Source organism: Balaenoptera acutorostrata, chromosome 8 (assembly GCF_949987535.1).
Source record: "Balaenoptera acutorostrata chromosome 8, mBalAcu1.1, whole genome shotgun sequence".
Classification (NCBI taxonomy): domain Eukaryota; kingdom Metazoa; phylum Chordata; class Mammalia; order Artiodactyla; family Balaenopteridae; genus Balaenoptera; species Balaenoptera acutorostrata.
This window is the reverse complement of record NC_080071.1, coordinates 18,063,833-18,352,190: the sequence shown is the minus strand read 5'-3', so window position 1 is coordinate 18,352,190 and position 288,358 is coordinate 18,063,833. Positions and strand designations below refer to the sequence as shown.

The 288,358-nt window shown below is 34.5% G+C and overlaps 1 protein-coding gene and 2 non-coding genes across 3 annotated transcripts; 1 reads left to right on the top strand and 2 right to left on the bottom strand.

Moving 5' to 3' along the window:
- Positions 1-155,658: 155,658 nt before the first annotated feature.
- Positions 155,659-278,720, bottom strand: LOC130708678 (zinc finger protein 665-like). The gene is made up of 3 exons (XM_057550928.1): positions 278,702-278,720; positions 278,486-278,603; positions 155,659-156,304 (listed from the first exon to the last, which is right to left on the bottom strand). The coding sequence occupies exons 1-3, from the start codon at positions 278,718-278,720 to the stop codon at positions 155,659-155,661; spliced, it is 783 nt and encodes a 260-aa protein (XP_057406911.1).
- LOC114238064 (U6 spliceosomal RNA) lies at positions 224,836-224,942 on the bottom strand. The gene has a single exon (XR_003623492.1). It is a non-coding gene; the product is annotated as a U6 spliceosomal RNA (small nuclear RNA).
- On the top strand, positions 246,874-247,045 carry LOC114238057 (U1 spliceosomal RNA). The gene has a single exon (XR_009009144.1). It is a non-coding gene; the product is annotated as a U1 spliceosomal RNA (small nuclear RNA).
- Positions 278,721-288,358: the final 9,638 nt, after the last annotated feature.

Here is a 288,358-nt window from a genome sequence, read left to right as displayed (position 1 = left end):
TGGTGAAAGCAAAAAATACAAAGCAAAAAAGTAAAACAAGGAAACAAACCCAGAATCCACCCATAGCTCCACAAATGTGTTTTTATATTTCATATTTTAATAAATTTTAAAACAATAAAAATTTTTATAATTTTGAAATAAACTCTTTACATTATTTTCTTTCTGTTATTGGTGTATTTTCAACAACATGTTTATTTCATTAGAATCAGGAATTGGATGTGTTGAATAAATTATTTTTTGTAAATTCACTAATTTTTGGCTTTTTTATTTTCCTTTGCATTCCTTGGGCAAATGTTGCCTTTTTTCTACCTTCTAGAGCTGCATTTTAATTTATTTTTTAATTCTATTTTTGGAAATAAAAACATTATATAGCAGCAAATTTACCATTGAACATTATTTTGACTTTATTCCGTTGGCCGAGTTGTGTGGATTTTAATTTTTGTTAGTTTTTAGATCAGTTAACTATAATTTTCATTTCTTCTTTGACACTATAATCTTATTTCCAAGTTTTGGAGAATATTATTATTGTTATTATTTTAAGTTTTATTATTTGTTTCTAGTTTATGGCACTGTGGGTAAGAGAACAGAGTCTGAATTCTCTTTATGTTTTGAGTTGTCAATATACTGAGTTTCTTTTGTGTAGCTTTCTATAAGATTTATTTTTGATCCTTATAAGAAGGTAAACTCTATAGAGAGCAATTTACTTAAAACAAGAATTTACCTTTTTTTTTTATTACTGAGAGAAATTTATTTATTTAATTTATTTATTTTTTTAATTTTTGAATTTTACTTTATTTTTTTATACAGCAGGTTCTTATTAGTCATCAATTTTATACACATCAGTGTATACATGTCAATCCCAGTCGCCCAATTCATCCCACCACCACCCCCACCCCCCCTGCCGCTTTCCCTGCTTGGTGTCCATACGTTTGTTCTCTTCATCTGTGTCTCAATTTCTGCCCTGCAAACTGGTTCATCTATACCACTTTTCTAGGTTCCACATATATGCGTTAATATACGATATTTGCTTTTCTCTTTCTGACTTAACTTCACTCTGTATGACAGTCTCTAGATCTATCCACGTCTCAACAAATGACCCAATTTCATTCCTTTTAATGGCTGAGTACTATTCCATTGTATATATATACCACATCTTCTTTATCCATTCATCTGTCGATAGGCATTTAGGTTGCTTCCATGACCTGGCTATTGTAAATAGTGCTGCAGTGAACATTGGTGTGCATGTGCCTTTTTGAATTATAGTTTTCTCTGGGTATATGCCCAGTAGTGGGATTGCTGGATCATATGGCAATTCTATTTTTAGTTTTTTTAAGGAACCTCCATACTGTTCTCCATAGTGGTTCTATCAATTTACATTCCCATCAGCAGTGCAAGAGGGTTCCCTTTTCTCCACACCCTCTCCAGCACTTGTTGTTTGTAGATTTTCTGATGACGCCCATTCTAACTGGTGTGAGGTGATACCTCATTGTAGTTTTGATTTGCATTTCTCTAATAATTAGTGATGTTGAGCAGCTTTTCATGTGCTTCTTGCCCATCTGTATGTCTTCTTTGGAGAAATGTCTATTTAGGTCTTCTGCCCATTTTTGGATTGAGTTGTTTGTTTTTTTGATATTAAGCTGCATGAGTTGCTTGTATGTTTTGGAGATTAATCTTTTGTCAGTTGCTTCATTTGCAAATATTTCTCCCATTCTGAGGGTTGTCTTTTCATCTTGTTTATGGTTTCCTTTGCTGTACAAAAGCTTTGAAATTTCATTAGGTCCCATTTGTTTATTTTTGTTTTTATTTCCATTACTCTAGGAGGTGGATCAGAAAAGGTCTTGCTGTGATTTATGTCAAAGAGTGTTCCTCCTATGTTTTCCTCTAAGAGTTTTATAGTGTCTGGACTTACATTTAGGTCTCTAAACCATTTTGAGTTTATTTTTGTGTATGGTGTTGGGGAGTGTTCTAATTTCATTCTTTTACATGTAGCTGTCCAGTTTTCCCAGCACCACTTATTGAAGAGACTGTCTTTTCTCCATTGTATATCCTTGCCTCCTTTGTCATAGATTAATTGACCATAGGTGAGTGGGTTTATCTCTGGGCGTTCTATCTTGTTCCATTGATCTATGTTTCTGTTTTTGTGCCAGTACCATATTGTCTTGATTACTGTAGCTTTATAGTATAGTCTGAAGTCAGGGAGTCTGATTCCTCCAGCTCCGTTTTTTTCCCTCAAGACTGCTTTGGCTATTCAGGGTCTTTTGTGTCTCCATACAAATTTTAAGATTTTTTGTTCTTGCTCTGTAAAAAAATGCCATTGGTAATTTGATAGGGACTGCATTGAATCTGTAGATTGCTTTGGGTATTATAGTCATTTTCACAATATTGATTCTTCCAATCCAAGAACATGGTATATCTCTCCATCTGTTGGTATCATCTTTAATTTCTTTCATCAGTGTCTTACAGTTTTCTGCATACAGGTCTTTTGTCTCCCTGGTAGGTTTATTCCTAGGTATTTTATTTGTTTTGGTGCAATGGTAAATGGGAGTGTTTCCTTAATTTCTCTTTCAGATTTATCATCATTAGTGTATAGGAATGCAAGAGATTTCTGTGCATTAATTTTGTATCCTGAAACCTTACCAAATTCATTGATTAGCTCTCGTAGTTTTCTGGTGGCATCTTTAGGATTCTCTATGTATAGTATCATGTCATCTGCAAACAGTGACAGTTTTACTTCTTTTCCAATTTGTATTCCTTTTATTTCTTTTTCTTCTCTGATTGCCGTGGCTAGGACTTCCAAAACTATGTTGAATAATAGTGGCGAGAGTGGACATCCTTGTCTTGTTCCTGATCTTAGAGGAAATGCTTTCAGTTTTTCACCATTGAGAATGATGTTGGCTGTGGGTTTGTCATATATGGCCTTTATTATGTTGAGGTAGGTTCCCTCTATGCCCACTTTATGAGAGTTTTTATCATAAATGGGTGTTGAATTTTGTCAAAAGCTTTTTCTGCATCTATTGAGATGATCATATGGTTTTTATTCTTCAATTTGTTAATATGGTGTATCACATTGATTGATTTGCGTATATTGACGAATCCTTGCATCCCTGGGATAAATCCCACTTGATCATGGTGCATGATCCTTTTAATGTGTTGTTGGATTTTGTTTGCTAGTATTTTGTTGAGGATTTTTGCATCTATGTTCATCAGTGATATTGGTCTGTAATTTTCTTTTTTTGTAGTATCTTTGTCTGGTTTTGGTATCAGGGTGATGGTGGCCTCATAGAATGAGTTTGGGAGTGTTCCTTCCTCCACAATTTTTTGGAAGAGTTTGAGAAGGATGGGTGTTAGCTCTTCTCTAAATGTTTGATAGAATTCGCCTGTGAAGCCATCTGGTCCTGGACTTCTGTTTGTTGGAAGATTTTTAATCACAGTTTCAATTTCACTGCTTGTGATTGGTCTGTTCATATTTTCTATTTCTTCCTGGTTCTGTCTCAGAAGGTTGTGCTTTTCTAAGAATTTGTCCATTTCTTCGAGGTTGTCCATTTTATTGGCATATAGTTACTTGTAGCAATCTCTCATGATCCTTTGTATTTCTGCAGTGCCAGCTGTTATTTCTCCTTTTTCACTTCTAATTTTATTGATTTGAGTCCTCTCCCTCTTTTTCTTGATGAGTCTGGGTAATAGTTTATCAATTTTGTTTATCTTCTCAAAGAACCAGCTTTTAGTTTTATTGATCTTTGCTATTGTTTTCTTTGTTTCTATTTCATTTTTTCTCCTCTGATCTTTATGATTTCTTTCCTTCTGCTAACTTTGGGTTTTGTTTGTTCTTCTTTCTCTAGTTCCTTCAGGTGTAAGGTTAGATTGTTTATTTGAGATTTTTCTTGTTTCTTGAGGTAGGCTTATATAGCTATAAACTTCCCTCTTAGAAATTCTTTTGCTGCTTCCCATAGGTTTTGGATCATCGTGTTTTCATTGTCATTTGTCTCTAGGTATTTTTTGATTTCCTCTTTGATTTCTTCAGTGATCTCTTGGTTATTTAGTAACGTATTGTTTATCCTCCATGTGTTTGTGTTTTTTGCATTTTTTTCCCTGTAATTGATTTCTAATCTCATAGCGTTGTGGTCAGAAAAGATGCTTGATATGATTTCAATTTTCTTAAATTTACTGAGGCTTCATTTGTGACCCAAGATGTGATCTATCTTGGAGAATGTTCCGTGTGCACTTGAGAAGAAAGTGTAATCTGCTGTTTTTGGATGGAATGTCCTATAAATATCAGTTAAATCTCTCTGGTCTGTTGTGTCATTTAAAGCTTCTGTTTCCTTATTTATTTTGATTTTGGATGATCTGTCCATTGGTGTAAGTGAGGTGTTAAAGTCCCCCACTATTATTGTGTTACTGTCAATTTCCTCTTTTATAGCTGTTAGCAGTTGCCTTATGTATTGAGGTGCTCCTATGTTGGGTGCATATATATTTATAATTGTTATATCTTCTTCTTGGATTGATCCCCTGATCATCTTGTAATGTCCTTCTTTGTCTCTTGTAACATTCTTTATTTTAAAGTCTATTTTATCTGTTATGAGTATTGCTACTCCAGCTTTCTTTTGATTTCCATTTGCATGGAATATCTTTTTCTATCCCCTCACTTTCAGTCTGTATGTGTCCCTAGGTCTGAAGTGGGTCTCTTGTAGACAGCATATATATGGGTCTTGTTTTTGTATCCATTCAGCAAGCCTGTGTCTTTTGGTTGGAGCATTTAATCCATTCCTGTTTAAGGTAATTATCCATATGTATGTTCCTATTAACATTGTCTGGTGCATAGCCCTCTGCCTTTTCATCTTGTCTGTCTTTCTGTGAATGTGGTTTTTGTTCCACAGGCTGCAGGATTGTAGTTCTTCTTGCTTCTGCTGTCTGCCCTCTGGTGGATGAGGCTATCTAAGAGGCTTATGCAAGTTTCCTGATGGGAAGGACTGGTGGTGGGTAGAGCTGACTGTTGCTCTGGTGGGCGGGGCTCAGTAAAACTTTAATCCCCTTGACTGCTGATGGGTGGGGCTGTGTTCCCTCCCTGTTGGTTGTTTTGCCTGAGGCAACCCAACACTGGAGCCTACCTGGGCTCTTTGGTGGGGCTAATGGCAGACTCTAGGAGGGCTCAAGCCAAGGAGTACTTCCCAGAACTTCTGCTGCCAGTGTCCTTGTCCCCATGGTGAGCCACAGCCACCCCCCGCCTTTGCAGGAGACCCTCCAACACTGGCAGGTAGGTCTGGTTCAGTCTCCCCTGGGGTCACTGCTCCTTGCCCTGGGTCCCGAGGCACACACTACTTTGTGTGTGCCCTCTAAGAGTGGAGTCTCTGTTTCCCCCAGTTCTGCTGAAGTCCTGCAATCAAATCCCAGTAGCCTTCAAAGTCTGATTCTCTAGGAATTCCTCCTCCCGTTGCCGGACCCCCAGGTTGGGAAGCCTGACGTGGAGCTCAGCACCTTCACTCCAGTGGGTGGACTTCTGTGGTATAAGTGTTCTCCAGTCTGTGAGTCACCCACCCAGCAGTTATGGGATTTGATATTACTGTGATTGCACCCCTCCTACCGTCTCACTGTGGCTTCTCCTTTGTGTTTGGATGTGGGGTATCTTTTTTGGTGAGTTCCAGTGTCTTCCTGTCGATGATTGTCCAGCAGCTGGATGATTGTCCAGTTGTGATTCTGGTGTTCTTGCAAGAGGGTGTGAGAGCACTTCCTTCTACTCTGCCATCTTGGTTCCAAATCAGAATTTACCTTTTTAATTTACATTTTTTAAACACTCTAGGTTTTAATTTAGGTAGTTGACAACGTTGATCAAAGATTACTACTGTAATTTTGTTTCTGCCCATTCCTATTTTTATTTCTAAGACTTCTGCTTTATATATTTTGATAGTAATAGTATAGTAGTATAATTTGATATTCAGACTAGGACACTTCAGAGTTAAAGAAGGTACTATTAATAGGGATGGGACAACAGGCTTATATTGAGACCATCCTATGAAAATTTGTATTTATGGTTGCCCTATGCCTGTTTCCATCTTTGCTGTCTGCCTAACAGAGAGAGAAATTGCCATCCTTGAGAATTACTACAGTTAGTACTTTATGTTATTGTTGTATTTGGGGGGGAAAAAATGTATTAGCCTCTTTTTACCAGTGTTCTAATGCTTGCTAATAGTTCTGGTAAAGACCTGAAGCTGATAAAAAGCCTGAGTTATGCATGGAGGCATGCCCTTTTTTTTTACCCTGAGCTGCATCTTCTTTGTTTCCCCTGGAGACACACCGTCCACTCTCTCCACCCTCTTCTGTGTCCTGGGAGATTGACCTAAGATACAAAACTCCTTGCTTTTTGGCTTCCAGTAGGATTCCACTGATTGAAACCCAGTAGGAGATTGGAGAAAGAGGGAAGAGTGATGGTGGTGAGCTTAATGTTAACTAGTCATAACTGCATCGAGGTTGCCCTACACCAGAGGTCCCCAACTCTCTGGCCAGGAACCGATACTGGGCCGCACAGCAGAAGGTGAATGGCAGGTGAGCGAAGCTTCATCTGACACTCCCCATCACTTGCATTACCACCTGAATGATCCCCAACCCCCCCTCCGTCTGTGGAAAAATTGTCTTTCACGAAAGCGGTCCCTGGTGCCAAAAAGGTTGGGGACCGCTGCCCTACACCCACTCACACCTTGGTAAAGATCCCTTTATTGAACTTTCCTCTGGGATGTGCCATCTGTTTCCTGCCCACTCCATGACTAACACACTATCCATGAGTGTATGACTGTGGTTTTATTCCAGTATAAAGATATGTTTTATAATAATTAACATTTTCATCTGAAGCTTCTAAGCATCTGCAGAGAGAACACGAGATACTTTTTGTTAAAAGGTAAAATCAAAATATTTAGCTTGGCATTCTGTAATTTTTAAGTTGTTTTTAAACAAAACAAAACAAAACATCTGGTAACTGGAAATAAATACCTCTCATCAAGTTTTTAATTTATTCACTTATTTATTCATGAAATATTGAATTCTTATCATGTACACTGAAGGCAGGTATGGTCCCAGCTCTTTAGGATTTTATAGTATATGTGAGAAAGCACATAATTGGAGATGTGATGATGGCTATGAAAAGGATGAGCAATGATTCTGATGAAAGATAACAAGAAGGCCTGATTTAGGGGCATGTGTGCATGTGTGGGGGAGTGTTAAGGAAAGGATGTAACATTTAAGTTAAGACCTGAATGATGAATCAGGTAAATGAAGGGTGAGAACGTGGGGTTAGGATGAATCGGATGGGCGTGTCCTATAGAGGTTCTGAAGGAATTGGTGTTTACGGGCATTTACTTTATGGAAAGCTACTGAAATGATTTAATCAGAAAAGTAACAAGAGATATTCAGTTTTTTAAAAAGATCCCTCTGAGTGATTGGTGAAGTCTGGATAGAAGGAAATGAGAACTAGAGATGATTAGATGGCTATTACAATAGTCTAAAAATATTGGGTGGGGCCCTGGAATGAAGGCAATGAGAATGGAAAGGGGTGGAGTTTTCAGGTAGAGTAAAGATGAAATTATATCCCAGGATATGATTATACTGACTGAACCTTGTAATTGATTAGATGAGTATAAGATTGTGATGAATATGAGTAAATAGTTCATTTTAGGTATATATGAGGAAAAAGCAATGTTGTCAAGTAGGAATTACTTTGTGTCATTAGGTCAGTGGCTTTTAATCCCATTAAAATCAATTGCATATGTTTTTAAAATTATAGTTTTATCTTGTCTACATCCTGGTGGTCCTGATTAAGTAGCTCCCTTGGAAGGGGCTACTAAGTTTGTGGTAATTTGTTATAGAAGCTAAAACACACTTGTGTTAATGCACACAATTAATACTAATACATGCACAAACTCATTCACTCATGTCTGGCACCTGGGTTGGGATGACTCAAAGACTAGAACTGCTGACCAGAACACCTACTTACGTTCTCTCCCTGTAACCTGGCTTCCTCATAGCAGAGTGTCCTCAGAACAGGTGGACAGTTACACAGAGGGTCAGAGCCCTAAGAGCGAGTGTTCTGGTGAAGCTGCATTATCTTTTATGATGCAGCCTTGGAATTTGCACAGCATTACTCTGCCATACTCTATCGATTAAGCTGTCAAAAAGCTGCCCAAATTCTAGGGGAAGGTACATATACCTGATCTCTCACTGGGAGTAATGGGAGAGACTTTTAAACAAAGTATTTAAACCCAGTGTTTTAAAACTACCACAGATGATTTGTCTTTTTCCTGTTGATTTTTACTCTTTGTTTATTATGGCTATGAAGCATTTGTACCATATGATTATTGAAAATTGTTTGACCAGGCTGCCATCTATCCTCATATCCTATTTTTTCAAGTTAAAAATATCATATTTAAATAAAAATGAGTAAAAATGAACCAAATAACTGCATTTTCAGAGATTGTCTAAAGTCAGTTCTAATTTACTCATGGATGACAACTCAACTTGAAGATTAAGCAGGCAAAACATTATGGTAAGATTACAGTGTAACAGATATTAGAAAATTGAGGAAAGAAAGAGTTGAACATTACTTGATATGATCACATTTACGTTGATGTCAACATTTTACTCTGTCTCTGCTAATCCTTTTCTTCAAAAATTTAAAAAAGTTGTTGTGGTATCTCTGAGTTTCAAATGCTTGAACCAAATCTAATTTTGAGATATTTCTTGGTAATGGAAACTACACCTTGATAGCACCAAAGTAGCACAATTAACAAGCATTTTTTCTCTTTTTTGTACGTTTCAAAAAAAAAAATTTTTTTTGTGTGTTATTTAATTCTAGGTAATTTATTTTTATAGCTTGGCAGAGAAAGACTTTATTGTAAAGTACTTATTAAAAGTGGATATATTTAAATAAATATGGATTGAATTATAAATTTCTCTATATTCAAGCTTATATTTTCAAGGGGTGGAGTCTCACTTATACTTTTTGAATAAATCTAGATCTTAATAGATATACCATTTTATATGATAAAATATAAACAATTTTTAATCATCCTGCAGAAAAGCTTTGAAAGAGACATTAATTAATAAATATGGATCAATGTTCAAAACCTAATGTTCTTTTAAGAAAGATCACCTATTTAGCACTCGTGTATTTAACACATATATGCTTCAATATATTTGATTGGGACATTAATAAAACCGTATTGCTTATATTAGCATCCACTTGTATAAAACAATTAACAGGCAAGAAGAATCGGGCACAATACATTAATCACTGATACAAAAGCAGAACAATTTAAAGAGTTCGTTAAAGATAATCACTTTTGATAAAAATAGGAAAATGAAATGTAATATTATTATTTTAATTAGTCTATATACATGAAAGTTTAGGGGGATAATGTTCAAAGACCATATAAAATGATAGGGGGAGGGCTCTGTAACAGCCAAATTCATAAGCCAAAACAATTATGCTTTGTGTGTTAGGAAAAGACTAGGGTTTTCATTATAATGATAAATAGTGTGTTTAAGCAACTGGTCATGTCTAAAAAAGTGTTTATCTTCAAAGAACACATTTATTTACCATTTTAGAATTCTTTTTAGATTGCTCCCAGATAATTTTGGATCACACAAAAGGAAGATAAACACTAATGCTGTTTGGAAGATATCTCAGATACAGAAAATTTAAATTTGGCCTAACAATATACCACTCAAGCTTTTGCTTTCCAGAGAGGTATTTTAGACACTTCCCATTGCAGTTGTGTTTTTATCAAGATATTAAGGGCCTGCTAATGCAGTTCCTAGAGACTATACTTAAAGTGATAGATTTTAATAAAACATTCCCTGAATGTTTATTGTCAACTTCTGGCAACAGGATAACCTCTATGGAAAAATTGTATCAGAAAGGGCAAATCCTCAGTAACCTAATGCACAACTGAAAAGATCCTCACCAAAGCCTATCTCTATAGGCTTGTCTATAGGTTAGTGTTGCAGGATCCAGAAAACAACAACAACAAGGAAACCCAATTAAAGTTGAATTTCAGGTAAATAACAAATAAATGTTAGTATAACTATAGTCTATAAATATTGCCTGGGACATACTTATACTAACTTTTATTATTCATTTACCTGAAATTCAAGTGTAACTGGTAACCTGTATTTTATCTGACAACCCAACTATGGGTGATATGTCAGAGGAGCAAGGGGGCCACAAGCAATGACAGCTAAGTGCTGAATTCATAATTTCCTGGTTTTCGTGGAAAAAGATTCTTCTTTCCATTTTCACTTCATTGACTCTCCACTTTTACTTTCCCTTCCCTTTTCAGTTTACCTACTTGATCCTCTTTATAATAGTGAGGAGGTACAATATATTTAAAAAAACCCATATAGATTAACACTTCAACATGAAGGCCTGCTAATTTGTATTTATTTATAAGATATCTATCACACAATTCAATGTTGTTTTCTTCTTTAGGGAATAGAATTTCAATTTTATTCTCCATTCTTTCAATATAATTATATTTAGAGAACCAGATATTTTACTTTCTATTCGACTGTCAAATTCACCTTAGCAGTTAATAAATAAGTGGAATTATCACACTGATCCAATAATATCTCTCTAGTTACCTTTTGCCACCATGAAAAGTTTTTATTTATGACCATACCCTCATCTGCCCTTTAGCCAACATTCAATCCATTTTATGTACATTTATGTCTGTTCTGTTTTCCTCCTTTTGTAGACCTCAATCTCTCTACCAGGACCTTAATCTCTGATGTGGAACTTTGTTAAAGACTGAAAATGTAAGAGCACACTCTTCACTGCATGAGGACAAAGCCAGTGTCTTCCTTGAAAGTTAGGAGGGTGTGAATGAATAAACATTGGCATTTCATGTTGGGGCTCTTTGTCACATCCAAGCTGCTCCAGATCTGAAATTTTGATTAGAAATTTCAAGAGGTGTTGTATGGAAGGGCATCATTGGTCTGTTGTCTTCTGATTTCACAGATTACAGTAATACTTTTTCAAACCATTTGTCAATGGTTGAGGAAGAAGGCAGAGCAGTCTGGTGCTAAGCATTGCCCAAGAATGGACAATTGGAGTGAAGAAATGTTTTTCCTCCTTTTTTTTCTCAGATAAAACTACCTGTGGTAAAGGTCTTAGGAACAGATCAATTTGACTGCTTTACCCTGGGAGAGGCTTGGTGAACTGTGAATGAATATTCAGTCTTTTTAGAGAAACATTGATTACATTTTAGTGGCTGCTATAGGTTTTATGAGCAAACATATGTTTCCTATTCCAATTTGCTTTGGGATGAATGCACTTCTTTAGAACAAAGTGCTATAAATCTCTCTATCTATCTGGGAATCAGAATTCTCTTTTAAGAGTCAAATAAAGCTGGAAAGCCATAAAATATCAAGATTTTTATTCGCTAAGATTACAATTATAACCGTCTTCATACTCCATTAAAATATTGTTTAATTTTTCCTATTCATTTTAGGAATGGAGTGTACATATAATTATCGGACCTTAGCTGATAATGGAAAGGGAAAACTCTGATGTAATCTCTGTCTGTTCTCCTTTTTCTTCTCCACTGAGTCTGAACACCCAATGCTGGGGATCAGAATTGTGGAGAATATTTGAAATTTATTTTTTTACATTAAAAAACCTAAACATTCAACTTTCTTGCAAAATATTCTGAATTTTATCTGTAACTGTTGACATCCGTGTTTTTAAAAATTGCATACTTCAAGTGACAGAATAAGGAACAAATATATTTAAGTTAACAAACATGTTATGATGATCTTATAATTTATTGAGCACTTATTTGAAAAACAATATTCAAGTAAAATATTAGTACATTTTCTTTCAAAATGCTTCAAGCTCTACAGAAGTTATCAAAACCATAAGTGAAATATTCCCCTTTACCTTTTTCCTCAATTGTATCTATCCTCAGACTTTACTACTGTGTGTTTTGAATATTTTTTCTATGTGTTTGGGTACATATGTATGCATGTAGTTATCGTTGATGGCTGCTTCTTTGAATATTCTAAATATTGGAATCCTCCAATGCTCAGTCCTGTCTCCCTTTTCTGTACATTCTAGGTGTGGAATTTTTTTTAAAAGTCCACAAATTCTTTAACATTCCCTTTCCTCATTGATAGGTAGGGTCCAAGTACCAGCCTCTTGAATTTGGGTGGGTTCATGACTGCTTTGACCAACAGAGTATGGTGGCGGTCACACTGTGTGACTTCTCAGACTAGCTTATAGAGAATAGGCAGCTTCTGTCTCATTTTCTTTGAAGGCTCTCTCTCAGGTGTTATTCTCTTTGCCGTGTCACCTTGACATAAGAAGTACAAGCCATATGCAGAGGTCATACATATGCATTTCAGTCCAGATCCTAAGTAAATTCTTCTAGTTGACCAGACCAGGTGCCAAATATTAAGTGAAGGGCTCTTTTGATGGTTTCCTCCTCACAGTCATTCCCAGACATTCTGGAGGAGAACAAGCCATTTCCGTTGTGCCTTGTCTGAATGATCCAACCACAGAGTGCCTGACTGTATATATTGGTTGCTGTTTTGTGTCAATAGATAACCAGAACACTAAGGAGTCTTATTTAGTTCCATAGCTTTAAAAACTTATCTATATAAAATATATTGTTGATATGAAAATAACTAACTCCCTGATCTCTCTCCTCAGCTTGCTTCTTTAAGGTTTCACTTGGCTATGCAACAGCTATCTATATAATAGGATGTTATGAAGATTAAATGAGTTAATATACAAGAGCTTAAAACACATTAAGTATTACATGAGTGTTAGTTATGTTATTAATATTAATATGATAAAAACTGAATTCTCGACTCCTGTAGGTTTAACACCTGCCCCTGCTCTTGTCATTCAATCTTAATAAGTTGTTCTACCATCTGTCCTGATTGCTCAAGTCCAAAATCTTGGAATCTTGTTTGATTTCTTTCTCACATTCCACGTAAGAGTAGGTTTCTGTTGTTTTGCCTCCTAAGTATATGCTAAGCTCACTGAACTTTATCTCTGCAGCTAATGCACACCACTGTAATCTGTCATTTGGATTACTGTAACATTTCTTAACTGGTCTCTCTGATTTACTCTTGTCCCCTACAATTCACTCTTTACGTGGGAGTGAAAGTCGCATTTCTAAACACAAATCAAGTTATGTTACCTGATGTAAACCCTCCAATAATCATTTCGTTGTACTTTTAATAAATCCAAACTTTATGCTATGGCCCGTGTAGCCCTATGTGAGCTGGCCCTGGTCTATATCTCTGAACTCAGTTCTCACATATCTGCCTGTACTGAACATGTGCCAGTCATACTGGTTGTCTTCCTCTTCCTTCAAGGCCTTTGCCTTCTCTGTGCTGAAATTCCTTTTCCCTTCTCTGGTTTTCTCCTCACCATCCAGATATTTGCTCAAATGGGCCTTTATCAATGCAGCCGTCCCCGACCACTTCATCTTTTATTTGCCACAAACCTCTTACATTTTCTATGTGTTGTCTGTATTATTTTCTCTATAACGCTTTTTAATGTGTGAATTATTACTATTTGAATAACTTCCTTACACAGTTATTTGTTCATGTACTTGTTTACATTTCCTTGAGAGCAGGGACACTGTCTACCTTTATCATGGAACAAAGACCGGTGTATAGTAGATGTTCAACAAGTGTTTCCTGCATGGGTACATTTCTTCCTTCCCCACCTCTCTCCCTTCCTGTCTTCTTTTCTTCCTTCCTCCCTTCCTTCCCATCTCTGTCTCTATTTCTCTCTCTTTCTGTTGTGCACTCTCCTTTATACAAAAGGTATTATAAACCTGTAATATGCATATGCAAGTTGCTTTGTGCTCTTAATATATTTTATTTTATTTTATTTTTTTTGGCCGTGCTGTGCGGCATGTGGGATCTTAGTTTCTCTGACCAGGGATCGAACTCACGCCCCCTGCAGTGGAATTGTGGAGTCTTAACCACTGGACCACCAGGGAGGTCCTGATGTGCTCAATATATTTTAGAAATATTTACAAAACAGTGTATTTAGTTCTAGGTTATACTTTTAAAATAGCTTCAAGGTATTGTATAAATGAGTCATAATTTAATCATTCTAAAGTGAGGGACATTGACATGGCTTGTCAATTTCTTAAAAAATAAGCAGCCAATACTATAATGAATATCCTTACATAGTGTTCTTAATTCATGCATGCTTGTTCTTCTCTAAAGTAGGGCAGAGGTGGAATTTTCCTAGAAGTAGAAATTTAAAAAAATTATCTCCAAAATGGCTTTACTAAAAATATAGGAACTTGCCCATTTTCTCACCTTTACCAAAACTGGTTATTAATATTAAAATTTTTTTCCTCATATTTTGCTAAAACATAAAATCTTATTTTAAAATTGTCTTAGCCTGATTCTTAGTGAGGTTGAAATACATTGTATTTATTGGCTAATTATATTTCTTCCCAGAGTTACTTTTTCTTATTCTCTTCTCATTTTTTCCATTGCATTGTAGTTTTCTTTTTGAAGTAGTCTGATTATAAATATTTTGAATCTTGTATGTGTTGAAAGTTGTTTTCCTGCTTTGTACCTTGCTTTTTATCTTTGACCATAATGTCTTTTTAAATACAAAAATATAAAAATTTTGCCAAATATATCAAATGTTTCTTTTATGGATTTTGGAGTTTGTAATTTAGAAAAGCCTTTTCTATTTTGAGGCTATTAAAATATTTTCAATTTTTTTTCCAATGTGTCATATTTTTAAATTTTTACATCTGTCCCTCTACTTATCTGAAATACAGTTTTGTTTATGTTGTATGTGTTTATGGGTTTGATATTTGTATTTTCCAAATAGGTAGCCAGTTACTATGTGGTCATTCACAGAATAGTCTATTTTCCCTAAATGATTCAAATTCTTAAATGCTATCATAAGCATTTGCCTCTTTTGGGACTCTACTCTCTTTCATTGATCTACATGTATATTTCTGCAGCAAATGCACACCAAGTATTACTATAGCTTTATTTTATGTCATGATAATAAACTGCTGACAGTATAGAGTAGGCTCATATTTGATTATAAATTCTATCTCCTGGAGAGTTGAACTACAAATACCAAATGCCCAATCCAAGTAAATGTTCAAAGATGACAAAAGTCAAAAGAACTGGGTCTGAAATTCAAAACAACAAGTCCTACCCTTATGAGTCCAAACATATGAAAGCTGGGGAGAAAGAATATGTAAAAGCACAATTATTTATTTAGTTATTTATAGTTATCTCATGGAAGAGAACAATATGATATGGATTAATTCTTGGAAATCATTTTTTAAAGTTTAAATATACTGTTTAAAATTTTAATAGGAGAATAGAAATGGATGTATAACTTCCAAAACCCTAGATAAGTAAAGGAAAAATGGATAAAGAAAACTTGAACAAGACAACCAATGGCAGGAAAGGGAAGAAAATACAAGAACAATAAGAAAGCAGGTTAAGTAGAGAACCTAAAAAAATACAGCAGGAATAATCTCAGACAGACCAGTAAGTCATGATAAATATTAATGGATTAAGCAATCCTTTTAAAAATACAAACCCTTATTTGTCTTTTTTTTACTTTTTAAACATGCTATGTGGTGTAAGAATCCCACAGAAAATAAAATTACACAGAAATATAAAAATAAAAGATTGAAAATGTATTTATAGACCATTACTTACACAATATAATTTTTGATTAAAAAGTCAAACCAAAAAGCATTAAATGAGACAGAGGCACTCTTGTGTGCCAGTCTCAGTCTATCAGTAGATTATTTCTATCTTTCTCAGAAACAGACAAAAAGAGTCAACGGTAAAAAGTAAATAAGGGGGAGACCTTCAAGATGGCAGAGGAGTAAGACGTGGAGATCACCTTCCTCCCCACAAATACATCAGAAATACATCTACATGTAGAACAACTCCTACAGAACACCTACTGAACGCTGGCAGAAGACCTCAGACTTCCCAAAAGGCAAGAAACTCCACACGTACCTGAGTAGGGCAAAAGAAAAAAGAAAAAAACAGAGACAAAAGAATAGGGATGGGACCTGCACCTCTGGGAGGGAGCTGTGAAGGAGGAAAAGTTTCCACGCACTAGGAAGCCCCTTCACTGGTAGAGACGAGGGGTGGGCAGGGGAGAAGCTTTGGAGCCACGGAGGAGAGCGCAGCAACAGGGGTACAGGGGGCAAAGCAGAGAGATTGCCGCACAGAGGATCAGTGCTGACCAGCACTCACCAGCCTGAGAGGCTTGTCTGCTCACCTGCTGGGGTGGGTGGGGGCTGGGAGCTGAGGCTCGGGCTTCAGAGGTCAGATCCCAGGGAGAGGACTGGGGTTGGCTGCGTGAACACAGCCTGAAGGGGGCTAGTGCGCCACAGCTAGCCAGAGGGAGTCCGGGTAAAAGTCTGGAGCTGCCGAAGAGGCAAGAGATCATTGTTTCGGGGTGCGTGAGGAGAGGGGATTCAGAGCACCGCCTAAACAAGCTCCAGAGATGGGCATGAGCCACGGCTATCAGCACAGCTGATAGAGAATAAAATATCTAGGAATAAACCTACCTAAGGAGACAAAAGACCTGTATTCAGAAAATTATAAGACACTGATGAAAGAAATTAAAGATGATACAAATAGATGGAGAGATATACCATGTTCTTGGATTGGAAGAATCAACATTGTGAAAATGACTCTACTACCCAAAGCAATCTACAGATTCAATGCAATCCCTATCAAACTACCAATGGCATTTTTCACAGAACTAGAGCAAAAATTTTCACAATTTGTATGGAAACACAAAAGACCCCAAATAGCCAAAGCAATCTTGAGAAAGAAAAACAGAGCTGGAGGAATCAGGCTCCCTGACTTCAGCCTGTACTACAAAGCTACAGTAATCAAGACAGTGTGGTACTGGCACAAAAACAGAAATATAGATCAATGGAACAGAATAGAAAGCCCAGAGATAAACCCATGCACAGATGGTCACCTTATCTGTGATAAAGGAGGCAAGAGTATACAATAGAGAAAAGACAGCCTCTTCTATAAGTGGTGCTGGGAGAAGTGGACAGCTACATGTAAAAGAATGAAATTAGAACACTCCCTAACACCATACACAAAAATAAACTCAAAATGGATTAAAGACCTAAATGTAAGGCCAGACACTATAAAACTCTTAGAGGAAAACATAGGCAGAACACTCTATGACATAAATCACAGCAAGATCCTTTTTGACCCACCTCCTAGAGAAATTGAAATTAAAACAGGAATAAACAAATGGGACCTAACGAAACCTAAAAGTTTTTGCACTTCAAGGGAAACCATAAACAAGATGAAAAGACAACCCTCAGAATGGGAGAAAATATTTGCAAATGAAGCAACTGACAAAGGATTAATCTCCAAAATTTACAAGCAGCTCATGCAGCTCAATATCAAAAAAACAAACAACTCAATCCAAAAATGGGCAGAAGACCTAAATAGACATTTCTCCAAAGAAGATATACAGATTGCCAACAAACACATGAAAGGATGCTCAACATCACTAATCATTAGAGAAATGCAAATGAAAACTACAATGAGGTATCACCTCACACCAGTCAGAATGGCCATCATCAAAAAATCTGCCAACAATAAATGCTGGAGAGGGTGTGGAGAAAAGGGAACCCTCTTGCACTGTTGGTGGGAATGTAAATTGATAAAGCCACTATGGAGAACAGTATGGAGGTTCCTTAAAAAACTAAAAATAGAACTACCATACTACCCAGCAATCCCACCACTGGGCATATACACTGAGAAAACCATGAAACTGAGTTATTTGTAGTGAGGTGGTTGGACCTAGAGTCTGTCATACAGAGTGAAGTAAGTCAGAAAGAGAAAAACAAATACCGTATGCTAACACATATATATGGAATCTAAAAAAAAAAAAAAAGGTTATGAAGAACCTAGGGGAAGGACAGGAATAAAGACTCAGATCTAGAGAATGGACTTGAGGACACGGGGAGGGGGAAGGGTAAGCTGGGACGAAGTGAGAGAGTGGCATGGACATATATACACTACCAAATGTAAAATAGATAGCTAGTGGGAAGCAGCCACATAGCACAGGGAGATCAGCTTGGTGCTTTGTGGCCACCTAGATGGGTGGGATAGGGAGGGTGGGAGGGAGAAGAGAGGGAGGAGATATGGGGATATATGTATATGTATAGCTGATTCCCTTTGTTATAAAGCAGAAACTAACACACCATTGTAAAGCAATTATACTCCAGTAAAGATGTTGAAAAAAGGGTAAAGTAAATAACAGTATAGTGGATTTAAATAATATTTTTTGCATGAAATGAACAGGTTAAGTACATTATATTCAACTTTCAAAGACCCATTCCCAGAGATTGTTGAATAAAAACCATGGACAAATAGATAAGCAACAAGGATATATTATACAGCACAGAGAATTATAGCCATTATCTTGTAACAACTTTTAGTGGAGTATAATCCATAAAAATACTGAATCACTATGCTGTACATCTGGAACTAATATAATATTATAAATCAACTTATACTTCAATTTAAAAAATGGGCAATTTACAAGAAAATCACTAGAAAATTTTAATACACAAAAATAAGAGGAACTATATATTTGATCATCAGATGGTAAAATTAACATAAACCACAAAAAAAGTGTCTCATAGCCTACTTAATGGAACATTTTAAAACATTCTACATACTCTTGGGTATAAAGATGAAAATGCTATTGAGGTGGCAAACAATTTTGAAATTAAGACAAAGTGAATGCTTGTACACTCAATACTTGTAAGTTAAAGCCAAACCAAAACTCAGAAAATACAATTTATCACCACAATTTATTTATTAGAAAATAAGAAAAGTGGAAAATATGTGTTTCATAGAAGAAAAACCAAAAGATAATGTCATAAACATAATATTTCTTGAGGGTTTACTGTGTGCCAACCACACTTCTAAGCCATTTACATATAAATTAATTGATAGGACAAACCAATTCTATGAGGTTGGCAATTATTATTCCTATTTTATAAATAAGAAGTTGAAGCACAAGAAGCTTAAATAAGTTGCCTAAAGTCACCCTGATAGCAAGTTGGAGAAATTGGCATTGATTCTAACCCAGGATTGATAAAGTAGGAAAAATAAACCAGGCTGCATCATTACATTCTAGATTGTCTTCTGAAAAGATCAACTCAATCAACCAAACGCATAGTAAGTCTGATTAAGTAGAAAAAATTTAAAAATACAAAAATACACATTAGGAATAGAAAAGGGTAAAATTACAGATATGGGGTAGAGTTTAAAAGTTTTATGAGAATACTACACCCAACTTTATAGCAATATATTTTATAATCTGTATGACATGGATGATATAAAATATAAATGGATAGATAAAATGAAATTAAAAAAGACTCAAAAAGAGATTTTTTAAGGTCTACATAGACTAATATTTATAGAAGAAATTGAAGGTATTTAAGGATTACCTTTGAAAGTGAATAGCCCACATTTTGGGATGAGTATATTCATTTATTCTATAAATATTGTGTTCAGAGTAAGACAGTCCCTCTGCAGAAGGCCATGCCTCTATCAGCAGAGATAAGCTGGAGAGTCTTCCTTAATGTTTTTGCCATCCAACTGACCTCCAGACCTTATTTTTATGGCTACTCCCTAGAGTTCAGAGTCTTACCTTTTTTGTGGCATGAACTGCATTGTCAGTCTAGTGAGTTCTTTGTACCTTTCTTAGAAAAATGTTTTAAAATGCATAAAATCATGCACACAGATACATATGATCATAATACATAGGTTTACAAAGAAAACTAATTATATTTAAATGTAATTTTCTAGCTACAGGGTCCTTGGAGGTGAATCTCAAAATAAGAATCCTATGAAGGTCTTGTCATCACACTGTTTTCATTTTAATTTTTATGAACTTTAAAATTCAGTGGATCTTTAGTGTTGCCCAAGAATCCCACATTTCCATAATCCATTCACTCCCCCTCCCCTCTAGATGACTGTTATCATCTTCTCTACTCACCTCAAATCTCCAGTGCCTCCTTCTAATCCTCAATCTCTGCAGTGGAAAATTCCTCCCCCGCCCCAATTTTGTTTTTAAGAAAAGTGAAACAATTAGAGGAGAATATTCTTAAGATTTTACTACTGTATCTAATTGTTTACCTTCTTCTGTGTCCATATACTTTACCTGTTATCCTGTTATTAAAGATAACTGTCCATGCTCCTAGCCAAAGCCCTGCCTTCCAACAGTGTATTCCAACCATTCCCTCTTTCCTACTCAAGGACATTTCTCCTGCTATTCTCCACCCTCTCTTTCTCTACAACATTAACATTTTTTCCCTTTCTACTAGAAAATTCAAATCAACAGAAAATGAAGAAAAACAAAACAAAATTTTACCATCAAAAAATCTTCTCTTGACCTCATATCCCCTTCTCGTGTCATCCTATTTTTGCTCTCATTTACACCAAAATTTCTTGAAAAGATTGTACCTACTCTCTCCAATTTAGCATCTCCTGTTCTCTTGGACATACTTCAATCAAGATTCTACCCCCAGCTACAGTGAAACTGCTTTTATCAGGGTCACCAGTAACCTCCATATCACTAAATCCAATTGTCAATTCTGAACTCTCATTGTAATAGCATCCAGTAAGATCCCCGTATCTGGTTGTAGTTGTTCAGGCAACATCAAGGGTAGGGTATGGGAATGATGCCTCTGGGCTTGTAAGATCATACAGTGCGTCCTTGGACCTAATAGCAGCATTTGCATAATTTTGATCCCTCTTCTCTCCTTGAAACACATTTGTTTATTTGGTCTTTAGTACATAACCACTTGTGTGGTTTTCTCCTCCCTCTGAGACCACTCCCTCTCTGTCTCCTTTGCTTAATCTATCTTATCTCCTTGACATGAATTTCTGGAAGGTCCTGGGGCTTGATTTTAGAGCTCTTCCTTTTTCTCTTTATACTCACTCTCTTGGTAATTTCATCCAGTCTCATATGCTGATGATTTCCAAATTTATATCTCCTAGACAAATGTCTCCCTTAGATTCTAGACTCATATATCCAAATTAGTACTCAACATCTTGATTAGGCCTCTCACACTTGACCTGCCACTAACAAGCTCTTTATATCCCTCTTGCTCTAAATCTCCTTCCGTCATAGCCTACCCCTTCTCCATCAATGGAAACTCCATGCTTCTAGTTGCTCAGGACAAAGCTTCCAGTCATCATTGACTCCTCTGTTTCCTTTATACCCATTAGAAGGTCTGGCTACTCTACCCTTAAATTTTATTTTTCTAAAAATAAAATTTAATATAAATATATTGCTACTTATTTTATATATGTATTTTTATTTAGTCTAATTACTCTAATATAGATTCTACCAATATTTTTGTTACCACCTCCACTGTTAAGAAATAACTAGGTCAAAAAATGCTTTGTAGGGAAATTGGCATTTGAGCAAGACCCTGTAGGAAAAGTAAAATTGAGGATGAGGTGATTTCAGGACAAAATAATTTTAAGACATAGTAATTATGAATAGCCTACAGTAATGATTCACAAAGTATAGCTGGAATATCCATAGGCCCCCTGAAGCACCTTCTAAGAAGTCTGCAAAGTCAAATTTTTTTATAATATGCTAGGATGTTTTTGGCTTTTTTACTCTCATTCTCTCGAGTGCCATAGAGTTTTCCAGAGGCCACATGACATGTGATTATATCATTGCTCTGAAGGCTAATAGAATGTATGCTGTGTAGTCTTGTGTTTTAAGAAGTTTACAGTTTGAATTTCTAATATGGTAACTATCAACAGGTAGAACCTAAATAAACAAAAATTCTTTGAGTTCTTTAATAACAATTAAAAATATAAAGCAGTTCTGATACCAAAATGTTGGAGAACCACTGTTGTAGGATGATATTTAGTACTTATGACTAGCCTAGGGTCGTTGAAATCTGGAATGTATTGTATGTTCATGTATGCTATAAGGCATATGTAGCCCAAGAGACTAAATTCTGGTCACTCTCTGAAATAAATCTCAGAATAAAGAATGGAGAACTTATTCTGTACCTCAGTGATTTAGAATATGGTGTGGCATTGACATTGGGCTAAAGAGGAGAGAGCAAGCTGACTATGAGCACTCTCCAGGGAACATTTAAAAAAATTAAAGCTTAGATGTGGAGAAGAGAGCTTCCAGGGAAAAATATATATATACTTTGAAAAAACTCTTCTTGTGTTTTGATTTGACTCATCTCCACCCACCCTCAATGCCTTCTCACCCACCACCAATACACACACACACACATGCACATATGTGTGCATACAAACATTGAGTATTGCTACTTGGGTCATTAGAAATCCATTATCATTTTTTAAAGATCATTGTATTTGTATGGAAAAATGCAGCAAAGTGAGACGTGTTTAGAAGGAGGGAAGAAGCAGAATTTTAAACACATTTTGAGGAAGAATTCAGTCAAACTTTACCAGCAAAATAAGGGAGATGTCAATTGCTAAACTGGTTGCCAGAGTAGATGTTAATATTATCTGCCATGGACTGAATGTTTGTATCTCCCCAGATTTCATATGTTTAAGCCCCAATCCCCAGCCCCCAAAATGACTGTATTTGGAGATAAGGCCTTATGGAGTTAATAAAGTTAAATAAGGTCATAAAGGTGGGCCCTGATCCAACAGTTAGTATCCTTATGAGAAGAGGTATATGCTCTTTCTCCCTCCCTCTCTCTCTGTCATGTGAAGACACAGTGAGGAGGAGGTATTTGCAAGTCCGGAAAAGAGCTCTCACCTGAAACCAAGTCGTGAGGAAAGATGATATTGGATTTCTACCCTCCAGAACTGTGAGAAAATAAATTTCTGCTGTTTAAATCACGCAGTTTGTGATATTTTATTAATATAGCCCAAGCTAAGATATTATCATGTAAGATACAAAAACTAGGGTGGAGAGGGGAACTAGTGCAGACAGATTTAAGAAACAAATAATGAATTGCAACATATTACTTTCTCCCTGAACCAATGAAGTTGCCTGAAATTTCTCAATATATTTGATAATTATTTTGGTTTAAGACTTCTGGTTTTTTGAAATGTTGTCTGAAAGATGGAATACAGTAAAAATTCATCATTTCTCTTTAACCCTTTGGTATTGCATTAGCTTCTCAGATTCACTGTACTTGAATGGGACTGAAAACAGTTGATGTAGCCCATAGTCAGAAAGATTAGTGATGGCACAGGCATTAGGTATAGCGCCTAATGCCATCTATGGGGCAATAACAGGGTCACTCATAGAATCTGAGGAGACCTGGCAAATCAGGAAACCCTCATTTTACTGATGGGAAAGATAAACCCCAGAGCTGCAAAGTTATTTGTCTATGAACCCACAAATAGTAAAATGGATGGCACTGGAACTCAAATATTTTCACTCATAAAACTTTCCACTAGGAGTCCTCAACATGTTTTATGGCAACTAATGACTTCCAAGTCATACTTTAGTTGAAAATTTTTGAAAATACATATTCACAAAATATTAAAATATTGGCTAGATTTTTTTGGCATTTTGGTTTTCTTAATTAGGAATTTATTTTTAAGAGCAGTGTAATGTTCACATCAAGATTGGGGGAAATGTACAGCAATTTCCCATATACCTCCTGTCCCCACACATGCATGGTGTCCCCCATTATCAATATCCCCAACCACAGTGGGATATTTGGTTCAACTGATGAACCTGCATTGATGCATCATAATCTCCCGTAGTCCATAGTTTACAGTAAGGTTCATTCTTGGTGTACGTTCTATGAGTTTGGTCAAATGTATAATGACACGTAGCCAACATTATAGTATCAGTAGTTTCACTTCCTTAGAAATCTGTTTTCCACCTAAATCATCTCTATGTCCACCCTCTGCCCTTCAACCTCTAGCAACTACTAAATTTTAAATTTTCCATAGTTTTGCCTTTTCCAGAGTGTCATATAGTCGGAATCATACAGTACGTAGCCTTTTCAGATTGGCTTCTTTCACTGAGTAATATGCATTTAAGCTTTCTCCATGTCTTTCCATGGCTTGATAGCTCATTTCTTTTTACTACTGAATAATAGTCCATTGTCTAGATGTACCACAGTTGATTGATCCATTCACCTACTGACGGACATCTTGGTTACTTCCAAGTTTTTCCAGTGATAAATAAAGTTGCTATAAACATGTATATGCAGGTTTCTGCATGGACATAAGTTTTCAACTCCTTTGAGGACATATATCAAGGCATGCAATCATATGGTAAGAATATGTTTAGTCTTGTGAGAAACCACCAAACTCTATTCCAGAGTGGCTGCACCATTTTGCATTCCAACTAGCAGTTAATGAGGGTTGCTCCACCTCCTCACCAGCACTTGGTGTTGTCAATGTTCTGCATTTTGGCCACTCTCATATGTGTTTATTGGTATCTCATTGTTTTAATTTGCGATTTCCTAATGACTTCTAATGTAGAGCATCTTTTCATATGTTTATTTGTCATCTATATATCTTCTTTGGTGAGGTATCTGTTCAGGTCTTTAGTCCATTTTTAAAATCAGGTTGTTTGTTTTCTTACTGTTGAGTATTAAGAGTTTTTTGTATACTTTGGATAACAGCCCTTTATCAGATATGTCTTTTGCAAATATTTTCTCCCAGTCTGTGGCTTGTCTTCTTATTTTCTTGACATTGTCTTTTGCAGAGCATGAGTTTTTAATTTTTATGAAGTCCAGCTTATTATTTTCATAGATTGTGCCTTTGGTGTTATATCTAAAAAGTCATCACCATAACCATGGTCATAGGTTTTCTCTTATATTGTCTTCTAGGAGTTTTATAGTTATGTATTTTACCTTTAAATCTGTGATCCATTTTGAGTTAATTTTTTGTGAAGGATATAAGGTCTATATCTAGATTCGTTGTTTTAAAATGCGTTTGTCCAGTTGCTCCAGCACCATTTGTTAAAAAGACTATCTTTTCTACATTGCATTGTCTTTTGTTCTTTTATCAAAGGTCAGCTGATTATATCTATGTGGTTCTATTTTTGAACTCTCTATTCTGTTTCATTGATCAGTTTTGCTTTTCTTTCAGCAATACGACAATGTCGTGATTACTGTAGATTTACAGTAAGTCTTAAAGTTGGGTAGTGTCAGTCCTTCAGCTTTGTTCTTCTTCAATACTGTGTTTGCTATCCTGGGTCTTTTGCCTTTCTATAATAAACTTTAGAATCAGTTTGTCAATATCCAAAAAATAAGTTGCTGAGATTTTGATTGAGATTGCATTGATCTACAGACCAAATTGAGAAGAACTGACATCATGACAGTATTTTCTTTCTATTCATGAACGTGAAATTTCTCTCCATTTATTTAGTTCTTGTTTGATTTCTTGATTTTTGTAGTTTTCCTGATATAGATCTTGTACATATTTTGCTAGATTTATATCTAAGTATTTAATTTGGGGAGAACTAATGTGAATGGCATAGTGTTTTTAATTTCAAATTCCACTTGTTCATTGCTGGTACATAGGTAAGCAATTGACTTTTGGGTATTAATCTTGTACTCTGCAATCTTGCTATATTCACTTATTCGTTACAAGAGTGTTTTTGTCAATACTGTTAAATTTTCTACATAGACAATCATATCATTTATGCACTAAGATGGTTTTATTTTTTCCTTCACAATCTGTATGCATTTTCTTTTCTTGTCCTACTGCATTACATATAACTTAGGCAGCACAGGATGGGTAGAGTGGGCTTGAGTTGGATAGTTAGGCTCTGATAATACCCCAGCAGGTTAGTTAGGCTCTGATAATAGCCCAGCAGGATAGGTTCTGGTTAACTAGTTTCCCCTGAGGGCAGGCTTTGTTAAGAACAGAGTACTCCGGTGTCTTTCAAAATGGTTCCTTTCTCCTCCTCCTGCTGGAAGAAAGAGGAGATTTTTCTCTGATAATGACTCTGAGCACATGGTTGAGCTTCTGGAGGTAAATCTTACAATATTGTGGGAGTCCCCATGTTACTAAATCCCCTTGGTGTTTTTAAATCTCTGATTTGTCCACACTGAGTCTCCAGCAATTCATCAATTACAGTTCAGGTTTCCCTAGCACTGGTTCCCTCCACAGTTAGTAGAGACTCCTTGTTTTCACCTGTCTGTCTCTCCAGTCTGAAAGACAGCAGTTTTTCCTGTGTCCCCCAGTCTCTTAACAGATCCAAGAAGAGTTGTTGACTTTTCAGTCTATTCAGCTTTTTATTTGTTGTTAGGAGGGGATGGCAACTTCCAAGCTCCTGACATGTGGACTGGAAACTGTTTTCCTTGGATAATTTTTTGAAAACTTTTACTTTTTCATTTGAAACATTTATTGGTCTGAATCATACAGATAAAGAAAAAATAATGTAAATAATTCTCACTCAATGTTCTTTGAGTGTCACACTTTGACGGTAGAATCCTGTGTTTAATCTCTGCCCCAAATATTTTACCTCCCCAGGTAAATGCTATCAATATTGAGCATAATAATTAAAAATTACTTTGAATAAAAACATAGTATATTTTACCACATTTAGTAGTCCTTTCTTGCTCTTGAGGTTTTACTTCTTCCAGTTACTATGTAAAAGACATGTCTCTAGGGAGGTATAGTACAAGAATGTTCGTCTTTCGACTTGGGACGTCTTATTGATTCCTTCATTTTCTTCACTGTTGAGCCTGTGCTTGCCAATACAGCCCCCTGTAGAGAGATTTTTTAAAATTCCCAAATGTTTTGAAGAATACTTCAGAATGTAATTTCTGCCAGAATCTAATTAGACAGAAAACCTGGAGTTGGGGAGACATTCTTTATAACTGGCTTATTTTTTCTTCATCCCTATTCTCAAAAGGAATCTTAAAAATATTGTCTTCATAATTATTCCTTCTCCTTATTTTTGGCCTTTTCCATAATGGCTTAAAAATTCTTCTAAACAATAAGAACAAATGTTATAAACAAACTCTTTCACAGGCTTTTTCTTCCTCACATCCTCCTTCTCTTCCTACACTCTGAATAAAACAAAGTCAAAACCTCACAAAGCAGATTTTCATGAAGAAAATGCAGAAATCATAAATCTAACAAAAATAAGGCAAGGTTAATTTTTCACAACTTATCAATACATTTAGTTTTTCAGTGTGACTTTTCTGTCACATCTAAGGGAAGTTGATCACATAAGCAACAAGCTAGCCTGGTGGTGGAAAGGCTGTTGACCATTCTGGCATTGATTCTGCCCACAAAAATATGCATCAAGTTATAAGTGGAATTTACCCTTTGGCCTTTAGCTCCCCCTCTTCTAAAACCAAGAAGTATTGTTTGCACTGTGAGAGCAGCTTTTGCACCAGCTAAAAGTGTTTGTAGCTTATTACTAACTGATCTTAAAACAGCTCCAGAAAATATGGAACTTCATTTTTCATGAGCACAAGGGGGAAAAAAAAAAAAAGAGGTCTAAGGTTACCAGTTACAAAAAGTTAAACTACTAATATTCTCCTAGATTTTTGTTTTTTCTTGACGTTTTGTTTGTTGTCAAAAGCATATTAGAAATTGTGACCAGAATTACATGCACCTAAGAAGACACAGTGATTTTCAATATTCACATTGCCAATTATTCATCACTTTCCTAAAGTTTACTTATCTTTACTTTTAAGTTAAAGAAATGAAGGAAAATAGGTTGTAGGTATTTGCAGAGTTTCCAAAAATAAGGTCGGTATGCTCAAATAAAAGATATCCAGTAATCAGGAGACAGAGCTTTGTCTTCTAAAGGAATAGAGAACATAAATTGGTATGTTACAAAAATAAGATATGCCTAAGAAAATAAAGAAAACTCAGAACATAGAAAAAAAACCTCCTGAATTTTCTTTTATGCATACAAATATGGATAATTGTTGGATAATTTGTGATTATCATATTTAAAAGATTTGTCCTTACAATGTGAACATTAGTTGTTATAGCTACTTTTATCCTTTTATATTCAAGAAAACTAAAGAGGTGGGAGGGATAAACTGGGAGATTGGGACTGACATAACACACGACTAACTATATATAAAATAGATAACTAATAAGGACCTACTGTATAGCACAGGGAACTCTTCTCAATACTCTGTAATTACCGGTATGGGGAAAGAATGTAAAAAAGAATGGATATATGTATATGTATAACTGATACACTTTGCTGTACAGCAGAAGCTAATGCAACATTGTAAATCACCTGTACTCTAATAAAAATTTAAAAACAACAACAAAAAAGAAAGCTAAAGAATAAAATAGAGAATTGTTGAAGTTAGAGTCTGAAGTTGAATGAGAATCAAAATACACCTTTGTGTCTCTCAAACCTGCCTGTTGCTGCTGAATACTTAGCTTTTCACAGTAATATTAACAAAAAATACATGTAAATAAAATTTCATGAGGAAAAAATGGCTGAAATACACAATACAAGTGGGAAAAGAAGTAAAGCTAGAAAGTGTTAAAATGCCAAATGTGATTTTCTTGGCTTAATCATCTCAGATTTCAGATTAAGAACTGAGATTTATTTAAGTCTCTTTTGTTGAGGCATAAGGATGGAGTTCTTGTCAGAAAATTGTTCACTTTTCTTGGCTGTAGTAACATTATAAATGCCGTACAAATACTGTTTTTCTTCATAGCCTGCCAAAAAAAGTGGCAATAAAGAGTTAACTAAATATATCCACATCTCAAAAGCATTTTAATTTTAATTTTAGAATAAGATTGTAGTTAATTCACTTTTAAAGGCTGCAAACTTAACTTTCTTAATTGTAAGAAGTAAAAATGGAATTTATATGAAAAACTGTATGGTTTGCTAGAGAAAGACAGAGAAAGACAGAGACAGAGACAGAGAGAAAGCACACACTCAAAAATGATTGGTAATCACTTTCATGTCTATTCAGAGATGAGGGTGATATTAAGAATGAGGACTGGTGCTAGTTCAGTTTTATGCTCTCTAGTTTACATAATCTCAGGGGGCATACGGTGAAAAGAGACTGACCACATATTCTCTGTTATTTAATTCTTTGGTCTGAATTCCAGTTATGTCTTATATGTTGTAACAGGAAACAAAATGCTCCTTGCAATACTCCTGGAGTTAGAATCAATAAAAAAATATGAAACATTTTCCAAAGTGTTTATATTCTCCAAAATGGTCATAGTTTCAAAGGATCACAGATTAGGTATTCTTTTTCTTGGTTGGAGGTGACAAAGAAAGGTGAAGAGGGATGCAAAAACAAGCAAAATGCAGATACTTTAAAAAAATCAAATTTATTGATGTATAATTTACATGAAATAAAATTCACAAAATTTAATTGAACAAGTCAGTGAGTTTTGAAAATGAATACGGTTGGATAGTCCACACCACAGTCATGACGTTGGACTTTTTTGTCACCTCAATACGTTCCCATGTGCTTCCTTGTTACCAGCCCACCATCAACCTCTGGCAATAATTGATCTGTTTTTTATCTTTGCCTTTTTTAGAATTTCATATAAATAGAATCATAAAGTATTCAGTCTTTTGTTTCTTTTTTTTCATTTAGCATATGAATTTGAAATTCATCTATATTGTCATATGTATAAGTAACTTTTTTTTTCTTTTCATTGTTGAGTTGTATCCTATTATATGGATTTTTTCACCAATTGATAAACACTTGAATTTTTATCTATTATTAATAAAGACTTTATGAATATTTGCATTCATGCCTTTGTAGGAATATATGTTTTCATTTCTCTTGGGGAAATATTTAGGAATGGGATTTCTGGGTCATATAGTAAATGTATATTTAACTTCATAAGAAATTGCCAAGTTGTTTCCTAAAACGGCTATAACCATTTTGCCTTCCTGCAAGCAACGTATTAGAGTTCCAGTTGCTCCACATTCTCAACAACACTTGGTATGGTAAGTGTTTTTGATTTTAACTATTCTAGTGGGTATGTAGGAGTATCTCATTGTGATTTTAATGTACAGTTTCTGATAAATAATGGTGTTGTTTTATGTGCTTATTTGCAATTCATTGAGAGAGTGTTCAAAACTTTTGCTCATTTTTGTTCATTTTTAAAGTGAGGTTGTTTGTCTTTCTATCACTGAATTTTAAGGCTTCACATATTCTAGATTTAAGTTTTCCTTTTTTTTTTAGAGAATAAAAAATTTTCATTTTGGGTAAAGTCCAAGATATCAATTTTCTTTTCTTTTATGGATCCAGGTTTTGGAATAATATCTAAGAAACCTTGACTGTCCTAAGGTCACAAAGATTTTCTCCTCTGTTTTCTTCTGTTAGTTTTACAGGTTTAGCTTTTACATTTAGAACTATGACCCATTTCAGGTTAATTTTTGCAAACGGTGTGTGGTAAGGGTAAAGTTTTACTTATTTATTTTTACATATAAATATCCGACTATTCCAGAGCTATTTTTCAAAAGACTATTTTCCCCGTTGAATTACCTTGGCATGTTTGTCAAAATTGGTTTACTATATATGTGTAACTCTATTTTTCAACCCTCTATTCTATTCCATTGAGTTAAATGTCTATCCTTTGGCCAATGCCACAATGTCTTGATCACTGTAGCTTTACTGTAAGTCTTGAAATAGGGTAGAGTAAGTCTTACTACTATGTTCTTCATTTTCAAAATTATTTTGTTCTTTGCATTTTGTTCTTTGCATGTAGATTTTAGAATCAGATTGTAATTTATACCGAAAGCCTGATTGGATTTTGATTGAGACTGCATTGAAATCTATAAACCAGTTTGTTTAGGTCTTCTTTCTTTTCTTGTAGCAAATTTTTTAAGTTTTCATTGCATAATATTGCACATTTCTTATTAAGTTTATCCCTAAATATTTTATCTAATGACATTAAAAAAAATCCAATTGTGTGTTACTAGTATCTAGGAATACCATTAATATATTGATCTTGTTTGTATCTTATGACTTTGCTAAACTCATTTCTTTACTGAACAAGGAATGAAGAGGTAGGAAGATTTCAAGATTGGTTAATTCATTATTATGTAATGTGATCAAAGATTTAGATTTATAGCTCAGCTCTACCACCCTCATCATGGTGGCTTTTGACTGCAGATTTATTTTGTCATAGTCATAAAATGGCTGCATTATCTCCAGGTATCATTTTCTCACACATAGACACACACAATGCAAAGCCTAGATGAGAAAATGCGTGTTCTGATGTCTCTTTATAAAAGATTTAGCAAATACTCTTCTTTCCCTAAGCTTATCCATGCAATCTTGCATCCATTGCAAACCCATACTTGAACAACCATGGTCAAGGAGACCAGATTCACCATATAACTGTCCTTCACTAATCAAGACTCATCCACTGGGTCTGGTGAAAATCCTAGCTCCTCTAAAGCATATGACTGCCTCATACCCAAGCAAAATCAGGTTCTCGTCACAAGGAAGAATGGGAGAGAATGACTAATGGGTAATCAAAAAGAGTTTTTTCAGGTCTCTGATAATTTTAAGGATGATTTTTCATGCTTTTAATTACTTGGCAACAGAACAATAAAAATAATTATTTTGAACTTGACTCACATCCATGTTATGAAATAGGGACATGAGATATTATCCATATTCAGTTATGATAGTTCTAAATCAAATCTTAATAGACTAGTTAATGGAACAGCAAGTCAAGTATAGGACTATAGTAATTACACACAGATTTTAGAAAGACCTTTACTCCTCTTTGATAAGCTATTCTATGTAAGGTTTTCCATATTTATAAACTTAAGTTTAATCTTATTTGAGTGAAACAATGGCAAAGGAAAAACCCTTATTCATGTTATTTTTGGATGTTATATATAATGGCAAAAATAAGTGAGTATATCTGTAATGTAAAAGAAAGAAAGACATTAAGGTAACCAAAAAGAAACTGGCCAACTAACACACATGAGGAGGATGTAAAATAACAAAGCACAAAAATTGGAAAAATTTTCATTGATCTCTTAAAATAGATATTCATAAGTGAAAGTGCTTGAGATGCCACAAAGGCCTACTTAGTTAAACATAGTTTCAAAACAAGTAGTGAAGTGAGAGTTTTGACAGTTCTTTCACTTATTTTCTTATTAAAAAAGCATGGTATTTTTGGTATATGTGATCCTATTCATTGAATACCCTCCCTCCTAAAATAGCTAATGCCCCAAATATAATATAGCACTCCAGAATTAAATGTTAAAACTTTAAATTTGAAAGTTAAGAGTATAATAACATTATTAACAAATTAGACCATTTCGTGTTCAACTGGCAAATCCTTACATTTCTGTATGATAATAACTATAGAAAATCATATTTTCTGATATTATATATATAATATGACATTTTAATACATATATAAACTCATTGTGTGTGTGTGTGTCTGTGTGTGTGTGTATAACACTGCAGCCTCAACAAGCACCATACAGGACATAAACTCTGACACCTAGAAGAATAATACTGAAATAGTCCTGAATGTTAAAATACTGTATAGCTTCTTAGCTTTGGGGAGGTTAGGAGTCTCTGGAAACTTTCAGCCACAGGTAGCAGGGGCAAAGCAGTGGATGGTAGTCTAGCCAGCTCTGCCCTATGTCTGCCAAGGGGGGAGGCTGGGTGAGCATGAGGACAGCCTGAGTACATCAAAACGTATACACTGGTAGACTCTTGAAACATCTTAGTCTTTTAACCCAGTAAACACTACATGAATCATACCCCAGAGTGAAGAAAAGAGGAGGGTTGAAGCTAGGTTCTCTGGATCCAAAGACATGACAGGGCCACAGGGCCCTTAAAGGGGCTTTTAGTCCTGGGTGGAAATTGTAGGAATCAGAGACTAAAGGAGTTAAAGGTATTGACCATAATATGTGGGAATCCTTTCTCAGATTCCCAGCCATATCTATTTTTTTTATTTTCAGAGTAAAAGATATTCACTATTAAATAAAAATTCCGGAGGGTGAAATTCTCCTTCTGGGAACAAGTTGTGCATTATTATTCTTCAGATCAGAGAGTTTGGGAGGTCAAGCACTTAGTCAGTAAGAGATGCTGTGGAAAACACTAGGGATCAGATGATGAGCAGGACAGATTTTCTCCTCTCTACTCTCCCTACCTTCACCCTGACTCTTTTCCTGCAGCTTGTAAATATATTTGTCCCTTGTTATTCGTTGGGGATTGATTCCAGGAGCCCCTGTGGATATCAAAATCTGTGATGCTCAAGTACCTTATATAAAATGACGTATTGCAGTGAATACAATCCACCCCTTTATCTGCGGTTGTCAACCAACTGCCCTTGGTTGTCATCTGCAGTTGGTTGAATCTGCAGATGTGAAGCGCATGTATACAGAGGGCTGATTGTATACACAATGTTCCCTTCCACTTAAAGTAAGGCAAAATTAGTCAAAACAATACAAATGAAACAATATTAGTCAAAACAAAATTATTCAAAACAATACAAATACAAATTGAACAGCATTTCCCTTGGACTACCAATTTCTGTCCTAGCTAGCATTATAAAAATGTTTTCTCCTTTCACTATCTCAATTTATTTACATCTCCACTAATTGCTCTGGCAAAAATGTAGGATGATTTTTCCAATGCCACATTCAATGTTCTCCTTTCAGTTTTCCTTTAATTTGCCTATCTGAAGTGATGGACATTTTTGACTATCTTACTCCCTTCTTTTTGGAACTCTCAACTCCCTTGGCTTCTGTGTCTCCATTTTTTTCTTTTTTGGCCTTGGATTTCTGATTACTTCTTTCAGACTTTATTTTTCTGTTCCTTACCTGTTTGCTTATGCTCTTGATTCTGTATATCCAGCCCAGACATCTTTTGTTTGCTGTTGTGCCTGCTGAACATCCACAACTGGAAATCTTACTAGCATCTGAAGCTCAAATGCCCTTTAGAATATAACTAAATTTACCAAAATGAACTTATTATATCACTCCTATTCCTCCTTCCTTTTGAGACCAGTATCTGCTAATGACAGAACTCATTTGCCCAAAACTGAATATGAGAATCAAATTTAAATTTTACCTCACCCCATTCATTTATTCAACCATCAAATCTGATAGAAGCAGGCTTTTAGCATAATGGTTTTGTTGTGAGTGTTGGATGTGGACTGCCTTTGTTGAAATCCTGGCTCTATTACTTACTAGGTCTGTATCTTTTGCAAGGTACTTCATCTGTCTGTACTGCTCTCATTTTCTCTAACATGGGGATGATAATACCTGGAAAAAGTCATGTAAAGACGGATACCAATCTGATAATAAAAATTAGCTGAGAGGGTGGAAATGCAGAGAGGGTGATATGTACTTGATATATATATACTTGATGGATACTTTTTCAATATTTGAAAAGAGAACGTATTGTTTTGTAATTTAAGCAATTAATGAAGAAAAATTGAAAACAAAATCATTTGACTAAAAGGCTTTAAATCCAACAGTCATCATGTAAATCTCCAAAACCACTATTTTGAATGGTGATGATCAGAATATTATGTTCTCCTAATTTCCTGATTACTGAAAGCCATTATCAATAATAAGTGCTTCCTAAATCTCTCATTGGTACATATTGCCCATATGTCTTTTATCTTAGTTTTCCTATAGTCAGGAACAGCTTAACAGTGTTAAGCAATATTTGAGGGCTGCCTGAAGCATTCTACTTGCTAAACATAGTGAGAATTAAAATTCCTCTACTAATTTTGGTTTCAGAGAATTCTCTGAAATACCATGATATGCAGAAATCCTTAGAAGAGAAGGTATTTTTTAATGTTTTAATCATTTTGGATTCTGTCTTTATACATATGTATCCTTGATTTTGCACAGCAAATATAACTTTGAATATTGTCAAATGAAAAGATAACACATCCGCAAAGAGAAGTAGAAATATTAATGACGATTATAACAGCTCAACTGAATGAATGAAATAACACGACGTCCCGAAGTGAATTTTTCTCTGCCAGTAATGTTTATCATATTTAAATGGAACTTTCTTATGTTTTGACCCTTTTTATAGCTTTATTACAGAAAATGTTAACCTATATTAACTACTTACTGGATAAATACAGGAAAACTGCTTGTCACTTATCAGTTTATCTATTGTCATCTCGAATAGGGCTGAGTGGTCTGATTTCGAAGTGACAGCTGGTGGTTTCTCTTCCCGATACATGCTAATCCAGCCTTTATTATGGAAAAACTGCCTGTGCTTTCAGACAGTGAAAGGGAGTTACTAAATGTAATCACTAAGGAGGAACCTTGGGATGGCAAACATAAAAGACTAAAATGAACAGTTTTCTCATTACAGAATGGTTTCCTGATTAAATACAGATTAAGGGTAGGGAGAAATCATTTAGGGACCTAAATAGTATTCTCCATTGTGTATATACACACAGAATCTCAGATACACACATTTTCAAGTGGATATGGGTATAGAAGTTACATGCCCGTAAATATACGTATAGCATTGGTGTAACGTGGTATATAATGTTACATACCATCATAGTATTAACTCTCTCTTAATATACTCATTAAACAATTTAAGAATATGTGAATCAGTTCCCATTTTTAGGCTGAATGTTTTGGATTGGAAGCATAAAATAAGCTATTGTCATTTAAACAAAGTGTGACTTTTTAGATAGATCACTGCTATGGTTTTATTGTATTACTCTAGTGTAGATTGACTTGTATCAGAAAAATGGAGGAATGCCCACTTTCTTAACCCCACACAGGAAATGAAAAGCTAAGAGAAAGCTATAAAAAAGACTTTGTTGTTAGTGCATCATAACTGCATGATAGAGTCACCAGAAATGAGAGCACTTAGTGTGTACAGAGGCATACCTTCCTCATATTCTACTCTGGAATCTTGATGCCATTTGTACTCTATAATAAACAGCTCTTTCGAATTTTAACTCCTAGCTGTCAATTGAAAAGGCCACCTAACTATTTCATTATGCTCTAATTAATAACACACTTCAATAAAAACAATTTCCTTACTCCATAATTTATCAGTACGTTGAATATCTTGCCCACTACTTATTGCCAGAATTAAATAAGCATCCTATTTTCAAGAGGACAGGGAGGTGGTTTAATTGACAGAAGAAGATATGCAGAGTCAGATCTAAAAGCAATGATCCCCTTTCTTCAATCTCTATAGTTTTTGTTGCTTCAATTAATTTGAACTTCAAATCACAAATACAAATAAATGGGCTGGAGTTAGGTAGTTATGCCAACAGATCACCAGTAGCCAGTACAATTAGCCATCTGACCTCATTTTGAAATTAGAAGTGCTCACAATTTCTACATCCTTGGTGCAGTTAGTGCCCACACACAATTCTGGGTGCAGAACTTGGCACAAATAGCTCAGGTCAAAGGTCTAGTGTAAACTTCTTTCAAAATCTAGCCGTCAGTACTAACAAACTCTTCTTTAGCCAGTCTGTGAATTCAGGAAGCACAAATAATCATGCCCAGAAACAAAAATTGTTTCTAGAAAGCCAAACTAATGCTACTCCTGCCTGTAAGGGGTGTCTTAGTATGTTTGGGCTGAAATAACAAAATACCAGAGACTGGGTGATTTATAGACAACAGTAATTTGTTTCTTACAGTTCTAGTGACTGAGAAGGCTAAGATCAAGGTACTGGCAGATTCTGTGTCTAGTGAGCGTTCACTTTTTGGTTCATTGATGGCACTTTCTCACTGTGTCTTCATATGGTGGAAGGGATTAGCTAGCTCTCTGGAATCTCTTTTATAAGGGCATTAATTCCAGTCCTTCATGACCTAATCACTTCCCAAAGGCTCCATCTCCCAATGAGGGTTAGGGTTTCAACCTCTGAATTTTAGGCGGGGGGACACAAACATTCAGACCATAGCAGAAGGTGGGAGATTATTACTCAAAGTTCAGAGAAGTCATCACTCAAATGGTAGACACTGGACTCTCTAAATTGGCCATTTATTTTGTATATATGATGCCTTTTCATCACTCAGAACTAAGGAGAGCCTTCAGAGACCCCTACAACAATGCTCTATAATCAAAACCACTAGATGCTTTTTGAATGTCGCCACTTTAACTGATCTGTTAATATAAGGAGAACTGGCAACAAGAGCCCCTGTCCGTTGATGATGCTGAGAGGCCTTGGTTGCTGTTTATAAAATGTACTTTTGTTAGAATAAATATTTCTTTTAGAAATAATGGTGTTTGGCATCCATTTCATGCTTACATTCTGCAGTATTATAAACAGAGATCAGAACTCTTAAATACTAATGTCGGAAATAGAGGAAAGAGAAAACACAATATGCACAAAACTGTGTACCTACTGCTCCACATTGATTCAATTTTGCTACTGTGAAAGACTCACATGAAAGTTAATGATTCTATTTCAAGAATGTTGATACTATGCTTATGGCAATAATTCATAAGATAAAACATAAAAATAGTTGCCTTCCAAATGCCCCACGTAGTAATTTTAATTAATTAATTTTTTTATTGAGGTGTAGTTGATTTACTACATTATATTAGTTTCAGGTGTACAACATACTGATACAAAATTTTTATAGATTATACTCCCTTTATAGTTATTATAAAATATTGGCTGTATTCCCTGTGCTGTACAATGTATCCTTGTAGCATATTTATTTTATACATAGTAGTTTGTACCTCTTAATCCTCTACCCCTATGTTGCCTCCCACCACTGGTAACCACCAATTTGTTCTGTATATCTGTGAGTCTATTTCTTGTTTTGTTATATTTACTAGTCTGGTTTATCTTTTTAGATTCCATATGTAAGTTATAACATGTAGTACTTGTCTTTTTCTGTCTGACTTATTTCACTAAGCATAATATCCTCCAGGTCTATCCATGTTGTTGCAAATGGCAAAATTTCATTCCTTTTTATGAGTGAGTAATATTCCATTTTATATATCTATATATAATATAATATATTATATATCTATATATAGCATATATACTATATATAATATAATATATAATACATTGCATATAGATCTATCTATATCTATATATAATATATTATATTATATCTATATATAATATATATAGATATATCTATCTGTCTATATCTATATCTATATCTATTATATCTATATTATATGTAGATATAGATATAGATAGATATATCTATATATAACATAATATGTTATATATATGTGTGTGTATATATATATATATACTACATCTTTACCTGTTATATATATATCTCTATATATAATATATTATATCTCTATCTCTATCTATAAATATCTCTATCAATCTATCTATTTATCTATCTATCTATACCACATCTTCTTTACCTATTCGTCTGTTTATGGACACTTAGGTTACTTTCATATTTTGGCGATTGTAAATACTGTTGCTATGAGCATTGGGGTGCATGTATCTTTTCAAATCAGTGTTTCCATTTTCTTTGGGTATATACCCAGGCGTGGAATTGCTGGATCATGTGGTAGTTCTATTTTCAGTTTGTTGAGGAACCTCCACACTGCCTTCCACGGCCACTGCCCCAATTTACATTCCTACCAACATTGTACAAAAGTTCCCTTTTCTCTGCATCCTCACCAGCATTTGTAATTTGTGGTCTTTTTGATGACAGCCATTCTGACAGGTGTGAGGTGATATCTCATTGTGGTTTTATTTGAATTTATCTGATGATTAGCAATGTTTAGCATCTTTTCATGTGCTTATTAGCCATCTGTATGTCTTCCTTGGAAAAATGTCTACTCAGGTCTTCTGCTCATTTTTTCATTGCCATATACCCCATAATTTTGTTCTAAAGTTTGTAGAGTATTTTCAAAATAGCCAAATTAGGTAACACAATCAAAAATATGTAAGAATTAAATTTATACTTTGAAACAGGGCTGAGAAAAATCAATGGCAGTATTGCTGAATTAAAAAGCTAATTTAACGGATAAAAATAATGATTTACACAGGTTAAAGTATCCCTGCATCTGTCAATCATATAGGAAGTATGTTATTTTGTTTAGATAGATTGGTCTGACTTCCTATGGACATCACCCACAGATCTGATCAGAGTCAAAAGACCTAAATTCTCTCTCCAGGGCAAACTACTAATGACTTCAAGAATCTCAGTTTCCTCGTTGGTAAAATAGATCTTATAATAACCATTTTTTCTTCCTCACAGTGTGAATGAGGTAATATGCAATAAATCAGTTTGTAACTTGCCATTTATTTCAGTATTTTTACTGTTGATATATTATTGTTTTCTTGGATTTAAGCCTGTAGAAGTTGGACAGTGCCAGTTAATAAAAGGCTTTGAAATCCAAACGACAGCTCATTGACATTCTTGGAGGTTCTATTTAAAAATCCATTCTTAAAACTTTTTAAAAACTTGCTAAACATTTCTACTTCATGTTTTGTCATAACTTAAAACTCAAATGTCCTCTTTTCAATTTCCCTGTATCTGTTAATAACTACTGTTTTGTCAGGCCAGACTTCAGAATCTTAAATCCTTTACTTTTTTTCCTCATTGGCCAATATTCAATCAGTTAAAGATTCCTATTTAGGCTTATTTCAAAACCTCTTTCCTATGTGTCATTTCTTTCCCAATTCTATTAATACACAAGCTCATGATTATAATAGTATTTAAAAATTTTCTATCCTTGATTTTTAATAAATTACATGTTCAATGTGAAACTTAAATATTCAGAAAAAATGAGTAATAAAATCCAGTATTTTATCATCCAGAGTATACTACTGTTAATATAATTGCATAAATTTCTTTTTTATGCATAATTTTTCATCATTGACATCCTGTTGTAAATGCATTGGCATTTTTTAAGAAAAGAATATTAAGCTATATGAATTATTAACTGTCACTAACACCTCATTTAATAGGTACATTTTGAAAGCAAATTTTATTTATTTGAATAAGTAAAACATGCATGTGGTTCAAAATGAGCACAAGGTGTGGTGTGAACATCAACCTCCATCTTATGTCTATCTCCCAGCCAGCTCATGTCCTTCCCCAGAGTAATCATTCCCACCAGTTTCTTGTATATTCTTCTTGAGATAATCCATGCACATATAAGTGCATATAAATTCCACTATATTTACCACCATATATGTCAACATACTTTAAAAAATGTTTATATTTTAAAAATGTATACATAATACACATAATTACTTTAAAAACAGTAGTATATATATTAATCTTTTTCCTTGTTTTAACAAGGAGATTTTACAGTAAATTTAGTAAAGTTAAATTGAATCATAAACGTTTCATTCTCATCCTTGTTTTTAATATTTTACAAACAGAATTAATGAAACTTCTTCATGAAATACTTCCAGTCTATAAGGTTATCTGGGAACCATCCAATGAACTATTAGCTAAGCTAAGGACTACTAATGCGTTCAGAAAACATAAGAACATAGTGATTAGGTAGAAGGTACTATAGTTGAGACTTTATTATTTTTTGACAGATCAAATCCTTGTCAAAAAATATGTGATATTTCCAGAATTTTTGCAACTCTCACCAGTATCCTCTTTAATGATGGTTTATTTATTCTAATATGCAAAAGTTTACAAATATTTTTTCTGCTCTTCCAAGGGGTTCCTGAAAGTGGTAAGTTAAAATCTCCCAGTATGATTGACTATATGTGTTTCAAATTCTTTTAATAGTTTTTTTCTTCCATGTATTTATGTTAGAGGCTATCTTTTTAGGCTCAAGCAGTTTTAGCATTATTATATCTTCCTGATGAATTGCCATTTTTATGACAATTGAATGACCTCCCTCTTCCCCTAAATCATTTTTGCCTTAAAACCTAATTTGTCAGATACCAGTATTGCCATACCTGCTGCTTTGGGTTAGCATTTGCCTGGTTTTAGGCATGTCTCTTATAAAGAGCATGTGGACAGATTTTTTTAAATCCAAACTTAGAAATGTTGTCTTAAAAGGAAATTTTTATCTTTTTACATTTATTAGGATAACTCATATATATGAATTGTGGTTTTATTTATAATATTTTTTCTTTACTTATTTCTCCTCTATTACCTTTTATTGTATTATTGACTGTTTTTGCTCTCCCTACTCCAAGCCTTTTCCTTTCACTGTTTTGGAAATGATTCGTTCATTCTTTTATTTTTTTCTTTAAGTGATGACCCTTGCATTTTAGCCAGCATACTCTACCAAATGAGTCCATGGACATGTCTGTCCTCTAGATACCATATAGTAATCAGCGTACTTTAACTAAAACCTCTTCCTCACATTTTCATTTCCATTATACTACTCTCTTGTATTTTAGTTTCACCTTATTTTTAATTCCACCAAATGTGAGTTATCATTATTATTATTGTTTTATTTTATAGTATAAATGTTTGTTGAATGAATAAATGCAGGTAGAATTTTGACTCTACACTCAAGTTTATTATAAGCTTGTGCTTTTGATTTCTCCTCATAGATGACTTTTTACTTTTCTACCTAGAAATTTTGGGCATAGGTAAAGCCTGTGTCTTCCCTGACCTGGTAGGGTTTTGTTTTTATTTCTGTTTTTTCTCAAAGTTTTATGGATTAAAACTGCCTTCCCTAATTTATAGCTCCTAAATTTTAGAGCACTTTTACCTAGGCTCCTGCAACACTGACCAGTAATAAATAGCACCACTCTGCTTTAAGCTTTATTTTCTCTTTGACACTCAGGAATTTCTCTTTCTACTAATTTTTATAATATTACATACATAATAGCCAGCTTTTCTCTGTACTTGTAGTTGGAGAGAAGAATACATAGGCCCAGTTCAAAATGTTGCTAAAACCTAAATTCATATCTGTGTTTACACAATTTTATACAATGTAGTTACACTTAACATTGTAAGTACTTTCTCACATGACCACAATTTCTTTGTAAATCTTATTTTTCATTGTTTTATAGTATTCTGTCTTTTAGAGTCAGAATGTCTGAGTTTGATTCTTCTTTGCTTCTTTCATAACTTTAAAATTTTAGATAAACTTTAGAAGGTTTTACAAGAAACTGTGCCAGATTCTTTATTCATAAAATGCAGAAAATAATACTGTAGGATTGTTATAAAAAATCAATTAGTTCATAATTGTGGAACACTTAGAGTCATGCAGGTGTCCTCTCATTGCTCAATGAATGTTAACTATTTTTATTATTATTATATCACCTTTGACCATCATCTTCATATACCAACCCCAACATTATCATCATCATCAACAACATCACCATCAATTGCTTTGGGCAGAAATTGCCTCCAATCCAAATTCAGTAATATAAATAGTGCTCTAATTCATGCCTTTACACAATTTTATTTACATTTTCTTTTTTAAAAAATTCTTTTTCAATAAATTTATTTATTTATTTATTTATTTATTTATTTATATATATTTATATATATATATATATATATTTTTTTTTTGGCTGTGTTGGGTCTTCATTGCTGTGCACAGGCTTCTCTAGTTGCAGCAAGCGGGGGCTACTCTTTGTTGCAGTGCATGGACTTCTCATTGCAGTGGCTTCTCTTGTTGCAGAGCACTGGCTCTAGGCATGCGGGCTTCAGTAGTTGTGGCACTCGGGCTCAGTATTAGTGGCTCGCAGGCTCTAGAGCTCAGGTTCAGTAGTTGTGACGCTCGGGCTTAGTTGCTCCACAGCACATGGGATCTTCCCGGACCAGGGCTCGAACCTGTGTCCCCTGCATTGGCAGGAGGATTCTTAGCCACTCTGCCACCAGGGAAGTCCTACATTTTCTTTTCTTAAAATAAATGTTAAAATTAGAGTTTTAAAACACAGAATATGCTCATTTTTAAAGGGACTTTTATACAGCTTTCCAAATGTTTAACATTATCTTAAATGTTTTCTCTTCTCCCAATTTTCCTCCTTTTCAATATGTCTGTTGGTGATGTTTTCCCCACTCATTTGGCTCTTGGCATAACTACCTTATAATGTCCTACTCCATCCTCACGTACTATGTTTAGTCCTACTGGGAGACAGGCTCTGTTTTTAGGCTTCTATAAATGCATATTTATTATAGAAAAATTAGCATATATTGAACAGGGAACCAAAACTAATTTCTTGTCATGCTGTTTAGAAATAGCCAAAGTCAAGATTTGAAATATTTTATTCTTGTCTTACTATATGCTTGTTTTATTTAAATTATATATATAATTTTATGTAATATGTAATATATAAAGTTATATATAATATATATTTAATTATTTGATGGTAAGTATATTTAATGATGCTAACAGTTATTGTGAGGATATGCTATGTGTTAGGTATTTTGGCAAATGTTTTATATATGATATGCTGTACAGCAGTGTGAAGGATACTATTAGTTTATTAGTTTATGTATGAGGAGTCTGAGGGTTAAAGAGTTTATATAATTCTTCTTCTGTTCAAACACTATTAAGTGGTTAAGCTGGGACTCAAACCTAAGTCTGTCTGGTTGAAATTTTTATGCTCCTGACCACTAAAACATACTGCCATTTTCACCTTCACTTTATATCACGGGATTTAGGTGTATAGAAATGGATGAATCATAATCGTCAGTGATGATACCTTGTTAATTTAGCTCTCCTATTTTCTGTGTATGTATGTATGTATATATCTACTATCATCTATTTTTATCTTTCTTCTTCCTCTTCTCCTTCTCCTTCTTCTTCTTCCTCTTCCTCTTCATCATCATCATCATCATCTTCATCATTATCATCATCAATCTATCTGCATTATATAAAAACCCATGAATCTATCACCCTGCTTGGAATTTAACAAAAATCCTTACCTATAAGCTCTCCCTCATCCTATCACCCTGAATCCCATATTTATAATTACTTTTCTGTCCTTTTTGTATATGCTTGTTGCATTTGTGTGATGTGGTATGTTTGTGCTATTTTTAGAATCATACAAAGGGTATCGTACAGAAGCTAATTATTTAAGCCTTCTTTTCTTATTTTATGGGCATTCAGATTCAACTATATTGTAACATGCCACTGTAGTTAAGTCATTTTGACTTCTATATATATTCTAGTATGAGAATATACAAATTTATATATCCATTCTCCTCTGATGAACATTTAGTCTGCTAAGATTTTGCTATTGTGAACAAAGCTTCCATGATCTTATACATGTATTTTCTTCTTGTCTTTATTTACAATAATTTTGAATTTAATTTTTAACCTTTTATCTTGTAACACATGCATTTATCATCTAATTGTCAGTTTTTAATTCTTTTACAACCTGCTACCCGACAGGCTATTGCATATTTCACTTAATAGCTCCCTGTTGTTGTAATTTGTGGATAGTTCCAATTTTCTTCTATTATAAATAATTGTCTGGTGAACATCTTTGTACTTAGAGTTTTCATGTGTAGGAAGATCCAATTATGATCTATATAAATTACTGGAGTCAAGATGGAGACTACAAATTAATTTTATATATATATATATATATATATATATACATGCTAAGGTTATATTCTATGAGTATATGATATGATATAAATTATAGGGTCTCAACTGCACAGTTAGAATATGCTTTTGTCAGATATGCAGTTGCAATTTTTTGCCTTTAATAAACTGTAGATTAATTCAGCTCTGAGGCAAAAAAAGTTTTATTGACACAACATTTGATGGAACTCAGTTTGAAACACTAAGCTTCCTCAAGCAAAATCATATAATTTGTGAGTTGGAAATGTTTCAAAGTTGTCTAGAGTAGAACTAATTTAAATGTTTATTTGACTTAAGGTCTGTGTATGCATGCTGTGAAAAGGAGATATAATTAACTTGATTTAGAATCAAATAAAGTGGGATACATAGGGCCATGAATAAAAGGCTTTTTGCTGAGTTTAAGAGCCCTAGCTCTTCATCTCATGTCATTGACTCACCTTGATCTCAACACCACCTTTCACTATTTACAAGCATATCAGAGAGAACTAGCAAGGTATTCTACTTACTTAACACCGTGAGCCTTATAGCCATTGTTCTTGTCTAAGACGAACTGCTCCATCAGTCTGAGACTATTTTTAATGACATAATACTAACCATAAAATTATAGCTCCCCTTAGAGATAATTAGTTTATCCTTTCTAATTGCCACTATTCAGAACTGGAAGGATGTTTATTTCCTAAAATTTACTAGAGATTGTGTGGACCCAATACCAAAAAGAAGAAAAATGAAGAAGATAGAACAAAAATATGAATCTGCTTTACAAAGTTTACTTAGGGGCAGCTTGGCGTTAGTTTTAGATTGCTCCATAACTATGCTGGGCAAAGACCATATGGTGATTAAAAACTTGTATATCCTTTACTGATATCCTAGTTATAGAATTAGTCTTGTTCCTATTTATAGAATTAAGCTTTATGATATCTGGAAACCATTCCTTAGATAAGTGGCAGCTATTAATTTTATACTGTATAAAAAATTCAGAGATAAACTACAAAGATATAATAAAACTAACATACATTATATTCAAGCCACTTAATATCAGAATTCTTATAAATCTGAAAATTGTCTACTAAAGAGGCAAACTGTTTAAAATCTGTCACCATGTAATAAAGCATATAGTCACATGTGAATAAAAAGCATAGAGCGTTGCAGCAATGTGTACACTTTGCAACCACTTTTACTTCTATTAAAATATCAAATGTAGATTTTTGTGTTAAAAAGGAATATTAAGTTTCCATAAAAATAATTTTAAAATCATATATTTTAAGATTTTACAATGTAGAAAAAATTAGGTAGATAGAAAATAGAAACTCCACAATAATAACATTCAATACTCCATGTAAAATATTTGAATAAAATAGTTACAGTTATTATTCCAAATATTGTATTTGGTTGTCAGCATAACACATCTCTTTGCACAATTACAGTTTTGCTGAGAAGCAAGAAGCAAATTATACCACCTCAGTTTACAAAAATACAAGAATAAAATTATTAACATGAATAAAACTAGCAGCAATACATCATATAGTTAGAGGAATGAAAACTGAAGAATTTTTTCAGTGTCTGAAGCAGTTTTTTTAAATTGATGAGAATTATTAATTTTATGACCAATTTTATATAATCTGAATTTAATCTGAGACTCAAGATTAATTGAAAAGTTATATAACCTATATCATTGTTTTCAATGTAAAAATATTCTCAATATTGTGAAACAAAATTGAAAAATTTTAAAGTCGGTTTAAATATGAAAATAATAGAAAGTAGACATTGAGACAGGGAACAACTTCGTTGTTCATACAACTCCAGATATGCACACATGTCCTTACTATTTTGGTGGGCAATTATGCCATTTCAGCTATTCCTAATAAAATTCTCATTTGGTGGATTTAAGTCAACACCTTAATATTATTTGAGCATAATTTTTGTGGTATATTACAAAATGATTTTAGGTTAGATTTTGGTAGAAAATAGCCAGGGCCCATTTGGCTGCTACTTTTCTTGGAAGAGAAAAAAAATAAAAGCTTTATCTTAATTAAAGTTTAATTAAGGATCACGTTTGGCAGTACTTTTCACACCGATCTACACCAGCAGATTTTCTAGGGCTTAACTTTATCGTGCAGAAAATCCTCTTTTATTACTCCCAACCTGTTGTAAAAGCTGTTGGCACAAAGCAGTGGTTGCTTCATTCAGACGCCTTGTTTGCCACTGGAAATAACCCAAGTCTCTAGAGATAGCACCACAGTGGTTCAATTTAATATCTGTCCCATCACTACAAGACTCCAGCTCATTATTAATGATACTATTCATTAATTTCTTGTTGGGCTGATGTTGTTATTTATTAAAATATTAAAGAATGCCCCTGGGACACATGCATAATGAGGGACACCTCAGTTTCATGAGCGGTACCAGCTGAAGGAATGAATGAACACACTACAGATTTACCCACCCTGCGCTGCACCATTCCTCCCTCATTAGTCCTGCTACATCTCTGAGTGACACTGTAAATTCATTTTGTGCTCTGTCCAATCAGAGCTTAATACAAATGCAGGGCCCTTTTTTTTAATGAGCCATTCCTATGCAAAATGAATTGACTACTGTCTAACTCATCTAATCCGCCTGTATTTTGGGGAAGAACTAAATTGCCTGTATTTATATAGGAGATAAATAAAAGCTGACATATTTTTTTCCTTTTCAGTCTTGCATTAGGAAAATTTCAACATAATAAATTCTCCATCTTAAGAACCTGCCACCTTAGTTAACTAAATCCCAGCATGACATTTAAACATGTGATCGTCGTATTTAAAAAAGCCTAAACAAGCAGTTTGTACACGGCAGTGGTCATTTGATGTGTGTTTGCACATGCATTCAGGTGCAGCCTACAGAAATTCTAAGAATGCTTGATGTGTTTGCTCACCTTTTCAATACATGGGTATTTAAAGACATACTTCAAGTGTGCTCAAATGTATATGGTCATATAAAAGAGAAAATATGTGACATTTATAATCATTTTCAACTATTTGGGGAATAAATAATATTAAAATATTTTTTCTTAGAGAAGAAAAATCTTATTATTTGGTTCTCTTTCTGGTCAATGAATGCGCAGAGTTAAATCTGCATAACAATTGAGGTAGCATCTGAACGTAAAGTTTTAATTTGCTCTATATGGTTGTTATTTTCTCTCCTGTGCAAATAATTACTTTGGTGAAGAAATACCACACTGTTTTGAGGGGATTAACTGGGCATAATTGCAGCCTGTTTTGATCCCTCTTTTAATAATGGATTTTTTTCAATCTATGTCTAGTAGGGCAGCTTTGGAAGAATAGTTTAAAAGCTTTTATAGATGCCTGTGCAATCTTTATACCTTGAATTTATACCTGTTTGTTTATGAGCAAAAAAGGCATTGTATCTGTATGATTACATCGAGGGTTCATATTGCAAACCTTAACCTATCTTTGCCTAAGACAAAGAATTGTGGTTGTTTTAATCCCATCCAGTAGTTTATATTTCAATATACATCCTTTCTAGATTATATTCTGTTCAAAGTGAAATTTATTGCATGTTTTATTTTGAAATACAATTTCATGACATAATTTTTCCTGGCCAGTGTTAAGTGCTCAAAAATCATTTGCAAAAAAAACAGTATGCTAGATAGGCTGCAAAATATATTTTTTGTCTAAATTTTCAAATCTTGAACTATTACTGACCAGATTTTAATATTGTAGCATGTTTGCTTCACATTAGTGACTTAGAAAGATACTGATTTTTAGGCCATATTTTCTTCCAAGTCCTGATTAAGGTAGATGACATATTCATATTTTTATTTATTGGTATCAGTCATATTCAGGAAGGACTAAGGAGTTTATTTTCTCCAAAGCAACAGGAACCATGATGATCAAATGTTGTTAGGTTCTCATAACTCCATAAAAATGATTTAATAAAACTTCGATCCTGAAAAAAGAGCAATGAGACATTTTTCTTAAATATATTAAAGAAAAAATAGAAGTTGGAAAAATGAAGATTGAGAAGAGCAATGACTACATTTTAAGAAAATTGTGAGAGTGCAAGAAGGAAGAGATGATGATGATGATGATGATGATGATGATGATGATGACAATTTTACAAAATCCCTGAAAATTAAAACTAGGGTTCTTTTAGAAGGATGTTTTATGTCAAAACAACTGATAAAATAGAAAAAAAACTTATTATTCTAATTTCTCTTAGGAAGTGAGCTGCATTCTTTTTGGAAATAAATGCTTTAATATAAACACTCAGAGTGGAGAGTAAAACAAAGAGGGCCTCAGATGAAGGGAGAAATGTTTGATGAGAAATCAGAGTTGAGGGGTGGCGACTAGTGGGGAAGGAGAAGATGTGTTTGTTTCTTTGGGGCGGGAGCCAGTGGGAAAATGTGATTGTTAGAAAGAGGGGCTGCAGGATGATTGTGCTGTGTGCCCTTCCTCCCAAAGTCAGTAGAACCTACTAAAATCACCAAATGTTTGGTGAGAGAAGATTTTTGGAGTAGAGATCAATGAAAAGCTTGCCTTCAGACAAAGGTATAATAGTTTATGCAGATATGGAAATGCTGCGATTGAGAGAAACCATGGTACTGGGAGTTAGATCAAAAAGTAACAAAACTATTTTATGGATGAAAACCCTCAGCCAATAGCAGGATAGCACACAAACTTCTACAGGTAGAGTTAGAAGGACCCATTCCCATAGATATTTTTTAGCCCAACAAGCCCTCTTATTTACAGATAATGAAAAATATATTAGGAAGTTAAGTGGCAAAAGTAGTTACATATTAGTGTAATTAATGTAATTTCCACTCACTATGTTTGCTTATGATGGTTATAGGCTTGTAATGTTAAGAAGTGGCACAGAATTAAACTATATGGTGCAGAAGGTCTGAGGTAAAATTATGTATTAAATTATATATTACAACTGGCAACGCAGTTTCAGGCAACACAGTTTCAGAAATATTGAAATAGGCTAACATCACAGGAAGTAGTTAGACACTAAGACAAAAATTTCCTTGGATTATCATCAAAGTATTTTGCATGTGTTGACCAGTGGTATGATATTTTTAGATTCTTATGCCACTTTGATTACTTTATATGAGAAAGTATTTACTTACTGCCCCAAGTATTTAAAATTCTAGGAAGATTAAATAATAAAGGCAAGGTTCTCCATGAGTTAGGAGAAAAAGAAACATAATTTCTCTCTGAGATTACCTTTAAAATTCTAAGTTAAAGTATCTACTTAGTGGAGTATTATCATCATTAAATGAGTATAGTTACATTTTGAGAATCATGTCTTAGAATTTAAAATGTGAAATATCTTGATGTTTCTTTTGCAGTGCAAATTTAACCCTTTGGATTAAGGAGGAAGAGTGGAATATGCTGTTTTTTTTTAAGTCAACAAGTCAATATTCTTGTTAATTTTTATAGAGTAAATTTAAATATAAATATATAAATAAATACAAATATAAAATATAAAAATACAGTGTAAAAAGTGAATATTTCTCATGCCGTTATTTAATATTATTTTTTATACAGTCCATAGAGACCATATTGACAATCAATATAGTCAGATCAAATAGTGAACTTATCTGTGACAAAAAGTGAACTTATTTGACAGATCAAATTGTAAACTTTCTCTTCTCATTTTGTCATATCATATTTGACAACCAGTCATTATTATTTTATTATCTTTCAGATGCTAAGTTAATATTTATAGTCTCCAAAATGCTTCATGGGAAATAATAGGAATTTAAACTAAAATGTATTTTAGAAGAATTTCTTTTCTGTTTTGAGTCATATGTTTGATTTTTAAATTGCCAGATGTTAAGCTTAATAAAAGAATCTCTTTTTCCGGCCAGATCTTCCAGTGCCCATTAGAAATGAGTTATTTTGCATTATATTTTATACAGAGTTCCTATCCAAACAAACTGAGGAGTTTTAAAAACTTTGGTAAAAATGGGTATTTAAAATTTCTGAATGAAAAAGGCAATTTGTATAATTCTCCCCTGAAACAGGGAAGGAATGTTAAACTTCTGTCTTAGCCCTGCCTTTCCTGGAAATTGAATCTAGTTTAATGAAGATTTAAAGGAAAATTTTACTTTTTAAATAAGATTAAAAATATAACTTCTGTCATAGACATACGGGAAAAGATTTTGTTCTTTGGAATAGAGGATGAAGATTGAAAGTCTTGTGCTTAGAAAAGAAATGCCTTAGTTTGATCTGAATGAACATGATCAATTCATCAATAACTTAATTATTTGAGGGAATGAAGTTTTCTTGAAAATATATGTGTATGTAAACACATAGACACAGACATATACACACACACATAGACACAGACACATACACACAAATCTTAGAAAAGAAAGTAAATATAATACTATTTTTCCAGTTTTATAAGAAAATCAAGATTTTACTTACAATAATTCTGAAATTTTGTCTGTCAGTATCCCTAAGTCAGTAGCTGTTCAAGAAGTCCTCTTTACTATAGTAAATTTAGCTATACCCTTTATCCCTTTGTGCCTCTGAGTAAATATTCTTGACTTACTTGGAATAGCCTTGTATAAAAATATTGGTATCCATACTTTGAATTTGAAGGTATAGAGTTGTTTGATTATTCTAAAATTTATAAAAGAGTTCTTTCTTTTTTTCTTTTTTAATAATAGTGAAAATGCTGCCTCTAAGCTGGGCCATATTCTTTGCAAGCATCGACTAGTGGTGAATATGATCAATTCCATTTCCCTGAAAAAGACCTAGAGACATAAAAATGCTACTTGATGCCATAAGATGGAGAAAGAGTATTGCCATGCTGATACCTGACTTTAAAGCTGAGGTCCAGTGCAGTGTCTTGTCTCTGACCATTGCATCAAGCTGCCACGTGTAGGAGAACATGGTTGTCCATGATCACAACTTCAAAAGTTAGGAATGCACAAAACGATACATGTACCACAATGTTCATTGCCATACTCTTTACAATAGCCAGGACATGGAAGCAACCTAAATGTCCATCGACAGATGAATGGATAAAGAACAGTGGCACATATATACAATGGAGTATTACTCAGCCATAAAAAGAAACAAAATTGAACTATTTCTAGTGAGTTGGACGAACCTAGAGTCTGTCATACAGAGTGAAGTAAGTCAGAAAGAGAGAAACAAATACTGTATGCTAACGCATATATATGGAATCTAAAAAAATGGTACTGATGAACCTAGTGACAGGGCAGGAATAAAGATGCAAACGTAGAGTATGGACTTGAGGACACAGGGAGGGGGAAGGGTAAGCTGGGACGAAGTGAGAGAGTAGCACTGACATATATACATTACCAAATGTAAAATAGATAGCTAGTGGGAAGCAGCCGCATAGCACAGGGAGATCAGCTCGGTGCTTTGTGTCCACCTAGAGGGGTGGGATAGGGAGGGTGGGAAGCAGATGCAAGAGGGAGGGGATATGGGGATATATGTATACATATAGCTGATTCACTTTGTTGTACAGCAGAAACTAACACAGCATTGTAATGCAATTATACTCCAATAAAGATGTAAAATAAATAAATAAATAAAAACAATAAGAATGGGAAAAAAAAGTTAGGAATGCAACTGAAACTCCAACATTTCCTATAACCCATTAAGAGTTTACTTATTATTTTTTCTTTATTATTTATGGAGGTAGAAAGGACAGCAGTAATGAGCTTCTTAATGTAAAGAAATGCTTTCTTTACTTAAATTTACAAGTTTTAAGTATTTGTCTGGGACTTGGTGAACAAATTTGTATTCACAAAAGCCCTTCTATTAATTGTGTATTCTTTGTCATATTTTCTAATTAAGGAACATTAATTTTTTTGAGTCTCTAAGATAGATGGGCAGATTGGGAGGGGAATATATACATGCACACACATAGATATACATATATATATACACTTACTCTTCAAATATGCTTATTCACTTTGAATTATTAAAATTATATTTTGATTACAAGAAAACCAGGTCCACTTCTGGTTAGAATGTAGAAAGTTACAGCAAACCTGTACTTTACCAACTAGAGAAAACCAGATAAACTACAATACCACTTATGACAGAAGACATAGAAAAGCTTTGGTTCTAAGAAACCTAAAAAAACATTGAATTCCATAAAGAAAAGAGTTTTTCCTGGTTAAATGATTATCAGTCACTATGGTAATTTGCTGGTTGCATTTTTCATACTGGGCAAAAGTGCCATAAGTGGGAAGAAGATGAGACTCCCCTCAGCTGAGGATACGTAAAAAAAGAAAAAAACTGGCAATGTTTTAATGAGCATTCAGGCCAGTGTGACCTACTGGAACACCAGGAATCCTAAACTCACTAATTATCCCACTCCTCACCATCAGTTTCCCCTTAAGGACTTTGCTGGGCTGAGACCTGAAGGCCTAAGGTAGGAAGGCAGATAAAAACTCTCCCACAGAGTCATGATGCTTGGGAGAAAGTTTTTCCGGTAAAAGGAACCAATGATAAACACAAGAATGTTCTTATCCTCAAGACATTTTAACATGAAGTAAAAAGATGCCAAATAAAGCCACAGAACAGCCTCAATACAGCTCAGTTCCCAATTAAATCTAAGTGATCAGTCCTTCAAACTATCTGCCATGTGAGAAAAGGACATGCCTTCTCTAGGGAAAATACATATCAAATTATCTATCATTTTAAAATACAGAATTTGTGGCATATACTCGAAATTATGAGATATGGAAAATTGCCGAAAAATATAACCCATATAATGGAGAGAAAAACAATTCAATGGAAGCAGAAACACACATCAAACAAATGTAATAAGCAAAAAAGTAATCTGAAATAACTGTCATAAATGTTATAGAAAATAAAGAAAAAGATGGAAAATGGAGAAAGATGGAAAAATTCAACAGAGTATTGAAATTTCAAAAAACCCCAGAAAACCCAAAACTTGTAGACATTATAGAAGAGAAGTCTACAACATCTGACATGAAGAATCAGTTGGATAAGCTTATAACAACTGAATGAGACAGAAAAAATGCTCAGTGAAGTACAATCTGAAGTACAGAGAGAAAACTAAAACCCAACAGAACAGAGTGTGAGAGACATGTGGAACACTATCGAGTCACCTAACATATGTGTAATTAGAGACCCCAAAAGAGAGGAGATTATAGAACAGGTCAGGAGCCATTTTGATGAGATTATTACCAATAATTTCTTTGAAACTTGATAATAAGAATTCAATATACATATTCAAGAAGTTCAGTAAACCCCAAGTAGGGTAAATACAAAGAAAGCCACACTTAGGCACATCAGTCAAATTGCTGAAAATCAGAGATGATGAGAAAATCTTAAAAGCAGCCAGAGAAAAAAAGACACAATATGTTCAAGAAGCAATCATAAGATTTAAAGCTGATTTCTAAATGCAAACTACAGAAGACAAAATTACAATGGAATACTAGCTCTAAAGTTCCACGACAAATAACTGCAAACTTAGAATTCTATATTTATTGAAGACATTACTGAAAAATGAAGCCAAATAAAGACATTTTTAAAAAGATTAAAATGAGAGAATTCACTGCCAAAAGACCAAAATTATAGAGACTAGTAAATGAAAGTTTTCAGGTTGAAAGGAGAACTTTTGGATGAATCCATAGGACTGCAGGGAGAAACAGAGTAAGTATTTGGGTAAATATACAAATATTTTTAAAACCTTTAAAATAAATTAACTATATAAAGCAACACAAATTAATGATGTATTATATGGTGCATAACATTTATAGAGATAAAATACAGCACCCAACAGCGCAAAATGAAAGAGGAGAGAATACAGTAAGTCCCCTACGTACGAACTCGTTCCATTCTGAGAGTGAGTTCCTTAAGTCCAACATGTTCCCAAGTCCAACAAAGTTAGCCTAGGTACCCAACTAACACAATTGGCTATATAGTACTGTACTGTAATAGGTTTATAGTACTTTTCACACAAATAATACCTAAAAAACAAACACAAAAAATAAAACATTTTTAATCTTACAGTACAGTACCTTGAAAAGTACAGTAGTACAGTACAACAGTTGGCATAGAGGGGCTGGCATCTAGTGAACAGGCAAGAAGAGTTACTGACTGGAGGAGGGAAAGGAGGTGGGGGATGGTAGAGCTGAAGGATCATCAGCGATAGGAGACGGAGGGCAAGCTGCAATTTCACTCATGCCTGACGTTGATGGCACAGGTTCTGGTTCCTTGCTAGATTCAATTCTATCACCCTCTTGAAAAAACGATCCAGTGATGTCTGGGTAGTAGGTCTTTTTTTCTCATCATAGGTGACATGGTAGCACTGCATTGCATTCTGAACAGCTGCTGCAACTTTCCTGTACCGTTCTACGTTCATGCCCTGTGCCTCAAAAACTAACAGTGCCTCCTCAAATAAAGAAAATCCCTTTGCCGTTTCCTGCGTTGTGAATCTCTTCGGTTCTTCAGTTACTTCTTCCTATTGTCTCTCTTAATCCTTTCTCTGTGCCTCCAATTCATGGCACTTCTTAGCAGTACCCATTACATCGCTGCTGCTTTTACACTTGCTTCTGGACATCCTGGGCTTGAAACAAAGATACTGTACTACTGTACTCTATACAGTACTTACTAAAGTACACAAAAGCACAACCACTTGTAGAGGATGCACATATGTGACAATGTACACCAATGTACACGTGAACTAACTTACATGATTGGACATGTGAATGCACGTTCGCATCTTTGAAAGTTCGAAACTTGAAGGTTCTATGTAGGGGATTTGCAGTAAATAGAAACATGCTATTGCTAAGTTCTTACATTATTCATGAAGTGATAAAGTACTAAATTGATGTAGATTCTAATTAGTTAAAGATGCATATTGTAATCTGTAGAGTAGCTAATTAAAAATGTAAAAAGTTGTAACTCAAAAGCTGGTAGGAGATGTAAAGTGGAATTCCAAAAAATTCTTGGCTAATTCAAAAGAAAGCAAGGAAAGAAGAAAGAAGCTAAAACTACGTGGGCAGACAGAAAAAAAAAAATAGCAGAATGTATTTAAACTCAACTGTACAAGTTATAACATCAAGTTTTGATAAAAACTCCAGTTAAAAGACTGTCAGTTAGTATAAAATAAGACCCCAATACAATATATATTTACCTACATCAAGGTAAATGGATGGAAAAAACCTGTATTTCACTATATTAATATTGGATAGAGTAGACTTTAAGTCAAAGAGATGTATTGGAGATGATGGGGGACATTTCAAAGTGGCACATGGAAAATTCAGTAGGAAGACATAACAGTACTAAATATATATGCAATTAATCACATACCTACAAAATATATGAGAGCAAAACAGGAAAATATAAACAAAAAAGGAGAAATAGAAAAATCCACAATCATACCTGAAGATATAAAACCTCTTTCAGTAATTTTGAGAACAAGCATACAAATGATCGGTTATAGAAGTTGTAGAAAATGTGAACCAAATTAACCAAATTGAGCTAATTAACATTTATAGAACAATATACCTAACCATGTAGAATACACAAACACATAGAGTTTTCATCAAAATAGGCCACATGCTGGATACCATAAAGTATGTGTCAGATAATTTTCAAATGGAACTAGGCTGTTTCAGATTTGTCACTGTCATATCTTTAGTGCCTCACTCTAGCCAGAAATATGTGCAGACTCTGAAGGAGTCATACTCCATCTCATTTCTGCATGTTTATAACTTAGCCTTGTCCTTACTCTCAAATTTGTTTGGGAAATGTATTCTTATTTTTGAGGGCACAGATTATATTTACCCTTCATTGGGAAGTTATACTTGTCACTTAAGATTGTGATATCCTTCTGTCTTTTCAAAATACCTGTGCTTATGCATAGTTCTTATTACACTATATTTTATTATTAACTTTCTGACATCCAAGTTTAAACAAACCTATAAATTTTGTCTTGTCTTGAGGACAGAAGTATCTTGAGGACTGAAACTATTTATTTATTTGTTTGTTTATTCATTTTATTATTTTTTAATTGAAGTATAGTTGACTTATAGTATTATGTTAGTTTCAGGAGTACAACATAGTGATTTGATATTTTTGTGCATTATGAAATAATCAGCACTATGAGTCTAGTTACTATCTGTCACCATGCAAAGTTATTGCAATATTGTTGACCATAGTCCATGTACTGTACATTACATCCCTGGAATGTTTATTTTATAACTGGCGTTTGGACCTCTTAATCTCCTTCACCTATTTTGTCCATCCCTTCACCCCTCTGGTTAGCCACTGTTTTCTTCTCTGTTTCTATGAGTCTGTTTCTGTTTTGTTATGTTTGTTCATTTGATTTGTTTTTTAGACTCCACATATAAGAAATCTTACAGTATCTGTCTTTCGCTGTTTGACTTATTTCACTTAGCATAATACCCTCTAGGTTCATCCATGTTGTCACAAACGGCAAGATTTCATTCTTTTTTATGGCTAATATTACATTATACATACATATGTACATATATATACATATATATCACGTATTCTTCATCCATTCATCTATTGATGGACACTTCGGTCACTCTCACATCTTGGCTGTTATAAATAATGTTGCAATAAATAATGGGGTACACATATCTTTTCAAATTAGTGTTATCATTTTCTTTTAATAAATACCCAGAAGTGGGGTTGCTGAAACATATGGTAGTTCTATTTTTAATTTTTTTGAGGAATCTCCATACTGTTTTCCACAGTGGCTGTACCAATTTACATTCCTATTAGCAGTGCATGAAGGTTCCCTTTTCTCTACATCCTCACCAAGACTTGTTATTTGATACCATTTTAATAACAGGAGTCAGGTGATATCTCATTGTGGTTTTGATTTGCATTTTTCTGGTTATTAGTGATGTTGAGTATCTTCATGTGCCTGTTGGCCATCTATATGTCTTCTTCAGAAAAATATATATTCGGGTCCTCTACCCATTTTTAAATTGGATTTTTTGTTTTTCCTTTTTATATTGAAATGTTTGAGTTCTTTATATATTTTGGATATTAACCCTTATCAAACATGTTGTTTGCAAAATATTCTCCCATTCAGTAGGTTGCCTTTTTGTTTCGTTAATGGTTTCTTCATTGTGCAAAAGCTTTTTAGTTTGATGTGGTCTCATTTGTTTATTTTTGCTTTTGTTGCCCTTGCCTGAGAAGACATATCCAAAAAATATTGCTAAGATTGATGTCAAAGAGCATACTGCCGATGTTTTCTTGTAGTAGTTTTATGGTTTTATGTTCTACATTTAAGTTTTTAATCCATTTTGAGTTTATATTTGTATATGGTGTAAGAAAATGGTCTACAGTTTACCCTCAAATAACACAGGAGTTAGGAGCATTGACCACCCAAATAGTCGAAAAATTTCTTATAACTTTATAGTCAGCCCTATGTATCTGAGGTTCCACATTCACAGAGTGAACCAATCTCAGATTGTGTACTACTGTTGTACATGTTTATTGAAAACCATCTGTGTATAAGTGGACCCATATAGTTCAAACTCATGTTGTTCAAGAGTCAACTGTAGTTTCATTCCTTTGCATGTAGCTGACTAGTTTTCCCAACAACATTTAGTGAAGAGACTGTCTTTCCTCCATTGTATATTCTTGCCTTCTATGTCTTAGATTAATTGACCATATGTGTGTGAGTTTATTTGTGGGATCCTATTGATCTATATGTTTGTTTTTATACCAGTAACATACCATTTTGGTTACTATGGCTTTGTAGTATAATCTGAAATAAGGGAATGTGATATCTGCAGATTTGTTCTTTCTCAAGATTGCTTTGGCTATTTGGGGTATCTTGTGGACCCATACAAGTTTTAGGATTATTTGTTCTAGTTCTCTGAAAAATGTCATGGATATTTTGATAAGGATTGCATTAAAACTGTAGATTGCTTTGGGTAGTGTTGACATTTTAACACTTTTAATTCTCCAATCCATGAGCATGGTTTATCTTTCCATTTACTTTTGTTGTCTTCAGTTTCCTTCATCAATGTCTTATAGTTTTCAGAGTACAAGTATTTAATCTCCTTGGTTACATTTATTCTAGGTATTCTTTTTGATGCAATTGGAAATGGAATTTTTCTTAATTTCTCTTTCTGATTGTTTTTAGTGTATAGAAATGCAACAGATTTCTGTATATTAATTTTGTATCCTGAAACTTTACTGATTCATTTATTCTAATAGTTTTCTTTTTTTTTTTTTTTTGGTGGAGTCTTTAGGGTTTTCTATATATGGTATTATGCCATCTGCAAATAGTGACATGTTTACTTCTTCGTCTTTAATTTGGATCTTTCATTTCTTTTCCTTTTGTCCAATTGCTGTGGCTAGAATTTCCAATACTATGTGGCAAGAGTTGGCATCCTTGTCTTGTTTTCAGTCTTAGAGGAAAAGCTTTCAGCTTTTCACCATTGAGTATATGTTAGCTGTGGGTTTGCTATATATGATCTTTATTATGTTGAGGTACATTCCCTCTGTACCCACTTTATTGAGAGTTTTTATCATGAATGTATGTTGAATTTTATCAAATTCTTTTTCAGCATCTATTGAGGTGATCATGTGGTTTTTATCCTTTGTTTTGTTAATGTGGTGTTTCATGTTGATTGATTTACAAATATTGAACTATCCCTGCATCCCTGGGATAACTTTCACTTCATCATGGTGTATGATCCTTTTAATGTATTGTTGAGTTCAGTTTGTTACTATTTTGTTGAGGATTTTTGCATCTATATTCAGCAGAGATATTGGCCTGGAATTTTCTTTTTTCTTCATCTGGTTTTGGTATCAGGGTAATGCTGGTCTTTTAGAATGAGCTAGAAAGTATTCCCTCCTTTTCAGTTTGTTGGAATGATTTGAGAAAAATAGGTATTTACTCTTCTTTAAATGTTTGGTAGAATTCGCCCCTAAGGAATTTTGTCCTGGACTTTTGTTTGTTGGGAGGTTTTTGGATTGCTGTTTCAATTTCCCTACCAACTAGTCTTCTCAGACTTTCTATTTATTTCTTATTCATTCTTGGAAGATTTTATGTTTCTAGGAATAATTTATCCATTTCTTCTAGGTTGTCCAATTTGTTGGCATATAATTGCTTTTATGATTGTTTATATTTCTGTGACTTTGGTTGAAACTTCTCCTCTTTAATTTCTAATTTTAATTCTAATTATGGGCTCTTTTTTTCTTAATGAGTCTAGCTAAATATTTACCAATTTTGTTTATCTTTTCAAAGAACCAGATTTTAGTTTCATTGATCTCTTCTACTGTTTTTCTATTTTTTTTTAGTGTCTATTTTATTTCCACTCTGATCTGTATTATTTCCTTCTTTCTATTAACTTTGGGTTCTGTTTGTTCTTCTTTATATAGTTTCTCTAGGTGTAATTTTAGGTTGTTTATTTGAGAAATTTCTTGTTTCTTGAGGTAGGCCTGTATCACTGCAAATTTTCCTCTTAACACTACTTTTACTGCATCCCATAGATTTTGGAAATCTGTCTTTATATTTTAATTCATCTCAAAGTAACTTTTTATTTCCTTTTTGATTTTTTTTCACTGACACAATGGTTGTTCAGTAACATGTGTTTGTGTTTTTTCCAGTTTTCTTTTTTTTTTTAATTTTTTATTTTTAATACAATTTTTAAAGGTTACGTTCCATTTAGAGTTATTACAAAATATTGACTATGTTCCCCATGTTGTACAATACATCCTTGAGCCTATCTTACACCCAATAGTTTGTATCTCCCACTTCTCCACCCCTAAACTGCTCCTCCCTCTCCCACTGGTAACCACTAGTTTGTTCTCTATATCTGTGAGTTTGCTTCTTTTTTGTTATATTCACTAGTTTGTTATATATAGTTTCCACACATAAGTGATATTGTACAGTATTTGTCTTTCTCTGACTTATTTCACTTAGCATAATGCCCTACAAGTCCATCCATGTTGCTGCAAATGGCAAAATTCCATTCTTTTTTATGGCTGAGTAGTATCCTATTTGTGTGTGTGTGTGTGTGTGTGTGTGTGTGTGTGTGTGTGTATCTCACATTCACATCTAATTTTCTAATTTATCCATTTATCTGTTGATAGACACTTAGGTTGCTTCCATATCTTGGCAATTGTAAATAATGCTGCTGTAAACATTGAGGTGCATGGATCTTTTTGAATTAGTATTTTTCTTTTTTTTTTCAGGTGCATATATACCCAGGATTGAAATTGCTGGGTCATATGGTAGTCCAGTTTTCTTCTTGTATTTGATAGTTTCATATCTTTGCCTATATTTGATAGTTTCATACCTTTGTCTTTGAAAAAGATGCCTGATAAGATTCCAATCTTCTTATGCTTATTGAGACTTATTTTGTGACCTAGACTGTGATCTATTTTGGAGAATGTTCCATGTGCACTTGAAAATAATGTTTAGTCTGCAGTTTGGGATGGAATGTTCTATGTATACCTATTAAGAACCTTGGATCTAATATGTCATGTAAGGCCAATATTTCCTTATTGATTTTCTGTCTAAATGATCTATCCATTGATGTGATGTATTAAAGTACTCTATTATTATTGTATTACTGTCAATTTCTTCCTTTATGCTTGTTAATATTTGCTTTATATATTTAGGTGTTCGTATGTTGGGCGGATAATTACTTACATGTGTTAAATCTCCTTGTTTGATAGACACATTTATCATTATGTAATACCCTTCTTTGGCTTTTATTACAGTCTTTGTTTTGAAGTATTTTGTCTCATATGAGTATGCTATTTCATTTTTTTTTCATTTTTATTTGCATGGGATATCTTTTTCCATTCCTTCACTTTCAGTCTATGTGTGTCTTTAGTGCTGAAGAAAATCTTTCATAGGCAGCATATATATGGGTCTTGTTTTTTGATTCCATTCAGCCACCCTAAATCTTTTGATTGAAACATTTAGTCCATTTACATTTAAATTATTAATAAGTATGTAATTATTGCCATTTTGTTAATTGTTTTTGTGTTGTTTTTATAGTTCTTTTTTCTTTTTTTCTCTTCCTTTGGGTCTCCTTTCTTGAGATTTGATGGTTTTCTTTAGTGTTATGTTTGTGTTCCTTTCTCTTTGTGTATCTATTGTAGGTTTTTTGTTGTGGTTCATGTATATCAACCTATACACTTAGCTATTTTTTTAATCTGATAGTTGCTTAAGTTTAAACACATTCTAAAATACCTACATTTTTACTTCCCCCACCACATTTTATGTTTTTGACATCATATTTTACATCTTTTACATAAGTAGTTAAGTTACCTTTAACTACTTATTATGGTTGATTTTACCACTTTTGTCTTTTAACCTTCATACTAGCTTTCTAAGTGGCTGATTTACTGCCTTTATTATATGTTTATCAGGGAGATTTTTTCTCTTACATGTTTTCTTATTTTTCGTTATGATCTTGTCTTTTACCTTAAAGAAGACCATCTAACATTTCTTGTAAGGCCATTTTAATGGTGATGCATTCTTCTAGTTTTTGCTTGTCTGGAATACTCTTTATCTCTCCTTCTATTCTGAATGATAACATTGCTGGGTAGAGTATTCTTGGTTGTAGATTTTCTCCTTTAAGCACTATAAATATATTATGCCACTCTCCTTTGACCTGCAAAGTTTCTTCTGATATCAACAGAATAGCCTTAGTATCAGCTAATAGCCTTAAGGGGGTTTTCTTTTTTGGGACTTGTTTTTCTCTTGCTACCTTTAAAATTCTCTCCTTATCCTTAAATATGCCATTTTAATTATGCTATGTCTTGATGTGCATCTCTTTGGGTTCATTTTGTTTGAGATTCTCTGTGCTTCCTGCACCTTGATGTCTGTTTCCTTGTTCTTGGTTCTTTTTTTTATATTTTCTAACTCCTTGTTGAAGTTCTCACTGTGTTCCTCAACTCTTCTCCCAAGTTCGGTGCACATTTTTATGACTGTTGGTTTGAACTCTATATCAGGTAAATTACTTATCTCTGTTTCATTAGATTTTTTCTTGGGACTTAATTTTGTTCTTTCTTTTCTATTCTCATTTTGTTGGACTTTCTGTGTTTGTTTCTATTAATTAGGTTGAACAGTTACCTCTCCTGGTCTTGAAGGTAAAATGACCTTGTGACCTTGTGTAGGAGCATCCCTGTGTAGACTGCATGTGCCTTGTGGTTTTGATGGCAGTGCTGGGTTTTTATCATAAATGGGTGTTCAATTTTGTCAAAAGCTTGTTCTGAATCTACGGAGATGATCATATGGTTTTTCTCCTTCAGTTTGTTAATATGGTTTATCACATTGATTGATTTGTGTATATTGAAGAATCCTTGCATTCCTGGGATAAATCCCACTTCTTCATGGTGTATGATTCTTTTAATGTGCTGTTGGATTCTGTTTGCTAGCATTTTGTTGAGGATTTTTGCATCTGTGTTCATCAGTGATATTGGCCTGTAGTTTTCTTTCTTTGTGACATCTTTGTCTGGTTTTGGTATCAGGGTGATGGTGGCCTTGTAGGATGAGTTTTGGAGTGTTCCTCCCTCTGCAATATTTTGGAAGAGTTTGAGAAGGATAGGTGTTAGCTCTTCTCTAAATGTTTGATAGAATTCGCCCGTGAAACCATCCAGTACTGGGATTTTGTTTGTTGGAAGATTTTTAATCACAGTCTCAATTTCAGTGCTTGTGATTGGTCTGTTTATATTTTCTATTTCTTCCTGGTTTAGTCTCTGAAGGTTATGCTTTTCTAAGAATTTGTCCATTTCTTCCAGGTTGTCCATTTTATTGGCATATAGTTGCTTGTAGTAATCTCTCATGATCCTTTGTATTTCTGCAGTGTCAGTTGTTACTTCTCCTTTTTCATTTCTAACTCTGTTGATTTGAGTCTTCTCCCTTTTTTTCTTGATGAGTCTGGCTCATGGTTTATCAATTTTGTTTATCTTCTCAAAGAACCAGCTTTTAGTTTTATTGATCTTTGCTATTGTTTCCTTCATTTCTTTTTCCTTTATGTCTGGTCGGATCTTTATGATTTCTTTCCTTCTGCTAACTTTGGGGTTATTTTGTTCTTCTTTCTCTAATTGCTTTATGTGTAAGGTTAGGTTGTTTATTTGAGATGTTTCTTGTTTCTTGAGGTAAGATTGTATTACTATAAACTTCACTCTTACAACTGGTTTTGCTGCATCCCATACGTTTTGGGTTGTTGTGTTTTCATTGTCATTTGTTTCTAGGTATTTTTTGATTTCTTCCTTGATTTCTTCAGTGATCTTGGTTATTAAGTAGTGTATTGTTTAGCCTCCATGTATTTGTATTTTTTACAGATATTTTCCTGTAATTGATATCTAGTCTCATAGCATTGTGGTCGGAAAAGATACTTGATACAATTTCAATTTTCTTAAATTTACTGAGGCTTGATTTGTGACCCAAGATATCTATCCTGGAGAATTTTCCTTGAGCACTTGAGAAGAAATCCTATTCTGTTGTTTTTGTATGGAATGTCCTATAAATATCAATATCAAGTCCATCTTGTTTAAAGTATCACTTAAAGCTTGTGTTTCCTTATTTATTTTCATTTTGGATGATCTGTCCATTGGTGAAAGTGTTAAAGTCCTCTATAATGATTGTGTTACTGTCGATTTCCCCTTTTATGGCTGTTAGCATTTGTCTTATGCATTGAGGTGCCCCTATGTTGGGTGCATAAATATTTACAATTGTTATATCTTCTTCTTGGATTATCCCTTGATCATTATGTAGTGTCCTTCTTTGTCTCTTGTAATAGTCTTTATTTTAAAGTCTATTTTGTCTGATGTGAGAATTGCTACTCCAGCTTTGTTTTGATTTCCATTTGCATGGAATATCTTTTTCCATCCCCTCACTTTCAGTGTGTATGTGTCCCTAGGTCTGAAGTGGGTCTCTTGTAGACAACATATGAATGGGTCTTGTTTTTGTATCCATTTAGCCAGTCTATGTCTTTTTGTTGGAGCATTTAATCCATTTACATTTAAGGTAATTATCGATATGTATGTTCCTATTACCATTTTCTTAATTGTTTTGGGTTTGTTACTGTAGGTCTTTTCCTTCTCTTGTGTTTCCTGCTTAGAGAAGTTCCTTTAGTAATTGTTGTAAAGCTAGTTTGGTGGTTCTGAATTCTCTTAGCTTCTGCTCATATGTAAAGGTTTTAATTTCTCTGTAGAATCTGAATGAGATCCTTGCTGGGTAGAGTACTCTTGGTTGCAGGTTTTTCCCTTTCATCACTTTAAATATGTCCTGCCACTCCCTTCTGGCTTGCAGAGTTTCTGCTGAAAGATCAGCTGTTAACCTTATGGGGATACCTTTGGATGTTATTTGTTGTTTTTCCATTGCTGCTGTTAATATTTTTCCTTTGTATTTAATTTTTGATAGTTTGATTAATATATGTCTTCACGTGTTTCTCCTTGGATTTATCCTGTATGGGAGTCTCTGCACTTCCTGAACTTGATTAACAATTTCCTTTCCCATATTAGGGAAGTTTTCAACTATAATCTCTTCATATATTTTCTCAGTCCCTTTCTTTTTCTCTTCTTCTTCTGGGACCCCTATAATTCGAATGTTGATGTATTTAATGTTGCCCCAGAGATCTCTGAGACTGTCCTCAGTTCTTTTCATTCTTTTTTCTTCATTCTGCTTTGCAGTAGTTATTTCCACTATTTTGTCTTCCAGGTCACTTATCCGTTCTTCTGCCTCAGTTTTTCTGCTATTGATTCCTTCTAGAGAATTTTAAATTTCATTTATTTTGTTGTTCATCATTGTTTGTTTGCTGTTTAGTTCTTCTAGGTCCTTGTTAAACGTTTCTTGTATTTTCTCCATTCTATTTCTAAGATTTCGGATCATCTGTACTATCATTATTCTGAATTGTTTTTCAGGTAGACTGCCTATTTCCTCTTCATTCGTTTGGTCTGTTGGGTTTTTACCTTGCTCCTTCATCTGCTGTGTGTTTCTCTGTCTTCTCATTTTGCTTAACTTACTGTGTTTGTGGTCCTCTGTCACAGGCTGCAGTTTCGTAGTTCCCATTGTTTTTGGTGTCTGCCCCCCGTGGCTAAGGTTGGTTCAGTGGGTTGTGTAGGCTTCTTGGTGGAGGAGACTAGTGCCTGTGTTCTGGAGGATCAGGCTGGACCTTGTCTTTCTGGTGGACAGGACCGCGTCTGGTGGTGTGTTTGAGGTGTCTGTGACCTTACTATGATTATAGGCATCATCTCTGCTAATGGGTGGTGTTGTTTGTGTTCCTGTCTTGCCAGTTGTTTGGCATATGGTGTCCAGCACTGTAGCTTGCTGGTCGTTGAGTGGAGCTGGGTCTTAATGTTGAGATGGAGATCTCTGGGAGAGCTTTCGCCGTTTGATATTACAAGGAGCCGGGAGGTCTCTGGTGGACCAGTGTCCTGAACTCGGCTCAGTCACCTCAGAGGCACAGACCTGATACCCGGCCAGAGCACCGAGACCCTGTCAGCCACACGGCTCAGAAGAAAACGGAGAAAAAAAGAAAGAAAGAAAAAATAAATAAAATAAAGTTATTAAAATAAAAATAAAAAAATAATTATTAAAAGTAAAAAAAATTAAAAAGTAATTAACAAAAAAGAAAGAAAGAAAGAAGAGAGCATGCAAACCATAAAACAAATCCACCAATGATAGTAATCGCTAAAAACTATCAAAAAAAAAAAAAAAAAACAGACAGACAGAACCCTAGGACAAATGGTGAAAGCAAAACTATACAGACAAAATTACATAAAGACGCATACACATACACACTCACAGAAAGAGATAAAGGAAATATATATATATATCGTTGCTCTCAAAGTCCACTGCCTCAATTTTGGTATGATTCATTGTCTATTCAGGTATTCCAGAGATGCAGGGAAAATCAAGTTGATTGTGGAGATTTAATCCACTGCTCCTGGGGCTGCTGGGAGAGATTTCCCTTTCTCTTCTTTGTTCGCACAGCTCCTGGGGTTCAGCTTTGATTTTGGACCTGCCTCTGCTTGTAGGTCGCCTGAGGGTGTCTGTTCTTTGCCCAGAAAGGATGGGGTTAAAGTAGCAGCTATTTCGGGGGCTCTGGCTCACTCAGGCCGGGGGGAGGGAGGGGTACGGATGCGGGGCGAGCCTGCGGTGGCAGAGACCGGTGTGACGTTGCAGCAGCCTGAGGCACGCCGTGTGTTCTCCCGGGGAAGTTGTCCCTGGATCACGGGACCCTGGCAGTGGCGGGCTGCACAGGCTCCAGGAAGGGCGGTGTGGAGAGTGACCTGTGCTTGCTCACAGGCTTCTTGGTGGCGGCAGCAGCAGCCTTAGCGTTTCATGCCTGTCTCTGGGGTCTGCGCTGATAGCCACGGCTCGCGCCCGTCTCTGGAGCTCGTTTAGGTGGTGCTCTGAATCATCTCTCCTCGAGCACCCTGAAACAATGGTCTCTTGCCTCTTCGGCAGCTCCAGACCTTTTCCCGGACTCCCTCCCAGCTAGCTGTGGTGCACTAGCCCCTTCAGGCTGTGTTCACGCCGCCAACCCCAGTCCTTTCCCTGGGATCCGACCTCCGAAGCCCGAGCCTCAGCTCCCAGCCCCCGCCCGCCCCGGCGGGTGAGCAGACAAGCCTCTTGGGCTGGTGAGTGCTGGTCAGCACCAATCCTCTTTGCAGGAATCTCTCCGCTTTTCCCTCTGCGCCCCTGTTGCTGCGCTCTCCTCTGTAGCTCTGAAGCTCCCCCTGCCCTACCCACCCCTGGTCTCTGCCCGCGAAGGGGCTTCCTAGTGTGTGAAAACCTTTCCTCCTTCACAGCTCCCTCCCAGAGGTGCAGGTCCCGTCCCTATTCTTTTGTCTCTGTTTTTTCTTTTTTCTTTTGCCCTACCCAAGTATGTGGGGAGTTTCTTGCCTTTTGGGAGGTCTGACGTCTTCTGCCAGCATTGAGTAGGTGTTCTGTAGGAGTTGTTCCACGTGTAGATGTACTTGTGATGTATTTGTGGGGAGGAAGGTGATCTCCACGTCTCACTCCTCCGCCATCTTGAAGATGCCTCTCGGTTTTTTCTTTATATCCTTAATTACAGAAGTGTTGTTCTGCTAGTCTTCAGGTCATTCTCAGAGAGAGTTGTTCTTTTGGTGTGTCTGTGGGAGGAGATGAGCTCAGGATCTTTCTCCTCTGCCTTCTTGAGGAGACAAACTATATTCTTAACATATCTAAAGTGCCTTGTAAAATAAATATTTTTTGAGTTAATAAAATCTTTAAGAATAAATAAGAGTGGTTGGTGGGAGCAGGTGGAAGCCCTGCTGTGTCCCCACCCCTCTCCAGGATCCACAAGGGCAGAAACCCACATCAACTAGAGGCATTTGGGGACACAGGTCGCCTTGCTCCCAGAGCAGTATTAGTGGCCTCATGTGGCTGAGCAGGCCAGCCAAGGTGTATAGGAGAACAGACTGAGAGGGGCACAGAGCATAATACAGAGAATCACTATGCCAAAGTAAAATAAATAAATAAGTAAATAAGAGTATTTATGAGTATCAATAGATAGAAGGATCAGTGCTATCAGAAATGATAATTCTTTTTTCTATCTCTTCAGTTAAGTCTCTCCTTGTTCTCTTGAGGAGCAATACATTTTTTTTGAAATGATAGAAAATACACTTTTTAAAATGATAATTCAGAAGATACATACTTCTCAAGCTCATTTTTATTTGAACTAGAAATGTACTGAGAAAAAATATCCTTCCTTTTTTCATTTTGTCAGAATCTTATTGAGAGTTTGATATGTGCTAAGCAAGGCATAACTGGGGGAGAGGATTAAAACTAAATCAGAAAAAATTTGGGACACAAAGATATTGCAATTGAGTAATGATTTATCACATGTATACTAATAGTCCTATTATAATGTAAATAATTAAGTGTCATTAAGTATAAATAAAGAGCTATAGGAATTCCAATGAAGGAGGGGTCCGATTAATTACTTGAATGTTGGGAGGTCAGGGAAGGCTTCAGAGGAATGTATGGTTGACATGACCCCTGCAGAATGAGTAGGATTTGGGAAGGCTGAGATAGGGAGGGAGGACATTTAAGGTAGATGAATTGCTTGAGCAAAGGCACATAGATGGCAAAGCAAGGCTGTGAATGGGAAGTTTTTCAGTAGCCTGTGTTATAGGGTACAGGGAATTTATTGAAAGAAAGCTTGGAATGGTGCAATAGTATTAGTTACCAGTCTGAATTTCATTATGCTTGTGAGTATTGGATGAGGATACCCTGCATTTTCTAAAATCAAATAATTTGCTTCAGCTTCTTGGAAGTTAGATGGAGTGTCTGTCGAGACTGGTTGTTGCTCCTCCTTAGTAGATAGGTTTCCAGAATAGATTCCCAAAGTTTAAACTTAAAATTAAAAAAAAAAAAAAAAACCTTCCAGTAAAAGCAATTTGAGGGGAACTGGTTTTAAATAAGCGCTCTAGCCTTCCGGGTAAGCATTTCTTCCATTATTTCTGTTTGAATTCATGATATTCTGAGAACATTTTCAGAATCACGTTCTTAAAAAATCTTAAGTGTACCCTGTAAAACATTTCCTGAGGGTTGATGTATACTCCACAGTGTCAATAAAGTAGCAATTGCACATTAAGAACTAGGCGGCTGCAGAGTGAGTAAATTGTTAACGCTTTTTGACCTGAGTTTGTTTTGCTATATAAAATCTGGAGGAACTAGTTTTATAAGAGAAATAAAAAATGTGATTATTATAATTGAATGTTTTTGAACTGCTACTGCTAAGGTCTCAGGGAATCTGTTGTGAGGGTTAATAACTCTTGGAGAGGGAAAAAAATTTTATATCCTCAGCAACCTGCAGGGCTGTGAAATGTTTCCAAGGGTAATTTCCTTGAAGTTAAAGTTAGGGTTATTAAGGTTCACTTAGCAGATAAAGTTTGCTACAATTTTCTGGGACTCTATGATAAGATGACAAGATTTCTCATTTATAAAACTAGAACAGAATACTAGAGGGCCATGAACCATACTCTGGGGACATTTCCAGATTTTCTCCTTTATATGGAGTTCAATTGATAAAGGAATCTGAGATTGCTCAAGCTGAATTTTACAGAAGTAGCTGTCTTGAGTTCTCATCTCTTTCTTTTTCTTTTTCTTTTCTTTGAAAATAGATCTTGATGTACTTCATGAAAACTGAAAATATTATTAACTAACTTCTATTTATTCAGATTTAATGTTATTCATACAGGATTACTTGGAATAAATATTTATTATATTTTAGAGTCTTCTGATGGAGACAGATTCATTTCTTAATGAACAAAGCTCAACAAGATTTTTTTAAATAAAAGAAAATTTTTCAGTATGCAAAGTCATTTAAATGTTACAAAATATTCTAGATTGTATTCAGATATTAGAATCAATTTTATTATGGTTTTGTAAAAAAATTCACAAATAAATAGAAAAATTTAGATGGAGATACAGTCTTAAAAACTGACTGAACTTCTAAAAGTTTCAGTAACTGGCTAACCAAATCAATAAAGTTTGAAAGAGTCCTCCTTGACTTTTTGCAGAAGGTGATGTGTTTTCTCATGAGTGGGCTAGTATAGCAAGTGACATATAGTTTCAGTTCAAACCAGAGCATCAAAATGATATTAATTAGAGACCACAATATTCTGATAAGAAAAATCACTTTATTAAATAGATTCACATTACTTTTTTTCCTATTTTTTTGATTAAGGCACAATTTACATACAGTAAAATTCATCCCTTTTAGTGACTATTCTGTGAGTTTTGACAAACATATACAATTTTATAATCACAAACACATTGAGATATAGAAGAGTTTCATCATCCCACAAACTTCCCCATTGACTAAACAGTCCATTGTTCACTCAACCGTTGATCTGTTTTCTATCCCTAGAGTTTTGCTTTTCCCAGAATTTCATATAGATGGAATCATACAGTATGTAGCCTTTTGATTCTGGCTTTTTTTCACTTAGCATAGTGCATTTGAGATTCATCCATGTCATTGTGTTTATTGGCAATTTTTAATTTGTCATTGCTGAATAATATTCCATGATATATTATTCATCTACTCCCTTTTTGAGTTTTTTTTCTTTCTGTTTTTTGGTGATTATAAAGAAAGCCATTACAAATATTTGCATTTAAGCTTTTGTGTGAACATAAGTTTTTATTTTACTGGGTTAATTCTTAGAAGTGGGATGGCTACGTTTTGTGGTATGTTTAACTTTGTAAGAAACTACCACTGTTTTGCAAAGGTGCTGTAACATTTGGCATTCCCACCACAATGTATGAAAGTTCCAGTTGCTCCATATTCTCACCAGATCCACATTCTCACCAGCTCTTGGTCTTGTTAGTTATTACTGTTATCACTATTATTATTATTTAAATTTTAGCCATTGTAATAGGTGTGGAATGGCATTTCATTGTAGTTTTAAATGGCAGTTCGCTAATGACTGATGATGTTGAGCATCTTTTCATATGCTTATTTGCTCTCTGTGTTTTTTCCTTGGTAAAGTCTCTGTTCAAATCTTTTCCCCATCTTTAAATGTTTTTTTTTAATTATTATTGAGTTTTAAGGGTTCTTTATATATTCTGGATCTATTTTATCCAGATATATTTTATCAGATATATGATATGCACATATTTTCACACAGTTTTATCAGATGTATGATATGAAAATATTTTCTCCCAGTTTGTGTCTTATTATTTTATTACCTTAACACTCTTCTGAAGCTAGAAGTACTTGATCTGAAGTCCAATTTATGAAATTTTTTTTATGGATTGGAACATACTACTTTCAACTAGAAAATAAAATATTTACTATCTTTGATAGCCCTAAGTTTTGATGTTCTCAAGTGAACTTATTTGGGTAGTTAGTGTGAAAGAATGTAGTACTTTAAAAAATTACAAAATTGTGTTTATATATACTGAATATTATTTTATTATTATTTATACAACTGACTTAATAATAATGAAAATTTGAATTTCATTTGAAAATTTAAGATCCTCTGATTCAGTTAATTACTTCTGAATTCTAGAAATTGTGCAGTTTAATACTGGTCTTTGAATTCTAGGTATTGTAAATGTAGTTAAACATTGGAATACTATTTTGAATATTTCAGTTGATAAAAAATACTATTAGGTTGTGAACTAGGTTAAAATTGAAAATATTTCTTAATATGTCATAAATGTATTATCATTTGTTTTGAGAATGAATATTTTTTTTGCAAGCAGTACTTCTAATTACTCACATATTCAAACTATGAGACATTGTGTCTCCCTAAATCTTTCAATCTAAAAGTTGCCCTGGAATTTTTGAGATTTCCATACCCCCTTTCAATTAAAAAAAAAAAATCCAAATACTGATGATTCTGTATTACCTGAAAATTTGGCTTTTACAAATTAAAGATTAGTTTCGTATATGAATTTGCTGTCAGTGTTCCAGATGTTAAGATTTCTGCCCCAGGTGCTTGTAGTTTTATTTATTGGAAGACTATCTGATGATGAAGAGTTTGAGATCTCCCTGCCAGATGTGAATGGATTTCCCAGAGCTTAGCATAACAGAGTGTAAAATAGATACAGAAACTGTGTGATGCATAATTTGCTCAGAGAGGTGTTTTTTCAGGTGTGTTAGTAGAACACTTTTCTCATTAGATACTTTGTGAAAACACAATTACCTGGTCTGAGGAAGGCTGCCCTGCCCACATCACTTTTACTGTTAGGTGCAGTCATCTCCCAGCTTCTGTGAAGGTTAGCTGTTAATAACTCACCACTACTCTTTCTTTTTTTTTCTGAAGAATTACCATCTTATGAAACACTAGCTGTCTGATGTAGAAGGTAGTATTAAAAAAAAGAAACAGGCCCCAAATGGAGTCATTTGTGCTAAGTTCACATTACCAAACCAAGACTAACCTAACCTGATTGCAGTTTTGACCTTCTTCAGGAATGTAATCTTAACTGGTCAGTCTGGAATTTCCTGGTCAGCACCAGTGAAGTAATCTGCCTATTAGACTACTTTGTTTTCCAAAGGAAGGTGACCTTGCTCAAAATAATTCTTTTTTCATTTGCAACTTCCTTGTCCCATCCATTCTCTAATTTTATAAACATTTCATTTTCTGTAGCTCTTTGGAGATGCTTTCCAGTTGCTTAATGGGATGCTGTTCTATTCATGAATTGTTGAATAAAGCCAATTAGATCTTCAAATTTACTCAGTTGAATTTTGTTGTTTAACAGTAGCATCTCCTCGACACCCACAATGTAGGCAACACATAGCCAATGATTGACTGGCAAAGGGGTACAAAAAAGCTAGCCACCTTGCCACAGAGTGAGACTAATTTTATGGTCCAATTTGTGCTGTCCAGGGGAATCAAACTGAAGCTAGTCGCCAGCTGAAACTGTATTTTGTTTCTGAAAACACTCTCTCAGTAAATCACTTGTGCTAGAATGCCTTTCTCATGTTCTGCTGCTGAGAAATCTGACTTAAGACAAATATATTTGGGGGAAAAACTGCCTATTACTTATTACTATTTATTATTATTATTGATTATTACTGTCTACTCTTAGAGAGTCAGTAAACTTTGCATATTAAAGATTATGATGTTCTACAGTCACAAATATTATTAATTTTCTTTTAACATAATATTCCCATTTTTTTAACAATGGAATCATTTTTTTCTATAGTAACATGTTATATCTCTCAGTTCTAGTGTTTCTCAGGATTTGCTTGGGGAAAAGCTGGCTTAGAAGATGTGATTCTTCACTTAGGCCTAAAAGACACAAAATTTGGATTGAAAAATTATATCTAGCTCTCCCAGGACAATGCCACTTTTGGTCCAGGCTCTTTAAGCTCTAGCAAGTACCTTTCTGGCTAACTTGAAAGGATGAGTTACAGAACATTTGAGATTTTTGTCAGATATCAAAGTAGAGGAATATCTTTCAGGAAACACTATTCGTTGCTATAAGTAACTCTTCTTGAGTACTCTAAGTTGGTGAATTGCAATTCTGACTCCTTTATATTAGCATTTGCCTTTTTTCTCTCTGATTGCCTATTGCTAAGAAGACCATACATATGGTTTGCCCTGCACAGTAGAGTCTTGGATTCATTTGTTGTCTAGTGTTATTATTAACAGTGTTTCTCTCTTAAAGGTGTCCTGGTTTGGATGATAAATTGTGTGGTTTTCTCTACCTATAATCAGTGACTTTGCTGCCTGACTCTGGGACTCTTCCTAGGCTTGATGCCCTCATGTGCTATTGAGTTTGCCACCAGTTATGACATTTTGTTATTGTGTGAATGAGCTCTGCCAAAAGTCCTCTGCCCACTCGATACACTGCAATTTATTATAGAAATACACTGAGATAATCATGCCCAGGGAGAAGTTAATAAGCTTGTTTAAATGTGTAGATTACTGATATATGAATACAGTTTCCTTTTTAATCCATAGTCTTAACATCTGCTTACCACACCACCAATTCTTTTTTTTTCTCACTTCTTTAGAGAAACAGGAAGTTTGTACATTTTTTTTCCTTTTGTGAAATTCTAAGATAGAATTGTGTGAGAGCGTCACTACTTATGCCAACTTGAAGTTAAAATGGTGTGAAAATATCAAAAGTGTTGAATGTAAAACAAACTTCTGGAGAACATATCTACAGTCAGAAAAATAGGTCACTTACAGCTCAGGATACAGAAGTAAATAACCGAGATTCAAGAGATTTGGCTGAGTATGACATACAGTGAAAAAATACTTTAAGGATTTTAAAACATCTTTTTATTCTTATGGAATGAAAATTAAGTCATTTTTACCTTTTTTCTTTATGCACTGAAAAATCGTTCTATATTGTTTTCCTCTGGACTTAAAACACAGAACTGATTCATATATTTTAAGTCTTTACCTGAATGCCATAATTCCATAAATGCTCCTTAAACGTGACTTTTCCACGTTACCAGTGGAACTAACGTTTCATATGTGGGAGAATAGGAACCAATCCACTTTCTCATGCTCATCAGTGTGGAAGTCCCATATCTCTGTTAAGAAAAACCACATAGTTTCCTATTTTGTTATATTTTTCTACTTTGACAAAGTTTTTCATGCAGTTTTATGTTGATTTGCAATAAAAAATTCCACAAAAACATGGTGAAACTTTTTTCTCAGGAATGTTGAGTTCTCCAGGGATTCCTTTTGCATAATGTTTTGGTTCTACAGGTATTCTGAGACGAAATAAATACTTTTCAAATGTTGATATATGAGTATATAGATTAGTGACTAAATCTAAAGTCAATTTAAATTTTTTGACTCTGTGGGTTTCCTTCACTTTAAAACTCTCATTACTACAATAACAAACAAACAAACACAGTAAGGGGCTATTATTTTTTTAAACAACAAAGATGTCATGAGTTTTAAAAAACTCATAAAGATGTTACTGTATAGTTCATACTATGAACATGTTTACATTACCTGTGGAACACCATTTTTTTTTTATAGATCTTTATTGGAGTATAATTGCTTCACAATACTGTGTTAGTTTCTGTTGTACAACAAAGTGAATCAGCCATATGCATACATATATCCCCATATCCCCTCCCTCTTGCATCTCCCTCCCACCCTTCCTATCCCACCCCTCTAGGTCATCACAAAGCAGCGAGCTGATCTCCCTGTGCTATGCTGCTGCTTCCCACTAGCTAACTATTTTACATCTGGTAGTGTATATATGTTGATTTTATGATTAATGAGAACACTATTAGAACTATTACAACACTATTAGTCTAGCTCCATGAATTATAAAAAATAATTGCATCAGAGACTCAGCTACTGATGAGGCAGAGATTTGAAATGCTCCCATAAGCCTCCAATATATAAACAATTATAAAATGCAGATAAAATAAAAATACATATATATTTAAAGACACTAGAATGTATCCAATGACAGAACTAGAAGAAAGTTTGCAGATTCCTGGCCCACGTGTGCTGCCCAACCCCCCAAGGCTCTGGTTGAAGGAAATGACATTGGAGAAACAGAAATTATAGTGGAAAAACAACAGATTTATCAACTGAAGTTAACAGAGATAAGCATTCAGGTCTGGAAAACATTGAGAAACTCAAAGGGGAAATCCCTAACTGTGAAAAAGCAAAAGATTAGACCCCTTCAGGACATAAATTGTCTGAGTCCCTGGTTGACAGTTAAGTTATGCATGTGCAAAAGACACCACAAACGGCACACCAAGAGAAAGGCAGAGACTAGAGAGAAAAATACTGTTGAAACTTAGAGCAATAGGGAGCCAGAAATGTGAATTTAATGCTTTTCAAAAACAAGTGCATTCTCCAGTTGTAAATATCTTTGGGTGCAGAAAGCCTCAAGGGTAAGAGTACAAAGCTGAAAGCCAGCAGAATTGCTGGAATTAAGGATATCCTGAAAAGCAAGGAAACCTGCTAAATTTTGTATGTAAAAGAGAGTCCCACAGGAATTAGGTTAAGTAAAAAGGCAGCAATGGGAAAGCATAAGAACAGGGCAGATGTAAGTAGCTGCATGACTTGGAGTAGAAATAGCTTGTGATTTGATTCTTGGCAACTGAACTATCAACTAGAAAAAAATCCAATAACCATCAGGAGAACATTGTCCATTGTCACTTCAATAAATTATCTAAAATGGGCAAATAACAACCAAATCACCAGACGTGCAAAGAAACAGAAAAGTGTAACCCATAGGCACAATTTTCTTTTAATTTAAAGAATGAATCAATAGAATCTTATTCATAGTAAGTCAGATATTAAAATAAGCAGAGGAAGATTTCAAAGCAGCCATTCTAAGTATGTTCAAAGAATTAAATTAGAATGTATTCAAATATTTGAAGACAAATATGGCATTAATAATTGAACAGATAAACAATCTCAACAGAGAAATGCAATCTGTTAAAAAAATAGAAGTTCTAGAATTTAAAATTACAATGACTGAAATAGCAAGGTGAACACAATAGTATGTTGGAAATGGCAGAAGAAAGATGCAGTGATTTGAATATATATCACTATAAATTGCCCAATCCAAAGCCCAGATGGAAAAAGATTGAAGAAAAATGATCAGAACCTCAGAGATCTGTGGTCATATATGAAGCAGTCCAACATACATGTAATTGAAATCCTAGGAGGAGACAAGCAAGAGAAAATGACAGAAAAATAATTTGAAAAAAATGTCAAAAGCCTTTCAAATTTGCTAGAAAATATTAATTTAAAGATTCAAATACTCACAGAACCCTAAGCTGACTGAAAATGAAGAAATCCAGTTTGCGACACACAGTAGTTTAAATATAGATTGTCAATAAAAAAGGAAATTTTGAAAACAATAATGAAGGAAAACAACAGTAACTTTAATGGCTTTCTTCTCATTAAAAATTATGGAAGCCAAAAGACATTAGCTTGACATTTTCAATATTCTGAAGGAATAAAAGAGGCAAAAAAATTTCTAAATTCAGTGAAGTTATCCTCCACAAGTAAAGATGATTTCTAATTGTTATAAAATTCTACAAAATGCAAACTGATGTATAGTGACAGAAAACAGGTCAATGGTTGCCTGAGAACTGGGATGGAGGGGGGGCTATAAAACATTGAGGCACCAGGAAAATTTTGGAAGTGATGAAAATGTTTGTTGTCTTGATTTATTGATTTTTGATGATTTATATATGTATAACCTTCATGAAATACACACTCACACACGCATGTGTGTAAAACCTTATCACGTTATATCTTTTAGATATGTGAAGTTTGTGCTACATCTATTTAACCTCAAAAATCTGTAAAAAATGAAGGCAAAATGATGACATTTTCAGATAAACTAAGACTTAGAGAATTTGCTGCCAGCAGACCTGAACTATAAGAAATGCTAAATGAAGTCTTCAGTCTGAAGGGAAATGGTACTAGTTAGTAAATTAGTAAATTTCTATAAGAAGAAATAAAGACCATCAGAAAAGGTAAATATAAAAACTCTTTTTCTTTTTCTTATTTTAAAAAATGACTAAAATTTATAACACTTATTGAGTTTATTATATATAATATTATCTATCTATCATCTATTGCAGACAACTATGATACTAAAATTGAGAGAACAAATAGAAAAAAACTTTTGCAAACTGTCATATTTTTCCTGAAGTAATTTACTATTTTGCTAATTTACTATTAATTATAGGTAGATTGATATACATTTAAGAAATATACTCCTATTCTTAGAAATATTATTAAAATCACAATGGAAGGAGACATAGCTAAAAATCAGTAGTGTTCTTAAGATGGAATATTACAAAATATTTGATTATGTTAATCAAGAAAGGCAGAAATGGAGGAACAGAAGAACAAAAATATACAGTACAATGCTGGACATAAATATAATCATGTCAATAATTATAGTAAATGTAGAGGGCTAAACAGTTCAATAAAAAGGCAGAAATTGTCAATCTGTATTTAAAACGCAAGAGCTAATTATATGTAATCTACATGAGATGCTCTTTAAGTACCAAAACACAAATAGACCAAAAGGCTAGAAATAGATGTTCAAAGCAAACAGTAAGCATAAGTAAGTGAGAGTGACTACATTAATATCAGACAGAATAGATTTCCAGAAAAGGAAACAAGAAATATCTTAAATCAATGAGCTGAGCTTACACTTAAGAAACTGGAAAAGGAAAAGCAAACTAAGCCAAAAGTAAGCAGAAGAAAGAAAATAATAAAGATGACAGCAGAAATCAGCAAAAAAGGACACTAAACAAGGATAGAAAAAAATCAATAAAATGAAAATGAAAGATAATAAAATTCATATAACTCTACCCAAACTGATAAGGAAAAAAAGAAACAACACAAATTCCTAAATTAGCATTGAAAGAAGAACACCACTGTAGATCTTTTAGAAGTTAAAAGGAAAATAAGGAAATATTATGAACAATTTTTTCAATAATCAGATGACCCAGATGAAATAAATACATTCAGTATGCAAAAATTAACTTTTTCTATATACTAGCAGTGAAAAAGTAGAAAGTGAACTTAAAAAAAATCAACCTATCATGAAAAATAGGAAATAGTTATGGATGAATATCAGAAAGTATGTGAACAACTTATAGTTTGAAAATGACAAAACAAAGCTAAAAAGTTAAAGAATAGCTAAATAATTAGAAAGATATACCATATACATTGATTAGAAAACTCAATATTTTTAAGATATCAATTCACTACAAGTTGATCTGTGGATTCTATGTAATCCGTAGATTCTATGTAATCCATAGATTCTATGTAATCAGAATCAAAATTCTTGTGGGATTTTTGGTAGAAATTGTCAGTTTATATAGAAATGCCAAGATCCTAGAAGAGGAAAAAGAATTCTGAAAAAATGGAAAAAATTAGAGGACTTAGATTCCTGATTTCAAGACTTAAACAGACAATGTGGGATTGAGATAAGAATACACTAATAGATCAATGGAACAGAATAGGGTCCAAAATTAGACGAACCCATATACTGATTTTGACAATAGTGCAGAGGTGATTCAATGTGCAAAGAGTATGTTTTCAACGAACTGTGCACCAACAATTGTATAACTATGTGCAAGGTATGTACTCATCTCTCATGCCACCCACAATTAATTCAAAATAGATCATAGGTTGAAAAATACTAAAAGAAATCATAGAAATCTTTGTGATATTGGATCAGGCAAAGATTTATTTAAAAAGACACCAAAACCATGAACTATGAAGGAAAAAAATAAGTAGAAACTTTAAAATTAAAAACTCCTGCTCTTCAAAAGATGTTAAGGAAAATAAAAATCTACATACTATGGGATTCCATTCGGCAGTATAAAGGAGCAAAATATGCATTCATACAACAGAAAGGAATCTTAAAAGGATTAGGCTAAATTTAAAAAGGTAGACACACAAGACTACATATTGCCTGATTCTATTCACATGAAATTCCAGACAAGAAATAATTATAGTAAAAAAATGTGGAGAAGTGATTAATAGTGACCAGGGATGGGGAAAGGGATTGACACCAAAGGGGATGAGAGAAGTATTTGGGAAGCTGTTTTACACTATGATTATGGTAGTGGTTATACAAATCTATACTTCTGTCAACACTCTTTGAACTACACACTTAAAATTACTGAGTAATTATATGTAAATTATACCTTAATTTAAAAAATAAATATATAAACAAAAAAAGTCAAAAATTGTATCAGAAAACTAACGAAATGAGAGAGAGATGCCTAAATACAAGTAAATAAACTGGGTAGAGGACTATGTGTTGATGAATAGAAAGGTAAAGAAACTGCAGAATTTGATGAGAGTCCAAGATTGAGACCCAGAGTTCATCATCTGGTATTAGAAATGGGGGAAAAAGTGTTAGAACTAATTTCAAAACCAAAAATTATTTGTTCTTTGAAAATTTTATAAAACTCTCCTATAATGTCCTTCTATGCCTAATGAATTTTTAATTTAGGTAATTGACAATCATTTCCATTTCTTTTATGTTTATTTTTTTATTCAGATATCTATCACTACTCAAGTCAATTTTGTTGTTTAAATTTTCCTAGAAAATATGGCCTCTTTCAGTTAGATTTTATTAGTTAACATAAAATTATCTTTTAAATTTTTGAAATTCTCCATATCTGGCATTGTGTGTCTTTTTTTCATTCATAACCTTCAATATTTAGTATTCTGCACATCAAATTCTGTTGTTTATTTGCTTTAGTAACACCAGCTTTTGGTTTTTTAAAAATATTTTTATAGCTTTATTGATATAAATGACATATAAATGTATCAATTTAAGAAGTACAATGTAATGATTTGATGTATGTATATATTGCAGAATGATTACCACAGTAAGGTTAGTTGATACATCCAGCACCTTACATAGTTAGCATGTATGTGTGTCTGTGTGTGTGTGTGTGTGTATGTGTGTGTGTGGTGAGAACTTTTAAGATCTAATCTCTTAGCAAGTTGGACAACCTAGAAGAAATGGATAAATTCCTAGAAACATAAAACCTTCCAAAACTGAATCATGAAGAAAAAGAAAATTTGAACAGACCAATAATGAGTAAGGAAATTGAATAAGTAATCAAAAAATTCCTAACAAAAAAATGCCCAGTACCAGATGATTGCACTGGTGAATTCTACCAAACATTTAAAGAATTAACACCAGTCCTTCTCAAACCCTTCCAAAAATTTGAAGAGGAGAGAACACTACCAAACTCATTTTACAAGGTCAGCATTGCTCTGATATCAAAGCCACATAAGAACACCACAAGAACAGAAAACTTTAGGCAAATATTCCTGATAAGTACAGCTTCTGGTTTGATTGATCAATTACATTATTTGTCTGTAGGGGGAAGGTATTGGATACATATCTTTAAATTTCTGCTTTAATCTTTATTACTTTTATTTTCCTTTTTATATTTTTACATCAACTTATGTTTGCTAATTAGCAGTTTGTTTTTAGAACATGTAGCTTGCAATATTTTAATTTTTTGAAATAATTTGACATTTTATGGTTGATTTTGTTCATATTCCTTGAATATTTGAAAAATGGACTTAATTTATTTTTACTGTGAAATGCAAGTCTACTTACATTTGGATTATAATACAAAGTAGGGTGTATTCACCAAACAAGCTCACTATTTATCCTAATTAAATCTTCCATCTTCTTCTTTATGTTCTACCTTTTCTGTCAAATTATGGGAAACATTTAAGCTATGTTTAGATTTTTATTAATTTTTCCTATTTCTAAAAATGTTTTTCCTTTAAATTTTTTGGTGCTCTGATTTTTAGTGCATAAACCATCAAGACTATTTTATATTTTACACAAATTGCAATTTTTACTAATAGAAATTTTCCACATGGATGGAGCCTATTGTATTTTTCTTGAATTTTTACTTGCCCAAAATTAGTATTAATAGCCCTTTTAATTTTTTTCCTTTTGTTTAGCATACCTACTTTTGGTAGGCAAAATTCTAAGATAGCTTCCAAGTTTCCTGCCCTTGGTGTACAATCCTGTATAAAGACCCCCAACTTGAGTGTTGGAAGAACTTACGAATATGATGGGGCAGTTACTCCCTTTATGAGGTTACATTATATGAGCAAGAGTCATATATGTATTATTTTATAAAAGAATCTATTTTAGTGGATTAGAAGAAAGTTCTCCTTCTGGCTGTGAAGAAATAAGCTGCTCACCTGTAAGAGGGCCATATGGCTAAGATGTGGGGAAGTTTTTAGGAGCTGAGAGAATCCCCAGTTTATAGCAAGAAATATGAAGAATGTAATATTCACAATAGATTAAAGCTACTACATTATTTGGCATCATAATTTGGTAGTAAACATGAACTTGGCCAAGTTTATTGAATTAAAAATAGACTTTCAACAAAATATTCTTAAAAATAAATGTAAGCCATGGACTTAAGTAGTTGGAAGATGGTATAGGTCATCCTAAAAGTCCCTCCTATTCCCATCCAAGACACCTTACTCAGATGTTTTGAGTGCAATCATATGAAATACTTTCACAAACTTTAAAATGTATTCAGCTAAATATAGGGTAGAAAATACTGTGTCTACCAATTGGAAACTTAAAATGTGAATAAGTTTACATATATAGCAATTTAGCTAACTAAAAAACAATAGCTTACATTCTTTCAAATATGGCAGAAAATTGTAGGATAGGGGTATTAGATATTTAATTAGATAATAAAGCCATTAGTGTTTCTTGTTAAGGTTTTAATTATCCTTATTATTTCTCTATTATGCAATGTCCATTATAGCAGCCACTAGCCATAGGTGGATATGAAACTAAATATGCTAATCTGACTATAGAAATACGTTTTTCTTTTTACTTTAATTTAAACTTGAAAAGATATTTAATTTTGTTATTGAAAAAGTTTTAAGTATGCTTGGAAAATTTGGGTATGTAAATCTACTTTTTCAACAGTAAATTGTGTGAAATTTAAATACAGAAAAAGAATTTCCAGTGAAAATTTAGTATCCAAATCATGATGTGGATAAATGTAAAATACACACTAGATTTACAAGATTTAGTATAAAAAATGTAAAATATCTCATTAAGAGTGTTTTATATGTGTTATATGATCAAATGATAATATTTTGGATACACTGGGCTAAATAAAATACTTTAAATTGAATATGGCTATTTACTTTTTGATTATGGCTCCTAGAAAATTTAAAATTACACATGTGACTTTTATTATATTTCCATTGGCCAGTGTTACTCTATATAGTCTTGATCTTTTATTTCTATTTTACTTTCATTTCATTTTTACCTTAGCTCTTCTTGGGACATATTTTAAAATTTTTAAATAGATAAAAATTATAGATCTTTGGGAGAATTTTATAGAAGCAGAATTCACGTTTCAACCAGGAGACCTGGCATTTTTCGGGTGGGGGAAAGGGGTGTTATTCTCAAGTGTAAAATGAATTTCATAGAGGAATTCAGTTTAGCATGAGCTACTTAGTATTTACATAGTCATCTTGAGATTGAAAAAAAAAATGCTTTAGGGCCTGGTATTTAAAGAATGACTGGGACCAACTCCATCAGAACTGTTTGAAAAACAAGGGCATATATTAATTGATTTTGGTTATTTTCCCTTTCTTAGAACTCTTATACATTTTTCTCTCTTAAATTTTTAGAATAAATGGAAGCTCTCACTGAACTCTAATCTTCCTTAGTTGTTCATGCTCCAGAGAACAATGCACTGCTTTTTGGAAGATAATAATTAAAGCCAAAATGTTCTGCAAGCTTTCCATATCTTAATATAGGGTATATTAAAGTTTGGGCTTCTATTTGTGTTTGGTTTTTGGAGTATAATGGACGTCTACTTCAGGTTTTGGAAGGATGCTATAATACATTTATGTGTTGTTGAATTTGTAGTATTTACCAGCCATGCAAACTTTTTGTCTGTTACCATGAAACATCTGGAAAAAGGGAGGGAAATAGTGTCAGATGCATATATTTGCTGCAGGCTTATTGGGTTAATTATTATAGTTTGATATTTTTAACTCAAATGAAATGCTGTAAGTGAAAGAGAGTTGGATGCTACACCTTTAATCCCTTTTTTCTTTAATGCTAAAGTGAAGGAAAATATATGGGTATATTTATAATTTGCTATGTGAGCAGTTATATGAAATTTATGCTGTGTAATGGATTATGGAAAGTAGCTTTGAACAAACTAAATGCCCATTTAATTTTATCAAAGCATATTTTTACAAATCCAATAATTATGCAATGTACTAGATTTTTTTTTTTAAGTTTTCCGAAGTATGGTAAACAAGCACCAGGTTTCCTCATTTGCACAGTAATATGGACTCACAGGCTAAGAGTGATTTATGTACTGAAGTAATTTAAATTCCATACCTTCAAAATCACAATGCATATGTTACATGCCTATAATTATGCTCCTCCGGGTGTGCAAGCCAAGAAGGTGGCAGAGTCAGACACAGAAAAAGAAAGGAGATTGATGATATGGTATTTTGCTAATACAATGCAAGGCACTAACAGATTATGAACCTCATTCTTGCCTTTCCTACTAGTACCTTCTAAATTAGAGTTTCAAACTGATGTCTTCACTGATCTCTCATTTACAGAATTTGCCTTCATTATAAAGAAACCCTCTTGAAAAAAGTTGAAAAAAAGATAAGCAAAACAATACTTCAAATTTCTTTGGTTTAAGGATAAAAGATCTCTCCCACCTCCTCACACACACTCATTTATTAGATTTGACATACATATGCTTAAATATCAAACTTTTTCCCCTATATTTATAGTCATTTGAGGAAGAAAACTAGTTTAAGGGAACCAATATAATGCACTGGTGTCCTCTAAAAAGTCACACCAATGGAAGGTAGAATATTTTAGGGGAGTACCACACATTTTACTACTTGTAAGTTACAAGTCTTGCATGCTGTTGTTTCAAAGAGTGATACTGTGGATTTTCTTAGGTTTCCCACAGGTTGCTAGGCATTTTCTTGTCCTAAGTGTTAGGTGACCTTTAAGACGACTGAACATTTATACGGAATACAATTAGACCTGGTAAGCAATTTCTGTTAAATCATACATACTAATTCCTTTATTATGTTATTGCCATGATGTTTAATGGCCACCTCCTTTGCGTCAGTTCAACTTTAGTTTCCATAGATTCTATTTTTCTCTAAGATATCAGTGGAATTCCACTCAATTTCAAAGTTTTAAATACACACTTCTCTGCTTTTTTCCGTAAAGAAATATGGTGTCTCATTGATAGCATCACAGTGTGCCTGTTCAAAAAGGGAAGAAATATATACTGCTTCACATATTTTTTTAGGGTGATTACCTTTTGATACCATGTAAAATGTCAGTTTGATCTTCAGTTTTTTTAACCCTATTTGGCCATTTCAGATCAAGTTTTCCACAGACATACTTTGTACATTTGATGAGAAAATGAGAAAATTACATAAACACATAAAAGTTGATTGACAGGTGATATATCCAAAGGAAGGTAACAGGTTAAAAATATAGAAACTTGCTGTATCTTATTAGAAAAAATTCTTCTGCATAGTTTTTTAATGTTGCTTGGTTTGTTTGCTTTACCTGGAATCCTGTGGTTGGGGATATATTGTGTGACTATGGGGATTTCAAACGTTTGCTCTTTACATTTCTACAAATACAATAGGCTCACCCAGCTACATTTTTTAAGGTAGCTTTATTTGAGTAGATGCTCTTTTGACCCAAAAAATAGAGAAAAAGAAAATTAAAAAAATAAAAAACCTTAGATAATCGATTAGGGATGATTAGTGATTAATTTTAGAGTGAAACAGTTAGATCTGGCCATTTCAGTTATAGGGCACAGTGGCTACCCAAATGGTGTCTTTTATATAACCTCCTTGTTTTCACGTAAATGCGTGTGTGTGTTTATGATCATTTTTCTGTATTTGTACAAAATTTAGTGAGTCTCAGAGATCAGTAGGGTGATGTTAATACATGTGGTTTATTGCATAAATTTGAGAGCTATAAGAGGGGAGCTGACTTTTGAGACTAAATTGTGGTGCAGGGTTTCTGAGTTATACTGTTTATACATGTTGGGAACTCAGAATATTGTTGAACCAAGGAAATATCGTAATGGCCAATAACTATAATATTTTCAAACATTAATGGTGATAGAGGTAAGAAGTTATTGCAAATATTGAAGTCACTTTTTTAGTGATTATTCAAAATTTATTACACCTAATAATTCAAATTATTCTCTAAAAAAATTAGAATTTGTTCATTAGCTATTCCATGCTTTTCTTGAAATTACCCAACAGTCTTTGTTCATTAACATATTTTCCTGAAGCTAAATAAAATCATAAACTATGTACTTATTTCTAAGAATTTCCTTAGGGAAGATTTGCTAAAAATTCTTCAAAAGTTAAAAATACCACGTTAATATAAATATAGAAAGTCTTCCAGTCTGAAAATTCTCTTAGTTAAAAATCACTCATTTTATCCTTTTATTTTTCCTAAATGTAACACACCATGTACTATTTATTATTAATAATGATTCATTCTTCTGAGTACTAATTATTAATTTTTCTACTGGTTAATAATTTTTCAATCCCCTAATATTTATAATGTATACAATAAATTCTAGGTATTACAGGTATAAAGACAAAGACACGATATTTTTTCTGAGTGTTAGTGAGAAGATAGAAATGAAAACACTTAATGATCAAAACAATTGTTGATTTGATGAAGGTATTTCAGAGATTAGTAGGAGCATAGGAGAAGGACTATTACATTAGAAGAGAGAAATTCATTCAATAGTTGCATATTCTTCTCAAAGATGTTTTACATTAAATGCTATGTTTTCAGAAGACCTGAACAGCCTCTGACAAGTGACTATCGAAGCTTTACAGGAATTAAAGGCTAATAACTATATGGACTAATTTTGGGACATTGGTCAATTGTTCTGTCATCCTATAGATAAAGGCTGTATCAGATATCTTGCAAAAAATTTCCAAGGAGAGTTTCAAGAACCACACATCTCTACTCAAGTCAAGGAGGCAATAAGAAACAATATTCTGTCTTTTTAAAAAAGATATTTAGAGTCTATCAAAAATAAAATCGAAACAATATACTAAAATCAAGAGTAAATGTTTTATAGTGTTAGAAAATCTTAGAGACTAGGTAATTAGATGCTTCTAAACTTTTTCTGTGGAGTCAATCCAACCACTTGAAAAATGAATATCAAGGATATAAAACAATTAAAAAGGAGCACTGTTCTGATAAAGTAAGTTTTTACCCCTTGAAGCCACCAGTGTACTTGGCAGTGGTGTGCTAGACTCAGCTCATCTGGCTCATGACACCCAGTTGGCATCCCTTCCCAACTTTGCATTCAGTGATGTTACACTGGCAGCTTGTAAATGGCCATGGGGAGGGTATTTATATCCTGGAAACAGGCAAAGGCTACAAATCAGAACTTCTTTTTCTTTTCCAGAAAGCCATTGTTAAACATCTACCAGTCTGCCACTGAGTACTGAGTATGTAATGGGAGTACTCTGAGGAACACAACTGAAAAAAACATCAGTCTAGTGTAATATCTACATGTTACACGGAGGGGCTCAGAGAGATGAAATAGTATTCTTTGCAGATTCACAGATTGTGATAGATTACAGTGGATCTTTACAAGTGATGCTGTTAATGGGCTGAATTGTGTCCCTTTAAAATTCATATATTGAAGACCTAACACCCAGTGCCTTGAAGATAGGACCTTTCAAGAGGTGATTAAATAATAATGAGGCCATTAGGGTGGGCCCTAATTCAATGACTTATGTCCTTAAAAGAAGAGGAAATTTAGAAACCCAAAGAGACACCAGGGATGCGCGCTCGCAGAGGAAAGACCATGTGAGGACACGGGGAGGAAGTGGCCATCTGGAAGCCAAGGACAGATACCCCAGGAGACACCAACACCTTGATCTTGGGCTTCCAGACTCCAGAGCTGTGAGAAATAAATTTCTGTTTTAGCCTCCCAGTCTGTGGTACTTTGTTACGGCAGCTCTAACAAACTGATACAGATGTTTAAGGTCTTTGCCCAAGAACAGTATGGCACAAAAATGACAGTCAGAGCAATCATGGAAGATCATAGCATGACCTTATCAAGTGTGTTTCTGGTCATTGTTTCACCAATGACTCAGTGGTAGGAGCCTTGTTTTTCAAACATACATACAAGCAGATGGGTATACTAGGCTTAGTTTCTGCCTCTCTAGAAATCAGGATTTATTCTTAATTCTTTTATTCTTCTTTAAAAAGTAACCAGCATCTCTTTGCACCTAGCTAATCTTGCATTAACTTTGGGTATATTTCTGCTGTGAATTCAGATCAGAGTGAACAGATTCTTGGTCTAGCAAATAGGCAAATCATTCACCAGAAAAGCAGGGACACGTCTGGGAAATTCTCATCCTCTGATTGTACGGATTTCATGCACATCTTTGGAAAAAAAAGGTGAAGTTTGTTAATGTACTTCCTGATCACAAACTGTATGATTTCATTTGACAAGTATTGCCAATTGCAGGAGTAAATTGTATTGTTCCTTACACAGTTATCACACAATTCTCATTCCTGGGCCTTCCATTATTAAAATATTTTCCTTCTTATTCAGCTAGGTATTATTAACCTGTTCTTAACTCTTTACTTCCCCAACCACTGTCTTTTACAGCTTTCTTCACTTAACCTTCTTTCTGGTTTTCCTATTTCTTTGGTTTTCTTGGTACTAATAAATAAACTGACCTCCTCTATTTTTAATTTAACAGAACATACATGAGTGTCTCAGCTCAACAACAGAAGACAAACAGCCTTCCTGTTACTGTAAAACAGCTTTACGAAGTATTTCTACAGCAATAGAACTGGAATCCAGAGCAACTATTGGCAGTAGAATGGTAAATCACTGTTATTTTCCTGACTATGAATACAAGCAGTATGCTTGCAAAGCCATAATATCACCAGAGGTGATCATTAGTGAATTGCATTTATCATATCTTAATGTGTGATTTTCCACATAGTTAGTGTTGTAGGTCTCTTTTACAACAGTGTGCCTTTTGACCCACTTTTTTTGAAGCTCAGCATCTTGAAATTGAAACTTAAATTTCTAATGCCTGTCATTCTGCATATGTTTACTTCTGGGATTAAAAATTTTGAGAAACAAGAATATATAGCAACACATTTCTGGATGTTAATATTGCTGCTGATCTGATTCATATTTCTGTAATGTACCATCATCAATATTTGAAAAGAACAACTATATTTAGCACAACAAGTTCTATGAAATATTTCATTGTGAAAAATTTGATCAGAAGACATGTGTCCTTCCAACTAGGTATTTATCTAAGATGCTGGAATTAAAAACATCGAAATATGTAGTTGATATGCATATAAATATAAAAAGTATTCGAGAATAGCAAAGCATTGGCTGTTCTTTGGTTCTTGACTTGATTTTCTATTTCTTGCTTTATATTTTGGGGGAGCAACCAAACCTCTCTGTACATAGTTTCATCAGAAATAAAATGAAGCTCTCCTTTCCATTAAATAGTTCTTATACAAGACCTGAATACTCAAGCAGAAATGTATTGCCATATGCAATTGTTAAATTTAAAATTATTGCAATTTTTCCCAGAATAAATGTATAACAACACCTTCATTTACTTCTCAGCATTGAGAAGAAAACTGATGTATTCATCACACAGAAAACAACATCTCTCAACAGTATTTTGTTCTTTTTTTATTTCACAGGTATAAATTTTACTTCAGAAATTTTTATGTTTTACAAATGTAATGTGTATTCTGAGTTATAATGTTTTGTTGTTAAATAGAGATTTCAAAAGTAATATGACACATTAACATTTTCAAAAAATCTTAGCTAAATCAGAGGTTTGGATGAAAAGGGAGTTCACAAATTGATGTTCTGATAAACTCTTGTTTTGCACACTAAATAGGCAATTCTGGGGTTCTTCAAATGTAATACCTATAGAATGTCTTCTTTTGAGGAGTTCCAAATTCCTAACAAATATGGTTTTACTAAATCCACATGAGGTTGCATATTTTTATGCCAAGAATATGCTGTATGTTTAGAAAATTGAGGGGCTCAAATATTATATGTTGAAATTGCATAGCAGAGTCATTGACAGTTGCCAAACAACAGAATTGCTTTGTCTTTTGAATATTGCCACTAAGAAATGCGCACGAACGTCCTTGGAAATGATATTTTAAAATTTCAAAAAACCCCCCCCCACCACAAAAACCCTCAATTGGTTCTTCTCATTTCCCTGCATAAAATAGCACTATATTAATTATAATAGAATAGAATAATTTCCTCTTATTTGATAAAAATGTAATATTCCATAACTTGTTTTATGACCACAGATAATTACTTTTACCCATATTGGAGAAAAAGTAGCAAATATTTAGCAAGATACTAAAAAAATCATGAGACATTTTGCTTACCAAAAATTGTCTACACTTCAAAATGTGATAACAATTTGAAAAAAAGAGCCCTCATAGAACTGATCTTCATAAATATCAATTGATCTTCATAAATATCAATATGCCTGTAAAAATTAGGATTTTATTTTATGGAATTACTTTAGTTTTACCTTTTAATTTTTAACTACAAAAGCAAGAATACCCTTGTTGAAATAAAATCAAGTAGCTCAGAATTATATGTAGTTGGTTATGAAATTCTCCCTCCCAACCCCTCTATTTCTATTCCCAGAGATACCTACTAGTAAACATTTGGTGTGTATTATGTCAGACTTCCTTTCCTCATATAACCAAATATAGAATTTAAAAATGATCATTCCATACATATTTTTTTGCTGCTTGCTTTTTAAACATTTAAGAATATCTTTTCATGCCAGTACATGAAGAGTTACCTCATTCTTTCAAATGGCTTAACAGCATTTTACTGTATGAATTTGTCATATTTATTGAATTAAATACCTATAGGTGGATGTTTAGGTTGTTTCCAATTTTAATTCAATTTCTAAGGGAATAGTTGTAAAACATATGCTTTAATTATGAGCCAGAGTATTAGTTATTCAGATGAAAAACACTAATCTCCTAGAGACTTCTCACTGACTAAAGTCAAAATAGAAAAAATAGAGACCTAGATTTTATACTACATTTTTATATCAGTCAGCAACTATGTAGTGTATTGGAAAGGACTGTAGATTTGGAGCCAAGGAATCTGGGTCTCTTTCAAACCCTGTCACATATTAATTATATGGCATTGGGCAAACCATCTCACTTCTCAGAACCTTGTTTTTTCATCGACAAAATGATGAATGTAAACTCCATGGTCTTTAAAGAGTCTAAGAACTCTAAATGGAAGGTTCGATGTTGCTATTGTAAAAAATTATGTACCCATCACTCACTAGGTGAGGTGAGGATTTCAGAGAAAAATAAGCAGTCCCCCATCACTTTAGATTATTTATTTTGTGGTAGGAAAGGCTGATGGGCGTCATGGCACATAAATTGAAGAATAGCCAAAATTTATACTCTTTTCCATGCCTATATTTTAGCCATTCCTTGTCCTATATTCTAGTCTACAGATATATTTGGGGAATCCAGACTTTATATTCTTAGGTGGGATGTCCTATACTCAGACACAGCAGATTAATTCAGTTTTGGATGGAAGAGTTTCTGATGCTTGGTCAGTCTTGGATTGATCATATTTTCTCAGAGCCTTCCTTGTCTGGGTAGATTCTTGACGTTAGAATTGAATTAGGACAGGCTGTTTAGAATGTAGTGTGCCAAGGAGCAGCTTTTAGAGATTCTGTCAGTGGCGTAGAACTGATTCAAGGACACTAGTATTTAGTATTTACTCTTGCTTCTTCTACTAGTTTACTAGATGATTTGCTTTTGGATCTGTCTGAATCATTAGATAAAGAATGGATACATAAGTTGGTTCTCTAAAATGGTAACATGGGAATAATTGATTTTGATCATTCCATTATTTAGTTCAATAAAATAAAAATAGGCTTCTTTTGCGGAGTCCTTTCTTTGGTCACACATATCAGGCACAACTCTATGGTCTCTGTGTCTGGGTAATGACAATAACAATGTCAAGTATAAAGATTCTCTTGAAAAAGTGTGTAAAACGTTTGGATGCATGTTGCCACAAGGCAGTACGGTTATTAACATATTATGATTTTTTTCCACTAAGTCCAAACTGAGTACCTGAAATCAAGCTAAGATGTGAACTAAAGGAAGTTCTCTTGTAGTAGCAGATAGGTCATCTACTATAATTGTAAACACCCGTTGCCCAGACTAATTTTATTTATGCCTCTGATGGTGTGAGATTTTATTTGCTTTAGGTTGCATTTCCCAACAAAATGTACTTCATAACCAATTTTCTTAATGGCAATTCATACACGGTGTATTTAATAATGTCATTAATTGCTCTGTTACTAATTGTTTCATTACCTTTCTCATATTAGCAACTGTGAACACCCAACATTATTTATCAGGTGTATGAGTGCCCTCTCTCTCCTGGGCAGTGATGCTTACTTAGGAACAGAAATGAAATCCTTTAGCAGGATTCCTGCCTTTCCCCACAGCTCCTACTGTCACCTGGGGTGAAGGCCAGCTCTAATTTTTAAAATAATTGCCATGAATATAGTTTATATATACAAGGAGCCCATGAAAACGGCTTCAGTGTTGATCCTCACATTAATCCCGTTTTTCTACTCTCAGAAGAAAAACTAACATTATCCTTATATAAATAATTTATATGAAACCATTGGCAGGGGAGTGGGGTGGTACTGGTAGCTTATCTAAGAAGCCTGATAGGCCAGATTGCTTCTTCTACAAGGGGGCTAGAAGATTTTTAATGATGTTCCTGCATTTGTTTTAATCATTTCCATAAGATTACAGACCCGATGCAAATATCTTGTAAAATGTATGAATTGGAATAAAAAATTTTACAGGTCAATATCAATAATCATGTGAAAGCTTCACAGGAATTTACTCTCTGTTAAAACTAAAAGGGCTAAGAGTGTTTTTTAACTGCTTTGCTCTTCATCTGAACACAATGATTTCTTCAGTCTACCTTCTTTTTCCTTTCAGTGAGCTTAATTTAATATGAATCATCAAAGCAAAACTGTAGCTGTTTATAAAGCAAATTCATCTCTTTTATTTGTATATTGGGTTGGCTATGCAGCCTTGTTTCATTTAAAAAAAATAATTGTTCATATTTTCGTCTTGAACATTTTTCAGATAACTTTATCCACTTCTAACCAAAAAGCTTTAAAATATTTTTTTTAGAATCTTGATGTTAATGCAGGCACCACTACCAATTCTGGGTGAGACAAATGAATCTATTTTCTCAGCAAGATTCAAGACTTCATGCCCCCCTGTTAAGGCTCATGCTATGAGCAGGGCTGGTACTGTTTATGACAGATGCAAATTATACTCTACATCTTTTGTATTTTACAATTTATAGTCAGGCATGGATCCTCCAAATCCAATTCTTTCCTTTAAAGCCCAGAATTCTGGACACTTCATAAAGCAAAAAGCTTGCTGCCACCTTCAAGGAACTCAAATTATCTGATTTTTTTATTTGCTGCTGCCATTAGATTGAAATGATTTTTCTTCAGTTTGCTCAAAGCCAGATTTAAAGTCAGGTCCCAGAGGTAACAGGAAAGTCGATCCCCTAAGCTACTCAGTCGTTGTTTGCTTTTTTTACATGTAATATCCTACTTCTAAGCCAGAATATAATTTAAAATACAAAATACACTGTGCATAAATATGTCCTTTGGAAGTTTTGTAATCTGACATTTAATAGAAGTTAACTAAGTGCCTTATATCATGTTTGTTGAGGAAAATGGAGAAATTACAAATATCCTTCAAGACAATTATTTCTTAATAGCTTTCTACATATTTTGAATGCTACACGTTTCCTTACTACTTTAGATCAATAACATGACGTGCTCTTTTTGAACAGAGACCTGCTAGATTTCTCATTTACTATGCACCTAAATAAGCTAAAAAACATTCAAAACACTTCATACATTATGAGCTTCTGATAGGCATTCCAAGAGCTCTCCTTTGCAGTCACTTTCTGTTTGCTGGGGAACAGCAAAGGGTTACTTCAGCCCAGACGCTGTAAGTACCAGCAACAGGAATCCATTGGCTTTCATTTGTCCATGTCTTTCATTTGATACTGCCAGTATTAATAGCTTTGCAAGGAAATTCTGCAGTCATTAATCATAATAATTAATCAGATCCAATTATATTGCATATAAATGTGAACAAATTGCTGAAAAAATAATGATCTATCACCAACATGTCACAAGGAGAAAGAGACTAAAATAGTAATTAGAAGCAGGGATTTAGTTGTATACAAGTGCCCTGCAACTGATTTTAACAGTATGATGATTCGATGATGTAATTAGTCAAAAGTCTAGCAGGCTTTTTTATAGCAGACCATCTAATGACTGTACATCTGGAGAAAATAAAGTCCACTTTTCTATAAGATCGTTCTGCATTTGCTCCTTACTTTGCGCTTCTGAATAAAGGAGATCTGCTGCCCTTGGCTTTCTAATACTGGGAACTAAATTGTTCCTGCATATGTTTTCTAGATTTTCAATGTCTGTTTGTAAAGTAAGGCTGTCTGTTAACTGAAGATCACTGAAGTTAGGAATTAAGATACTCTAATAGCATTTTTTTTTTACTCTTGTAATCATAAAAATGCGTAACATAATTCAAAATACAATGTTTTGGTTATAGTAAGTTAACACTGTGGGTGGTGTACATGATAGCTATGTTCACCTATCTTCTTTCCCTTGAACTGAACGGAAAACATTTCAGTAAATGGAATTACTCTGTTTTCACTTCAGTTAGCACTCTCTAGAGCACTGGCAGATTTTATCAGAAACCATTTTTTGAAAATATGTGTGTGTGTGTGTGTGTGTGTGTGTGTGTGTGCGCGCGTGTATAAATTCTTCTTTAACAGATTTTAAAATCTGACCAAAGTACATTGTTCCATATAAGTTATTCTGTAAAACAATTTTAATAGGTCTTTTCTTTTTATTTTCACTTGTCTCACAGGATAGAGCTTCCAAACATATATTTTCAATTTAAAACTTGTGCTATGAACATACATAATTAGCACTAGTTTATTGTGTGGTCAAATATGTATTTTTAAACCTTTCAAAACATTTCCTTGCTTGACTCACAGATTACACATAAAATGGTTAACTAAAGATTGATGAGCAGTTTTTATGATAGGTTTGCGACTTGAAAATAAATGTTAGGTTCATCATAGTTTTCAATATTAAGCACTGCACTTTACTGTCTTTGATCTCAGTGTTGTGACTACTACAAAGAAATAAAACCTTATCTTACCTTTTCCAGCATCTACTGCAGAAGACCTCAATAATGCATAAGAATATCTGGAAGTACGGTAATTTCAGCTATCAGAGATAAGAATTGACACAGAACAGGTAAACCCTACAAAGTCATCATGTTGAAATGAACTGATTAAGGTTTAGTAACATAAAACATCATGTATAGTGTTTCCATGCTTGCTACATCTTGCTATTTTATATTAAAAAAGGAATGTCAATTATATATATTTAATAGGTTGATTAGCTGGTAGCAATATTATATTTTACATAAAGAGACAGAAATGTCTGCAGATCTATTGCCATACACATCTATTTAGAGTTAACTGTGAGTTCATAGAAAATACATGGGCATAGTAAACAGGGTTTTGAAATGACAATTTTTTACTGGTTGAAAGTGCTAATTGCTAGTTTCTCAAGGGTATAGAATTAATCACCTGCTAGATTTACAGTCTCTAGGTTGAGACCTGAGGATGGAGGCAATAAGAAAAGCTCTTGAGGGACATATCATATGGTGAGTCTAAATATCAGTCTCTATGCATATGTAAATTGGTAACAAAGTTTTTTCAAAGCTCAAGTATGCTAATTTCAAACAGGCAAGACTAAAGCTAGCTTTTAGCAGCTGTTTAACGTCTGCCTGTGGGTGGTAGAGAGAGCTTAAAATACAAGCAAACAGTGGTGCATAAGTAATTAAGCAACATTTTGCTGGGCATAAATAATTCTGTTTATATTGCTCTTTTGAAGAGTATAGAATACAAAATAACAGATCAAGTGCACCTTTGGTCACCAGAGGTTAACTGTTCTTCCTCCTTACCTTTTCTTTGGTTTTATGATTTAAGAGGAATAAATAACAGAGTCAATCTTTTATAACTTCATAGGAAATAAAATCATTTAAGGTGGTAAAAAACCCTATTACAGAATCACTGTTCTTATAGTTCAACTATATTGTTTTTAGCCTATTCCTCTAGTGATTTATTGGAAGAAAATGTAATATCTAATCAAAGATTTGCTTATTAACATTTATTTTAGTATTATTGAAAGTGAATTATTGTGATGTTTGTTAAAAAAATTAAACTTATAACAAAATTTGAAAGAAAGAAAAATACCTCAGTTTTTCAGGACCAATTTTAATTATCCCGTACATTAAAAATAAAAGGTAAGTGATTCACTCAGAGGTCATTGCCTAAAAATGAGGAATGCTTAATTCACTGTACCACATATAGGATAATCACCTAATTTTAACAGCTCTTGCTAAGCCACTAGAAATGTCTAAAAGCAAAAGGAAAGCTGGTATAAAAAAACTGCATTTGATTCAATAAAAACCTTGAAATTGACCAGAAGGAAGATGAAAGATTTAACACGATTTAGAAATACCTAGTCTGGAAAGAAAGGATTATAGATACTAACTGTGAAAAGAGTCAGGGGTTTAAACTTTGTTTTCGTTAAATATTCATGGCTTAAGGAGTTAATGGTTAAAGGAAGTACTCAGTTGGGTATCAGATATTATAAAGGGCTTTATAACACATAAGAATGCTAGGAAGGCAGGAGTAGCCATTTATGCACAAGATTGCTATTTCCCTTTGCACTGAAGGAGCAGGTAAACAAAATAGAATTTTCAAAACCCCCTTTTATCCATCCTCTACATTCTAAAAAAATATGTAGAATTTGGTGAAACAAAACAATTGGTTTTTTATGACATTTCTATGTTTTCCAATTTTGCATTTTTTAACCTATCATGAGGTTGGGTTTTAAAACCACATGGCCTGAACAGAAGAACGGATGGGACAATAGGTGATATGTACAGACTTGATGTTCAGTCCAGGTGATCTGTCCTAGGAAAGATGTTGTTACTTTGTACCTGGTTCTTCCCCTTTCTCTTCTACAAGATGTGGATATTAACACCTGTTCAGTCTCCCTAACAAAGTAAAATGATGAAGTTCAGTTAAATGACTAGAAAACAAGCATTTCTTTGGGACACCATTCTAAAGCTTCTCAGGCTCACTGAACATCTTACTCAGATTCGCTTTCATTCTCTATGAACCAATGGACAGAGCTCTCATTATCTAGCTAATGGAGGTTGGATGGGAGAAGGAAGCAAGTAACAGGTTCCCTATATCTACATGACAATTTTAAGATTTGTTTTAAAATTCTGACAAAAATGGATAGTAAATAGTCACCATTACTCAAACTAGTATAATTAGGGTTCTTTTTCCTTAGTCAATATTTTCCTGAAAATCGTACTTGTTGTCTATGCATATCCTGAGTAATAATTTCTTTTTTAAATCAGAGGAGGCCTTGATTACATATGTTTAGGTAAAAACTTGCATATTTTTATATGCTGTTAGGTTAGCATAAATCTTGGCCATGTATGATTAGGTATGAACTTTAAATATTGTTTTAGGAAATTTGTAGTGTTCTGCTTGGCCATTAACTTTTCTTCCTCCTGATCTTCAGCCTTCTGTGTGCTGCTTATTACCTATTATTATTTTGGACTTGCATATGCTCTGAGGTGTTTGTCCCACCAAAAATAGACAGTTACTGAAAAAGCAAAATAACACTGGAAGTGGAATTAAGTTTGGGTTGCCATAGACATACCATGGTACCTTTGTTCTATACCTCATCATGCATTTGTCAGTGGAGGATAACAGTTTCTACACTTTACTGTAATTCATAAGTAAAAATGTTGCTTTTATTTCTCATATTATCTGTGGAGGTATGAATGCAGCCAAGCTTAGACTTTTGGTGATTAGATTAGTTTAATGCATATTTAAAAAGACAGTAGTATAATTTTGTTCAGAATAATCAGTCTAACTGATACAGACCTCAACATAGTAATGAACTATGATCAACTTACTTTGTTCCACTGGCAAAGTTAATATTAACTTGCAAGATATGAAGGAACAGTGTATAGATGACTAGGAGAGATCAGAAACAAAGGTCCAAGTTGGAAAGCTGATCTAACAGATAGTGAAATCTGGAGTTTTATTCCAGAGCCAAGTCCAGTACTAGGAAGGCAGAAAGTGATAGGTACAATGTATATAGATACCCAATATCAATTAGCAAGAAGATTATGGGACCAGGAAAATCCAGAGAATTCTAATCCCAGGATAGAGACTGCTTATCTTCTACAAACTTTGATACTTTTTGTAGTGTATTTATATACAAACACATACACACATATGCAGAGTCAGAGGGTTGCAGAGACTCTGCAGTCTCTGCAGATATATCTTCTGTAAAGGTGGGCAAAGCAGAAAATTCCCTTAAGGATAATAAGGCATATTCTCAGAAATATTTGTAATCCTTTATGCTCAGTGCTTCATTTCATCAGAAGGAAATGCAGATTTACTTATTCATTCTTCCATTCACTCAGCCACTGACTGTTTTCTTCCTTACTACAATGTGTAGGACAGAGTGCAAATTAAAACAAATGCAAAGATACATAGGGTACAGTAGAATAGTAGGGTCAATAAATGTGGAAATACTGAAAAGCCAGAGTTGAATATTACTTATTGCTGACAGGTCTCTCACTTGATCTCTGACTTTTTAAGCCAGCATTATGACAGCTATTAAGAGATGGGATTACCTGTAATGTGATCTAACATATATAGAGAATACAGAATATCTGTGAATATAAAATATCTACTGTAAACTTTCCCTTTTCAGCCACTCTGTAAAATTCTGACCACTCACCATACCATGTTCCTTGGAAATGGTTGTATGGATATATGCTGGTACAGATTGCCTATTGCTCTATTATTCCCTATGAAATTCTAAAAACTTTGAATATAGGGAGCATACTCATTCCTAAATGGTACCCCATATACCCATGGTACTCACTCTTCCCAGTGATCATTCAGAAAACCTTTTGAGCCTGTTAACGAAAGCTATTTCAGAATGAACCTTTGTCTTGTCCTTGTTTCAATTCACAAGGTTAAATTTACTTGGAATTTCAAACTTCCTCTGTTTTAAAACTGTTGGTTTCAGATGCAGACTGCATAGTTTTCTGTATTGGGAAAGACAATTTTAATTTGTGAATCACATAGTAATATTTTTCTTTTTAAAACTTGGAAGCAGCATTCTGCTGATTTGCTTTAAAGGTGTGCTGCTATGAAAGAGGGAACAATTACATATACAAAAGAGTTTATCTGGGAAAACTGGTGGAGAATAGCAGAATAACTTGAACGACACAAATGTCTGAAAAAGGAAAAATCCTATTTTCTTACACCAATTAACTTCTTTTCCAGATATTATCTAGATCTTTTGGGCATGTAAGATAAATTTGTTTTACTAATTCCCTTTGAAAATATCTGAGCTCCTCTTTCTTTTTCTGTTTTTGACTGCAGTCAGCACATGGAGTTAATACATACTTGGACCAAACAAGGAGGTGACATTGGCAAATCAGCCTAATGCTCTTACCTTGAGGGAAAAAATGTTCCTTATGCATTACATCTCTATACAGAATACTACTGTGCATATATCCTTGGAGGTAAAGAAACATTCAAGAAAAAATTAAAATTCACCATACTATCTTTCTAACTAACCTAAATCAACACCTATATAAAGAGTAAGGTTGGAGCAAAGAAAGATGAGAACTTCTCATCAAAGGCCCAGAGGCCTGTGGGTTGCATAGGATACCTTGAACTTGGAATCACTTCATCCATATTCTCTTCCCTTTGGTGTCAGTCTGGTATGTGCACACCAGCTATAAAATGTTGTCTTCTTTTGGTTTCTGAACTGAAATTCATCTTAAAGGCATCACCAAATCTGTTGACTATACTTCACGTTATGAGAAAAATCTAGACAGAATCATTTCAGTATTTGGGTTTTTCACCTTTTTAAATGTGTTTTTATGGAGATGATTGTACAATGTTAAGATTAATTGCAGCTGAGAAACTTCTCTCATTATATTTACTAATTTGTATACCAACCAAATGGTAAAAGGGAAAAAAAAACTAAAAACATATTTGGTAATTTCATGAATTTAAAAACTAGCCCTCAGGGAAAATGCATCACTTTTTATTTTGTATCACTGCTGTGTTTAAGAAACCTAAAAAAGGCAATTTCATATTCTCATATTTTGACAAGTACTTTACATTTGCTTGAATAAATATTTTACTATGAAAGGAATATGATTAAAAAGACAAGGAACCCCACACTATTAACTTCTCAGGAACATTAAAGCAGTAAAAGTACACACTCCGTAAGCCAAAGGATGCAGCAGCGTTCAGTTAACTCCAACCAATCCTGGAAAAGGATTTTCTTTTTCTTTCTTATTTTCAAGCTTCAAGAAACCCTACACTTGAAGAAAGGGAATATGTGCTTCAACTGTCATATTGATGTGGCAGAATTTAGCTCTTTTGTGACGAACTTCCATGTCCCCAGAGCATAAAGACAATAACACACTATATAGATAGCCAATAAATCAATTAGCTTTAGCAGCCAGAGTTCAGGAAATGCATTAATTCTTTTCGATGAAAACACAGCTTTTACTTGTAGTGTAGCCACACTTCATACTGTTAAGGTCAATTTTTCACGTGGAAATTATATTTAGTGGCTGAAAAAAATCACTCATAAATTTTGTAAAGCAAAAAGAAGCACTTATTAACATAGGATAACAAGTTTGTTTTATTTGTAATTATCTATCTTTAGAGTAATTGAGATTCTAAACAGCAGCTAATAGCCTCACTGTCTCAAATTACTACTGCCTGTAACTTTACTTTGCCAAACAGCAAAGAGCTTTTCAATTGCAACTCTACTACTAAAACCTGGGTCATTTTCTAGCAATTAATTGGAAGAGGTGATTAATAGCTTAATAATGGGTTGCTCTGTGTTTAAAAAAGTGCAGGGGATGTGCATAGGAAAGGAATATGTAATTTTGTATCCCTGAAACATAACCTAATTGAAAAATCAGCAGTTGGTCTTATTTACTTTAGGCTTGTATTTCCAAACCCTCTTTTGATCTACTCTGAGAAAATGTGTAAATCTGGAGAGTATTTTTTAATTAACTCCTTGAACGTTGAACACGCTATGAATTTAAGGAGCACAAGCTATTCCATGGCACCTGCTGTGCCGCAGTAAACTTCACGGAAATTTGAGGCCAATACGTGTCAAGTATCTACCTGGATGTGCAGATGGTGGTGCCCATTTAGCACGTCACACGCTGTCAGGCTATCAGTGGATTTGTAGGGCACACTCACCTACAGCAGAGCCTTGTGACTGTGATGCCTGGGAGCCTATGTCCACTCCTATTATGCATTCCTGTTATATACACCTCAGATTCAGTGGCTGTAGATTCTAGCTGCAATCTAGCAAAATATCCTTCCAGAAACATCCAATGCAACTTAGTGAGTTCCCTAAGCTAAACACTCCATGTTTTGAGACTAGTCTCAAGGAAATGGCAAGTTGGCTAGTCAGATGGAGAGGAGTTCAATGAGGGGGAAGGTCTCTAGATAAAGGCAAAGGATGGGACTAGCAAACTGAAAAGGACCAGGACTCATTTCTCCAGCTCATGACACCATCAGGTTGATCCATGGCAAATGTCCTCTTGGATATGGGACTCACTGATATTTTTTCCATGATCTACCACAATTGCTGTAGATGCTCTTGGATTTCTTCCTCATGTTGCCAGAAGAAAGTAAAGAATGAGGCTCTCAATTTCCACTAATTTTCTTCATGTTGGACATGTCTGCCTTCCATTTTAGTCTCATCTTATCCCCTTTGATTCTAGAAATACTGGGCTGTTTATCTCCTGCTGTATTTATGTGATGACTTAACGCTAGAGGAAATCAGTACTTCACTAAGTATCTGACACTCTTTCCATAGAACCAAACATAAAATGAGAAAGGAAGGACAGTTAAATAAAGAAAACAACCCGGAAATGAGCTCCACTTCCCCAGCTCTCACAAACCCAAACATCCATTCCGGAAGGCTGATTTATTCTTCCAAGGTTAAGGACCTGACTGGTCCCAGAATTTTTTTTTTTTTAAACTCTTTACTTTCCACACATATTGGGGAATATATAGAGATATAGAAAAAAATTTAAAAAAAAAAGATAATGGCTTGCTCTGCCACCACTAAAAGATACACAGTCACCCCAATTTAATCAGCTTAATAAAGATGGAGCAGCATGCCAGTGATGGGAAAAGCCAGTTGGCTGAAAACAAAGACAAGAATGGCTTTATTAGATTGAGATATACGCTCTTAAGCAGGACCCTACTCATCCCCAGATGTCAAAGTCTAGAGAAGGCTGAATGAACCGAAAGTGGTTCAACTGCAAGAGGGCTGACTTGTACCTTAGAACTTCCTGCTGGGCAGATAGCCTGAAGTTTTCATTATCCTCCAGTTTGGAGTGGAGAGCTCTGCTTCCAAGATGTGTTAGAAACAGACCAGCACAGCAGAGGCAGTCCGTTTCTTGCATAGCTTTTTATAGTTTTCCTTGGGAAAATAAATTGTTATGCTTGATTTACTTATCTTTGTACCTCTAGCTAAATCTCCCCATGACCTTCAAATTCTTAGTGTAATTTTCTATGCATTCAAATTTTTGAATGTGTTGATTTTATTTCCTGTGACCACCCTCCTAGAAGTCTCCATCCATGTCTCAGCTCTGGTTTGATTGTTTTCAAGCTAGGCCTGCTACTAGGTTTTGTCTCATTCTTGTCTTCCAGAATTCCTTTTATGTTTCTCTCGCTTTACTTCCTGAATTTGGTGGAATAAATCCTCTAATGAACTTTATGTGAAAGGGTACTTGGAAGATAAGTTGTTAGAGCCTTTGACTGAAATGTTTGTACACTGCCCTTCTTTGTTCCATTGTTTGGTAGCTCCCAGTGTTTCTCTGAAAAGTCTGGAACGCCTCTGATTCTTGATCCCTTGTATATTAACTTTTTTAAAGGGGTGAGTTTTGTTTTTCTCTCTGGAAGCAATTCTAATCTAATAGTAATACTTGACATATTAAAATTTCATGATTTTGTGCTTTGGTATGAGTCTTTTTCATTCTTCCTACTGGGCACATGCCTGGAAATATATATATATATATATATATATATATATATATATATATATATATATATATATATATATATATATATATATATGTATATCTTTTAGTTCTGGAAGATTTCCCTTTTTTTTCCTTAACAATTTTTTTCCATTTCATTGTCTATGTTTTCTACTAGCCAGATGTTAAAACTCCTGAGCTGGTCCCCTAATTGTCTTATTTTTTCTTACCTAATTTACTCTGTTTTTGTTTTACATGTTAGCTCCTTAAGCTTATCTTTCAACTCTTCTATTGATTTTTTAAAATTTTGTTTTTAGATTTTATAATTTCCATGGCTTATTTCTTATTCTTTGATTTAAAAATTATTATTTTGTGTGTTTTGTGAACGTAGTGTCATTTATTATTTTCTAAGTGTATTAATTACATTTTTCCCATAATTTTCTTTTGCATCAACACTATCTCTATTTCTACTTTTAGTCCCTATTTATTTTTTATTTATTTATTTATTTTTTTTTTTTTTAAGATTTCTTTATTGACTGATTGATTGCTATGTTGGGTCTTCGTTTTTGTGCTATGGCTTTCTCCAGTTGTGGCAAGTGGGGGCCACTCTTCATCGCGGTGCGCGGGCCTCTCACTATTGTGGACTCTCTTGTTGCGGAGCACAGGCTCCAGACGCGCAGGCTCAGTAGTTGTGGCTCACGGGCCTAGTTGCTCCGCGGCATGTGGGATCTTCCCAGACCAGGGCTCGAACCCGTGTTTCCTGCATTAGCAGGCAGATTCTCAACCACTGCGCCACCAGGGAAGCCCATAGTCCCTATTTATTTTTGATGTCCCCTTTATTTCAAGAGTTTTCATTCACATCTTGTTGCAAATATCTGGTGGTTTTTGGCTGTACTGATTAGAAGCTTACTGTGCCCAGGAAGAATGTCAGTTGGCTGACTTTGCTCTAGGGTGCCCAGCCTGCTAGCTGGCTTGGTAGTTTGCAGGCATGTGGGGTGATACAAGCCTAGCCATAGTTACTGAGAGTGGGGTAAGAGGAACACTGTAGACTTCTTCCCTGTTTGCAGTGTGGTGCCTTTCCCCCATCATCTGAGCTTGGTGTCCCTGAATACAGTATTTCTTTGTTTTGTTTTGTTTTGCTTTTCTTCCAGAGATTAAAATTTTCAGAATTGTAGGGATGGAAGAAATGCAGTGCTTGGCTGTACAGGTAGGATCTGGGCTAGCTTTCATACAAACTGCCTGTTTCCAGTTAGATATTTTTCCCTGTGCAAGTGTTCTTATTTAGAATGTCCTTCTTTTCTTGCAATATTGATACATTTGTGACATCTCATTTTATTTGAAAAGTGGAAAAGAGGAGGGCCCTTTTATTTTTTTTATGGAAATTCAGGGTAGCCTAAGCAGTTAGTGATGTAATTTTCCCCAGATCTTTACAGCATTTTTAGTTAAGAATCATCACCTCTTTTATAGATTAAATAATTAAGGCTTAGAGAAATTTCTTAAGTTGCATGAAATTTCAGGGTAAGTAAATGGCAGAATCAGTATTTGTACTCAAGTCTCACAGATTCTAAAGCATGTTTTATTTTTAACACTATGAAGCCTCCATAAAAATTGATATTTTACAATTGGTTTCAAAGCTGATTCTAGCAGGAAGAGAATTTGATGGGCTGCAGAGTTAGCTGGACTAGGAGTCATAATGATTTTCTTTTGGCAAGGCACCATTTTGCCTGCATTTTACCCCAGAGCCTCCATTTTCTCCCCATCCTCCCTATTAAACTCTATTTTGGAAATTTTAACTTATATTAGAGTATGGAGTATTGACAAAAACTTTAGAAATTGCCTTTCCCAGGGACATTGGAATGATAATAAAGGAAGATTTTCGATGAAGGTCTAATAATATTTCAGGGGGTAGAAGAAGACACATTTTAGACTCAAGTAAATTTCTGAAATAACTATGTAGATGGATATCTGTGCTGTCTACCTACCAGGCAAGTTATTAATGTTGAGAACAAAATGAAGCCATATGGCATTAACTGGTGGCATCTCTTCATAGCAGGGAGAGAGGGAGGCAGAGAAATAGATCTACTTAGGATGCTGACATGATAGGCCAGCTCTTGAGATTTGGCTCTCAGGGGTGTGTCTGGGATGTGTACAATATTTTATCTAAAGCAGCTAGGAATGGGAAGAATGAGAGTATGATGAAAAGCCAAGTGGAGAACAGTGAATAGATTAGATAAGAGAGACAATATCATATTTCTAGGTTGAGATAAGATTATGGGGAATCTTACATTGAACTCTATTATATGGCAATGGAATGCTAATGATAATTTTTGCACTTGAAATTTACAGAGCTAGACCTATACTTGGAGAGATTGAATGTGATAGAAATATCTTCCTTATCTTTATCTCTATTTAAATAGTTTAATTTGTTGGCTAGAATATAAATGGAATTGAATGAACAATAAACTCCAGAGTCACTGTAGATAAGATGGCTACAATTTATTGTCCAACCTAGATCACTTATGAGTGGAAGGAAGGTGTTAGGGCAAAAGGCATAAACAGGAAATCTCCCAAGTACATTGGAATGTATAGTCATCCTACCTAGGATGAAGATGGAGAAAGGGGGTAAGATAGAGCATATAAAAACTTGTCTGAATATTATCAGGAAGAGAAGGGAAAAGTGAAAAATAGTGAGTCATTATAATAAAATCTTTGGCTTTTAATTTCATATTCAAAGTCTTTAATGGGCTCAAGTATAACTTTTTTTCTGATATATATCATTTTAGTCTTCAAAGCTCTTATTCAAAAAAAGTGAGAGTGTGCTCTTATGAATCCATATATTCAAGGATATTAAATAGCAATATTTTTGATGATTTAAAAAATTTACTTTCATTTGGTTACAGAAATATATTTAATTTAATTCCCTTTATAACCAGAGCAAAAAATAGGCCTTGAGTTTATTGTCATATGTGTCTAAGTGCTCGAAATGTATGTTGAATAATCATTTAGTAATGTGAGATAACAAAAACTGTGATATGTGAATGCACTGTTTTGTTTGAAGAATTTAGTCCTTTGATAGACAACTTATGTTCAAATTATTTCTCTTTCATTTGAGCAGGGCCAACTTATCCATTAAGCCCAGTGGGCATAGCAGCCTAGGCCTACCATAATTTTCGAGGCCCGTGAAGACATTTTAATTTCTTTAAAAATCTGAATTCAAATGCTAAACTTTTAGATCATGAAAAATGTTTTTTAACATATAATAATAATATATTCTTATGTCAATGAATGTAGTTAGTAAATACAATTTTTGAAAATTCTTACAGAGGAAGGAGTCTCACAAAAGCAAAAGTGAATGAGGCCTACAAAAGTCATGGAGTCCAAGGAAACTGAAAAAATACTCTTTAAAAACCCTTCAGTATAGTGTTAGAATACTTTTTTTTTTTAGTCTTACCTAAGATTTCATTTTAATTTGTGTATCTGGAACAAGGTAACATATTTTCTTTGGGAGTTGAAAAAATCTCTAAAGATAATTACCCTCTTTCCTCAAATATCTTTATTATGTGTTTTGTGGAGAGAACTACTTTCATTTTCTAATGTCTTTTTCATCGATTATGGTAAAAGTCCTCCTGCGAACTATTGAGGATGTTTTCTCAGGGAAAGGTTGAGGAGATACCCGAGTTGGAAGCATCAGCAAGCCTCAGATGAAAACAGGGATAGAGAGGGACATTTGATTATAGTTCAGGTTCACAAAAGAACTAGGTGGGACCCCAGCTTCACATGGCCGGCCTTCATTTCATTTAGGACCAAATCCCAGGTGGCTGTTAGTGCTACTTTGCTTATTTCTGTGTAAAGTAAACAAATGCCCTTCTTTCCAGCACCCAAATCTTTGCTGGTAGTTGGTGAAGGCCAGTATCACACACGAGGAATAAGGCTAAACATATGCTCTTGTTACATGAACACTTTAGTAGGAAGCTACAATTTTCCTAACAGATATACACATTGTATATACCATTTTTACCTATAACTACTTGTATGACTATTAATACAAGTGATGATACCAGTGAAAAAATAATTTAAAACAACAATAGTTAACATATATTGGGTAACACATTATTCAAATGTGTTATCCTTGAATTTTCACCACAATCCTATGAAATTTGTTGGAATATCTATATGTATCAAGAAGGAAGGGCGTATCTACTACCTACTATGTTCTAGACTCTGTGAAAATAGTGGAGAATAGATAGGTGAGGTTTCTACTCTCTTCGAGGTAATATTCTAGTGTGATATAAAAGAAACAAACCAATAAGATAAATATCGGATGGTGATAATTTCAATGTAGAGAATTATAAAAGAATGACGGGATAGAGAACATTGGTGTTACTAGATACATTAGATTAGCTAGTCCAGCATTTAATTTAAAATATAATGTTCAGAAAAATGAAAATGGTTGATGTGGCTGGAGCATGGTGAAGAAGGAGGAGAGCACAGAAGATGTCAGAGAAGTAAGTGCATAGGGCCAGATTGTGTGGAACACTGGAAACAAATAAAGGTTCCATTCTTAGCATGATGGGAATTTATTGGAAGCTCTTTAACAAGAGAGGGACGTGACCCTACATTTTCGGTTTGAAAAGCTGGGTGGATGGTGGTCTTCTTGAATGAGTGAGAAAAACTCATAAAGAAACAATTTTGGCAAGAAAACTTAAAAATTGTGTTTTACAGTTTAGTTTTGTTTTACTGTTCAAGGAGCAGAATGAATTAAGCAGTTGGATGTGAGTTTTGAGTTTTATAAAGATATAAATTGAGCCTTAAAATTAGAATTTAGAACTATAGGACTGGATGAGGTCACCAAGGTGGAAGGTGTAGATAGGAAAGAGAAGGTTATATAAGACAGTGTTCTGCAGGGCTTCAAAATTTAGAGTTTGAGCCGAATAGAAAAATCTAGAAAATGATATGGTGAAATGACCATAAGTGGAGCAGAAAGAAAATTAAGAATGTGGGAAGACTGAGACCAAAATAAAATATTTTCAGAAAAGTGGAGTGGCCAACTGTGTCAAATGCTGGTGAAGGTTTAAATTAGATATGCATAGATAGAGACTGGATCATTGGATTTAAAAACATGGTGACCTTAAGAGCAGTGTTTGTGATGCTGTGAGAATGGTAGTGTGATTGGATTAGGTTGAGGAAACTGTGTGAAGAAGGTGAATATAAAGCATCATTTCAAGAAATGTTGGTGTGAAGGAGACAGTGTAAAAGGAAGTAGGCTAGAAGCAGAGTTGTTTTTCTTCCTTTTTTCCTTCCTCCCTCCCTTCCTTCCTTTCTCTTCTTTTATAAAAACAGGACCTTCTAGGTTATCTTTGCATGCTGATAGAAGTGACATTGTAGGGAGAAACTAATACTATAAGAGCCATAGGGGATAAAAGTTCTCATCAGTGTGATGGATGGGGAGAAGGAAGGATCCAGGGCATAAGTGTAGTGGTTCACCATTGACAGGCAGCAGGGCACTTTATTCCCAGTAACAGTTAGGACAGTAGAGCCTGTGATGTTGACTGATTGGACACTTTGCTGGGGGAACGATAAGGAACGTGTGTTGTAGATATTAGCAAAAGTGAATGACTTTATTTGAAAAAGAGAACTCTTAACCAGTCAACACAAAACAAAAGAATAAAGAGTTAAAAGAAAATCAACGAGGAAAGATTAGAACCTACTTTTACTCGACCATCTCTTACAAGGATTTTGGAGTCTTTTGACATGTTAGTTTCCAAAGATACCATTCACGTGAATAGTGATAATTGTGTAGCACATCGCCGTGTCTTATTTAGTGATCATGGGTAAATCAGTTTTTTTTTTTTTGGTAGAGATGCGCCGTATTTGTAAATGTGTTCTACCTAAAACCTCTGAAACCTTGACATAGCTTTTCTTAATTCCTTAAAATAGATGTTACAAATAATGTCTTCATTCATTTGCCAATCTCAGAATTCTATAGTTCAATTTTAGGACTCATATTATTGGAGTGTCTATATTCCTAACAAAGGCTACCTACTCATCCCCACCTTCTCCCTGTATCCCCGCCTCCCTGATTATCCTAAACCTATTGAGCTTTTTCCTGAAATGCTTTAGTATGAACCATATGATGTCTGTTTGATTGCATATGGTCTGTCCTGATACTCGATTTATCAGATAAATTTCTCAGTGAATTTTAAACACTTTAAGGCTACGGAGCTGGCTGATTGCCAATTTTTAACTCCTTCCTTAGTTCCTAATCCAATGTTTCAAGTTCAGCAAGTGTTTAATAAATGCTTGTTGAAAAGCAGGAATGAACTATATTTCTAAGACAAGGATTTCTATTTTGTTGACTTACACCTTTTTAAGATTGTTTTTGAAGAGGCAGCCTACATATGTCAAAAAATTCAGTGAGTATAAAAGTGAAAGTCATAGCAGATATAGGTCTTTCTGCCCCGTAACCTCCTGTAGGCCTGATTCTCTCCCCAGAGGCATTGCCAGTTCCACTTCCTGTGCATCCCTCCTGGTGACGTTCATCTCACTTCGCAGTGTTCTGGGTTGGCAGTCAGCCCTTCTTTTCTCCAGATGCGGTATGTGTGCACACCAGGAAAAGTTCTCTTTGAGTTGAGAGACTGGTTTATTTTTTAGCTGCTGTGAAATAATTAAAAATGAATGGATACGGTTGAATTGTAGGAAGCATATTTATTATTTGGAGTAGTTATAAAAAAATTCCTTGAAATTAAAAATCATACCTTGAACAGGTCGATTAGTCAGATTTAATTTTTCTTTCACTCTCTTATATTGGTGTAAATATTTTCATCTGTTATGCATAACCAAAAAGTATATTAAACTGTCAAAACATAAATGATTTCCTTTTGGCCACTATGGCTTGAGGGATTTATTTCAAGACTGTTGTGCTACTATTTGCCCCTAGGATGTGTAATCTATATTTTAGGGGAATGTGGCTTACTGCAAGACACCTGTATTATTTATGTGTGATTAATATTTGCGTTATGGTGAGTGAGGTCTTTTGGCCTTACTTTTCTCTTATAGTGACTTAATCATTTCTCACAAGAATGTAGTCATGGTAATAAAACATTCCACACACTAGTTTGTTTTTCAGCAGTGGCAAATGCAATTGTTGTAAAATGTGAATTTTCCGTTATTAGATGTGGCATCATGAATGTAATGTACTGGCCTACATCTACAAGACGCTGCTGTGTGGCACCACTGAAGCTGATACCAAGCCAGTCCTTGTTTGTCTGAATTTAAATATAAACAGTGGTGAACAGCATCTTTAAATCACAATGCATAGGCTACCAGACCTAATTTTGTGTCTCTGGAAATAAACCTGTAAAGTGTACAACTAGTTGGTTATACGGATGCCTATTAAAATGGTCTCTTGTAATTTGCAAATTTGCAACAAATTATGAAGATTCTTGATCATCGCTGACAGATAATATCATGTGACAAATTAGGACATATTTCAAAGTTCCTTTCTGTGAGTCATAAGATAGAACATTTTTCACAACTTTCCTTCAGAAAAAGCACTTATGTCAGAAGAGTGAGGGACTGTAAGAGTTCCAGAATCTACAAGGCTAAAATTCAATTAGATATTAACGTTATCTGCCAGAACCGTCTTTCCTTCACAGTGGTACGGTAAAACATATTGCTTTTAAGGGTTATTACACAGATTTGGTGGCATATGGATTACTGAATATAAAAGGAATTCATCTTAAAATGCCCACAGTAATTTTTTTGATCATGTTTTGGTAGCTTTGCCAAATGGCCAGAAAGAAGCTATAAAAGTAAAAGATGATGTATGTATTGTTAGTTTCCCTTTGTTCACAGGTGAAAGGAGTTTCTTTCTGTTGTTGCTGTTGTTCAATGCCATATTACTTAAAATTTGAAAAACTGCAAATAACTCTGGAATTTAGTACATTTTTTTCTTTGTGCCTCATCCGTTATTAGAGCTGTAACTTAGTTTTTATGCTGTAATATTGCAAATGGTAAATATTTGGGGAAGAACACCCTATGTCTGTATTTCAGAGAAGGGATTAGAGTATGTGTCTACTAGAGGTGTGAGAGAGGAATCTTCCATGTAAATATTGGCACTGTGACATATAAAATATCTTTCAGGTATACATTAAAATTGTAAAAGTGCTCAAACTTACTGAGCTTCCAGAGAAGGTCATCAAAAGTATTAAAGAACGATGTTGATAATTACACTAAATTCAGCCAGGATACGGTGGACAAGGGCTTTAAAACTTCAGAAACATCAATTAAAGCCCAAGTTGTGTGCAATAAGCATCAAAAATTGATAAAAACTCAAATTTAGGTTTTTAGATTTAGTGTTTAAATCAATCAACTGCAAACAAGATTTAATTAAAGAATATTATTTCAAAGTGTAATTACCTACTGGGATTAGAATGAGCCTCTATTGCCCATAATGTTCTCCTACTGTGATCCCACACTGAAAAATGTTGAGTTTTAGATTAATATGCATCTTGTAAGTACAAGTCCTAATCTCAATCTTAAAGGACATTTAAAACACACTTGGAACCTTCTATGCAATCAAGCCCAGTGTGACTACTCTGTCCACCATGCTAAATTTGTGATTACATTTTTTATGTGCATGATTTAAATCGCTTTAGCAGCAGTCCAGGGAGCATTTTACCCTGCATATTAATTACACAAAGGCTTTGTCATCTGAGGGTCTCAGTGGTCATGGTCTGTAATCCAGCTCATTTGAACTGTGAGTACAGTTTTTGAGCATGCTGTGCACATCAAGCCCAGCTTTAAAGCTAGAATAGGCTGAGATGGTTAACAGGTATGGTTCCTGCTTAAGGAATGAATGCCATTTATTTAGTGACATCTGCAAACTAATTGCTTAAAAATCTGAAAGTGAATATGTGTGCTCAGAAGGCTGTTATTAGTACATAAGAAAGGAGACTCCATGTTACGGCGTTCCAGTTCTTATTGCCTTAAGCTAGCATTATCCAAACAATCATATGACTCCTTTATAAAATTCTTCATGTTATAGGAATGGGCTTTTTCTGTCATTAAATTTCAATAATTTTTATCATCATCAGTATATTTCCATGTTTGAGGTCATTTTAAACATTGTTATGATCTAAGAGGAATTAAATGTATTTTTTCAATATATTTATCAATAAGCAGAATATAAAAGTGAAAGATCATTTAAAAATCACAGCATTTCAACTGAATAATTTGTAAATATTCAGGACTTTCAAATATATTGCTTTACTGTAACAGTTTTGTCCTAAAGATCAGAAAATTAATATAATCTTTGTTCCACATTAAAAGGTGGAGTTTAATCATATAACATTGGTATACTGTATATTACTAAGTTGAAAACAAATATGGAAGCTCACATCTGATATGACACTGGAGGCTTGACGTCATGGAAGTCAGCACTGGTTTTTAAACATGAAAAAGAATCACAGTGATTTGAGTGAATGCCACACACAGATCCCCAGGACCCATTCCAGAATTTAAAAATCAAAACCAATAAAGGGACGTGTGCATGTGTCTTCCTAAAAATGGCACTGAGAATTCAGAACCACTGATGGTTAGCTAAGCAACTTAATAGAAAATAGCTCTACTTTAATCTCTGTCCAAACAAGTGTAATGACAAATATAGAAAAGACTCTGCAATAAAAGGGTGGCAAATGCATCAAGATTCACTTTGCTGAGAAATTCCATTGAATCTCTGTCAACTAATGATGCAGCAAGCAATCTTTTAATTGACACATATTACTATATTATCACACTTTTCTGGAAGAATGAGGAAAGTACAATATTTTAAAATACTAAATTATGTCTTAAAAACATAAAGCAGACAGACTCAGTTAGACAAACTGAAAATAAAATAAGAATTGATACCTTTTTTTTTAATTTATAAAATGTGTGGCCTATCTATCATGACCACAAATATTTGAAGGAAAAAAGAATCATCTTTCAAAAAGAATGATCCTCTCTGCTTTAAAAAATATGTTTTCAGTGATTTATGTATACATTTTTCTATCCAAAGCAATTTGCCTTTTATTTATTAGTCTCAAAATCCAAGTTGTAGCTAAACTATTTGAAATTCTTCCAGGAATTCCTGTGAAAGTTCTACTCATTCAACTTTCAATACAGATATTTTTAAAAAGCACGTTTTGTGTACAAGATAATATAAATGGTGCTGAGGAGAGAAAGACAGCTAAACTGTGGTCTGTGCCTTAGTAACTCAGAATATATTGGAGACAATGACAAGAAAAAATAAAAGATTAAAATGTAGTATGACAAGAACTTTATAAAAATGAAGAACTTTATTTTCTGAAACTTTCAGTCTTCTGTTGTCAGACTCATTTTTTATTTTATGTGTTTTGCAAAGAAATGATTTCCCACATTCCTTAAAATAATTATTTTGGAATGAAAGTAGAGAAAATACAATATTAGCATTTATAAAAATATGCGTTCTGTAGAATTATTTTCATTTAATCAGGGTAGTGTTCATGATTTGAATGAAGTAGATCCATTCTAAATCAAGGTAGATAATCTTAAAATGAGTTTTTGCTGCAGGAAGAATTGTATGTAAGTTTAACATTAGGTTATAATATGCAAAGGGTATGTAAAGTTTTAGATATTTTTGTGGAATTGGCTCAAATTCATCCTATGGGTTGAGTTGTGTATTTAAAGGACTTTTTGGTGTGGTATTTGAAGAGTCAAATGCTACGTTGACTTACACTTATGCATCATTGTATTATAAAAAGATTCAAGAGAAATTTGGCTATGCCATTTAGCAGGTCTGACAGCCTTTGTAGGAGTGTGAACACTCAAGAGGCCATGTAAAAATGCAGTGTCTATGTCTGAACATTTGTGCTCTGTACTGTTGGTTTAGGTTACAAAAGATTACGATGTTTTTTAAAGAAACAGCATCAATTCAATTAATTCTAAATATTTTAATATTAATTTCAATTTTGGTATGAAGTTTGGGATGAAGTTTTAGGATAAATATCTAGATAATTCAAATTATATAAGCTGCCTTGGCATCAATGATCTGCATATCTTACTAAAAAAAGAATTATCATTAGGGTGAAACTTGCTTCTTTCTTCATTTTCTGTTTGGCCACATCAATGCCAAAAATTATGAATATTTGGAAACATCCTTGGTAATTGAGTTTTTCACTTTTCTTCAGGATGTTTGGCATCGAATAGCCATAGTCCTCACTGAATTTTGTACCCTGTACAATGATTTCCTAACAGAGAAAACTTTCATACAAGGCATATGTTAAGAGCATATTACTTAAATAAGTCTGAATACTAAATCCTGATGTCATTCCCTTTACATTTTTATTAGAGAAACAGAATTTTTTCTTAAAATAATCTTAGTCTTCTAGTAACTGCCTAACACTATTCATAATACAGTCTAACTCTTTCCAGAGAAATTCATTAAAAATTACGCTTTTGTGATCATTTATTCAAACTTACCAATTCTTTAAGAAATATTTTTCCTTTCTTAGAACTGTTCCCAATGTCTGGTAATGTGAAGTTAAAAATGCCCTTTCAGAGTCGATGACTTTTCTTTAATGTACTTTCTCCTGTTCACATAATAGTGTTGTGCATTAATAAAAATCTATAGATTAAAGCTGTGTAGTTATTTTTCTAATGAAAAAGCTCCCTAAATATCTGGCATTTTGGATCAAATTTTAATGTTTCCAATTTTGAAATCTCAGCATAAAACTGTTGATGTGGTTCCCTTTTGATAAATTATAAAGGTAAACTTTAATGAACATTGAATAGGATCACCTTTGCTACTTGGGGTAATAGAATAAAATAAAACAAGCAAACACATTTTTCTTAGTGCCACATGCCTCTCCTTAATAATAACTTTTGTCTCTTCTGCAGAAATAGATGCTGTGTAAGTCTCATTAAATTACCTGACTGATGGAATCAATACACAGCCCATAGCTCGGCAGTCCATAGTAAACTGAGCAAGTGTCTTGATATCTCAGAGTTCTGCTTATTTACACATGCCTTGGACTCTTCTCACAGATATGTAAATTATTCTGGTTAAAACTAAATGCTAAAGTCTACACCATTAGTCTTCCACTTCATGATCTCCACATGGGGCTGTTAGAGGGATAATGTACCATACAATACACGGTTTACTTTTAATTAATAGAAAAAAATGTGAAATGAATATTAAATGTAGTTTAATGTGAAAGAAAGCTCAAAGCAGTTTGGTTATTTATTTATTTATTAAAAAATATTCAGCCCTGCTGCATCATTAGAAAATAAGTAATACATTATGGGACTGGAAGCCTTGCTGGAGACTTTGGAAGAAAATGGTGGCTTGGAGAGGCCTTAACAAACCAGCTAAGGGTACCAGGCCTGACACAAAGAGGGGCTGTTTTAGGGAGAGGTCCAGGAGTTCTGCTCTGTGTCTTTTGAATCCTAACAGAGCTTTTCTGCCAGAGTCTGTTCTGTGCTAAGATCGTCCCCTGTTGTATACCGTACGAATCGTAGGATCTGGTATTAAATCTTAGACCAAAAAAAAAAAAAAAAAAAAAAACCTCATCAAATAGAGCATTTAATTAAAACGCAAGATCTGTTTGTCTGTGTTATAATTCAATGTGTCAAAATTAATGCCGCTGTTTTTAATAAATAGAATTACCAATTCGCAAACAGTTTATCACACAGTTCCCAACCACAGAATGGAATTTTAATTATAAAACATTATTTATGGCAATGAAATGATCGTGTTTCATAATATTTGCCAACAGCACAAGTTAGGATTTAAATAGAAAAGCTCTATTAAATAATCACTTCCTCCAGTGGATTCCCTTTTGTCTCATTCGGCTCACCTAGGATAAGGTAAGAACTTTGGGAAAAGACAAAGGACATTCACGACTCTGGCTAGGCTTTAGAAAATAACAAAGTCCTCACTGAAGGCACTTATTTGCAAGATTAAAGGGTTTGAAGTAAAGCCTGAAATTAGTAACTTTTCATCTCCTCTTTCCCAGACAGCCAGTGTTTTGTAATAAAATAAAGACCTTGCGCTTTTAAACCTTCGTGCCAGACAAACTGTGAAACTGAATGCTACTCAATTTTAAATTATTCATACATTCTTAATTGTGATGTTATCCTTATAAATGATAGTAATGGTACCATTTAAAACCTAAAAACCAGCAGGCACCTGCCAGTGAAACGGGTTCATTTAAAGCACAGCCATTGAATCCTTAATATGTGAGGCTATTGGAGAAGACTCAGCTAGGAGAAAGTCAGTAAGACATTGGATTTTACAGTTAGGAATTAGGTGGCTTGACATGATTAGCAGAAGGGAAGTAAAATGCCAGTGCTTAATTTACAGAGAATTTACAGACCATTTGGAAAAATCACTCTGTGCTTGGAGAGTACCTGTGGAAAATTCTAACTCTCCTTATAAGAGCTTTAGCTACAAACAGTTGTTTTTGTATTGTTTAGCAGGGATCGAAATATACTGTGAAGCAAAGAAGACGTGAGATTGTGAATAAAATGACTTGCTCACTTTAAAAATTATGAAAGTTTGTGTGTGTGTACGTGTGTGTATGTGTGTCTGCGTGCATCTGTGTGTGAATGTTAGTGCTTAAAAAAGTTTTTTGAGAAAGATCCATATAACAGTCCAAATAGTTCTTTTAAGAGAAAGAGTATTAAGAGAACACAGTTAAGTCTGTAAAAACTAAGGTCTTTACAAGACATATATACCAGAGTCATTTTACTTTCTCCAACATTTAAAAAAAATTGATGTTGCTTTGAATTCATTTTCAGAATCCTTGTAGTGATATCAACACTTGTCATGGTGTTGGGAGAAGAAATGTCTCTCTGAAATGTGGCCATATTCTTTTGGAACATACTTGTTAAAAAAAATAGAAACTTTTTGAGGTTGTGTCATTTTTAGATGGCCATTTTTATATGCATCAATTTCTATAACCTTTTGAGCAAATTTTTTTTTGCTTTTTTTTTCTGTTTGTGATTTCACATTAAATATCTTTAATAGGAAAAAAAGAATTTAGCTGTTAAATATTTTATTTAACTATCCGTTTTCAGACAGACTAAATAAGTAAGGAGATAAGTAACAGATTTCTATGCATCCAACTTTGAGTCGAGACACGCATGTCTCCAGGTCTCTAATGATACTGTTTCAGGTATCATTAAATGATTCTAGCCTTCATACCATTAAAGGCTTAGAAGAGCGGGTGTTAGTGAATTGCAATTGAAGGCCAGAAATCTGTTATTTATTCCTGAAGCCTTTTCTGGTATCCATCAAAACAGGCACTGTTTATGTCCACAAGTCTAAAAGTTGATGAATATAGGATCTTAACACTATTTTCCACAAAACCCAACCAAAAAGGCTTTTGTTATTGTTCTTTAGTTGTTTATTTGATTATTTGGGTCTGTTATGTGGTCTCATTGAAATGAATTGCTTTTCTACATGCATGTATATGGACAATATTTATTTTTAATTTTTAGTTAGGATAATAAATACAATGGTCAGATAGGCAGCCCAGTAATATTACACCATTAAAATAAGGTGTCTCAGATTTGAAATGTATCCTTTACTTTGAATTTAAAATGTATCCTTTACTTTGAATTTGAAATTTTAGAGTTTTAGAAGTAAATGTAGTTTACATATTTCAAGTATGGGTGCTTGATTCAGACTATTTGGGTTAAGATTCAGGACCTGCTGTTTACTTACCACCTGTATGTTCTTGGGCTTGATGAGGAAAAAATGAGATCAAATAATTAAAGCATTTAGATACGTGATTGACTCCTAGCAACTGTTCAACAGCTATGAACTCATTTGATGGTTAGTTTTTGGAGAAACTAGCTTTGTACATTATTCTATATGGCCTTGCCAGGAAATAATTGGGCCATTAGAATATTGAACAAATAAAATGCAATGAAAATAATCATAGCATAAACTCTATTTAGTTGTCCCACTGCCCCTGAAGTCCTTTGGAGGATAATTCTTACCTTGCTCCTTGGTGAAAGTTCCAGTAGGCCCATGGCTTTCTGCTCATATTTGTGTTAAAAAAGTGATCTTTTGTTTCAAGCTCAACATTCAGTTTCACTAATTGAAAAGATCCGGTTCCAAAAAATAATAAAAAGTCTAACCTAATTTAACCTGAAATCTTTTCCCAACATCTACTTCATCACACTGACAAAGGCTGGCACGTGTGGTGAAAGCACATCACAGTCGGCTATTTCTCCATCCAGCCTCCAAGGTTGCTGAGTTTCATTCTGTGAGGTTCAAAAAGTAGGGGCTAGGAGGAGAAGCAGAGGAGTAGAAAATTCAACCCATGATGCTTTTACATTTATGGTATTTCTCCTTAGCATACCCTTATTTGTATACGTGGAGAACTTCATTTTATTTTTTTAAGAACTAGCTAATTCAACGTTACCTTTTTTTCATATGGCTTTCCTTGATGTCTCCAGTCAGAATTAACTGTCCATCTTTTGTGTTCCCATGGCCCTCTGTAGATTTCTTTATTAGGACATTGCCACTTGACACCACAAGGAATTATTCATAAACCTTTTCCCCTTGATCAACTGTGAACCACATGAAGGAAGGACTGTGTGTACAGCTTGTTCATCCTTTGGGTCTCTAGACCATAGCACAGCTTCTGGAACATAGCAGGTCATAGCTAAATTGAATTTTTAATCTCATTTGGACAGACTGGAATGGTATTTACTTTTAGTAGAGTAAAAATTTACACTTAGAAACCACTTGAGCTCCCTTGTCCTCTCAGTCTGTAAATGTATGAGTGCAATGTTTTTAGTTTATACAACAGTTCAGGCTCCTTCCTCATATTTGGAATGATTCTTTCTTGGAAAACTTAAGTGTTTAATTCTCTTAATTTTGATAATACAAATTTCCCAGTAAGCAAGTTTTCTTGGCCTAAGGAATTTATTTCCTTTGGATAGTTCAGATGCTGGCTTAAAACTTTAAATTATTTCATATGTAATCATTTTATTTATAAAAATATAATAGAGTATAGAAAATTTGAAAAATAGACAAAATAATTCATAATGAAATTTCTCACACGGGGATGGAAAAATATTTTAACATGACTGCTAAATTTGGCAGATTTGTCATGACTCCAAGGCAGCAAATTGAGAAAGACTCTTTGGCCACATCTGGCCACAGTACCTGTAATTGATTTATAATGTCTGCCGTGATGCAGAAAGGAGTGCCATGTATGTATATGCCATCCTCATCCTAACATAACCACTAATCGCATGGTAAGAATTTCTTTCCAGTCATTTTCACTCATGTAAATTATTTATGCCATTGTAGTTACAGTGTTAAACAACAATTCTGAAGTCATTTCTATACATGGCTTGAAGTATAAACATTACCAATTTCTAAGTCCTCTACTTGCCCGCCTCATTTCTACTTCTACTTCTGAATTTATTGAGATTACCAACCCTTTATGAATTACTCGTAGTATACAAGATGGGCAGGGATATTCTATCAATTCTAAAATTCCATGTAGGAGAAATACACATAGGCAAAAGTGCTACTTATATCAACTCTATAATGAAATATCAAAATTATGTTAACTATAAGTAGTTTGCTAATTTTAAATATTAGTTTGTAATTTTGGATTTTAATTAGCTTTAATTTAAAATGAATAGAATTAGCATCATACCCTTTCTTGATGGTAAAACTATTGGAAAAAATTTTGATAAACTTATGAAGAGAATATTTTCATTTCTGTCATATTTCCTACATGGGCAAATAATCTTAAATACATCTTATGGAAGGCAAGAGGATGGGCTTTACGGATGCCTGGTAGATAGATAGATAGACATATATATATACACACATACATAAATTTGAACACTCCATTTTGGTTTTTTTAATATTTAAAAGTTTTTAATACAATTTTTAAAGATTTCTTTCCATTTACAGTTATCACAAAATACTGGCTCTATTGCCTGTGTTGTACAATACATTACATCCTTAAGCCTATCTTACACCCAGTAGTTTGTGTGGACATTTCATTTTGATTGGCAAGTTTCTGTTCAGAAATTACCACATAATGTGTCCTAAAGATTAGGGTGATGGTTACATTTTTAAAGACAACATTAATTATATGTTAATTTTATACTACATTTACATCATATATTTTATTAGACATTTTATTTTGAGAAAATTGTAGATTTGCATGTGGTTGTAAGAAATAATAGAGAGATCCCATGTACGCTTTACTAGTTTTCCCCAATGGTAACCTCTTACAAAACCATAGTAGCATCATGTCATAACCAGGATATCAAAATTAATGCAGTCAAAATACAGAATAGTTCCACCATCAAAAGTATCCCTACCATTGCTTTTTATAGCCTCACATAGCCCCTCTGCCACACCCTGCCCCTTTGTATAATTTTGTCATTTCAAACATTTTATATAAATGAGATTATGCAGTATGAAACCTTTTGGGGATCAGCTTTTTTTCACTTAGCATTAATTCCTGGAAATTCATTCAAGTTGTGTGTATCAGTAGTTTGTTCCTTTTTGTTGCTAAGTAGTATTCCATGGTACGGATGTATCATAGTTTGTTTAACCATTTACCCATTAAAGGATGTACGAGTTTTTCCATTATTTTGACTTTTACAAATAAACTGTTAAAAATATTTGTGTACAGATTTTTGTGTGAGCCTAAGTTTTCATTTCTTTGAGCTAAATACCCAAGAGTTGAATTGCTGAGTTATATGATAGTTAGCTGCATGTTTAGTTTTATAAGAAACTTCCAAAATGTTTTGAGAATGGCTGTACCATTTTGCATTCTTGTCACCAATGTATGAGTGGTCCAGCTTCTCCAAATTCTCACCAGCATTTGGTGTTGTCATTAGTTTTTTCCCCTAGACATTCTAAGTGTCTAGTAGTATCTCATTGTGGTTTTAATTTGCATTTCCCTGATGTTTAATGGTGTTGAACATCTTTTCATGTGCTTATTTGCCATCTGTCTATCCTTTTAGTGAAATATATGATCATGTATTTTGCCCATTTTCTAATTGATTTTTTTAAATTCTTGACTTTTGAGTTCTTTTTTCTTTTTTTTTTTTTTTTTTTGGTATATGCTAGATGCCAGTCTTTTGTCAGGTATGTGGTTTGCAAATATTTTCTCTCATTTTATAGTCTGTCTTTTCACCCTCTTCATGTGGGCTTTTACAGAGCAAAATTTGAAATTTCAAGGATATTCAATTTGTCAATTTTCTTCTTAAGAATAGTGCTTTAGTGTCAATTATAAGAACTCTTTGCCTAGTCTAAATCCTGAAGCCTTTCAATTATTTTTTTTTAAAGTTTTTTTTCTTAACTTTTTCTAAATGTTTTAAATTAATGACCTATTATGAGTTAAATTTTGTATAAGGTGTGAGATTTAAGTTGAACTTCATTTTTTGACTATGGATACCCAATTGTTCCAGCTCCATTTGTTGAAAAGGCTAACTCTACTCCATTGGATTGTTTTTGCACCTTTGTAAAATTTAGATTGGCATGTTTGTGTGAGTCTGTCTGGGCTTTCTAATTTGTTCCATTGATTTATATGTCTATCCTTCTGTCAGTATCACATAGGATTTTGATTATTGGCACTATCTAGTAGGCCTTAATATCTAGGAGAGTATTTCCTCCCACTTTCTCTTCTTGCTCAAGAGTGTTTTCATTATTCTAGGGCCTGTGCTTTTTCATAGAAATCTTAGAATAAGCTTGTCTATGTCTGCAGAAATCCTTTCTGAGATTTTAATAAGATCTCCATTAAGCCACAGATCAATTTAGGGAGAGCCGACATCTTTACTATGTTGAATGTTCCCATCTATGAACATGGCATGTCTCTCCATTTACTTAGATCCTTCTTTCATCAACATTATGTTATTTGTAACTTAGCCCTTGTACATATTTTGTTAGGTTTATACCTAAACCTCACAAAAAGTAAAAGTAAAGTAGTTTACTTTTTTGGAGTACTTGTATATGGTATTGTGTTTTTAATTTTGTCTAATGTTTAAAATTCTTCAGTGGTCCAATGGTTTTCTCTCTCCCTCTCTCTCTCTAATTTTAAGGAGGATTATATGACCATTCACTTTTGGGGAATGCTTAGACTTCTATTATCATTTCTTTCTTATCTTAAAGAGCTAATAAAAAACAGAAAGCATAACCTAGTATTACTATTATTAGCAGAAATGTATGACATTATCTAAATCCACATGTACCTACATTATTTGAATGAGTGATGCTCAAGCAAATATGAATGACATGGACAAAATAGAGACTTACATGCTGGAAGATAATTAAATTGTAATATCAGCTGTTGAAACTTTGGCCTCCATATTTTGCGATGGTGCATTTATATCAATATAACTTTTTATTTAAGCACTTCCATTACTACATGAGCATACATATAAAATATACATATGGATAATAGTACTGTAATATATATTATGAAACAGGCATGAAATATCTCAGAATTTTGTAACAAATGAGATAAACATAAATAGAAATTCCTCATCATTCTTCTCTTCTCTCAAAGGATCATTTGTACACTCAAGAAGTGTGTCCATCACACTTTGGAGAATGCAAGTTTAACAACCATATTCAAAGGGTGGTTACTAAGGGAGACATGATGATCCAAAAGGAGGTCTCAAGTATTGTGGTCCAAGCTTAACTCTGTTCAGTATTTTTATTGATGTGGTTTTCTTTCTATCTATTCAATCTGTCTCTGTCCAATCTATCGTGCACACATCAGGCAAAGTGATCTTTATAAAATTTATAATTTGGACCATATCATTTTTCTATTTAAAGTCTTACAATGACTTCCTATATTATGCAGAAAAAAAAAATCCAAATCCTTTATGACAGCCTGCATGATCTTGTCCTGCCTAACTATCCTCCCTTATTTCTTGCTAGTGCCTCTTATATTAAGCCTTACAGCTCTGGCCTTCAGACTTTATCTCAAACACTCTGAGCTTTGTTTTCTTGGTCTGCAGTGTGATTTTCTCAGATCTTCCCTTCGTTGCCTCTTGCAACTTAACATTAAGGTTTCAAATTAAACGTGAATTCCTTTATGTTGTCTTCCTTAAACTCTCAGTTTAAAGAGAGTTTCTCTACCTTTCACCTCCTATTCCCTGTTATTCTTATTCTCTGTCTCAGCACCCTCCATTACACTGACACAAATGGTAATTATTTTTGTTTATGTTTTACATCTATTTCCCCCAAGTGACTGTAAGCCACAAGAGGGCATGGTCCTTATCTCGCCTACTCACCTTTGCATAGCATATAATATGGGTTCAATGAATACGTTCAGAGTGAATAAATCAACATGGAAGATAAGTAGAAGTTAAGAAGAAACAAAACTGGAATATATGTTTATGCTTATATTTTACTTCAAAACTCAATTGTGTATAATTTCCAACAAACAGCAAAAGATCCTTTCATATTTACCATAAGCCAGCACTGCCATGGTTGAAAAATTAAAGTAGAAAAGTAATGTTTAGAACCAAGGAGATGATAACTTTAGTGTATTATGCTTTCATTAGGCAATGCCGGACGTAATGTGTAGGTGATATATATATGGCTTTGCTTCAGTGTTTTTTTGCTTTTCACTAAGCTGTCGTTTGTATTCAATAGAATTCACCCATTTTATGTGTGGTTTGATATGCTTTATTAATTGTATAAAATCATGTAAACACCACTATCAAGATATAGGACTGTTATTAGGGTGATATTTCAAAAGGGAAATTCAATTACCTGAAGTGTATGTGGAAGAAGAAGATCAAGATTATGGAGTAATTAGAACTGATGCATACTGGAGACTGATGGAAGGAATTTGGCATATTTTTACTTGGAGAAAATTCAACAGTGAAACATCACAAAGTTCTCCACATATTTGAAGGGCCATCATTTGAAAAAAAATAATTAGATAATTTTTTGGTATTCTTAAGGAACAGAACTAAAAAACAATATGTGAAGACTACAGGCAGGCAAATATTAGCTTAACTATGGGGAAGATGTTTTAGGAATTGGTGTCTTACAAAGTAATGAGATCCCAGTAGTTGCAAGTATTTAATCAAAAGTTTAATATGTTAGGAATTTTATAGCAAAATTTTCTAAATTGGATGGAGGTTAGGATGATCTCTAAACCTGCTCTTGCAAAATATTTGTTGAATGAATGAGATCACTGAGGTAGTTAGCAGGCTCAGATGGTGAAATACTCACTGGAGAAGGGGATTTGAGTTGAAGGAGGGAGGCCTTGGGGGTTTCAATTAGGTACAAAGGAAAGTAAGTGGAAGTAACAGAAGAAAAAGTATTGATATTAGAAAGGCAAAGGTATACAACAACATATTTCCAATCAAAATGGATTGTTCTAAATAACCACTTGGATTTTATGGAGCACAGGCCACTGAAATAGGAAGAAAAATAGTACTCTCTTACATTACTTTCCTTATCCTCTCTTTATTCCTAAAATGGATTTACACATAACAGAAGAAAGGTTTTTATCTATTTGAACAAACTCCCTGGTCTCTTAAGCAGGACTAATGATCTTAAATTTGGAAATGACATACAGCTACAAACAAATATATATTTTTCATTTAAAAACACCATGTAGATTTGCTTTTCTTTCAGGCAGATAATGGGCCTTTTTTCCCTCATAGTTCAACTCACAAAGAATTGGTAGATTTTCTCTATAATTTGCTATTATCCTAAAACTCAAAAGCAAACCCAAATGCCATCAGTGGTTATAAGCTGTGATGTGTTTGAAAATGGAAATTTGACCACTTCAAACAGAAAAATCTTCATTTCCATTAGAGTTTTATGAACTGTCTGATTGTAAATCAGGGTAAAACGTACACTATTCTGTAGCCTGCTAGGATACACCAGGAAAGATGATGAAAACAAAGGCAATTATTTGTACTAGAAATAGCATATTTCATTAGGCATGTCATGCATGAATATAGCCACATTGGTGCACGTTGCCTTTTGCTGGATTTATACCCTCCAACTTATAGAGAGTTCTTCTGTTTTAGTTAAGGAAATTTGCCTCTGGATATCTTTCTTGTGTATATCTTTTAATTATGCATTAAAAATACAACATTTTATAAATCACCAACATTCAATAAACTAAACAGTCAATTAATTTGGTAATCATGTTCCCCATCAACTCACAAAAGACTACACATTAAAAAAACAAAGATAAGTTATTCTTCATTACTTTTGCAAAGAAAAATAAGGATAAATGTTAAATAAATTACTTTTGTAGTATTAAACATAGGTAAAAAGCAAAGTTTAACAGATCGTTCAGAATTGACAGGAGTGACAAAATATTTTATTAGAAACAGAAGGATGTAAATATGGTTCTGAAAAAGAATCAGAAAAAGTGAAAGAATCTTACACAGAAAAATGATGGAAATGTAACTGCAAAGTTATGGTTCTGAATCGCCAAGCTAGTGACCAACCTAGACAAAATATAGGCTATTTTGTTTTTCTTACTGAGATAAAAACAATGTGAGTAGAAAGCCAAAAGTTTTAGACTTTTGTTCTTTTTGAGGGAACTGACAACAAATATTCCTGAATGAAATAGAAGTGTTTGCCCAGGCAGTTGGCATAAATGAATGTTCTCAAAATGAGTTTACTGGAACATTTCTTCTTTTGTGTAGTTCAGAAATACAGGCATAAAGGGCAGGATCTTCCTTTCTCTAGATTCAAGATCTTCATATACCTCCATACTGGATGTAGGAACAGACCTTTGATTATCTGTGCTATCTGGGGATAGATTATCTGGATTTGGTTATCTAGGCTTGCTAGTGGTTTTGTGTTATTATTGTAGGTTGAGAAATCTTCACATCTGTGCAATCCTTGATGCTTTTTTCTGTGCAGTAGGGTTGTAATATGCCCATTTGGGGCATACTTGGAGGTTCACTCTACCACTTTTAAGTTATGTTATTTTGGATAAGTTATTTATCTATTCTGAGCTTCAGATTTTCACCATGAAATGGGTTTTAATAATACCCACTTTAGAAGGGTTGATGTGAAGACTAGAGAATGCATGTAATTGCATCTAATGTAGTGTCAAGTTTATAACACATGAAACAAAGGTAAACCATTATATTTATTGTTAAGGGAGATATAATTAGAAGATCATCATCATGTTTGGAAGGAAGGAATGTGATTCATTTGTTGGTTATTTGGTCAAACCCGAAAGGTACCAGATTCAGCTATATTGGGAAATTTGCAATCTTGGCTCTAAATATTCTCATCTTCATTCATTTTTAGTTATTCATTCAACAAGCATCTGTTGAGTGCCCACTATGTTTCAAGCACTACTCGAAATCCTAAGTATAGTCAGCCCTCAGTATCGAGAGGGGATTGGATCCAGGACCCCTCACCCACCCACCCACCCAAAACCAAACTCTACAGATGCTCAACTACCTTATATAAAATTGTGTAGTATTTGCACATAGCCTAGGCACATCCTCTCATAAAATTTAAATCATTTCTAGATTACTTATAATACCTAATACAATGTAAATCTATGTAAATAGTAGCCAATGCATGGCAAATTCAAGTTTTGCTTTTTGGAACTTTCTGGAATTATTTTTTTCCTAATATTTTTCACTCAGGGCTGGTTGAACATGCATATGCGGATGCAGAACCCACAGATACAGAGGGCTGACTATCTACCAAGATGACTAGAATATAGTCAGATTCTCCATCTGTTCCCATTCCAGTGGGAGAGACAGATTCAGAAAAAAACAAAATTACATTAAGTGCATTTGTGGAGGTACAGATAACATACTGTAAGAACCTAAGGAGCAAGCATTGAAATCCTCTTGGAAAAGTCAGGGGAGTTCCTAAGCAGAGGTGAAATTTGAGAGGAATTTTAAAGATGAGCAGCAGCTTGCCAGGAAGATAAGACCGAGAATACTCCTGAAAAAAGAGTCCAGCAATATGCAAAAGCAGGAAATTGAGGAAGAGCAAAACATGGAAGATGGACCGCTTGTGACTGAATGTAATTGTTATCACATGGTGGGAGTAATAGAAAATGAAGCTTTAAAAGTATATAGAGATCCTGACACCATTCCATGGAAACAGGGGTGGCCCTGAAGATGTTTAGCAGAAATCAGATACCAGATTTGCATTTTACAAAGATCCTTTTGGCATCAGTTTTGAGGATGTATCTGATGGACAGGAAGTAGATACAGGGAACCAACTGGAAGTCATGAGAGTGTTTCCCCTCCTAGAATCTATTTCTAATAATTTAGTATTGAAATGATTGTTAATCCATTCCAATTAACTTTTACACATTACCACTGTATGTAACTGCCCATTAATGAAAGTGGTCACTATTGCTTCAAAAATATTTCTTATGTCACCTTTCCCCGAAGTCTTTTGTTCTACATAGCAAAAATAAATTAGTAAGGTGAGGTGAAAAGTCAAATATAGCTATGATCTTCTGTCTATTTAAGTTTTTCTCCCAACAAAGTTCTTTTGCTATCTGTGGAATTATACTATACAAATGTGTATAGTCTATATGCATATTTAAATAATAAAACAAATACCACATATAACCAAGACCTAGTGTAAGAAATAAAATTTACCAATACCTTTCAAAGCCACTTATATGCCTTCCCCATCACATTCTCCCCCTGCTCCATTATCTAGAATTTTGCATACCTCTTCTTTTACTTTCCATAAGAACTTGGTAGTCTTGTGGTTTCTTTGTTTAAACTCTTTCCCCTGCCCCCATGCCAACCTAAGAGAGGATTAAGATTTGTAGTGCCTACCCTGTGTCTGATTGATGTACATGAGAATATTCCCCAGTTGGTATTATAACACAGAGTTGGTGAGGTGAAAGCACATTTTATGTTAGCACAGATTCAAAAATACTTGGAGCACTGGAATGCACATATGTTATCTTTGAACTCCTGCCAAATCATAAAAGAATGTAAAGAAATATAAAAACTACTCTACTACATAGAATGAGATATGGCCAATAACGTACATTCTTTGGTATCAGTCATTCATATTTTCCTTGAAACAATATTGACTATATTAATTACTACTCTAAGATTCTAAAAACACTTCTTGAGGTCAATAATAACTTTTTTCTAGGTCTTCTTTGACATTTTATATAACACAGTTTCTACAAAGCCCTTTAAATAGTTTCCAGCACAGACTAAGTACTTAGCAAACATTAGCTCAGTGTTGTTGCTGCTACTGTTATTGCTGCTATTGTTAGTATTATTGTCACCTCTGTTCCTCCAGTGATATCCTACTATTCTATTGAAAGAAATACAGTGGTGGGAGATGTTACTGTACAATTTGGGAAATTCTTGCTACATTAATGGTAAAACACTACTTTCAGTATTTTTAGATTTTTGCACATACGTGGGAATTCAGTGACCCTATAATTAAATTTTTGTGCAACCTTTCTCTCTTCCCATTTCCATCAGTGTAATCATCCCTTATTCAAACATCCTTTTCATATTATTTAAAACATGAAAGCAACAGCTCATCAATATTTCTTTTCTTCCTGAGCCGACTGAGCCAGACCTGACATGGCTCTAGGTAGGGTCACATGACTGATGCTGTCCAATTAAATGTGTCACTTCTGGATGGAAGCAACGCGAAGCCTCTGCATGATTCCCCTGTCTCTGTTCGTTCAGTAGTAATCACAGAAATTGTTTGTTGGGAAGGTGGGGCAGCAAGATTAAAACACCTTAGGTTGTTATGTTGCCACACAGAAGACAGCTGCCCAGGAGGGTGACCTGACCTATAGCACACTTTGCATCAACTAGAAATAAATGGTAGGTGTTAAGCCACTGAGATCTTGCTGTGGTTTGTTATCTAGTCTGTCTTGATTAGTACAAAGTACTACTTTATTTTTTATGCACAACTAATACTGGCATTCTTGTCTTAAAGAAAAAGAGCACATTACTCGTCTTAATGGCCTCTCACTGTACTGAAAGGATGAAAACTTAGGAGATAAATATTTATTGCTGTTGGAGTTCACTTGCTTTTATTCAGTATTCTAATGGTTGTTTTCAGATATTTAAGCACATATAATAAACTGACCATAACATTTCACCAGTTTAACATACAATACTGAACATCACATGATAATTTATTGTGGGGATTGGTGTTGGCTATGAATATACATAGACAGATATATTCATCTCTAATCCTTTTGCCATCACAAATGAAGTAATCTAGATGATGATGATCTTGCTAATTACTAAGAATAGGATCTAACATTAAACTCAACCAGGTTATTTTGTGAATGGCGGTTGCTTGTGGGTGGAAAACTTTTTATCTAGCACTGAACAAGCCACAACAAATGCTGATTGGACATAGTTTGTGTCAGGCAGCTAGACTAAGTTATGCTGCAGGAAGAAATTACCTCAGAAGTGGCTTACAACAAGTTTAATACCCACTTGTACTACGTATCTGTTTTTGGTATATGGCTCTGCTGTGAGTCATCATCTTCATTCTGGGATCCAGGCTGAAGGAACAACCACTACCTGGGATATTTCTGATCTTTTGGCAGGAGAAAAGAGATGATTAGAATCACACAATCACTTCTCTTAGAAGTCACACATATCTTTCCTCACATCCCACTGGACAAAGCAAGTTAAGTGATCAAATATGATGTCAACGGGGTAGAAGTAGATAATTCTCCCACAAGAATGGGCAACAAGTATTTTGAACAGTAATACAGTCTAGCCCAAGCTTAAACAGGAGTTTGTGAGGGTAGAGGTAGGGTCAGAAGGGTAAACTTTTGGGCATTTGCATGAGCACATGGTCGGTGTCAGCAATGCTTGTAGTAAATTGGATAGTTGAGAGCAACAATGAATATAATCAAGGAGTCTGTTTAAGAGTCTAATCTCTATCCCACACTGAAATCAGAAAATAGGAAGCCCACAAAAGTAGAACTGAAAAAAAAAAGGCACCAGGTAAATATTAACAGGATTAAGACAAGAAAATCTGAGATGTATTTCTAGCTTAAAATCAGACCTTAAATTTTTTAAACTTTGTATTATATAAAATTTCAAATAGAGTCACAAATAGAATAACAATGAACCCCTTATACACATATCTTATATCTTCAACAGTTATTAAAGTATGGCCAATTTTGTTTCATTGCTTTCCTTCACAAAATCCTGGTCAGATTACCTGACCAGTTACTGGATCAATTACTAAACAACATTGTTAATACATTGGGGTAGATTATATTTGCAGAAAAGGCCATGATATGTTCTGTTCTGCAGTTCATTGAGAAGAATATGGTAGAAGTGACTTCTGATCTAGATCATGAAAAGAGATAAACTTTCTGCCTGACTTTCTCTCTCTCTCTCTTTCTTTCTCTCTCTCTCTCAAGATTCATGCCTTGGGATCTCTGAGCTGGCATATGTCTCTCTTCCCTGAAGCCATCAAGTTGGAGAGACCAAGTGGAGATAGAGATGCCCAAGTTATCCCAGCTGTTCCATCTCTCATTTAAGTCTTTCTAGCCAGGCATCAACTTGCAAATTTGTGAGCCTTAAGATGATTCTAATTTCTAGGCTTTGAGCCATCCTAGCTGACACAAACTAGAGTAGAGTAAGTAGTCCCAACAAAAAAATAAATATTGTGTTGTTTTACCCACTAAGTTTTGTGATGGTTTGTTACAGAGCAATTGATAAGAACCATCAAGGAATTCAGTTCAGTTTGCTTCAACAGGTATACATAGATTCCCCACTATATGCCAGGCATTGTGGAAGATTATAGAGAAAAAGTAAATAAGACATGGTTTCTGCCCTCATGTAACTTACAATTTAAAATTGAATATAGAAGTCATGATTATCAAGGCTCTATTAAATAGAGTCTTAAGAAAAATATTCACTACTTATTATACATGTGTCATATTGCCAGGCATTATACTAGATGTTTTACATAATTTTTTTCACTGAGCCTGATATGAATCCTATGAAATAAGCATTTGGAGCCTTACTTTGCACTTGGACACACTGAAATTCAGATAAAATAAGTAAAGTGCTCAAAGTAATCCAGTAAATAAATGGCAGAGCTGTAGCTTCTATCCAGATATGCCTGATACACATATTGTTGTTGTTGTTTCTCTATATTAGAACCTTTCAAATATTTTGAAGAATTTGTTTCAGTTTAACAGGGCAAAGTTTACTCATTTCCACTTTAATTCCACCCCTAATCAGAAATAATACTTAAAGTACACTATTTCATGGTCCTCAGCAGCTGCAAAGGCTGTTGAGGTCCTCAGCGGCACCTCAAGTTTCAGCAGCGAGGGACCAGGGCAGGCAGAGATGGTGGCTGGAGCTGGTGGTGTACACATAATAAGCTGTGGGGTCCAGCTGCGGGTGCCTGTGTAGTGGTAGGAGCCAATTGCGAACACACACGTAGTGGTCAGGGTCAAGGTCAGCAGCAAGGGCCAGGACCAACTGCAGATGCACTGACAGCTGTGTGGGTTCTGGCTCTTTGGGGTGTACTCCTGTGATTGTAGAGTCTCACCACCAGCACATGCACAGCAGCAGAAGCTGGTGAAGGGAGTTGGGCTGGCAGTGTGCAAGTACACAGTTGGAAGGGCTACTTGCACACTAACCCAGCAGTGGAGGTCAATGACAGGGGACAGCCTGAAGCTGAGCCCACAGCAACTGTGGGGCTCTGGATATTGGAGTGCATTAGTGAGGCTGCAGTGTCTCACCCTGGGGGCATGACAGTGAGGCTGGTGTCAGAAGTCAGGCTAGGGGCACGCAGGTACATAGCCGGTGGGGCTAGCTCTAGGTGTGCCCAGCTCTAGGTGTGCCCAGTGGTGCAGGCCAGTGACAAGAGGTAGGGCCAAATCAGGGACCACAAGCAACTCGGGGGCCCTGTTATCAGTGTGTACTCTTATGCCTGCAAGATCTCATCATAGGTATGCAGTGGAGACCAGCGACAGGGGTCAGGCCATGGGCATGCACATGAACAGCTGGATGGGGTCTAGTTGCAGGTGAGCCCAGCGGTGCAGGCCAGTGACAGAGGAAGATAGGGCTGCATCTGGGCCCACACGCAGCTGTAGGGGCCTTGGCTGTAGGTGTGCACTGGAGGCTAGTGACAGTGGTGAAGGGGTCTGTCTCAGGGATCGAAGCTGGCATCTTATGATGCACAGAGGCCTTGAAGGGCTGCTGGAGCAGATCCCGGGCTCAGATGGGGCACAGGTAGGCAGCCAGCAGGGACTCAGGTGACTGGTGTCTGCAAAGGCAAATACCTGTGAAATCTGCAGGGGATCCACAGCAGCTGTGCTGGCTGCCATTGGTGTCTCCAGTGGTGAAAGCAGCTGCGGTCCTCTGCAGAGCAGGTCACTGTGACCCATGGTCACCCCTGCTACGAGGCTGATCCTTAGAGCCCCTACTCTTCTTCCTTGTTCTTAGCCATCTCTATATGTCTCAGCTTCGCTGGTCTCTGGGTAGGGTGAAATCAAAGTGAGTCCTTCATGTGGCTCCCCAAAAGACTGCAGAACCTGGTCGCTCACCCTGCTCTCCCTTTCCTGGTGAAAGGAACTCTTTCTAGCTGGAGCGCCCCCTCTTGGTGCTGTACAGTGCCCGCCTAGGGGATCAGATGATGCAGGGAAAATACAGTTGTTCTTCCTTCCCTTTTCATTCAGTTATTCTCAGGTTTTTTGTTTCACTGTGTTACTGATGTTTCTTAAGTGGACTTCTGCGCTCTCCCTGAACTATTCTTCACGGATAGCTGTCTAATTGTTGATCTTTCTGACCATGGAGGCTGGGGTCTCCTACTCTGCCATTTTGGTCCCTTTCCTTCTGTCTTGAAATGTGTTTGTTTATTTGGCTTCAGGGATACCGTAATACTATATTTCCTACTTCACTGGCCTTTCCTTCCCAGTTTCCTCTGTTTGCTTCCTCTGCTCCATCTCTAAGATCGGAGGGCCCTCGGGGCAAGGCTCTGCTCCCTTTTATTTTTTCTATGGGTATAAACTTTTTAGGTGAGGTCTTTTAGTCTCCGAGCTGTAATGAATCTCAAATTTATCTCCGGTGTCAACTTGGCATTCTTATAGGCATGACTCTAAGACTCTACAAATCAAAACATGGCCAAAGGAAAACTTTTATTCTCCTCGCCCCAAAGGACAGGTTCCTCTCCTATCCTTGCCTATCTGAGTAGATGGACCCATATCTACTTGCTGATCACCAAAAATCTTGGCATTATCCTTTCTATTAGTTCTGTTACCATCTTTTCTACAAGTATATCCTGTGAATTCTACTTCCAAAATATATTCCAAATTCACCCAGTTCTTTGAACTGCCCCTACGTCTTCCGGTTCAAGCCATTTTCTCTTGTTTGGACTACTGTAACAATCCGCTAACAAGCCTTGTGTTTAAACTCTGATTCTATGATTCTCCCCACTGAAGCCTGAGAGAGCTTTTGAAATCCTACACTGTACCCATATTTCTAGGCTTAAGAACTTCTAGGAACTTCTAATAGAAAAAAGCTTATTTTTGCCCTTTGACCTTTGCACGAACTCTTCATTTTACTTGGATGTTCTTCCCATAGATTTTTACCACAGTTAGCTGCTTTGTGTCATTCAGATCTTTGCATAAATATCACATCCTCAGAGATATCTTCTTAAATCCTCAGTCTAAATTTGCATTCACTGTAACATTGCACTCTTAATTTTCTGCCAAATACTTACAACTACCTGAGAATCTTCTTGGTTATTTGTTGATTTTTTATGAGTTGCAGTGCAAGCTCCATGATAACAATGATATTCTCTGTGTCTTTTCCCCTATGTCTCAGAATCTATGTCTATTGCTGTCACATGTAGGCACATATTTTTTGATGAAGAAAAAAATGATTGGGTCTCATAAGTGGACATACACAAAAATTATAAAATAATTTAGGAATAAATTTACCCTATCTGCATTAACAACCGACATCTGGGGAACCACATTCACAGTGGAAAAACTGATGGTGTAGAATGAAAAATAGTCACTAAGTTCTGTTTACTTAAGTAGCTGTGAAGTGGCAAGATGCTATAAAAAAATGCATCAAGAGAAGGAGCCCATCAAGACTGGCAGAAAAAAACCAGTGTGGCCAAAAGTTCCAAGTTAAGTAGAAGTTTACCAAAAATCTGAACCTGTTGTGTGAAGCACATAGACACATTTTATTAGCACCACTTATGAGTCACAAATAGCAGTGAATGGAAATAGACACATTTTATTAGCACATTTCCAGTGAATGGAAATAGACACATTTTATTAGTACCACTTACGAGTCACAAATAACAGTGAATGGAAAGGCAAGAAACTAACCCCAAGTCAACTGTTGTCTCTGAAGACAAGTTCATAGGAATCCTGTTGTGCTGGAGTGGCAATAGGAAGTGACAGTGTGACATCTTAAGAAGTACATTATGTTGAGCTCAAGAAGAAAGCAAGTTGAGTAGAAAATACTATATAAATAGCAAACAAATCACAATAGAAGGAAATAATTGCCATTGCTGGTATTCAGAATGACTAGATTATGCATTTTGGTAGGCAGCTTTAAAGAAATAAATCCTTTCTATCCAAATTGGTGCAGCAGGCAATTAAACAAATATTTTTCAGTAATGCATTATAGAAGCAGAAAAGAAAGAACATCTCATTAGTTAATTTGGCCAAATGTTCAGTGTATTTGATGTCAGGTGCTCAGTTTCAGCCAGACTCCTGAAATTTACAATTCAACCAAATAAAATATTAGCTGAATATTTAACAATTGGTGAAGAACTCAACTTGTTAAACATTTTTTTTCTATGTATTCTCTTTGCTCTAAACCTGTTGGATTGTTGCATAAACAAAGTAGAAGTTTGCTTTAAGCAACATGGACTCCATTCCTTTCATACCCATCAGTTTTGATAACTGAGGCTTGTCACCCTTACATAGCAATGTGGCCTACTCTTTAAACAAAAATTTTAATAGAATGGTCAGGAAAACAACATAAACCCAAAATTCATCAACACTCTTCAAATAAGTTCTCAATCTTTAATGTGAATGAGTAGAACAATTCTTATGTCAATCAGATGGTTCTTGACTGTTGGAGCCTGATTAACATTGCACAGGATGAAATAGATAGAGGGGGTGTACGCTCACAGGGAACAGAGTTCAGAGAGTCTGAAGAGAGGAAAGGATTATACTTAATAATGGATATATTTTTGAACTCCTTAGGAATGTTTTGTTGCCTTGTGACTGCAGAGCACTGTGGGATTTTGCTATACTGTGTTTCCCTAGGGTCTTATCATTAGATGGTTACCTAATTAGCACACAGCACATTCTTGCCTATGTTCTATTTGCACTGCAGATGCTTTCATTTCATACATCATTCACAACCTGCAGCAATTACAAAGTGGTAAATGACCTTATGCGATAATTACACTAATAGATCTGTATTGTTTCATTTGGAGAAGACTGTTTGGAGAAATGAGGTGCCTGAAAGACACAAAGAGTAGTTGCAATTATGTTCTTTCTTTAAATCTGCAACATAAAGCAAGAAAAAAGATAACTTTTGTCATAAAAGTTCATCATATACTCAATCTAGTGAAATCCTCAGGTAGAAATTTCTCTTAGAACGAATATAAACTTCCTGCTAATGTCTCAAGGTTGTACTTTTTCTTGGACAAATAGTATTTGGATTTATCAACTAGAACTGATATTTTAATAAATCAATAGTGTCCTGGACTGTTAAAATCAAGAAAAAGAAAAGAGGATGATTATTTTCCCTTAAAACTGCTTGAAACCAGTCTTGTTTTTCTAATAGTTGTAAAAATCCACAAATAAGCTATGATCCTTGTCTTGAAAATGGCTGCAAGCCAAATCAGTAGCAATTTTCAAGAGAAATGTACATTCATAAAAGATCGATGCCAATACAGAAAAAAAAAGAGACAAAAAATTGGTCAGTGCTAGTTTCTTCCCTCCCCTCCCTTCCTTCCATATAATGAGGCACCTTAGGAAGTTGCGTTGAGATGATTCCCAGAAAGTATTTGTATAATATAAAAACACTAATAAGACAATCTAAAAACTTATAACCAAGTGTATACATAGAATTTATTAATTTGACCTATATTACTGTCTTCCCCCCATCCCCCCACCCCGGGACTTTACTTATTTAGTTAGTTAGTTAGTTATATTTTTTTAACATCTTTATTGGAGTATAATTGCTTTACAATGGTGTGTTAGTTTCTGCTTTATAACAAAGTGAATCAGCTATACATATACATATATCCCCATATCTCCTCCCTCTTGCATCTCCCTCCCACCCTCCCTATCTCACCCCTCTAGGTGGTCACAGAGCACTGAGCTGATCTCCCTGTGCTATTCGGCTGTTTCCCACTAGCTATCTATTTTACATTTGGTAGTGTATATAAGTCCATGCCACTCTCTCACTTCGTCCCAGCTTACCCTTCCCCTCCCCACGTCCTCAAGTCCATTCTCTACGTCTCTGTCTTTATTCCTGTCCTGCCCCTAGATTCTTCAGAACCATTTTTTTTAGATTCCATATATATGTGTTAGCATATGGTATTTGTTTTTCTCTTTCTGACTTACTTCACTCTGTATAACAGACTCGAGGTCCATCCACCTCACTACAAATAACTCAATTTCTTTTCTTTTTATGGCTGAGTAATATTCCATTGTATATATGTGCCACATCTTCTTTATCCATTCATCTATTGATGGATGTGCTTCCATGTCCTGGCTATTGTAAATAGAGCTGCAATGAACATGACTCTTTTTGAATTATGGTTTTCTCAGGGTATATGCCCAGTAGTGGGGTTGCTGGGTCATCCACAGAAATAATCTCTACCCCTACTTTCTGGATCTGTTGCTGACGTATGTGAAAACCCTTTACGACTTAGTCTGTGATATATTAACTATCTTCACTAATGACATTCACAAAATATTGACTCAGTTTCAGTTTTCTTTGTACTGATCAGAAGCTTAAAGGTGAGTGAAGCACCACAGTATTTTTTCTGTACCTTAAGCAATTGTCAGGTGAAAACTATAATTAAAATAATTAATGTGATAGAGTAAAGAAAACATTAGCTTTATCATTAGAAGGGATGTATTTTAGTCCTTGTATAGCTAATGCTTCATTGGATTTGAAATAATTAAACAAGAAAAGTTTTTAGCTGTACTTGAAGTGGTATTCTCCCAAAGGTTCCATCATATCCATGATCTGCTCACTGAGAATTCTATTGCATTGGCTTAGATCTCAATCTGGAAGTTACTTGTCCAAAAGATTCAAGAATGTAAGATGGATCATAGATTTAACAGCAGCTCTAAAGGAGAAAAAATAAAAGAGGGAAAATGAGGAAAGAAGGAAGGAAGGAAGCAAGGAAGGAAGGAAGGCAGAAAGGAAGAAGAGAGGGAAGAAAATAAAAGAAGTAAAACATGGCCTTTTCAAATGTACACATTAATTGTAAGTGTACTTATATTTCAGAATTATAAAAATGTGAAAAAATAAACATATGATTTAGCAAGAAAGGATTAAAAATAATTTCCCTGGCTATGCACACACACACACGCCCTACAAGTACAAGCTCTAACAGTAACTACACTAATGGCATTGAGCAGTCATTTAATTTGTTTGAACTTATAGTTTCTTCACCTAAAGATGATGGGGGGTGAGGTCATAGACCACAACTTTCTAACATGATATGTAGCTTCAGTACGTGGTCTCATTCTATATTGATGGAGAAGTAGATTTGTTTTCCTTTTTAGAGCAAGATCTAGAACTCATATAGATGGAACACCAAGAAATGTCAGGGACCACCACTCACATATTTTAAGTATCTAATGAAAAATGTTAGACTCCATGTAGCTTTTGCCTGTTTTCTTCACTGCCCTGGTTTTGCTCCATGAGGTTTTCTGTTATATGTTTATCATTGGTCACCATTAAGGTCAGATTTGTTTTTAGGCTGTCTGGCAATTTTTTCCTCCCCCTCACTAGTACCTCTTCTCACATACATTTTCCTCAAGTCTTTCTCATCTAGTCACACAGTGCTTTGGTTGACCCTCACTCCTACAGGGTAGTTTTAAACTTTGCTTCTTTTGTAATCTCAGGGGTTTTTTAGATGCTGTTTTGGTGACATCATGGGACCCACCTTTTTCCCCCCCAAACTAGTTGCCATCTGACGGAACTAAGAGTTACATTATTTTCACTCTCTTCTCATCATAGCTATTGTTATTTTATTTTATTTTTTTAAAACCATACATTGTTCTTCTCTGCTCAAAGCTTGGCATTCTGAACTCTGAGTAATATTTCAAACAGGATGAAATGAAGTAGTGAGCCACGCTGTGCCAAAATGAAATGCTTGCCCCTTCTAATCAGTGCAGTTAAATAAGAAAGACTTTGTTGAATGTCTTATAAAGCATTCCTAAGTACACATTTTATATGTAGCTGAGTGAGGAAACAATTGGGGTACTGTGAGTTGCTTCAGAGCGTAAAGCTGAATAACACATTGAAACAACTTCAAGTACCGCAATTCTCTTTTAGAGAACTAACATGCTTTTCTTCATTAGAAGAGTCTTTCTTGATATTCACATTTGGGGAAACTGAGAATATTAATTTAGGCATTTTTTCCATTTGATTTTCCTTGCCCCTTTCTTTTGTCTGATGATCATAATTGAGTGAATTGGCTGTAGTAACTCAGAAGTCTGTTCGCCTTGCTATCATGCAAATACCCTTTCTGAAAGCCATCGTCCATTTTTAATGGCAATTTCCCCCTTTTGAGAGAGAGGGGTGAGGGAGAGGAGTGAAGAAAAATGACAACTTGAAAGAAAATCATACTAAAGGCAGTCTTGGTAACCTAGCTTATTAGGTACGCAGTGGGCTAGTCTCTGGTGCAGGAGGAAAAAAGCACAGGAATGTGTGGTCATTCACACATGAGTTTTAAAGTCAAACAAAGAGTTTCAGTGTCCTGACTGCCATCTACTAGATTTGTGATCTTGAACAAACTAAACAATTTCTATGGGCCTCAGATTCATCTTCTTTAAAATGGGATCATAATAGATCTTCCTTCTCAAGACTGAGAACTTTAATTTCTTTTTATTTCAGCATTTGCATAAGCCTATGGACACTTAATAATGTTATTCTTTGTTACTGGGGCTGCTGCTGTTGTTGTATGGACCTTGTAAAATAAGTTCAAAAATGACAGGGACAGTTAAACTCCTTCAGTCAAGTCCAATCATCAGGCAGATATTTCACTAAAAGAATTAGCTAGAAGGAAATGCATTACTTCACACATTTGTTTCTTTCTCTAGTATCTTTCTTCTTAATTTTGATGACAAATTTTAAAGAACGAATGATTTAGCAATACTTTTCTGGAAAAGATACATTTATGAAAAGAAGCTTGAGTGCTGTCTGAAAGCAATTCTTACATCTAAAAGTTTATAAACACATTGATTTGGACAAAAATTTTGCTTTTTTAAAAAAAATTATTTCAGTTTCCTCACTTGAGAAAATAATTCCAGTTATTTGTTGGCCTATGTTGAAATGTCATGAGTAGAATGGAACAGCATAATTTTTCTCCCCTGGGGTTCAAGAGTTTATTCCTTTTGATACAACAATAAATCAACTGACAAAATGGAATTTCTTTGCAATACATACGCACCAAGTTAGGTTGCATGGACAAGCCGAGCTTTGGTTTAATTATAGAATCTCTGGAACATTTTATTATAAAGGAATAGTGCTTGGAAGCTCCTTAAAGAGGTAACTACAAGAGTAACTATGAGAAGAAGATGATATGATTAACAACAGTAGATCTTAAAGTGATTTCTGCAGCTTTTGAAAAAGCTCACCAAGTCAAACAGCAATACATATTGGGTGAGTACAAAATAATGCTGATTTAATCAATCTTTCTAACACTGTTATTTTCTTAAAGTGGACAAGAGGATTGAAATTTTATATGAATTAGCATAGTTTTGTTTTACTTTCAATGCAAACTGAGTTTTTGAATCCAAGAATCCATGCTCAGTATCACAACACCTTTATGTCATCACATATTTGGAAAACCCCGTAACCAGATCGGTCGCTTCAAGAGACAAAAGCCAACTTTGTAGTTATAGACAAGACACAAACGTTAAGCCAGCTCATATTTTCCTATAGCTTCTCTTTCTAGTTAAGTCTGCAAACTAATTTGGATTAAACTAAAACAGACTTTTGCTCCAAGCATTTTGGAAGTTTAAAGAGTTTGGCTAATTTTGGTTGTCTTTTCAAAATATTTCTTATATGGCTTCATGTCTGCGTCCTGGAAGGGGACCAATATGTGCTCAAATCTTGTAAGAAGTTGCTCTTTTCTTCTTCCCAGGCTTCTGAAAGGCAACAAATACATGGAAGTTCTAAAGATTTTTGTCCGCTTTCCTCAAATGAGGTGCTGGATAAAGATCATTGCCACTAGTACCCAAAGTCATAGGGGAAGAAATGCAGAATACGCATTGCAAAGAGGCTATTGTTTTTCTGGTATTCTAAAACTTAGTAGGTACTTAAATAATTTTTTAAGGAAAGTAAGAAAGAACAGAAAAGTACGTTTTAAGTTCTTCTCTTTTTTTTCTTCTTCTTTCATATTCACTATGACTTTATTTTTTGCTAGTTGAACCTGAAGGCAGGTTATTTTAATTTCTCGTTTAGATTCTGTGCTAACATTGGTACATGGTACTACATAAGAAATCTACTCTTCTAAAAAATCTTTGCCACTGATGCCACATACAAATACCGTATGGACTAGCTCTCAGAGCCAAAGCAGGAAAAATCGCCAAAGGGTAAAAATAGTTCTTGATATGATGATATGCTGCTAAAAGCCACATGGTGTTTGGGTGCAGCATTTCACAGTCAAACAATCATAATTTCATGCCTAAAATGTGCATGTTATTTCAGGAAAATACAAAATCTGAGCATTGCACATTTGCTACAGAATGACCAGTGAGTGTTGCTATAATGATTTGTTTTTCTTTTAGAAATGAATATTTCTTGCTGAGCCTTTTCATGCCATATTGCCTAGGGGTGCAATGGGAGAAAGTACAAGCTGAGGTGAGAGTAGGAGGGAGTACTGAGTATATCTGGTCTTTTCTGCTAAATTCCTATAATTCTACAAACTTGGTAGGTATTTTAAAAAGCCTCTCTTCTTTTCTTTCTCCTCTGGAATGTTAGGTAATATAGCTTTCATCTCAGAAGAACTGAGCTTTCCGGGGCTTCTGCCTGATGGTAGGGGACAACCTTTCGGAAGGAGGGTTTATGTTCTGTCCCTAAAAGTCCTAGAGTTCCCACGTAATCTTTAGTACATATTTATGGCAGGAAAACCCTCCCTTAAAGTTGTAATGGATTTGAGAGGGCTCAGTTGGTCTGAAGGCATGGTCATTGCAATGTAGATATAAGAACATAATGACAGTTTCACTAAGTACTTTTCGTATATTAGTTAAGCTATAAGGTGATACATACTCAGGCTGCAGGGGAGAAGGATAGTGAGGTACAAGGAAGAATTAATTGGGGCAAAATTTGGAAGCCAAAAAAAATTAATTAGGGTGTGTTTTTGTTTTGTTTCATTTTGGTTTGGTAACAAAAGTTGCTTACTCAAAGAGAAAAATGAAGCCCCCAAATTATTAAACACAAGTTGAAGGTTTATGGTACCTAACAACTAGGAAAATATTTAAAAGCCTGGAGACAAAACAGTTGAAAGCTTATGATAGTGATCCTGATAGGTAATTAATCCAAAAATCAAACCAGGGTAAATGGAAAAAGTCTAATTCTTTACTATAATAATAATTGACAGCTTTATATAAAGCTGTGTGCCAGGCACTTTAAGAAAATTAATTCATTTAATTATTTACAGAAAACTTTATTACTCTATCCATTTTACATATGAGGAAACTGAGGAAGAGAAGTTAAGATATCATAAGCAGACCTCTAGAATCCCGGCTGGTTTGAAAGCTGGATAGCTCTGAGAATAGTTGGGAACTGAGGCTGAAGCTGCAGAGACATAACCTGTCAGTATGACGTTAGCATGAAACTAGAGCTAAGGAAAAAAATTACTACATATTGGATTAATATAAGAAGACTATGTGAAAAGGAAATTATATTAAAAACTATTTAATATAATTGAGTGCTGTTACTCTGTACACTTGTTATCTACCTCAGCTCAATATTTTCTAGGCTGGTAATAACATATTTGAGAGCTGGAGAGGCTCTTAAAGGTCATCTGGTCCAGTGGAATTCAACCTTTTTTTGAAAGAAACTCACCTGAAAGACAGCACTCACATGCAGGGCACATCCCAAGATGAAGATGCTGAGGGCTAAAGAGATTAACTCAAGGTTTTACAGTTAATTAGTAGTAGAGTGAGGGATCTGACTCAGCTGTTCTAATTCCTAGCTCAAATGATTGAATATATGTTTGGTGAAGGATAGCAGGAGAAGACAATGTCTCCAAGATCATACTGCTAAAATGGATACTGGGCATATTTATTGACTATTATGTCTCCAGTGTTGTAATAATGCACAGCACAGATATAATTCCAATCTTCATACTTCCTTTATCTAGCAAAGGAGAGAAACAGGGCAGTTGCAATACACTTGTAGAGGGCATTCTCAGGCCATGAAGAACAGGTGCCAAATCTGGACTTTGGGAAGGTTTCCCAGATGGTCTTTGAAAAATAGGTAAGAATTGGTCAAATGAGAAATTGGAGGAATATGAGTCCAGCCAGACCTGAAGAAGAAAGAGTGCTGTATAGGGGAACAACTAAAGGAAGTATTATTTGACTTGAACGCAGAGTACACGTAATTGGAAGTGAGAGGGTAAAGCGGAAGAGTAGACAGGGGCCAGGTTCTGAAGAGCTTTCCATGCAATGTTAAAGAGTTTGAACTGTATCTGGAGGATCTTGGAAGTTTTTAACAATATACTGATATTTATCAGATTTAAATTACAGCAAGCTCACCTAGTCTGCAGTGAGAAGGGACTCTTGACAAGGAAACCAATGAAAGAGGATATAGCCATAATCCATGTGAACAGGAAAGTACCTCTTAGTTCTGGAAAGTCCATGCAGATGGAGAGGAATGAATAGATTTGAGATGTTTAAGAGGCTGAGTGGTAAGGATCCTAACAATTAAGTGTGGGAGGTGAGAAAGAAATATGTGAAAATCAAAATGTTTTGGACTGAATTGTGTCCCCCCCTAAAATCTATATATTGAAACCCGAGGCCTCAGCATGACTGTATTTGGAGATAGGGACTTTATGGATATAACTACAGTTAAATGAGGTTATAAGGATGGGTTACAAGTCCATTAGAACTGGTGTCTTTATAAGAAGAAGAAAGGACATAAGAACTCTCTCTCTCTTGCTCTCTCCATGCACGCCCAGAAAAAAGGCCACGTGAGACACAGAGAGAAAGTGGCTATCTACAGGCCACGTAAAGAGCTCTCATCAGGAACCGAATTGGCCAGCACCTTGATCTGGGGCTTCTAGCTTCCAGATCTTTAAGAAAATTAATTTCTTTTGTTGAAGCCATCTAGTTTATGGTATTTTGTTATGGCAGCCCAAACTGACTAATATACTAAGCTCTACAGTTTGTCACTCCTCTCATCCCTAGTATTACATAATAGTGACATTTACTAATTTTGGAAATATTGGAAGGGGAGTTTCAGCTGTGATTCTTAGAGGAGGAACCTCCCAAGGAGTTAGAGATTTAAGAGAAAAATCCTGAAAGTGTAGAGTCACAGAAGTCAATGAAGATGACTTCAAGAAGGGAGTGGTCAAGTGTCAAATGCAGTGGAAAGGACAAGAAAATAAAGGACTAAAAAAGTGTTCATTGGTTTTATCCGTAGGAAGCTTGCATGAGAATGATTTAAAAGCTCAGGAGGCTGAGTGTCTTATCAAGAGAATGCTCCACTCTAACATCCTGTTGCAGGAGCATAATTGAATGATGGCTTCAGCCATTGTCCTTCTGGATTTACCAGCATTGGACAGAGTCCATATTTCCCATTAGCTGCTTAAGGCTAATGACTGAGCACAGTGGGAGTATAATGCAGATCCCTTTCTGAGAGACCTGGCATTCCTTAACTGAGCAACTCTGGTTCAAGGTGTCTCCACTGGCCAGGTTGAAACTATCCTACATCTATGCTACAGTCTGAGCCTTTCTTAACCAATCCTCCTTCCTGCATGGCTCAGGAAGGGCTCATATCAGCCTGTCTGAAGACTCTCCCCACTTTCTATGCTCCCTCCCCTTTCTCCTTTACAGGTATTTCCCCCAAGAAATCTCTTCTTGCACATTTAATTTTGTCCTGGTATCTGCTCCTCTGAAAATGCAAACTGACAATTAGGAATCAATAAGAGGTAAAAACTGGACCAATGATCGTGCAAATGACATTTTCCAGAAATGTGGCTACTAGGAAGGAATAAGCATTAAATGGGTAGAGAAGGTTCACTGAGAAGTCCGAAAGGGTAGAATCTAGAAGCCAACAAGAAAGTAGCCTTAAATAAAGGATACCACTTCTATTTTCCACACAGTGGAGGAGGTGAAGGGGATAAAGATGCAATGATCTTGTAGGTTTAGTGGCAGGATCTTAAGACAATTTTTATTTTCTGGCTCCTTTGTATTCTGTGAATTAGGAGATAAAGTCTCCCTTGAGAGCAAAGGGCATGTTTAGGGGTTTAAGGAAGGATGTCTGAAATAGACACTGTTGTCCCTGCAATGTAGAGAATTGGAGAGAGAGCAAACTAAGGAAACACAGCTGGACTTCGGGGCAGGTTCAAGGGCCAAGGTGAATTTGGTTGAGTGCTTTTATCTTTTTAGATGAACTCAGTAATTTGTTTATTGAGTGAGAAAAGCCTGAGAGTTGAATTTCAATTTCCCTGTTTTCAGACAATGCTTCCAACTACATACATCCCTGTCACTGTTTTCTACTGTTTGGGCAACTTGAATGAAAGTGTTTCTGAGAGTTTGAATTACAATGGCAATTGTTTCAAGATCCCTGGTTCTTTAAGGACCCTGACAGAGTGTAGCAGTACTAGAGAGACTACTTGACTTTAGTATGAATAGTGATACCTGACTACTAGTCCTTAACTAATAAAAATCAAAATGCTGAAACAATAAAAAGATTATCCTTAATATCTTCTCACCTCTCCTTTACATACCTTTTCTGAGGCATTTCAAGTCTTCCTGATGGACTACTCATGTAGCACCTACCATCTGGTCCCATCACTTATAAATAATGGAAAACCCAAAGGGAACCCACGAGGGATGTTATTTCACCTTATTGGTAGCCTGAAAATACATCATCATGCTTGCAATTATAGTTTCATAACACGACAAAGGAATGGAGAAGAGAAGTGAATGTATGAAATGTCCTGTAACAAGGAAAAGTAATCATTAACAACAAACTGATGATAAGAATCAGAGATAACTGAGTTTTATTTCTTAAGATAGAAATGAAAAGATCTAGTTAGCTGTGAAATTGACACTGGATATTGCTATATGCACACAGAAAAAGTGAATATCAGTTTCTTCATTGTATTTGTCAAATCCCATTGGCAAATTTTTGGTAGATTGGCATGTAAATAGAGAATTTGAGTACAAATGTATTTCTTACTGTTAATTATACATATCATTTGTTGAAAATTCCATCACCTGAAGGCACAATCAAATATGAACAACAAAGACTTTGACCTGACCCTACCATAAAAAAGAGAATGGATAAGGTGTTCCAAAATTAAATAACATAGAAAATGATAGCCATTAGGAGATAAATCGATCTTTAAACTTGTTTACTAGATTCCAGAGACACGAGGTAAAAACTATCCTGCATAATGAAGTTTTAATAACCACAAGTAAGTAATCTTTCTGTATTTTATCTTCCTTGTTTTGTATGACAAACATTTATTGGTTGCTACCACATTTATGAAAGCCTCCTATAGACTGTAAGGAATTTAAGATAACATAAATTCATACTTTCTTTTTTGGAGAAAATGTATATTTGTGAGTAAACAGAGGATTTAAGACTACTATTATATACCATATGAGATCCTCATAAAAATGTTATAGGAAAAATGCATTATAATTCTCTTCATGAACAACATATTTTCTTCAGTCTACCTTTCCTTGAAAATGACGAAGATGCCTTTACTTTTCAATTTTTAACAAAAGAGGTGCACATTTTTTTTAATTTTAGCAAATTCTGGTCTACTCACTGTACCAATAGGGGAAACTGGAATTAGACATAATTTTTCAGGATTGATTGAATTTGTGTGTGTGTGTGTGCATGCGTTTGTGCACGTATACTGTCAAGAGAGTAAAGTATATGAGAAATGTTTTAGAAAGAAATTTTCAAGGTAAAAAACAAGTTTATCCTAATTGCACAACCTATCAATATCTACAGTACTTCACAAGGTACTGCTTGGAGATATTTCTGTGTTTGAGGTACCATAAGAGCATTAAGACTTCCTGAGTAATTTGAAAAAAAAAAATAAGTCAAAGAAATACTTAAGGTTTAATATAAGTTCTGTTGAAAGCATATTTTACTTCTTCTTAATCAGTAATCCATGCATTGGATACATGTGAACTTTTAATTAACTAAGGCATCATTTTCAGGTTATTCCATTTAAATAATTTATCCAATAATTTGTAATCATTTTTTATTTAAAAAAAGAGAAAAATGTATTTAATATCATGCCACAATTTCTGCAAATTGTGTTTTCAGATAGTAAATTGATATTTAATTTTAAAGGCTTAGTATTTTGTAAATATCAGACATTTTTATAATAACAAGGATGATGTCTTTTAGGTTTTTACTTCAAATTCTCAAAAATAGTTATAACTACCAACTTTAAAATTTTACCTTTAAAGCGTGCAGATTGATGGCAGTTTTGAATAGCAAACAGAAAACTTAGAAGCTCATAAGCCAGCTTTTATACTCATGTCTAAATTTATGTAACTTATTTAACTTTTATAGGCTTCATTTTGATTCCTGTGATCCTTGACACATCTAATGTTGTTTGTTATGAGTAGATTCAACATTTCTATATCTTCCCTAATATATGAACTAATTCAGTTTGCAGTCAAATTTAATAAAATTATGAAGAAATAACATAGACACTGTCTCAAGCACATCACTAAGTAGTTAAAGTGGAGGTCTCGCCATTGTAGGCCTATATGCTAAGGGAATCTTTATGTTTTTATTCTCTTTATAACAGCTTTGCCATTATGATAAAAACAAAAAAGGTTGATTCTGAGTAGTATGGCAATGTTTTCTCTAGTGATCTCTTGATAAGTCAGTTTCTCCTTTGGACTCTAGCACGCTGTGATTTTTACTTTCTTTCGAAGACCATATTTATCGGGACTGTGTTTTGTTTGTTTGTTTGTTTGTTTTTGAAACTCAGTCAAGCTTCACGAGGAAATAGCCTAAGAAATCATTCTCAAACTCAGATTCACACTATTTTTAAATCGGACTTGAGAGTGACAGGCAAGCTACTTTCAGGGACAGTCTCAGTGGAGGAGGAAGTGCCTGGGGCCCTAGCAGCTGAATGCCCCAGGCAATGTGTAAAGAAGGAACTGCTCTCTGAACCAGGAAGGCACCTCGCTGGACAGATTTGCTTGTTGGAGTTTTTTTTTTTTTTTTCTTTCTGCTTTTGAATCAAGATGGAGAAATCATTTTGCTCTGACATTATAAAAAAAGAAGTCAGACAAGACTTAACTCATGAGATGTATATTCTCTTCTCAGTGTGTGCCTGTAACTCCCACTGACAGTGATGGCAGTTATGCAGATGCATGCAGAAGAAAATAGACTCTTTTTAACATTAAACATCAGATTTGGGTCTCCCCAGAGAAAGCTGGTCACTGGAGTGGCTGTGAATGATGCATTTTCATGGAATGTTTTAGTCATAAATCAATCCTGAATCATACTAGAGTCCTTTGCTGCTCTTCTGAGATCCTAGTGTATCATGCACACACTGACTCTATTTCAGACTGAGCTTAAATTCATTTACCAAAATAAGGTTCAAATAATTAAATGCGACTTTTATAATTGTTTTCCTCTGAAGATCCAGAGCCTAATCTGGCTGTGGTTAATGGTTTTAATTTGACTTATAATACAGTGTCAGTTTATTTAGTTGAAATTAGTTTTCTATTTCTCTCCTTTTTGTAAGCGCTGCCTGTTTACTTAACAATATTTGGCTTTGCCTAATGATATGTACAGAAGACAGTGCTAAGTGGAACATCAGCTGTTTACATCAGCTCTAACAATTAATGCATGTTAATTTTTAATTACACTGATTGTACTAGAGGCAGAATGTATGTTTCTTCACAGAACAGATGTACTAGTCAGCTTGGCTGGTGAACATGCATATCGATCAGATGTTGATGCTGCCAGCAATTCAGCAAAGTCTGCTAAGAGTGTTGGCTTCTAATGTACTTACAAGTTTATGGCTTAGAGTCCTGGTGGAGGCAATACAGCTCGATGTTACATCCTCTAATGTTTACAGATAATCACAATATGTCTGTTTTGTGGTTAGCTCTACAGTGTACGATCAGAAGATTGAATAGGTATGAGGTGATCTAAAGGTCTTTGCTTGTGGACTGCTTTCTCCATTCTTATTTTGAGGCAGTGTCTTTCAAGGTTTTATTTTGCCATTAGGATTTTTTTTTTTAAATTCATGGTTGTTGTGTTAATATTAGATGTCTGACATGGATGACCACTGTCATTACAAGGAGAAATTGAAAAGATAATATAGTTACTTGTAAAGAAATCTGTCTCTATTGAGTACTATCACCAGAGCTAGTTGGAAAATATATAGAAAATGCCAAGTAGTAAGATAGCAGACAGCAGACAGGCCTTCAGTCAATTGTCAATCAATTAAGAAGCAGTTATTGAATATTTCAATGTGCTGAGCATTTCACTAAGCACTATAGGTTGCGTAGCCCTGAGGGATAGAAAGAAATCTCAAAGTCCTTTGCCCCTAGGGGACTCAGACTCTTACTGGAGAAATAATACTCGCAGACAGAAAACAAGTAAAGAACAGTTATACACTGTGGTTGGTAATACGTAGTTGATAATGTGTACATTCTTTTCAATAAAAAGCATGGAGAAAATGCTTTATGATAGAGTTGAACTAGAGTAGAACTGGAGTTGTTTACCTCCAAAATATGGTTTGACTATATAGGTATTAAGCAATTGTTTCTTAACTAGATTTGTCCAAATCTTCTACACTATTTTACAGATAAGAACGTCAAATAAAAATGTTTTCTTTTCCTTTAGCATATTCCCAGCTACTACTCTCTAAAATATTTCCAAAGGAATTCCTTGGGTCTCTTTTTACTTATGGGTAAAGAATGATTAGGTAGGAATAAACCAACCTAAGAAGGCAAAAGACCTATACTTGGAAAACTGTAAGACACTGATGAAAGAAGCTGAAGAGTTTACAAACAAATGGAAAGATATACCATGTTCTTAGATTGGAAGAATCTATTATTAAAATGACCATACTATCCAAGGCAATCTATAGATCCAATGTAATCCCTATCAAAATACCAACGGCATTTTTCAAAAAACTAGGCCAAAAAATTTTACAATTTGTATGGAAACACAAAAGATGCCAAATAGCCAAAACAATCTTGAGAAAGAAGAAAAGAGCTTGAGGAATCACACTCCCTGACTGGAAACTGTACTACAAACTATACTACAAACTAAACTATACTATTACTACAGTAATCAAAACAGTTTGGTACTGGCACCAAACCAGACATATAGATCAATGGACCAGAATAGAAAGCCCAGAAATAAATGCATGCACTTATGGTCAGTTAATCTACGACAAAGGAGACAAGAATATACAATGGAGAAAAGACAGTCTCTTCAATAAGTGATGCTGGGAAAACTACATGTAAAAGAACGAAATTAGAACATTCTGTAACCCATATACAATAATAAACTCAAAATGGATTAAAGACCTAAATGTAAGACCAAATACTACAAAACCCCTAGAGGAAAAAAAAGGCAGAACACTCTTTAACATAAATTGCAGCAATATTTTTTTCAATCTGTCTCCAAAAGCAAAGGATATAAAAGCAAAAATAAACAAATGAGACCTAATTAAACTTAAAAGCTTTTGCACAGCAAAGGAAACCTTCAACAAAACAAAAAGAAAACCTACTGGATGGGAGAAAATATTGCCAATGATAAGACCGATAAGGGATTAACATTCAACATATATAAAACAGATCATATAACTCGACATCAAAAAAACAAACAGTCCAATTCAAAAATGGGCAGAAGAAATGAATAGATATTTTTCCAAAGAGGAGATAAAGATGGCCAATAGGCACACGAAAAGATGCTCAACATTGCTAACCATCAGGGAAATGCAAATCAAAACCACAATGAGATATCACCTCACATCTGTCAGAATGGCTATCATCAAAAAGAACACAAATAATAAATGTTGGCGAGGATATGGAGAAAAGGGAACCCTCATACACTGTTGGTGAGAATGTAAATTGGTGCAGCCACTGTAGAAAATAGTATGGAGGTTTCTCAAAAAACTAAAAATAGGGGCTTCCCTGGTGGCGCAGTGGTTGAGAGTCTGCCTGCCAATGCAGTGGACACGGGTTCGAGCCCTGGTCTGGGAAGATCCCACATGCCGTGGAGCAACTAGGCCCGTGAGCCACAACTACTGAGCCTGCGCGTCTGGAGCCTGTGCTCCGCAACAAGAGAGGCCGCGATAGCGAGAGGCCCGCACACCGCGATGAAGAGTGGCCCCCGCTCGCCACAACTGGAGAAAGCCCTCGCACAGAAACGAAGACCCAACACAGCCAAAAATAAATAAATTAATTAATTAATTAATTTAGAAAAAAGACAATAAAAACTAAAAATAGACGTACCTACCCAGTCATAAAAAGGAACAAAATTGAGTTATTTGTAATGAGGTGGATGTACCTAGACTCTGTCATACAGAGTGAAGTAAGTCAGAAAGAGAAAAACAAATACTGTATGCTAACACATATATATGGAATCTAAATAAACGGTACTGATGAACATAGTGGTAAGGCAGGAATAAAGACGCAGATGTAGAGAACAGACTTGAGGACACAGGGAGGAAGGGGAAGCTGGGACGAAGTGACAGAGTAGCACTGACATATATACACTACCAAATGTAAGATGGATGGCTAGTGGGAAGCAGCTGCATAGCACAGGGAGATCAGTTCAATGCTTTGTGACGACCTAGAGGGGTGGGATAGGGAGGATAAGAGGGAGACTCAAGAGGGAAGGGAGATGGGGATATATGTATACTTATAGCTGATTCACTTTGTTGTACAACAGAAACTAACACAACATTGTAAAGCAGTTATACTCCGATAAAGATGTATAAAAAAAATAGAAGTACCATGTGACCCAGCAATTCTACTCCTGGGTATGTATCTGAGAAAAACAAAAACACTAATTTGAAAAGATACATGCACCCCAATGTTCATCGCTGCATTATTTACAATTGCCGAGATATGGAAGCAACTTAATTGTCCATCAACTGATGAATGGATAAAGAAGATGTGGTATACGTACACAATATAATGCTACTCACCCATAAAAAAGGGGGAAATTTTGCCTTTTGCAGTAACATGGATGAACTTGGAGGGAATTATGCTAAGTGAAAGAAGTCAGACAGAGAAAGACAAATACTGTTTGTTTTCAATTATGTATGGAATCTAAAAAATACAAAAACTAGTGGATATAACAAAAAAGTAGACTCAGATACAGAGAACAAACTAGCAGTTGCCAGTGGAGAGAGGGAAGGGGGATGGGGCAATATAGGAGGAGGGGACTTAGAGGTACAAACTATTAGGTATAAGATAAGCTACAAGGATATATTATATAACACAGGGAATATAGCCAATATTTTATAATAATTATAAATGGAGTATAACCTTTAAATATTGTGGATCACTATATTGTACACCTGTAACTTATATAATATTGTACAGCAACTATACTTCAATAAAAAAATGAAGGCGAAATAAAGGCATCCCTAGATATAAAAAAAAACATAAAAAAATACTTAAGAGAATTTGTTTCTAGAAGACATACTTTATAAAAAACATTAAAGGAAGTTTTCAAGCTAAAGGTGACTTCATACAGTAATTCACATCAGTGTAAAACAAATCCAGTAAATACAATTTTTTAATTATAAAAGACAGTATAGATGCATATTTCTTCTACTTTCTTTCCTTACAGATTTTTAAAGAAATTGTTTATATATCTATAAACATATATATATAGTTATATCTATATGATATAGACATATGCAGTCATCCCTTGGTATCCTTAGGGATTGTTTTAAGGACCCCCTGTGGATTCTGAAATTCACAAATGCTCAAATCCCTTATAGTTGGCCCTCCATGTCTGTGAGTTCTACATCCGTGGATATGGAGGACGGACTGTATATTTATTGAAAAAAATCCATGCATAGGTGGACCCACACAGTTTAAACTCATGTTTTTCAAGGGTCAACTATAATATATTTGCCAGTAACAGCACAGAACAGGTGGGTAAATGCAAAGCTGTATTAGGTCAATGAAATGACTACAGATGGAAACTTAAATCAATAAGAACAAATGAAGAGACTTAGAAATGATAAGTGAGAAGGTTAATATACAAATGTTATAAATACACATTTGCTCACATTTTTAGCTTCTTTAAAATGCATAAATTACATAAAATAATTTCCATGATGCATTGTTGGATTTATAGCAATTATAGATATAATGTGTAGAATAATAATACCACCAAAAAAAGAAGTGAAAAGAGAATTGGACTATATAGGAATAATGCTTCCATATCTCACTGGAATTGTTGGTATAATATGTAGACGTTTCTTATGAGTTAGTATGTATATGGTAAGCCTGACATCAACCACAGAGGAAATAACTCATAAAATAGAATAAAAGATTAAAGAAATTAAAACACTCCATTAGAAAATATTTACTTAATGCTAAAGAAAGCAGTAAAGGACGAATAAAGGGGACATACATTAGAGATATAGAAAACAAAAAGTAAAATGGCAAATGTAAATTCAACTATATCAATAATAACATTAAATATGAATAGATTCCAATCATAAGTCAGATATTGTCAGATAGGATGAAAAAAGACCCATCTATATTCTGTCTATAGGACACATAATTTAGAGTCAAAAGTAAAAATAGTTTAAAAAAACAAAGTATGAAAAAAGATATAGTATGCAAACAGCAACCATAAGAAAGTTGGAGTGGCTATACTAATTATAGACAAGATAAACTTTAAATTAAAAATATTACTAGACATAAATGGGGACATTTATAATGATAAAAGGATCAATCCATCACAAAGATATGACAGTTATACACTTATATCTGCCCCACAACAGAGTACAAAAATACAATGAAAGAAAAAATGACAGAAATGAAGGGAAAAATAGACAATGTAACACTAATAGTCAGAGATTTAATACCCCAGTCTTCATAATGGATAGACCAAATAAGCAGAATATCAGTAAGAAAATAGAAGACTTGCACAGCATTTTAAACAAAGTAGACCTAACAGATATCTGTAGGACACTCCACCCAAAAACAGCAAAATATACACTCTTCTCAAGTGCACAAGGAACATTCTCCCTGATAGATAATATGTGAGGCCACAAAAATCTCAATAAATGGAAAGGAATATAAATAATATAAGGTAAGTTTTCTGACTACAATGGAACAAAACTAGAAACACAAAGAAATTTGAGAAACTCACATACATGTGGAAATTAAACAACACAGTCCTAAATGCCCAAAGGGTCAAAGAAGAAATCAAAAGGGAAGTTAGAAAATACTTGAGATGAATGAAAATGAAGACACAATATACCAAAATATATGGGATATAGCTAAAGCAATGACTAGAGGTAAATTTATAGCTGTAAATGACTAAAACAAAAGAAGAATGATCTCAAATCAATAGACTTATTTTCCACATTAAAACACTGAAAAGGGCTTCCCTGGTGGCGCAGTTGTTGAGAATCTGCCTGCCAATGCAGGAGGCACGGATTCGAGCCCTGGTCTGGGAAGATCCCACATGCTGCGGAGCAACTAGGCCCATGAGCCACAACTACTGAGCCTGCGCGTCTGGAGCCTGTGCTCCACAACAAGAGAGGCCGCGACAGTGAGAGGCCCGTGCACCGCGATGAAGAGTGGCCCCCGCTCACCGCAACTAGAGAAAGCCCTCGCACAGAAACGAAGACCCAACACAGCCAAAAATAAATAAATAAATAAATAAATAAAATTTAAAAAAAAACAAAAAACACTGAAAAAAGAAGAGGAAACTAAACCTAAAGTAAGCAGGAGGAAGGAAATAATAAAGGTTGGTATGGAAGTTAATAAAATTGAAAAATTTTTTTTTTTTTAAGAGAATAAATTTGTTTATTTAAGGCACTCTGTGGTAATTTCATACAGCATAAATAGGAAATTTAATTACATGGTGTATGTAGAAAAACAAAAGAACCTACAAACATTTCTGGAAAAAGAATAATTTACAAGGTGTCAGGACACAAGTAGAACATGCAAAAATCGATCACAATTCTATATACCAGAAACTTACAAATGAAATTGAAATTTAAAATGTGATATCATATTGGTGAACGCTCAAGAAAGTAAAAGAAAAATGTGTAAACTAAGAAAATAAGGGGTCAAGGAAAAGGAAGAGTCTCTGCTACACTGTAGTGATGTTCATTAGCAACTTGTAGTTGTTTGAGGGAATTGGCAACTGGAAACAAAGTTTTGCAGAAACATTCTCACCACACCAAGTGTGCGCTATCCTTGCACTTCCGCTGAAGTTATGTTGCAGTTCTAGAAAATGGTACGTCAGAATCACAAACACATCACAGAGACTGGCTGTCACCTTCTCCCCCAAACACTGTTACAAAATGCTAAGCGGGTAGTCCTGGCACCAGGAAGCAATCAGAGGAGTATTTTGCTGTTTGAGACTAAGAGGTAGAGTCTCTATGAGAAGTGGGGGAAGTGCTCCCACCTCAAACAGGGATTTCTCTAGGACAGACAATAGTAAAGTGGCAAAGATGCAAATATAGGAGGAATAATTTCATAATAATCCAGCACAGATTATCTGATGCCTAGTGAGATGTTAGCCCCAAGGAAAGGTTTCCCCATTCATAACATCTGTGAGGTAATCTCCAGAATGAATTACTTGGTGAATAAATTCCTTTTCTAAAGACCTGGCCACAATAATTACATTTATCTGGTTTATTTCCAGAATAAGTATTCTAATAAAGCCGAAAATGTGGACACCTACTAAATGCTTCACAGTGTAAACACTTCACTACACTGTTAAACTCTCTCAAGATCGTGGATTACCTCATGTCCAGTTAGGCTTAAAAGCACACTGAAGAATCTGCCACACTCATTACATTTGCAAGGTTTCTCTCCAGTATGAATTCTTGGGCAGATTATAAGGTATGAATTTTGACTAAACACATGCAGACAGTCATTATACTTGCAAGGTTTCTTTCCATTATAGATTATCTGGTGGTAAGAGAGGCGGCACACACAAAAACTACAACTCATGATACTTGTACAGTTTCTCCCCACTGTGATTTCTCCAAAGAATTGTAAGGTGTGAGTTTTCAAATTTGAATTTTTCAAGTTTGAATTTTGAAGACCTTTCCACATACAACACATTTATATGGGTTTTCTTAAGTATGGATTTTCTGATGTGTAGCAAGGGTTGAGACCTGAGTAAAGGCTTTTCCACACTCAATACGTTTGCAAGGTTTCTATCCATTATGTAGTCTGTGATGAATTTGAAGACGCTGTTTGTAACGAAAGACTTTGCCACACTCGTTACATTTGTAAGGTTTCTCCCCAGTATGAATTCTCTGATGACACACAAGGTTTGAATTTTTACTAAAAACTTTGCCACACTCACCACATTTGTAAGGTTTCTCCCCAGTATGAATTCTCTGATGAACTGCAAGGTTTCCTTTTCTATTAAAGAGCTTGCCACACTGATTACATTTGTAAGGTTTCTCACCATTATGAATTCTCTGATGACGTGCAAGGTTTGAATTTTGACTAAAGACTCTGCCACACTCATTACATTTGTAAGGTTTTTCTCCAGTGTGAACTTGCTGATGCCTTCTAAGGGTTGGCTTCTCACGAAAGAACTTCCCACACTCATTACATCTGTAAGGTTTCACTGCAGTATGAATTTGTTGATGCCTTGTAAAGGTTCTCTTATCCCGAAAAAACTTGCCACACTCATTACATTTGTGAGGTTTCTCTCCAGTATGAGTTACCAGATGACTTGTAAGGTGTGTTTTTTGACTAAAGACATTGCCACATTCACCACATTTGTAAGGCTTCTCTCCAGTATGAATTCTCTGATGAACTACAAGGACCGCATTTTTTTTTTTCAAACATCTTTATTGAAGTATAATTGCCTTACAATAGTGTGTTAGCATCTGCTTTATAACAAAGTGAATCTGTTATACATATACAATATGTTCCCATTTCTCTTCCCTCTTGCATCTCCCTCCCTCCCACCCTCCCCATCCCACCCCTCTAGGTGGTCACAAAGCACCGAGCTGATCTCCCTGTGCTATGCGGCTGCTTCCCACTAGCTATCTATTTTACATTTGGTAGTGTATATATGTCCATGACACTCTTTTACCCTGTCACATCTCACCCCACCCCCTCCCCATATCCTCAAGTCCATTCTCTAGTAGGTCTGTGTCTTTATTCCCGTCTTGCCACTAGGTTCTTCATGGCCTTTTTTTTTTTTTTTTTCCCTTAGATTCCATATATATGTGTTAGCATACTGTATTTGTTTTTCTCTTTCTGACTTACTTCACTCTGTATGACAGACTCTAACTCCATCCACCTCATTACAAATACCTCCATTTCATTTCTTTTTATGGCTGAGTAATATTCCATTGTATATATGTGCCACATCTTCTTTATCCATTCATCTGTCGATGGACATTTAGGTTGCTTCCATGTCCTGGCTATTGTAAATAGAGCTGCAATGAACATTTTGGTACATGACTCTTTTTGACCTATGGTTTTCTCAGGGTATATGCCCAGTAGTGGGATTGCTGGGTCGTATGGTAGTTCTATTTGTAGTTTTTTAAGGAACCTCCATACTGTTCTCCATAGTGGCTGTATCAATTTACATTCCCACCAACAGTGCAAGAGTGTTCCCTTTCCTCCACACCCTCTCCAGCATTTATTGTTTGTAGATTTTTTGATGATGGCCATTCTGACCGGTGTGAGATGATATCTCATTGTAGTTTTGATTTGCATTTCTCTAATGATTAATGATGTTGAGCATTCTTTCATGTGTCTGTAGGCCATCTGTATATCTTCTTTGGAGAAATGTCTATTTAGATCTTCTGCCCATTTTTGGATTGGGTTGTTCGTTTTTTTGTTATTGAGCTGCATGAGCTGCTTGTAAATCTTGGAGATTAATCCTTTGTCAGTTGCTTCATTTGCAAATATTTTCTCCCATTCTGAGGGTTGTCTTTTGGTCTTGTTTATGGTTTCCTTTGCTGTGCAAAAGCTTTTCAGTTTCATTAGGTCCCATTTGTTTATTTGTGTTCTTATTTCCATTTCTCTGGGAGCTGGGTCAGAAAGAATCTTGCTGTGATGTATGTCATAGAGTGTTCTGCCTATGTTTTCCTCTAAGAGTTTGATAGTGTCTGCCCTTACACTTAGGTCTTTAATCCATTTTGAGTTTATTTTTGTGCATGGTGTCAGGGAGTGTTCTAATTTCATACTTTTACATGTTCCTGTCCAATTTTCCCAGCACCACTTATTGAAGAGGCTGTCTTTTCTCCACTGTATATGCTTGCCTCCTTTATCAAAGATAAGTTGACCATATGTGTGTGGGTTTATCTCTGGGCTTTCTATCCTGTTCCATTGATCTATATTTCTGTTTTTGTGCCAATACCAAACTGTCTTGATTACTGAAGCTTTGTAATATAGTCTGAAGTCAGGGAGCCTGATTCCCCCAGCTCCATTTTTCGTTCTCAAGATTGCTTTGGCTATTCGGGGTCTTTTGTGTTTCCATACAAATTGTGAAATGTTTTGTTCTAGTTCTGTGAAAAATGCCAGTGGTAGTTTGATAGGGATTGCATTGAATCTGTAGATTGCTTTGGGTAATAGAGACATTTTCACAATGTTGATTCTTCCAATCCAGGAACATGGTATATCTCTCCATCTATTTGTATCATCTTTAATTTCTTTCATCAGTGTCTTATAATTTTCTGCATACAGGTCTTTTGTCTCCTTAGGTAGGTTTATTCCTAGATATTTTATTCTTTTTGTTGCAATGGTAAATGGGAGTGTTTTCTTAATTTCACTTTCAGATTTTTCATCATTAGTGTATAGAAATGCAAGAGATTTCTGTGCATTAATTTTGTATCCTGCTACTTTACCAAATTCATTGATTAGCTCTAGGAGTTTTCTGGTAGCATCTTTAGGATTCTCTATGTATAGTATCATGTCATCTGCAAATAGTGACAGCTTTACTTCTTCTTTTCTGATTTGGATTCCTTTTATTTCTTTGTCTTCTCTGATTGCTGTGGCTAACACTTCCAAAACTATGTTGAATAATAGTGGTGAGAGTGGGCAACCTTGTCTTGTTCCTGATCTTAGTGGAAATGGTTTCAGTTTTTCACCATTGAGGACAATGTTGGCTGTGGGTTTGTCATATATGGCCTTTATTATGTTGAGGAAAGTTCCCTCTATGCCTACTTTCTGCAGGGCTTTTATCATAAATGGGTGTTGAATTTTGTCAAAAGCTTTCTCTGCATCTATTGAGATGATCATATGGTTTTTCTCCTTCAATTTGTTAATATGGTGTATCACATTGATTGATTTGCGTATATTGAAGAATCCTTGCATTCCTGGGATAAACCCCACTTGATCATGGTGTATGATCCTTTTAATGTGCTGTTGGATTCTGTTTGCTAGTATTTTGTTGAGGATTTTTGCATCTATGTTCATCAGTGATATTGGCCTGTAGTTTTCTTTCTTTGTGACATCTTTGTCTGGTTTTGGTATCAGGGTGATGGTGGCCTCGTAGAATGAGTTTGGGAGTGTTCCTCCCTCTGCAATATTTTGGAAGAGTTTGAGAAGGATAGGTGTTAGCTCTTCTCTAAATGTTTGATAGAATTCGCCTGTGAAGCCATCTGGTCCTGGGCTTTTGTTTGTTGGAAGGTTTTTAATCACAGTTTCAATTTCAGTGCTTGTGATTGGTCTGTTCATATTTTCTATTTCTTCCTGGTTCAGTCTCGGCAGTTTGTGCATTTCTAAGAATCTGTCCATTTCTTCCAGGTTGTCCATTTTATTGGCATATAGTTGCTTGTAGTAATCTCTCATGATCTTTTGTATTTCTGCAGTGTCAGTGGTTACTTCTCCTTTTTCATTTCTAATTCTATTGATCTGAGTCTTCTCCCTTTTTCTCTTGATGAGTCTGGCTAATGGTTTATCAATTTTGTTTATCTTCTCAAAGAACCAGCTTTTAGTTTCATTGATTTTTGCTATTGTTTCCTTCATTTCTTTTTCATTTATTTCTGACCTGATCTTTATAATTTCTTTCCTTCTGCTGGCTTTGGGGTTTTTTTGTTCTTCTTTCTCTAATTGCTTTAGGGGCAAGGTTAGGTTGTTTATTCGAGATGTTTCCTGTTTCTTGAGGTAGGCTTGTATTGCTATAAACTTCCCTCTTAGCACTGCTTTTGCTGTGTCCCATAGGTTTTGGGTCGTCGTGTCTCCATTGTCATTTGTTTCTAGGTATTTTTTGATTTCCCCTTTGATTTCTTCAGTAATCACTTCGTTATTAAGTAATGTATTGTGTAGCCTCCATGTGTTTGTATTTTTTACAGATCTTTTCCTGTAATTGATATCTAGTCTCATAGCGTTGTGGTCGGAAAAGATACTTGATACGATTTCAATTTTCTTAAATTTACCAAGGCTTGATTTGTGACCCAAGATATGATCTATCCTGGAGAATGTTCCATGAGCACTTGAGAAAAATGTGTATTCTGTTGTTTTGGGGTGGAATGTCCTATAAATATCAATTAAGTCCATATTGTTTAATGTATCATTTAAAGCTTGTGTTTCCTTATTTATTTTCATTTTGGATGATCTGTCCATTGGTGAAAGTGGGGTGTTAAAGTCCCCTACTATGATTGTGTTGCTGTCAATTTCCCCTTTCATGGCTGTTAGTATTTGCCTTATGTATTGAGGTGCTCCTATGTTGGGTGCATAAATATTTACAATTGTTATACCTTCCTCTTGGATCGATCCCTTGATCATTATATAGTGTCCTTCTTTGTCTCTTGTAATAGTCTTTATTTTAAAGTCTATTTTGTCTGATATGAGAATTGCTACTCCAGCTTTCTTTTGATTTCCATTTGCCTGGAATATCTTTTTCCATCCCCTCACTTTCAGTCTGTATGTGTCCCTAGGTCTGAAGTGGGTCTCTTGTAGACAGCATATGTATGGGTCTTGTTTTTGTATCCATTCAGCCAGCCTGTGTCTTTTGGTGGGAGCATTTAATCCATTTACATTCAAGGTAATTATCGATATGTATGTTCCTATTCCCATTTTCTTAAATGTATTGGGTTTGTTATTGTAGGTGCTTTCCTTCTCTTGTGTTTCTTGCCTAGAGAATTTCCTTTAGCATTTGTTGTAAAGCTGGTTTGGTGGTGCTGAACTCTCTCAGCTTTTGCTTGTCTGTAAAGGTTTTAATTTCTCCATCGAATCTGAATGAGATCCTTGCTGGGTAGAGTAATCTTGGTTGTAGGTTTTTCTCCTTCATGACTTTAAGTATATCCTGCCACTCCCTTCTGGCTTGCAGAGTTTCTGCTGAGAGATCAGATGTTAACCTTATGGGAATTCCCTTGTGTGTTATTTGTTTTTTTTCCCTTGCTGCCTTTAATATGTTTTCCTTATATTTAATTTTTGACAGTTTGATTAATATGTGTCTTGGCGTGTTCCTCCTTGGGTTTATCCTGTATGGGACTCTCTGTGCTTCCAGGACTTGATTAACTATTTCCTTTCCCATATTAGGGAAGTTTTCAACTATAATCTCTTCAAAAATTTTCTCAGTCCCTTTCTTTTTCTCTTCTTCTTCTGGTACCCCTATAATTCGAATGTTGGCACGTTTAATGTTGTCCCAGAGGTCCCTGAGACTGTCCTCAGTTCTTTTCATTCTTTTTTCTTTATCCTGCTCTGTAGTAGTTATTTCCACCATTTTATCTTCCAGGTCACTTATCCTTTCTTCTGCCTCAGTTATTCTACTATTGATCCCATCTAGAGTATTTTTAATTTCATTTATTGTGTTTTTCATCATTGCTTGGTTCCTCTTTAGTTCTTCTACATCCTTGTTAAATGTTTCTTGCATTTTGTCTATTCTGTTTCCAAGATTTTGGATCATCCTTACTATCATTATTCTGAATTCTTTTTCAGGTAGACTACCTATTTCCTCTTCATTTGTTAAGTCCAGTGTGTTTTGAGCCTGCTCCTTCATCTGCTGTGTGTTTTTCTGTCGTCTCATTTTGCCTATCTTACTGTGTTTGGGGTCTCCTTTTCACAGGCTGCAGGTTCGTAGTTCCCGTTGTTTTGGGTATCTGTCCCCAGCGGCTAAGGTTGGTTCAGTGGGTTGTGTAGGCTTCCTGGTGGAGGGAACTAGTGCCTGAGTTCTGGTGGATGAGGCTAGATCTTGTCTTTCTGGTGGGCACGTCCACGTCTGGTGGTGTATTTTGTGGTGTCTGTGGCCTTATTATGATTTTAGGCAGCCTCTCTGCCAATGGATGGGGTTGTGTTCCTGTCTAGCTAGTTGTTTGGCATAGGATGTCCAGCACTGTAGCTTGCTGGTCGTTGAGTGAAGCTGGGTCTTGATGTTGAGATGGAGATCTCTGGGAGATTTTTGCCGTTTGGTATTACGTGGAGCTGGGAGGTCTCTTGTGGACCAGTGTTCTGAAGTTGGCTCTCCCACCTCAGAGGCACGGCCCTGATGCCTGGCTGGAGCACCAAGAGCCTTTCGTCCACACAGCTCAGAGTAAAAGGGAGAAAAAATAGAAAGAAAGAAAGAAAGAGGCTATAATATAGTGAAGTAAAATAAAGCTATTGTAAAGCAAAGCTATACAGACAAAATCTCACCCAGAAGCATATACATATACACTCACAAAAAAAAGGAAAAGGGGAAAAATTAATATCTCCTGCTCCCAGAGTCCACCTCCTGAATTTGGGATGATTCGTTGTCTATTCAGGTGTTCAGCAGATGCAGGTACATCACGTTGTTTGTGGAGATTTAATCCGCTGCTCCCGAGGCTGCTGGGAGAGATTTCCCCTTCTCTTCCCTGTTCGCACAGCTCCTGGGGTTCAGCTTTGGATTTGGACCCGCCTCTGCGTGTAGGTCGCCTGAGGGCGTCTGTTCCCCGCCCAGACAGGACGGGGTTAAAGGAGCAGCTGCTTCGGGGGCTCTGGCTCACCCAGGCCGCGGGGAGGGAGCGGTACGGAGGAGGTGGGGCGAGCCTGCGGCGGCCGAGGCCGGCGTGACGTTGCACCAGCTCGAGGCGCGCAGTGCGTTCTCCCGGGGATGTTGTCCCCGGATCCCGGGACCCTGGCAGTGGCGGGCTGCACAGGCTCCCGGGAGGGGAGGTGTGGAGAGTGACCTGTGCTCACACACAGGCTTTTTGGAGGCGGCAGCAGCAGCCCCAGCGTCTCACGCCCGTCTCTGGGGTCCGCGCTGATCACCGTGGCTTGCGCCCTTCTCTGGAGTTCGTTTAGGCGGCGCTCTGAATCCCCTCTCCTTGCGCGCAGCGAAACAAAGAGGCAAGAAAAAGTCTCTTGCCTCTTCGGCAGCTGCAGACTTTTTCCCCCGGACTCCCTCCCGGCTAGCTGTGGTGCGCTAACCCCTTCAGGCTGTGTTCACGCTGCCAGCCCCAGTCCTCTCCCTGCGATCCGACCGAAGCCCGAGCCTCAGCTCCCAGCCCCGCCCGCCCCGGCGGCTAAGCAGACAAGCCTCTCGGGCTGGTGAGTGCTGCTCGGCGCCGAGCCTCTGTGCGGGAACCTCTCCGCTTTGCCCTCCGCACCTCTGTGGCTGCGCTCTCCTCCGCGGCTCCAAAGCTTCCCCCCTCCGCCCCCCGCAGTCTCCGCCCGCGAAGGGGCTCCTAGTGCGTGGAAACCTTTCCTCCTTCACGGCTCCCTCCCACTGGTGCAGGTGCCGTCCCTGTTCTTTTGTCTCTGTTATTTCTTTTTTCTTTTGCCCTACCCAAGTACGGGGGGAGTTTCTTGCCTTTTTGGAGGTCGGACGTTTTCTGCCAGCGTTCAGTGGGTGTTCTGTAGGAGCAGTTCCACGTGTAGGTGTATTTCTACTGTATCTGTGGGAAGGAATGTGATCTCCGCGTCTTACTCTTCCGCCATCTTCTCTCCTCTCCCGAAAATTTTTAAAAATAGAAAAAAAATCAATGAAACCGAATCAGTTTTTTTAAAAAAAGATTTAAACATTGGCAAATCTTTAGCTAGGTTGGCCGAGAAGAGATAAGACTCAAATTACTAGAGTCAGAAGTGAAAGAGGGAACAATACTAATGCCTTTACAGATAAAAATAATTATGAGATACTATAAATTGTGTGCTAATAAATTTGATAACTTAAATGAACTGGGCAAATTCCTGAAAACAGACAAATACTGAAACTGACTCAAAAAGAAATAGAAAATTTCAACATATTTATATCAAGTAAGAAGATAGATGTGATAATCAAAAATTTTACCACAAAGAAAACCCCAGGCCCAGATGGCTTCACAGGTGGATTATACCAACCATTTAAAGAATAATTAATTTCAGTGCTTCATAAGCTCTTCACAAAACAGAATAGGAGAGAACACTTCCCATCTCTTTCTCTGAGGCCAGTATTACCCTGATACCAAAACCAGACAAATACTCCTGAAGAATAGAAAACTACAGACTAATATCTCTTATGAATATGAATGCAAAAATCCACAACAAAGTACTAGCAAGACAAATCAGCAACATATAAAAAGTATTATACACCATGATGAAGTGAGATTTATCTCAGGAATGTAAGCTTGGCTTAATATCTGAAAATCAATGTAATAGTATACCATATCAGTAGAATAAAAAAATAAAAAAACACTTGTTTATCTTAATAGACATAGCATGCAAAAAATGCAGAGAAAGCATTTGACAAAATCAGACACTCTTTCATAATAAAAACATTCAACAAACTTGGAAGAAAAGGGAACTCCTTAACCTGATGAAGGGTAGGTACAAAACCCACAGCTCGCATCATACATAATAGTGAAAGACTGAACACTTTCCTCCTAAGATCAATAAAACGAAGACAATGTCTATTTCCCTTACTTCTATTCAACATTGTATTAGAGATTCTAGCCAGGGTAATTAGGCGAAGGAAAGAAAATAAAAAGCATACATGTTGAAAATAAGAAATAAAACTATTGCTATTCACAGATGACATGATCTGTTTATAGATAATCCTAAAGAATCACTGAAATCTATTAATTTTTAATGAGTTCAGCAAATTGTTAGGATTCAAGATGAATATATGTAAAATCAATTGTATTTCTGAGTACTTCCAATGAATAATTTGGAAATAAAATAAAGAAAACATTTTCATTTACCATTGCATCAAAAGGAATCAAATGCATAAGGATACATATAACAAAAGTAGTGCAAATTTTATACTCTGAAAACTGCAAGAAACAAATGGAGATTTACATGAATGGAAAAACGTCCCATGTTCATGGATTGGAAGACTTAACATTGTTGAGATGGCAGTACTCCCCAAATTAATCTACAGTTTAATGGCAATCCCTATAGAATCCCAGCTGGGTTCTTTTTAGAAATTGGCAAACTGTACTTAAAATTCATATGAAATTGCAAGGGACTCAGAATAGGCAAAACAACTTGAAAAAGAAGCACAAAATTTGAATACTCAAAAATTACTACAAAGCAACAGTAATTGAGAAACTGTGATACTCGCATAAGGATAGACATATAGGTCAATGAAATAGACTTGAGAATAGAGAAATAAATCCATGTATTTATGGCCTACTGATTTTGACAAGGAGGCTAAGACCATTTAATGGGGAAAGAATTGTGTTTTCAACAAATGGTATGGGAAACTGGATAATGATGTACAAAAAATGAAATTGGACTTTTCTTATACCATATACAAAAAGTAACCCAAAATTTTTGAAAGACATGGCCTAAATACTAGAGCCAAATGTATAAACGTCTTGGAAGAACTACATAGGTAACTCTGGATGACTTTATATTTGGCAATAAATTCTTATTTATGACAACAAAATATGAATAGCAAAAGGAAAAAATAGATAAATTGGATTTCATCAAAATTAAAATCTTTTATGCTTCAAATGACACCAAATGCCTCAACTGTTTCATTATTGTTTGTAGTGTCTGTCCTCAAGATTCTGTCAGTCTGAATATTTGGATGCACAGACAATTGGACATAACACAAAGTGTAATGAAGTAAATGCTCTCACAGAGAATCATAGAAGCTCATAAACAGAGGATGAGGAAACACAAAATACTGCTTGGAGGAAGGATTCTGCTTGGGGGGTTGTCGTGATGGCCATGAAACAACTCTGAAGCATAAGTAACATTTCAAAAATATAATTTTATCTGGCAATTATTTTCTGTCTTTCCAGTTTAGAATGATACAGAAAATTAATTATCATAAGGAGCTTAATAGAAGTTAGTTAGTTGTAGCTAATGTCAGAGAATAATTTTGCTGTATTTAATCTTAAAATATAATAAATATATTAAAAAGTAATAGTAATAATTAGACTAGCATTGTACTGGCACAAAGATCAAGAGACAGATCAATGAATTCATCACCCAGAAATATGTTCAAATACAGATGGGAATAGAGCATCTCTTATCAGTGGGGAAAAGACAAATTTGTAAATAAAAGTATGATAGCATAAAAGCATTTGAGCAAAAAGAAGTTTAAGCTGGATCTCTAATTATCATTTGCGAAATAAATTCTTGGTGGATAAAAGGTCTAAATATAAAACACTCAATCCAAACAGTACTTGGAAAAACATAGGTAAGTGTGGGAAAAAAATAGAAATACTGTTTTATCTTTTATTGTAAAATGTATTGGACTTTTTATTGATTGTTTCTTTTGCTGTGCAGATTTTTAGTTTGATGTAGTCCCACTTGTTGGTTTTTGCCTGCGTTGCTTGTGCTTTTGGTGTCATATCCAAAAAATAACTGTGAAGACCAATGCCAAAGAGATTTGTCCCCATGTTTTCTTCTAGGAGTTTTATGGCATCATATCTTATGTTTAAGTTTTTAGTCCATTTCAAATTAATTTTTATGAGTGGTGTTGAATAGGAGTCCGATTTTATTTTTCTGCATGTGGTTATCCAGTTTTCCCAACACCATTTGTTGAAGAGACTATCCTTTCCCAATTGAGTGTTTGTGGCTCCCTTGTCAAATATTATTTGACCATTTAAGTGGGGGTTGTTTCTGGCTCTCTACTCTGTTCCATTGTTTTATGTGTTCATTTTCATTCCAGTACCATGCTGTCTTAATTACTATATCTCTGTAGTATAATTTGAAATCAGAAAGTTTGATGCCTCTTTGTTTTTCTTTCTTAGGATTACTTTGGCTATTCAGGGTCTTTTGGGATTCCATACAAATTTTAGGATTGTATTTTCTATTTCTGTGAAAAAGACCATTGGAATTTTGATAGGAATTACATTGAATGTATAAATGGCTTTGGGTGGTATGGACACTTTTAACAATATTAATTCTTCTTACAGAATGGGAGAGAGTATTTGCAAATCATATATTGGGTAAGGAGTTAATATCTAAAATACATAAGGAACTCATACAACTTGTTCAGAAAAACACCAAATAATCCAAATAAAAAATGGACAAAGAAACTGAGTAGACATTTTTCCAGATAAGCCATCCAAATAGCCAATTCAGGTACATGAAAAGATGTTCAACATTATTAATCATCAGGGAAATACAAATCAAAACCACAATGAGATACCACCTTGCACCTCTTAGAATGGCCATAATCAAGAAGACAACAACAAGTGTTGGTGAGGATGTGGAGAAAAGGGAATCCTTGTTCACTGTTGTGGGGAATGTAAATTTGTTCAGCCACTATGGAAAACAGTATGGAAATTCCTCAGAAAATTAAAAATAGAACTATATGATCCAGCAATTTCACTTCTGGGTATATATCCAAAGGAAATAAAAACAGGATATCAAAGAGATTTGTGCACTCCCATGTTTATCACAGCATTATTCACAATAGCCAAGATAGGGAAACAGCTTAAGTGTCTGTCAATGGATGAACAGATAAAGGAAATGTGGTATTATATATGCAAGGAATACTATTCCACCATGAGAAAGAAAGAAATCCTGCCCTTTGTGACAACATGGATAGACCTGGATGGCATTATACTAAGTGAGACATGCCAGACAGAGAAAGCCAAATAATATCTGATATCACTTTGATATATCTGGAATCTGAAAAGGCCAGACTCACAGAAACAGAGTAAAATCGTGGTTACAAGCTGGGAGGTGGGGGATTGGGAAGATGTTATTACAGGTCACAAATTTTCAACTAAAAGATGAATAAGTTCTGGAGATCTAATGCACAGCATAGTGATTATAGTCAACAATACTTCCAGTTGTTAAGATGCTAGATTGTAAATGTTCTCACCACAAAAAAGGAATGATAATTATGGGAAGTGATAGAGGTGTTAGTAATGCTAGGGTAATAATCATATTGCAATGTATAAATGTATCAAATCAACATGTTGTACACCTTAAATTTTTTAAAAGTTTTATTTCAATAATATCTCAATAAAAATAAATTAATATAAAAATAAAATGAAATAAATTACACATAAGAGATCTAATAACAAACAAAATTTTCAACCTAACTTTAGGAAGAAGATATACGTAAATTTTGTCTTTATAATTTTAAAGAAAGTAACTTATAAGCATGCCAAAAAGGCCAAGAAGCTGTTATCTCTTGGTCTATTGTGATATCCTCATAAATGTTCTCCGTGCTTCAGCCTTCGTTCTCATCCTCTATAGTCTATCCTCTGTAGTGCAGGAAGAATGATCCCTTAAAAGTAAATCAAATACCCTGCTAAAAATCTCCCAATGGCCTCTCACATCACAGCCTACAAAGCGCTACCTGGTTTGATACCTGCTACCTCTCTGACCTCATCTGCTACTACTTACATTTCGCTCATTGACTTGGCCTCTGGCCTCTTTGTCACACTTAGCAGGATCCTGTGTCACTTGCTATTTCCCTGCTTGGAAGGCCTGTCCCTGTGTGGTTCACTCTTTTACTTCCTTCTGGGGTCTGATTAAATGTCACCCTCTCAAAGAGGCATTTCTCAATTGCCTTACGTAAATGGGCAGCCCCACACCCCTCAACACTTTTTGACTATTTCTCCCCTTATCCTTTGCACAACATAGGAATCACCTTAAAATGTAAGGTGATATGATAAATGATATGGTTTCTGTGTATCTTCTTCATCAGTAAGATTCAGAACATTAAAAAAGTGTGATGGTCCACAGGATTGGCAAGGGTTGGGGAGAATAGGAACATTTACACAATCTTGGTGGTAGGGCATGTTGGTAAACTAGGTTAGAAGACAATTTGGAAATATTTATTAACATTTTAAATGTTCATCTGTTGCACTTTTAGAGCTCTTTAGGCTGAAAAACTCACACAAGAACACAGCATTTACTTAAGACCATTTTATTCCTTGACATAGTGGAAAGATGGAACCAACTTACAGGTCCTAATGATACATCCATTTCCTGAAACAGCACACTGGCATGTTTATTCAAGCCTCTGTTCACATATTCCCTCCTGCCTTCTTGATCACCCTCTCTAACGTATGCTCCACATTTTTTTTTTTTGTCTCCTAACGTGTAAGAAACACTTAAATATTTATTAAAAGGAATCTATCAAAACTGTTATGAAAAGATAGTCATAGTATGTTGTCAAGAGCAAAAAACAAGTCATAGATACCTGCAAGAATATAAACCAATCAGTGAACAATGATTCCTTCAGAAGAGTAGAATAGGGGACTAAGCCCTTTTGCTTTATATCACACTCAACTATTTCCTTTATTTTTTTAACAAGGAGCATGAGTTTATTTGACACTTTAAATTATCCAATAACAACAAAGTGTTGACCTTATCTTTAAAATAGTTGGTAAAATTGTAATTACTGATATCCTTCAACAATTTCAAATTGGGTTCGGTATTTGGGATTATAATTTTATTTCATGACATTTTCTTTCTAGAGAGTGTATGACTGAGGGAGGACATGTGCACACAAGTGCAGTGAGAGTACGTGTGAGCTTGCATACATGTGTATGCATGTGAGGTGTTGGTTCTCTCTCTGTTCCCATTTGAAAGGTATGGGACACTTTGGGTTCAAACATGAAGGAGTTTTGATGCACATAGGGGAAAGGAACACCCTAACTTTTCCATTCTTTATTCCTACAACCAGCCTCACCCTCCCATCACAAATGCAGTATTTTTAATTGAGAAAATGAAAGTTGACAACATGTGTTCAGTATTCCAATAAGGCCCTATCAATTTAAGAAACTGGTATTATAATCCATATTTTCTCCATATTGTTATTCTGTATTTATCTAGCTGAAATTTATTCTGTGCCAACACATTTTGTATTTTCAGACAATTTTAGAATATGAAGGACTTAATGTAAAAATCAGTTCTTTTGCTGTATCGTGCCAGAAAATTCCAAAGAAGTCAGAACTAGCCGCTCTAAACATCAGAAGAGATGATTTTAACCCAAACTTGAAAAGCATTCTTGTGTGTAGTATAAGAAAATAGGCTTTAACTACAACAGAGCTATGTTGTATAATAATCTGCTATTGAAAAAGAAAAGACTGAAGATTTTTAGGCTGGTAGATTGTAATTACCTAATTGGAATATTAATTCCATTTGTCTTCCTTTGAAGGATGTTTCATCTTTTGTTTAACTCCTTGGTGGTACAACCAATTACTGAAAACAAGATGTGCCTATGTAAAAAAAATCCAATTCCCAGCATTAAGGAGCAAATTCACATTTACTATTAATTGTTTTCATTGAAACTGGGTACCCCAGAAAACCAAAACAGCAAGTGGTAATATTAATAATTTTTAAAACACTCACCATATTGCACAATAAGTAAAACAGAGAAAATATGTTTCAGGGTTTTGGTTTGCTTCCCCAGAACTGAGACTACTAAAAGGGAATGAGTTAGTTGTACTTGTCAGTTCCATTCCATCTTACTTTGTGAAATGTACAGAGTTGGTACAAGGCTCATATATTTACTGGACACTGTTCCACTGAAAATGCTGAAGTCCACATACTCACCCACCCATGTGAGCTACGTCAGCATTACTCAAATAGACAACTTCTCCCTTTGACTTGTTTCTGTAATGATAACAGTATCCTTGGTATGGAATTCAACACACCTACTGCAGTCAAATGTCAAAGGAGAGAAAAAAGAGGTCACTTTAGCATTTTGGAATAAGGTGCTAGAAAAATTCTTCGAAAAATTATTACCTGATTGAATCAAAGACTAGAAGAGATGGTATCATGCTTTCAATCAGGTCTGTGTTTATATTCTCCTGGACAGTAGAAAATATGCCCAATTATTAAACTTATACACAAAAAGATTTCACAAACTCTCCTATGAATTCCAGTGGTAAGATGTACAGGAGACCTGTTATTTACTTAAGGTATTTATTGATGTTCCACAGTTCTACAAACTGGAGAAAGAATATTTTACTTCATCATTTCTCTTGGGATGCTGCCATTTTGAAGGAGCTAGAGCTGTCTCTGATGTTCTATTTTGTGCTTATACCCCCAAACCAACAAAGACTCTTAGAGAATTCTCTTTATAATTTGCCATGCTTTAAGCTTTCATTCTGTGATTCATTAGCCAAACCTTTTCTGAACATTAGGAGATTTAGTTCCTTGTATGTCTTAGGATTGTGTATTTATTTCAACTCTATCTCTTCTTTTTAATGAGTGCACATGAATATCTTATATGTGAAACTTCCCGTATGTAGGGATGGTGTCTATTATTTATTCTGTATAGAAGCCAGCACGGTTCTTATATACATGTTTTCTGATGATGCTGCTGAAGAGGGAGAGGAAGATGACACCAGATTAAATGTGGCCAAATATTCTCAGAATGAAAGATGCTTGCTTCAGTTTATGCTCCTCTTAGGTTAGACGGGAGAAGCATCAGTTGAAATCATGGCATGCAAGTCATGTAGCTGTAGTTGCTAAAAAAGTCAGGGCTTGACTTGGTAACAAAGGCCCTACTTTTTATTTTATTTAATATTTTTTAGATTTATCCGTTATATTTGTCCCGATATCCTGTTTCTGAAATCTGTGTTTTTGATAACTCTCTAAAATTTGTGACATCTTGAAATTCAAGAAGTATGTCTTCAGATCATTCAAAGGACAAGAATGTGAGCGAGAGATTAATGCAGTAGCACATTTGCTTTCTGAATGTTGCCAGTCCATTCTTCTACATTCATGTTGTGTTATGATTGTTCAACTGATTATCCACTGAATTGCTTTGGCAATCAGCCCCTATTATATCCTTACCAATTGCTCTAACATCAATCAGGATAGTCTAGATTTATGATGTGAAGACAAACAACACTAAAGTCTCAGTGGCTAGGTCAGTTTTTTTCTGCTGCTTAAAATTTACTTCCAATTCAATAGCTTAAAACGACATGCATTTATTATCTCACACTTTCAATGAATCAGAACTATAAGCGTAGTTTACCGGAGTTTTTTTGCTCAGAATCTCACAAGGCTGCAAGCAAGATGTTGACCAGGCTGCAATCCTTTCTAGAGATTGGGGTACTCTCCCAAGTTCATGTGGTTGTTAGCAGAATTCAGCGTCTGAGATGGTAACACTGAGGGTGCAGCTTTTTTGCTAGGTATTAGCTAGGGAACACCCTTAGGACCTAGAGGCCTCCCAGAGTTGCTTGCCACAGTGTCCTTTTCTTGGGCAGTTCATATCCTAGCAGCTTCCATCTTCTAGGCCTGAAGGAGAGTCTCTCCTCTGTGGTCTGTTAAAGCAGAGTCTTTCATATTGTAACAGAGTCCCTTGCCACATAGCATAACCTATTCAAGGGGTTAATTGTCCCTTCACCTTTGCCATATTCTTTTGGTAAGAAGCAAGTCATAAGTTCTACCTGCACTCAAGGAGAAGGGATTACACAAGGGTGTGACTCATTAGGGCTCACTTTAGGTTGTGCCTGCCACAGTGGTTTAACGAAACCAAGGGTTTGTTTCTTATGCATGCGAACTGTGCTGCAGTATTGAGTAACTGTGCAGGGCAGCTTTCCTCCATGTGGAGACTCAGCCATCCAGGCTGACTCAGTCTTGTGACACTCACATCTCAAATCAGATGGTGATCACTGCAACAAGGGAACAGAGTGCCAGAGAGCCTCAGAACAAGAGTTAAAATTATCACATACACTTATAATCAATGGGCCAAGACTAGTCACAAGTCTCCACTTAAGTGTAAAAGGATGGGATGTTTTATTTTCCCAAATGCCTGAGAGGAGAGAAAACCAGGTATGAGTGAGCAATCACGGTTTCTATCACAGTTATCCTAAGAAATGTTCCTTAAAATTTTTGGTACTGTATATGTGAACTTATTTGACTCGTTACAGACTGAAATGTGTGCCTTCAAAATTCATATGTTGAAGCTCTAACCCCCAACGTGATTATAGGAGCTAGGCTTTTAAAAAGGTAATTGATATTAAATGAGGTCATAAGGGTGGAGCTTAATCCAATGACCAGTGTCCTTATAAGAAGATGAAGATAAAGATAAACCAGGGATACACATGCATAGAGGAAAGACTATGTGAGGACATAGCCAGAAGGTGGCTGTCTGCATGCCGAGGAGAGAGACCTCAGGAGAAACAAAACCTGCTGACACCTTGATCTTGGACTTCCAGCCTCCAGATCTGTGAGAGATAAATTTCTATTGTTTAAGCCACTTAGCCTGTGGTATTTCGTTATGGCAGTTCTAGCAAATTAATGTAACACAAAAGAAAAAGAAATGTAATTAGCCTAATATTTAAAGCATTATTAACTTACTTTCACCCATTTGCTTATTGATTTGGTAGCCATCCTGTAAATTACATTTGTTTGTTTGTTTGTTTTTAAATTCCAATTCTACAGATCAGGAGGAGGAGACTCTCAAGAGGAAATGTAATTTATGCAAAGTTACCCAGTTAACCAGTGGATCAAAGTCAGTACAATGTTAACTTTGTGTCCTGGGGTAATTCAACTTTTCAGTAATGAGTTGTCTCAGGCAAAACTATTTATTTAAGAAGCCTATAAACATTGGCCTTTGGCCATAGAAGAACTAAGCTTGCTACCTTAGGTTTATTAAGATTTGCCCCATGGAAACTTCAATTTAATTGAAAATTCCCATGCAGCATTTATTTTAACAACAGCAGCTTGGGGTTTAACTAAGTTTTCAAATTTTCTGTGGTGTGGAAAACAATATTTGAGGCACCTACTTGTAGTAACAATATTTCCTAGTGCTATTATTAGGGTACACCTGTTAATGGCCAGATTTCTACGAGTGGAATAACCAGAAATCTCAGTTTGGGCAGTTTTCGTTAGTAAAACTGTAAATATGGCTGGGGGTGTGAATTCTTCTTCTGCAAAATATGTGATTGTTTAAATAATAAAGAAATACCCCCACCCCCTATAAAGTTTTGATCTTGTTTAAGTGCACTCTTCCACAATGTGGGCAATCACGAGTTTCTGTGGTAGATTTAACATAATTAATATATGTGTTTGTATTTGTAAGAATCTGTCCTCATTCCTGTTTGGTTTATCATGCAAATCTTACTCACTTTCCTACCTGTTTTCTTTACTGGCTATTAGCATCTGTCCTTAAAGTATACTTTAGTTCATTGACTAGTCGGTGCATAAAATTTGCTAAAATGCACAGAGCTCATTCATGATCATAAACAATGTTTTTTCTCTATCTCTTTTCCTATTGTCCAAAATAGTTTAATATATTTTGCCTAGAGTCTTTGTTTTAATACATATATTTAGTGTCACTTGGCTATAGATTTCGTGAGATTTTCTAATAGCCTTACAGTGTAACTCTTCTTTTTAAAAAAAAAAAAAAACTAATTTATTTATTTATTTATTTTTGGCTGTGTTGGGTCTTCGTTTCTGTGCGAGGGCTTTCTCTAGTTGCGGCAAGCGGGGGCCACTCTTCATCGCGGTGCGCGGGCCTCTCACTATCGCGGCCTCTCTTGTTGCGGAGCACAGGCTCCAGACACGCAGGCTCAGTAGTTGTGGCGCACGGGCCTAGTTGCTCCGCAGCATGTGGGATCTTCCCAGACCAGGGATCGAACCCGTGTCCCCTGCATTGGCAGGCAGATTCTCAACCACTGCGCCCCCAGGGAAGCCCCAGTGTAACTCTTCTAATCCAAACCACTGCATCCCAATCTTATCTTCTATGATATTTGAGGTGTGTTTGTTTAATTAGGGTAGAAGTTCATTTTCTATCCCCTGCCACCATCACCACAATGAGCCATTCCAAGTCACTTTCGTGTCTATTCGAAGATTCAATCAGCTATACCCCGTACCAGAGCATCATCTGAGGTCCTGGTCGAGTCTCATGCTACACCCATCAAAACTCCCAGGTTTTGCTTCAGTCTGAGCTGATGACACTCTCAAAATTCAGATCCACCTCAGGCTTTCCCCAAAGAGCTCCAGAAAGTGGTTAGCCACTCTTTTCCAGCTAATTCTATGGAGGTTTATGTGCTGGAGGATTTGCTTTAGGTTAACAGACTGCTGCAGTGTTAATAAAAATATACGCAAAACTGCACACACAGTCTTTTTTTTCTTAAATAAGTGCCCATTAAAAATAACTATATGATAATTAATGAGGAAGGTAGGTAGTACAGTGTAGACGGTTTGTCAATATTGTAGTGAGGTCATTCATCTGTAGAGCAGTGATATTCACCTACTTTCTCCTTTGCTTCAGAGATGTAGAGTTAATATTTCACTTCTGATTTTAGATACTCTCTCAAGCATTATTTTAAACAGGTAAACAGGGACTACTTCCAAGATAAAGAAAGTTGCCATTCTTTGATGATGAATTCATAATGAAGGGAATCCTCATTCCAAATGGACTTCTGTAAGCCATCATTCCCCTGAAACTAATATTCCTAAGTATGTGGGGAGAGCTAGTTAAGGAATGTTAGATTAAGTTGTAACATACTTAGAGACATGGGCGATGTTTACGTGGCACTAGTTTACTTTAAAACACTCCCTATTGACCTTTACAAAAATAATACAATAGCAATTTAAGATGAATATTTACAGTAGGTGGAAATAGTTCCCAAGTGCTAATTCCCAAACCCTTGTTTGTGAAACGTCCTGATTCTTTGATCTATATTTTTGTAGGCTTCCTCAGGCAGAGATGGGCAAGATTGCCAAGACGATATCTTACTTGAGAACAGACAGTACCTGTAGCGCTTAAGTGGGAGGAATCAAGTAGTCCAGGTTACTAAAAAAAAAAAAAAAAAAATCACTTGATTTGTCACATGATAGCACATGCATTGAAACAACTAGGTACACTTGAAGAAAGCCCGAAAATATGTAAGAGCAAAGAGATTGTATCTGTTAAGTGAAAAATCTGCAAATAGTAACACTTGGTACTTTTATATTAAAAGTGCTATTTTTTAAAAATTAATTGTATTTGTTGATGAATATTGTCTTTGCCGTGGATATCTCTCTATTCAGGTCTTATGTACTTGTAAGTTGTGGGGAAAATATTTTAAATCAAAGCTGTAAAATAAGCATAGTTAGAGAGCTAACAGGAGGATTTTTACTTCATTTACATTCATTACATATTATGAGTTTAATTACCTTCCTCATATAATACTGGTATGAAGGAAAGATGCTGAAGAAGGCGTACTTCTGTGATGATTTTATTGATTGTGACTGATGGATGGCATCAACATTTCATAGTGAAGAATCATGGTTTTGTTACATCAGGAAAATTAAATTGGAAGAGTTATTTTCTTTCCCAGTGATAGTGGCAGTTAGAATATTTCACCTGTAATGAGATGTGTGCCTTATGTGCCACCGTGAACCACGGCTCAGCCATTAAATATATGTAAATGAAGAGAAACACAAGAGAGCCCGGACATAATAACGTGCAGAACAGAGAAATGGATCCTGGAAAGTGATTAATTTATTTGATGATGCCTCAAGTGAGGAATTTTAGGTCACAAATGAAGTGACAGAATGACAAATTACCATTTTAAAGAATTTACTGGGCATCATTACTGAACAATTGTCAGGTAGTTTATGGTGGCTGAGGAGATGGTATAAATATAGATCTTTTCCTTATCTGAGATGAATTATTAATCACCTTTTTAAAAATCTTTGTGAGTGATGGTTGGCTATCTGATTGGAAATAATGTGTTCTACAATTTTAACTAAATTCTAATATGATATGTAACAGGAATCTTTACAATTAAAGTCTCAGTGGAGAGTGGTAGGAGGTTTACAGTCAATTGCAGTTTTAATGTGATAGAAGAGGATGAATCCACTAGCATTTTTCAATAGATTTCCTTAGGTATATTATCCCTGCTGTGATGTTATTCAAATGTTTACAGTTTATTTTCATTTGAAAAATGACATTCAGATACTTAAATTGTTTTCCTTGGTTTATTAGTTAATGAAAATGAAATTCTAGTAATTACTATAGTTTTGCAGCGTGCCGCATTATTTAAAGTGAAGTGACTGCCTTTGTCAGTGGCATTATAAATATCGTCTTCCTGTATTTTGGTCAATTTTTGTTTGCTTTATCTATGTCATGTCCCTTCTCTGTCTATATGTCACTGTGTGTAATACCAGTAACAACTGGAGTCCAGAAGAGAAAGTCAGAATTTGAAATAAAGATGTTTTCTCAAGTTTCTTTTTATGTTTGGATAATTAAACACACACTAACCTACTTTGTATGTGGCACTAACAACACCAAAAATAAAAACAAAACTTGACAGTAAGAGGTTCACTGAGGGCTTCCCTGATGGCGCAGTGGTTGAGGTTCTGCCTACCAATGCAGGGGACACGGGTTCGAGCCCTAGTCTGGGAGGATCCCACATGTCGCGGAGCAACTGGGCCCGTGAGCCACAACTACTGAGCCTGCGCGTCTGGAGCCTGTGCTCCGCAACAAGAGAGGCCGCGATAGTGAGAGGCCCGCGCACCGTGATGAAGAGTGGCCCCCGCTTGCCGCAACTAGAGAAGGCCCTCGCGCAGAAACGAGGACCCAACACAGCCATAAATAAATAAAATAAAATAAAATAAAAAGAGAGAGTTCCTACTCTCACTTTGGTTCGTTGTCCATAAAAAAAAAAAAAAAAGAGGTGCACTGAAAAATCTAAACACATTTTAAAATGTCTGTTTGTGTCAGGCTACCTAAACCAGAGTTTATACATCTGCTCATGTATGATCAGCCTCTTAGATCAAGTGTACTTGCTATTACAAAGTTCCTTATATTTTGATCAGGATTAAGGACAGGGGTTGTTTCTTAAACATTGTATGCTAGTTATCTAACAGAGTAGAAATGTCTAGAGAACTATTTTTAACAAGCTTGTTTCTAAAGCAAGCAAAGAACAGTTGCAGTTTTGCCTTTGAGATGGGAAGGACCTAAATGACTAGTCTTTCACCTGGAAGAAGGCTTGAGATTTTGCTCCTTTTACATTAATATGTGCACCTCCTCATTTTAATCTTGATTCATTCTGAGAGTACATGAAAATTTTAAATAAGTATTCCCTGTGTTACCCATGACATCTAACATTGCTCAACTGGCAAGAAATTTAAATTTTGAATGTACATGCCACTTTTTAACAAATTTTGTTTTTACTTTTCCCCTCAACCTTGGTGGTAGAATTCTACTGAAACTTTGTCATTAAAAAAAGAATCCAAAAAGAATGTTTGCTGTTAATTTCAGTGAAACTTTGTCATTAAAAAAAGAATCCAAAAAGAATGTTTGCTGTTAATTTCAGCGTCCAGTCTCTACATGGAGCTGATTTTAAGGACCGTCTTGGCAGTGCTTCTTCTGCGTGGTGCGTTCCTTTTCCACAAAGCATGCTCCTGTTTCCCCTGCTATATGTGATGGCACCTTTCAGGTCAGTCCACTCCAGCATTTCTCCTTTAGAGACGACCCTCACCTTTCCCTTTTCCTTTATTCTTGCTTGCCACAGAAAATATAAACATGCGAACAAATGGGTGAGGGCATGCTCCTCAGAGGAAAATTCAAATCCTGTATGAAATAATATAGAGAGATTGGACTTGTTTAAGCCAGCAGAGTTCAGAGCAATCAAGAGTGTATCAGAGGAGAGAATCACTGCTTTATGTGAACTGAGCGCTTCTGCCACACTTTAAATACCTTTCGTCTTCTGCCAGCTTACATCAGCTGTCAGAGGGAGTCACAAAAAGGAAATGAAGATGCCTTGAACTCTAAAGCATTGAGAGAGCAAAAGAAAGGATTCCTAAGTAGAAGAGTGAAGAATAGATTTTAAATGAACATACAGATATGGAAAAGGAGATGCCTTATGCAGTTAAAAAGACTATGATTTTTGGCTCTTAGCATGATTCAAGTATATGCTACAGGAAGAAAAGGAACACTTGATTAACGGAAATGGCAATGAGTGGTCACTGTGCCACGTGTTGGCTATGCCCTTAATAGTCTCACAAACTGGTGAGCAGTTTTGGGCCACAAAAAAACATCCAGACATTTTTCCCGATTCTACAAATTGAGATTTGTGAGGAATTTTATCATACCAAAATGACTTAATTATGCTCATTTCTTCTTTTTCTGTTGGAGTTGGTTTATTCCAGGACCAGCGCCTCTCCTGCTTTTTCCCTCCAAATCCTTGCATTGATATGGCATTCCTCGTATCAAAAGGAAATCCAGCCACATAAGTTCCAGAAACCTTCTCCCTACTGCCTGTTTCCCCAACATTCTGTTATAAAAATTTTCAAACACATAGAAAGTAAACATCCATGTATTCACTACCTAGATTCGGTAGATATTTGCTATTTCTCTATATTCATTTTATCACATAGCTAACCATCTACCATCCAACCAGCTTGTAAATTTGTAATTTTTAAATGTATTTCCAAGTAAATTTCAGACATTACATTTCCCCTAAATAATTCAACATGACTATCATGCCTAGACTTTAATATTTATTTTTGGTTTTTTTCCCTTGAAGTAAATTTTACATCCAATGGAATATACATGTGTTGAGTTTCAATAAATGCATGCATTTGTATAACCCAACCCCTTATCAAGATATAGGACATTACTCTCACCCCAGAAAATTCCCACATCTCCCTCCCAATCAATACCTTACCTCCACCCCCAAAGGAGGAAACTGCTATTCTTTTTTTTCCAACAAAAATTAGTTCTGCCTGTTTTAGAACTTCATATAAAATGGAACCATATAGGATATACTGCTTTGTGTCTGGCTTCTTTAACTCTGCACATTTTTTGAGATTCATCCATGTTGTTACATGTATCAGTAGTTTATTTTCATGGATGAGTAATATTACATTTTCTGAATGTACTCCAGTGTTCTTATCTCTTCTGCTATTAATGAACAGTTGGGTTATTTCTGATTTGGGGCTATTAGGAATAAAGTAGCTATGGACATACTTTTATGAATGTACATTTTTATTTCTTTTGGATCAGTATCTATGGGTGGAATTGCTGGCTCACAAAATATATGGTTATTATAAGAAACTGACGGAGTTTATTTTTACAAAATCATTGTGTGTTTTATATTCCCACCAACAATAAATAAAATTCTAGTTGTCTCACTTTCTTGACAACATCTGATGTTGTCAGTCTTTTTATTTTAGGCTGCTTTGTGTTTTTACTTTTCTAGTTTTCCCCTCCTCTCTTCTATGCCTTCAATCACTCTCTCCAGGATTTTTTTTTTAATCGGCCTTTTGACCAAATGTCTCCTCTAGCTGCCAAATTATTTCTCTACTGTCTTTAACAACTAAGCTGCTTCATTTTATCAACTAAACTGCCTTTACTTTATCACTTGAAACTTCCTGACTTCCAGATGCTGGGGTTCCTTAACCCTTGGTGCTGAGTCCTCTTAGTTCTAACTATTTACTTTCTCCCAGGAGAATCATGTTGATTCTCATGCATTTCAAGTCGATCTATATGCAAGCAATTCTCAAATTTATATCTCTGGCCTGGACTTCCCTGAGTTTCATCTGCCTGCTTTACATTTCCGCATATCTAAGATTCTGATATCGCAAAGTCACTGTATCTGATTTTGAACTTATGCTGTTCCTCCAATCTCTGTTAGGATTGTGCATTCCTTCTTCTTCCTGTCTGAGAAAAAAAAATCTAATAATTTTCAAACCCAGTTAAACAATGTAAAAGCTATATTTCAGGAATAATAATCTAAAAGGAACACCTAAAATGCCTAATGTCTAAAAAGAAATTAGACAATACATAGAATGAATTAAAAATCCATGTATCAATACCTAGTGGATGTAGCTACTTACATCCACTGAAGTGGTGTAGTCATGTAGTGGAAAATGTGCAGCCTTAAGATGCTTATATAACAAAAGAAGAAAGATAAACACGAATGAGTTAAACAATTAAATTCAGACAATAGGAAAGGAACAAAAGAAAAATCACAGATAAATGAAGGATCGAAAAAATATGGATCAGAAAAGAATAAAATAGAATCAATATAAGAAATAAAACAAGTAGCATGATCAAAAATGACAAAAAATGTAATATTTGAATAGACTAATAAAATTGTCAGGTCTCCAGCAAGCCTCATTGAAATAAAAATAGAAGGTCCAAATAAACAAAATTTCAAACAAGAACTCTAAGAAAGCAGGCATAAATACAGTAGACATTAAGATAATAATAAGAAAAAATAATAACATGGATACCAGTAAATTAAAAATTTGAAAATGTAGCTAATTTGTCATATTTCCAGCAAAATTCAGCGTACTAAAACAAGAAGAAATGGAAAATGTTAGTGATTCTATAACTATTAAAGGTGTTGAAACAGTAATTAAGATGATCATATAAAAAATTACCAAATCCAGGCAGCTTTAAGTGTGATTCAAGCAAATATTAATTAAACAATGCCAAACATAGTTAATACCAAACATACACAAACTATTCCAAAGACAATAAAACAGTATTTTGCAAAAAATAAAAAATAAAACATACATAAAAATGTGTGTGGCTTGAATAGCATTGAAGAAAAATCAAACAAAAAACACATAAGAAAGAAAAATTATAGGCCAGTATCATAACAATAGATGCAAAAATTATAAACAAACTATAACAAATGAAATCCATCAATGTATAAAATATATGAACCATGTAGGATTTATCCCAGGAATTCAAGTTGGATTTAACATTAGAATAGTTATCAGTTTAATTCTCCATTTTAACCACTTAAAAGAAAAAAAAGGACCTACAATTATAAAAGATGCAGGGAAAAACATGTGGTCAAAGTAAATATCAATTTATCATAAACAAACAGAACAAATAAAATATTAGAAAACAAGGGATAGAATGGAAATTCTTTAATCTGAAAAGTGTATCTGTCAAAATCCTTTATCAAATGGCATCCTAATATTGAAATGTTAAACTCATTTCCATTAAAATTGGGAAAAAATAAGAATGCTTGTCTTCATCTATTTTTATTGTAAATTTTGTTTCATTTGAAATCAGCACAATAAGACAAAAAATTACAAATATCATATCATTATTTGTAGACATGATTGTCTATTATAGACTACTGAAAACAATGCAAACTATTAAAATGAGAGTTTTGTAAATATATATTTATATATATAGCATACATAAATTTTATATATATCACATCAATACAAGAAAGAAAGCTGATATAGCTATATCAGTCAGAATAGACCAGCAAAAAAGCATTATGCAATACTTAAGAATCAACTAGAAAAAGAAAGCAACACAATCAAAAAAGAGGAAAGACATGAATAGGCATGTCATACAAGAGAAAATATGAATAGTTAATAAATATGAAAAGATGTTCAACATTCTAGAAAAATATCCTAGTGAAACCTTGCATATTACACTGGGAGATAGATAGAAAATGTTCATAACAATACTGCTTATAACAGAAAAACAGAAGGTCATTTTTTTGTCACAAAAGTCACAATGACACGTTTGAATGCAAAAGTAAATTGAAATATATGCATATGATAAAAGGATACCATGCTGGTAGAACAATATGCCTCTTCATGAAGACTCCTACAAAGATAAGATTTAGTAAATCAGTGTACTTCATTCATAATTACTCTATTTATAAAGTTTAACACTCTGTAAAAGTAAACCATATCTATTTATGGATGCATGCATAGGAGGCTAAAATATATATTTATTAAAGTGAATGGTAAACACTAAATTCAGAATAGTGATTATCTCAGGGAGATGTAGGAGGAAAATGCAATTTTATTATAAACAATGTGCTTTCAATGTACTCTTAATGTTGTAATTCACACACGTGTTTTATTACATGAATATTTAGTTCAATATTATTCTTTATATTTATATGAACATCATATACTTTGGTATGCATGAATTATGCATAATAAAATTTTTTTGAAAATAAAAACACTTTGAATGTATTTAGTCTGAAGATAGAAAAAATCTGATATTATTCTATGTAAAAATGAATGCAAACATATTCTAACTAGATATATTCTTTTAACTCCTATTAAAGACAGAAAAATTATACAAACAATGAAAATAAAAGCAAAAGTAACAAAAAACACCGAAATCATGATGCCATGAGCCTTTTCCTGTGCACCTAAATTTATTTAGACAATATAGGATTTCTATATCTAATTAAGTTATAATTACATGTAAAAACTGTGAGAAGATTATAAACTAGGTAAAGTCTTAAAAATATAGTCTTGACTATTTTGGGGGCGGGTGGGACACACCTTAAATTACTATAATGAAATTACCAGTTTAAGTTTGCAGTCTTGGCCTGGCGATTGCTAGAATCAGGCTCTGATAGTTGGTGCTGGATTGGCAACCTAAATTTTATTTCACTTTATCTTGTTTTGGACTCCACCTAGATAGGAAGATTTCTTTAAGGAATTCTCTCTGGTTAATCTTCAGTCTCTCTCAGACCATATTCTGTGCTTTCAAATTCACTCTGGTTTGATTATTAAAAATAAAATGTGGTTTCCAATTTGGAAAGCAAATTTGTGGTGATAAGGCTTTATCAACCAGCCAATAAGAAGTAATGGCCACCACATGAGGAAGGAAAACATAGCTTTACCTAGGGCAAGTATGGAAGGAAATTAAATGATATTACAATAAAGGTCACAATATTCTCTCAGTATAATAAATTTTTGGTATGTATTGGGTTTAGAAATTAATTTGCCATGAGAATAGTACACTTTCCAGTCTGAATGACTCTAGGAGTTAAATATTTTTATTGAAATATAATTGACATACAATATTGTTAGTTTCAGGTGTACTACAAAATGACTTGATATTTGCATATATCATGAAATGGTCACCACAGGTCTAGTAGCAATTTGTCCCATACAAAATTATTACAATATTATTGACCATATTCTGTATGCTGTATATTACATCCCTATGATTTGTTTATTATATAACCATTAGTTTGTACATCTTAATCCCCTTTACCCATCACCCCTCACCCTTCTGGCAACCACATGTTTGTTTTCTGTACCTATGAATCAGTTTTCATTTTGTTTTGTTTGTTTACTTATTTGTTTCATTTTTTAGACCACATATAAGTGAGATCATGTGGTATTTCTTTTTCTCTGCCTGACTTATTTCACTTAGCACAATACATCCATTCATGTTGTCACAAAAGGCAAGATTTCATTATTTTAATGGCTGAGTAACATCCCATCGTGTGTATGTGTATATATATTTCACACCTTCTTTATCCATTCATATATCTGTGGACACTTAGGTTGCTTCCATATCTTGGCTGTTGTAAATAATACTGCACAAATATTGGGTTGCACATGCTTTTGCAAGTTAGTGTTTTTGTTTCCCTTGGGTAAATAGCCAGAAGTGAAATTGCTGAATTATCATATGGCAGTTCTGTTTTTAATTTTTTGAGGAAACTCCATACTATTTTTCATAGCGGGTGTCCCAATTCACATTCCCACCAATAGTGCAAGAGGGTTCCTTTTCTCCACATACTCACCCATACTTGTGTGCTGTCTTTTTGATGATAGCCATTCTGACAGGTGTGAAGTGGTATCTCATTTTGGTTTTGATTTGCATTTCCCTGATAATAATGCGGAGCATCTTTTCACATGTCTGATGGCCGTCTGTATATCTTCTTTGAAAAAATGTCTCTTTAAGTCCTCTGCACTTCTTAAATTGGGTTGTTTGTTTTTTTGATGTTGAGTTGTATGAGTTCTTTGTATATTTTGTATATTAAACCCTTATCAGATATATCATTTGCAAATATCTTCACCCATTCAGTAGGCAGTTTTTTTGATTAGTTGAAAGTTTTCTTCACTGTGCAAAAGTTTTTAGTTTGGAGTAGTCCCATTTTGTTTATTTTTGCTTTTGTTTCCCCTGTCTGAGGAGACAATTGCTAAGACCGATGTCAAAGAACATACTGCGTATGTTTTCTTCTAGGAGTTTTATCATTTCAGGTTTTACATTTAAGTCTTTAAATAATTTTGAGTTTATTTTGTGTATGATATGAGAAAGTAGTCTAGTTTGACTCATTTGCATGTAGCTGTCCTACTTTTCTTTCCAGTTTGGAGTCCTTTAATTTCTTTCTTTCTTTTTTTTTTGTCTGATTGCTGTGGCTAGGACTTCCAATACTATTTTGAATAAAAGTGGTGAGAATGGGCATTCTTGACTTTTCCTGATATTAGAGAAAATGCTTTTAACTTTTCAGCATTGATGATGAAATGTTGGTTTGATGTTATTGTAGGTTGGTCATAAATGGCCTTTATTATGTAGAGGTATGTTTCTTCTATACCCACTTTGTTGAGAATTTTGTCATGAATAAATGTAGAATTTTGTCAAGAGGTTGTTTTTTGCATTAATTGAGATAATCGTATGATTTTATTCTTCAGTTTGTTAACGTAGTGTATCACATTGATTGATTTCTGGATATTGAACCATCCTTGCACCCTGGGAATAAATCCCACTTGATCATGGTGTTTGGTCCTTTTAGTGTATTGTTGAATTGAGTTAGCTAAAATTTTGTTGTGGATTTCTGCATCAAATTTCATTGTTGATATTGGCCTGTAATTTTCTTTTTTTGTGGTGTCTTTGACTAGTTTTGGTACCAGGGTGATGCTGATCTACTAGAGTGAGTTCAGAAGTATTCCCTCCTCTGCAATTTTTTGGAATAGTTTGAGAAGGATAGGTGTTAATTCTTATAAAAATGTTTAGGAGAATTAACTTGTGAAACTGTCTGGTCTTTGGCATATTCTTTTTGTTTTTCATTATGCTGATTAATTTCTTCAGATATATCTTCCAGTTAATGAATTCTCTCTTCATCTGTGTCCAATTATTGCAATAATTTTTAAATTTCTATCCCCATACTTTTGTATTTAAAAATTCTATTTGGTCCCTCACAAAAGGGCTCCGTGTTTTTATTTTAAGGGTGTGTTCTTATTTCCATGTGCATTACATATATTTTTTATCTCTTTAATCATTTAAAAAAAGACTTTATTAGTTCCATGATCTATGTAGATTTTAAGGATACAGGAGTGAGCTAAAGAGAGTTCTGTCCTTATGGAACTATCATTTGAGTGTAAAATTTATTTTTATTTCCATGACCTATTGTTATTCTGTTCTCTACAATTAGGGGTAGTGGTGATATAAGTCTGTTTCTTTTTGTATATGTTGACTCATTAATGTCACAAATTTCTATTTTCTATATTTTGAATAGTAATTTTAAAAATTAATTGTATGTCATCTTAAACATTATCTCTGCCTTTTCATCTCACTTCATGTTCCAGGATAACTGACACTGTCTCAATTGTTGGATGATTTCTCTCAAATTGTAGAGACATTTCAGTCTTGATACAATATTTTAAGGTTAATTTATTGGCTTGATTTTTCTGAATAATAATTTATATATCATATTCCCAACCCACTTGTTTAAGTTAGGTGTAAGTTAGGATATATATTTTTTTAGAATATTTGCTTTTTTCAGAGAATTGCATAAATGCAGTTTTGAATTTTTAAAATAAATGCTAATTTATTCCAGAATGTCAAGGTGATTGTATGGGAATGATCTCAACACTATCTAAGCTGCATATTATGAGAACTTAATGTCTCTAGATTGCTTTCAAAGATGGGAGAGTATTATAGACTGAATTGTGCCCCCCCCCAATTCATATGTTGAAGTCCTAACCCCCCAATGTGGCCATATTTAAAGATAGTCTTTAAAGGGGTAATTAAGGTTAAATGAGGTTATAAGGGCAGGGCCCTAATCTGATAGAGCTGATTTCTTTATACAAAGAGGAATAGACACCAGAGATTTCTTTCTTTCTCCACTTGGGTACAAAGAAGAGGTCATATGTGCACACAGCAAGATGTCAGCTGCCTACAAGCCAAGAGAAGAGGTCATGGCATCTTGTCAGCACATTGATGTTAGATTTCCCAGCCTCAAGAACTGTGAGAAATACATTTCCATTGTTTAAGCCACCCAGCCTGTGATATTTTGTTATGGCAGCTCAAGCAGACTAGTATAAAGAGGAAAGAGGGAGGTATTTTAGTTGTTATGGAGTGAAGGAGTGTGATTTCCAAATAAAATAATTTCAGTGCAAAGGAGAGGGAAAACACACCAAAATGATTCTTCCTGTTTAATATCTGCATCTAGGAAGTAATCAAAGATTCACTCCAAAATTTCAAAATCTTGAAATGATTTCAGAGAGTGTGAATGAGAGAATCAGCTAAGCATTAGTAATGGATTTCAAGGTATAATGATATTTTAAGTGTAGAATCAAGCCTGTTAGATAAGGGAAGACTTAAAAGCCAGTAAGCAATTAAAAAGATGTCCTCATACTAATCCCAAGAATCTGTTACCTTACATGGCAAAAGAGATTTTGAAGATGTGTTTAAGGTTATAAACCTTGATATAGGGAGGTTACCCTGGATTATCCAGCTGGACCCAGTCTAATCAAATGAGTCCTTAAAATGGAGAATCATTCTCAGCGGTACTCAGAGAAAAAGATGTGATGACAGAAGTTCTTTGAAGGTGAAGGAAGGGGGCCACATGCCAGGGAATGGGGATGGTCTCTGGAAGCTGGAAAAGTGAAGGAAACTGATACTCCCATTGAGCCTGCAGAAAGGAAGGCAGCCATGATGAACTTTGATTTTAGTGCAAACCATGTTGGAATTCTATATTGCAAAACTGTAAGATAATAATTATTGTCGTTTGAGGCAGCAAGTTTGTCGTAATTTGTTATGGCAGCAATAGAAAACTAACATCAATTTTGTTTTACAAATTTATACCAGAATATATAAAATAAAGACACAAGAACGTAACATAAATATGCCAAAACGTAACATAGCACACAAAGAAAATATTAGTCCAACTACACTTAGTAATATAAGGATGCTGAACACTAAAATACCTATTAGTATATAATTCATAGTATGTACAAGAATATAAGTGTGTGTTACACAAAATTATTTAATGATTTTAACATTTAAAAAGCCTTTACATCATCCACAAAAAAAGTTTTACGTGTGCCAGTAATTCATAAAAGAAGGAATACAGAGATACAGATGGTGTATAAATATACAAAAAGTATTCAAAGTATACTTTTTAAAGTATCCCAATTCAAAGTATCCCAATTTTAGAATGAAATATGTTTTATCACCCCAAATTAAGTTTAAGAAAAAAAAGAAAAGTTTCTTGTACCTAGTGAACTTTGAGTAAGTTAGAAAGCAAACTCACACACCCCAGATGGAGTGTAAAATAATGCAGCATTACCAGGCCAGTGGAAAATTTGGAAGTGTAGAGTCTTTAAAATATCCCTATTTCACTGACCGATTTCAATTAAGGAAAAATATTGTGACATATGTTACAGTATCCCCAATTTTAGGAATGATCAAGATATGTGACAACATCCATTTATGGATATGCTCAGCAAAACATAATTTATAATAGCTAAAATTATATTACTATGGTCAAACAATGCCATATTAGTTAAATACACTGTGGAAAGTCTACACATGGTTACTATGCAACTATAAAATTATTAAATTATAAGAAGCTTTAAAACCTTAGGAAACTATTTTTATCAAAAAACCTCATAGAATTTATCCAACAGTCAATAAGAATCAGGAAGATATGCATGTATTGTATACATAAACAATCTCCTGCACAGAAAAGTCCCTTTTCCATTCCCACTATAAGAGATTCTACCTGATCCTCTTTTCCTTACTATGTTGTTCAACTCTTTCCCTCCTTTTCTTCTTCTCTTCCAAGATGAAATTCCCCTTCCCATTTTTTCTTTATTCATTCCCTTACTTTCTTCTCAGCATCTCTCTTCTTTCCTTCCTTCCTTCCTTCCTTCCTTTCTCTGTCTGTCTCTCTCTTTCAAACTATTGGGTACAAATTTTGAACAAATTTTGAATTCCTCTAATTTTTTAATGCAGAATGTTTCAACCCTCCTTTATTTCCTGCCTTCTCCTTCAAGACTGCTGCCTTTTATCCATATAGGATCTTCCAGGGAATCTTCTCTGATAAAGAGCCAAATTATTTTATATAAGTTATACACCTTTCTAAATATAAAAAGCAGATGCAGTATCAGGTTTTGTGTAAAACATTTAATAGCATATTTTTCTTATTGCTTCTACATAGAAAACTATGCAAAAGCAAAAGTCACAAATGCAAAGAGATAATTATCTATAAAGATGTTCATCATAGTGTTGTTTATAATACATTTTAAAAATATGAAGTAATCTAAATGTCCTTTACTTAATTAGTAGGTGCGTTTTACACTTTGCCATATTCACATTATATAGTATTATAATATATATTATGTTATATACACTTATTTATAATTATATATCAGTGTGGGCTAAATAAATGCATATTAGCAATATTTGTAACATGGTATGTATATATATATATATATATATATATATATATATATCTCTTCCTCGACTTACTATACGGTTACATCCCAATATACCCATTTTTACTTGAAAATATAGTAAATCAAGAATGCATTTAATACACCTAACTTACCGAATAACATAGCTGAGTCCACCCTACCTTAAACATGCTCAGAACATGTACATTAGGCTACAGTTGGGCAGAACCATGTAACAAAAAGCCAATTTTATAATAAATTGTTGATTATTTCATGTACTTTATTGAATACTCTACTGAAAGTAAAAACCAGCATGTTTGTATGGGTACAGAATGGTTGTAAGTGTGTGGGTTGTTTATCCTGATGATCGTGTGGATCTGCCAAGCATCATGAGCTAGTATCATCCCGAGTATCACTAGTCCAGGAAAACATCAAAATTCATAATTCAAAGTATGGTTTCTACTAACATGTATTACTTTCACGCCATCGTAATGTGGGGACTGTCTCTAAATGCTATACCAGAGAAGCTAGAAGAAGTTGCTTCAGAGATTTCAGATTTCATCTACAGTTCAACTTCTGAAGTTAAGGCCTGAGCATAATGTATCTGCCACAGATAGTGTACAAATTATGGACTAAAACGGACAAGCAGAGAAAAGCATCAGCCTTCCAGAGTTATTGTCTGGTTAAGGCAAACATGAGCAGTAAATAATGAGGAATATGAATTAGCTTTTGTGTTGAAACTAACTTGGTGTTACTTGTACGTGAGATCTTAAGAGCATCAGATGAAGGCAGGTGGAGGCATGCTCTTGAAGCATGATGGCCCATCCTCCTTTTAATGAATACATGTGCAAGCCAACATCCAAGTTCTCTTATTATTACAATCAGATTTCTTATAGCTGTTTATGTTACTATGCATAACAAAAATATATTGGCCTATTTTTCTGATTTTTCCCTTAAAGCAGAAAGACTTTTTTTTGTCGTTGCTTTCGTTGTAAAGAAGAAGGAATACATATTAAAGTAAATGATTTGATTTCTGTTTCATTGTCCACTGCTATTGAACATCTAAGTGTTTGCAGTTGACTAAATAAAATGCCTCTAAAACAAACAAAAATAAAACAACAAAACACTGGCATGGGTTAATTCAAACAGATCAATCAAATGGTCTGGGATGGGACCTGAGAATTTCTAATATTTAATATACAACCCAGATAATTGTTATCATCTGTCAAGTTTGAAAAATATTAAATTAGTTTAATAAGATTAACTTACATCTAATAGATAATTGAGACTAGCTGCTCTGGGAAAAGTAGTTTCCAAATATGAAGGAAAGGTAAAGTAGGTAATTTTAGGTCACATATGATAGAACTGAGAAATTGCAACATGAGCCCATTAGGTACTTGAGAACATAAAGAAAATGATACTTTGAAGTGAAAAGTGGTGCAGAATAGGTATATATGTACCAAAAATATTTTACACATTTTAATTGCTTTCTTAGAATGGTATCTAGGCATCCTTTTATTCCCCTCTTACCCTTTCCTGTATGTAATGTCCAGATTTCAAGCCAGTACTACAGGATTTATAAACTAGTCCAATTTTAGTTGAAATAATTTACTTCAGGACATCTTGGTCTTAACTACAATTATAAAATTTTCTACATAAAATACATTCTAAAGTTCAAAGAGTTCTCTTATCAACATTTGAAGCACAGCCAAGTTTAAGAGTTGATACCACCTACAACTATATTTTTACCATACAATTTATTTTAATTCTCCTTTCTCTCTAAAAATTTGAGACTATGTACACATTACCTGATCTTTAGCATCCAACATATATATGAGCTTAATCACAAGTGCCATAAAACAACATGATGTATGACAGTATTTCCCTGTCATTTCTCTTATAGGCAGTGAAGTTATTTGGGTTTAATATATCTTTAAATTTTACATTTCCGCAAGGAATGTAATAGCACACTGTATAGCATTGTAAGGCAAAATGACTAAATTAGAAAGACGTAAAGGGATGTTGTAAAATCTAGTGGAAATTTTCAAATTTGAACTTCCCACATAAAAGCATGGCAAACTAAAAAACCTGAGTACCTTAGGACCTGTCGACAACCTGTTAGGTGAACTTAATCCTTTGCTGAAAGAAATGTAAAGTGGTGTTCAATTTAGATTTCTAAATCTTGCTTCTATATTGAGCAAGGAAATACCATGCATTGAACTGTTTATGGTCAATGTGTATGCCAGTTTATATTAAAACATTAAAAATGTTCCTATATCTTTAATGAAGTAATTTATACTTGTATTTCAACCTAAGGAAATAGAGTGGGTAAATGTAATTTTACAAATGTTCTTTGCAACAATAAATTTAACAATAACAAAAATATCATAAATATATGCTAGTTACCTTTTCCATTAATCTGTAAACCACACTTGTAGTTAATTTAATTTAATACATATAAAATAATTCTGTACACATATTTATTTGTTCCCCCAAATAGTAGGCAATTAATTAAAGCACAGTGGTGATTCCAGTTCTAGGTCTTTGCTAATCTTTTGGTTGTGACATTGTATCCAATTTTGACACTTAGTAAGCTCCTGCTACTCTGTTTTGCTACAAATATAGTAATAAAACTAGTATCAGCTCTTTGTTCTTACTTAATAGTAGGTGCTATTTAAATAATTTTAAAAGAAGAATCATGGTTGCTTTTATCAAGAAGTTTTTTATGATTTACACTTAGAAAATTTCCTTCTCAAGTTTCTATTCGTAGCAAACAGTTGACTTTTTTCACTAATTATCAGCACAATGCTCCTTTTCTTACAGATTGATGTTTATAGTAAGAAATCTGCAAAAGAAATATATTTTCTTTGGGGTTCATTCATGAGAATGGCCTTCATTGTCTTCTATCTTCTCCCTCTCTCTATATATATGTGTACGTGTGTGTGTGAGTGTGTGTGTGTGTGTGTGTATACTCATACATATGTTTATTTAAAATGTCATTTGTGTTGTTCATTTCTGTTTTTCATTTATGTTATTCAATTCACCTCTATCTTTAATGTATTGAAAACAGTATCAATTCATTCAAAATCACTAAATCACTCAATTATTTTCAAACAGCTTAATCATATTCATTTCTGTGATAGCTTCTGAATCTTTTTTTCCTCCTCAGATTAGATTTCTTATTCTGACACAATCTTCCTCACTCTTTTAGTTAATTTTTTTTAAATTTCAGTTTCTCAAAAATAAAACTCTTCAGTTTATTTGTAGCTTCTCAATTTTGTCTTCTTAATTTGTATATTCTAATTCCTTAGCCTACCACTTCCTTTCACTCTTTTTTTTTAAATAATTGAAAGTATCAATAAATATTATCTTGATTTTGTGTTGAAAAACTCATTTTTTCTCAAAAAATTTTCTCTTTAATACTCAAAAATTCTGCATCAAAATATCCCCCCCATCCATGCTTCTCATTAGGAGTTATGTACTTTATTCTGTAACATCTTGATAAGTTATCATAATCTGATTCTGAACAGTTTTTACCATCTGTCATCTTGAAAGAGAGATGGTTGCCCGTCTATTGTAAAAATGCTTCTATTTTTGCTCAGTCACATTGAGACAGATACAGGCTGTGTTATTACTTCAATTTACCATATAAGGACTATGATGATTAAGCAATTTTTTTTCTGGTGGCATAACTTGCTGATAGCAGAGCTGAAGTAAAACCCTTATTCTTATTATTCTTAACTCAGCGAGCATTCCCTTATACATTTTTTTTTTTAACTAATATGATAGTTTGAAATTTGTTGTGGTATACTGAACATGCCATATGACTTCTCTGGTTTCATTTCTCTTATCTGTGAAATGAGGTAGAGCTACACCCCTTTTAAAATACCTACACTGAATAGAGTGATGTTTTAGATATATTATTGAGACCTCCATCAATTTACACTGGTTGGTTAATTGAAAGGACTCAAAAGACTCCACAGAGTGAACTCTTTAAGCCTGTAAGAAAAGTGAAGTATACAGCACAACAGGAGAATGAAAGAACACGCAATCACAGAAAGGTCCAAAAACTTCCAGGTACAGCCCTCTGGGATCCTTTTCAGCCTCAAAGGACATGCTTCAGATTCAGATTATGAAACACCCAGATTTGTGTGAGGTGGCTCAATTTCAAGGGAACCCAAGCACCCAATTCCAGAGAGGGCTTTTTGTCCACTGATCATACAGCTAAAACCATGCTTGGTAACCATTTACACCAAGTACAAAACATCCATTTATACATCCTGAAAGAATGGAGAGAAGCTGGTGCCTCCCATGGAGTTTCAAGCTTTAAAAGGAATATTATAAATCACTAGCTAGTGTTATCTCATTCTTATTTTTTGACTAAGAGTCCTTACCAGCCTTCCAGATGTCCCTAGAAATAAGCATAAATTTACTTCTTTCCCACCCCTACCCCCAGTACTACTAATCTCACATATTGTTATTATTGCTAATGATAAGTACTAAAAGTCTTTGTGGTAAAGACATTTCATAGACATTAAGGGCTTTGGGGGTATAAAAAGAGAGAAGGACATGTTACTGGATGGGACTATAGATGGAGAATAACACCTGGATTGACTCACAGGATGGTATGTAGATTTATTTGGTTTACTGTTAAAAAATGGGTGTGGGAGAATGGAGAGATGGTATAAATACACATCTTTTTGCTGCTTCATCCATGCTGAAAAAGTAGTAAAGAAAGGAAAACAAATTTCCAGAGTTTCTCTTCATTTCAACAAAAATTTTATTCCCAAACTGAAATTCCTTTGGAGAGAAAATAAGAAAGGAAGCATACAATTTTGAATCAGTAGACTAGTCAGCCTGATGAGGAAGGATCAGAATACGTTGACCATCTATGTATGTAGACAAGTAGAATAATATAAATACTTAGCTGATCTTGAATCGCAGAAAAGGAAATTCCAGAATGCCCGAAGAGAAGAGGGGCCTAAAAGGAAGAGATTTGAATATGTTAAAGTTAGAAACCTCTTGGGAGGTTTTTCTTCTGGATGTTTTTGAGTCTAGGCTACAATGTCTATACTGGGAGAAAAATCCAGTAGCCCTGGTTTGGTGTATTTGTGGAAGTAAATTGAGTAACTTGTATAAAGCTGGACATCAGGAATCAAAGAAAAATATCAGTCTTCAATTTGAAGAAGACACTTTGTGTGGAGCAGGATAAACACAAGCCAATCTTTTTTTTTTTTTTTTTTTCAATTGGGGCATAGTTGCTTTACCATGTGGTATTAGTTTCTGCTGTACAATGAAGTGAATCAGCTATATGTATACATAAATCCCCTTCCTCTTGGACATCCCTCCCCCACCTCCATCCCACCCATCTAGGTCACCACAGAGCACCAAGCTGAAAAGCAGCAATGCCAGAGCCTTAGTGGGAACAAAGATAAAAACCGGAAAAGTCATGTCACTTTACATACAACTAGAGAAATTTCTAATATGTAAAGGAAATTAGTAAACTGTGAAAAGAAAAAAAAAACCTTAGAGGAAAATGGTTTCAAATACCTAATTGTAGAAGATCCTTGCAACAGGGAAAACTGAATCACAGTTCCTCTAAAGTTGTTGCTTTTTTCCTGCTGTGTTAGCTTTTCAGAGTTAAGCATTACCTGATAGAGAGTATATCAACCTTGAAGTATCTATCCTCCCAATTTGCTTGATTCTGTTTGCTTTCTGAGCTATTTGCCTAGTGAAGATTTCCGGGTGCCATTGCCAATGACTCATTTCCTAACATTTTTGGCTGTATCAGCCTGACCCTGGGTAAGTGTAGATCTCCAACAAGGCCTAAATTGTGCCTGTTATAGAGAAAACAGCAGCAGTTCTGGCTTGTAGATCCAACCCAACCAGACCCTGAAGGTTCTGGAACTTCTCACTGCTGTCGGACTCTGGTGAAGCATCCTACTGTGGTATATATGTCTTTCCTAATGGCTACTTGGAGAAGATAGGTAACCAACATAAAAAAAAAAAAAAAATGGAATTTTGACCAGTGAGAGACAGGAGACAGGAAGGTACAAGTAATGGCTGTTACGAAGCATGATGATTCCATATGGCCATTACAGTAATATCTCATGTTACTGAGCATTGACCTAAGTTTTCTTGTAAAGCTTTGATTTACTAGTTCAAGTGCCACCTTGGATTAGTTTTTCCTCTTTCTCTGTTTTACTTTCCTTTTCCCCTTATTCTTGTTGCCCTGGGATTGCAAATCTTTCTCCTCCTTTCCCTCTGCCCAAAATTTTAGCATGTAAATTTTGCCATAAGCTAGAGGAGCCTGGCTATGACAAGAGGTGTCATATTATTTTCAGTGGGTAAGAACAACAAAGAATAATGACAAGAGGTGTCATTTTTTTTTCAGTGGGTAAGAACAGCAAAGAATAATATAAGCATGTGATATGTACCATAAATTGTGAGTTCTGTTATATATTAATAAGAGTTATTCATTAAAGTGCTCTGCAGCCAATGGTGTTTCAAAAATGTGTTTAGTCGAGTTTCTTTACTTAATAACCTTAAGTGTATTGCTTTTTTTTTCTTCCTTAGAGCATTCATTGAGACTAGCATATCTGAAACACATCATGAAAACAACATTTAGAGAGCAGAAATGATAGAAAACTTAAAATCCCGTAGGATCCAGGTAGGTAATGTAAATAAGCAAAACAACCTGGTTGTATACCATGCTAAACTGGAGAGCGCTTGCCCCAGCTGAACTGGAGCACTTTCAGAGGATAGCTGGTATATGGGAATGTGGGTTCTGTGTTTCAGAATAAGTCAAACATCTATATTTGTTTAAAAAATATAAAATCTCCTAATGTAAAAAGTATTGACACCTGATTCTAATATTTAAAAGTCGCTGCATGGTTCTAAGATAATATGTCTATAAACTGGGCCAGAGGCAATGGTTTGTGACAATGGTGAAATTACCATAGGAGTACTCCGATCAGTTGACTGTGTTCTAGGCGCTGAAGGCTGAAGGAAAAAAGAATTCAAAGAAACGTTTCTTATTTTCTAGGAGCTCACAAGGATCAAGAATATTACCACTTTATGTCAAATTTGTGGGTGTATACCCAATGCATTTTCTCAAATCATCCCAGAATGGAAAGAAATCTATCTTAAAGGAGAATTTGATGTCCTTGTTCAGTCTGAAGACACAATTATACAACATATCAATTCTACTTCAGGATGTAATAAACTACTGGTAAGTTGTTTACTCCTTTTAATCCTTCCTTTCTGAACATTGATAATTGGATAAGGATTAAACAAACGTTGATAATTATATTTTATACCTAGATACACTTCTTTTATGCAATTGAAGTAAATCCTTAGGTAAGTGGCTTCATTTCACAGAAATAATTTTTTTTAGAAGTTGAGTTAAAAAGATCATTTTCACCAACAATTACAACCTAGGGAAGTGTAACAAAGTTAATTAAGATGATTATTGATAATGCTTCTAAAATCCAATCACATGTGATGTGATATGTAAGCAAAACCAGAATTAAGTTACAAGGCTTTTGTGAGTGACTATGTTGTCAGCTCATTCATGAATTCATTATTTCTACAACTAAAATATTTTAGTGAAACAATAATGAGCATTTTGCTTTCACTAAACATCAGTCTAACACGGTTGACAGTGGTATGAGTAGTATGGTTGGCAGAATTCTAAGAAGACACTCATGATCTCCACCCCATGGTGGTGTTACTGTCATTATTCTGTTACATAGAAAAAGGGATTTTGCAGACATAATTGAGGTTATTAATCTGTTGACATTAAGTTAATGAGATTATCCCCATAGACCTGACTGAATCACATGAGCTTTTTCAAAGCAGAAAGTTTTCTCAGGCTGTCAGCAGAAGAGAATAAGAGATTGGAAGTTTGAAAAGTGTTGATGTAAGGGAGATTCTGTGTTGCTGAGATAGAGGGGGCCTTGCAGAGACCTTTTGGATCTGAGAGCTATTCCTGGCTGCCCGCCAGCCAGAAAATGGAGACTTTATCCTGCAAAATAAAGGAACTGAATTCTGCCAATAACAATAAGGAATGAAAGAAAGGAGGTATCTCTGTTATATTTATTTTTCTTGTCTTATTACCTAAATAGGAGCATCAGTAAAACACTGAATCTAACTGGTAATATGTGGCATCATTATCTGGCGTTTGACTTTAACAAAAATGTTTCTAAGTTTCACCATTCTCTAGTATGCTTGCTGTAGGTTTCTGTAAAATAAATGCTACTAGGTTAAGAATGTTTCATTTCATTTCCTAGATTTCTAGTAGGAATTTTTTTTCTTTTTCTTTTTTTTCTACACAAATGTTTTCATACCTAAGAATTCTTTATTTTTTAAAAGGCTTATAAAATTTACCTGTAAAAGCCTTAGTTCCTAGTGTCTTTTTGTGGGGAAGTTTAAATCACTAACTAAATTTATTAGGATAATTTAAATTATATTTCCTATTTCTTTGTAATTCAATTTTTTGCAATTTATATACTTTTAGATAAATATCTATTACTTGTAAGTTTTCAAATTTATCTTTGTGGAATTGTTCATAGTGCTTTCCTTTTTTTTTTTAAACAACTTTATTGGAGTATAATTGCTTTACATTGTTGTGTTAGTTTGTGCTGTATAACAAAGTGAATCAGCTATAAGTATACATGCCCATATCCCCTCCCTCTTGCATCTTGCTCCCACACTCCCTATCCCACCCCTCTAGGTGATCACAAAGCACAGTGCTGATCTCCCTGTGCTATGTGGCTGCTTCCCACTAGTTATCTATTTTATATTTGGTAGTGTATATATGTCAGTGCCACTCTCTCACTTCGTTCCATCTTACCCTTCCCCCTCCTTGTGTCCTCAAGTCCATTCTCTATGACTGAGTCTTTATTCCTGTCCTGCCCCTAGGTTCTTCAGAACCCTTTTTTTTTTTTTTAGAGTCCATATATATGTGTTAGCATACGGTATTTGTTTTTCTCTTTCTGACTTACTTCACTCGGTATGACAGACTCTAGGTCCATCCACCTCACTACAAATAACTCCATTTCATTTATTTTTATGGCTGAGTAATATTCCATTGTATATATGTGCCACATCTTTATCCATTCATCTGTTGATGGACACTTAGGTTGCTTCCATGTCCTGGCTATTGTAAATAGTGCACCAGTGAACATTGTGCTACATGACTCTTTTTGAATTATGCTTTTCTCAGGGTATATGCCCAGTAGTGGGATTTCTAGGTCATATGGTGCTTCTATTTTTAGTTTTTTAAGGAACCTCCATACTGTTCTCCATAGTGGCTGTACCAATTTACATTCCCACCAACAGTGCAAGAGGGTTCCCTTTTCTCCACACCCTCTCCAGCATTTATTGTTTGTAGATTTTTTGATGATGGCCATTTTTGATGATGGTGGTGTGAGATGATACCTCACTGTAGTTTCGATTTGCATTTCTCTAATGATTAGTGATGTTGAGCATCCTTTCGTGTGTTTGTTGGCAACATGTATATCTTCTTTGCAGAAATGTCTATTTTGATCTTCTGCCCATTTTTGGATTGGGTTGTTTGTTTTTTTGATACTGAGCTGCATGAGCTATTTGTATATTTTGGAGATTAATCCTTTGTCAGTTGCTTTGTGTGCAAATATTTTCTCCCATTCTGAGGGTTGTCTTTTCGTTTTGTTTATGGTTTCCTTTGCTCTGCAAAAGCTTTTAAGTTTCATTAGGTCCCATTTGTTTATTTTTGTTTTCATTCTATTTCTCTAGGAGGTGGGTCAAAAGGATATTGCTGTGATTTGTGTCATAGAGTGTTCTGCCTATGTTTTCCTCTAAGAGTTTGATAGTGTCTGGCCTTACATTTAGGTCTTTAATCCATTTTGAGTTTATTTTTGTGTATGGTGCTAGGGAGTGTTCTAATTTCATTCTTTTACATGTAGCTGTCCAGTTTTCCCAGCACCACTTATTGAAGAGGCTGTCTTTTCTCCATTGTATATTCTTGCCTCCTTTATCAAAGATAAGGTGACCATATGTGAGTGGGTTTATCTCTGGGCTTTATCCTCTTCCATTGATCTATATTTCTGTTTTTGTGCCAGTACCATACTGTCTTGATTACTGTAGCTTTGTAGTACAGTCTGAAGTCAGGGAGCCTGATTCCTCCAGCTCCATATTTCTTTCTCAAGATTTCTTTGGCTTTTCAGGGTATTTTGTGTTTCCACACAAATTGTGAAAATTTTTGTTGTAGTTCTGTGAAAAATGCCATTGGTAGTTTGATAGGGATTGCATTGAATCTGTAGATTGCTTTGGGTTGTATAGTCATTTTCACAATGTTGATTCTTCCAATCCAAGAACATGGTATATCTCTCCATCTGTTGGTATCATCTCTAATTTCTTTCATCAGTGTCTTATAGTTTTTTGCATATAGGTCTTTTGTCTCCTTAGGAAGGTTTATTTCCAGGTATTATATTCTTTTTGTTGCAGTGGTAAATGGGAGTGTTTCCTTAATTTCTCTTTCAGATTTATCATCATTAGTGTATAGGAACGCAAGAGATTTCTGTGCATTAATTTTGTACCCTATAATTCGAATGTTGGTGCATTTAATGTTGCCCCAGAGGTCTCTGAGACTGTCCTCAATTATTTTCATTCTTTTTTCTTTATTCTGCTCTGTGGTAGTTATTTCCACTATTTCATCTTCCAGGTCACTTATTCGTTCTTCTGCCTCAGTTATTCTGCTGTTGATTCCTTCTAGAGAATTTTTAATTTCATTTGCTGTATTGTTTATCCTTGTTTATTTGCTCTTTAGTTGTTCTAGGTCCTTCTGAGGCGTTTCTTGTATTTTCTCCATTCTATTTCCAAGATTTTGGATCATCTTTACTATCATTACTCTGAATTCTTTTTCAGCTACACTGCCTATTTCCTCTTCATTTGTTTGGTCTGGTGGGTTTTTGCCTTGCTCCTTCATCTGCTGCATATTTCTCTGTCTTCTCATTTCTCTGTCTTCTCTGTCCTCTCCCTTAACTTACTGTGTTTGAGGTCTCCTTTTTGCAGGCTGCAGGTTCATATTTCCCTTTGGTTTTGGTGTCTGCCCCCAGGAGGTAAGGTTGGTTCAGTTAGTTGTGTAGGCTTCCTGGAGGAGGGTACTGGTGCCTGTGTTCTGGTGGGTGAGGCTGGATCTTGTCTTTCTGGTGAGCAAGACCGTGTCTGGTGGTGTGTTTTGGGGTGTCTGTGAACTTCTTATGATTTTAGGCAGCCTCTCTGCTAATGGGTGGGGTTGTGTTTCTGTCTTGCTAGTTGTTTGGCATGGGCTGTCCAGCACAGAAGCTTGCTGGTCATTGAGTGGAGCTGGGTCTTAGCATTGAGATGGAGATCTCCTGGAGAGCTCTATCAGATTGATATTATGTGGGGCTGGGAGGTTTCTGGTAATCCAATGTTCTGAACTCAGCTCTCCCACATCAGAGGCGCAGGCCTGACACCCGGCCTAAGCACCAAGACCCTATCAGCCACACAGAGGTTTATTCCTTAACCAAATTGGAGTTTTCTGTAGTCTACTCCACCTCAAGGGCCAATAATATTCAGAGGCGGCAAGAATTCTAATTCTTCATATTCTCTTTTCTTCCTGTGGAGTTCTTTTTATTCCTTTGTGTGTAGTCTAGCTTCACTTTCTCACAGGGTGCCATGTTCACAGGCCTCGCAACAGCCCTTCAGACCAGAGTTCCTAATCCATAGTACTTTCTTATTAAAAACAAAACAGAAAAATCCAAAACTAGTTTCAGGGACTTCTGGTTTCAGGTCCTAAATGTAAAGAGCTTGGAAATCACCATTCTGTAATTACAACAAAAAGTAAGTTTAGCAAATTGAAAATTAATAACTTCTTGGAGAAAAAATAAGAAATATATTTATCTTTAGAAACCCTGCAAGTCAGAATAGAATGAAGTGAAATATTTAAAGTATTAAAAAAAACTTAGCAACTTGGAATTCTATATCCAGACCAGTTATTCTTCATAAGTGAAGGAGCAATAAGGACCTTATCAGACAAACAAAAAACTGTGGGAACTCACTGCCTGCAAAGCTGTCCTGCAAGAAATATTAAAAGCAGTTTTTCAGAAATAAGGAAAATAATATAGTTCAGAAACTTGGATTTATGTAAAGGAAAGGAAAGTGTTGGAGAAGGAATACATAAAGGTAAAATATACCTGTAATTTTCTTATTTTTAGTTGATCTAATACAGTTGGCCCTTGAAAAACTTGGGGGGGTGTAGGGTTGCCAACCCTTCAAGCTGTTGAAAATTCAACTACTGCTACCTCTGCCTCAAAAGCAAAGGAATTGATAAGTGATTCACCCAAAGGCAGAAATCTGACACAATTTGGTTAGAGCCCAAACTCAAATCCTAGTTCTTTTTATTCCACATATTGCGATCTCTACTTGAACACAAAAGTTTCCCCACACTTAAAGATCCGTAAAACAAAAATACAGGTACTATATTTATTTTTACAAATTTATGTTGTAAGTGGACCTGCATGGTTCAAAACTTTGTTGTGCAAGGGTCAACTGTATATAATTGTTTTTTCAAAGTAAAATAATAACAATGTATTTTGTGAAGATAGCAGGTCGATAAGTAAAATAAATGATTGAAATGTTATAAATGGTGGGAGGGAGAAGTTAAGAATACTCTGTTATAAGGTACCTGTACTACTTGTGAAGTGGTAGTATTATTTAAAAGTAGACTTAGTTTAATATACCTTTACATGTATATTGCACACTCTAGGTCAACTGCCAAAATTGTTTAAAAAGAAGTATAATTGATATGCTAAGAAAGGAGAGAAAACAGAATCATATAAAACAGAATCAGTGAAAACCAGGGGAGACAGGAAAGAAAAAAAGAACAGGTGAAAGAAATTTAAAAAGTTATAAACATAATAGATATTAATATAACTATATCATTAACTTTAAATGTAAATGGTCTAAATACACCAATGTAAAGACAGAGATGGTCTGTCTTAAAAACAAGACCCAACTATATGTTGTCTACAAGAAACACACTATAAATAAAAAGACAGATTAAAAGTAAAGGGATGGTACAAGATATGCCATGATGACGCTAATCAAAAGAAAGTTAGAATAACTATAGTAATTTCAGAAAAAAAGAGACTTCTGAACAAGGAAAATGTACCATACTAAATAATGGAAGATGTTAATAATAGAACTCTGTGTGAGGGTGGAGGAAGTATATGGGAATTCTTTGAATATTTTCTCAATATTTATGTTAATATAAAACTCTTCTAAAATTAAAGTCTATCATTAATAAAAAAGAAGAAAGGCAAAGAAAACTTTTTAATGTAATGACAGAAATAAAATTAAATGCATCAATAATCAAAGTAAATTGAATGAGTTATATTTTTTTAAGAAGAAACAATTCTCACTTGAATTAAAAACATGAAAATACTATATGAAAGTGAAAAGCTTGAAAATAATGGAATGTCAAAAGTTATGTTAGGTTGATGCTAAATAAAATTTTGAAGATGTAGCAATTCTAATATTAGACTAAATATTTCTCAATACACAATTATTTAAGTAAGTTAAAAAAAGGATAAAAGGAGGTATTTAATAAAAATAAATGTTCTTGTGCACAAGAAACACATTAATTGCAAAAATTTATATACCTAATAAAAACAATATAAACAAAACTTTTGATATACTCATTTGCTTGTAATTTTTCCCATATCTGTTATTTTTTCAATATAAACACTACAAAATTGTTTATTCTTAGTTTTTCAATGTGTGCTCTATTTGATCATCTTTAAATCTTTTATTATTTATTTGCATTTAGTTTTCAGTTTGTTTTTTATCTTCTTGAATTGATGATTTAATTTATTAATTTTTAGCCTTTCCTGATACTTTTAAAAACAATTAAGATACACATTTTCCTTTAAAGAACATTAGGACATCCCACAAGATTTGCTACAAAGTGCTTTCATTTTCTTCGGTTTTATATAGCTGTGTTTCATTTAGCTCATGAATGTTTTGAGTGTGTGTTTAATTTTCTAGATACAGATTTTAAAACAAATAACTGTTGATTCATTTATTCACTTGAAAGATTGGATATTAACTGTATGCCACATATTCTAGGTCCTTGGAGTACATCAGTGAAAAAAACAGGCACATTTCTCTGATTTTGTGAACCTTATATTTTAGTATTTTTAGTGTAGTTTCTTATTGTTGACTTCCAAATTAATTGTCAGATAATGGGGTCTATAGGATATTGGGTGTTTTGAATTAAGTTAAAAATTTGTATGTAGCCTTGAAAAAAAATTTTTTTTAATCAAAAAGCTGTCACCTTTTCACCATTGAATATGATGATAGCTGTGAGCTTATCATATACGGCCTTTATTATATTGATGTATGTTACCTCTATATCCACTTTGTGGAGAGTTTTTTTTTTTATCATAAATGGATATTTAATTTTGTCAAAAGCTTTTTCTGCATCTATTGAGATGATCATATGATTTTTATTCCTCAATTTGTTACTGTGGTCTATCACATTCATTGATTTGAGGATATTGAACCATCCTTGCATCCCTAGGATAAATACCACTTGATCATGGCATATAATCCTTTTAACGTATTGTTGAATTCAGTTTGCTGATATTTTGTTGAGGATTTTTGCATTTATATTCATCTATATTGGCCTGTAATTTTCTTTTTTTGTGTGATATCTTTGTCTGATTTTGGTATTAGGGTGATGCTGGCTTTGCGGAATAAGTTCAGAAGCTTTCCTTCCTCTGGAATTTTTGAGAATAGTTTGAGAAGAATAGTTGTTAACTATTCTGTGAATGTCTGGTAGAATTTACCTGTGAAGCCATCTGATCCTGGACTTTCGTTTTTTGAGGGTTTATTATTACTATTATTATTACTGATTTAATTTCATTACTGGTAATTGGTCTGTTCATATTTTCTATTTCTTCCTGGTTCAGCCTTGGGAGATTGTACATTTCTAGGAATTTGTCCATTTCTCCTGAGTTGTCCATTTTATTGGCATGTAGTTGTTCATGGTAATCTCTTATGATACTTTGTATTTCTGTGGTGTCAGTTGTAACTTCTCCTTTTTCCTTTCTAATTTTATCTATTTGAACCTTCTCTCTTTTTTCTTGATGAGTCTGGCTAATGATTTATCAATTTTGTTTATCTTTTCAAAGTACCAGCTCTTAGTTTCGTTGATCTTTTCTGTTATTTTTAGTCTCTATTTCTTTTATTTCTACTCTGATCTTTATAATTTTCTTCTCTTCTTTTAACTTTGGATGAAAAGAATGTGTTTTCTACTTCTTTAGTACAAGGCTCAGTATAAGTTAACTCTGTTATTTGAATCTTCTGAAGGTTATGAATTAATTTTGTCTGAGCTAAAAGATCATGAGAAAGATATGCACAAATATACAGTTTATCTATCAATGCCATAGATGCTCTAGAAAATATAGTCTGAGAGAAGGACTAAAGGGGAAAGTGTGAAGGAAAAGGAAACTGAGGTAGGAAAAATAAACTGATGCTAATTCATATGTTACAAAGATGAGTATTGCTTCATGACAAGCCTCAAAGAGAAAGAGCTCAATAGATATGCTCACTCAGCACACAGGATTCCTCTGGAGCAAAATTCTTATGTTGAAGCCCTAACACCAATATGACTATATTTGGTGATAGGGCCTTTAAGGAAGTAATTAAGTTTAAATGAGGTCATAAGGGTGTGACCCTAATCTGATAGGAATGGTGTCCTTATAAGAAGAGGAAGAGACTCCAGTGGTGTGTATGTACAGAAGAAAGGCCATGTGAGGACACAGGGGAAAAAATGCTGTCTAAAAAAAAAGGAGAGAAGCCTCAGGAGATACCAAACTTGCTGACACCTTGATCTTGGGCTTCCAGCCTCCAGGACTGTGAGAAAATAAACTTCTGCTGTTTAAGCCACCCAATCTGTGGTACTCTGTTATAGCAGCTCTAGCAGGGTAATATAGTAAGGAAGGGGGATTTATCTCCCACGTCCCCACTTGTCTCTTTAATCTATGGGTTAAAATTTATCCCGCTAGGTATTAGCTTCCTCATACTTAAAGATTGCATCATCCCTTGGAGAGCAGCTCTGTACCATGTTCCTTGGTACAGAGTTTCATCCAATTCTGGAAATGTCATTAGAGCTGGAAACTCCAGATGTGTATCTGGTTGGCTGAGATATGCAGGTGGCCAAATATGGGTGACTGGCGTACGGTTTATGTGTTTTAGGAAATGAGTCCCTTCCTATAATCTGAGGATATCCTTATCCTATATAACAGGGGAAGTATATCATTTTTGACTTCTTAATTGGAAAACTCATATATATTTTTATTCTCATTTCTCTTATCTTTATTTTACTTAAATAAACATTTCACACTTAAATATACAATGAACTCTTGGGATTATCTTGTTTAAAAGTGAGAAAAACTGAGGCCCACAGAGATAATAATATTTGCTTAATTTGTTAATACTAAGGAGTTTGCGTTACCAAATTTGTTTTGTCTGGGAGTTTAACTCATTGTGAAATCCAAGGAACTTCCCATTATTTCATGGTTGTACTTTATGAGGATATAGCAATAAGGCATGAGAAGCTGTAAGGTTTCAAATGGCACATAAATTGAGCTATTTACTTTTGTTTCCCAAATATGGTATCTAACATAACAGATCTTGAACAGAATAAGGTGTTCAGTATAAAAGGTAAAGCAGTGATATTAACATCAAAGTTAGCAGATGAAACCAATTACTTCTTTACAGTGAATTGTAAAATGTCTGTTACCAGTGAGAAAAAGCTCAGCTAAGGCTTAGATTTAGTGTCTCAGTGTAGCTGACATTGGATAACCAGGTTAACAAACTTGCCTTAGTGGCTGTCTTTTTGTCATTTATTTTTCTGAAAGTGCATTTTAAAGTCCAATATATTTTAATTAACAGAAACATATGATCATTAGAAAACTACATGAATCAGGAAGAATAAACGGATTATAAAGAAAAAATAATCATCACAAATTGAAATTTTAAAAACACCATTTCTTAAGCATCTAGGTTAACAAAATTATGAGACTGTGATACAATTTTGGGGACCTAATCTTTAAAATGAAAATAATGCATATAATGCATATTCAGTGTTTGAGAGTATAACAAGAGCTAAATTACAAAAAAAAAAAAACACTAAGATTTTGTTCTGTATTGCCACTGCAACTAGAAGCAAATATTACCTATTTCCTGGTTTGATGCTGAGTGAATAGGTGATAGTTGGCTGTTCATTCAGAATAGTTCATATGCAATCAGTAGATACAATGCCTTATGCGACAGCTCTCCACTTAGTTTAATTTACTGTAACTCACATGTATTAATATCCCAGTAAGCTCCCTGGTGTCCCATTTCTGGCAGTGTGTGTGTCTCATTTTCTCTGTATGAGATTCCCTTGTGAAATATTTGGGAACTCCATCATGGAAATCATCAGAAAGGGAAGAATGCTGCTTGGAGGTGTGGTTTTTAATAGAGTTGACTAGGTAATTTGTTACTCAAAAGATGAGTAAAAACATGTAGTTTGGATAAATTGTTTCAACATTTATTATAAAATGTCTAATAGCATATTGTGTTGAAAATAAGACCATTCAATGAATGCAATATCATTTGCTTTTCTTACTGTATTATTCCTAGACTCCACAAATATTTAAGTTCATACTATGTGTAAGCACAGTGGTATATGTTTTAGATATTCAAAATGGTTTGTAAGAAATTCCATTTTCACCAATATGATTAAATAGATACTTCCCACTAAAAACAACTATGAATGCTTGATAAACTATAGTCATCTATTTATGTATTTATTTATTTACATTAGTATGGCTCATGGAATTTTATTCTATACAATAGATTGTATTCCATTAATATCATTATTCAGCTTTGATGCTCAATTTATATCAGATTTGTTCAATGGGCAAATCTGGCTCTTGTGTCCTTTTGATTGTTCCCATTTTAGTACCATCTTATTAAAGACAGTACAAGACATTTCAGACTTATTATTCATTTTCATATCCCAGCTCTGGAATCAACGTTTCTCCAAAAACACCTGATAACCTTTAGTGGAAAATGGTGTTTAGACACGAAGATCAGGGTGATAGGTGTGCTCATTGATACCCATGTCATTGCTTCTAGGCCCTCTTTGTAGGAATATGACATATATAGTAGCATTTTCACATCTATCCATTTATTTTTTCTCTCTTTCCTAAAAACCATGAGTTCATAGTGATATTTTAAATTTCTAAAAGTGAGAAACTGGGCTTTCATTACTGTCAATATGTTTACTCATTTGCTCAAGCCTAGACCATACAGGTAGTTTCAAAATTACTAATTCATATGTTTACGAAAAGGAATTTGATCTTTATTTACTGTTCTCTTTGTAGAATATGTAAATCTAGAACATTCAGTTCAATTAGTTTTTTCAAAATTAAATGCTCATGTAATTCCATCCCTATCAAGAGATAGAATATTTTTATTACTTCAGAGAGTTTTCTCAGGCTCCTTTCCAGTTGTTACCCTCTCATTCCAAGCTAATTTCATGATTTTTTTTTCATGCATATTCCACAATCGGTTTATCCATTCTCCTGTTGGTGAACATTTAAATAATTTCCAATTTTTGGCTCTTATGAACAAAGTTTCTACAGCTATTCTAGTATAAAACCTTTTGTGAACACATTTTTATTTCTCTTGGATAAATACATAGGAATGGAATTATATAGATTATATCATAGGTGTATGTTCAATTTTATAAGAAAGTGCCAAACTTTTCTGTAACTTATTGTTCTAGTTTACATTCTCATTATCATTTTATGAGCATTCCAGTTGCCCCACATCCTTGCTTGCATTTGGTGTTATCTTTCTAAATATTATTAATTGTAATCGGTGAGATTTGGAACCTCATGTTTATAATTTTTGCTTCTCTGATTTACTAATAATGCCAGTTACTCCTTCATGTGCTTATCTAGTCATATGTCTTCTTTTTTTTTTTAATTAATTAATTTATTTATTTATTTTTGGCTGTGTTGGGTCTTCGTTTCTGTGCGAGGGCTTTCTCTAGTTGTGGCAAGCGGGGACCACTCTTCATCGCGGTGCGCGGGCCTCTCACTATCGCGGCCTCTCTTGTTGCGGAGCACGGGCTCCAGACGCGCAGGCTCAGTAATTGTGGCTCACGGGCCCAGTTGCTCCGTGGCATGTGGGATCTTCCCAGACCAGGGCTCAAACCCGTGTGCCCTGCATTGGCAGGCAGATTCTCAACCACTGCGCCACCAGGGAAGCCCCGAGTCATATGTCTTCTATGTAAGGTTCTATTAAAATATTTTGTCTTTTATTTTTAACTCTATCATTGAGATGCAGGTTTTTGTTTTTGTTTTTTACTATGTATAATCTGGATACAAATCTTTAATCAGACATATGCTTAGTAAATTTTTTTTAGTGTCTTTTGATTAAAAAAGTTAACATTTTGATAAATTCTAATTTATCTTTTTCCTTTTAGAGATATTATTTCTGTGTCTTTTCTAATAAATTTTTGCCCATCCCTGAAAATATTTTCCTATGCTCTATTCTAGAAATTTTTTTTTGGTTGCTTACTTAAGCTAAGTTTGTACTACCCCAAATTTATTTTTAAGCATTGTCTGAGGTAGGAGTTGAAGTTTATTTTTTGTTTCCATATGGATATCCAGTTGTTCACACACAGTTTTGAAAATAATTTATACCCCCTTTGGATTCCTTTAGCACTTTTGTCAAAAATCAATTGACTATATCAATATTGGGCTATTTCTGAATTCTACATAGAGATTTCTTGATTATTGTAGGTTTATATTAAGACTTACAGTCAGATAGTGTGTCTCTTACTTTGCTCTTGTTTCTCTATTATTATTTTGGTCGCTTTCATTTTCTTCATTTCCCATATGAATGTTAGAATCAGCTTATCAATTTCTATATGAAAAGTGCATTATCCTAATGACTGACTATTAATGTTAAACATCTTTCTTGTGTTTATTTGCTGTCTATATATTTTCTTTAGTGTAGTGTCTTTTCAAATATTTTTTCCATTTCTAATAGGGTTGTTCTTTTTCATTACTGAATTCTGAATAATTTGTATGGTTTGGACTCAAGTCCTTTATCAGATATGTGATTGGAAATATATTCTCTTAGTCTGTAAATTGTCTTTTTATTAATAGTATATTAGTGGATCATTTGCTGAGCATCCTTTTTATTTTTGATAAAGTCCAATTTAACATTTTTAATGGATATTGCTTCTAGTGTCATATATAAGAACTTTTTTCATAACCAAGAATATGAAGGTTTTCTCCAAAGATTTCTTCTAAAATATTTCTAGTTAAATGTTTTATATTTGCCTCTATGACACATTTTTTAATTCATTTTGTATATGGTAAGAGTTACAGATCGAGATCATTTTTTCCCCATAGAGATACCCAATTTGTCCAGCCCTATTTCTTTCAAAGGTATTTTTATCCATTGAATTGCCTTTACACTTTTTCAAAAATCAATTGACCACATTTGTGTCTGTGTCTGTTTGTGTGTGTGTTTAGTCTATTAATATGCTGAATTACATTGAGTGATATTTGAATGGTGAATCAGCCTTGCATTCTTGGAATAAACTACTTGGTTATAATATATTATAGTTTTTATATATCGGTGAATTTGATTTGCTAATGTTTTGTTGATATTTCCATCCATGTTTTTTAGTAATAGTGGGCTATTGTTTTCTTTTCTTGCAAAGTCTTTGTCTAGTGTTGATATCAGAGACGGGAGTATATTGGAGTCATAAAATAATTTTTGTAGAGCTTTTTTCTCAGTTTTCTAGAAAAGATTGTTTAGAATTGGTATTTTTTTCCTTAATTGCCTGGTAAAATTTGCCAGTAGACCATCTGGGCTTGAAGTTTTTTGTTGGATGGTTTTTAAACAGAAATTTATTTAATAAATACATAGAGAACTATTTAGGTGTCTGTTTCTTTTTGAGTGAGTTTTGTTTATGTCTTTCAGGGAATTGGGTCTTTTTACTCTAAGTTGTCAAAATTATGGGCAAAACATTGTTTGTAATACTTATCCTTGAAATGAGTACCTGTTTGAGTTTGTAGTGAAGTCCTCCTTTTTCATTTATGATAATGGTAATATTGCTTTTTCTCTTTTTTTCATCGTCAGTCAGACTAGAGATATGTCAATATTGTGTATATTTGCACATCTAGTAATTGTTATTTTTAGGGTTTTTTTCCTGGTAATTTTTTATTGATTACTGGGCATTTTAGATAATATGTTGTAGAATCTCTCTACTTTCTCTTTTGAAGTATATTATTTCTTAACTATTATGTAGTTAACTTGGCTGAACTCAAACTCAATTCTCACCTACTTGAAAAAAGGTGAAACCTCTGCTCAGTTTTCACCTTTACAGCTATGGCATTTCACCTTGAAGTCTTCCTCACGCATGTACAGGTTAGGGGTAAAACAAGGATTTAGGTGGCGTTTAAATGCAGCTTTTATGGCTTCTCCTTCTGTAGCTGTCTCCTCCTTGGGATTTCTTCCTTCATTTTCCATCCATTTAGAGAACCCTAAATGTTATCCTCTGCTTCCATAAGACCAAGAACTGTGACTTTCTACTTGAGTTTTAGCTGCCCTGTACTGCAGGGACTATAAAATATCCTCAAGGTGAAAAGTTGTATAAATGTAGGTCCTACATAGTATAGCGCCCTTCTTTCAAGGGTCAGCCTCTTCTCCTATTTCTGCCTACATTTGGTCACTCTTCAGTGTCTTTAAATAGTTATTCTTTGCATTTCATGCAGAGCTTATAATTGTTATCTGTAAAAAGCCAGTTTGACAGTAGTAACTCTGCCATAACTGAATCAATACCTACTCCACAAATATATGAAAGGCATCTTATATTCTGTTTTTGAGGCAAATGATTTGATATACATATACAAGTATATTCATACCACTAATTTTTTTAAATTAAGTCCTTATCATCATTTTTATTTTTGTTACTTGTTCTTCTGGATGGAGAGATTCTTAAATTTTCTATTCTGGTTGTTTTTTTTTGTATTTTTATCTGTACTGTATTTTTAATTTTCTTTCTCCTTTTCTCTCACTTTTGGTTATACAATTCATTGCTATGTCATTACTTCATAAAGGTACACATTGTTATACTTCCTCTTATGTAATATAACACTTTTTTTTCTGCTCAATTACATTCTTCTTGAATTCTACCTTTGCATCAACTAATTTATTACATGATTTACCATTGCTCATTCCTTTCACTTAACTTTTCTGAGAATGTATTATTTCTTGAAGACAAATACTTTGTAACATGTTGATAAGACAGTTTCCCATTTTCTAAACTTATGAGAATTCCATTATGGTGGTAATCTGTTGCTTAACTACTGGCCAAACACTTATACTAACAGAGAAGTGGATTTTGCATAAGAGCAGGTAATGTAAATTTTTTTGAAAATTTTCACTATGTCAAAATTTTAGTTTTTAATTTTCAAATGTGCTGAAGTCAAGTTAGTGCATAGTATTTTCTTTACACTCCTACACAATATAGGGATTTCATTACCATAGTTCACATTATAATAAAACCCTTTATTTGTTTCATATGTTGAGTTTGTCTAACTTTCCATTAATCATTTTGTTTAATAAATTTTGTAAAGAATGAACGGGGATACAGATACTTTTAGCAGTTTATAATTCAGTTATTAGCAGTAATTTTCATGGTCAAAAGTGGCAAATAGGGATTTTCTTCACTCTTGAATATTCAGCATATTTTAGTCCTAAATGTTATCTAAAAACTAAATTACATACAAGTTTGAATTCTGAAATTATAAAGAAGTTCCTGATGTGATTTATTTGTTCGTTTTTTAAAGTATATTATAATTTAATAGTCTTTAACACATTTTCCTTGAATTAATTTTTAATATCAAGTTACAAATCAGAGTTTTAAAATCATAGTTGATACTAACTTGATTAAATGTTAAAGTAGGCAATACCAAATTTACAGTCTTGATACATATTTTTTTTTTGTTTAATAGGTGGTGAAATATTCTATGATCAATATTTCAGTTAGGATATCATTTCTTTCGGAGTATTTGTATTTATTTATATAAATCAAGTGCAAAATTTCTGAAGCAAATGAAGTCTATTTTAAGATATTCGTGTTCATTTTGAAATTGGCAATTAGGTAAGGATATATTATTTTTTCTTTATCTTTAAAATATAGTACTCAAGCATAACACAGATGATATAGTTAATTTTTTTAAAATTATTTTTATTTTATTTATGGCTGTGTTGGGTCTTCGTTTCTGTGCGAGGACTTTCTTTAGTTGTGGCAAGCGGGGGCCACTCTTCATCACGGTGAGCGGGCCTCTCACTATCGCGGCCTCTCTTGTTGCGGAGCACAGGCTCCAGACGCGCAGGCTCAGTAATTGTGGCTCACGGGCCCAGTTGCTCCACGGCATGTGGAATCTTCCCAGACCAGGGCTCGAACCCGTGTCCCCTGCATTAGCAGGCAGACTCTCAACCACTGCGCCACCAGGGAAGCCCGATACAGTTAATTTTGAATTAATTAAAAATTTTATTGGTTTTTGTCCATAGACCTCTGATATTCAACATTATCATAATTATTAGACAGTTATGATCACCCACAGGGAATGCACCACTATGCTTGAGTCTAATGGTTAATCAAACAAAATTCAGGCTCTGTTCTCATAACAGAGAATTAAAATAAAAAGCATAAAGCGTGGCCAAAAACAGTAAGAATAGCAAGAAAGGTCTAGGAAATATCCTAAAGATGCATATTCTAAGTAATTTTTCACTAGACTAAAGAGATATACTTTGCTTAGTATTGAAACATAGTGGATTGATTATTAAATTTAGGAAACCTGAATTCTAAATCTGTGTCTGCCACCTACCAGGCATATGGATTCAGAACAGTCACTTAAATATTTGAACTTGATCTGTAAAATAGGGATAATGATACCCTTTCTCTCTCCCTCACGGAGTTATTGTGAAAATCAAATCAAATAGTTTTAAACTTAAAAACACTTTCTAAAACTGCCAAGCAATATGTAAAAATGATTTTATTTGTAGATATAGCCATTTCTCACATATTTCTTTATATTGTTATTATCTTTTTAAGTGATTTAATATTTTCTACTCAATTTTCCATAGTCTCACTTTCATAAGAATATGAAGGAATATTCAACAGCTTGCCATATTGAAGAGTTTCATTATTATAAAACAGGTATGATCTAAAAATGCAATAATCAAAGAGAGAGCAAGCAAAAATGGCTGTCCTTCTAGACTATACAGTTCTCACCTTCATCAATAAATCAAGATATTCTTATCTATTATGTACTCATGAAAAAACCTTATTCACTTCTGTGGTAGATTAAAAGACAGATTCATGCTATTTTGCCAATTCTCATGGAAAGATGTGATCTATTTTCAGTCTCTTCAATCTGGTCTAGTCTTTGACTAATATAATGTGGAAATCACACTGTGTGAATTACCCAGCCTAGCTCTCCAGAGGTCTTGCAGCTTCTGCTTTCACCCTTTGAAATGTTGCCTTACAGCTGCCATATTTAAAAAAAAAAAAGCCATTCTAACCTAGAAGAGAATGGGAGGCCACATACAGGAAAACTGAACCAGAAACAAACTCCAGATTAGTTAGTGAGGTTACCTTGAACATTCTAGCCCAGCAGTCCCTACAGTGACAGAAAATTCAGCAGAGGAACTATACAACCAACCTTCAGATTTGTGAGGAATAGCAGGATAGCAATTTATTAATGTTTTAAGCCACTGAATATGAGGTGTTTTATTACACGATAGATAACTGATAAAAATTTAAAGGAGTAAGGTAACACCTTGGCAATAGCTTATTATTTTTCCCATCTGTTTGTAGTTTTGACCACATTATGACTAATGCAAAAACTTTTTGTATACTAAGATTAAACTTTGACAGTGCTCAGTTTATTGTTGGCTCTCAGTTAAATGATGTAAATTAGTAATGATTGAACAATAATCAGCAGTAGTTGTCCAATTCTACATATATAATTTCAGCTTTAGTCCTGCTGATAAAATAACTATTTTTATTTCCTCTTTCAAGAGGAGTAAAGGTCATTGTAAGTGTATAGATTTTTGCTCCAGGTGAAAGATTTTTGCTTTGTGTTCACTCATATGTGGTGGTCTGGTCTCAGTCTTGGTTGTATCCTAGCTTCACTAGACTTCTCAGTGCACTAAGAGCATTTCTTAGACATATCTAATTGTTATGTTGGTTTTATATCATCACGGATGTTTGGGGTGAGAGAAGCCTAAATTGAATAAGAAGCAATACTTTAAATCAGGGGAATTTTTAAAAATCTAAGTTTACAGATTTATTGGTGTTATTGTCATATTTAGATTCAATATTGATATTATAATAATTACTATTATTTTATAATAAAGAGAAAAGATTACAGGAAAATATTTGTGTGGTTTTTTGAACAGAAATATCTTAGAATGGTGTTAGTAGGTATAATTCTTAAGGAATAACCCTCTGGTCAGTTTTGAAACTAATCCTCAGTAAGAAGTAAACATATTTGGAATATTATCTTCTGAATAAATGGGTCCATTTCTTTTTTGCTAAATATTCATTTCTTAAGGATTAAATTGATTACCTGTGGATCCTATCTTAAGGTTCCAAATTTGTCTATTTGCCAAAACTTAAATCCATGATCTTTCTAATGACTCTTGGGCCTGAACGATGATTCTTGAGAGAAGTTATTATGCTACTTTGACAATTATGCCCAAATTTGGAGAAGAAAATACATACTGGAGCAAGAATGCTATACTTTGCTTGCCTCAGAACTTTTTTCCCTTTAATTTTAATGTCAACAATTAGAATTTACCCGTAAGGGCATTGTAATCAGATAATGTCAATAGTTTAAGTCACCTTTGTGAGATGTGGCATGAGAAAAATCTTAGTTTCCTCATCTTGGGACTTAATGTATTCTTCCGGGAAGGCTTTTTTTTTCCATGTTGTGATTTACTGTTTTTACGTAAAAGTATGTCTCTCTATTGCTTCTTTTAAATAGTCATATTAAGATAGATTGGCTTAGTTCATAATTTATTAATCTTTGATGAAATGCGACCAAACTTAAGGAAGTTGTAAGTGCCTCAGTCTGAGTTCTGTACCATCCATTCTCCAATTTTTTAACAATAAGCTGAAGGAATAACGTATTCAATTTTGGAAAATAAAAGCTGTATTATACAGACTTAGATAAAAATACTATTAAATTTCCATGCAGATAGGATATATTCCAGATGAAAGAGACCACTTGACTATAAGGATTAGTAGCAATCAAACTGTCTAGAGTGGATAATGAAATCAGGAGGAAAGAGAATGTTACGTGACACTTCCAGATTTGTTAGTTGCACTAAAATCTTCATAAAGTATCTTAATTTTTAACAAAAGTTGGAATGGATACTAACATTGTTCCCTGGCCTTGATGTCACTTCAAAGCTGAGTATTTCTGAACATTTCTGTACCATAGTACCATACTGTATTACTAAATACACTGCAGATAGGTTTCCCTACACTGATTTTTTTACTGTCTCTTTAGATTTGCCTTTTCCAGAATATTGTGTAGTTGGAATCTTATGGTATTTAGTATTTTCAGATTGCCTTCTTTCACTTAGTAATATGTTTTTAAAGTTTCTCTATGTCTTTTCATGACTTGACAGCTCTTTTATTTTTAGTGCTGAATAATATTCCATTGTTTGGATGTACCACATTTTATTGATCCATTCACTAACAGCATTTACGCAAGGGCCTATTAGTTGCTTCCAAGCTTTGGTAATTATAAACAAAGCTGCTATAAACATTCATTTGCATGTTTTTGTGTGGACATAAGTTTTAAAATCCTTTGCGTAAATATCACAGAGTGCAATTGCTGGATTGTATGGTAAGAGTATGTTTAGTTTTGTAGCAAACTGCCAAGCAGTCTACCAAAGTGGCTGTACCATTTGCATTCCTACTAGCAATGAGTGAGAGTTCCTGTTGTTCCACATCCTCACCAGTACTTGATGTTTTCGGTGTTTTGGATTTTGGCCACTCTAATAGGCTTTAGTGGTATCTCATTGTTGATTTGCAATTCCCTGATGACGTGTGATGTGGAACATCTTTTCATATGCTTATTTGCCTTCTGCATATCATCTTGGTGAGGTGTCTGTTAAGATCTTTGACCTGTTTTTTTAATTGGGTTGTTTTCTTATTGTTGAGTTTTAAGAATTTTTTTGTATATTTTGAAATATATATATATAAATATATATCTGTCTTTTATCAGATATATTTTTTGCAAATATTATTTCCAACCTGTGGTTTAGTTTCTTATTCTCTTCCTAGGGTCTTACACAGAGCAGAAGTTTTTAGTTATAATGAAATTTAGCTTATCAATTATTTCTATGATGGATTGTTTTTTGGTGTCATATCTAAAATATCATCACCATACCCAGTCATCTAGGTTTTCTCCTCTGTTATCTTCTAGGAGTTTTACAGTTTTGGTTTTGGACATTGAAGTCTATGGTCTAGTTTGAATTTAATGTCTACAACAGGTATAAGGTCTGTCTAGATTCATTTTTTTCGCATGTGAATGTTTTGTTGTTCCAGCACCATTTGTTGAAAGACTATCTTTGCTCCATTGCATTGAAACCAAGCAGGACCCTGTGGGGCCTTCCCGGGCACAAAAACCCTTCCATGTCCCCCATTGATTGTTTGTAAGAAAAGGTTTCAGCCTCCTAGACCTTTCTTGAGTTCTAAAGGGCAGATTGAAACAGTTGCTAGAGGAGTGAGGGAATACGGAAACAAAGGAAAGGCCATCAAGAAACAACAGGACAGTGGTGATGGGTCAGGGTCCTGGTTCCTCCTCAAGGGATATACATAACAATCTGATACATATCTCTGAGTTCTTCTACAGGAACTAAGGCCCCTACCCAGGTGGAGGATAGTAGCTTCAGGCTGAGCACAAGCATGTGGAACTCAGACTGGTTAGAACAAAAGGCTGACGATTGAAATTCCTGGAACACCATCCTGTTACCTCACCACCAACCATTCAGAGGAAGGTCACACACCCTGCAGACCTCCCCTTGTGCTTTGCCTATAAAAACTCTACCCCGTAAACCATCAGGGAGTTTGGGTCTTTTCAGCATGAGCCACCTGTTCTCCTTGCATGGCTCTTGCAATAAACCTTTCTCTGCTCCAAACTCCAACTTTTCAGTTTATTTGACCTCACTGTGCATCAGGTACATGAACTTGGGTTCAACAACAGTATTGCCTTTGCTCCTTTTTCAAAGATCATTTGAGTGTATTTATTTGAGTCTATTTCTGGGCTCTCTATTCTGTTTCATTGGTCTGTTTGTCTCTTCTTTAGCCAATACCACACTGTTTTGCTTACTGTGGAGTTATAGTAAGTCTTGAAGTTGGGTAGCATCAGTCTTCCAGCATTACTCTTCTCCTTCAGTATTGTATTGGCTTTTTGGGTGTTTTGTCTCCCCATGTACAAACATTGTTTATCTTTTTTTCTTTAAATTGGAGTATAGTTGATTTACAATGTTGTGTTAGTTTCAGGTGTACAGCAAAGTGAATCAGTTATACATATACATATATCCACTCTTTTTTAGATTCCTTTCCCCTATAGGGCATTACAGAGTATTGAGTAGAGTTCCCTGTGCTATACATTAGGTCCTTATTACTTATCTATTTTATATACAGTAGGATAGATTCTCTTTCATTGCCCATTCCAAAAGAAATGACTTTAATGTGTCAAAATTTTTCTTTACATATAGTACACATTCTGAATACTTGTAGTACTATTTTTAAACCTTCAGTTTTTTCTCAGTTCTTCATAATTTCCTCATTTGCTTTGGTTTAATTCAGGTGTTCCACTTTCACCTGAATAAGTTTTTAAAGGACTTGAAATTTTTTCTGACTCTCTCATTCTCTCTTCCTGTTCTTTCTTCCCCTCACAGCCCCTGGTTTCTTATTCTCTTTTTTTCTCAATGTTCTTTGAGAGTGAGGCCTTGGATTAACAAGTGCTTCACACATTTAAAATAGCATCAAAGTGTTGTAAAGATCATAAACACATGGAAGAAAATAAGAAGAAAAAAACAGATGCAGTCTTTAAACATTACAGATAAAAAGCAAGTATTTCCTTCTATTACAAAATTTTAAGTAACTGTTTAGTGTTTTCTCAGAATTCTAGTCTCTATATTGAAATGTGGAAAATGTAATTTTTCTGAAAAATTCATAATTTGTTATAGTTTTCAGGTCAATTGCTATCACATTAATTCTGCCAACATAGACCCTTATTAAAATGAAACTATATTTCTTGAAACAAACATTTTCAGACTGGAAATTCTAAATTATCAAATTATATTTATTGTTATAAATTGATTTAGAAAAAAATGAATTAAGTGCATAAACTAGTTTCCATAAGATCACTGTAGTAAATTTTGCTGTTATATTTTCACAATTAAAATTTGCTATATGACTACTACAGACAACAATCAGTGAATCTCATCTTCATCAAACTAGAGGTTGGCAGTTCTTCATGTAGGGGATTGTATTTAGAAATTTCTTTGCCTTGTGAACTGATAGAGTACAAGTTGATTGGCCTTCAGGCCTGGGATCTTGGGTCAGGCCATTGATAAAGTTCAGTGGCTAAGAAAGAGGTCACTGATTGCTATTTATAATTTGTTTTCTGATAATTTTATCATGCACATGTACTCAGAGGCCATGGGTTGCAGTTCATAAATTGAAACAAATGAGTAAAAATATGTAAAACTAATTCTGTCAGTTTTCAAAGCACTAAGATATTTGTTATATTCATTTAAATTAGTATGACTTTATGCATTAACTCTAAAGCTGAGGTGGACAGTAGCAAAATATCATCCTGTGTGTGCTCCTTTATGAATTTTCAGATATGAGTATTTATAAAAATGACATAGATAAAGAATTGCAAAAGTCAACAGAAAATATAAAGAGTGATGCTTTTCGTGTGACTCTGACTCACAATTCTTCATTGTTATTTCTTTTATTTCTTGATAATCAAGAATTTAAACAATTATTTCATGTCTTTCATATACATAGTAAAATATTCCATCTAAAATATATATATTACTTTTTAGACTTGTCACTGGTAAGTATTCATCTCTCACTATTTTTCAAATCTCTTTCTGGGTAAATTCTGCCAATACTTTTTTGGAGCCAAATGTTCTATTCTGCTTTATTGAAAAACACAATTCTATACTGAAGTTTTCTTAGCAAATTGTGTCTTATATTTAGTTAGGAAAATTCTTAATAGCTTGGAAAACATAGTATATAGCCATAGGTTAAAAGAATATTTTACTAAAAACAACAGTAAGAATAAGCTTTAAAAAGCAAACAAACAAAAAGAATAATAAGCATTAATTAAATCAAAATGCCAGTAGATATTATAAGACATTAAATTAATTCTGAAAATGCTTTCCTTTCATTTGTATTTTCTTTTGCCTGATTTTCATGGAATTCTGTGTGGATGGGAAATACAAGATCATTTCAAACAAGGATGATTGCATAACGCAAGTCTAATCAAATTGAGAACTTTAAAAAAGGCTAGAGGTGAGAGGTATAGCTATTTCTACCAATGCTTTACTATGCAGAGGACATTGTAAGGAAAGCTTTCCTTGGAATTTTGTTCTTGAAAAGCTGAAAGCAGGTAACAGAGCACAGCAAATAATAAACAATCTTCAAGAAGTACATATGTGGCAACATAAGTGAATATTTGATCTTGAATTTTGGACAGGTAGGATATCCATTACTAGGGATCACTCATTACCATGTTCCCTTTAAGGATAGGTCTATATCAGTTTTAAATAGTGTGATATGTTTAAATGACCAGAATCTTTTCCTAAATAATTCAATTTAAAATACATTCCTATTAAAATGTTTAAATGTCATGTAGAAGATGAGCATGGGATTAGGGGTAGGGTGTTGATGCCTTTTATATTAGCACATAAACTAAACTTGGTAGGAAAGATTACTCTAATGGTTAAGTGACTGTTACTAGGGAAAGTGGTGTTTCTGAGAAAATGGTTGATCACACAGAGTGACCAATTTTATTTGGCATAAGAATCCACAATAAGAAAGGCTGATGTGTGCACAAATCAGACTCGGTGTGACCACTGTTAGTGGGGAGGCTGAATAAAACTGTAGTTAAAAATGAGAGCATTGGAATTGGACTGTCTCAATGTCAACTTTGTCTCTGGCTCAATCTAGCTCTGCACTAAGTGTGGGGAAGTTATTTAAATTCTCCAAACCCCAAGTTCCTTATATGTATTATAAATTAGAACTAATCAATTGGTGTGAGGAGTAAAATAGGTTGTGTGTATAAAACTCTCAGAATAGTGGCTGGCACATATAAGTGTCCAATAGATGTTAATATGTTAAATGTTATTTAAATCTCACATTATTCTATAGTATGGTTTCTATGTAAGATTTAACATACTATAAAATAGAATGTTTATATGCTCACTGTATAGAAACTATTTTATACACATTAGTTGAAGATTACTATTAGCTGTGTCTCCAAGCATAATTTCTCCCTCAAGGGGGAGCAGTATTTCCCATGGAGTTTAGGACTATTAAATCTGTAAAGTGATCAAGCAGCCCATAAACTATACCATGGTGGCAGCTGCTATGTTTCCTTGCCACACTTACATAGATTCAGCCAATGAGAAAACAAGGAGCCCAAATGAATCCACAAAGTATATTACATAGCAATTTTATAGACTCACGGAGAAACCTGGAGCTATACCTTAAAATGGGGCAAGGTAGACCTGCATGCTACTACAATGAGGAATATGAATGAGACTCTCCCATAAAAATATAGATAAGAAACTGCATGCAATAGCCATGTATCATTATTTTCAGGGCATATCACCAAAACTTGGTCAAGCATTTCATCAAAACTTGGTCAAGCATTGCCTATTGATCTATGTGGTTACATGCATTGTCTTCAGGTTACCATAGCAGATTTGTATCCCTACAAAACCATTTAGATTAAGAAGAGAACCAAAAGCTGAGGGATATTATTGACCTATTTCAAGCTCCTTAAGAGCTTCCCAAGTTCAGTATCCATTGTTACAGGTACGGCACTGTCACCATAATGTTGCTGTGCTTGCACCTCCAAATTTGAAAAAAGACTCAGTAGGACTGAGTCTCTTCTTCTCCTCCTCAAAACATACATTCCATCAATACTAAATGCTATAGTTTTCTGACATGCACACTTCCATGCACTTTTGGACATGCTACTCTTTCTGCTCAGAATTCACCTCTGCCAATACCCTCTAAATCTGATGAACTTTTATTTATTATTTAGAATTATCTTAGGTTCATAAATATGCTCTTCCTTTCTACTTTCCCATCAGATCATCCTCACTGTCCTGTGCCTTGGATATATTTCTGTTGTGTTCATAACATTAAATTATTATTTCTCTTTACATATTTATCTCTGCTAACAAGCTGTAACACCTTTAAACTCCAGTTCATGGTTCATGGGTTTGCATTCCTGGCATAGAGTTCTTTAAGTTTTTGTTAAATTGAATTGAGTTGAATTTATTTAAATTGAATAGTTGTATATTTTTCTATGAAACTGTCCACACTCTTCCCTCACTCTCCTTCTAACCAATGACAGGTATTTGAGAGATAGACAGGTTTAAGGGCACATTCTTTTGAAATGGAGCAGAACAATGTTAAATGATCCACAAGACCAATGCCTAGAATTAGACCATAGAAGTATAATACACAAACCAATAAGCTCACCATCTTGAGGACTGTAAAGATACTAGAAATATATTTTCTCTTTCTTTGCTGTGGTTTAGTCTTAAGAGGTCTGTATTTCCAGACTTACAGGAAACAGATACCATTAAAATATAGTCAATTATTATTGGTGAAGTTATTCATCTATTTAGTGAAGGAGGTAAAACTAATATTAGTTCATATCATCTTACACTTTGAATTAGTAATAAATTGTACTGAAAAGTCAGATAAATAGAGGATATGGACCTTCTCTGTCTAGTAGATGCTTCCAAGGAAATATAATTGTTTGACTTGCCAAGGAAGTAAACAATTATCTCATAATAGGCTCTTGGTGGAATTAAGATTGTCACATATTTCATTTAACATTTGTCACTGTAGAAATAAATTCACAGATGAAATTTTTGATTTGATCTGTTTGCTTTTTCTCAGGTGGGTCAAATTTTGGCTAAAGATAACAGCATCATGGATATTCTAACCTACCGAAATTTTCTAAACTTGTCAGATAATAACAATCACCAGGATACTTATTATACCTGTAGGTTATCAGTTAAATTTGCTGAATTTGTGTTGGACCCCAAGAATCTGGTTTTTTAAACCTGAAGTCCAGGTAATTCTTATTTTTCAACATACTTGGACAACTGCATCTCTATACTATTTTAATGAATGAAAAAATTGAGAAAATTTTCAGGTCTTTTTGATCAGAAAGTACCCTTTTTTTCCTTTGAGATATCTACTTTCCTTTCCAGATTTATCTCTCACCATTAATCTTTTTGTTTTTAAGAAATCGTCATGATTGACTGCCTACATGCTCCCTTTTTCTTTTGCCCATGCGGTTCTTGCACTTCGAATCCTGCTGTCCATGAGTTTCCTTCACTTGGCTGACCACATTCATCATCTGAGACTTAAATCTAGTGTCCTCTAGGAATGGCTCCTTGACGTCCTATGACCGAGATGTCTCCACGTGTTGTACTCTAAACCAGTTGTGCCTACCATTAATGCTCAGCATTTTTCACTGTACTATTATTTTTTAAATCTTCTCAACTAGACCATAGATTCTTATGGGCAGGAACACTATTTATTACTCTTCATGTCCCCCAACTAGCCTAAATCTAACAATGGATGTCTAATAATGTTTACTAAAGGAATGAAGAGTACAAATTGTTTAGGTTCTATCTTTATAATTTTAAATCTCTAAACATGCATATCTTTTAGGAAATGTGCCTATTTTTCTTCTTGGTGTGTCTCCCATCTACATGAAGAACTGTCATGGCTAGTTTTATATTAGTAGCAAGAGGTTATTAACACAAAAAATTTAATTAACTAGTTTAAAAAAATTATAAAGTAATATATATGCAGATAGTGTAAGGAAATGTAAATTAAAAGTGAGCCTTCTTACCATCTCTAGTTCATGATAGATAACCATTATTAACAGTTTCTTGTTTGTACGTCTAGAAATGTTAATATACACAAAGCATATATAGGTAGATATAAATATCTTATACATATTCATATAAGTACAAATACACAGACACACATACATATATGTTTGTTTTGTGTATACTTTTATACAAGTAAGATAATATTATGTTTACATCTTGGAAAAATTCATATTAACTTATATAAATCCACTTCATTCTTTTAATTGGCTGTATATTATTCTACTTTATCATGATATAGTTAATCCCCTCCTACTGGGTAGTTAGGTTGTTTTAATTTTTTTCCCATTATAAATAACACTTCAATGAATGTTCTTTCATACAATTCTTTGTGAAGTGAAGAATGTTTCTAATTAAAGTAATATGGATTTTGGATACATATTTCTGAATTAATCTTAAGAAAGACTGCTACAATTTATACTTCTATCAAGAAGAGAATGTTTCTCCATACTCTCACTAATTTTGTGTTATTCAATTTATATTAGGGTGATCTCATGTGTTTTAATTAGCATTAATTTACATACGAGTGAACTGGAGTATTTTGCATGTAATTAAGGATTTGTATTGCTGAAGCACATTGGTTCTTTGTCTTCATTTATCTTAGATGCTATTATATCACAGTTTTTCTCTGCTTTAAAGCTCTCCCAAAGTTTGTTTTTTCATCTTTTGTTCTCTAGTTCTCTGTTCATTTTCAAAACTCTAGTTTCCATACCTTATTTGAAATATAAAATGTTTTATATAAGGTTAGTTTTCCAGTTTTGCCATTATATTCGTTCCATTAGAAAGGATCTGAGACTGATACAGACTTAATTTTTTTTCATTTTTTTTAAATCCTTGCAATTTAATGAAATTTGAACAGTAATATTTCCTCTGGGTTTTGATTTCCAGTAACTACTTACCTAGAATTAATAATACTTACTACCTGATCCACAATTACAGAAAAAACTTTCAAAGTTAAGAAACAGTCTAAGTTCGAGGTATAAAAAGAATATTCAGGGCTTCCCTGCTGGCTCAGTGGTTAAGAATCCGCCTGCCAATGCAGGGGACAGGGGTTCGATCCCTGGTCCAGGAAGATGCCACATGCTGCAGAGCAACTAAGCCCATGTGCCACAGCTACTGAGCCTGCGCTCTAGAGCCTGCGAGCCACAACTACTGAAGCCCGTGCACCTAGAGCCTGTGCTCCGCAACAAGAGAAGCCACCGCAACTAGAAGCCTGCACACTGCAACAAAGAGTAGCCCCCGCTCACCGCAACTAGAGAAAGCCTCGCACAGCAACAAAGACCCAACAGAGCCAAAATAAATAAATAAATGCATAAATTTTTAAAAAAAGAAAGAAAGAATATTCATTTAAAAATATGGGATGCTTCCCAAATTTGGGTGTCATCCTTGCACAGGGGCCATGCTAAACTTCTTTGTATATGTCCAATTTTAGCATATGTGCTGCTGAAGTGAGCACTAAACTTAATTTTTCTAATTATAGATTTGCCTATACTGGTATAATTTGTGTTTGTATGTGTGCTCCAGTATTTAATTTAACTTGTTTCACTGCTACCTAAGTGCTTTACTAAGTGTTCTGGAGCTGCACTTGATGAAAAACACTAAAATAATCTGCATTATAAATTTTGTGTATGCTGAGTCTTCAGAATATTTCATCTATCTTCATCCAATCCTAAAATAATAAAGATAAGCTGGAGATAACTTTTAACTATTTTAGTATTTTAGTAATTTCTTTTTTTATTGAAGTATAGTTGACTTACAATATTTAAGTATTAGTTTCATGTGTACAACATAGTGATTTAATATTTTTATAGATTATACTCCATATAAAGTTATTATAAAATATTGGTGATATTCCCTGTGCTATACATTACATCCTTGTATCCTATTTATTTTATACTAATTTCTTAATAGTCAGTCCTACATATGTCTTAAAACATTAGCTCACTTGCCATTAGAAACGTCTTTTTTTAAAGTTTAGCATCCTGTTTTTACCACCCTATTTTTAAAGTGTATTTAAAATTTTTGCATCTTAAAGCATTTATGCTCATATATTAGCTTCTTTTAAACTATAGTTGAAAGGAGATATTTATGTTTGTTACGTTTTGCGTACGTCTCTCTCCCCCCTCTCTCTTTCTCTCTCCTAAAGGAAGGCAGGTACACAAGTCAAGAGGAGAAAGGTAACTGACCCCTTGACCAAGTTGTTCTGTTTGGTGAGGTTGTACCACATTGCCCTTGTGAGGTTTACAGTAAAAGCGGAGCAGAGGTCTGGAGTAGAGGACTAAAGCGTTAGGATCAAAGTCCTAATTGTCTGTTTTCTTGAAGTTAGGGTTATTGGCAGCTGCCATTATACCATCCATGCTGCTGTCACCTAGCACAGCCAACCAGCATGCACTAATTGCAGTGGCCTTTTCATCAAGTAAGATCATCCCACTAAACACAAAGAGCTGTCTTTCCATTAGCACAGACAGTAGCCAGCTAGATCAGCTGGGCTCCTTGAGTATGATTGGACTGTCATATTGTTATGATTTGTTCAAGTTTAGAGCATTTAGCAGATACCCTTTGCACCTCTCTTTGTACCTGAATACTATAACCTGACTGCCCCTATCATTTAAGAGGGTACTATAGCTTTTCAAAGTTCAGCAGCGCACAATTGCAGGCAGGCAACTGGTTTCTGACAAGAGATCAATACTGTCCTTCCAAACGCTGGAGTCAAGCTGCTGGGTCTGTCAGAGGGATGTGTGCTGTAATTGGATCATGGATGCTGCAAGTCATCTGAGTTTCCCTTCAGCACTGTCACAGCTGTCAGATGTCATCCCTTTGTACAGCTGTCACTGCGGGAGGGTTGGGGCTCTTTTTCCGTTCTAACCCAATGCAAATGTCCACTTAGCAGATGAATATTGAAGATATTAGACACTTCTTTATGCCTTTATGCAAAATAAAGATCTGTGTCATCTGTGAATTTCATGGAAATAAGTTGCAATTTATTCACTGTGAGAAAAGTGAAGTGAAGCCTGTAAAAATGAGAAATTATTTGGTTCAGGCTATTAAAAAAAGGAATATTTTACAGAATAAACAACAATATGCAGATATTTTTCTTGAGATGGAAAAACTAATACTGTGCAGTATTTAGAATGGTCACCTGATATTTGATTATATATATATATATATATATATATGTATGTTTTGCTTCATCTATAGTCTCAGAAAAGGGACAAATCTTGAATAGATTGGGATCCTTTTAAATCATTAGAATTTATTGAAAAATATAAACCCAATATCTGTTTTAAAGTAGCAATATAATAAGATTTAAGGAATGCAGTTATAGTTAGAATCAGGTCAAGGAGTCTCAAGAAAGTTTTTAAGACAGGAAGGGCAGTCTCAATAAAAATGAGTATGCTGTTTTGGTCACTGAAACCTTTTTTCTAAGTTATTACAAGTTAAATAGAAAGACATGTTCATAGCTGGGAAAATAATTGATAACCAATGAATGGCTTCTATCAATTTCAGTCAATTTGCTTTTGTTTAAAGAGAACAATCAATAGAAATGCATTTTATTTTATTGTACTTATTCTTATAACACTATATTTTTAAAAACAATGAGTGATTAGCTTCCAGAATTGCACAACTTGAGTCATGTGCACTTGCAACACGTAGTAAAAATGAAGAGATGTCGCCAATGTGGTTTTGGCAATTGTATTCTTAATTCAGGAACTTCCATTCATCATATTGTGATCGATCTGTGAATTTCCCTAGACTCTCCTAGAATAAAGTACAATCTTAACTTTTTAAAAAAAATCATTTTCTTCCTGTCTCGCTAAGCTGATGTCAGAATCATTTTTTTGGATGGTCGACAGGGTAATTTTTGATCTGGGTGGCTGACTTCCTTTTTCTTGAGGTCCAGACCACATACCACCTTCTCTGTCAAGCAAGCAGCCTGCACTGGCCCCAGTGACAGAGTAGCATGAACCTTATTTTCCAATATCTAACCTTAGCATTCTGTCATACACCAGGGTACTCACTGGGTCAGCCCCTCAAATATCCAAACTTTTTCCCCCCATCTGGCATTATGAGGTGACCTTCACCTCATTTGCAGTGGCTCAAGTTGTTTGGACCCTAACATTAGTGGCTGCCAAAATCAAAACATAGACATTTGACACACAATGTGGGGTAGGGCAGTAAGAAAGGAGGGAACCAACCACAAGAAAATGCACATTCATTTAAAAGACAATGTATTTGAAATGATTGAAATATATGCTAATCAGGATAAGAAGTATTACATTTCCCCTTTTGCCTCAGTTAGCACTTTTCTCTCAATGTGATTTTACTTTTACAAGAAGCAGGATAAAAATCCTTCGAATATTAAAGTGTTTTACTCCTATAAAACGAATTATTTAGCAATCAAATCTTAGTTGACTATCACTCGTATAGAAAAATGGTCCTCCATAGTTACTTGGGCAGAAAATATAAGAATGAATGAAGTAAAAATTTTAAACTTAGTTTCTTAAGGTTATTCTTCTGTGATGATAACTTTATATGCAACTCCAGTGACTCAAGTAAGCACACTCTCTCTCTCTTTTTTTAATATGGCTTATGGCTAATTATATCAGAGATCCAAAACAATTTTTTACATTTGCATTAATAAGGATGTCACATGACCACATTGAAGTAGAAGTATATACATCAAAAGTAGATTAAAGGTTGGTTAAGCATCAAACCATGTTCCATATGTAAATTTATAGCAATGATGTGCTATAGAAAGATAGCTTACCCTCTATTTCTCTGCTACTGAATAAAATTAAAAATTCACAACTCTGGTTTATGGGATTTTAAATGAATTTGATCTCTCTTTTGGGCAGGGCAAATAAGTGTTTTGTGATGTATTATTTTATAAAAAAAAAAAAAGACCATCGTTCTGGCTCATTTAATTTTGCGAGTGAATGATCTAAGATTAACTACAGACTAGTCAGTGCAGTTTAAAAGCTGAAAGCAATTTTCAGCCATAGATGGTAATGCCACATTCAGTCCACAACCGAATGACTCTAAATGACTAAGCTTCGAGGTCTTTGTATATGACCACAGGGCCTGATAAAGCCATAGGAACACAGTAAAAGCACAAAAATAGTTCCAATTTATTTGGTGCCATCACCTTAATGAGATTAATACAGACGTGTTCATGTGCCTAATTGGTGATTTTGTTTTAACTAGTAATGAAGGATTAAAACTTCAGGCAACAGGCTGCTTGCTGGAAAGAGGATTTGAGAGGAAAAAAAGATTTTAATTACAAAAAGGAAACCTGTGAAATATACCACTGCAAAGTTAATAATAATTCTTAAAAAAAGAACTGATTAAAATGGATACCCTAGATTGTCCCTGGCGTTTTGGGAGAAAGGGTGATTTTATGAGCAGACCACATATTGCTTTTATTTACCTACCAGTAGACCCTTTGGCATACGAAAACATATAAAACTGTTACTTCTAATGAAAAAGTGTTAAAACTGAAAAGCATTGGCCCTCAGGCTACTGTGGAATTTAGAGTATGTAGCATTTTATTCTAATTCATTTTTAATGACTTACTATAACCGAATGACCTGTGGCTAGCTGTCCCACTAAATCCCACAGCATCCCAGTAAATCAGAGCTTCTTTGGAGAAGCTTCACCTATGACTTGCTATGGGTTTGCCTCTCTTCAAAGTCTAGTTGTAACCATTTAAATGCTAACACTATTAAGCATGCTGCCAAAACACAAACACTCAGCCTAAGTCATTAAAATTTAATTATAAGGGGGCAGCTGAGCCCAGTTTGAGTTTTGAGTCTGAAAAATCTTATTTAAAAAAAAAAAACTAATAAAAACAAAACTACCCAACCAAACCTATCAGCATCTGTCTGTACTGGCCCAGTGAACTATATTTAAATAAAATTGCAGGTTTTACCAAAGTTCACATTAACACATATTTGGGTTATTACTCATCTATCCTAACGGTAAAACGGGCCATTGTTTTACCTCGTCGTTGGTGGTGAGTTGTGTAACCTGTGCCTTGTATATCCCTGCCAGCATGTTAACTTTGTCTCTCAGAACAAATAGTAAAATAAAGGAACTATATCCTTCCACCGCCAACTGAATAAAACCATATTATCTAGGTCATTCTCTTCCCCACGAAACTTTGGCCAGTGCTAAGATGTCTTTTTGATTACTTAAAAATCCCTGAAATGCAAGAATTTGGTCTTTGATGTTCTATTATGAACCACTTTAAAAGGACTCTGGGTAGTGATACAGCACAGTGTAAGATGCTACCTTCCCGGAGAATGAAGACAGAAATATATTTTACATTTCTTGTCAGATTGAACTTTAAGACATCCTGACTGCTTTCTCTATAATTTAAACATCACAGCCAAAATGGCAACATGCTTTGTTCAGTTCCAGTTGTGTGGAGTTTTAGTGCTTCAATGATTCAGAGGAAGGCTGAGGCTGGCACAGGGAGCAGGGCGACGGAATCACAGTCTCACTGCAGCATGTCAAGCCATTATATCTGGGACCAGAATGTCACCGTGGTCTCAATGGTTCGTCAGCTGAAGAATATGGCTAACAAATGTAAAACCAAACTTCAGAGGAGCTGGTTTTCTGTGCTAAGTGATCTGTATTCCCTCGGAATTTACTTTCCCCTAACCCCGTGAAATTAACAGTACTTTCTGACATTCGACCCCCTGACCTCCCACATAATAAGAATTTAAAAAGCACCATGCATGAGTGTGTCTCTGTAATGCAAAACTGGAAAAAATGACCATGTCACAGTTTTATTATACAAAACCTTCTCCATCTCCATTGCATGCTTCATATATGAGTGCTCAGTTTAAAGTTATTATAAAGAAAAACACAATTTTAAGAGTAATAATTCACTGTTCGTGACTTTTATAGACAATAAATTGTAGCAAATACATATTGCTACCAGAAAGCTTTGTACTCCATTAATGCAGATATTTACCAAGATGAGTGTTAAAAATAGTCCGCAAGGAGACTCTGATGGTTCAAAGGAAGGGGTTTCCAGGGAGCCGATTGCCAAGGGTGCAAGTGCATGCACAATGTGTAGGTCTCAAGGTTTAAGAGGCAGAAGCAGGAAAGTGTTATGTGGAAATGATTTTGTGTTATCAGGCTCAGGGGATGACAGCATACAAGAGTAAGAACAAGGTGCTATGTGGCTTTTTCTTCACTGTGAAGTAAAGATTGGCAGCTGGAAGTAAGGCTTACAGACAGACCTGCACACAGGACCTCTTCACCTAGGACTCATAATCACTACTCAAAGGAAAACGCATTTACCAGGGAAAAGCGGCTGTAGCCATCAGAAGTGTGCTTAAAACACCACTTAAATATCACTTTATACGCTATTACTTGCAAACTGTGGCTTCGTATTAAATTATACTTGCGTAGGCTTTTGCTTAGGTGCTGATAATGCTTTTGAGGTTGCATTGGTGAAGAAGAATTTAGGCTGCTTTACAAGAGACGTGACCAGAATATTCCATGCAGCTGACAGTGTGACAGGGTGAAAAATTGCAGAACTGTACTTTCTTTCCCCATATAGATTGTAATTTTAATTGTCATTGTGGCCCTTCTGTTTTAATTATGGGACTTCTTTGATATATACCAGGACATCGTATTGAATGAAAATATGGTGCTATAATAGTCTCTTTATAATTAATGACCACATGTAGATCCTGGTGCATAAAAGGGAAGGAATAAATGAACAATTTATTTAACTAGGTTTTGGATTTCTTTCTGTCTTCCAGTGAATATAAAATGATCCCAGGGCTTCTGAGAATGTTTGATATAAGAACTGCACAGAATATCTAATAAAATTACTTTAGGCTGGATTACAAAACATATTATGTTTTAAAATGTTTTACCCCAAAATGGTAAAATGTATCTATTTACCACATTATTCTTTTAACATTTCATCTGAAACCAAAAAAAAAAAAAATCATTTAAATTTATTTACAAGCATATTTTAAATGTGTGTATTCTTAGATTTTCCTTGTGGTATAACTAATTCTTACAGGTAAAATGAGGGGTCAAGAAAGAGACTTTTGAAGCTTGACTTATCAAACTGCAAAAAAAAAATTCTCTTTGAGCTTTTTCTTTCAAAATAGAATAGATCTGTGCTGTATCTTTTCTCTGAAGGAATAAATTTTTTCTTAGTTACTAGTAATAAACAGAAGCTGTTTTTCTACAAATCAAAAATGAGTTGTCTCTTCATAGGCAATTTAAGTGCCCTGAAAACTGTGAAGACAACGAAAAAACCACAGCAAAGACTTAACATTGTTCTCTATCACGTAACACGCTTACCATATAGAACACTGTGACACAAATATGCTGGGCTCATATACATTTCAAGAGAGCCAGACCTCTATGGATTTCTGGAAAGCAGACTTATTTGTCCAGGGTCTGTCACGGTAAAACAGGAAAATGCCCCCTGACAAGCTTCTGCTAATTTTATTGTGGCACGGAGTCCTGTGCATACATCCTCTACTGTATGACTGCAGTTCAATTGCAGAGCACGATGAAATTGGATCGGCAGAGACAGGGACTACCCTGGGGTCAGCTGTGACCATGCCACTTCTATGTGATGTCTAGTTGGGGTGATGGTGTGTAAATAAACGTAGAGAATTGCAAATCTTGTCATGGCCACGCAGAACAGCTCAAGCATTTAAAGATGGTTGCCCGCAAACCTAACTGGAAGGCGGTTTCTCTGTGTGGTGGCTGAGGAAATACTCAGTTCCTTGCCGGAGTCGTCTTCTTGACATATCTGAAAGTACTGACCCAGCATTATGTTGCTGAAGGGCTTAATCACTAAATAGTTTTTCATTGTAGTGGAAAGTAAAGAAACAAGCTAATCACGTTTGAATATTGTGCTTTTAGAGTTATAGTGCTGATACCAGGGACACTTTTTATTTATATTATCCTACTTTGATTTATTTGTTTTTTTTAAATGAGGTGAAGCATCTTAAAGTCTTACTGTTTACTGAATTTAGCACATTAAAGTTCTATGAGTTCTTGTCATTATTATGAACTTTCCTAATGTTAGAAAATAAAATATTATAGAATTCACATTTTCTGCTTATGAATCTAATTTTATTTAAATACTACTTACAGTACTCATTAAAATATACTTAGGTTTTCCTACCTTCAACTCATAAGATGTATTTTGTACCAGTTTTGCATTTACACATATCTGTTTTTCTGTTACTTTTCCCACATGCCAATTACCTTTCATTACAAATTTATAAAATCATTTACATTTTAGCAGTTTAAATGTTTCTGCTGACATTTTGTAACTATTACCCTCTTCTAGAATGGCATATGTTCAGGCAGTTAATAAAAAATTAAATGGAATAGCACTAGACAAGGTGAAGCTTTGTATCAGAGTGTTCTCCACATTTCTGAAAATACCATCTTTGTGTTGCCAACTGTGAAGTGAGGTTAGGGCTGTGCCAATATGTGTATTTGTCACAACTGTCACAGAGACCACGGACTAGCCAATCGCACAGCCCTTAATTAGACAGTTCTATTTTGCTTTTTAGAAATTATCTTCATGTAAAATGGTGTCTAAGACTCAAGAAAGGTGCTGAGAGCTAAGAATGCCAAAAATGCCAGCAGAAAAACACTTTGATTTTTTTGGTAGAAGATTTATTAACTGCTGCATGATTTCTTAAATATAGAAATGAAATATGCAACACAAAAGAAATTGTATAAATGTAGCAGGAAAGAAAGGCAATGTTAAGGGTTATTGAAATAGCAATAGCCTGAATTAAACATTACCATGGTATAATATGTTTTCATATGGATTTTGGAACTATAAATTAAAAAATCTACAAAATGAACATTCAATTAGTGAAGAGATCACGGATGCCTTAAAAATCTTTATAGGTTCACAATTGTGATACTGGCTTTATTTAAAAAATTCCATTTCAATTATCTATTACTGAAGGTAAATTACATATTTTGGTCAAATATTATTTATGTTTAACATTTAAAAAATTCTAGAAACATCTATATATAGCATAATTCTATATTTTTTTAGAAAATAAATTCAGAGTTCTTCATTCTCAAAGTAGAATGTATTGAATACCTTGCTATATCTTAAAACATTATTTTAATTTTTATAATATATTTATACACAGTTGTAAAGTTTCATGGAGAATGAAGTAGATAAAAATATATCAGTAAAATTGTGTCTGCAGTTATTTTATCTTCATATGCATTTTCCTTGTCTGTGAAAATGCATGCTAATATACCCTTTTACTGATATTATCTTCATACATTTTTACATTTTGAAAATTGGAAATTGAAATTACATTTATCTTTTAAGTAATAAATCATCAACACACTTGGTAATGTTTGCCAGTGATATTGCCTTTGGATAAAAATATGATGAATTTTATAATATTGCATATAAGTAAAAGTAAATCAACATGATTTTAAAAATATTGTAAAACTTATTATAAACTTCTTCTTTTATATGATTTCGTAGGTCTTAAGGTTTTTAAGCTAATTTCATCCAGAGTAGAAATACTTTGGGTTCCTGGAACCTGAGGGTGGGAAGTCCTAAAAATCCCAGTAAATGAAACCTACACAACATCATAAAGAACCTTTTTTAAGAAATTAATAAAGTAGATGGAAGATTTAAATCTCTAATTTAGATGGAAGAAATTTAGTTTATTTGTTTTTAACAGTGGAAATTTCATGTATGTTATGAGCAAAAAAAAATCTAATTTGGGGTAACTTGCACGGTTCATCCCATTTTAAATCTTTATTCAATAGGCATATCATAGAAGTTTTAACAGTCATAGCAGATTAACCTTGCCTGTGCTTTTGGAGGCTAGTCATCTGATGAATTTACATGCAGCTGGATGAAAATGCTATTTGGAGAGAGATTGAAAGTTTATTTGATTAAATCCCTTTCTCCACTACCTTGACCTCTTTCTTGTGAAATAATCAGAACTGTTTAGCAAGAATATTCAGGCATTAATAATGAATTGCTTTTGAGCTGGTTTCTTCTGCATGTAACAAGCCCATTGGTGTCCCTGATCTTTTCTTTTTTCTTTTTAAAATTGTGCTTTATTTAATGAACACTGTGATTAGAAACAGTAAGAAATATATCTTTGAGAAATTTTCTTTTATAATTTGTAGGCCATTTTACTAGTAGTACTAATTGCTGTGCTTTCACCTCCCTCTTCTTCCAAAGACTGTCTCCCCACGATCTGTATGAAGATGAGATGTGTTAGGCAGGGCCATATACTTCAGTATGATTGGATGGCAGCTGTGTGGTTTATCCTCACCAACTGTAAGAGTGGTTTTGAGAGTTCACAGAATACTATGATGTTAAATAGTGCCATTGTTTGTGATACCATGGTTTGTGTACTTATGTACTTCCTCCATAGAGCTTTGCTTTCTAACAGTTTCTTTGCTCAATTTAATCAGATCACAGTTATTTTTTGGAACAATTATTCGGTCATATTTCATAGACTCTGATTTTTAAGAAACTTTAGAGATAGCCTAGTGTGAGCTATTTTTTTTTTTTTTTTTAGAGAAAGAAAATTATCTGCAAGGAGATTAAATTAATACCCTATCTTGTACAGCTAGATATGAGTTGATACCAAATCCACTTTGGGTTAGGAAAAAGGAGGGCAAGGTATAGCTGTTTTCCTCTTCCATTTGAAATATAGTTGAAAGATAAGGTATTCACATATAAAAAGGCAATTAGCAATTAATGCTAGTTACAGATGAATGAAATAGGAACTCCTTACCCTTAATGTTAAGAAGAGGAATTTACCTCCTTCACATCTCCCTAGAATGTTACTGGATGAATCTCGGGCTTTATTTGGCAATAAAACATTGGTCAGTCTTTGGGAGATAAAATAACTTTCAAGTGTAACTTTGACATGAAGTAATAGGAGCAAGTGGAAATTTTTAAAGTGCGGTGCTGTCACTCCTGGCATATTTAATGCCCTTCATAGTTGAAGGTGGCAGATTTTCTGTGTACATACATACACTACTGTACTGTCACCCATTATAAAGCTACAGTATCTTGTCTTTATACTAAATTGAACTTCATTATAATGTGTTTCTTGATAATAACATGCACTTGACTGTAATATGTAAAATGCTTGGCTTTCATGAACAACTCTATGGAAAAGTTGTACAGTATCTCATTTGCATTTAGCAATTATGTTACATTTACAATATACTAAGCTGTAGAAAATCTAATCTAACATCATAATTTAAAATAATAATTTCCAGGGCCTTACAAGTAGGATACAAGTCAGATTACAATAACACATTGTACTATTTCTCTGTTGAGTAAAACAGAATTGCTTCACTATTTTTTCCCTCAAAATTATTCAGGAAAGATTTAATTCTTTAATAATGAGAATAGCATTACATTGAGAGGGAAAGACCATTTAAATTGTTCATAGGTAGGTAAAATTTATCTTTCTTGATCATAAATTAGTCATTTTGGGGGGATCTACTCATATCATTAATATACTAAGTTTAGGGGAGAGGTTTTATGACACACAAATGACCTGATAGCAATCCTGTTGTAAAGACCATATATCTGATTTTCAAAATGTCTATATTTTTAATTATGAAGTGAAGTGATACATAATTCAAAAATTCACATTCAAGAATAACAGAAAAAATAGAAAATAAAATAATTTTCATACTGACATCCAAATACACTCACTCTCAAACTTTTGTTATATTTTTTGATGTTTCAGATCCTATAAATATCACATGTTGCAAATTTGATGCTTAATTTGACCACATGGATTTGAGGGTGGGTTTTTTTTTCTAATATTTATACATACATATATGAAGATTTCTGAAAAATATAAAATCTATTTAATAAATATGTGCGAACCTATGATGTGCAATTCACTCTAGAGTACATGTTAGAAAACACAATCTTGCCACCAAGTATTTTATGATGTATATCAGAAATAACATTTTTACATATTAATTATAAGAATAAAGTCAGCGGCATAAAAGAATGAAAACCGCAGCTCTTAAGGAAAGAAGTCATATTTAATAGAGGATCAGAAAATGCTTCATGGAGAAAGTTTTATTTTAGATGAGGCTGAAGTTCAATTCAATTAAACCCAGGAAGCATTTATTATCATCAACTATGATATGATCTCTGCTCGGAGGGAGCTTATAATCTAGTTGCAATAAGGACACATTGGAAGGGACAACAAATTCTATGTGAGCTGTTAGGAAAAGCCTTGTGAAAGAAGTCACATTTGACTAAGATCTTAATTAAATGAGATAAAGAGGGGGAGGAGGGAGCATTCTGGGATGAATGAAAAACATAAGGAGCATAAGAAAAGAGAAAATATTAGGGTGTGAAAGAGCATGTATCTTCTGAAAAGAGAAGACTTGCCAGTGTGGCTGAATCATGGGAAACTGCAGCATTGTGATAGCTGGTGAAATAAGAATGGAAGCTGAGCTTGAAGCATCTTGTATGTCTGACCAGCCAAGTGATATCTGTCCTGATTTCTTTTCTCCTTTTTCTTTTCACCTTTTTTCCCTTCTTTATTTTTTCTCTCTCTTCCAGCAAGATACCCTTGACAGTTTTGCAACAGCTCAGTTAGAATGGGAAGAAAGAGAAATGGAGAAATTTCACTTCAGATTGAGGCAAAGTCAACTGCTGGAAATAGGCTGAGTGCAATCTTAACTTCTGAATGATATTATGCCCCTGACAACGGTTGTGCTTAACAATTTCCATTGCATTCTTTACTTTGTTTCCAATTAATAAGACAATAATACAAAGTAGAGATCTTAAGTGAGAAATTTAGACAGTAGTCCTTGTAGCTAAAAAAATCAACACCTTTCTATTCCCAAATTATACAGATTAATTTTAGGGTAAATTAAATGCCCAGGTTATTGTTCTGCCTCCTTTCTGCTTTATTTCATAAACAAATCTTTATTGAGTAGGAAGTAAGTAACTTCTTTTTTAAGAGCTTTTTTTTTTTTTAACATCTTTATTTCTTTACTGGAGTATAATTGCTTTACAATAGTGTGTCAGTTTCTGCTTTATAACAAAGTGAATCAGTTATACACATACATATATCCCCATATCTCTTCCCTCTTGCATCTCCCTCCCTTCCACCCTCCTTATCCCACCCTTCTAGGTGGTCACAAAGCACCAAGCTGATCTCCCTGTGCTATGCGGCTGCTTCCCACTAGTTATCGGTTTTACATTTGGTAGTGTGTATATGTCCATGCCACTCTCTCACTTTGTCCCAGCTTACCCTTCCCCCTCCACGTGTCCTCAAGTCCCTTCTCTAGTAGGTCTGCCACTCTTTGGCTCTATCTATTTCCTGGCTCTATCAAATTCTGTATGTCAGTAAGGAGAAACCACAGCAAATAAAATTAATTTTATTCAATTTTATATTCTTTAAAAAAACTATTTTTTTTTGGTTTGACTTTTTCCTTCTCTTGCAAATAAGCTTTTACTTAGAAACTAAAATCAATAAAAATGTGCCAAAATTTAGAAAATATTTAAAAGAATCATATCCTCTCTAAATATACTTCATGTTGATAACAGATGCAAATATTTCTAATTTAAAGCAATGTCTTCGTATTACTTAGAAAACCTATGAGAAATATCTTAATCATTAACTACATAATGCAGTTACTCTAGAACAATCATATTGGGAAATATTACATTTTAGCTATTTTTTATTCTGTATTACTCAATTCTGTGTAAAAAAAAAAAATGTTTTATCCCTTCTTTGGGAAATCTGCAAGAGAACAATACTGGGAAGATGTATTTCCAGGAACTAGTGTAAATGAAAAAATGAGAGAAATACAACAAAAATATATACTTTACCAACAATGTCGATTTATCTCCTATTTCTAAATACTTATTGGCAAATTAACTTTGAATTTGACTAAATTCTAATGAAGGCTAAAATTGTAGAAATACTATCAGCAGCAAAATGGGTGATCTGACTCATGATGGGCTAAACCAAGTTTTTTTGTTTTTGTTTTTGTTTTTGTTTTAATTTATTTATTTTTGGCTGTGTTGGGTCTTCGTTGCTGTGCAAGGGCTTTCTCTAATTGTGTCAAGCGGGGGCCACTCTTCATCGCGGTGCGTGGGCCTCTCACTATCACGGTCTCTCTTGTTGCGGAGCACAGGCTCCAGACGCGCAGGCTCAGTAATTGTGGCTCACGGGCCCAGCCGCTCCGCGGCATGTGGGATCTTCCCAGACCAGGGCTCGAACCCGTGTCCCCTGCATTGGCAGGCGGATTCTCAACCACTGCGCCACCAGGGAAGCCCTAAACCAAGTTTTTTAATGCTCAAAATATTTAGAAATTTTAGAATGTTTAGAAGAATGTTTTATCTGTGTTATGTACAACCAGGATGAGGTTGGCAAGACATTTTATTAGTACGTTGCTTTATCTAACAACTTGACTCTGACAATGTTCTAGAAGTTTAATTGGATATTTTTTTTTATAAAAATCAAAAATGGAATTTAAAAAAATTCTCCATTGCCTTAATCAATCAGCCTTTCTAATATCACAGAACCTACTTGATCAGCAAAGTCTTCACATCATCCAACCCAACTCCCTCCAGGCAAAGTTGAAAGTTCAAATTCAGTTCCATATATCATTATTTCGCTTTGTGATATAAAGTTATGGAACACATAGCATGTGCCCTCCTGTAGAAAGAGGTCTGGGGACTGGAATCGACACCAGAGGTAAGGGCTGTATTTCAAAACTGAGTTTGCCCTGAGAAAGATGTCACATAAACAAGCATATAAGTTCATTACTTTAGAGCCCACTCCTCGTTTTTCTTAAAAAGCCTTCATTGTGGGGCTTCCCTGGTGGCGCAGTGGTTGAGAATCTGCCTGCCAATGCAGGGGACACGGGTTCGAGCCCTGGTCTGGGAAGATCCCACATGCCGCGGAGCAACTGGGCCCGTGAGCCACAACTACTGAGCCTGCGCGTCTGGAGCCTGTGCTCCGCAACAAGAGAGGCCGCGATAGTGAGAGGCCCGCACGCCGCGATGAAGAGTGGCCCCCGCTTGCCGCAACTAGAGAAAGCCCTCGCACAGAAACGAAGACCCAACACAGACATAAATAAATAAATAAATAAATAAATTTAAAAAAAAAAGCCTTCATTGTGCAGAGCAAAATGTGTCAGTATATCCTTTAAGTCTAGTACAGCAAAACTTTCACTGGAGCACAAAGGACTGCATTCGTAGTCTGAAGTTCCTTCTCATTTCAGTAAAGTCTCAGTGTCTCTCGGCAGTTTTCAATTTCATTCCTTGGTTACCTCAACACTCTTGAAGTTTCGCTCCTAGATCTTCTGTGCTTTCCTTAGGACAATAACCTCATCCCACAATGAAAGGAGGTGGAATCTACTGATTTTGGTCATAGGTCGGTCATGGGAACTGGGCAAGGAATAAGGAGTAAGGAAGAATGAGGAATTCAAGACCATTCTGAGTGATGGGGAGGATGAGGTGCTATTAATAAAATTAGAAAATTAGTAAGAAAGCATGCTTGAAGAAAGTGGTAAATAAGAAAGCAAAATTCTATTTTACTTTGAAATTTATGGCTTGATGGTTTGCTAACCTTCATGAGAGTGGTTTTGGCCCAACTGTGAGAAGCAACCCACATTTCAGGAGAATAGAAGTTGGTGGATGATGAGATGTGCGGTAGAGATGATAGAGGACAATTTTAAATACTTGGCAGCCAAGGTAAAACCGAAGATAAGATGATGTCTTGAAAATGAAAAGGGAAATTTTTTTCTAGGGCAGAGAAATCACGCCTGGGTTGAAACGCTCTAGAAAAGTGAAGGGCAAGCAAGTTCAAATGAAAGAAGCATCACTTTCTTGAACAAAGACAGAGACTAAAGGGAAGGGGGAAAAGTTGAGGTTCTGAAGTAGAAGGGGGTGCTCACAGCAGATAAACTCCATCTTCTCATGAAATGGTAGCCAAGGCAATTTGCAAAAGTGGGCTATTCTTTTGAGCAACGTGGAAATTGTTTCAGAGTTCCAACTGGGAAATATAATGAAATCTCTCTCTCTCTCTCTCTCTCTCTCTCTCTCTCTCTCTCTCTCTCACACACACACACACACACACACACACACACACATGCACACACGCACAATGTAAAAAGAATCCTGAGAAGTAGTGAGAGCCTGGCTATGGTTTAGTAGAGTTATTCTACATTCATTCTTCCAAAATACCCTATTAGAGTGGGGTTTCAATTTCTAATTGTTTTCTCCATTTCAGGATTTTGATTCGTATAATAAAATTTTAAACACTGTGTCAGATTTAATGTGTTTGAGGCCATTCTGTGCCAACTTTGTAAAATTTTTCCTTATGGTGAACTGAAACTTTCCTCTCTGTAGCTCTGGTGTTAATCTGTCAGAAAAAAACCCCTACTCCCTCATTAGGAGTCCTTGTCAAATGCTATTGCATCCTTCTTTGCTTTCAAAACTCTAGACTAAACACTTTCTTTTGTTAAATAATTTCTGATATCATTGAATTTCTTTCATCTTCAATGAGAAAAAATTACACATTATTTTGCCTGAGAACTGAATATACATTTAGAAATAGCTCTTAGCTCAAATAATATAAATTGTTACAAATAAAGACCTATTGCTTGATTTACTTTCTGTTTTGTTTATGTTTATATAAAAATTGTTCTATTTGGCTGGAACTCTATTCAATCAATTTACATAAATCCATGCTAACATTTCCAAAGATAGAGTGTCATGAGGATAATATGGAGGCAAGGAATCAGTAATAAGATTTATAAAAGACCTTGAGAAAAATATTCAAATATTTTTATTATTTGGAATTTTTATTCTTGATATTAGGAGGAAATGGACTATATATTAATCCCCTATGAGTAAATTTATTCCTGGAGTGGGGTTGGCATACTTTAGAACAAATGTGAACATTTCTTATTCTCATTGCATTTTTCCAGATGATAAGAAAATGATTGGAAAATTACTTTTTATGGTTGATATCCTAGCTTTATTAGCTTTTTCCCAATGTTGTAGAGTAAGTCCACATGTTTATGAGCATTTCCTCTACTGTGAGTGCCTATATTCATTAAAAAGAAAATATTCATTAAGTTATACTCCTCACATTATGTCTAGATAAGATTAATTCACTTATGCAATATGATAATATTATTCTTCATAGATTGATTTCTTTATTGACCACCATTTAGATTCATTAGTTATTGATATACATGTTAAAATGTGGGAACATTCTCATATGTTATAGGACTGTTTTTCTTTGAAATTTAATGTAACTCAGAAAATAACCTTCAGAGAATGCAAATAAGAGTATGCATATAAAAATTATTTGTATACTATTAGCTTTGTAATCATTGCAGCTGGCTTAGAAATGTTGGTAGAACTACAAAGCTATCTACTTGTTGAGTCAATAAAATAGTTTATACCCAGTATTCAGTCCATTTTCTACATTAAAGCTAGTCTAAATATTAATGAAAATTGCAACAGAGAGAATTGCATTAGTTTCTGACAAGATTATAGACTGCAAAAGGAAATTTACAATCACTTGTCATAGCCTAGGCCAATTCAGAATCCAGATACCCTCTGTCTTGTCAAGGGTTTTACCTTAGGCCATATATACCCTTCCCACCTGCCACATTTGCAGTAGGAATCTTCAGAACAGATTTATTAATCCTTCAAAAGCTTCCACACTGGCATAGTCTACACTGATTATCTAAAATGTTCAGAACACTTTGAAAAAATTAACCATTACCAGAGTGAATTTCCCTTCCTTTCTTTCCCTTTTCCAACCTAGGAGCGGGATTGAATGGAGAATCCAATCTTTTAAGCTTCCCCCTTCAAAATAAAATCAAACTAGTATATTCAGATAATTTAAGTTGGTTCTAGGAAAGCAAAATTAGGGTTGTAATTTACTGTTTCAGAAATTCAAACCTAGTCTGAATTTTTCTCTTCTTTAGTGTACTGAGAAGTTAATGCATATTTAATTGTCTATGATTAATTCTAAATAATGTGTTATTTCAAATCCAATCATTCATTTGATTTACATTCTCTGGCATTTTCAGCTTTGCTTCTGTATTTCTTCCCCACTTTTCTTATCAATGGTCTTTTTGAATATATCCCACCCAAAATTAAGTTTCTTAAATTCCACACAGCAGTTACAACTTTAGTTTCTCTTCTATTTGTGAGAAGTGTTAATGAAATGTCATTAATTCTTTCAATTGTAGATTGATACTGCTTAAAATGACCTACGATTCACTTACTTTGTGCTAAGGATTGCTCTAAATTCTTTGTATAAGTAGTTGCTTTAATTCTCAGAACAACCCTATGCAGTATTGTTATTATTATTCCAATTTTACAGATGAAAATTGTGGCAGAGAGTATAAGTAACTTACTCAAGGTCAAAGAGCTGATTGACAGTAAAGAGAGAAATTTTAAGTAGTGTAGCTCCCAATTTCTGTACTCTTAACCATAGACACTGCTAGATTTCCATAAAGTAGTAGTTTTGCAGGTCAGAGCCAAAATTTTATTCCCAAATCAGGTCAGTTATTCTATTTTTTTGTAAAATTCACTTGTATGCATAATGGTTATAGAATATGAGATTTTGATAAGTCTATTAGAGAAAGATTATCAACTTTGAAGTCAGGTAAAATGGGCTTGAAGTCTCATTTTTATAATTAGCTTATTGTATGACTGATCTTGAATATTCTTAATTTCTCTGACCCTATTTCTGCACTATTATGAGGACTAAAATAGTGACATATAAAAAGTGACCAGCACAAAACCTGGTTCACAGTAGATTTTCTCCCTTTTTCCTACAACAAGGAGGAAATAATCTATTTTCCTTTTTCTCTGTTATTTCATATAGGTGTAAAGGATTGATATCCTTGGTCTAAGGCTGAAAAAAAAGCTGGGCATTTTATATGCTGATATGAATATTTAAGGATTTACGCTTCTTATTTTTCCATCTATGAATTAATTAGCTGTGTCACAATAGAAGCACTCTCCCCCTCTGCTCCAGAGTTTTATTTTGCCTTCTGAGGAATGAAAATTTATTTTACAGTTATCAGTAGAACCACAGATGAGAGAGGGAGAAAAACACTCCACCATTTCACAAATAACCATGGCTTGCCATATTTTTGGAAAGTTTGTTCTTCCTTTGTGGGGAATATAAGTAGCCGGTTCAAGTTCCATGTGTTTGGTGAAATGCTTAAATAAACTCTTTTAAAACTGGAGATTATGTCTGTTGATAAAGCACTCTCGTGAATATTTCATTGAAACCTGGATTACCTTTTTTTTCTTAACTCATTTGCCTTTTCAGACATACCATAAGGAAACCTATGGAACTTTTGAAAATGGAGAAAAGTCCTGTTGATCACTGACAGTACATTTTGAGTATTAATATATGTGGTCAGTTTGAAGGAGTATAATATCTGCTGTTAATCTGGGCTTTGCTTCTTGTGTTAATTTGAGGTACTAAGGCTACAGTACAATATGCTGACTATTACTAACAATAAGCCTCAGTAAAAAATGGTACTTGGTATCTCATTAATATGACAGAAGATTCCGGCAAAGCTGAACTTACTGACAGTAAAAATAGACAAATGGAAAGAATAAGTCAGTTAAAAGGTGAATGATTTTTAATACTTTCTAAAGTATTTGTCAAAAATGAAATGTGTCTGGAATGGAAATGTTGCTTTGCTAAATAAACATTTGTATATTGCCACGAAGTTATTCAAGTGTCTGTATACATTTTGGAGGTATTTGAATTGTATGTCAAATTCAGGTTAGTTATGTGTTAATAATGTAAGTGTCAAAAAGAGATATTAGCAAGACCCAGGAAGTAGGCAAATGTTACACTTACCTTGCCGCAGTGTTCTTGTTATTTCTCTTTTTATCACTTATATAAGTTTCAAAACAAGTGCAAAAATCACTGAAATGATTCAAACAACATAGAGAAAACTGAGCATATGAAAATTAAAATAGACCTAGAGACTCTTTCCTTTTCTGAAAAATTTACATACTACTAATTCAATACTTAGGGCTGATGCTAAGATTTTAAGAGTTTAATGGCATTATCAGTTATTTACTATAACCATATTTGGGTTTGCTTTGTATAAAACAAATTCCCAAAATAGCTCCTCTGAAATCTAAAGTTCACTATCATTTATAATATCGGAAAATGAGTTGTTTTTAACCAGTATCTTTTCCCTCATATTTTATTTTACATTTCATTCACCCAGTTTCACTGTCTGGTGATGATCATCTGTGTAATATATGTTAGGAATTTTCACTTGAAGGACCATGTATCTTTAAATGTCTTCTCTTTATTCGTCCTAGTTCTAACACATGTAATTTCCCCTTTAATTTGACATCATTTAACGGCACATTACACGTCAATGATGTGATCTGTGAATATTTACAATGTTCATGTCATTTTTATTTTCTAATCCAATTTAAGTAGCTCTGCTTTTTATGACATCATGAATTCTTCAGTCTTTTTGGTCTTTTTGGGACTAATTATTCCATTAGTTCCTTTGAACTAGCTCTGTGTTGTCAGTCATTTCTTCCCTTTTGATCATAAGACCTTTGCTGCCCTCCTTTGCATGTACAGTCAGTTGTAGGTCTATGCAACCAAGCTAAGAAGCAAGTACTATGTCCTCATCCTTGCAGACTGCTATTTCCAATCATTTCTGTCCGGAAGGCACTTTGTAGGTAAATCTTTCTATTGTAAAACCATGGCTTCTAAAGTTCTTACATACTGAAAACACATTTGGATACATTTTAAAAAATATCTTTTATAAAGATAGTAAATATTTTATGCAAAATACTTTCACTTGCTAAGACAGAGATTTAAAGAAAACAATGAGTAAAAAAATAACCAGTAGAAAAGCAGACTAAATTTCACTTGTTGCAGTATTACATGACACATAGTCTATGTTTATTTTTTAACGCTGGTTTGGGCAGAATTACAAAATGTCTTAGATTCAACTTTTGAAAAAATGTAGTCTTTCCTGGTACTTTCCATATCCATTTGCCTGCTAACTTATATGAGAGTTTATAGATGTGATTAATTTTAAACAGCATAAAGGCAAAAGAAAATTTGGAGTGATTTAAGCATGACTTTGTCTTTAACCCTCTTGTTTACTAGGAACTTTTAACGTTTCCTCTGTGGTGCTAAGGCGCTCTGCTGTCTGTTGGTGCCCTCTGTAGTGATGACGATGAGCGCACAAGATCAGCTTTGTTCAACGCGGTAGAAATTGACTCTCAAAATTTTCTCCAGAATGCAAATGCAGCCTATTTGAGATTCACATATTCTCTGAAAATAAAAAGCCAATAGGAGTATTTTTGCATTTGAAGAGTTCTCCCGCAAGTGCTAGACACTGAGAACACAACCTGACTGCTTTTTTAGGTATCATTTTTAAATATTGCAATGTTATTTATTTAGTCTGATTGAAAGCACCACCATGAATATTTATGGATAAACTAAAGTTAACCTAATATATTTTAAAAAGTAGATTTATGATTTAAGATTTCAGATTGGATGGCAATGGCTAAGAATAGTCCAGAATTTCTGCCTTTATAAGCCAAACAATCTTACATTAAGCCATTGAATTCTCCATGAGGCTGTTTCCTTATCTATCAAATGGAGATAATTTTAAAGCTAAACTCTTACGAAGAATGTAGTTTGTACTCTACCAAGCTCTACCCAAATAACAAGCATGTTTATTTCCTTATCTAGATTTAATCTGATTTAACTATGAAATAGTTAAAATCTGTTCCTCCCTTCTCATTCTACTCCTAAACATTGCTCCCACTGCCCCTTCTTCTGGGAATCAGGTTAGAGAGGATTAGTCCAAGCGTCAGGCAGTTGCTGAAATCAGGAGGAACTTAACAGGACCTGGGCAGTGTCTAGGAAGAGACAACAAAAATGTGCCCTCTTGAAAAGAAGGCTGGATGAAGCTAAACAGGGATTAGGGCCCTAGCTAAGTGGCCTGAGGCTCAGGGCAAGGGATTCTTGGCAGAAAAACTCAGACCCAAGCACTACTGTAAAAATAAGGCCCTCTTTGCTAGAGTTAGGGTCAGTCCAGAATATGGTGGCCCTTTGAAAGCAGAGCTAGTTTCAGATGATGTCTCTTTTAAAATTCTTTTATATTACAAAGTCTGTAGATGTGAGTTTGTGTGCTAGCTTTGCCATTTCCTGGCTGCCTGGCCATTCCAGAGCCAGGTTCTTCAATTTCTCTGAGCCTCAGTTTCCTCCCTTGTAAAACTGGGGATAATCGTGAAATCATATTGCTAAAACTCCTGATCTAATGTCTATTATTAAAAATAGTAGGTATTTATAATTACCTGGCAGGGGAGATACTGTGATCATGAAGATGGTTTTCCCAGGGCAAGGCTTATCCATTGCACTCCAGATGTGCTGACCCCTACAATTTCCCCAAATGTGGGAGACTCGACTGCATAATTTGTGGTAGTGGGGGACTGTGTTCAGACTAAAAAAATAGTACTTATTAAAAGTTAACTGAGTCTAAATCTGGTCAGGATAAGAGCAGGCATTGGATAGGTCAACCTGAAAGTAACATCAATGACTTTATTTAAGAGGAACCAAGAGGGGCCATGAAACTCTTTTCTGTATTTCTGGAATTATATGACATATGTGATTGTCTGTTCTATATATTTCCACAGTAGACAACTCTGGAACTCACTGTAGGAAATTGACACGTGGCCAGGGCTCAGCTCTTGTACCATGCTTTCTAGGAGTCAGTTGCCATGTTCATGCTCGTATTGGCTCATACTTTGATTTTTCAAAGATACCATTCCTACAGTGCAAGTACTGCCTAAGTCTTACTGTGATTCCAAGATGTGTTTACAGTTTGTGGAGGTAGCTCACATGATTAATATTTCAATGTTAAGAACCAATTTGCCTAAAGGATAGGTGGTATAATTAATTTTGCCTCTTTTTTCTGTTTAGTGGCATTGCCACTGCGAATTTTTATAGAGTTCATATTTAACTTTCAATGTATGTTGGGAGAGCATTTGCAAAAAAAAAAAAAAAAGATGGTTATTCAATGGACCACACATCATTTTTATTCCTTTTAGCTTAAAAAAGAAGTGACCAATTTTATTAACTCACTTCAACATAGTCACCACTTAAAATGTTGGATGAGGAAAGGGTGAGGGTTTTGGGGGGTGATTGATAAAGCCACGATTCACCAGCCTTCTTACATTGTCTCAATTTTCTTTTGAGGACAAAAGAACACATTAAACATTTTAATATTTAAACTTTCATAAGTAAAAGTAAGAAGTGATTTCTTTAACAATGTTGAAAGTGAACTTTGAAACTGATAAAAGTAAACATATGGGCCCTGGAGCCAGAATATCTGGTTATGAATCCCAGATTTGCTACTTCCTAGCTGTGTGACATTAGGCAAATGTCTATGCTTTTTGGTGCTTTAGTTTTCTCTGCTTTAAATGGGATGAATTACAGATCTCACAGCACTGTGTTGTGAGGAGTAAGCAAGTTAATACATGTGAAGCATCTACCTATATTTGTAGGTTTACAGGGAAACAAAATAATACAATGTAAATCCAAGGTTTAAAGACAGTTACAGTAACACAAAACAATACGTAGGCTTTAAAATTGTCCAATTAGGTAAGTTTTTCTTTGAATAATTATAATAAGGATATTTATTATACAAAGTCCATAACACGGTAATGTTATTTAGAAGTCTCTGAAGTTTTTTTAAGAAAAAATTGAGCCATAGACTACTAGCAGCGCCCTCCATCTCTACCAGCTCAGGGTTGCACCTTGGCTGTCAGGTTGTTCTTCAGTCAGAACATTTAGCAGTTTGATGGAGAACGTCTCCATTTTCTAGGTGCATTTAATAAAATACGTGTTTCTAAGTCCTGTGCATGTTACGTTATTGGTGACTGGATACTTGTAAAAAGTTAAGGTGGTTGTAGGTAGTAGGACTCCTTGGTGATGCCTCTTATTTTTTAATGCCTTCTTTTGTAGTGTGCAATTTAATCAATGTTTTAACTGTGAGTCAAAAGTACGTATTTTATGAATTCTCCTTAAAGGTTTACGGTTTTTTCTTTTACTACTAATATGCAAAATGACCATTTTATGTCTCTAATGATTGTGCCTCAATAACCCAATACAATTACTAATAGAGAACTACATGGTCTGAAATGAGCTATAATATAATTATTTCTATCCCTGGGTTGTGGGTAATTCAATCTTCAGTGCTGATGTACTCAGTTAAACATGGTGGGTTTACACACCCACAGTCTTAGGTATGTATCTAAAGAGGCCAGCTGGTATCATGAATAATAATCATTTCATTTTGCTATTTATCTAGCGAAAATCTGGTTTCTGAAAGCCTTATATGATTTTTCTCAGGTGCTCAATATTAATGAAGGAGAGAAATTTATATGAATTACCTAGACTTATAGGTAATTGAAACAGAGTCTGCCAAAAGTAGAAATGGTACTTCAAAGTTTGTATTTTAAAATTTATTTTTTTCCATGTGAATTTACTGAAAAGCTATTTCTCAAAACAGTCTCACAAGCAACTAATGCTTGTTGTTTACTGAAATTTGTACTATATTATATATTCTTGGTAAGTTAATTACAATAATAAATACCACATGAATGATTGAAATAGAATAATGGTGATATGCTTTGACCTTGTTTAAAGAGTTATTCTGTAGTTCCAGTTTACATAGCCTTCTACTCCTTTTTATACTACTCTATAATTTCAAGAATTTAGAATATTAAACTAGTTCTGCTGCTAAAGGAAAATTGAGACTAACTGCTGTGATTACACATTTGTTTAGCACCAAAGTTGCTAAGCCACAAGAGCTGAAGCAAACACTGAATCATGAAGACTATTAATTGAAATTGACTATTAATTGAGCTTTTGCTACCCCAAAGCATCTATTCGGTAAATATAGCACAAAGTACTTACAGATCCAACTGGCTTAGAATATTTTTTCCACCTCTGCTATGGTGCCTGACGTATCTAGAATTAGAGATATTCCTCTGGGTTCAGGCATTATCACAATTGTTACCTGGAAGGTTAAACTGTTACTGCACATTGGCCTACGAACACATATGATCTTGTCAGGTGTGTAGCTTACACGGTGTTCCGAAATTTAAAAAAAAATTAGTATATTGGAATAGAAAAACCCCCAGTTCATGGATTATCCTGGAAAGGGTAACTTTGGGTGGCATAAACAATGCAGGGTTTAGCTCTGATATAAAATGTTATTATGAATCTAATTTGTTTGCCATTGAGCCCAAGTATTCATTCTTTATGAAAAAAAAAATCAGTGGAGATATTACTTTACCTAAAATGAAAACTATGTAAGTTCTTTGGACTTGATGAATGACTTACCAAATATTTATTACATATTTTTTGGCATTGGCTGTGTGCAAGCTTATTTCTAGGATTGGTGTAGGGGTGCGATAGCTCAGAAATAAATAAAATACAGTTTCTGGTCTTTAAAACACTTTCAGTTTAAAGGAAGAGACAGCTTTTATACAAATAACAGTGGACAGTAAATGAAATAAGAAGCCGAAGCTCTTGAGTAAGAAGGTTAAGGCCACATTTCAAATTGCAACACTGGAAAACTAATTGTAATGTAGGCATTCCAGATATTTTCTAGAAAGTACTATGGAAATGTAGTATAAGGGAAGACTTTTAAAATAAACAAAACAAACATAAAACACTTATTTTATTATAAAAATATATTCTTTTCCCCAAAATAAAACAAAATTAAGAAAAAAGTTTCACACTATAGATAAATGTAAATACATTAATACTTGTTCTTCCATGAAGACATATATATTTTTTCCATCAAAATGGGATCATTCTAAAAGAACTGTTTTCTAATCTACATTTTAACTTAATATATCATGGACTGCTTCCTATGGTAATAAATTACCTTGTATAGTACTTGAATATTTATCATTTGTTTATTCATCTAATAAAAAAATACTCACTGAGAACTCACTATATTCTTGGCATAGTCATTGTACAGGGAGACAATGATATATATCAAAGACATGTGTTACTGATGGTACCAAATCATAGTAGAATTTGATGCAAAAGAACAAGTTGAATACAAGAAGACAAGGGAAAAACAGATTTTTTATCTCCTCTCTACTTAGTCATGGTTGAGAATGTTAGCTAAGTATTTGGATAACATACATGTTCAATGAACTACAAGACCAAGGTACTGAGAATTACTTAAGTCTGTTCTGCTTACAAAACAGAGATGATGTCTATTTACTATAGATATAGATGAGATTATGCAATAACAACAATAATAACTTTAAAAGTAGAATAGGGAATTATAAAAACATAAGTACAAGTCCTGGCTCCATCACCCAAAACCTGTGTGACCTTGGGCAAATCAGTTACTGAGAAATTGGTTGAAGACTTTCCACTGACTACTGGCCTGGCCCTAGAAGTTCAAAAGGTAGGTAAAGAAAATTCTGCTTTTCTGTCTCCACATGATTCTGATCATCTGAAACAGGAAAGCATAAATTAAATGCTGGTTGAACATACAGAGAACTATTTCTTACTAAAGTATATGTTTTCAACACAATAGTTTTATAATCATTTGTCTGTCATCCATTTATCCACCTGTCCATCCAACTATCTACCTATCATCTATCTATCCTCTATCTATCTATCTATCATCTATCTCTCTATTGTCTAGCACCAGCCTAATCAGCCGTAAGATCCTTTTTCTACATAAATGGGTGTAGATTTTAAATTCATTACAGATAGAGATGGAGAGGAGGAAATTATTCTTTTCATAAATGCAAGAGCAAGTATGTATTAAAATATGTGTGAGTAAATATGTGTCCATATGTTTATGTGTGTACCTAGTTCCAGTCTTTTCCAATTGTTTCCCTGTACAAACCTTGTTCCCTTTCTTAACTTTTCCTCTACCTAACCAAATACGAATGCACCAGAAAGCTCTTTAAGTGGAAGAGGGTATGCTCTCCAGTTGTGTAGGATTGGTCCATATGTATAAAAAACTAAAGGGAAATAGCTCTTCACTTAAAATTAGTGTTCAAAACAGAGAGTAATTAGGTTTAGAAGAAAACTCAGTTAAAGTTGTTATGTGACGACAGTATTAGAATTAAGAGGTAACTGAGATTTCCCAAGTGATAGCAGATAATTTGCCATTTAGCCTGTAATGAGGTTTGAAAAAAAGATGCTCAACAAGATATCAGCAGTAACTAGAAAGGCATTTCTTAGAAGGTCCACCCAGTGTGCAGTTATTCCTTTATCCTTATAAAAGAGACAAATTGTCTAATGCAGTGTACTCTCAGTAGTTATCACTGGTGCTCCCCAAAAAGATTTCTATTGACCCTAACCATCTCTACTGACTATTCCCCGCCCCCACCCCCACCCTCCCCAGCCAGCTTTTCCTAGTTTTCTACTGAGCTATTCTGTCATAAGCCATCTGGGTCAGATGTGGTGGGATAGTACAGAAAAATAGAAATCATAACCTTCAGTGTTGTAGTAATTACATTTTTACTTGAAACAGTCAGAGATATATGATGCAATCTTTAAATGCATATGCAAATCATGTGCAAATTATATGCTAATACATGTGTGGCCCACCTAACTATTACATATAACTGAATGCAGCCCTTGGGAAAATCTTATTGGAGATCATCGGTCTAATGAAAATTGCTGCTGCATGCTAATTATAGTGACATGTGTGCTGCTGTATTGCCCCTTAGTGGTGAGGGGGATGACAAAGGTTAGTTGAAGTTAGATGACTGACTGACAGAATTATGTCTGTGATCATAGATGTAAATAGCAAAATATCTCTATTCTCTAAAATCCAATTTTATGACTTTACACCTAAATTAAAATGCAACATGGGTAGCTACTGACAATGTGTTCAGGAGGATAGGGGTCTAGGATACAAAAGACACAAATTACCACTTGACTGATTCGGTTTAATCTTTCTTTGCTATCGTATTTTCACCAATTTTTCATTTCTTACCAGTTGGCTAACTCATTGGAAATATGCAGATTATAGAAATATACTCCATACATTTAGAGAAGTAATATCACGTTCACATTTCAAAAATAAGCCAAATGCTAAAAGGATTTAATAATTCCTTTGAAACAGGTAAATCCAAGTTCCACTATGTTCAGGCTGTATGATTTTGAGCAAGCCTTTTCACAACTTTGAGTCTTCAATTACGCAACTATGAAAATATGATAATATAAACACCTCCTTGGGTAGCTCAAGGATCGCATGAAATACTATTTTGCAGAGCCTGTAGTATGACAGATACATGCTTATGGACCTATCATTCTATTTGAAATGAGTTCTTATTAAAAGTATTTGTAATATCTAAAAATCTTCTGTTGTTTAGACTAATTTCTGATTTATGATATTTATATTTCCTAATTAGAGAGATACTCAATATTTGAGAGATGGCCCATTCTTTTTTTTGTTTTTAAGTTTAATTTTGTCATATTTACAATCTCTGAATTCTTAATGTTTTTGTTTTTGTTTTTAAATTTTATTTATTTATTTTTTGGCTGTGTTGGGTCTTCGTTTCTGTGCGAGGGCTTTCTCCAGTTGCGGCGAGTGGGGGCCACTCTTCGTCGCGGTGCGCGGGCCTCTCACTATCGCGGCCTCTCTTGTTGCGGAGCACAGGCTCCAGACGCGCAGGCTCAGTAACTGTGGCTCAGCGGCCTAGTAGCTCCGCGGCATGTGGGATCTTCCCAGACCACGGCTCGAACCCGTGTCCCCTGCATTGGCAGGCGGACTCTCAACCACTGCGCCACCAGGGAAGCCCCAGGCCCATTCTTATTTAAGCTATAAACTAAGAGGGGGAAAAAAAAAAAATTTAGTCTTAATTGTGATGTAGAATATTAAACAGAAGTGTAATGTGTGATTGTATTTAGGAGTTCTAATACCACCATTTGAGACTTATGACTAAGAGGTGAAGAGATTGAATTGTGGGAAGAGTGAAAGAATTACCTTAATTATTCATCAACCTAATTAGCTTAATTAATTTAAGCAGTTTCCCTGCTTGAAAGAAGTACTTTCCTGAACTTGTTCAGAAATTATATCTACCTTAATTAAAGCCAAAATAGACAGAAAATGTGTAGTGGTTAGCTTATGATAAAGTTTAGGAATAAAAGGACTTGCCAATTGTGTTGGTCAGGAAGTAGATCGTGGAAAAGATCCCTTGATTTCTAAGATTTCTCGATTCTTGCCAGGCTTCTTCATTTATCTTGTTAAAAGATATTATTTTGCCATTTCAAATGCTATGCCAACTTAGAGATTTTAGCATGTTTAAGAGGTTCTTGAAGCATTGGCTAAAACCAAGGATATTAAGATTAGTGTGTATGGGAGATCTACTGGATTTCTAACTGTAGAATATATCATTATTTTTAAGTTTTAAAAAGGGAGTAATTTATGTCTTGTTCCATCAAATAACTGTGCATTTAAGTGACTATGCATGCCTGCCTTACACTAGGCATAAATTTAGGTAACTGAATATCCCTTTGTCCATGATCATTTAGAAACAGAGTGGATAAAGGAATATAAAGGATATGCAGCTCATTATACATATTATAAAAGAAAATGTTAGCAATAAACATATGTTGGGGCTCAATCCATAGAAAGGCCTATTTTATATATAGTGTGTATTTACTAGTTACAGTTAACGCTTTCAGGCTTGTCTTCAGCACTGAGCATTTTTCTTACCATACAAACAGCATTAAGAACAGTGCTTACTAAGTGCTTTTCTATTATGAGGATAATGACAGCCAATATGATTATTTTGGCATTACCCTTTTACTGAATTTGTTCTATGTGACACCTTAAAATTTACATATAAGGTTGTATTATGATGGACACTTAGTTGGGCCTTAAATCTAATGTCACATTTTCCCACACACAGATGACTTAATTACTAAAATTGAAGTCATTGTCCAGCTCTTAATGACTTAATTATTTGGAAGCAAATTGATTTACCCTTTTTAATCTCAATAAACTCCTTACCTCCTGTGTTAAGTAGAAGGAGAATGTATGTTATGAAATAAAGTTGAAGGTTTAAATATGTTTGATCACAGTTTTCTCCTAGTATAAAATGTGTGAAATCAACAGATTCAACACTTTTAGCTTCGGGAAATGCTTGACTCTCTGAAAGGCATATAATTGAGTGTACCTGTGGTACAGGGCTATGTCTAATCAGTCGACTGTGTAGCTGGGTAGAACCAAGTGCCATTCATCTGCCTCCCCTGAGATTTGTGGAAACAAGAAGGAGGAGCAGACATAAGACAAAGATATATAACCATGTTGACCACTGAAGTTCATGGTTAACAACTTAATTATCTGAGTTCAGCTATCACTTAGAAACAAACCTGTGCAATTTAGGCACATTTTATAATTTACAATAGAAATAGCATAATGCTAAGGACATAATTCTACATTCTAATTCTTAATGTAGAATTAGAATCTACATTAAGTGTGTTTAATTTAATTTTTCTAATTATATTTCTAATAACTTAAATATCTGCACTGATAAAATGGTTAACCACCTGCATTTAAATGCCACCTGATGCGTTTATTTTGGAACAGTAACAGATTGGTATAATTTGAGCTCAAATCCCTCTGAAAATTCTTCTATTAATGGGTCCTAAATTAATCTTTGTGCCTGATCTGCAAATGATGTTATGAAGCAACAAGCATCATGAGAATTGCCATTACATGGTAATATCCTGTTTTTTTCTTTCCAGTTTGAATTTGGATCAGTGGATAGTTAAAAATAGAAATTTGCACTGGCATTTCCATGTTCCTATGGTGCTTCAATGTTGGAATAGTGCCTGTTTTTTAAAAAAAAAAAAATCAATTCAGTGAAATTTTGCACAGCACCATGTGAAGAAGGTTAGGTGAATATGCACTATACCTACTGTGCCGAGTGAGCAAACATATGCAGACTGCCCCTATTTCCATATAGTTTCTATATGTTCCACATATTGTGGGTTGGTAAAATCATGTAACTTAAACTAATTCATTGTCCAAAGCAGTGCAAAATCTAACCTTTTGAAAATCTGATCAATGATATAGTTCCTCTCTAAAAAAAAAAAAAAAAGAGAGAGAAAAAAGAAAAAAATGCACAAAGAAGGCATCAACATTTCATCAAGACAGTCAGTCAAATGAAAGTATTCTATTTCTTTCTGGTTAGAAATGAACCTAGTCCTAGCAAAGCTCAGAGAAGTGGAAAGATCAAATAGGCTACTTGTCCGTCCTTAGACACACAATTATATTTGAAAACGTTAAGTCTTAACATACTGAAAGTAAAGACTTCCAGACCTCTGACTCTAGTGATACCTCTCTCTCACTGAACCAGTACGTGGTCCATGCTGAATATGCTGTTACTCAAGGAAGCATGAGACAGTGCGGCCACAGGGAATAATGTACTCCCACAGAAGTTCTGATGTGAATTAGAAGTATGGTTTCAATTAGTAAGGGTGATAATAATATTGATGATTGTTATTGTAATATCTATTGTCATTTTTTAGTTGAATTTGGTGCAGAAGAGAGCTGAGCTGGGAATCACGAGTTTAGGTGTTGGTGCTAGCTCTAACTCACAGAAGGTTATGTGACCTTAATTAAATCATTTACCCAATATGTGCCACAGTTTCTGCCTCTGTAAATGTGGAGGTTAATACAATGCGAAAGGGACAAAATATGAGCTTTGGCGTCCCCAAGACCTGGTTTCTATTTAGACTCTACCATGTATTATGGATGTGACATTTTTCAAGAACAACCTCTCCCATCCTCACTTTTCTTTTGAGTACATTTGAGATAATTAAACTGATCAGACAGAGCTAAAGTCAAGAGTAAAGGGTAATAGCTCATAGTAGGTACTTAAATGTTTGTTCATTTTGTTTCATTATGACTACTACTTTCCTTGACTATGAATGTGGCAGAAGGGACGGAAACCATATCAGTAGCCAGTAATAATGTGATTAGAAAAATGTATGGGTTTGGAGTAGCTACTCCTTACAGGACTGTCACAGTAGCCTTTGTCCCACGTGTAGCAAAGTGAATGGACCATGCCATCCTGAACCTGAAATGCTTAATTTGAAGCCTGTCCTCTGTGTCAAAGAGACTTAAGTTCACAGAGAAACTGTAGCAGGCTAAAGCAATGGCTCTACTCTGGGAAATTCATAGATATTTTTGTTGTTCTGTCCACAACCATGCTCTTAAAAAGGACTGCATGACAGGGTTCGCCGATTGCTATTGGTTAAAGGCCCTTTTGGTGGCACTCCGTGGGATTATAAGGTGGCGCAAACACTGTATCTTAATTCATAATCTCCCAGCAAATGTAAAATGGCTGAAGGTTCACTTTTCCTAGAGAGTTTTAGTTCTTTCCTCTCTTTGGCAGAGAGAATTGAGCTCACTATGACTTCTAAAATATACAATTATAGGAAACCATGTTTTGATTTGACACTAGGGATGAAAATGGCATGCATGACTCCTGTCTGGACATGAATGACTATCTGAAAGGAAGTCAACCTTGAATGACACTGAGGACCAGGATAATGAAGCATGAATTGACAGGTGATGGGCTAGATTTAAAACATTTGAAGAGCCTGTATAATAAAATGAGTGAAATAGGTTGACTCGATCAAGGGAGATTATGGGAAATTATGTCATTTCTGTACTGTTTGTTTCTGTGATGAATGAAGAACTCTATTTCCTTGACTCGGGTTTAAGATCTTTTCTATTCATAATTTCTCCCAAATCTACTTTGGAAAAAAAAGAGATTCATCTGTAAGGTATTATTATATTTTGTCTCCTGGTCCAAATTGTGTATGCCACTTTGTGCTACTGAAGATGAATATTGTGGTGATGATGGTCTTATTTTCTTTCCCCAGTAAAAAAAAGAAAAACAATTCCAGGTAATGGTAAGTTCTGAGGCCATGAGAAATAGCCAGTACATGTTAAAAATATGTTGGTAAAAATTACTTAAAATTTCTTCAGTGATAAATGGATAGGGTAAGAAAAAGTATGCCAATTTGTATTCAAGTCATTCTTTACCCTTTCCAACATTTTCACTATCAACCAGTAGCATGTTCTGATTCAGAACTTGCCATTGGAGTGGTGTATTGTCTTGTCCCAAATAAGGGTTACTGACTCTTCTGAAAAGAAAGATTGCTTCTAATTTCCTCAAAGCCTTGCTATCACTGAGTGATAATGAGAACAGCAGAGTGAGGCAGAGAGATCTCAGAGGGGCTGAACTGCTGACAAGGAACTACCTGAGTGGACCAGGGATAAGGGCTGCACTGCCAATCACTCTTCTCCCAGCAGGGAATAATGCCAGATAACCACGGGGCATATGTCAAGCATTGTTCAATAGGTCTACCTGTTGAGGTTTCCAGATTGACTGATAAAAACAACTTGTCTGCAGGTAGTTTGTCTACATGAGAAGTGACCCAGTTGCTCTATTTAATTGTGTGGATCCAATTGATACTTTAACACAGAAAAAAATAGGTTATCAGGGAGGAGTCAAGTTGGAGGTGAAGTAAGAGGGTCAGTCTTCCCTTCCATCTCCTTGAAACACATCATGTCTTGTGATCGTAGCTAAACAAGTGTACAAATACATCAGTAGCTTTTCTGAAAATGGACGTTTTTAAATTTATTGAAAGGAGACATTTTCTAAGAAATCATTTTTTTAATAAAATAAAGATTTTTTTCAAATTAAGTAACTTCTTTATGTTTTCTTGGTGCAGAGGATCAGCAGATATAATGGAGATTTTAGAATCAGCAATTAGGTTTTAAGTTTGTCCACTTAAAGCACTTAACTAACTACAGGACCTCAGTTTCTGCTCTGTGTTTTATTGACCTTTCCAGACTCATTTAATGCTACATTTCAGGTATACTGAATGTGTTACTGTTTCTGAATCAAGTTATGGTCCTCTCTTCCCTCCAGTGTTCACACGTGTTGTTACCTCTATCTGGAACAGTCTTCAGTAATTTAACTTTAATCAGCTATTTCCCATCCCCACACACATACACACTCGTGTACCTGATTTCTCACCATCCTTCAGGACTTACCTTAAATGACACCTCCTCCAGGAGTCCTTCTTTGACCCCTACTTGAAATTAGATCCCGTGTATGACCCTACACATATTCCATCATAAGACATCTTATTGAATGATGTGTTTATGTCTTCCCAACAAGACCATCATCTCTGAGAGCAAAGATCTTGTTGCTCTCACTCAACACACTATCCTTAGCACCTATCCCAGCTCCTGGGAACACAGGAGACCCTCAGTGAAAATTTGTGGGTTGACATCCTCCAATGTGATTCGTTACTTTTCAGAGTCACATATCTAAAATCTCACCAGTTGTGCTATATATCAACAGTCTGACACACAGTAGCCATTCACAAACATCTGTTCAAAGAATGATTAAACAAGTGAATGAATAAATGAGTAAAGTGTTGAGAAGAACACAAAAGTCTTTCTGTCTAAAGTATTTCTTCATAAAATTTGAAATCCTGAATCATATTTTTTTGTTGAATAGCTATTAATTCCCCACACAGCATGGACTATAAAATGACAGGAAGTTGAGCAAGTTCCCATTTGACAACAGATCCTTGGGACCCTGGAAAAACAACAACAACAACAACAACAACAACAACAACAAAACCAATGAAGACCCCAGGAAACAAAAGAGTGGAGGAGGAAGGAGGGCAAGACAGAAAAAGACTAAAACCACCTGCTTCTATTCATTACAGTACTTCTCACTTCTCAGAGCAACATTTTTGAAGCCTTCTGTAGCAACGACCTCAAAAACAAAGGAGACATATGCAAGTTCAAGAAAATGAAATCAGTGTTTAATTACTAAATATTCTACCTCTAAAATTAAAGAAAAAAAGCTTAAATAATTCAGTTTGATTTGGTCTCATTAGTCTGATTTCCTAGTATTTAGCCTTAATTATGTGATACATAAGCCCTAATTATGTGGTACATATACAGTGCACTCTCTAAAGTTAAATATCAGAACGGATACTGACTTAAATGATAAAATATGTTAAATTATTAATGGTAATTAATCTTACAAAATAGGCATAATTAGTTTAAGTACTTTAGATATTATTCTTAATAGCATTACAAATAATATGACACAGTTTGATCATTTTAAAAGTAATTTATTGGGAAGAAAAGCAATGCAAGCAATGTTTTTTACTCAGGAGGGCGAAGGGATTGCTTGGTGCTGTCAAAATATATCTAGCTGTCCTTGTTGAAAAGGTGAGATTGTTCTAACCCATTAAGTGCTGTGTCCTAAACAAAATGGGAATTTAATTTTAAAGAACATTTTTTTTCATGAATATAATCATCTTTACAAATAACAGTACCTATTCCATTAAGAGTTTTTGAATATTCTTTCATTCAGTGAGTTCTGGGTATCATGCCATGAATTGTTTAGAATTGTTCAGTTTGTTTTTGTGTTTTCCCTTTTTATTGTTGAGTTTTTGTCTTCTACTGAGGTTAATTTAAATTTTTGGTTATTTAACTTTGATGCTAGACCAAAGCCTTCTGTTTTAACTCTTTCTTTCTACCTCTGAATGAACCTGCTATTGTCATTTAATGTCTAACATGGGGTTAAACTCTGAGAAGTTCTACAGGAATATACAAGGAATACAGTTTGCCTTTGAAGCAAAATTTTGAAATGGATGTTTCTTTATTGAATGGGAACATGCATGGAATCAGATAATTGGTCATCTCTCCTACCTGGAATTTAGTGATGAAGAATAAGATGATAAATTACACATCAGAAATCATACTACTTGCTCTCTAGATTTTACTACAATGTTCCCAGTCCAGGTTTAAAAATATCTTTACTGTCTACTACTGAGGAAAGCTTATATAATACAACTGCAGAACCTTTTCTCAGAATGTAGCTCAAGAGAACGACCAGAAACATGATTTCATCCAATAAAATTCTGATGTTATTAGATTAACCCGTTATATATGAATCAGTCTTGAACCTTGACATTCTAAGATGCTACAATGGTTAAAAGTAAGTAAAGAATGCTATTGAGCATCTGTCTCTAAAGTCATACAGGGAAAGTTTCTAATATTTGTTCTAATGACACCCTTCCACAATGTTCAAAATCAAAACAGCATTCTTCCCAGACACCACACTCACCATTTAATGTGTTTTTCAAAGCTACCATCACCAACATTTTGAGCAGACATCTTCCCAGTATTCAGGCTCCCTAATTAGATGTAAAGCAGTGTTGATTTGATACTAATTCAAATTTGGCTCTACTGAATAAACACTGGTTAAGGACACAGATAAAGGTTGGCTCCTGAGTAGGAAGGCTGGCGAAAGTGGGGTCCGGACTTCCCTGGTGGTGCAGTGGTTGAGAATCTGCCTGCCAATGCAGGGGACACAGGTTCGAGCCCTAGTCCGGGAAGATCCCACATGCTGCAGAGCAACTAAGCCCATGCACCACAACTACTGAGCCTGCGCTCTAGAGCCCACGAGCCACAACTACTGAGCCCGCATGCCACAACTACTGAAGCCTGCGTGCCTAGAGCCTGTGCTCCACAACAAGAGAAGCCACCACAAGGAGAACACGTGCACCACAACGAAAAGTAGCCCCCGCTCGCCGCAACTCGAGAAAGCCCGCGTGCAGCAACGAAGACCCAGTGCAGCCAAAAAATAAATAAATAAAATTTTAAAAAAATAAAAATAAAGTGGGGACTGTCAGGGAAAGGAAATCTCAACACTGTCACAATGTTTTACTGAGAGGACTCCAAGGAATACAGCAGTGATTTCCATACTTTTGAAAAATTTAAATCAACGATAGTAAACTTTCTTCAAATTAGATCTTGCATAGAATCTCATTTGTAAAACAGATGAAACTGATATTTTAGAAGTCAGTGAGAACAATAAGGGTATTTCACTGAAAAAAGAAATATAAAATTGGATGTTACAGATGACATTGCTCCATTTCAAGAAAATCCACCCAAAGTATAACATGTTTTATTTATTTTTCAATAGGTGGCCTTGAATCTTAGACTGCTCTTCAACTGATTATCATAGTGTCACAAAAGAAACTTTCATCTGAGGTATGCAGAGAAGCAATTTTTGGAACTGTTAGTTTCTGTGATTTTTGTTTCATCACATTTTATTGGGATCTATTTGCTTATTTGTTGAGTGTTCTTATACAAAATATTCTTATTTTGAAACTCCTTATTTCATATTTCATATTGCTTAAGATATACATTACATCATACAATGGGCTCTTTATGAGGTCTGTGCTGAGAAATTCCCGTTTGAACTTCATTCCAAAGAAGAATGGTGGTTTTGAGCCTAAAAAAAAAATCTTATTAACATTGTGACCTGTGTAATTGCCAAGTCTTATTTTTTATTTTGGCTGCAAAAAACCTTGAGGCCATCAATTATTGCCAAGTACTAGGTGTGTGTGTATGTCTTTATACCATAAAATTCTGGCCTCATTGCCAGTCTTTTTCCTTAATAGTCTTTTGTATATTTTCCCATATTTTAAAATACACTGTTGTCATATAATTTCACAAGTTATCTTAAATATTATCTGAAAAAATTGTAGATCAGAGCAACATAAATAATAGATCATTTCAAACAATCTGACTGTTTCTCCCAATGACTTTCCCACGTGGTCAATGAATTTGACCACATCTAATTCATTCTTGTATCTTCAGACCTAAGAAAGTGTTTGCCATGTAGAAGGATTGTTGAATTAATGAAAATACTAGTAATTCTATATCTCTATTTACAAAATTTCTATTTTTTCTATTGCTTATTAATAAAAATATGTGATGAAGGCTTTTAATGATGTGGTTCCTTTTTTACTCTGTAAACTTATTTACTGTTTCCCAAATTTGCAGATACCTGAGCATACCCTATGCTGTTTAATAATTATACTCTTGCATGCAGTAAGCCTTGCATTATTCTTTGTCCTGGAATGTTTTTCTCCCATCTTATTAGTTTTAACCCAAATATCACTTCCTCTCTGAAGGCTTTTCTAACTCTGTAAGAAGTGTTCATCAGTCTTTCTTGAATTTGCAATATAACTACCCTCAAAACTTTATATAATTTTTTATCAAATTGTATATTAATTTTATGAATATAACTGTTTATCCTGAAAGTCTGTGATCTTTATAGGAGGTCATCCTTGTGTCTAACATATAATGAATGCTCAATAATTTTTACTAAATGTATGCTATTTAGCAAATTTAAAAACAACATTGACTATCATTCCAATAGTTTTAGCTTAACAGCTTGAACTATTAAAATAGTCCATATGATTGGTATTATTTTCACTAACTTTGGCTAATTTCTAGTTTTATTTTTACTGTCAGAGATGTCCTTGTTCTTTTCCTAAATTTAGAGATAACTGGTGTGATTAAAGTCTTTTATGTTTCTGAAAATTTTAGGAATGTTAACAATCATTTTTAGGGATTGAAAACGTTGTCAACATAAGATTAAATATACACATGCATATGTAATATATATTTAGGTAGATAATTAAGAAGGAAAACAATAAGCTAAACTGTGTAATATTGGGAATTTTGCAGACAGAGCTGCAAATGCCTCTGGTGCTGCATACAATGCATGGAATTGGAATGTTTGGTAGCTGTGTGTTTGCTACCTCTGTTTAAATTTGTAATACTTATTGATTTTTAAATATTTTCCTTGTCTGTTGCCTGGAATTAAATTAATGAAAGTTTCAGAATCAACATCATCAAAAGAAACTCCTGGAGTTTTCATTCATTTGCTTTTTTTTTTTTTTTAAACCTCTGAAAAAGTTACAAGACAACCACAATTACATAATTACATAGTGTTAAAGTTATAGCAATACATAGTTTTCAAATTGGAATGCTTATGAGAGGTATTTGCACTTAATGAGAAAATATGTGTTAAAAGGACATTAAAACTGGTTAGCTGCATATCACTTTTATATTTATAATCATATTTCAACAGTATTTAATTGTTATGATATATGACAATAATCTCAATATGATAATATACTCATGGAAAGTAATCATACTAATTTGATACCAGAATGTTGCCTGCATTGTCTAATTTAATAATCATAACATCAGAATGTTAGCATAAAATAGACTCATTTCTCTTAGGTATTTTCATTTTGGCTCTCTCCTACCTGATCCTTCCACTTGCCTATTAAACAGTAACATATTGACACCAAGATGTATGAAGAAAACATTTAAAGTCAATTCTTAATTCTATTTTCCCGAATTTCTCTCATTTGTTGGAAATCAGACACAAATGCATTTAGTGCATTATTAATGAAAAATTTTAAGTAGTTTCAATACTTAAATGTTTTTTTCCTTTCTTTTTCTTGCCTAATTTTAGTTTTTTAATGATTCATTTAATGAATTTCAATAACATGCTTACTTCTGAGTCCTTGGGAAACGAAAACATAGGTTTTTCCTGTATTTTTTTTTACATTATTCATTCTTTCAGCAAAACTTTTATAATTCATATTTCAAAGGAGGAGAGAGAGAGAAGAGAAGTGAAGAGGAGAGAAAAGAAGAGAAGAAGAGAAAAGGAAAGGGACACTCACTGGCTAGATCTTGGGCTTAGGAAAAAATCTAGCTCCAGTTAGGTAAGTGAACAGAAGTTGAAGATGCCCCAGAAAGGTGGGAGAAGCCAGGGATGGTTTGAATTCTATAGCAAAGTCAGAGTAAAAGTATTAATCTATCATAGGCTACTTCTGAACTAATTCAAAGCATTCAGGAAAACTTAGTGTGAATATATAACTCGCCAAGTCTGTCCGTCCTTAATCAGCTTCCACTCTGCTACTCTAGGTGATGAATGTCTTTTGAATCTTAAGCACTGAGTTCCATCAGAGTGGAAAGGAAGGAAACCTGTTATCTGACTGTAATAATCAGGTGAGTCTTCAATGGAAAATGTAGCCTTTGAGTTAGACCTGACAGACTTTTCACAAAGACAGACAGACTAGCATGATTTTTCTCCATGTCTTGAATACTCCATGTCAAGAGAGCAGAATGCTCAGGGAGAGGTAATAGGTAATTAAGTAGGTTTGGCTGACTACGTTTGAAATATATAATAAGGATTTTGAAAGTTAGGAAATAATACTAATTTTGCAGGAGTTTACATGATTGGAATTTAATTGTATTAAATTTAGGGGCAATATTTTAAGTGGTTTATAGCAAGGAACATCTGAAGGAGAGGCTAAAATAAGCCTAGTAGATAAGAAGAGACTGTGGTATAGAGAAGTAAAAGTGGGTGGGGATCATGTGAAATGAAGAGGCATAAAATGTTCTTGAAGATTGCTATTTTTAAAAAATTTATTTAACAGACTCAATAAGTACTTATTTTCTGTTAGACACTGTTTTGAGCACTTATAAAAGTTAACTTATTTAATTTATAAAATTTATTCCTAAATATTGGCTAGAATGAGAAACAATTTTAAAATGACTACATCTTTGTGTGGTCAGAGGAATGAACAATGACCGTCTAATGGAAATACAATTTAAAAAAAATTTGCTCTCGGGTGACCTATAGTTTGTATGTTTAATGAGATAATCTATATGAAATAATTTAATAAATAGCAAAGCCTTGAACAAATGCCCAAGATATTATTATTCTAATTATTCAAAATTGACCACAAACTTTAAAAAAATCATATTTGAATAAGCTTGGAGTCAGGCAGTAGATTATCAGAATTACAAGAGAACTAGTTAATATATAGCACTTGCATCTAGGCAACAGTAGAAAAAATGTTTGCATGATAACAGAGCTATATGGCCATTATTTGGAAACTGTTATGTGACTATTTTCCATGTACTTCTTAGCATATTTTTGAGATGGAAAATCCATGGAATGCTCCATTTTCCTTTTTGCATTAAGAAGCCTTGCATAAGAAACTCATTGTGCCAGAGTGATAATTTTGCATAGTTGATAGTTCCCATGAAATCATGAAACTACTTTCAACCCACACATCATTTGACCCTTCTCAGCTTTTACACACAATCCCAAAAGACAGAACTTGGATAAAATAAAGAAGTACCAGCCATGAAAAATTATTCTGGATTAAAGACAAAAACGAAGGAATTATTTTGAGTGCTATATAAATGTACTTTATAACATGCAAACCAAACCATGCACCATATTAGGGTGCATGGAACAGAGTGACAGAGTTAAGTAAGAAAATGAAATTCTGTGGATCCCCCAGTGCGATGAATCAGCTTAACTTTATTATTATTTTGTAAATGGTAGACATGCTAAGTTTTCTTTGAGCTTCTGTGTAAGTCAGTTTTCAATTTTATTAGCTGTATAGTATATAAAAAATTATGGTCTAGACTTCTTGGAGAAAAAATCTATTGTCTCCTTTGAAAATTTCTCATACTCATGATTTCAAATAGTATTTTTAAGCTTCAGATTATCGAATATTTATCCATAGGTCTGGCCATCCCAAGATTTCTAGATTTATACATTTAAACCTGCTCTAAACTTCCTGCTCAATGTCCCATATATTCCTTAAGCTTAACATATTTTGAACTGAATTGATTATCTCCTCTGCACCCTCACTGACCCATATACCAACCCCCAAATTTCTTCCTCTTTTTCTGATTTGGCAGCGCAGGAAAGCCTGAAACTTAGAAATTTTCCTTGACTCTGACTCAGTCTTACATCTCTTAATGAAAAGTTGTTGATTTTACCTCCTAAGTATCTCTTTCCTGCCCCACTCTCATCCATGTACTCAGTATCTCTCTCCCGGCTATTAAAATAGCCTCTGAATTGATCACCGGACACCATTCTCTTCCATATCAAATTAGTTTTTCAGATTATCATCAAAGTGATAATGCTAAAATGCAAATCTGGCTGTATAACACTTAAATTTTCTCAGTTGTTTCCTAATGCCTAGATTATAAATCTAAGCTCATTTTTTGCTGCTGAACTGCACATGTTTATCTCCCAATGTTAACAAACTCTCAGAAATGTGTTTGATAGAGAGTGTCAGTAGGACCAGGGGGGTCTATTCAAAATAATTTGTAGGGTGAGTTGATCTGAGGAGTGAAGTGAAAATCTAGGAAGAGACTCAAACATGCCACATTTATTGGCACATATTTATAAGCATTAAGTAGGTAATAGGTGCTGAGAACATAAAGACTGGTAAGACAGGGTCTTTGTCCTTGAGTTGTTGGTGGTCTCCTATGAGAGACATTTAAACTACAAATCTATTTTTTTTTTTAAGATTTATTTATTGATTGATTGCTTGCTTGCTATGTTGGGTCTTTGTTTCTGTGCTAGGGCTTTCTCTAGTTGCGGTGAGCGGGGGCCACTCTTCATCGTGGTGCGCGGGCCTCTCACTGTCGCGGCCTCTCTTGTTGCGGAGCACAGGCTCCAGATGCGCAGGCTCAGTAGTTGTGGCTCACGGGCCCAGTTGCTCCGCGGCATGTGGGATCTTCCCAGACCAGGGCTCGAACCCGTGTCCCCTGCATTGGCAGGCAGACTCTCAACCACTGCGCCACCAGGGAAGCCCTACAAATCTATTTTTGAACAGGTTAGGAGGTGGCACCTGGGCAGAATCTTGAAAGACAATGAATGAGGTGTTACTTTAAATAAGTAAAGAAGAAAGGGTTTTTAATCAGAAGAAACATTGCGTCAAAGGTACAGAGACTAACAAGATCATACTAGATTCTAAAAACTATAAAATATTTAGGCTACACAGTTAGGAGTGTTATACAGCAATACAGACAAGATATGCAGAGGCTGAAACATAAAGATCCTTGATTCTCATTGTGCAACGATTGAACTTTGTTATTCAGGTAGTGGGATGCTTTTAGTATACGTTTACTTTTCTGAGGTTGGGGTGCATAAATACAAAAAATTTAAAAAGTATATGTAAAGTACAAATTAACAACGCCATATTAACACCACTTTAAATGTATGATAAACAGGGGTGACTTGATTAGCTCTGCATTTAGAAAGAGCCTTCCAATCTAGGGACAAGATAAAAGAGAACTAAATCATGCAGAAAGCACACTGATTTGGAAGCTACTGCTATAATCCAAACAAGACATATAAAGAGCCTGATGGAATGGAGAAAAGAGCATGTATTTGGAGATATCTAAAAGTGGTAGAATTGATAATATTTGATATTTGATCAAGGAAGTTAAATGAATGGAAAATACATTCCATTCTAGTACAGCAGAACTAGAAAAATGAGAGAAAATTGATTTCTTTGCAATGGTGTAAACAGAACCATTCTAGGTAAATTGCACAAATGAAGGACCAAGACCAACTATACATTTATATGCTGTCATTAAATGTTTATTTGGGTGGATTAAATCCATTTAATGTGGTTAGGATGTAATAAAGTAGTTATCTCAGTCACGCGTGTACAAACAACAACAACAACAAAAACTAAAATGGAGATACAACATTCAGTTTTCAGAAATTTCAGTGTAAACAACACACTTTTTCTGATTTGAGGCACAAGGAGCTATACAATATATAAGTTGTTTATTTTTTCTGTATATGACTATAATAGTCCTTTGAAGTTGGGAAGCTGTATCCTAAGTTACGGATATTGGTTCTAAACACCCTTAGGTTTTCAATATTCACCACTACTCCTACCCCTGTCTATTATTTATGGACAGAAAATAGTCAATGAAGGAGAAACAATGTTAAAAAGATAGAACATAAAGGGAAAAAAATGCTATAAGTGACCTGAGAATCTACTCAGTCAAATTTGCTGAGCTAGATTTAAACCTTCAAACTAATTTTAAAAGGAGGCATTCTTCATTATTCTAACCTCAAATTCTGAATGTAATTAAGCTTAAAATTAAGCTTATACTCTGATTAAGTTTTAATGGAATAATTTCCAGATTTCTCTTTTCTAGGCCTGCATGTTTTTTTAACCTTAATTATTCTTCTGTTTAGAATTTTAATTGTGTAAATTTATGACTTGAGCAACTTTATTTCAACAAAAAAGCATGGTGTATTGGGTATCCAAGTTTTCTGTCCAATTTTTCTTTTATCTTTTATTACTAATATGTTTACTGTTAACTAGGGAGTTAAATATTCAGCTCTTCTTTGTTCTATGCTAAAAACAAAACTGGGGGAAAGTTAGATTGCAATTATTTTAAAGAGAAGCTGAGATCCCTAATGAAATCTAGAAGCTAGGAAAGTTGACTTGTGAGGGCCGTGGGTATGCGTGACAGCTGTACAGAATTAATCCAATGAGGAAATCTGAATCATGCTTCAAGGCAAAGGATGCCTGTGAACCAATCATTACATAAAGACGTTTTTGTTGCCCCATGCCTTTGGCTTCTTAGTGAGGTTATTCTTTTGGCAAATGATCTATCTTAATATTACACAAGGAAGCTTTGTGTGGGGCAGTGTATTATCAGAGTTCTCTTGTTCTATAATAATGTAAGGAAAAGAATGTGTGCAATACTAACCACTAGGGTCCAAAGTAAAAATCGTATTCCCTTGTTACATATATGTAAAAGTAATAGTGAGAAGCAACCACTTAAAACAAATACTAGAATTACAGAAACTCAACATCTTTGGAGGGTTATCTTCAAATGATGTCTTACAGCGCCAATAAGAACATCAATAATAGCTAATATGTGTTAAGTGCACTATATGTACCAGTCATTGTACTAAGTAATTTTTATGGATAATTTCACCTACTCCTCATAGCTACCGAAAAGATTGGTTTCGTTATTATTCACAGTTCCTAGATGAAAGAACTGAGGCTTTGATATGTTAACATTTTAACCACAGTCATACTTCCTCATCCAGAATTTCAACTCAACTCAAATGATTTAAGATATGATACTTCCAACCACCATCCAATATTTCCTTCCAATAATGATGTAAATTTTGGTTCCTCAAGTAATGCTTAATGTTATGTGGTAAAGAGTTTTGTTTACCATTACGTTAAGTTAGATCTAAGGCAAGCTGAAAGAAATTTTGATACATTATCTGCCTGTCTCATATTGTCAACATTTCTAAATTGTATTTGAATCATGGACTTTTTTTTTAGAGTCCATAGATCCGTGGGAAGTATATGGACGTGCCTTAGGGAACCAATGACCCTATAAAATTATATCTTAAATTTCCTGTGCATGCAGTTTGCTATATTTTTCTGGTAAGTGAGAACATTGATTGCTTCTTTAGAATTTTAAGCTGTATATGACCCTCCAAACATTTAGGAACCATTAGTCAGATATTTTGCACTCTGAAAGTAAAAGAAATCTAGAAGTAACACTTTAACAAGCAAAAGGTAGAAATGAAGTGATCTCTGACTTTTAATAGGAGCAATGACAGTCAGAAGTGTATAAAGGTTTAGATTAAATGTCACTAGGAAACGGTGATTTTTAAAATCATTTGTAAGAGTTAGAGTGTTACATCTATGTGATTTTGACTTGCTACACAGTATCAAGCCCAGTTAAAATGCTATTTTTCAAATTTATTTATGTCAAATATGAATGACTATTTCAAATTCTCTTAATATGAATCTATCAATTCTGTTCTAAAATTTGGCATATAGTCATCTGGATTAACTGTTTTTATTCTATTTAGCCATCATTTTCATTTAAAAATAAATGTATTTGTATGGTAAGTGTATTTTTTTTGTGTGTTTTTTTTTGTGCTTCACAAGCATAATTTTTTATTTGCTATGTGGAATAAACACTGGGGAAGGGAGACACAAAAGTTAGAGACACCAGTTAAGAGGGTGTTATATTACAAGGGTACAAAATAATAGGAAAGGGCAATTATAGAGGTAATTAGGAGAGAAAACCAATTCAGGAAATTGTGTTTCTTTCTAATTGATAGACTTCCAAGAATTTTTTTTTAGCATCTTTATTGGACTATAATTGCTTTACAATGTTGTGTTAGTTTCTACTGTATAACAAAGTGAACCAGCTATACATATACATATATCCCCATATCCCCTCTGTCTTGCATCTCCCTCCCACCCTCCATATCCCACCCCTCTAGGTGGTCACAAAGCACCGAGCTGATCTCCCTGTGCTTTGTGGCTGCTTCCCACTAGCTATCTGTTTTACATTTGGTAGTGTATATATGTCCATGCCACTCTCTCACTTCGTCCCAGCTTACCCGTCCCCCTCCCCATGTCCTCAAGTCCATTCTCTACGACTGCATCTTTATTTCTGTCCTGCCCGTAGGTTCTTCAGAACATTTTTTTTTTTTTTAGATTCCATATATATATATGTTAGCATATGGTATTTGTTTTTCTCTTTCTGACTTACTTCACTCTCTATGACAGACTCTAGGTCCATCCACCTCTCTACAAATAACTCAATTTCATTTATTTTTATGGCTGAGTAATATTCCATTGTATATATGTGCCACATCTTCTTTATCCATTCATCTGTCAACGGACACTTAAGTTGCTTTCATGTCCTGTCTATTGTAAATAGTGCTACAATGAACATTGTGGTACATGACTCTTTTTTAATTATGGTTTTCTCAGGGTATATACCCAGTAGTGGGATTGCTGGGTCATATGGTAGTTCTATTTTTAGTTTTTTAAGCAACCTCCATACTGTTCTCCATAGTGGCTGTATCAATTTACATTCCCACCAACAGTGTAAGAGTGTTCCCTTTCCTCCACACCCTCTCCAGCATTTATTGTTTCTAGATTTTTTGATGATGGCCCTTCTGACCGATGTGAGGTGGTACCTCATTGTAGTTTTGATTTGCATTTCTCTAATGATTAGTGATATTGAGCATCCTTTCATGTGTTTGTTGGCAATCTGTATATCTTCTTTGGAGGAATGTCTATTTAGGTCTTCTGCCCATTTTTGGATTGGGTTGTTTGTTTTTTTGATATTGAGCTGCATGAGTTGCTTGTATATTTTGGAGATTAATCCTTTGTCAGTTGCTTCATTTGCAAATATTTCCTCCCATTCTGAGGGTTGTCTTTTCATCTTGTTTATGCTTTCCTTGGCTGTGCAAAAGCTTTTAAGTTTTATTAGGTCCCATTTGTTTATTTTTGTTTTTATTTCCATTTCTCTAGGAGGTGGGTCAAAAAGGATTTTGCTGTGATTTATGTCATGGAGTGTTCTGCCTATATTTTCCTCTAAGAGTTTTGTAGTGTCTGGCCTTACATTGAGGTCTTTAATCCATTTTGAGTTTATTTTTGTATACGGTGTTAGGGAGTGTTTTAATTTCATTTTACAAGAAGCTGCTAGACTCTATTACATGGTGTTTGTATTATTTTACATTTCCCACAGAACTGCATGAGAGTTCCATTTACTCCACGTCCTCATCAACACTTGGTATTTTCAGTCTTTATAATTTTAGTTTTTCTTGTATGTTTGTAGTGGAATCTCACTGTGGTTTTAATATAAATTTCCCTGATTACTGATGATGTTGAGCATTGTTTCTTGTATTCATCATCCATTTGTATATAATCCTTTGTGAAGCTACTGTTCAAATCATTTCAACACTTTTAATTAGATTATTTACCTTTTTATGACTGATACATTTTATATTTTAGATACATGCTCTTTGACAATTTATATGTTGTGAATATTTTATTTTGCTCTGTGGCTTCCCTTTTCATTTATTTAATCATGTCTTTCTAAAAACATAATATTTTAATTTTGATGGTTCACAGTTTATGATTATTTTTCTTTTATAGTTCCTACTTTTTGTAGTCTATCTAAGAAATCATTGCCTAATCCAAGTTTGCAAAGATTTTCTACTGTTTTCTTCTATAACTTTTTTACTTGTGACTTAGTAATGTTTAGGTCTTTGTTCTTAAGATTAAATGTGTGTTGTGTGAATTAAATATTGAGATTCATATGCATATCCAGTTGCTCCAAGACTGTTGAAAAGACTGTACTTTCTTCATTGAATTGCCTTGTCCTTTTGTCAAAAGTGTTATAACTGTGAGTCTTTTTCTATAATCTATTCTGTTCCATTGACTAATATATCTATTCTAACAATAACACACTATCTTGATTACTATAGCATTGTCATATGTCTTCCAAAATTCTTTTTTTCTTTTATAAATTTATTTATTTATTTTTGGCTGTGTTGGGTCTTCGTTGCTGCACGTGGGCTTTCTCTACTTGCGGCAAGCGGGGGCTACTCTTTGTTGCAGTGTGCGGGCTTCTCATTGTCGTGGCTTCTCCTCTTGCAGAAAGCTGGTTCTAGGCATGTGGGCTTCAGTAGTTGTGGCACTCGGGCTCAGTAGTTGTGGCTTACAGGGTCAGTAGTTGTGGCGCACTGGCTTAGTTGCTCCGCGACATGTGGGATCTTCCCAGACTAGGGCTTGAACCCATGTCCCCTGCATTGGCAGGCAGATTCTTAACCACTGTGCCACCGGGGAAGTCCCCAAAATTCTTTTTTAAAACTGTTTTTGGTTATTCTAGGTTATTTGCATTTCTACATAAACTTTAAAATCAGCTTAATCAATTTTACAAAAAAAATCTTTTGGAATTTTAACTGTGATTGCATTGAATCTAGAGATCACTATCAGAAAGATTGATATCTTAACAGTATCAAGTCACCCTGTCCTTGAACTAATAATTTTTGCAACTGTTTAGGTCTTTAACCTCTTTCAACCTGAAAACTTTATATATATATATGTATTTTCTTTAGAGTTGTTTCTTTAGATCCTTCATTCAATTATAGAGAGCTCTTTCTAATTCTTTCCTTTTCAATATTTGTTTATCCCCAACTTTAAACTTGAAGGATCTCAAAGCACTCTACAACAACTGCAAAAAAGAAAAAAGTCTATGTCAGGGCAGGGAGGAATTGGTCTCTTCAAGATTACAAAACTAAAAGGTCATCTTCCACATCACACTCCTCCCCACCAGGTGAGCAAGATGGAAGCTCTACTCCAGGTGGATGCAGCCAAGATAAAGCTCCCTCTCACCCCAGCATTCAGTCCAGGGCTACGATTTCTCACAGGAGTGCCAGACCAACAGCATTTCTAACCACCCTACCAACCTTGATGAGGCAGAAACTCTATTCTAGACAAGAGCAGCAGAGAGGTCTCAGTCTCTGTTCATCTAGCCCCACTTGTAGGGTAGAAGCTCTACTCCAGGTGTGACAGGCTGAGAATACAGAACCCTCATTGTTATCACTACAGCTCACTCATAGGGCAATGGATCTCACGCTGGGAAAGGTAAGCTCAGAAGACCAGAGGCTACTACCTCCACCCAATGCCCCACTGATAGAGTAGGGTTTTCATTCTGAGAAAAACAGGCTGCTGTCCCCATGCCAATTCTGGAGCAACGATGCAGAGGAACTGTCCAGGGGAAGAGGCAGGATGCAAGAACAGAGAGTTCCATGACTCTCCCTAAGGGAACTGACTGTACTTGGAATAGAGTGTGAAGAAGTTCAAGCCTAAGAACAGTGTGTCAAAAACAAGGAAGGTTTTGGTGGAAAGCAATTAAGAGGAGGCTGGTAGATTTATGAAAGCAACAAGGAAAACAGTAGACCAGTTAGAAGTTTCACAGAGAAAGAGGTAAGAAGTGTCCTCATGGGAATGTTCATAGCAGCACTAGTTATAATAGACAAAAAAGGGAAACAACTCATGTCCAATAACTGATAAGTAAATGTGGTATATCCATACAATAGAATTTTATTTAACAATAAAGAGAATAAAGTACATGCTGCAACATTAATAAACCTTGAAAACTTTGTGCTAAGTAAAAGAAGTCAGTTACATAAGACCACATATTGTATAATTCCATTTATATGAAATGTCTAAAATAAGCAAATCTATAGAGACAGAAAGTAGATTAATGGTTGCTTTGGTCTGGGAAGGTTGGAGGTGGGGTGATGTGAAGTGACTACTAATGGGTGTGGGGTTTCTTTTCTTGCATGACTAATATGATATAAAATTGCTGTGATGATTGTTGTACAACTCTGAATATTGAATTGTGCAATGTTAAGTGGGTGAATTGTATATGAATTATATCTCAAAAAAATGCTTAAAAAACAAATTATAGTATAATAATAGAATTGGAGATTTTAGAAGGAAGGACAAAGTGGTTTAAAAATTTTGCTTATATTTGTGTGTTACGGAACGAATGTTTGCCCCCGCTCAATATATGTGCTAAAATATAATGCCCAATATGATAATATTTAGAGATGGGGCCTTTGAGAAGTAATTAGATAATGAGGGTGGAGGTCTCATGAAAGGGATTAGTGCTCTTAGAAAATGCCAGAGAACTAGCCCAACTGTGAGGGTAAAAGCTCACTCAGTGAGGATACAGGAAGTCAGCTGTCTGCATCCCAGAAGAGGGTTCTCACCAGAACCCAACAATGCTGGCAGAACTGTGAGAAATAAATTTCTGTTTTTGATAAGGAATATAGTTTATGGTATTTTGCTCTAGCAGCTGAGCTTTTAAAGAAAATTCTCTCCTAAATGATGCTAGTGAGAAGATAAGTTAACTCTAATAAAGCCAAAAAAAAAAAAAAAAAGGTGACCCATTTAAGAGAGAATTTGGATAGGTCATTTAGATTCAGTCTGTAGATTGGCCCTTAACCTAAAAAAGAAAAGAAGCTTACACATTTAGCCCCAGTTAACAGAGTACATGGTCAAAGTCTTATCTATTTTTAAAAATCATATTTGTCCTTAAAATCTCAGAATGATAGTTTGCACGTTGTTAATGGTGAAGGTAGGAGTAGATTCAGTGGCCAAATTAGGATTTAGAAGGCTTGCATATATTTTTCCATCAGCCAGGACTAAAGAATATTGAATAAACCTTATTTTTCTGAAAAGACATTTAACCTAAAAATTTTAATTAAAATTTAATACAAATTTTAATAATACTCTTTTTTTAATAGGAAACCTACTCAAATACTATCAAAATTTTCCTCTCATTTGTCATTCTTATAATATTTTCAGTTTGAATCATCATTCTTTTAAAATTTTATTCAAAAAAATATATAACAGACTTGTAACAGTTGACCTGCCCTCCCTGTGTTCTACCTAGTACAGTGTTAAAATATAGACGTATCTTTTATGAAGACATTAACCTCCTGATGCTATGCATTGTCTCACCCACCCTCATTGGCTCTCTGTTGTCATAGAGCAATAGTTTACAAACTGAAATTCATATAACACTGAGTTGCACAAGTGACCCATTTGAGTATTTAAAAAATATTAGACTTACATTTATTTTGCTTTGTAATCTCATTCTTTTTTATACCTTTATTATTTTTGAAATTTTATTGAAATATAGTTGATTTACAATGTGTTAATTTCTGTCCTACAGCAGAGTGATTCAGTTATACATATATATATATATATTCTTTATCATATTCTTTTCCATTATGGTGTATCATAGGATATTAAATATAGTTTCCTGTGCTATACAGTAGGAACTTGTTGTTTATCCATCCTATATATAATAGTTTGCATCTGCTAATCCCATACTCCCAGTCCTTCCCTCCCCCCACCCCGTCCCACCTTGGCAACCACTAGTCTGTTCTCTATGTCTGTGAGTCTGTTTCTGTTTCATAGAAAAGTTCGTTTGTGTTGTATTTTAGATTCCAGATATGTGGTATCATATGGTATTTGTCTTTCTCTTTCTGACTTTCTCACTTAGTATGATCATCTCTAGGTCCATGCATGTTGCTGCAAATGGTATTATTTCATTCTTATTTACTTTATTTATTTTCAATCTTTTTCCATTGGGTACATATACCACATCATCTTTATCCATTTATCTGTCGATGGACATTTAGGTTTGTTTCTATGTCTTGGCTATTGTAAATAGTGCTGCTATGAACATAGGGGGGCATGTATCTTTTCAAATTATAGTTTTGTCTGGGTATATGCCCAGGAGTGGGATTGCTGGATCATAGGGCAACTCTATTTTTAGTTTTTTGAACCTGAATACTGTTTTCCATAGTGGCTGCACCAATTTACATTCCCACCAACGGAGTATGTTCCCTTTTCTCCATACTCTCTCCATCATTTATTATTTGTAGACTTTTTAGTGATGGCCATTCTGACTGGTGTGAGGTGGTTTTGACTTGCATTTCTCTAATAATTAGCAATGATGAGCATTTTTTCATGTGCCTATTGGCCATCTGTATGTCTTCTTTGGAGAAATGTCTCTTTAGATCTTCTGCCCATTTTTTGATTGGATAGGTTTTTTTTGTTTGTTTGTTATTGAATTGTATGAGCTGTTTACATATTTTGGAAATTAAGCCCTTGTTGGTTGCATCATTTACTAATATTTTCTCCTGGTCCATAAGTTGTCTTTTCATTTTGTTTATGGTTTCCTTTGTTGTGCAAAATCTTATAAGTTTGGGTCCCATTTGTTTATTTTTGCTTTTATTTCTCTTGCCTTGGGACACTGACCTAAGAAAACATTGGTACGATTTATGTCAGAGATATTTTGCCTATGTTCTCTTTTAGGAGTTTTATGTTGTCATGTCTTATATTTAAGTTTTTAAGCCATTTTGAGTTTATTTTTGTGTATGGTGTGAGGGTGTGTTCTAACTTCACTGATTTGCATTTGGCTGTCCAACTTTTCCAATACCGCTTGCAATCTCATACTTTTAAATATCTGTTTACATATGTTTTATAATGTACATATTATATTGGAGGATACTAGAAATTAGTGGATGAGGAAGGGGAGCAGGGAGGGTTGTTAGATGTCCTGTATGGCACAGTCCCAATCAATGAAGATTTTTCCTGAGTTCTGTATCACTTTCAAAAGAATCACCGGATAGTAGCTGGGTGAAAAGACGACACTGAATTTCATTTCCCAAGTAAGTAAAAGGTCTTTTTCTTTTACGGTTTTGTTGTTGCTGAAGTTTTTCAGAAATGTAGCCCTATGCAAACTGAGGGAAAAGTTTTAAAACTTGACCATTTAGGAAAATTACATCACTTGTAACAACCATGTTAGTGGTATTTACGTTGCCAATTCAACACACCTGAATCAGCCTGCATTTATATGTGATTCTATCTTTAGTGATTCAGGTCCAAGCATCTGAATTCTTTATTATGTCTTCTAATGCACTCACGTCTGGGCATTTATGTCTTGAAATTTTCTTCTTTATATTAAAGTTGTTTTTTTGTAGTTAAGTATATGGATAAGTTATATTATCTATAAATTTTATTTTTAAATAGTGAAGTGAAGATTATATCTTTATACTATTTCATATATATGCATATGTGTGTGCATATACTACTCATATATAATAAATATATATTTTTTATAAAAATGGGTCTTTGGGGCAGACAGAGTTGAGATCACCACTCTATGGGCTGATAACCATGTAATGTGTGGGCTTCATTGCCTCCCATCAGTTTGCCATTCCTACATCAGCCTTTGCAACTTCTCTACTCTATATGTTCTGCTTTCACCACACCATACTGGCTGATCATGATTTCCAAATGCGCCATGGATTGTGGTGCCTATCCTTATTCCTTTCCTCCATCTCCTTTTTCTGAAAAATTTATACTCCGTTTTATAATACTCTGCTCAATCGGAACACCCTTAGCCAGAGTTTATTTCACTCATTCCTGAACTACTATATAATTCTGCCCTTATCTCCAAAACAACATTCCTATTTCTATCTTCCCAGTTAAACTGTAAACTTCTAAAGGGCAGGGGTGATGTTTCTTTTTCATTCCTCGAGGGCAAGGATTGTGTTGTATTCATTTCTATCAGCACTTGGTTGCCTAAAAGAATGTTTTTGATTATTCACTAATCAATATAATTTTCTTTCTCAATGAGCTAAATAACAAATATAAACAGCTTAATGCATGACGTTGATTTGAATTTTTGCATTTTCAGCCCCCTCACACACACACCAAGAATTACATGTTTATGGACACACAGCCCTAACCTCCATTTGAGCCCTGGTGGCCTTACCTGCCAGTCTTCCTCCAGCACCTGCCACCACTGTCATATTTTTGCACATATTCTCTCATGGCTCCAGCCATTGTCCCAAAGTAATGCCAATTTCTCATCAATTCTTCCTCTTTACATCCTGAAGCAGAATGAAAAAACAGTCAAAACATTCGGAAAAATACTCTCTCTTTGACAGCGTGTTTTCTCCAGCGATTTTGATTCCTGTGATTGAATTACCAGTCTTCCATCCAGGCATTCTTAACACCCAAGTTAGTTACTTCCCAAATCAACTGTTGGGTCACTTCTTCCCATAATACCAAAGTCGGCAAACAGCCTTTGAACTTGAGAAACATCTCATGTATGCAAAGCCACGCACTGTAATTAATGGGGGTAAATAAAATGGAGGTTTTTCACAAATACGCTTTTCATTAACAAATAAGTTGTGAAAGGCAATAGAAATTGTTTTAATTTAGCATCTTTATTTTAAAAAGATATTACATAAGGGTTTACAATTATTATAAAACAGAAGTTTACTGAATTTAAATTTATGTAATAAATAAATGTGCTTACAAAATTCAAACGGTAGCTAAAAAATTCAGTCAGAATAGAAGCAAAACTGATTACTATATAAAGAGCGAGCCAATGTTATACAATAAGTGATGGTTTACTTGTTTACTGATTATCTTAGTGTAACCCAAAAGTACTACTAGTTTGGTTTCAGTAAATAAAGGTATGGACTATAGAGGGTCCTGTATTAAAATTAGAAGACAGTTTTATAAGAACAGCATACTAAATCTTGAATATGATCTTTGAAAATATTTCTATAGCTAAAATTCTATGAGTCTTTACCAGCTATGTTTCTGCCAATAGAAATACGATCTATGGTTTAGAAGAGATGTGTCCTTGTGAACTTCCCTGTAAATTTCCTTTAACAGTATTCTCTGTTCTTACTAGTAAAATAAGAGATTATACTTTTGTAATAAAATTTCACTCTAAAGATTAAATAAAATTTGTATTAAATGTGACAATAAACTTCTCTGTCTGAATACTTAATACTGAAATAACCCATAATACATAAATGCTCTAAGAAATCGCAAACTATAAATAATTTTCCAAGTCTGAAAATTTTTTCCAGAAACTTTTTGTCCTTGGAGGCCAGAATCTTATAAGAAGATACATCCTTTAGGTCCCACGCACCCTTCTCTTCCTTTAAATACTGAAATTTTTTCTTAAATATTTTTGTGTGGAGATTTAAGCTTCAGTTTCAACCATTAATATTATGCCAGAAAAATAGCATTTATAGGATTTAGAGCTGGAAAAAATAGTAGAAACCATATACTTTAATACAACCTTTGTGTTTTATTAATTTTAAATGAGTTCTAAAATTATGATGAATTTCTAGGGCACTCACCAAAGTAGTACTAGAATCTGGGTTTCCTTACAGTACTGGAGTCTTCTAATAATTGCAAGAAGTTGATACGCTTGTGTTACAGTTCTGGTTGGAGCATTTTTGAAGAAAAATGAAATTATTATTATTCTCTCTTCTTTATCCTTCTCTTTTTCTAAACTTCATAATCAATCTTTCTTCTACATGTCTCCAATAAAGAAATTATCTGTTTTCAGTAAAGCTACATTTGATGTCAGGACTTCCTCAACAGCCAGTCACAAATGCCCTTTGTAGTAGTTGGTAATTTAATTCACCCTTTTATCAGTCAAGTTCAGCAGCTAATATTTGACAAGCAGGGGTTACAAACCTGGGTAGCTTTTGACATACACAATTTACTAGCCAGAATCCCAAATCAATGACTTTGAAACTGAATCTTGCTGCCGGTGTGTATTTCTTTGGTTGCATAGAATTTTTAAAAATTGAATTTGAATGCTTTAATTAAGGGCAGACTTACCAGTGTGTCACCGTTTCTACATACCCTATTACTTCTGTATGTGACATTTGATGTTCAGTTTATGTTATGGTTATGGAACTGAAACCAACATGAATATTGCTTTGTGTTTGTTTCATTTTGTTATTGGAGAGGAGGGTGCATACATGTTTTCTTCTCATAAGGACAATGTTTGGGAAGGATGAAGACAGTCATCAGACTAATAGTGCCACTGATGCTTCAAAGAAAATCTTTGCACTTGATTCAGGAAACCTTAAAGATCATAAAACATTGTTAACTGTACATAATATTGTGACACATTTCATATCCCTAATTTGCTAAATAGAAAGTGGCATAATATCTATTAATGTGATTAAATGGGTCAGTTTCTAAATACAGTCTTACTTAAAGCTGCTTTTACATGTCTTTTAAAAATGGTTGAATGTAGAATTTAAAAATACCCCAAAACATTAAGACAGTTAATTAGTATTTTAGTATATATCTTTGAGTATTAGAATTAACCTTTTGTAACAATGATTTTAATTAGAAACAGAGTAGTAATATTTTGGTTAGTATTTTGTGATATCAATAAAAATATTGCATTGTCTTTTCCCATAAATACAATGACAAACAGCAAATGGTAAAGATTTTACAAGCTAATTAAATGTCATTAATGAGGGCTATAAAATATATATAAATAGTAGTTTCATTTAGTTTTGGAGAATGATTATATTTGACCACAATGGTTAAAAGACTTAGACTTACAAATAATGCTTAATATGAGCTTTCTTATGAGAAATTTGGCATGAAAATTAAATATGGCCTGAATAAAAGAGTAAAAAAATTATTTTGCAAATCTTGCTTCAAATATGCTTCCTCTAAAATGTATTAGAAATCAAAATCTAATAAATTAAAATTTTTCTTTTCAACCAACATTAACAACTAATGATTAATCTGAATCTGAATGAGCATGACACATTGGAATCTTATTTGCAAACAGTCAAAATTATGAAAATCAATGCTGCATGTTCTAAATATTATTCTTCACTGACTAGGAAAATGTGATCTTTGTTTTGGGTTTATATAAAATATATTATAATTGTTCATACAGTTTTATGAAGAAAGACTTTTCCATTTTAAAGTTATTAGATAATTTTAGTAATCATATTGACAATAAGTGGTTTATCACTTTTCATAATATTATTCTCAATATTTTCAACATCTATTTAATTTTATTTAATTATTTTAGTATGTGATAGTTTGCTTATCCTTTCAAAGTGTGAAATATACAAATATGCCATTTTATTTTTTTCCAATGGAATAGAGCTTTAAATTTGTATTTTCCTTTTTTAAAAAAAGCACTTCTATTGTGTATTGGATCTAAAACAATGGTTTGATTAATATTAATACAGTCATGGATTTTTTTGTGTGTATTTCAAAATTTATATTCTCCATCACAACACTAGGAAAAAAAATATCTGTCCCACCGCCGGACTACTGTTAGTTTGATGATTATACTAATATTAACTGCTTCACTTGAGTAAGCAAAGAAGAAGTAAAATACCAGTCAGACCAGCTGTTAATTCACAGAGTGTTGTACTATGCTTATTAAAAATACCCAAAAGATGTACCTTTGTGGTTCAGTCTTTTGAATTAGAATCAGAATATTAATCATGCCTCAGGCCTAAATTAAACATTGGAAGGCCCCTTAAGAATTTTCACCAAATTTTCTTGGATTTTTCTTTATTGGGTCTTCCTGGACTCTGTTTAGCTCTGTAATTGCTTTGCTCCTTTGTTGATAGGTTAAAGCACAATGTGATTTTCTCCATGTCATAATATTTAAGAGGACGGCTCAATGGTCTACTCCAAGTTGCAAAGTGCAGCTGAGACACTGATTTATAACAGAAATAGTGTTTACAATGTCAAATAAAGTGTGAAGTAAGAACAACTATGTATCTCAAAATCTATAGTTATAAAAGGATCTGAATCATTACTGTCTTCATATCATTTATATTCTGAAGGGGTTATCTTAAGTGACCCTGCCAAATGTGGATGACCTCTTATATATGAGTATGCAAATGCAAGAAAAAATAAGGACAACCTATCAAGCATGTTCAAAATATACTATAGTCTGAGTTCAGAAAATGGTCAATGTTACTAATGAATGTACGCCTGAGTACTTACATATGGACCCAGTTTCAAAAATAGAAGTGTGTGATTAAGGTAACATTTGTGCATCTATCTAAGAGCTGTGTCTTGAGTGTACTGTTTATTTATACTGGAGGACAATTTGAACTCCACACACGAGATCAAAAGGAATGTTATGACCTTGAAATATTTCTTTAGCATTTAACATATCTCCACCACCTCACTCTCAAGGCAAAAGGATGAAATGGAAAAGTATATCAGTTTGAGAGAGTGTATTATTTTTAAAATAATCAATGATAGTAATAAAGTGCCAGTGCTCTTCCTATATCACAACACTTTTTTTCCCATTTCTCAATTGAATTTATGATAAACTACTAATATTTAAATAAGAACTTTGTTAATTCAGAACCCCCCACAATTATTTTTGGAAAGAGAAAACACATCTCTTAAAATTGATATTTGATTTATTAACACATTTGTTTGAAGCAACAGGCTCAGGTTTTTAAAGGTTTGCGTAACAATATTTTGGCTAAACTGACAGTACATGGACTTTATCTTGGCAGTATTTGTATATTATATAACACAACACAATAATAACTGCTGTTCAATGTGATAAAAACAAGGGGAAATTTTGTCCATTCATAGTATTGTTAAGACAAAAACAAAAAATTTATCTATTTTGGGGTGAAGTAGTAACAGCTTACCCACTGGTATGTTAACTAGTTCCTATTAAAAGACTTAACAGAGGAAATATGAATTCATTTGACCTGTTAGGTATCTAAAAATTAGTGCTGTACACTGTTATAGGCAATTTTGGTAGCTATTAATAACCTGGGAGAAAAAACAACAACACAATAACCAAACGGAAACATGTATCAATATTTCGGAAAGAAGTGTGACCAGTGACTGGTGAGTACTTGGAGAATCTAACTTTGCAAGTATGGTACCAGTTGTGCTTTGTTGTGAAACAGAACTTCATTGATGTTCTGAACTAGACCGTGCCTCTCTTCTTCCCTTCTCTGTGAAAATCTTCATAGCTGCTTGGGTGATGGACAAATGAGTTACAGCTTATTCATAGAAATATGTGGATTATGAAGTAATCTGCTGGTTTTAAAAAAATCAAATGCAATTTTGTCAGCTATTTCCATTGGAGATCAAACTGTGACCAATAAAGAAACAATAACTGAAGGAAAAATTTCCAGTGACCCTCTTTGATAACATTAGAAATGAAGATTAGAACAAATCCAATAAATGTAAAATATTTAGTAAACGGAAGACTGATGAGATCTATGAGCTTATGACCTCTTCTGTTGCTCCAAACTATCATGATTTAGTATTTGTTTGAAGAGGAACTGTTATAATAGTTCTGTAAAATCCAACTCTAACCATTACAACTATTTTTGCAATTTTGTTTTGTGTATCCTCCATTTTTTGTTTGAATGCTTTAAAGCACATCCCAAACAGCATATCATTTCACTCACAAATACTCAAATATCTGTTATTAACAAAGAATACCCCAATATTTTTGTTGTAGTTTTTTTTTTAACATTTTAGCCATTTTTTTAAATTGAAGCATAGTTAATTTACAATGTTTTGTTAGTTTCAGGTGTAAAGCAAAGTGATTCAGTTATATTATTTTTCAGATTTTTTTCTATTACAGGTTATTACAAGATAGTGAATATCGTTCCCTGTGCTATACAGTAGGTTCTTGTTGTTTATCTGTTTTATATAGAGTAGTATGTATATGTTAATCCCAAATTCCTAATTTATCTCTCTCCCCTTGCCCCCGCTATCTCCTTTGGTAACATAAGTTTGTTTTCTATGTCTGTGAGTCTATTTCTGTTTTGTAAATAAGTTCATTTGTATCATTTTTTTAGATTCCACTTATAAGTGATATCACATAGCATTTGTCTTTCTCTGTCTGACTTAATTCACTTCGTATGATAATCTCTATGTCCATTCATGTTGTTGCAAATGGCAATATTTCCTTCTTTTTTTATGGCTAATATTTCACTGTGTATGTATATCACGTCTTTTTTATCCATTCATCTGTCAATGGACATTTAGGTTGCTTCCATGTCTTGGCTATTGTAAATAGTGCTTCTATGAACATTGGGGTGAATGTACCTTTCAAATTATAGTTTTCCCTGGATATATGCCCAGGAATGAGATTGCAAGATCATATGGTAACTCTATTTTTAGTTTTCTAAGGAACCTCCATGCTGTTTTCCATAGTGGCTGCATCAATTTACATTCTCACCAACAGTGTAGGAGGGTTCCTTTTTCTCCACACCCTCTCCAGCATTTATTATTTGTAGACTTTTTAATGATGGCCATTCTGACTGGTGTGAGGTAATACCTCATTGTAGTTTTGACTTGCATTTCTCTAATACTTAGTGATGATGATCATCTTTTCATGTGCCTGTTGGTCGTCTGTATGTCTTCTTTGCTGAAGTATTTTAAAGCGAACACCAAAAAGTTTCATTCTGCCCTAAATTCTTTAGTATGTATTTCTAACAATTAAAGCTTGTTTAAACCAATAAAATTAAAAATATAATTCCTTAACATCATCTAATTGCCTGGTCCATGTTAAAATATTTCCATTTTTCAGATGAGCTCAATTTTTGCAAATAGTTTTTAAATAAGGATATAAATACAGTTTATACATTGCATCTGGTCAATTAATTCTTTTAAATAGTTTAAAGTATATTACAGTTCATCCTTCTTTTTTTGACATTTATTTATTTAAAATTCTGGGTATTTTCCCTGAAGAATTTTCCACATTCTGGATTTGGTTGATTCCCCTGTGTTTACTGTAAACTTATAGTCACATTTAGAGTTTGATTAGATTAAAGTTTAATTGACTCTTTACTTTGTATTTTCTCCCATCAGAAGACACATATATCTAGCTGCTACACATTTAGTGATGATAAAACATATCAGTAATAAACTGACAGAAATATGAAAATATGCCTTACTATTTTTAACAGCAAACAATAAGAAAGAATGCATATGTCCATCAATAAGGGATTGGTTAAATAAACAAGGGAATACTATACAGCTGAATAAAAAAATAGAACATAAACTCCAGGATGTGCTGTTCAATGAAAAAGCATTTCAGAGAAATGTGGCATGGTATATGCATAACATACATGTGTATGCTAATATTATTTTATGTGTATAGTATGCCACCATTTAAAAATTAGGAAATATGTGTAAATATATGTATATAATATTTAGTTATATTAAAATAGGTATATAAATCATGAAATTTAAATAAGTGTAGGTATCACCTAGAATGGACGGGAAGGAATAAAGTGGATGGGATAGTGATAGAAGCTGAACCTCTCTGTAGATGAATAATAGATTTGTAGATTTAACTTTGGAGCAATGTAAATATTCTATGAATTATAAAACAAAATAATCCTTTATATCTGTAGGGTAACATAGACCTAAGACAAAAAACAAGCCTTCAAATAACTCTAACTTGTCTTCCATAACCATGCTGTTGGCTGTAGGGTTGAAGTTATTCTGAATTGGCTGTGTGTATATTGTGGGATAAATCGAAAGATTGAGAATGAGAATTTTCATTGTGATTAAAGGAGAAACAAATTTAAAATGAGATTATGTGAAAATCCTGTATTTGAATTGAAAATCATCAATAAAAATAGACCATATATCATGCCTTAAAAAAAAAGTGGACACACACAGACTTTCTATGGCTCTCCACTCAAAAGGCCAGGAAATATGACCAACCTAGTTTCAGTGAACATTCGTAGCACCCAGAGTGCAGTTTCTAAAATCTATTTTCACTGAAAGGACAGTAGCCCTTGCAAAAAAAGCTGATTCTATGTTCTAAATCTGGACCATGTAATGTTCAATATGAGCCTGGAAAGTATGTTACGTCAGAAAGCAAATAACTTATTCAAGAAACCTAGGATCATATTCATAAAACTAGAGTCAACCTAAATAAGCTCCCGAAAAGCAAAGACGAAATGATTTAAGCATCAATAAGGATTAGAGTACAATGGATTGTAACTCATCAAATATGTTTAAGTACATCAGTTCATAATTGCATTAATATACTTAGTCACCTTTGGAGAATGTTGGGCAAATATTTAGGAAAAATTGGCAAATAAAGGAAATTAAGCCAGCATTTACCCTACAATCCTATATAATATGAATATCAGCATAAACAAATAGTCAATGACCGAAAGTTTGTCTTTATGAAAGTATTCCAGATAATCAATGAAGAGGAATGTTGGAAGTAAAATATCAATATTTTTATGCCTAAGGAATTAATGGATCTAGGTTATGATTATCAATGATTTTCCCCCACAAAAAGGGAAACAATCAGACATTATATACTTCATAATGAATGTACACAAAACTACCTACAAAGCAATCTTGAACAAAAATCCAAACTTAAAACTGAACAACCCTCTAGATCTGACTATAAATTTTAATAAATTGTGAGGATGGAAGGCCATGTTAAACTCACAAATTGGATAAAATATACAACATTCAGACTATGGAAAACTACAAGGGAAAAGACAGAATAAAGAGGCAGATATATAGAGGAAGGATCTAAAAAGGAATATTTTAGAATAATCCAAAAGGAAAAAAGGATCCACAAATTGACTGTATGAATCTTAGTTGATCCAAATTTAGACAAACACTTCAAAAAATATTCCCAAACAATCAGGGAAAGATGGACACACTTGATGACATTAAAGGTGCATTATTATTATTTTAGGTATGCTGATTATATTGCAGATATATTTTTCAAAAAAGAACTCATTTAAAGGACATTTTGGTTGCTTTCAAGTTTTAGCAGTTGTGAATAAAGCTAAAACTCTACATATTTGTGTGGACATAAGTTTTCAAATTATTTGAGTAAATACCGAGGAGTGCAATTGCTGATTTGTATGGTAAGAGCATGTTTAGTTTTGTAAGAAACTGCCAAACTGTCTTCCAAAGTGGCTGTACCATTTTGCACTCCCACCAACATGAGCAAAGGTTCCTCTTGTTCTACATCCTTCCCAGCATTTGGAGATTTCAGTGGTTTGGATTTTAGCCATTCTAATAGGAGTGTAGTGGTTCTTGTTGTTTGAATTTGCAATTCCATAATGACATATGATGTTGAGCATGTTTAATATGCTTATTAGCCATCAGCATATCTTTTTTGGTAAGGTGCCTGTTTATATCTTTTACTCATTTTTAATTGAGTTGTTTGTTTTCTTAATCTTGAGTTTTAAGAGTTCTTTGTGTGTTTTGGATAACAATCCTTTATCAGATATGTGTTTTGCAAAGATTTTCTCCCAGCTGGTGGCTTCTTTTCATTCTCTTAATAGTGTCTTTTGCAGAGCAGAAGTTTTTAATTTAAATGAAGTCCAACTTACCAATTTTTTCTTTCATAGCTCATACTTTTAGTGTTGTATCTAGAAAGTCATCACCAATACCAAAATTTTCTAGATGCTCCCCTATGTCATCTTCTAGGGGTTTATATTTTTGTATTTTGCATTTAGCTCTTTGATCCATTTTGAGTTCAATATTGTGAAGGACATAATATCTATGTCTAGATTCATTTCTTTGCATGGATGTCCAACTGTTCCTGCACCATTTGTTAAAAGACTATTATTTCTCTATTGAATGAATAGCCTTTGCTCCTTTATCAAAGATAATTTGACTTTGAGTGGGTCTATTATGAACTCCCTTTTCTGTTCCCTTTATCTCCTCTATTCTTTCCCCAGCACCACACTGTCTTGATAACTGTAGCTTTACAGTAAGTCTTAAAGTTGAGTAGTGTCACTCTTCTGTGTTCTTCTTCAATATTATGTTGGCTATGATGGGTCTTTTGCCTCTCTAT

Bases quoted from the DNA above. Each gene is read 5' to 3' on its own strand.
- LOC130708678 (XM_057550928.1), bottom strand. The intron at 156,305-278,485 runs GTAAGGCCACCA...ACTTCAATAAAG, and splicing joins TGCTGGAGGAAGACTGGCAG to ATGTTTGAAAAAAAAAAATG.